Below are 271057 nucleotides of genomic sequence, written 5' to 3' on the forward strand. Positions count from 1 at the left end.
AGAATCGAGTTATAACCTGGGAGGACATTGCTAGTGAACGTTTTAAAAAACTTGATTTCAGATTGTGTGGTTGAAGCTGGACGAACAGAGATCAGTCATCTCTGAATCGTCTTGGACGCGTAACGAGAACGCTCGAGAATTCTAAGTACGACAACATAACAGAGCAGGTTGGACTTCGAAACGGCTTGTCACAGCGGTCCATGGCTTCATAAACACCTAGGTATTGAGGATGGAATATACTGACGAGGATGAAGAGTGATAGGTATGTGAGGTTTGTTTGGTTCACGGGTAGGAGGACTAGATGTTTGGGAGGGCTGTGACGCGATGACTCTATCCAGGATCTGGGATTCACTATGTGACGTCTCTCCTACGCCCCTGCATTGCGCGTGCTGAATCTGCCCACTTGATGCTGTGCTTGGCTGTGTTTGACCCCAGTCTGCGGTTTAGCTGGCTTTTATACTACTCGGATTGAACGCCGCTACCAGTACCTCGAAGATGAGCTTCCAGCCCACGGTAGTTCGATATAAATTAGCCTGTGGTTCACCAGTGGGAGGCTCGCACTCAACACGCCGCCCATCATTACCGAACGAACTTTGCGGATTTCAAAAAGAGTCCTCGTTCCCGATTCACACCTTTGCCTGGATAAATGGACCGAGAACGACGCTGGCGGAACGACTGCACCAGACTTTGAACGTGTCGTCGGACTATGAGGGACGAAATACACGTTGAAAAGTGATGGAAAATATGGAAGGTAGAGATTGAAGAGGGTTTTGCTCCGTGGATTCGGATGACAGTCTGCGTAACCTGCCTCCAAAGTGTCTTGAGGAACCCAGAGATCTCATTTGGAATGTGGATCGGAGTAAGTGGCTATCATCAGGCGACATTGTCTGTCACGGATCTTCGGATGGCCAGTTTCGGGAGGTTATTTATATGATAACTTGTTATTCCTTCTCGTGCATTCATCTAGATGCAGTAGCCCACGTTTCGAAGATACCATCTGCCCATATGTCACGTGTTCAACATCTTTTGATATACGTCCGGACAGCTATACAATCAAATGTAGCAAGGTTTCTCTCTTACTGTATAAATTATAGGATTTCAGCGTTTGCAGAGAAAGACAACAACATGAGTGCGTGGTCCACGAGTTCAGGCGTTCTTAAAGTTTTGCTTGTGATGGTTGATCGCTAGAACGCAAGACTTTGCAGCATCACCAAAGTTAAGTCCTTTCTTTGATAACCAGGTCTCATAGTTTGAATTCTGGGTCGGTTTTCCCGTTGTTTGTTCCGCGTAGAATACACAGGGAGTAGTAGGGGAGGACAGCGAGGCGGGTTTCCTCGTCCTGGTGGATTCTGAAAACACATCTGGCCTACACCTTTCAGGACCTTTTAAGTGTCAGATCTCGTCGCCTTACAAGCTCTACTTCGATATCGCGCTCTATAAACAAGAGTTATTTGGCGTGATTGCATTGTGTTGCTACAGAAAGATATTCTCAAGCTTGAATAATATCGTAAACTACCTGGATGTTTTAGGCTAGATTGCAAGTACAGGATGGTCTTCGTTGTGAGCGAGTATTGCACAAATTCGTGTACGTCTCCTCGGCCAGGCTTGTATATAAGCTCACTCACTTGTTGGTGTTTGAAAACCTCCACAATGAAACGGACCTCTCCACTACGGCTGTTATTTTGACATGAATTGGGAGCAGTACCGTCAGAACTACGGTCTCTTATCATATGACAGTTTGCGTTGCTATTACGAACTCATGCTCTAAGGCTGACGTGGTTCTTTAGCTTTGCGTCGTCCTGTGATGAAACGTGCTGGAATAAGTCCTGGATAGGAACTTGCGACGTTGAATGATACGGTCTCTGCGCCCTGGAAAGAGAAGTCTTTCAGGGAAACTGGATCACTGGATACGTCGTCGTTTAAAAACCGCGCTACGCGCTGTCTACCACCATGGGTGTGGTCGAAGAGGAGATTGCTTCCCGAGGACATCCTCTAGAATTATATACCTAAAGCTTTCTCTTGATCTCAACTTTCTCTGTGCATGTGAAATAGTGTTACTGGGTGCGTCTATTAAGTTGCAGCGAGTAATATGTATTATGTGATGATCTGTATGCTTGCGGCTTGTACATGTCGCAGTTCGTGCTCCATCTGCTTTCTTCACGCAATACTAACAGTTTATAATCTGTCTTAGCATAACTGTGGTAAATTGTGCGAGGTTTGGACTGATTAATATTCGGCTTCCATCCTCAGCCAAATCCGTCATCAGATGTCTCTTACCCACGAACTCATGGACTTAGCTAGACAGAATACATACAGAACAGAACCGTGGAAAGACACCGGCATGGAAAGTCTTTAAGCTTATCCGGGCTCAAATGTGGAGGATTCAAAACCGAAGTTACGGTCGATTATATGAGTTCCACGCACGATGCCTATCCAATGACTGTGACTTCTTAGTCGTTATATAAGAGCCACCGCCTGTAAACCACTCTACCTAGACAGATCGCGATGCATTAAGTGCTTCCATACTGACGGCGGGTAGATAAACAACAATATAAGACGAATTAATAACGCAAGCTTCTTTCTTTTATTCTAGTAAACAATCCTATATCTTAACTTTACTTACTAACTATTCACTATAAATCTATAAAAAACGATAAGAATGAGAAGTATTATAATATTTTGCTTATTAATGTAGATCTTATTTCTAGGTCATAATATGACCAGTATTTCCTAGTCATTATATTTTGTAAGCTACTTAAGAGACGTTTCAATTATATTTTGATTTATAGAGAAGCAGGGACACTGAAATGTATAAAAGTTTTAGAGTTCTACCCTGAAAGCTGTTAGAGCCAAATGGAACGGTTTCTACTGGTGTGTTCCTATCTGTTTGAGGTATCTGCCCTGCTGTTTAGCTATGAACTCCACAACAGATTTCCAGAGTTAACAGGCATCGCCTTCGGAGTCCGTGATCCACGTGCATCAGTTCGTTATCAACGATCAAAAATGGGCTAGATCGAGATTTCATATTCTATAGATCGTGCCTAGTCATGCCCGTCGTGTCATTCAGTAAGTACTTACAGACATCAGTGTACTACGGCTCATCGATCCATTTCTGGAGGCTGACTTCGATGGATGCCGCATTTGATGCCAGTGCTGAGTATTCCATCAGCTTCATTGTGGTTTTTCCTGCATCGATGCAGCTCTTTTAACCACAGCATAACTTAATTAGTTGAAGAACGGCAGTTCGTCTCTTGCATTCCTCATCATCGTCCAAGTATCCCATGCTATTAGAGGCAAAGCATCTCGGACATCTCTGCTGAACGGCTAAGGTAGAATCTGTCATGTCAAGTGTATTAGCTGCGACTAGCCGAGCCTCTAAGCATGAGTATGCGGGACCTTTCCTCCAGAAGAGTCCGGAAGCAGGCAACGGGGTCGAAAACTTCCGAAGCAATCTTGTCTCTCTTCGATACGGTGGCTATCTAATGTTTCCTGCTTAGACTTTACCTCCTATTCAGCGAGTTCATTATGATATGACAGAACCCCCTCTTCTTGAGGAACTCTCGCAGGTTTATATAGTACACACTTAGGGTAGTGATGCATTCCCCGCCAGCAAGTGCCTGGGAAGCTGACAGGGTACTGGGATGGTTTGGATTGACGTCCGAAGGCACTGGAAACAGTGGCTGTGGCGGTCTTTGTTCAAATTTATGGCGGCGTAACTTCGAGATCGATTTCAAAAACGGCCGCAGCCATATCTCTTTCATTCTTCGCCGTCGTCAAGGTATCCCATTTACATACATCCATGCCATCTGGGGACTGTCTGTCAGGATGACCTGTTCGTCTGATAGACGGTCCAGGTGAATCGCCGCCCATGCGTTGTTACCGACGGCTAGCTCAATAGGAGGCGCAAAAACGCTCTTGCACGACTGGGTACCATTTATAAAAGTTTTGATCCCACTGGCCTGCTTTTATATCTGAAGCCTCTTGGCTCCCACTTCAATATCTTCTATATAGTGCGTTTGTGAGTCGTTAAGACTTAATGGCTTGGATTCCTGTTATTGTGTCGCATACGTGCTTCATGGGGTAGTATCTTACCTCGTGGGTGAATAGCAAAGCCGTAGCCCAGACTCAAGCGATCAGGACGCCAAGTCTCCTTCGAAGTATTTCCCAATTTCACATACTCACAGTAAGCTATCAAATGCATACTCTTACCCTTCGCAGACGAGAATGGGCATCCATTACGCATCGTGTTGTGAATAAGCACCCTTGGAACTCAGGAAAGCCTGGATGAATCGTGACGCTTCGGTGCCATCCGTACATGTACCTATATATAAGTTCGACTCAGGGAGGACATGTTTACAACCTCCGAGCACACGCAGCTAAGCCTGGACGAGCCGTTGCCCCGGGTTATTATGTTTAATGGAATCTGCGCGATGCCGTGAAGCCTGTCCCATGGCAGAAATGACATGATCAATTCCAACGACATATCGAAGCGTAGCCGAAACACCTCTCTCCTATCCCCCACCACTGTCAAAGTATTCTATACCTGTACAACCAAACTAATTGGGTTTCCCATGAAATCGACGTGTACGGGAGAGGAAGCTCTAGGTTTCGCCAAGCTTTGTGTAGAACGACTTCGATATAGTACTCGAGCCGCAAAGGGTTCCAAGCTGTGGACGTCTTGGTTTGCTTTGCTTTTGGCTTGATTTCGTCGTGTTGTCCCCTAAACGGCTGCTAGTTCATGGGCTTCGTTTTATACTCAGTTGGAAGACTGTAACCAAGTGCCCGAGGAGGAAGACGATTCCACAAACACCTCCATATCGAGAAGTTACGACAGAACTAACATCAGAATACATATAAATCCAGCCTTTCCCGCAATGATGCAGAGATCAGACCAACATGTTGGGCCCGTACTTTCGGTCCGCCTTGACATGTTCTGTCTCGTCAACTACTTGATCGTACTAAGAAAGGAAGCCCTCATATAAGGTAGATACTTGGACCCCATCGATCCCAATCTGACTGTCATTAGTTTATTGTCATCACGCTCTCGTCTTTGGTCTCTGTCGTCCACTGCGTAATCGAAATGTATAGTTCAGTGGGAGGTACCCGTGTCACTCTGATAATGGTTTCGTTGCGGCTAGTCGTTAAGGTTTGTACGGACACTATGCGAATCTATTGGGTTTTCTCCCCAGCAATTAGCAAGAAGCAGAAGCGGCGTTCTCAGTTTTGGAGGCACTTGAATGAGTTTGCGGGCTGCCTCATGTTAATTTATGCCTCATAATCATGGAACTCTGGCTCCGACAGCGCAAATTACAAGCCTCGTTGCAGCCCACCAGACCCGAATCAGATATCAAGAAGCGTATAAGTCACCACCAGACGAAACCGCCCACACCCGGAATCATTCTATCCAAACTGGTATTACCACCCTCTACAGACCTCTAGTTGATAGCCCGCATAGTCATCTCGACAACCGCAAAAGTACCAGCGCTCACAGGCATGGCCCTCATCAGAGTCGGCACGATGCCCCTCCAGAACCCACGCAGCCCCTCGCCGCGGTACGTCTGCGCGAAGCAGTCCCGCATCGTCTTGTACCTCTGCTCCGCGCCGAACCCGTCCGTCTGCATCTTGCTCTTGACGACGTCGAACGGGTAACTCCCCAGCCAGAGCGCCTCGCCCGCCAGCCCGCCGTACCACGCCACCTTGTAGCTCGGGATCTCCTTGCGGTCGACCCCGTTGCGCGCCGCGTCCGCGTTCATCATCCACTCGAACGCGAGGAACCACACCCCGTACGCCTGCGCCTCGCGCAGCACCGTCACCGCCTCGCCGCGGTACAGCCCGCGGAAGACGCCGCCGCCCTGGGTCGAGAGCTTCCGCACGCAGTCGAGGGGCCCGGAGTAGAGGCGCGCCGCGCCGTGGGGCTGTGTCTGCAGGCGGATGCGCACGTGCTCGATGGGGCCCGAGATGACCGAGTTGGCGACGCCCGCGAAGGCGCCGGCGGCGTAGTACTGGCCGTAGGAGAGGGCCGGGCTGCCGGGCTTGGCGGCGTTGGAGGCTTCGAAGTAGCGGCGGGCCTGGTGGAAGGCGCCGAACTGGATGGAGACGCAGGCGCCGATGCCGATGAGAGGGGTGAGGGTGCCCTTGTAGAAGGCGAGGGGGCCCTCGTTCTTGTAGATCTGGGTGGCCGCGTTGAGGGCTGTTGTTGAGGTCGTCGAGGTCTGGAGGCGGACCTTGACGATGTCGAAGGGTTGGCCTGCGGGTGTGTCTCAGCTTGTGGTCGTCTTTGTGAGAGTTCATCATGTGTTTGGTTGTCGAGGGTGAGTTGAGGGTGAGTGAGTGCGCTCGGGTATGCTTCCGAGATCGGCTCGCTGCCGAGCTTCACTTCAGTCGCGACAGGTTTTCTCCTGATGAAGGCGACGATAAGGTGCGAGAAAAAGCTGCTTGAGGTCTACTCACCCAAGAGAACCTGCGCAATTCCACCCGCAGCTCCGGAGAAAAGGTCCTTGGCCGTCTGCAGCGCTCCGCCGCCCACGATCTCGGGATCAACAGCTGCGTCCGCCATCTTGGATTCGGTTGAGATAAACCCCGCGCCCGCCGCTTATCGGGGCCTCCCTTGGCTGTTCTTCGTGGAACCTTTGAGGTCTTGGGGTCGTAGACTGAACGAGTTGAATTAAGAAAGTCTGAGCAGAGGGCGAAACAGGTCAATTGGCCGCGGAGGATGAACGGTTTTGAGGTGTGGTTGAAGGACCCTTGGCTTGCCAGCTTAAGGTTTATGTGAGATTTATTTATCGGCTGCAGTTGTTCCCCAGATAGCTTGTGTGGGGCGTCGTGCATGCAAGGCGCGAATGGCGTGCTTGAGTCGGGCTCGTTGCGGTACTCGTTGATGAGTCAGCATGATGCTCTCATAACTGCTCGGGGTGGCCTTCCTTGTTATTGAAGAGACTCTTATTGAATGAGTGCAGCAGAATATGCAAGCTTTATATGAGATATCTGAATAAGACGCCATCCGCGTAAAATAACGAGACATTATGCCCTCACTTTTGTCTAATTATAATCTGCTCATCATATTCTCATGTAGTATATGCGTGCCTGGTAGTCGTCCAAATGGTGGTTTTCGTAGTCCCCGACTAATACCGCCTAATACCCTTCTTCTCGCCGTTCGCCGCCTCCTGCGCCTGGGCGTTGATCTGGATAGCCTCCTGAAGCTTGCCGATGACTTCGGGCTGGTTACTAAAGGCACGCTGCAGCACTTCCTCAAGCTCCTTCTCGACCTTGCCGATCGGCTTGACGCCCGGCTTCCGGTCCTTGGCGTCGTTCATCAGCTTGCCCCAGCGCTGCGTGAAGGCGACGATGGACTGCCTCAGCAGCTCGTCCAGCTGCTCGCTCATGTCCTCGACCGTCAGCGTCTTGGCCGTGACGGACGGCTGTGACGTGCCGCCGCCGCCGCCGCGTGACCAGAGCGATCCGACGCTGATGATGTTGCTGACGAAGCCGACCCAGTTCTGGGGGCTGAGGTGGTCCCAGATGTGGCCGAAGTGCTGCATGGCGGCGGCGTCGCTGCGGATGTCGCCGATCTCGAGGGAGACGAGCTCGTTCTTGATAATTAGGAGGTTCTTCACCATGAAGAGATCGGCGTCCGTGCCGGCTTTGATGGACTTGATGCGGGCCTCGGCGCGCTGGAGAATCTGGATTGTCTCGCGGACGATTTTGAACACGACCTGGCTGTTCTTTTGCTGCGAAGGGTTAGTAAGGTGGATTCGGTGTTAGAGTCATCATCAACTTACACTGCGCTCTTTTGGCATGGCCTGGTCATACATGGACAGCAGTTTCAAAGCCTGCTTCACCGGAGGATAGGCGTTGGATGAGGAGACACCGTCGACCACGGGCCCGATGGTGAGAGCATCGTCCTTCACCGCGGCCTTCGTGACCGTCTTGGTGATTTCCGCCTCGAATGAGTTGTCCGTGAAGACCCACAAGTGCTCTGTCAACAGCCTGGCGCTCAGCTCTCTGCATTGACGTGCGAAGGGCGATTCCTCCTCTTCGTAGTCGAGAACCAGGTACTCGTTGGTTAGCCAGCCGACGACGCTGCAAATCGTGTCGAGGTCTGCGGTCTGCAGCGACGATTGCAGGTTGGTGGCAAGATGTACGAGGTTAGCCGGGTTCACAAGCGACCTGTTGTTGGACTTGAGGACCGCGTATGCCGACTCGGGTTCGGAGCTCCATTGGAGGTCTAGACCGAAGATCTTGGAGAACAGGTTGGACTCGTTAAAGGCGCGTTCGAAGGTCTGCTTGATGTAGTTCCTCGAGGCCGTCTCGACGGACAGATCCTTGATCTCTTTCTTGAACTCGTCCAAGTCATGCTGCACTACTGGCTTCAGGTCGCGGTCTCGCACTGCCAGATAGGACTGGAAGAGGTTGCTGACGGTGTTGGAGTAGATGTCTTTTGCGACGCTGGCGATGGGGAGACCGTATTCGTCATACACGCTACTGACCACCTTGTGAATGTTGGGGATCAATGAGTAAGAGTCGAGAATCATCTCCTCAAAACGGCCGTAAGCGAGGGCGTGCCGGGTAGCTTCCGACTTTGTTGCCGCGATCTGGCCCGAAATCTCGGAAGAGATGCCGTCCAGGCGCGACGTGAACCCGACCTCGAGGAGATGGAGCGCTTTGGTGAGCAGTGACTCGTAGCGCGCGAGATAGGATTCGGCGTCACGGTAGGTGGGCTGGGTTTCTTGTCAGAGAATAAACAGGAACAGAGAACAGGAGCCATACGTGGGAAGACATGAAATTGATGCAGGAATCCAGGTTCTTCAGAACCTCACCGAACGACCCGTCATCGACCAATCGCCCAGCACCAGGGGCATTCAGGCGTCTTGTGACGTTGTCGAGGTATAGGTAGAAGTGGATATCGGTGCCGACCTCGTCTGCGAGCTTCTCGAGGCGGTGCTGTTCGGACAGCAAGTCTTCGCACTGCGACTGGAAGGATGACGTCTGTGCCTCCACGGACTCGAAGGATTCGGAAAGCGTCGTCAGGAGTTTCAATGCCGCATTAGTGTCGTCGATGAGCGCGTCGAGATGCCGTTCCGTGAGTGTGAGCTGGTCCTTGTAGAGCAGATACTCCTGCTGGCTAGCTTCGAGAAGCTCCTCATCGTACTGGTCCAGCACTGGACGTCGCGCCAGACTGGACTCGTGGACCTGCGCTGCAACATCCAGCGCGTCCCAGGTCTTGTCCTTCCTCCGTCTCCTCCTCTTCTTCTGGTCATCTTTGGCCAATTGAGCTCGAACGACGTGGTAGAAGTCGGAGTAGGACTTAGCGCGCCGCAGGACGGTAGCTTCGGGGGGCGTATTCGTATCTTCGATGTCCTCGAAAATACCGTCGAGAACTTCAGGCGTATCCGAGGCCTGCGCGACGCCCTACGAAAAGGAAGCCATCATCAGCGTGTCGTTCAGAGGTGTGTGGAGGAGAAGCATCTCGAGCTTACGTTGGGCTGCTGCAGCAGGGACTCCTTCCGGCGATGACCGGAGCCCTGCGCAGCCGATGCGGCCTTCTTGGCCACGTCCGGCACGAAGCTGTACCAGGAGTCGTCGTACATTATCGCTGGCTCCGTGGGGTGACCGGGAGCTCTGCTCTGGTGGTGATTTCGGGACAAACATGGAAGCTGTCCGTGTCCGGTCTGGCGCCGTGTTCCCTGGAGTGGACGTTCGGCGTAGTGTTCCCACCGTAAACTGGGCGGAAAATCATTGGCCCCAGCTGGCACCCTGAAGTGGGGGCGCGCATGCTCAACAGCGACCCCACCCGCTGCGGGGCGCACGGTCCCCTTGCAGCGTCAGGGGTCCACGTCCCAAAAGTCTAGATTTAGCGTCTGGCGAATCGAACTTTTAGTTTTCGTTGATGACCTCACGACCTGTCAGCGGACATTTCCCCTGCCGCACCTCTTCTCTGCGGGTGTTCTGTGAACGGAATTCGATACACAGAACTTGGGTTGATACAATCCGATTATTTTTACTTACATCATCTTCACACCCAATCAACTCTGCTGCGGGCTTGACGATGAAGGCTTGCAGAACCGCCTCTCACGCTCGCGCGTCTCTAACAGCGCAGAGATGCTCTTCCGTTGCCCGCCACCAATGGCGTCGTCATGCGAGCGGAGGCCCTCGTCGCCCCGGTGAGAAGTCTGGACTGAGGAAGGCGGTGCCGCTTCTTCTTGCTGCCGGTGTTGGAGGTGGTCTTTACTATCTGGACGACTCGATGAACGGCCCTCTCAAGCAACTGATCAGCGGCGAGACCAAGCAGGCCGAACCCCGCAAGCCAAAGTACCAGCAGGCGGAGATCGAGTTCGAGAAATCGAGGAAGCACTCGGATGTCAAGGAAGAGAACCGTGACCTCATCAGCTCTCAGCATCTTCAGGTCAAGAAGAGCTGGGAGAAGCCTGGCGTCTACGCTTGGGGATCGAACGTGGGAAAGGTCATTGACCCCCAGTCCAAGGAGACAGTCATTAAGCTCCCGAGGAGGATTCCTTACTTTGATGGTCAGCTCTTGAGGGATATCAAACTCACACAGGATTTTGGCGCCGCCGTCACCGAGAAGGGTGACATCGTTCAATGGGGATTGGGCTTCTCAAAGACAGACCCCTCGCCAGTCCCGACGCTCAAGGGCAAGGACATCTCAAAGATTGCCATCTCCAACGACCGCATCATCGCTCTTTCGTCGAACGGATCAGTCTACTCTCTCCCCGCGGCCCGCAACGACCAAGAGTCCGGCGCAAAGCTGGAGCCCCAGTCAAAGTCATCCTCCTGGATCCCCTTCTGGAGCTCAAGCGGCCCGGAAGCCGTCAACTTCAGAATCCTCACCCCCAAGTCGCTGGGCCGCGGCGAGAAGGTGGTCGACGTCAAGAGCGGCCTGCAGCACTGCCTCCTCCTGACGTCCAAGGGCCGCGTCTTCTCCGCCGCCGCTAGCACCTCGGAGTACCCCTCCAAGGGCCAGATGGGCATCCCCGGCCTGAGCTGGACGTCGCGTCCCGCGGGGCCGTACGACCAGCCTCACGAGATCACGGGTCTGTCGGGCTTCAAGATCGCCAAGATCGCCGCCGGCGACTTCCACTCCGCCGCCCTGGACAAGGACGGAAAGCTCTTCACCTTCGGCGACAACACCTTCGGCCAGCTCGGCGTCCCCGCCGAGGCGGCCACCGCAAAGCTGGACGTCCCCTCTCTCCTGCCCACGGCCAAGCTCTACGCCAACAGCGGCCTCTTCCCCAAGATCACCTCCGTCGCCGCCGGCGGCCAGAACACCTTCTTCACCGTCGACGCGACCGAGGCCGGCTCCCAGACCGCCACTGACGACCTCGCCCCGGCCCGCCGCATGCCCCGCGTCTCCGCCGACCTGTGGGCCTGCGGGCAGGGCGTCCTGGGCGCCCTCGGCACCGGCAAGTGGACGCACGCGACGCCCGGCCCGGCCAAGGTCAAGGCCCTTTCGTCGCTCTTCGAGTTCGACGAGAAGGCCAACACGATGGCGCCGATCCGTCTGGCCGACATCTCGGTCGGCAGCACGCACGTGTCGGCGACGATGGACAACGTCACCCGCGTGGGCGCCGGGTCCCGCGGCGCCTCCGAGAACGACACCAACTGGGGCGCCGACGTGCTCTTCTGGGGCGGCAACGAGCACTACCAGCTCGGGACGGGCAAGCGCAGCAACCTGAACGCGCCGAGCTACATCGGGGCGCTGGACGGCGGGGCCGGGGACGCGCTGATGGGCCGCGGGGGCGAGGTGCACCGGTTCCAGCTGACGCCGCGGCAGACGGTGCGGCTGGGCGAGGACGGCAAGGGGAGGAAGGTGAGCCTGGAGCAGAGGGTGGAGTGCGGGCGGTTCGTGACGGCCGTGTACTCGGGCGTCTAGTCGTCTGTCCGTCTGTCGTGCCTGGGGGCGGCGACTGTACATGTTTCATCACCAGGGGGGGCAAAGCTGTGACTGGGGGGCACTTGTAAAAGGTAACCATGTAATATTACGCAAAAACAAAACAAGAACCAACGCTGTGAGGCGTTCTGTAATGTGTTGGAGATATTCGGGGGGCGTTTTGGGAGGTAGGGATAGTCGGGGGGGCGGACGAGGTATGAGGACATGTAGTCGATGAGTCCGGAGACATTGTGTCCATCGACCCAGCCTCGTCTCTTCCATTCGCTTGGCAATGTTCAACTCAACCTTTTTTTCACAGTATTTACCACCGCATCTTGATATCAGTCTGGTCGTTGTCGTGCTCATCCATGTAAGCAGCGTGTGTGCGTCCGCAGATCGGCAATGCCAAAGGACGTCGCAAACGAGAACGTGAATCATCCGAAGTCTGGGCCTGCGGCTTGGCGGCGTTTGTGAGTGATGGGTTAGCGGTTGATACCGAGCCCAGGCACCGCTTACGGTCCTCCGAGAAAAGGAGTGTCCCGGCCGGTTGAAATGTGGGAGATCTTGTAACAGGGCATTTTTGGACGGTCATGTCACACACACGAGGTGCCGAGCGGGAAAGCCGTCACGATGAAGAAATGCGCGGCCCGGGAGGGGCTTGGCGGCCGGCTCGGCTTGGGGGTTGCGAAAGATGAAGGCGCTGCCGATTCAGGGGGTCGTTTTTTTTTTTTCCAGAATTTGAGGTGGAAGTTGTTGCCGATGTGGCATCGTACCGGAAACGGTGTTGGTGTTGTATGGATTTGGTTTCCTATGCTGAGGTGAGGCCAACACACACACACACACGCTTCCTTCGGCCACGATCCGGCTCTCATTCGGTGGTCAATTGTCCAAAAAGACCGAGGTTCCAAGTTTAGCACGGGCGAGACGGCCGAGATTGACCTGCAGCACAGCGATGTTCCGCCGCGGGTGACCGATCTACGCAGACAACTGACTGACTGTGATATGTCAGGTGAGTGGCCAACAACCGTGCTTCGGTAGTTTTCTTTTCTTCAGCAAACATGAGAAATAAGCCCTGGAAGCGGCAGCGGCGACGGCGACGGCAGCCGGGGGGCCCGTCCCGTCCGCACGCCACCCCTTCTGCGGTCCAGTTGTAGCGCTGATCGGCGGCAGTGGAAGTTTCCCGTCGTGGACGACCTTGTCCTGGGGGCATCACACCACCGGACGAATGGGACGTAGATGAATAGCAAGGGAAAAATGAGATGTTGGGAACTTGGCAAGAGATGGGATTTTTCAAGTCTGCGGCTCCGCGTTTGACCCTCTCCGCGGATGTTGGGATAGAGTCTTTAAAGTATGGGGTTAGAGGAAGATGCCGAGATACGAGCGAGATGGATGTTGAGATGCTTCTGATGGAAGTTTTCCGAGGGTCGAGTGGGAACGGCGTATGAGTGGAATGTGTCGGTTTGAACGATGCTTCGGGATGTTTTGACGGCTGTTCTGGGCTTCTATGAAGAGAAGAAACGTGGATAGAAAATAAGAAAATGAAAATAAAAGATGTGACTTACAGCACCCGGAACTCATCTCGATTGCGAAATTCCAGGTCCTCGGGACGCGGCGGCAGGGCGGGGTCACCCCCCGAATCCCCCTTAACCTTCCACCCCACCTCACCATCAGCCCCCCCTAAAAAGCTGCCTTAAGGTAGCAAGGTCGATTTAGAAACCCGGTAGAAACCACCGTGCACCGCCTCCCGAACGACCCTGCAACCGGGCTTCGGATAAGGCAAAAAAAAAAAAAAAAGGTCAAATACGACGGCAGCAAAATACCCATGTCTACAGGCAATGCAATGTTACTTGCTGGTAACCCAGCGGTTGGCGATGGCGATGGCGAAAAAACAAGGTGCAGATTGCAGGAACAAGGGGCGCCGAGGGTCTGGATTCAGATGGGAATCTGAACCAAGTCCAGCCCCCCGGCCGGAAACAGGACGTTGCAAGACCAACTTGACCAAGGAACTTCCCAACCGGCCTTTGCTGTCCTGTCCTCTTCTTTTTTCCCAGGCCGCAGACCGAGATGATCTGGGTGACAGCTGCTGGCCCGTCAATCCGGAACTGGGCATGCTTCATCCTTGGAGGCTGTGAAGAGGGATTACCTCCTATTCCTCCTTCAACCTCACCCTCCCTCGCCTTAACTCCGCTCCGTTAATGTCATCGCGCCCGCCCACTCGTCCGTATCAGACAGCCTCATCTACAAACCCCCCTTCCTCCTCTTCTTCTTCTCTCTCTTTTCTCTGCGCTTCCGCGGCTAGCAGCAAAAGCTCGAGTGGTCACGTTTCCCAGTGTGGGGGAAAGGGAAAAAGAAAGCATCAGAGAAAAAAGAGCTTACGATCGAATACCCGCCTTTTCTTATTAACCGTCATAATCAAATTTCTCCTCCGAACACTCGTTTCCAATCGTGGCAATTTCCGCTTCCGAACGCCGTGGCCCAACCAAACCAGACTGGACCTGACCGACCTGACCCTCTTCACATTTTCAGCCGCCTTCCTTCTGCCTTTTCCTTCCACTTCTTCTTTCCACAGCATTCTTATTCTGTTTTCTTCTTCTTCCTCCTCTTCTCCTCATCTCAAACCCGATACCGCATGCGTACCTCCCGCACACCTAAGCGCAGCGCAGCACGTGCCCCTCCCGAAAAGTGACACAAGCCAAACGAGGGATCGTGACGCACGAACGCAACACCTCACACTCCAAGGCGCACCCCAGATCCATGCGACAGATCGCCAGGAACACGCACACGCACACACACACACATCACGCCTTTCTACCTGGCGCCTCGACAACCCCCTCCAGTCATCTGTTGTATTAAGCCAGCTCTCGCGCGCGCGCGTGCGGTCATCTCACTGCGTCACGTTCACCCTCCACTCCCCGGGCCAACAACGAACACATATTTCGCGCCCGCCTCTCAGCTACCTACAACTACCTTACCTCACCTTGCCAGTCACTTCCTCCCATCTTTGTCAAACCAACACACACAAACAAACCTGAGAACATTATCCTCCGAATACGCAGCCAACGAGGAGAGAGAAAAAAGTCCCGACGACATTTACCCCAACTTCGGCCCTCGCTGCAGCTCCCCGTCTCACCGGGCCACCACCACACTCTATATCCAAAAAAAGAAAAAAGAGAGAGCTTCCTGCAGCCCGCCGCCGCCCTCGCCGAGTCCTCCATCCCCCGGCCCCCCAAAAAAAAACCTCTGACGACATTCCACCACCCTACTTAATCAACCCTTCACGCCGGGCGGTGCGAAGCACCTCGCCTCTCTCCCTCCCGACCTCCCTCGCCGCGGCGACCCCTCTACTTCGATTTCCTATCGTCGCAAGACAAACCGCAACATCCTCACGCTGACGCTCTTCTTCCACTCGACCCCGCGCATCACCAACAACGACGACAAAGAACCCCTCCTCACAACCGCCCAAAATGGACCACCTCCCGAAATTCCGCAGAAAACCAAAGATCCCCACAATCTCGACAACGGACGTCAAACCCCCTCCGTCCCGCACCAACGGCGCCGGCATTCTCGAGCAGCACGACAACAGCTCCCCGCAACAAATATATCCCCCCTCCACGACAACGGTCACCGTCACCGGCGGCACGCCGCCACCCACGGCCGACCGCCGCTCCCCGACCCCGACCAAGCCGGGCCTGCGCAAATCCGCCTTCCGCGGCCTACACCTCCGCAGCTCCGCCAAACGCGCCCGCTCCCCGCCGACCACGACGTCCTCCCTCCCCTCGCCTCCCGCGGTCATCTCGCCCCCGCGCGGCGGCCTCGACGGCGCGAGGGATGCCGAGAACACCACATCCACAACCACGACGACCAACGAGCCGACAAAACCAAAGATCCCCGCCTTCCTGGATCTCCCCACACCAGGTAGGAGCCCCTCGCGGAGCCCCTCCCGCTGGAAACCCTCCAGCAGAAAACGAGGCCTCGGCGCTGACCATGACATGTCGCGGCTCCCCGCAGAGCTGGAGAACAAGTTCCACGAGCTCGTCTGGCAGGAACGCAACCGCCTCGCGCTCGGCATGGCGCCCCCCACCCCGACGACCACGGACCCGGACGCCGGCGCCGCAGCGGCGGCGGCAGCGACGACGACGACAACATCAAATACGGACGACTCCTGCAAATGGGGCTCCTACAAACAGACCGACCTCCGCCGCGGCGTCCAGGACCGCTACTTCAACATCAAACCATGGAACCACAACCGCGTCAAGCTCCGCGTCGCCCCCGACGAACTCGACTACGTCAACGCATCCTCCATATCCCTCCCCTCCCCCTCCAACCCCTACCTCCCGCCCCTGCGCTACATCGCCATGCAGGGCCCGACCCAGGCCTCCCTCGACTTCGTCTGGCGCATGGTCGCGGAACAACTCTCCTCCCCCGTCGTCATCGTCCAGCTGACCAGCATGTTCGAGAACAACCAGCCGAAATGCTTCCCCTACCTCCCCATGGACGACACCTCCCCTCCCTGGACCCTCAACGAGACGGACGGCTGGAACGACGGGTGGTCCGCCACCCTCGCCTTCGACTCCCTCCAGCTCCTCGAGGACGGCGCCATCGAGGTCCGCAAGCTCCGCCTCCGCGTCGGCGACGAGCTCGAGGACAGGGTGGTGTGGCACATGCTCTACACCAAGTGGCCCGACTTCGGCGTCCCGGCCGTCGACGACCTCGCCAGCTTCTTCACCCTCATGCGGCTCTCGCGGGAGTACAACGCCGGCGCCGGCGAGGACGCCGCCCCGCGCATCATCCACTGCAGCGCTGGCGTGGGCCGCACCGGCACCTTCATCACGCTGGAGCACCTCATGCGCGAGCTCGAGACGGGGGCCCTGGAGCACGGTGGTGAGCAGGAGGACCCGATCTACGCGACCGTCGACTGCCTGCGCGAGCAGAGGCGGAGCATGGTCCAGGCCGAGGCGCAGTACCTCTTCCTCTACCAGGTCCTCCGCAAGCTGTGGCAGGACAAGTACGACGTGGCCGAGGACGGCGGCGGCGGCAGCGACGGGGACAGCAGCGGGGGCGAGCCGGCGGCGAAACGGCTCGAGGTGGAGGGGGAGTCGTCGGATTGACGCCAGGTGGAGGTCACGACGAGGAGGAGGAGGAGCGAGGCGTGAGTAATGTAGGGGCCGGCATGGTGTTTTGATAATGGTGTATACCAAACATTACTTGTACCAAACAAGCAGCAGCAGCAGCAGCATCATTGGCGTTTTTTGTCACAGGGCGGGATGTGGGCATCTCGGCATATAGCGGTCACTCTGACGGATACTGTTTTTGTTTTTTTCACGTTTTTACATACTACGGGACTCGCGGGAGACGAGACGAGGCGAGGGGATGACAGGTAGAGAGAGAGAGAGTGCAGTCATCGTTGGAAAGGGACGATGGTTTCATTGGGAATGCCGCACGCTGAGCGACGGCGATGGAATATATTCAGATACCCCCCCTAAGTGTCCTCCGTTTTCGGACGGATGAGTATTGAAAATGTCTTCAACTGCGTCCTCGTGTGATGATGAGAGTGTGTCTACGCGCAGGTCTCATAGTTCATGTGTGCGATTCGATTCCAATGATTAGAGCGCTCAGTGGAATTATGCATACGATGGGGAGAATTCACTACGAGTGAGAGACCGGCAAGGACGAATGGCGTTGACTGCCCACCCGCGTGCGGTGGGATATACGAACCGAGGCAAATCGTGACTTGATAGAGCGAACGTGCGAAGGGCTTGGATCGAGGACCTTGAACCCATGTCCCATTCCCATGGGATTCCGACACAACGGTGTTGGTCGGAGCGGTGAACCAACAACGGTGAGACTTGTCTCGAATGACAATGTGGATTGGAGATGCTGGGTCCGAGATTCGATGTTCTCGCTTGAGGCTCACGCGCTTCGGTCGTTTGTCCGCATCCTGGGGTACTTTGCGACGTAGACCGGGCATAATCCGAGGTTTGATCTTCTCACATTGGCAATCTTCGAATGAACCCCCAGCTTCGTAATGCCAGCCTCGGACCGATCCACCACGATGTTCGTCCGGCTAGGCCAGAGGCCGGGTATGTATTCGGTAAAGATGGTGGTTCTCTGGACCTCGGCGGGCCATCTCCCGACGAAGGGGACACGAGTGGATGGGAGTTCCCGCGAGAAGACATGCTGTTCTTCACCGGTCCCGGGGAGTCCCGTAACTCGGTGTGAGATTTGGGACCGGGGTTGAGGGAAGGTGTGGTAAGCCGGGGTCGGGAGGGAAGGAGGTACGGGCCTGACGGTCTTTGTAGAGTGCGTGCCGAATCAAATATCCGCGTCCTTTTGTGACTTGTGACTTGGGAGATTGAGCCTTCCCTCCCTCCGCAAGCTCTCTCCGATCAAACTCCGCGAGCTGGCCCTGCATGTGTGTTCCGGCCATGTGACGGTGACGAGACGGGTGAGCATGCAGGGTGCGTCATTGCCTCCGTGGAAGATGCTCACGTTCCGACAGATCACCGGTGATCAGATCGGCCAATACGTCGAGAGCGCCTGGAGATGCGCGCGTGAGTGCCTCGATAATCAGCGATGGGACGTCAGCGATAGGTCAGGATGCGAGGTGAAGATCCTGGGCGGCCAGGCGGGCGGATAAATCAAAGACCACCGAACAGAGAGCCTGGCCGTTGGGATCAAGAACCTTCCCCTGGTTCAACGGCGGTGATGTTCCCGGTAATAGGAATCCGTGAAGGAAGTGAATGCTTGACCCGCAAATTCGCTCGGTGGAAGGAGACCGAGGAAGACACGCCGGCTGATATGTCGTTTGATATTCAACGGGTACTTCTCCTCAATTCACCTAGTTGAGTGTTGCAGAAATCTCTTGGCGTGCTCGATGGGCGAAAGGGGGAAAGATGAGATGAAGGGGGTTTGGATGATCTGATGTGATGGGCACTCGATGTGGTATGTCGGACCGGCGCGGCTAATTGGGGGCCGGCCGGTCTTGGTAGTCTGGGGTTGGCTCTCACATATTGAATCCGGCGATGAACGAGATGTGATTAAAGACTTCGGCCTCGTGGCAGGGTGGGCAGCGGTCGTCCTCCCCGGATTTTGGCCAGCCTTTGGTCCAACGTTGGGATTACTACATGGCGTGCCGCCGACTTCCGCAAGCGCCGTGACTGCCGTGGAAATATTCGCGAAATGCTCGTCATTCTTATGACGCTTGTGTGACTGAAAAACGTCTTTAGTGCATGAGAGACCGCTCAAAGTATTGAGTTGGCTGCGGTGTCTTGCTGTGCCGTCGTTACACGGCAGTAGAGCACGGGGCAGTTCGGATTGCTGAAGCGAGGTGCAGCGCAACTCAGCACGACAGGCAGGGGACGGAGACGAGATGAACCAGCAAATGAGGGGCCCGTCGATTAACCCCGGATTCACCAGCAGCGGGCGGGCGGATTGGAGTTCGGGTTGGAGTTTGAGGGTGCAGTAGGCCGTCGTCCAGGCTGCCACATATCAGCCAATACGCGCCGCTGCGAGCTCTGAGAGCCTGTCCGCCTCGGCGTTGAAGGGGGCTAATTAGGCTGGTGATTCGGAGTATGATGCCATTGTCATGTGCAAGTTGACGTCGAATCGAATGCATCGCCGTGGTCTAATGTGGCATCGACCACGTCTGTGCGTTTTCCGCCGTCTGCCGTTGGCATCAAGCGGCCGGTTGGCTTGACCGAAACGTGGGCCTGGCACATGGTAGAGGCGCATCAAAGGCTGCAGGGTTGCGGTGAGGTTCAGGGAGAGGGTCTTTCATTTGGAGACCTTCGCCGACTGTTCCTTCGTCTCCGTCCAGGATCTAGGGCATGGCATGCGAGTGGCTGCATCATACCGCGTCGAATCGTTGTATTACGCGACGCAGATGCCGGTGTGCCTGTGTGTAATTGCCCTGGACGAACAGCTTGTCTGCAACTCATGTGCGGGCGTTGGAAGGCCCAAGCAATGGAAAGAAAAGTAATAGCGAACTTGGATGAGTGCCCGGGCGCGGTGTAAGCTCTGGCAAGTGACGATGCCTGTCAAAAGTCTTTTTTAATTCCACCAAGTTCGGGTCGACGACGAAATTCTCCCCGAGCGACGACTTCACGAGCTTGAACTCAGTTGGGATAAGCGTCTCCGTCGTGGAGCAGGGTGAGAGTCAGTCCTCACCACCACGACAGGGACGAGGGTTGCTTCCCCCAGACGGCGAAGGCGTCTTTCAAGTTTGGCGCAAACTTTGGCGTGGATGACAGCGCAGACTTGCGATAATGTGTGTGGATGCCTTTTTTTTTGTGGTGTAGTGACTTGGCTCAACGGACGGCAGTTGAGAATGTAAGCGAGGCTGGATTGGGACAAGAGGAGGGCGAGGCTCCATCAGGCAGGGATGATGGAACTTCAGAGCGGTAGAGGTCGCAGTCTGTGACGGAAAGTCGAATGGTCGATGTGTCTCGGAGTCGGACAGCTGGCGTCGAGATTGAGTCTGGCGGTGAGATGGACGAAATGAGGCCCAGGGCGTTGAGTTGGTCGTCTGTTGTCATAGCTGCAGTGATTTGATTTGCGGAGTGCGCAAAGCATGAAGGAGAGATAAGCAGCAGAACTCTGACTTGTCCGGCAGCGAAGGGAATCTGATCCGGGGAAAGGCAATTCCAGGGAACTGACAGCTGTGCCTGACGCCGTGAGGTCTGGGCGTTGGCTTGTGACGCGGACTGCTTCCTTTGCGAGCGGTCGGTGAGCTCAACCAGACGACATTCTGATGCGGTGCAGTTCGTGACCGCCGTCGATGGAGACGAGGTGAATGCTGGCAGCCAAGGGTCGAAGGACGGGCTGTTTGATGGTGGGACAGGGCAAACCGGGCCGACGTATGAGTTGGTTCCATGGACAGGAATAATTTGGAAGCGAGGAAGCTGGATCGCTGCGTGGTGGTGCTGTCATTGTCAGTCTTGGTTTCTCGTCGTCGAACAGCTTCGGCGACGTGAGGATGTTTTTGTTTCCATGGGTGATCCGAGTCTGGACCGGGTCAGGGCAGAAAGTGAAGAGTCAGTCGGTCAGTGAGGCCGGGTTCCGAGCAAAACAATCACATGCTTTTGATGTTGTTGTTTTCTTGGGATGACGAGGCACGGTGTGTGAAAAAGAAGGGATTGAGTTTTGAGGCAGGCATCGGCCTCGTTGGGTGGTCTCGTCCCTCTTTCGTCTGGTGTTTTGATACGTAAGTGTTGATCTCTCATGTCCTTTTGTTGGTGAGCGAGTCACGAGTCAAGGATAGAAGGCGGTAGTTCATGTTACCGCCGGTGTTGTTTCCGATGTTGCAGCGAGGCGAAAGCAGGGCTGTCGTTGTCTTGTGTTAAGTTCCCGTTCAGGGTCTTGGATTGACAATAGAAATGTGTTTTTTTGGGGGACCATGACAATGACAGGTGGGCTAAGGTAAGGACGGGATTAGCTAGATCATGGGTGTACAGTAGGTAGGAGTTGGGTCAACGGGCTGCAAGCCAGACCGCCGAAGCCGAAGCCCGAGCCGGCGTGGAAGTGGACATGGACGTGGAAGGCGTGATGCGATGCACTTGGTTGCGCCTGCGTTCTGCGTCCTGCGTGCACTTGCTCCCGCCTCGTGGATTGCAGCTGCATCAGGAAGCGACGCATCAGGTGTGCTTTCTGAAATTCGGCATTTAGAGGAACGTACCTTCCAGGTTGTTATTCAGCTGAGAGGAAGGAAAGCGCAGAGCAGAGCCCCACATTACCTAACCTCAGCCGTCGTCCCTCATCCCCTCCTTCCCAATTGGAAATGACACTCACAGAAACTCACACCAACCCCAGACGACGCATAAACTAGAGAGGGAAGGAGCTAAGGTATATAAGCAAAGCGCATTTATACGCTATATAACTAATATTCTAACCTAATTTAGTAATAAAATTAATATTATTCCTAATACTATATATAAAAATAGAATTACTCTACTTAACTTATAAAGTAAATCTAAAGTAATATAAACTTTAAGTATAAAGTTTACTTAAAAGGTAGTTATAAATAGCTTTAACTATTAAGGTCTTTATACTCTATTTAATAGAGTTATTAAGTAGTAAAAATAAATTAAACTCTTTCTCTTTTATTTCTCTTCCTCTTTAATCTTTATTTTAAGATAATATTTATTATTATTATAATAAAAATAGTTTATATTCTCTATAAGAACTTTAAAAATAGCTATAACCCCTTAGTAATAGCTAAATAATATATATATTAATTTAAGCTCTTTTTTAAAAATAAAAGTATTAAGATCTAAAAGTCCTATTATTTTAAAGGTAAATTAATATAACTTTTCCTCTATAATATATAGCTCTAAAAGATTATTATTACTATTTACTATATTACTAATTAGCTAGTTTATAATATCCTATTAGCTATATATTACTACCTTTAAGCTAGTAATAAGTAGTATAACTACTATTTTATTAGCTATATCTATATATAAACCTATATTAAATATAAGAATATTATCCTTAATATCTTGTTATTTATTAACTCCTTAAGAAAAGATTAATAGAAAGGGGGAGAAAAATATTAAAAATTATAATAAAATATAGAGGAGATATAGCTATATTATAATAATAAAGGAGTAAATAAATAAGTAGAGGTTTAATACTAATTTATAGTTAATATAAGAGTTAAATAACTATTAGGCTTTTTTATAGGAGCTACCCTAGGGAGAGGGAAGGAGCAGTGCATCTTAAGATGAGACCACACATCACGAGGACGACGCTAGGATTCAGTGCGTCCGGGTTTATAACGCAGACGCCGAGTATCGTGAGTTGTAAAGTGTGAGCCAATGTTGAGAGCTGGCCTCGATTCAGTCTGCCACGAACTCGAACGTGGAACTTGAAAGTCGTGGTCGAGGCTGCAGCAGGATGGAAAGGATACCGAGCCCAACAGCCGAAACCGAACGAACCTGAAATAGACTCGACCACGTTGGCAGTTCCATTGTTGACGTCTTGTCCACCGCTCAAAAGACCCATCTTGGACCTTGAACCCCCTTTCTTTGCATGCTGGGCCGATTAGCGACACTTTGCATGTCGCTCACGTTTCGCCAAGGCCGCCGAGGCACTTCGGTTTGAGTCTTTAGGAGGTAAATAGATAGCAAACATTTGAATTCGGTTGACGTATTCTTGAGCAAATAATGGCAGAATCGCATCTTCCTAGATTCATGGAAATCCATCAATAACGGCGGAAAGAGCATTCCATTCCCGACTTCCTCCTCGAGCAGTTTAGTTCGATGTGCAACTCGGATGTACCTTCCTGTTCCTGACCCTCTTTTAACGGGGCCCACCAAACGGAAAACTTCTGGAAGGTGTGGACGATCACCAGGCACACCCCCCCCCCCCCCCCAATCAATTCTTCCTTCCTTCTCTTTCGTCACGTCACGTCCCATCCCGGCATCTCAATCCTGGCTCTTGGAATGTCCAGTGCAGCACTGCTTCTTCCTCCGACAGGGGACGGCTGCGGTTGCGTCGGAGGCGTTCTCTGCTGGTTTGTCGGGCAACAGAAAAAAGAAAGCTGCACCGCGAGAATGGGCCGTTATTCGGAGCAACTTGGAACTCGACATGCCGCATCCTGGACTGTGCCGCGTGGTTTCCGACAAGACACTTGTTCTGCCGTACTGAGTACCCATTCCTAAGGTACGAAAACGGAATTATCCATCTTCCATTGTTGGTCCCGAATGAACCGCACGAATAACAGAAAGATGACTGACGAAAGCACCTTACAGGATGGAGCATACGATCGTCGTATCGACAATCCCAACTCAATCTCGAACGGCCTCCAAAACGCACCTTTGCAGATTCCGCCACTCGGCTGCCTCGAACCCTCCACTGAGCCCCTTCGAACCCTCCTCCACCGCGGCTCCAATCATCCGTCCCATCTAACACCTCTAGTGTTTCCGTCTCTGCAAAGTACGAACCTGGAAACCTTCCGTTGCCTCGCCATGTACGGAAGTGAAGCATCAATGGCAATGGCGGCACTAGCTTTTCGCACTGCTGCAGCCCCCAACTGTACGAACACTCATCACCTACCTTACAAAGTACGAATACCGTTCATGCCAGGCCAGATACGAACGGGTGCTCCGCTGCGAATCTCCTTTCCATCCTAGCGCGCCGCTACAGAGGGAACTGTTTACCTACAAAAAACATCGTCGTCCCCATCAAAACACCGTTCCTCACTGGCATCATGCATCCAGTCGGCTGCACTGCGGTCCCCACCGACATTTAACGACAACGAGTCTCAGAAAAGCTGCAAAGAAAAACAACAGGAAAAAAATACCCACAGCCATCGTGGGCGTGGCCCGTGGACGTGGAACCTTGGAACGGTGGAGTCGTGAGGTCTAGAGCGAGTCAACAGCCCGGCCCCGTCGTCCAGGTCGTCCCACGTCTCCCGGGCCCTAAAACCCGCCGTCTGGAGGCTTGGGGCCAGTGGCCAGTGACTTTGGAGTCTTTTTGGTGTTTTCCCAATTTGCTGCTCTCGTTCCCATTCCCGAGTGCCAGACCCAGGTCTCCATGTCCCGGTCCCGGGTCTCAGCGCCCCAGCTGCGCGCCCAATCCCGTCGAGCCAAAGGTGTTCCTCTGTCCGCCGACCCCAAGTCCCAGCGCTCCGTTCTCATGGCGGACCTGGTTCAAGAGGGGGACGGTGGAGGGGAGAGGGGGCACAGAAAGCAGAAAGAAAAAAAAAGGATGAAGCCTTGACGATGTCTTGGTGACGGGAAAAACGTTCTTGGGCGTTTTTCTCCGACCCCCGGTTGGTTGGGCTTACAATTACCATTTACCCATGGCAACTTAGAAAAAAGTAAACTATTACCTTATTGCGGTCCACGAGACGACTGTCCGTTGAGGTTCTTTTGCCTCCTCTTCATCCCCAAGTCAGCCACTCAGCGTTGATTTATTACTAGTGCCCGTGTCATTGTGATTGTCAACACCTCGTCACTTCCATTCTCTCGTCTCCCTCACTTTCCGACCATCTTTCAGTCTCAGATCCGTCACTACTGCAGCACAGGCAGCGTCTGTCTTATTCCTCCCGCCGTTGGTGCTAAGAAATCGCCTCAGTCACGGCTGCTTGTCACCTTAGCTTACCACATTGCGTTACCACCGAAATACATCAACCAACCACCACCAGCCATCATCCCAATCCCAAGCCGGCCAGAACCAGAGCCATTGGATCAGCATCAGCAGCATCGAATCGAATCGACTCGACTCGTCGTTTCCGGCCGGGACTTTCCACGCTCAGCGTCCTCCCGTCGGTCCTCGTCGTCGTCCTTTTCTCGGCCTCGCATCGCATAGCATCACACCTGCTGCTAACTGCTAACTGCTGCATCCGCACCACACCCACTTATTCATCCACGCCCACTTACTCGAACTTGCCGACAATACAGAGTAATACTCTCTCACTCACTCTCACTCTCACTCTTACTCTCACCCACACACCATAAACACACCTTATTATTATCTTCACATCCATATCTCACTCAACACCACTTTAATTTCTTTTTATCGTGGTTTCCTCACACCTCGCCTCTGCCGTCATCGACCGTCGTCCCGCGATCCCGAGTCGTCGCAAAAAAGAAGGGACCAGCAAATAAACGACAAGGCGCAAACATCCTTGCCGTCGTTTCCCATCACAACCACTCTTTTCTTTTCTCTTCCCCCCCTTGGGCTTTGATTGCGCTCTCCTCGTCATTGGCGAAACAATCAACAAGCACCCGGATTAGGCTGGGGAGGGAATACGTCATGACATCCATAGTGAGTTATCTTACATTCCTTATTCCTCTCCCCGTCTCGTCTCCTGTCGCTGTCGCTGTCACTGTCACTCTCACTGTTACCCTGGGGCCGGTCTGGCCTGGATTCGAACACCCCAACGTCAAGTCAAGTCAAGTCGACTCCGGCTGCAAAGTTGCAAGCTTTCACGTTGCTTCCCTCGCGCAGCCAATCTCGATTGCAGCCTGCTGTCCCCGGCCGTGTCCAAACCTTGCCCCGTTGGTCGTGTAATTGGCAGACGAAGACTCGCACTGCACCACGACGAGAGCCGCTCGCTCACCGCCTCACCGCTTCCCGCATATCACCTCAATCCAGTGTTCAGTGCGCATCCCCATCCGCGTCCTCTTCTCCGTCTTCCCCGTCCTCCCAGACACTCAGACGAGAGCCAGACACGAGACACCGGCAATCAGGAAGCCTTCCCCCTCCCACCCCACGACCGGGGCCCGGCCTGTTGCAACCGGCCTTCACCTTGCCCAACTTCCTCATCTCGTCCGTCCTATCTGCTCCCATGCTCCCATGTTCCCAGGTTCGAAATCCTCGTCCCCTAATTAGCTCACCCCCTTCCCTTCCCTTGTCTTGTCTTTGCCTTACCTTTCCTTTCCTTGCCCAGGCGCAACGCAGACGCAGATGCAGATGCAGCACCTTACGCAGCACCATCTGTATTCCCATCCCATTTCTTGTCCTCCCCCATTTCCCATTCAAATCACTCCCAGACCCCCCCTTCAGAGTTCCCATAAGAAAGGGAGACTGCGCCGCCATGGCCTCCTTGCGCTTCCTCGCAGTCCCCTGCCTCTTACACATATAACTCTACCCACGGTCGCATGCCACGACTCGCCCATTCCTGCCCAACATCGTGGCTTTCCAAAGCTCCGGACTCCAGTCTTTGTATAAGCTGCTGCGACGGCCCCCCAGCTTAGTCTTCGTCATGGCTGCCTTCGTCCTTTGAATTGTCCCCTTTCTTCTCGGAATACAGCGCGCCACCCTTTCGTCACTGGCACTGCCCTTCCCGTCAGTGACAAAAGACCGCTGTACTCTCCCGTTGCCTTCCTCCTCACGATGCGTGTCCCGTCTTTCGAGGACACTTTCGCTACACCTCGCGATACCACCGAAATGCAGCAACCTCCGAATGCGTTGTCGCTAATGACTGGTGTCCAGCTATGCCTCGCTCACTACTGTGACCAACATGGCCCGACCCCGCTTATGGTCACCGAAGGCTTGCCCGTCCCATGCACGACATGCTTCGAAGATGGCGCCGCCAACTATGCCGATCAGGACCAACTCCGACCCCGGACAAGCGCCCCAACTGCGGCCACCTCGTCGCTGAACCAGACCGTCGCCATGTCGGACGCCCTCCGCAAGATGCATCTGAATTCCCACCGGAGTTCTTCATTACCAGCTTCGGAGAACGAGGCCCAAACCGCCCGCGCCGCCGTGCTGCGCGCATCCGCCACCGCATCACCGGCTTCCCCTCTGTCGCCCTCCGCCATCGAGACCCCACCAGACAGTCCCCGCCGGATATCGGAGCAACAGCAACCGCGACGAGACTCGAGTTTCCGCCGAACCTACGACGAATACGTCACCAAGCGCGCCGGCCCCTGCGAGAACTGCGCGTTGACGCTCCCGCAGCGACAGGGTGCGAAGGACAAGAACGACTTCAAAGCCGAGCGGGGCCCGACATTACGCACCCGCGCGCCCTACGCCAGAGTGTACGGCCAAACATCGCCTCCGACATCACAGGCGTCCTCCGCCAGCGACACCGACAGCGAAGGACACCCCGAGCGAGCGCATCGGAGAGCGACCGGCTCGACCACGACAAGATCAAGCATGTCGTCGGGAAGAAACGCCGGACACACCCACTACCTCGACTACACCTCCACCCACGAGCCGTTGATACCCTCCTCCTTCTCGATCGTGCGATCCTCCTGCCTCCGAACCCTCTCCCTCGAAACCCTCCCCCGCGCGCCGGCGAATCCCACCCCGAGCGCCTCCCCGCAGTCGAGCACCATGCCCGCCTTCGTCACAACCCACAGCGCCGGCTCAGCCGCCTCCGGCGGGCCCATCTTCTTCGGCGACCCCATGAACGGCTACACCACCGCCTACATCTTCCGCATACCCGACATGCACGCCCGCGGCCACAAGCGCGTCTACGCCTTCCTCGCCCTGAGCACCCACAAGGAGCGCCTCGCCATGAAGACCTTCGGCTTCATGGCCGCCGCCTTCCGCGACCTCGCCGCCTGGATTCAGAAGCTCGCCGAGGCCGAGGCCGAGAGGGTCGCCGAGGCCGCCAGCCCCATCGGAGGAGGAGGCGGAGCAGGGGGAATGCAGCACCACAGCACGTACCCGCCCATGAGCGCGGCGCACGAGAGGGAGGGCCCGGACCGCGGCGGCAGCAGCTTCCTCACGGGCGGCGGCGGCTTCACGAGGCGGATGGGCGGCGGGCCCGGCGGGGTGTCGCTTAGAGCGCGCGGCCTCGCCGAGCTCGTCGGCATGCCCGACTTCTTCATCGAGCTGCACGCCAAGTTCGTCAAGCTCATGCTGGAGCTCGGCGTCGTTCTGAGCTCGTAAGTCACGCGCGCCGTGGCTGTACATACGTTTTACGATATCGATCATGGACCTATACCCATGATCGCAAGGGTGGAGAGACAAGAGGAGAGAAAGAGATACCCAGGCATGTCAAATGCCACCCACGTTCGCCTGCCTGGTCAGGCACACACAAAACACCCAAAACAGCCACTCCGCACTACGCGCTTCGGGCTACGGGGAGGTTACGATATATCAAAAGAAAGCGGTAATGGGTAATGATAATGCCTAATTACCTTAACACCACTGCTCGGAACGGACAGGAGAGAGTGGAGACGGGGAGGAGCAAGGAAAGACGGATATACCCAACAACAAACACCCTCATCGAGAAACCAAGGACCACACCACACATCTGCGGTCCCACGACCTATTTGTTTTCTGCATCAGCGACGGTTTCTGCCTTTTTACAAGCGTTTTCACTACGGGAGGAACATCCCAGCTAGTTCTGGTCTTTTCTGTCTGTTTCATGGAATTTTGATAGATCACCTTTCGTCTCTCTATTCCGGCTGGGACTCGTCATGATTCACGGTTTTTTTTTTCACTTCCATCTGTAACAACCCTGTTTGCCCCGAAGATGTATCTTTATTGTTATTAGACAAGAAACAAAACCGGCTTCTAGGCCACGGCGGGGAAAATGCATCTGAAACACAGGTTCTTCAAAACGGGCATGGAAGTAAGGGAATGAAAAATTCGGGATAAGGGAAAAAGTTTAGAACGGGGAATCAGGTGGTTGAATGAATATAATGTCCTGAACTACTCCAATAACTCCAGATGTTTGTCTGTGTTTCTAGGTGAGGGTGGATGGAGGGGAGGTATACACTTACACACGATGTGAGCTAACGAGATGGAAGAGGGTTCGCGACGCAGGTTCGTTTGCTCTCGGTCTATTTGCGACTTCGGGCCGGGGAATTGACATGGCGGGTTCGGTTTCGGGTTTGTCGTGGCTGGTGCTCAGGTGGCGCTCGCGCTTCTGGCAGATCCTATTATTATTATTGTAATGGTCAGTGTTTTGATGACATTTGGGATAGTCAGGCACAAGGATTCCAAGTCTTCACGGCAGCACGGTACGCATGTGGCAACGCAGCTTTGTTTATCAGGAATATTGTACAACGCGACGCCGGGCCTCGTTCCCCCGAAGCCATTGGTGAAAACAAAAGTGTGGTCTATTCCTGCTCCGTCCCGATCTGCCGGCCATGTCCGTCTCATTACATCGCCGGCCTTGCAGCGACTGGTTCGTTCCTCCTCCGCCTTCGACTCGTCCGTGATTCGTAACCCGTCGTTTATTTGTAGAAGTCAAACTTGTTCTCGTCGCTCGTGCCCTTGACCTGGCTTGAGTAGGCGTCCTCCAGATCGCTTTGGATGATGTTGTAGCGGTTCTTGCGCACGGCGCGGAGACCGGCCTCCTGCATGATGGCGGCGATAACGGCACCGCTCAAGGGGTCGTTGCGCACGATCAGCGAGTCGAGGTCGACCTCGGGGGCGAGGGACATCTTGCTGGCGATGGTGGAGAAGATGAGTCGGCGCTCGCGGCGGTCACGCAGACTGGGGAACTCGATCTTTCGGTCGAGACGACCGGGACGGAGAAGAGCGGGGTCGAGGGTGTCGGCACGGTTGGTGGCCATGATGACCTTGACGTTGGCGGTCTGGTCGAAACCGTCCATCTGGTTGAGGAGTTCGAGGAGGATACGCTGGACCTCACGATCGGCACCGGTCTGCGCGTCGAAACGCTTCGTCGCGATGGCGTCGATCTCGTCGATGAAGATGATGGCGGGGGCGTTCTCGCGAGCCATGCGGAAGACGTCGCGGACCATACGGGGACCCTCACCGAGGTACTTCTGGACGAACTCGGAACCGACGACGCGGATGAAGTTGGCAGTCGTAGAGTTGGCGACGGCCTTGACCAGCATGGTCTTTCCGGTACCAGGAGGACCGTACAGCAGAACACCACGCGGGGGGTCGATACCGATCTGCTTGTACAGGTCGAAGTGCGTCAGAGGCAGCTCGACGGCCTCACGGATCTCTTGCTTCTGCATGTCGAGACCACCAACGTCGGCATATGTCACATCGGGCTTCTCGTCGGCGCCAAGCATGGCGATGGAGGAATCGGCTTCGGGGGGGAGGATGTCGACGAGGGCATTGGAGTGGCGGTGGAGGGCGACGGAGGAAGAAGGCTTAAGCTTCTCGCGGTCGAGGGTGGAGAGAATGCGGACGACGTAGTTGGAACCGGTCGATGACTGGACAATGCCGGTGCTGTTGGGGGTTAGCTGTCTGGAGCTTCGAGCTTAGGTGTCTGCTGGCCGCGGGGTCGACTCACTTCTGGTCGATGGCCTCCATAAACTGCCCGATAACGAGGGGCACGCTCTGAATCCGCTTGATCTCCTCCTGAGCTCGGACAAGCTCACGCTTCAGACTCCTACGGCACAGGATCAGCAAGACGAACAGCTGCGGTGACGACCAAGTCTGCCAACCTTTGCTCATCCTTGATGTACTCCTCCTGCAGCTGGATGTACTCCAGTTGCCTTTGCAGCTTCTTGAGTGTGGCATAGTCATCACCTCCTTCCGAAGCAATGCCCTCGAAGTTCTCGATACTGGGGATTGTTGAGGGCGCCGTCTTCTTCTGAGAATGGACGAAGTTGGCCGGGTTTTCCACCAAAACGTCACCCATTGTGTCTGGAAAGCAGGGAGCTGCGGGACGTGTCGATTCGGGAAGTTGCGGACTCGAAGAATGGAGGTAGATGTGTCGAGAAGAAAATCGTGAGGGATGGCGTGGTGTCGTTGGCGATGGCGAGGTTGTTTGGCTACAAAGCTCGGGATGCTACTTGGTTGCTCTAGCTTGCCTGTAGGCGTCAATGGATACGCATGCAGCCTTTCAGCCGGGCTTAGTCAGGAAACGTATGGAAGCTCAGACCCATCACGTGACGTACAATATCCACCATTGATTGATTGGCTGAGCAGGTGGCATGGAGCAGGGCGAAGTGCCTGCAGCACGTTACCCAACTCGTAGGCAGTGACGGCCTCCGATTGGCCTTGGTGGGGTCGTACTTCCCCCAAGTAATGTGGGGACGATGCCGTGATCCCTGCCATGATGATGCGAGGGTCTCTCCTGCTATCCACTGTTAGCGACTCACTGCACCTGCCCATACGTCCTTCTATCAGACGTCACCCATCTCTTATCAGACCCCCAAGGCCTGCCTACCTATGGGATGATGTGGGCGTGATTCAGAGGAGAGGATGCCTCGTTAGGCCTCGTCCCAGCAAGTCAACCTAGCACTGTACCGAACAGTCACAGGCACACTTGTTCTTCGGTCTCGTACCTCTAGTTCCCATTCTTGACTCCTTCTTCACCACATCTCGACTCCTCAGCCGAAACACGCTGATCTTCCACCACCTCGACCAACGAACTGTCTGGTGTGCTTCCCTTCTTCTTTCTATCGTTCAGACCGCTTTCCACCACGCTTGGTGTTATCGTCTCACTTTACCGACCTCCATTTCCTCCCAAGACCACCATGTCGTCGTCGATTGCGATCCCGATGACCCCGTCGTCGGCAACCTACGGTCACCACCACCACCAGTCCGCTCAGGTTCGCGGTGCAACCAGCTCCTCGTCCTCGACATACTCCAGCTCGCCTCGGACTTCATCCCCGCCTTCCGCCCAGAAGCAGAAGATGGTCCACCAACGTCGCCCCAGCCTTCTCAGTATGTCATTCCACCATGGGTTGGAGCTCCGGAGCCCGGGCATCGTCTGCCTGCTCCGCCCGGAGCGGCACAACTACAGCCTATGGTCACTCGCTAATACTGAGGTCAGGCACGGCGTTGTCGAAGCAAGAAAGCACCGTCATCAACATCGGCGAGCCAAACGGCACTCCCCGCCTGGTAAGACCACCCCCGCCCTTTGAAGTGGGCATGTGCATGGGCTAACATGACCTCGTAGATCTCCTACCTCTCCTCCAGCCAAGGCTTTGCATGGAACCCAGGTGTGTATACTCTCTTGCCGAAGCCATCCTCGCTTCCCGACTGACAGACCACCGCAGAAATCTTCCTGCCATCCTACGTCGACTGCGAATACGAACCCCTCGAGAACCGACGGGAGCCCGTACACGAGATCGTTCTGAGCGACGAGGAAGTCAACAACATGTTCCCCCATTAACGGCGCCCCGGCCATGACGATACCACACGAACAACAACGCCCGAAGTGTTTTTAGACCGATGAATTCTCACGAGACACCCCTTTCTGTTTCTATACCATGGCGTCCGGACACGACCTACCCCCTTCACATCTCTTCTTCAGCCTTTGATCAGTTTGATTTACGCACTATGGCGGCGGATGAGCCCATGTCCGGGTTTGAGGACAATGCATGGACGTGGGCCTGGGCAGGAGCAACAGCACATCTCGCATTTCTCCTCTCTCGTAATGAGAGGATCGCCTTATTATTTCCTTGACAAGACTACCTGGGGCTTATGGGGGATCATCGGGGAGTTGGAACTACTGCGGCGAGACGGGTTTCATTGAGAGTTATTTTCTTATCTGTCTGTTGCCGCGCTTTTCTGGTCTGCTTTTTCACTTGGATTGGGGCGTTCATTCCCTCGGTATTTGCAGCACATACCCTCTTCTCTCATTCGGCCCTGTATTTTCTCTTGCTACGGTTTCCTCGGACCATTTGATTCCCACACCAACATTACATAGTCGCAATAGAGTCACCAGGACGCTATTCATGGCCTAAGGTTCCGTCACCACGTTCCCCACATCGGGACCTGCAGTCCTGTAAGAAGATAGGACGCCAACCGGGCCACCAAGCATGATCCCTCTTCCGGACGACGAGAGTTCGGGAGGCGAATGGTGGTACGAATCGGCAGTCCAAAGGGGCCCCACGGCTTGCGTCGGAGCTGAGTCGAAGCCGATCCTCTCCGAATTGCACGCCGTGAACCCCGATATGAGTGACGTCTTTCGTACATGCACCGATGAACCTCCCTTAGTGACAACCAAGAAAAAAAGGAAGGCGTCATAACATAACATATTCTTCCTTCCTCCAAATTGCCATGAAACGGGTTTCCCTCCGGAACATCTGACTCGTCCTGTTACTAACATCAGGACGTCGAAAGCTGAGAAAGAGGGTCCCGCAGTTCCAGACCCTCCCATCGAACCCGAAAGGGTGCTGGCGCCGGCATGCGACTTTCGCAACCCAACCACGCCTTTCCTCTTGTGCCGCTGAGAAGGCGGGCGGGGCGGCGACGAGTGGCAGCGGCTGCGCGCTACCTTACCGGGGTCGGTTACCTTACGTTCTGGGGGCCGGGAAGGAGGGCCAAAATGGAAAGTCGCTGAGAATAAAATCGGCCCCGCTGTGATTCGACGCCGCGGTCTCAACCCATGCAGGTCCGTCCCGGTCGCGAGTGTCAGAGCGCCGAGGAGCATCATCCCTGGGGTCAAGGGACGACGGACGGGGAGAAGGGAAGACGGAGGAAGGGAGGAAGTCTGACGATGCCGGCCGGCACGTATGCTGTGTTGTTGTTGATGAGCCGGCCTTTGGTGCGGTGGGTTGCCGATGTTGTGCTGTCTTGTTTACCTCTGAGCTGTCACTGACAACTTGACAGCGAAGATCACCACAAGTTTCATGCGTCCCAATCTACGGGCAGTCATTCTTCAGGTTTCTTGTTAATTGGCGACGATCAACGTTAATCAGCTGCATACTGAGTCCAGCATACATACAGTATAAATAAAATGTCGTCAAAACCTTGGTCGGGTTCCCAGCTGAAAGCCCCCTTGCATGGATGTTACTAAAGATGGCCCCCCTCAATCCGATGCATCAGAACCCGACAGTCATCACCAACACCAGCCAGGCATCGTCCGCATCCTGGCCCGTGTTTTTGTAGATGTGCCGCCGTGGCAGCTGTCCGGCGACTGTCCGATGTCGGCAGTTTTCGGGGGCGTCCTTTTGGTGGTTGGCGATCGAAGTTGGGAGATGGAGATACGGCGCCGTCTTATCGATAACGACGAGATAAGATAAGGTGGAGGGGCCTGGACGGAGCAAGCGCGACGAGCCAAAGAAAAACGTCGGATGACGGAACCCTCGACGCGCCGACCGTACCCAAATAAGGGAACCGAGTAAACATCACCAATCCCGCCAAACAAGCATAAACCGACCCCGATCTCGAGTGAAGGAAACCCTCATTGGTCCGAAACGTTTCTGATCCTGAACTTCACCATTCCGGACCCGGACGGCTGAGAAAAAAGGGGGTCCAAAACAAAAACCACAGCAATGGAAGAAGCCCACCGCAAAATCGAGCTGCAGTCCACCGAGGACCTGACCTACCTCCTCAACAACGTCCGCCGCGCCGCGCAGGACCAGCTGGACAAGGCGTTCCCCCCGATCGAGGGCGGAGACGCGCAGGAGGACGAGTTGAGGGCGCCTATTGAGCGTCTCGTGAACGAGGTACGTTTTCACCACATACAACCAAAACAACAATGCAGCACCAGCGCCACAAACCCTCCTCCTCAGGATGCAAACCCCTTCAAATACGGAACACACGAAGACTAACGCGTCTCACAAAAACAGTACATCAACAAGACCTTCACCTACGCGGCCCCTAACCTCTCCATAAACGGCCTCGACGCCGACCCCGCCAACTTCCTCTCCGACAACCCGACGGAGCCCGAGGAGGCCTACGAGCCCTGGGACGCGCGCCTGCGCCAGCGCGTCGAGGACCTGGCGCGCGACGAGGAGGAGCTCCTCAACGAGATCGCCGCCCTGAAGAAGAGCGTGCCGGGCACCGTGGCCGCCGCCGCCGCGCACGAGTTCAAGGCCTCGACGGCGGCGGACGAGGCCGCGCTCGAGGCCGCCAAGAAGGCCCGCGCGGAGGAGCTGGCGGCGCGCGACGCCGAGGTGCTCCCGCTGGAGGAGATGGAGAGGCAGGCGGAGACGAGGAGGGCGTTCGGGACGGCGGTGGAGAAGCTGGGCAGGCTGAAGAAGGACATGCCCGCCACGGTCGCCAAGATGGAGAGGGCGAGGGTCGCGGGGGAGTATACCGTCACCGAGAGGTCGTGAGGGACGAGGGTGCTGCTTTGATTGGGAGTTTTGGCGTTGGTTTATACCACATGACGATTACGAGTTTCTCAACCATGATGGTATGAAGTCATTCATGGGAAACATTACATCTTTCACTTTAGTGCCAAGTCACGATGAACTACAAACGCTTCGCGTTGTTGAAATGCACCATTACAACGGACCAAAATGAAAGCGAAAGTATGTAAGATGTAAAGTAGCAAAATTGCTAGGATCAACACGTGTATGAGCGACTCTACAACAGAAGCTCTTGTTTTTAACCACCCCGTCGCCCAGCCCGCTCCACGAAATCCTTTACCACGTATGCAACAACAGCAGATCTTGCCAACGCCTCTTCTCTAACTGGCTTTCCTTGCCCAGCAGCAGCAGCGCCCGTACTCGAAAACAACAGCCTCGCCGGGCTTCAATGTACGCAAAGCAATCTCGAATAAGACGCTTATGCCGCGGCGGGAGCCTTGGCGGGGTCGGCGGCACCGTCGGTGGTGACGGCAATGCCGGCGGGAGGCTGGGCAGCGGGAGCAGTGACGGTCTCGCCGCCCTTGTTCTCGATGACGTCCGCGGCAGGCTGGGGCTTGGCCCACCAGGGCTCCTTGGTCCATTCCTTCTCGTGCCACGGGCCAGCGTCGCTGAGCTCGCAGCCACCCTGGCACTCGCATTTACCACCGAGCGACTTGGGGAGATTCTCAGCGGGGATCTGGGCGAGAAGCTCCTTCTGGTAAGTACTACTAAGGATGCTAATCTTCTCGACGGTGACGGGGTCGAGATAGCCCTTGACGATACCCCAGACGCCGGAGAAGCCCCAGGGAGCGTTGATGATGTAAAGCTTGCCGAGACGCTCAGGGTAGTAGTTCTGGGAGATGACGGAGGCCTTCTTAACGTAGCCGTAGACATGAGACGCCTTCATGAGGCCGACACCCTTGAGGTCCATGATGGTGCAGCAGGTCTCGACGAGGTGGTTGAACTTGCGGGAGCAGGCGGGGAAACGGGGATCGGCGCACTTCTCGTACTCGACGGCAAGGTTGGTCAACATGCGCTCCTCGGTGGTGATCTTGAGCATGGCGGTCAGGTCGATGGTGCCAAGCTTCTCGATGTAGACGGGGCGGCCATCCTGCAGGAAGGGCGGTTAGCCATATCATGTGAAAAAGAAGATGATTATTCCATCGATAAGCCGTACCTTATCGGTCTTGTGGTAGTACTGGGGGTAGTATTTGAAGATATCCTCCTTCTCGGGGTACTCCCAGCCCTGAATGGTCTCGTCGAGCTTGGTGTCTGTTCGCCACTCCTCGAAGTCGACGAACCTGGAGGGAGTCGATCAGCCGGCGGTTCGCTTTGTATCGTAAGGAAGGGGGGCTGCTATCTTACATCTTCTTGGCGAGGTTGACATCGAACTTGCGAGCACGGAGGAATCGCAGCTGAAACATGTGTTAGCTTAGACTGAACACGCAACACCCATCATGCGGTCTGGCTTCGCTAAGATTCTTACCAGAGTCAATGTGTCGAGACGCTTGGTGTGGCCCTCAGACTCGAGCATCAGGCGCAGCTGGGCGACCTGAGCCTTCTGCTCCTCGGTGAGGTGGCCAGGATGGCCGGGCTGCGTGTTCGGCGAGACCGTCGGGTAGTCGAACTGGTCATACTTGGGGTCGAGTTCGTTCTGGGCCATGGTGGGGCTCTTTAAGGGTCTTCTTCACGAGGAAGAAGAACGCTGTAGGAGAGGAAAAGGTTGTTGGGAGGTTGAGAGGGATTTTCCAACAGGCGGGGTGGAAGAAGAGGAGGTTGCGGTTTGGAAACGACGAGACGATCTGTCTGTTGTTGTTCCTAGGAAGAAGAAGAAGAAGAAGGGCGACCAGGATCGAGGGTGTTCAGGAGAAAGAGCTGGTTGTGGGGAAAAGAGAAGCGGGAAGATAGATCTCCTGCACAAATGTAGGGGCGGCCTGGGAGGTTGAATTAAAGTGAACTTCGCTGGCGGTATGCCAAAATTCGTCATAGCGACCGGTCCCGCACTGAACTGCCCCCTGGTTGCCCCTCAAAATGGCCCTGGCCTCAGGTCTACACCGCACTTGCGCTACCCGCATCTTAGATACGGAGTACGTATGTCCATATGTACCCCGTTTGCCTTGATACGACCTTACGTAATGCACCTGGAACACTTTGGAGCTGCCCACGCGTGGCCAGAGGCGCTGTAGATTGGTGCGTCTCGGCGAGCGGCAACCAGCCCTGCCAGCCACAGCAGGAAATATGGCAAGATCCAGCATGGTACTGAATCAGCTTTGGAAAGACTTTGAGTTACGCGATTCGGAAGCTTGAGGTGGTGGCAGTGTTGTGGAAGGGTGGCTGACTGCTGATGCTCTGCCCTATCAAATATCGGATGATCGCTAACGAGATGACTATCGGAACATGGCGTCTGTCCGTAAACTGAAGCTGACAGGTTCGCGCAATGACGATTCGGTCTGTGGTGTTGCGTGGAATGATTCCCCAGCTTCTGGTAGTCGCGACTAAACGCCTGAAGGCCACGCCACCCTAATTGAAATGGCAGCTCTCATCCACCCTTTAAAACCCCATTTGAGGCTCCCAATCTCCGGCAACCCGAAAGTCGGGCTGCATCTTGTGAGAGCACCTCAGGGGAAGCATGTATGGGAGCACTGATGTGTTTTGCTGCGAAATCATGGGTTCTTTTGTTTGGTATCGAATCTCCAATCAGCCGCCCGCTTCGGCATTTTCGTTGCCCTTCTCGGCCCCCTTGCCTTCCTCCTTATCTTTGCGCTTCTGGACAACTTCCCAGTTGTAGACTCTTGCAATAGCCACCTCCATTGTCTGCAATTTGTCAGTTGGTGCTTCTGAAGGGACATGAAACTCAAACGTACTGTGATCTGCTCCCTCAGGAAATCCAAGTCCTCGTCGCAGTTTGATAAGCTCAGCTTCGCTGTCGACAGCTTAGACTCCAACAACGTCTCGGCCTCGTCGATGGGGTACGACAGCATGACATTGGCCTGTAATCCGTCAGCACAATCCTGCGCATCCCGTCAAAGTAAGGAACACAAACGCCTAGCCAGATGTACACCTCGTTAGTGGGTGGGATCTTCGCCTTGGAGTAGAGTGTATCGTTGAGCTCGAAAGTCGTCTCGATCGGTTCCTCCTCGTCCTATATCGTGTCAGGGTACCGATCTTTCGCCTGGACTGATGACTCCCACCTGTCTCAGCTTCAAGAACCGCACGGAGTCGAGCGTCTTCTGGATGTCGGGAATCTTGTCATTCAATCCGGCCACCCGCTTCTGAAGATTCAGCTCCATGAACTGGTATTTCCTGCGCGCAACAAAGTGTTACCAGATTGTCCCTCGTGTGACCCCTCGTCTTTCGTCGCGTGTTCCTCGTCTCGATCCCGCGTGCGGGCTGGGCGCTCGTCCAGCGCTGGGCGACTCACGAAATCATCTCCTGGAAGTTGCGCAGGGTGGGTTCGACATCTTCGCGGGTCGTGACGTAGTCCTCGACCTTGTCGACGAACGGCGCCTTGGGGATACCTCGAGGGTTACTGGGCGTAGCATCCTTGCTGGGTGAGGAAGAAAAGGTCAGCTTCGCCGTGTAGCTTACAAGAGACTGGACAGAAATTACCTGGCCGTCTCCGGTTTCTTGCCCTCTGCCGACATTGTGGAAATAGGGAGATGGTGCTTCAGCGCATCACCTGTTGGTCGGGAGGAGCTTGGGATTTTTCGCCCGACGGTGTGGAGGGGAGCTGCAGTGACGGTCCGCTACCGAGCCGATCTACGGTGGTCTGTTCACCGAGGTGAGGGGTACCTTCCAAGTCACTCACCGAAGTTGGTGGGGTAGCTCCCAGTGTTCAACTGATGAGGTCTGTATTCTTGTCATCCCACTATCGTTCCCTGGTATTTTTCGTGTTTACCATCATGTCCAAGTCGCTCTTGACATGATAAGCTTGCTGAATTGTACATACACTTCAAGTCCAACGGCCCCGGCCGGAGAGTCTGACACTAGATAATGAAGCTTGAATCCGGCGGAAACATGGCGGGTTTTCGCCTGTCGTCAGGTTCCGTGGCCTACTGCAACTTCAGAATGAAAGTCAAACTACACCAACGCGACAGCACTTCTCATCCATTGTGAGAACGAAGACGCCCGAATCGATCTCAACATCGATGAGCTGCTGGCATGTGTCTGTCAGCAGTACGAATTTGTCGTCGAGCGCTGAGGCATATCAATCACCAACAAAAGCCGCCAAGAAGCATACAAGAAAGTCTACAGTATGGTTGTGGAGGACGACCCTATGCATCTTTGAATCGTCAATTTTATTGAGTCAACTCGTTTGAGTGGACAGCAAGATTTGGTATAGACTGCCAGAAGTAAGCAACGTACATCGCAGAGCCGGCCACCCAGACAGAGTTCGCTGGCCGGCTATCCAGAATCTACCGGAGGGGGCACCTGTCGATGTCCTCATACCGTCAACTTCTAGGACTTGATACACTTTGACCAACAGGACTGTATGAAATACACTCTCTTAGCTGCTTCCGGTCAACACGCGAAACCGCAAAGCAAAAAGCAGAGCCCGCAAATGTCTTTCAGCAATTCTCAGCCGGCGGCCACGGGCAAAATGGCAAAAATGTCAAAATGTTCCGAAACCGAGAATCGAACTCGGGGCTATGCCTAACCTCGCATCAAGGATGAGAGGGCATCATGTTGGCCACTACACCATATCGGAGTTGATTGATGAGTATGCTTGACGTTGCGGAGTCTTGTGTTGGGTGGTGCGGGTCAGGGCATCGAGAAGCGGGTCTCGTTGTCGTCCCGGGCAGGATCTTCCCAGCATTCGTCGTCATGATTTTCATTCTCCGGGCATCATGTATTCACAACATCCTGCGCGTGTCATGTCTGGCTCTATGCACAGATCAAGATATTGTCTATTCCTTATTCTCAACCCGGCGCTGCAAGATATGTCTCGCGTTCGCCGGCGTGAGCGTATCAATATCCAGCTCCTCCAGCACCTTCTTCGCCTCAGTGTTATCCGTAAAGACCCTATCACTCGCTTGCTTCAGTGAAAGCCCTCCCTCAGGCGCCTCAGTAGGAAGATTGAGAAGCTTTAGTGCATCGACCAGACTTGTCATCGATGCCAGTCCGTTCGGGATGTATCTTTCGACGAGAGAAAAGATGGCGTTGACGTCACGCGTGAACTGTGCTGCGCCGAAGGCTGTGAAGCTTGCCCTCATGAGGACTTCGCCCCAGAGCAGGTCTTGGAGTTTGTCGAGCGTGCTGCGCCATGTGCGGCGGTAGGCAGCGGTGCCAATGGCCTTAACCAGGAAGTCGAGGTTGCGCTTCAGGATTCTCAACGGCTCGTCAAGCTCGGGTGTAACAGCGAGCTGGGAGGGGTCGACTGTAAATATGTCAGTATATTGAAAGATGACCCTGTCCAGTGTACTCACTCTCTGAATCGCTTTCACTAATAGTGGTCCACTGCGTCCTTGTTGCGTAGGCTCTGAAAGCCTTGTAGTGAGAGTCAGCGACGGCATTGACCAAGAAGTCCTGCGCCGTCTTGCATCGGAGACTATACGCCGCGATTGTCTCATCGAACAGGATGCCGTCGTCGTTGTCAGACCCAACAGCCGTTGACGTGCGATCCTTGACCTCTTCGTAGCTCATCTCGCCAGACATCCTCGAGGTCTCGCCATCCTTGGTCGCGCGAGACTGGAGTTGGTCCCACAGCGTGACGAAGAATTCTTCGTTGCTCCAATCCTTGAGTGTGTTGACGACGTGATCGGCGCTGCCGTACACCTTACACAGTGATTCCAAGGCGCCCGTGCCCTCGAGCGCAGCGAGTTGTTCTTTGGTCACGCCGTGGAGGGTCCTGCCGACGGTCGAAGTGAGGGCTTGGTAGGCCTCGAGAGACCCGCGCAGACGATCGTGAAACTCGTCGAGTATGTCGAGTTGAATGCCGATCAAGAACCGGATCTTGTGCTTGAATGTGCGGACCCTCTCGTACTGCGTCGTGATAGATCTCAGTAGGTCGGTGACTCGTACAGCACCAAAGGTAGGCTTTGTCTTTCCGGTGCCAGCATAGTCGTAATCGATGTTGCGTGCATCGGGCGTGGCCATGATGGCCTGGAAGCGTTCCATGGCGAATTCCTTCTCCGCCTGGAACCATGGCTCGAACCACTCCTCCAGGACCTCCGAGGCAAGACCGGGCCAACCCTGTTCCGGGTTACCACCGTCGTAGTTGAACTTGGAACGAACATTCTCGTCAAAGGTCATGAGCTGGCCGATGAGACTGCTGAGGAAGGTAGGGTTCTTGGAGGCATCTACCATCACGGTCTTGAGCTTTTCCCTCATGACAGGGAGCATGCTCGTGATGAACGCGCACACCGGATCGACGTACACCAAGCTGTTTCCAGCCGGCGTATCGCGGAGCTTGGCAGCCAAAGTGAAGCCCAGATTGTCCCTAAAGAAATCCTCCCACTTCTCAATAGTCGCTAAAAACCAGGGAAAGCAGTGCGACCCTATCGCATCGGGCTTGCTCGTCGGCTTGTCGCTCAGAAAGTGAAATCGGAACTCGGACACAAAGATACGGCTCATGACATCGAACGGAAGCAAGCTGACGATTGACTTGCTTAGCGTAATTTCCGGGATCTGCAGATCGAGGAGCTTCTCGAAGCAAGCAAGCCACTCTTCGTCCATCTCTGAAGTGGGATCCACCATGGGCCATGATCTCTTGCTCAGTATAGTTTCCAGCTCGCTCGACATGATCTTCTTCATCTCTTCCCACAGCTTGTCGGTAACGTTGCGGACGTGGTTGACGAGGTGCACCGCCGCATCGTCCGCAGGCCCGGAGAGCTCCTCCAAGCGCCGCGACAGCTGTTTCAGCTTCGAGTACGGCTCTAGCGCCGCTTTCGGGCTCTCGGGAAGGTGCGAGCGTGCTTCGATCCTCAGTTGGTCCACATCCTGCAACAGAACCAGGTATTTTTGAGCCAGCTCGATCGTCTGCAGCTTCTTCATCGGCATCTGCAACCTCGCGATAGCCTGGTTGGGGGCGTCGGAGGCCGCTGCGATCTTGACGCGGACGTCTATGCTGTGCTGCAGCTCCTGAAAGTCTTGAATTCGCTGGGCGAGCGAGGATTGTCGATCGCCGGCGGTGCGTCGGGCCTCGTCGAGCTGTTTGACGGCATTGTCGAGCTGGGTTTGGAGCTGGCTGCGCTGGACTTCGACGTTGGCGAGTAACGAGTCAAGGTTGTCGAGATCGGTTGTCGATTGAAGCTTGTCGTCGAGGTAGTCTTCTACGCGGATGTCCAAGGCGCCGCCCGCTTGAGACCGCGTGTCGGAGATCGTGGCCATCACGGGTTGGTGTGATGTTGCGACCGAACAGTTTGAAGATCGTAATGTCTGCCTGTGGTCTGAGCAATGACGTGGAGCTTGGGTTTCGCTTTAGTGGGGTGTATGCATTTAATGGATCGAATGCATATATAAACAATGTGAATATCGGGACTTAACTTACATCCAAGACATGAAGTTGATAGTACTGTCGTGCAATGGCAGAAGAGGTTTTCGACGATAAGCTGACCAGGGTTTGCATGAGAAGGTATGTAGATTTGAATTAGACTAGATTAGTAAGCTTCAGGAAACTAACTCCCCCTTCCACTTGAGCACGCAAAATAATGTCTTCTTTTGTTCGCTAGGGTTTTCCGTGAATGTTTATACAGACGGCTGTTTGCTTGCAGTTGTCGCAGTAAATCATCGGATTTAGCAATTACCAAGTACATTTCTTGACCTGAGTTCGTTAGATCTTTCAACTTGAGGTCATCTCATCTTCCATTTTCTCTTACAATTAAATAGCTACGTATATTTCTTCTACCAATTATATGTTACTACATAGCCCTTCGTAGTACGCTAGGGGAATAAAAAGTTTCGATCGGGAGTGCCCTGTATATAAAACTGAAAGGCCGAGACCTTTACCTATTGACAGCGTCTTATATCCCGCTTATCGAGAAGACGATCAATGCCCCGAATTCGATCCCAAACTTGTCAGATAAGAGTGGACAACCCATCGTCCCCGGTATCACCACGGTGATACTGCTTGATGCTGCGGGCTAGTTAACATAACAAATATTGATTATGGGGTAGTTCAGAAAATGCTTATGATGACGGCCTTGCTTCGGATACGAGTCTGATATTACCGTTGAAGTCAAACTAGGAAGGCCGCAGATCGGTGAGAAGGCTGGATTGCCGTACAGCCCAGTTGAACGGCTTGGCTCAACGCCCGAGTCGGCTTAAGACACCGCAATACCATCAACTACGTCCAATAAACAGTGTTTCTGATTCATTCGCCTCGCCCGTCACTGGCCTTGCGCTCGGTTTGAAGCGGGACTTGACCCGGCGGAGGGGTCCAGAGCGGAAGCAGCCGCAGTAAGAACTGCGGTGGAAACAAAGCCAGCCCCAGCGTCATCACCATCTTGTCAGGGAGTAGATCTAAATGGAACACTGTTGTTTATTTCATGACCATTAGTCTCGTATGGGGCAGCAAAGGGCCTCGATATGCCCGCAATGCATGCATCGTCTGGAATCGGTAAGTAGTTGTCGATATGACGTGCTTGTAGCCAGACGTCGTGCAGGTCTGTACTTGGGCTGGGAAACCGAGTAGTGAAGCATTCTATCGTGCAGGCGCAATTATATCCCTTGGTCACTCATATCTGAGTTGCTGCTTCAAAATGGTTAGACAACACCTGGATGTTTTCAGGGTGAGCAGGGTGAGCAGCTGTATAACTTTGCTCTAGGAAACACTTTGATTGGTTCGAGACGCCCCATGAATGTGACAGTTGAGGCCCGATGACAACCTACTCATACATAACGCACATTTAACAATAGCACCACCTGAGCGATGCCAACATCAGACAATCACAAAGAAAGCTCGCGTGGCTGAACACGTCTCGCATGTGGAGATCGTGTGCTGTGACATAGAGTTGTACATAGATATGACTGGTACATTAGGAAATCCTGCCGCATCTTGGAGCGCTGCAAAGGTATTACAAAGCGCCCCTTGGTATATGACCGGGCGGACCGATTCAAGATGATTGCGACAAAACTTTATTTGCTACAAAACCTATCTCAACCAATCTATCGGTCACTCTTTTCACTGAGAATTGTGTGAATCACAGTTCCAACTTTTAGCCCCTTACAATCTGTACACACGTTACGTGTTCCAACTATTCCTCAACTGTTCAGCCATGGTTCCTGCCTCCTTTCGCCCTCGATGCCTTCGACGCCTTCGAATTGGCGGATTCGACTGAATGCCACGAGTCAAGGGACTGTAGCCCGTGTTTACCTATGTCACCTCTGTCCTGACGCAGGTGATTAAAATCATGATTGTAGTCATCCTGTTTCGTATTGACCTCGCCTCTTGATGCCCTGGAGCCTGGGAGATGCGGCTTATTTCGCTCCTTCTCTTTGAGCTCCTTGGACTGTTGGGAGCGGTAAGAGTTTATGGAGTCCCCGCAATGTTTACCACAGTTTTTGCTATTGAGTCTGTCAAGGTTGTTGATGTATTTTCCGTCCTTTGGTTTGAGTTGATCCCTGTGAAACTTCTTGTCGTCGGCCCTCAGCTCAGATTTCGACTTGGTAGTCGTTTTTGGCGTCTTGCTTGCCCTCGGGACAATTGAAAGGTCATTGTTGGGAGGGTAGTGAGTGGCCTCCTTGTCATAGTACTGATCGGACAACCCGGCATCTTGATTGTCTAAGTCAAGAACATCGACCAGGGCATCATTCCTAGGTTGAAGATATGGCTTGTCTGTGACCAGGACATTGGTATCAGTAGGAAAGGTCTCGAGACATTTTCAGCTTTACCTTCACCCCCTGCTTTGGTATCAACATCGTTGAAGCGCATGTCATTTCTGAAAGCTGGCGCCCCGGCGTAGGAGAGATCGTGTGAGACGACGATAGGACGTGCGGCTACAGAAGCTGCAAGAGTTCCCAAGAGAACGATGATAACGAAGTACATATTGTAGAACTGTCTTTGACCTGGTCGTGAGAAAACGATGTAAGGCAGCAGAATGCTAAGATGCCTCGCAGCAGAAGGGGGAGAACCAAATGTTATCAGGTGGGTTCAATGCTGCTTAAATCTGTTATATCGAACTTTCCTCCTCTCGGGGAGGGTAACTTACAAGTCTTGCCTGACTCGCTCTTATGCGAACGTGGAAAGTATCAACTTGAAGAATCGTGAATCATCAGGGTAAGATTTCCACTAGCGCGGATCTTGAGTTGAGCTAGACTAGCGAAGACAGAATGCGGCATTTCCAACGAGAAAATATGCTTAAATGAGATTTTAGCAAGAAAAGCATTTCCATAACAAGCTTTCAGGCAGCTGTGGTGGCGGGACTGATCCCGCCATTTTAAGGTCGAAACCTTGAATGATGAGCTGGTATTTAAGAAGACGATGAAAGCCAAGATGGGCAAACTACCCCTCTCCATCCCTTCATTCAACCATGATCCTCGCTAACTCGGTTATGCGGAGTATGCCCCTGAACCGTGAACATCACAGAATTCAACTAGATCCCTACATTCACTCCGCACCACCATCAATACTATCGCAGATGAGTCTGTAGGAAACCCTTACTCTTGCTCATGCGCGCCGGGGCACTGTTTATATACGCACGCTTACGAAGTTGCGGATTTCCAGGCGTAAAGTGCACGCGCGCCACTCTATTTCATCACACTATTTACATATCCTGTGACGAGGATCTATGAGAAATTGGCTCTAACACAACCTCCCGCTGCCACAGAATCCAGCGCCTGTACCAATACGGAATCACAACGGTGAATTGATACCGAATAAACGTCCAGCTTCTGACGGCAAACACTACATCCAACTCTTCCAGCGTCAGCTGCTTGGTCTCAGGCAAGAAGCCAAAGATCACAAACAGAGCCAACATGTTTAAGCCACAGTAGAAGCCGAAAGCACCCGTCGGAGTCAGCGCAGACAGCATGTAAGGAAACGTCAGCCCCAGGATGGAAGCCCCGACGGCGTTGATGACGACGCTCCAAGCCATACCGAGTTCTCGGTGGGATAGAGGGAAAACTTCTGCCGCATAGACGAAGCAAACGGGGCCGAGGCCAATGCTGTAGAAGGCTGTGAATGAGAAGATGAAGAGGGCGATGAGGGCGAGCCGAGCCGTGCCGTCGCCGCCAATGAGGAAGCAGAAACCCGCTGCAAGCAGAGTCCATGCCATGTGTGGAAATGTGGTGAGCAGGAGGGTTCGACGGCCGTAACTGTCGATAAGCCACAGCGCAGGAATTGCGAATGTGAAGTTGACCAGGCCGAAGCCCCATGATGCCCACAACGCTCTCTGCTCAGAAAATCCGGATTCGACGAAGATGGATGACGAGTAGAATGATATGATATTGACTATTGCCATGCTTAGCTTTGTCACTTTCAGAAGATTTTCAATCACTTACTGCCACACATTTGCTGGGCTAGCATGACCGTGGCCGCGGCCAGATTGGCCCGTCGTACTCTGGGAATTGTGAACAGCTCCTGGAAACGCTTCAATGCACTTCCCCTGTGTGCAAACAGGCTCTTTTCCGCCTCTAGTGCAACGTGCATTAGTAGCAAATCACGAGCAGCCTGTAGCTTAGTGAACCGCAAGCGCTGCAGCGATGCAAACGCATCAGCCGGCCGGTTCATCTTCATGTACCAACGTGGACCTGTGGTGCGGGTCGATCAGCCGTGATGCCTCAGTATTTGGCGGAGGCTTGCCGACTTTCCGGGCAAAGGTAAATCATGCAGATGAGCGGCACCGCCGGTATCATCGCAGAGCCAATCTGGAGTCTCCAGGTGATGGCACCGGCATTCATCACCACGAGGTTAGCCGTGAAGCCCAGGAAGATCCCCACGGCGACCCAAAGCTGCCAGCTCATAGTTAATGCGCCTCTTATTGCAGCCGGCGAGCACTCGGCTGCAAACACCGCGGTGGTGGACGCCTTAATGCCCATGCCTACCCCAAGAAGTAAACGACATACGAGGAGCTGTTGCCAGGTCTGTGTGAAGCCGGAGCCGAGAACTGAGGCGAAGGAGAAGATACCCGACACGAAGATTGTACCCCGGCGACCGAGAATGTTGTTGAGAGGGTCAGATAGCCAACATCTTCTGTAGAGTATCAGTGAGCCGTCGGCTTGGTACTCAGTAAGGTAGGATGACGTACATGACGAATATTGCGATGGTTGGTGCTGAGTTTACCAACCCAAGTATCCACTTGTCATGAGCTGAGTTACTTCCGATGCCGAACTCTTGCGGGAATGATAAGTTTGCTCCGTTACTACCGGTCTGAAGTGTCGCTAGTCAGCCATGAAAACAGCTCTCCCCATAGCGGATGACGCACCTGGTCCCATCCATGCACCGCGGCTCCAACTGAGCACGTAGCAATGGTGAACCAGAGCGACCAAGGATGGTTCCATTTCTTCTTCTGTTCTTGGACCAAAGCCTGTCGCTCCAAAGTATTAATATCGACAAGCGTTTCGTAGCTTTGCGGGTTCTGTGCGATAATGGCTGCCTTATGGAAGAAGGCTCTGGCCTCATCCAAGCCGGACGAATCTACGAAATTGTCGGCGTAGGCATGTAAAGCCTCCTTGGAAAGTCCGTCGAGGGAACTTCTGCACAGGGTGAGGGCTCATTAGCGAATTCGTTGATGAGACAAGATGCTACCTTACAATGGGTCGATCTGGGCGCGTTCGATTTCCTCTGCTATCTGGGAGACTTCGTGTGAGTCGACATCACCAACATGCTTGGTGGACATGATGTGGGATCTATCAGCAGATGTTGAATGAATCTTGTAAACTTTTGTGGCGAAGGGTTGCCTTGTATGGAGTAAAAGTCTGGGGAATCTGGGGAAACGGGGAAGAGATTCAACTTATAAACCCGGGGATCAGGTCCATGTTCTCGTTGGCACTTTTCTGTAGGTCGCACCTTGGAAACGCGGAAGCAGGTTTTAGGAAGGCTAGGCCCAGCAGGCTCGGTCTTAGGCTTAGCAGGACCAGGTTGTTGACCACCGCCTTTCTACCTCCCCCTCGATGGCTGGCTTGGTGGAATGATCTATTGATTCTCAAAGTAGTTTGAGCCGTCCTCGCCCCTTTCTGTATTCAATGTACTCGGATACGATGAATAGTCGACCCCGGAAAAAGTGGTTCAACTGCTACCAAGCTACTCCTCGCAAGCAACCATCCTGAAGTTCACAAGCATCGAAAGACTTCAAATCTTTTACTCGAGATTGTTCTCTCGGCATCTAAGCAAAAAGGACATGGTTAATGTGTATTGTCTCTCTCGCTCCCTAACCTCACTAAAATTGCGACTAGATGTCATTCGGGAAGCGATAGTAATTCGGAAACCATCATAACATTGCCGGTTTCGACATACGAGTCAATGACGGGATGGAAACATGCCTTTCTTTCCCCATGTAATACTGGAAACCTCACTGCACCTGCAACTGTTTTCTTGTAACTCGCCCTCGCCATTTCTTCTGGCCTTCCGACTCATGTAACACCATAGATACTCAAGAAGTTCCGTTGTCTTCGGACTATCATGATTCGAGCCCGGACAGAACGGTGATCCGATCAGACGACGCTAATGCAGTTACTGTACAGTAAACAACCCCAAACACGGCCAATTGGGGACGCAGGTCAACGTCAACTACCCAGTCCCCCGCACCCGCCATAAGGAAGTCATGTCCTTTGAGTCCCGGGAGGTGCCTCTACGAACTAAAATCTCTACCGAAAGTTGGCTTGCGGGACAAGCTCGTCGTGCGAGACGGAGTGTCCAAGGGATCCTAACCGCGCGGGATATCTCATCCTGGCGGGACTGCTAACTGTACAGTAACCAACACTAAGATGTGCATGTGGCTGAATAGGATTATCCTCGCCACAACCCTGCAGTTACTGCACAGTAACCGCATGTCAAACCCAAACCAATAGGGTTAGACGTGAGGCAGCCGAGAACTCTGTAAATGGCGGGCTGGTGTGGTGTTGCAACCGAACAGGCGATGAGCCGGGAGATCGCACGTGTGGTCCTGAACGATGACGTGGAGCTTGAGTTGCGCTGTAGTGGAATATGCATGTTTATTGGGAAGATTGTGTGCAGCGCTTACAGGATCTATGCGCATATCCGCTCTCCGATATGAATCTCGGACTTTTACCTCCCAGCAAACAGGGAACGGATGTCAAAACTTGCATGCCTAGAAAACAAAAAGTGCGTCTGGAAACCTTTATTGGTTTTCGAAGACCCAGATCACTGTTTAGGCTCAAAAATTTATTTCAAGCATTAAAAGTCATATGACCTCAACTTTGAATTTGTGGTTCTTGCATAATGGCTGTACAACCTGAGCTCACGGGTACCTGAATCGAAGTGCTCAAACATTGATTACTTCTCAAATATTGCCATTTGGTCTGTAGACAAGAAGTCGTCGCAGTCCTGCGCGAACTGGCTTGGGTGGTTCGCGTCTGACCGTTTGGCGGATCAGGCTCCGAGGACTAGGACGCCTGTGCATCTATTGGTTGGTGTCCAGGTTTGGTCACTTTTCCCACTTCGTGTCTTCTGCATGTCGACGGATAATGTGGATAGATATCCGGCGTCTACCCCGCAGTAAGCAAGCATTGCTATTTCCCTCGTTCAAGACTGCTCGAACTCAACCACACTCCACCATCTTCACCACGCTAAGAACAAGATCGGTCAAATATCTATCGGTAAACAGTACAGGGTACATCCTCCCCATACTCCCACAGTCTGCCTTATGCTTTTTCTCACATCGATCGCTCAGAATATCTGTGAACTCCGTCGAACACCGACGACATGAGCCGATGGCACCATTCATCGTGTGCGAGTCCGCTCGTTGTTGTGGAGCAAAATCAGCCAACCTGCAAATCCTGCGGCAATTTGCCTGATGTGGATGCCCTTATCAAGGCCCAGACGACAAGCAGTTCCATACCAGATCTTCCACCAGATGAGCCTCATGGCCAGTATAACTTATGGTGGCCGCCAAGCATCACGTACGTCACTGAGGCGCCGGATGGCACGCGAACTCGAGTCACGCCCCCCGATGAGAAGAACAGCGCCACTGCTTCTGGCAATACCAAGACATCTCCTTCACACCAGAATGTCATTTACCCAGCGTCTCTGAAATCAAACGAGTTCCGCGTTCTGCTCATGTCCCCGGTCGACGATGTCGACTATCCAGTTCATGTAGACCTAGAAAAGTGTCACGATGACGGGCACTCCGAATATGAGACTGCATCGTATACCTGGGGTGGTGAGGACAGAGACATTACGCCCTGCAAGCCCCTCTTCATCGGGCCCTACTGGGATGTTCTCTTACAGACGCGAAATTGCTGGGAGCTCCTCCGCCATCTGCGCCCACGAAGGGGCCTCCGGACTGTGTGGGTCGACGCGATCTGTATTAACCAAAGCGACCTGAAAGAACGCGAGGCCCAAGTTGCGAAGATGGGACGCATATATCGGAACGCTCTAAGAGTCGTACTCTACCTTGGACCTGATCTAGCACCACCAACGTCAAGCTCTTCAACCTACCCCATCCGACACGACCTGTACGGGTTCGACTCGCTCAAGGAGAATACGAAATCAAGATCTTTCCGAAGTGCATCAGATCCGCTCTTGTTGTCAAAAGTCTTTCAGAGGGAATACTTTAGAAGAGTGTGGATTGTGCAAGAGCTCGTGTTATCTCGCCTCATCACGTTCCGCGTTGGCGATGTGGAATTTATGGTCGACTCTGGTCAGCTCTTTGACGAGGAGAATGAAATCAATATTGAAAACGCCATCATACCCTGGTTCAAATTTGCCACAAAAAGGTCCGTCAAGGGCCTTCGCGGAAGAGACTTGGAAACAGCTGTGGACTTAAGTCGCAACTCGTCTGCATCAGACCCTAGAGACAAAATATTCGGTGTGCTTGGTCTCAGCCGAAGAAGCGACATTGCGCTTGTCCCCATATATTCCATTTCTTTTCTACACCTCCAGTTTGGATATTTTGCATACTGTCTCCTTGTGAACCGAGATGTCAGAGTTCTAGATCTTGCTGCTGTAAGCAAGAGAAGATTGACACCGTCATGGGCCCCTTCGCTATCATCTTCTACGATGCAGTCACAGCTGAGCATTGCCGAATTAACGTCTGTCCGCACAAATGACAACACACCCACACCAATACCTGGCAACGGGCTCACATGCGTTGAGCACATCGCAAACCCCAACAGAGAACTTTGGGTCCCAGATGGATATGTAGGATACCACAGGTGGATCTACGACTGCGTAAGGCTAGTCAGTTGGCTGGACCCAGATCCTACAAGAGTCCACCGATACAATAAAATGCATAGCATCGATGTCTGTGCGCCCCAGAACTACGATAATCGATGCTATCATTTTGGGGCTTCGTTGAATGCTGAGAGCGGTGCCCTTCACATCCTTGCTATTCATGTCCCTCATTGGATCAGATGAGGACGGGTAAAATACGGAGACTACAAGACGGATCATGGTACATCTATACCATACGCTTTAGTTCTGACGCCCGAGCAGATGACCCTGACAGCAATTGGTCTGAACGCGGTGAGAAATCTGCAGATGCTCTTCACGAAGATGAGACGGTTGTTCACTTAAGAACCAACGTTTCCGACTTGGAAGATCTTATTTGCATGGGCGGAATCGGCTTATTTGCGCTGTACGAAGGCCCCTCAACGGTTCAGCAACATGTTTCTGGAGAATCCATACCGAGGCTCTGTCTTTTGCGACGAACCAGGGAAGAAAGCTTGAGAGAGTTTGAGCTAGTTGCAGCTTCTGTGGATATTTGTTTTCACCTTCCCTTCACAGATTCTGGGAAAAGAAAATTCGAATCTGCGGACGATTTCTTCGAGCGTACGCGAGCTACTCCTATTGGGTTCGCCCACAACGAGGATCAATATGACCAGTACCGGGCCATAAACACCATAAAAGCGCGACGAGAATATTCATTCGTCATAGCAACTTGGGATGCTGTACTGGAAGGGTTTCCCAATGACCTCGACTTGCGCTCACACCAGATGGATGGGGTCGAATTCCGTGATTTCCCACACGACCTTGAGCTGTGGCCCCAACTTCGTACTTACGAAAACCTTCCCGCCACGCGATACTTGACAATGGAAAGATTGAGGGTCAGTCGTTTCGATCTCTTAAACACTCTCAAACAGCGATGGGTCACAGCCGAAGGGCAAACTGAAGCAGGGATGCCAGCTGGAAACATTCCATATTTTGTACCCTTGTGTGGTAGTTTCCCTTGGCCCTTGTTTGCATTTCCGAACGTTAGTAGGTCACGAACTATGTTTGCATGGTTTCAAGAAGTCGCGAAACACACCGCCATCACCCATTATCTGGAGACGTATGATGAAAGCATGGCGGAAAGTCCTGATCGACAAGATTTCGATGGAACAGATTTCAAGGCAAAAGATCGCCGTTACCGTCGACAACAGGATTGCATAGACGAAGCGGGCTCTAAATTCGAGGAGGGGTCATCCGCTCTTCTCAAGTCATACCTTGATATTGTCTCTGATTTTCGACCTCGAACAGTTACTACTAAACTCGAACCACACAATGTAACCCTGGTCGAGTTGGCATTTCATCCCGAGCAGCACCACTTTCTGAAGTCAATAACTGAGGTGATTAGCATAGCGAAGTGAGTATCTGACCAATAAGAAGACCGGCACTTTTGAATAATTTGGGATTAACATTCGGCCCAGAAGCCAAGAAGGTCGCGGGGCAGGTGCCTACGACGACTTTCTGTACTTTCATCTCCGATGGAAGAGGCGACCCAACGAGCTCGATGAGCTTGCCGACCTGAAAAAATCGAATGATCACGGCTGCAAAGGCTTCGATGTATTGAAGGCGATCGGGCAACATGCTGGAGAAACTCTGTGGATCACGTTCGATTGGATCACCTTGGAGTGCTGGGCCCTTTCGCATGAATTCATAGGTGACTGGAAAGACCTGAAACATTATTGCAAGGAAGGCGAGGACGCCATGGATCTCATCGAGAAAGGGCCAAAAGAAAAGGATCGAGACATCCAGGCTCCAAGATGGCCGAGGGAGTTTGTGGAGAGGCTCGGCATTGATGGTAGTACCTGGGAGGTCACTATAGTTTGATCGACGAAGGCAATACACTCCTTCACGGTTATCTTTTTACTTGCAACTACTCCTCTTCACCTCTATCATCGCCCTCGCTGTCGGCAGCTCTGGTATTGTGCTTGTGATCCGTCAAATAGCGACAATGGCAACAACAATCATAGTAAACGTACGCTCTGAGGTACTCTATTAGGTAATCTATATATACCGTGTCACGGATTCGCGCGGTCCGGATCCCGTGATGAAGTCGGATACTCCAGTGGGTCTCCGCTCCGTCTCAAGTCCGAATGTGGATCATATGCGGAGCTCGATCGCCGGGAGCGGAGAATCGCATGCCGGCTGGCACTCTCCGACGGGACCAGTTGGGGAGCGCACTCCAGTCACGAAACATACGTGAAATGGCACTGCTCTGAACAAGCTTTAGCAAACCGTGATGCGGACAACAACAGAACTGTTATCGGTGGGCTCGACACAGCCAATCTACCTGAGTAGCCGCAAAATTGTTGTGAGAATATTTAATCATTAGGTGAAAGGCTCAGTACTGGGAAGCTCTCAATGCTTTCATGTGTCCTCCCACGTAGTACATCGGCACATACGGAGAGTGAGGACGTTTGCAGAACTCAGGAAATCTGGACACACACGTTCGGGCGCTGAGCCGAGCTTACCAGCCACATATTATTGGAGACGAATTTATTTCCGGTTCTCATGTAAATCGGACAGCTCGGCTTGCCGAGTTGGAGGATGTGGCTGAAGTTCTGCTTGGACTCTTTATGAGTCATCATGGGATTGTCTTCATTGCAGGCTGGGAGTTGTCATCCCGATCATGAGAACAGCTGGCTAGCGTAATGTCTGTTCATGGCACCGAGAAACAAGCTGAGGGATGCAGACGATGGCGTCAATGGCTGACAGACGTCGGTGCGAACGGACGCCGACGACGACCTTTCTGCGCTGTCGACGGAAATATCGGAACGCGGCGGTACCGTTGGAGATGGCTGAAGAGAGAGAGAGGAATAAGACACATGGACTCCCGCGATCTGCAACGATGAATCGGGAGCCGGCACCTCGGGGCACTTCTAGATGGTGTGGAGGCGAGACAGCGTTAGCGTCTACCAACAGCCGTCCATGCGGGATCGAGAGACAGCAGCCAACAGCTGACAGGCGTCGTTGGCTGTTGGTTGATATATTTATCTCGGCGCATCGTGAACAATGCACGGCGATGGAGAGGGTTGACCGCTATCAGGTGGAAGCGGTGTGTTGGGCAACATCGAGAAATCCGACTTTCTAGGTAGTGGGGAGAGGAGCACGATATCGATGGGTCTCGAGGATGGGAAGCACGGAGCAGTCTGGGGTTCCTGCAGTAGATGTATCCGCCGTGGAGGGGCATCTTCGATGCGAATAGCCTCAGGGAGTGGCATGTCGTGTAAGATAAAGTAGCTGACCGTATCTGTGGCAGGGTGTTTGCAGTCTCGGAAGTCAAGGTCCTACGAGAGAGGCTCTTGGCCGTCATCCCAAGGGTGCGAGAGCTCAATGCAGTCGCCGTGCCAACAGGGGGGCAAATACGGGCTTGGGATGCCGGATTCTGGGAACAACGCATCACCAAGACCTCGAGGAGAGAAGCGAAGCAAGGCAACGAGCCCAAGGCACCGGACCCCGGTCTCGGGTGTCATCTTCAAATGCAGGAACCCCGAGGTGCTGTTCCCGCGTCGAGTCGTGTGCATGTTTGGATTGGGTTAGGTGAGCGGGTATTCGTAGGTTCTGAAGCAGGCGACGACCAAACAGGGAAGGCTGCAAGATGTGAGGCGAGAGCGCCCGATGGCCATTTGTCGTACCTGTCATCTGAAAAGCTGAAGAACCTGACCGAAATTCAGCTTTTCGGGCTGGAACGAAGAGATGCCAACATAGATTCGGTGGAGGGAAACACAGCTAGGAAGGATGCACCTGGACGGAGTAGGGGACCCCTGTAAAGACGTCACCCAGCCACCGGGCTTTTTTGACCTCTCACGTCAGGTTAAGGTCAGGTTTGGGTGGAGACCCGCCTTCCAAGTCGGGCAACGCGGTTTTTAGTGGTGCAGCCACAGTGGGAGACGGCGCTGTGGGACCCCCCGGGCGGGCAGAAGTGGGTCTCGCCCAGGAACCGCTACGACGCTGCCAATCTCCCTGACAACGCGCTCCTTGCGCCACGAGTAAATAGAGGAGGTTGGCGTAGCTACGTAACGCTCCCCTACCGATACCATCTTTCCATCTTGGCTGCGCGTTTAGTGGGATGGCAGGACCAATTGCACACTGAGAAACCGCTTCCTCAAACCTCTCATCATCTGCCAAAAAAGATCCATCACCCTTTTTCCCCCATCCCACTTTCACTTCTTATGGAACACCCAGCCATCTGAATATTCGAGTCTGCGATCCCGCCTCTACAAACCCTCCCGTTCGCCCCGAACTTGCGGGCATCCCGCCTTCATACTCTCTGGACACACCTTTCTACTTCATCCAGAGACAAAACTAAGTCCACCCTTCCTTGTCCTTTCTTGATTGCTGTTCTCCCAGCCATCCCAATATCCACCAAAGATCAACCTCTCTTCTTCCCACCCTCCACCGTCTTGAACACCTTCCCACTCTCTCTCTACACATTCACATTCACTCAACACACTTTGCGTCCTTCCCTCATCGCCAATCCTGAACGACAGCAATCAAAGTGGTAGTTCTGTTTTGTGTCTGACAATAGCCGGAAGAGTCTCGAAGCATACGTCTCCGCAGATCGCAACACCGTCCCGCATTCCTCGCGGTCTTCTCCAGCAATCCCAAACGAAGACCACGCCATCTCTCCTCACGAGGCAACAACGCCATCCCTTACCGAGACCTCAGCATTCCTCACGACCACGAGTCGAGCCTGCCCCTCCGCACGACTTCGCGAGAGACAAGCAGCGTGCCAGCGCTGAGGGTGCCAGGACCACGACCCGACCGTCGCTCCGCTGCAACGGAGGACGGGCGTGGCTTCACCAAGACCGAGGGCCTCTCCTTGGGAGTGAAGGAGTAGGACCACACAGTCAACATGGCGAAATTCCAAGTAGGCTGGTATCGTAAGTTGACCGCATCCCGCCGCGCATACCACAGCTGCTAACATCTCTCAGGGTTCGTACCGTTCTTAGGATACCACCATGTGTTGATGATCTTGATCGCAATCGCAATCATTCTTCTATGTAAGCACACAATTCTCTGCCGCCTCCAGTTCTCATGTGCTGACCTCTCGCACAGCTCTACTATTAGCAGGCTGCTCGTCATCATCACCCTTGATCCCTGATATCTTCCTCCTGTCGCTGTACTACGACAGATACACAGCAGTCCCCGACACGGCGCAAGTAGACTACAATGTCCACACGGCCATCGAGAACATCGCCGGGGACGCCCGCCTCGCAGCCCGCGTCGGTTACTTTGGTATCTGCATCAGCCCCGACGGAGGCAGCTGGCTTTGCAGCAACAACGCGACCGCCCTCGCCAACGAAGTCTCCGTTGACCAGGACCCCCTCAACCTGATCTGGCTCGCCGCTCAGTTCAAGGACATGATCGTCTTCCCATACCTCATGTATGCCTCCTTCTACTTCCCCTCAGCAGCAAACTTACTAACTCGTTCCAAGCATCATCGCCATCATCTTCGCTTTCGTCTGCTTCCTCCTCCTCGCCACCTTCCCCGGCTGGCACGAAGAGGAGGACTCGGAGGGTTCCGACCGCGAAGTCAAGCCCTTCCCCTCCCGTCCCGTCTCCCAGATCTCGCTGGCAATCATCTTCATCGCCTCCATCTTCGTCCTCGTCTCCGTGCTATGGCAACACACCGCCTCCGTCGCAGCCGCGGTCATTGCTCAGGACTTCGGAAACGGCGCTGTCCGCTCCGGTGTCGGAACGTCCGCTATGGTCCTCGGTTGGTTCAGCTTCACCCTGCTCATCATCGTCACCATCGGCCTGCTGGTCATGATCCTGAGTATCCGCGTCCTCGCCCAGATGGTCGACTAAGGCCGGCGCGGCAGCAACCGAGTTAAGAGAGACGAAGAAGAAATTCGATGGCGAGTGACGTGTTACAAAAGATGACGGTCATCAAGCCCCGCAAACAAACTTGTACATGGAGCGGGGTTTGAAGGTGGCCTCATCAACACATCCATCCTCGTCCAGCACAAAATCAGAAAAAACACATGAAAGCATCAGGGAAATCGGCGTTTTATTTCGAGTCTTGTTTTTTGTTTTATAAACCCCTTTTTTGCTTTGCCCATTTCGGCATTTACACCCTGGGCCGGCATGGGGGAGAGCGGAACAGCATCGACGTTCCCGACATACCACTCCCCCACATGTTTTTAATGTTGAACGCTTTCTCAAGCGGCAGATGAGAAGGACGAAAAAAAGATGATAGACGAAAACAGGGCCACACGCCGCCGGGGTCCCAACCGCTACACCTCGAAACTGGATACACCCCGAGGCCGTGACACACGGTCACTCACTGCCTACTCCCCCTTTTCGGAAACGTTAGGGGAAGCTGAGAGAGTCGAGGTGGCAGAAACGAAGGGAGGCGAATAGGGACCGGCACGACGGAAATGAGGGGAACTACTTGGGCTTGTTACGTGGTTTGTTTTCTGGGATAGGAAGGGAATTGTAGGAGTATGTCGACCACGATTACGGGATCAAAGAAAGTGTCCCCCCGCGCGAGGACTTACGGGACCTCAGAGACGAGATGAAGAGGAAATGAAATTGAACATGCCCAAAACCACATCTGATCACCTCGTGACGACTTGCTTCATAACCTTGCGACTTGCCTATTAGCCGTAATTTGACTTCACTAATGAACGAAGTCTAAAGACAACAAATGAGTTGGGAACCAGATTAGGCATTCCTGTTTTATTTTATACAACGACAGGAGGGACGTCGATAGACCAATAAACTCAGTCAATCCAAAAATTCAATAACCAAGACACGCCAGAAACGCCGTGGTACCCCAATCGCCCCCCCGTGATATCTTATGCTCAGTCAGGATGCTCCCCCGATTCCGACGCCTCTTTTCTTCTTCTTTCTCTTTCGTCTTTTCAGCAATACTCTCTTTCTGCGTCTCTCTACTTGGCCATGCACGCTCGCTCGCTCGCTCGCAGGCTAATGCGTCACGAATTCTTCCATCTTGCTTCTTTCTTACACGGGCCTCTTGAAGGGGTGGGCCTCGGTGTTGAGGACCCAGTCGTCGAGGCTGATGACGTCGGGTTCCGAGTAGAGGAGGTAAAAGTACTTGAGGGTCTCGGCGACCCAGAAGCTCTCCATCTCGTCGACGGGTTCGGGTTTCTTGGAGAGGACGTTGTCGACGGCGCTGGCGCCGTAGTCGGTGCGCGTGGCCCCGATGACGGCCTTCCACATGTTCCAGCCCTTCTCCTGCCAGACGGGGTCGCCCGTGATGCGGTACATGTACCAGACCGACTCGATGGCTTCGGGTCTGTGGGAGACGTGTTAGTTGGTTTAAGGGGATGTGTGAAACGAGGAGGTGTCTTACCTGAGGATGTAGCGCCTGGAGTTGATGTTGACGAAGCCAGGCGGGATCTTCTCCTCGTCGAGCTTATTGAGGACGTACTCCTTGTGAGAAAGGGGCTTGGGGTCGGGGTACTCTTCCTCGTAGATGGGGACCGTACCGACGACGCCTCCGCTGACGGGAGCGTCGCTCGAGACACTGCCGCTGCCGCTTCCGCTGCTGCTGCTGCCCGTGTTGTCGGCGCTGTTGAGGTCAAGCTTGTCCTTCAAAGAGTTGCTGGCCTTCTCCTCGGCAGTGCCCTTGCGAGGGTCTTCCGAGGCGGGAGGGGCCCTCTTCTTGAGCAGGTGCTCGTCGGCGTTCGAGGGCGACTTGTTCAGGCCTGGTTCGGGGGCAGGCCACTCCGTCTTCTTGACCTCATTCACCGCCTTTGGCTCGTCCTTGGGAACGTGAACGTCGGCGAGAGGGTCGACCTTCTCCTTCTCCACGGGCGCAGGCATGATCTTGTCGACAGAGTACTTCTCGACGGCGGCTTCTCTCCTGAGCTCCTCACTCTTCTTGTCCTGCTGCCTCTCCTCCCATTCCTTGACTTGCGCATCACGCCATGCGGCCGAAGGGTCCAGGTGCTCCCACCAGAGTGTCTCGTTCCAGGGGCAGCTCTTAGTAGACGCGCAGGGTACGACAGAAGCGCCTTCGGGCATGATTCCCGAGGGCATCGTTTCGTATGCCCAAACGCAGCCGTCGGTGAGTCTCTTGGCAATCTCGATGTCCTCGGGTCTGTCGAAGATCTTGCCGCCGAGGCCGAACATGCCGCCGATGAAGCAGGTGAGGTGAGTGACTTCATACTCGGTGCGGAGGTCGTTCTCGGGATCGCCTGATGTGGAAACCTTGGCAGAGAAGAGGATGTCTCTCTCCTTGGGAACCATGGGTCTGTACAAGAGCCATTTCTTGACGGCTTCGACCGTCTTGATGTGCATAGTCTTGTACTTAGGCTCCAGACCGCCGAGCACCAGATATTCCTGCATAATTAGCCACTGCTCCATTGTCTCTAGAAATCCAACAACTTACCTTGGGGAAATATTCATAGGTGGAGTCCTGGCTTCCACCCATACTGTACTGCTCGTATCCCCAGCCGCCGGGGGCAAGTCCCTGCGGGATGCACTCCCACTCGGACTTCTCCTCCTCAGGAGTCGTGGTGGAGGGTCGGCGACCGCTGTTGCCGGGGTAGAGTGGCTGCTCGTTGACAATAGGCTCAGGAACAGCCTGTTTCTTCTCAATGCTGGCGTTCTCCACAATGTTATCGCCGCCTTCGCCAACAGCAACAGCTCTCTTCGAGAGTGTGCTGCTGACCTTGGGGACGCCAGTTTCGAGGGGCTTGGTGTTGCGCTTTTCGTCCAGAACAGGCTTGTGGCCTTCGGGCTCCTGCAAGTGAGCAGCAGCAGCCGCGGCACTAGCGCTGGCGGCCGCAGCCTGAGACTCCTGGTATCTGATGGCCTCCGCGGTCCTGTTGCAGCCTGAAGCGTCCAGTTGCTCAGGGAAGATGCCGTTCAGCGTGGTTCCACGGTTCTGAAGATCTTCGAAAGCGTTGGTGATGCGCGCGATCGCGTCATAGTACTTGTTTTCTCCGGTCAATTGGGCGAGGCGAGTGAACTCCATGGTCATGGAACCCAGCTCGGCCACGCCAACGGTACCAGCGCGATGCGGCTGAGAAGCGTACTGAGGTTGCCAGTTGTAGTACAGAATAGGCATGCGGTTGGGAGTGTCGAAAACGCCCATCAAGATCTCTGCCAGCTCGACGGCCTTGTCCAGCAGCATGTCGTATCCGCCCTTCTTGCCACCACTCACATCGTACGCAGCGAGCAGACCGCCCAAGTATCTAATAATTGTCTCGAAAACGGGAATGTCGCGACGCGTGGGGCTAAAGGTGAAGTCGATGTTCTTAACGGCCTTTGCTGCCTCGGAAAATTCCTCTTTCATGCCCATGATCCAGAGAGTATCGAGACCGTCCACCAGGGTAGCCGCCCAACCGCAGAAGGGGTCACGGAAGCGCGCGCTGACGGGTGACAGCTCGTCGTGCATCCAGGCGTACTTACGGTACCCGCCCCAAGAGCGCTGCATCTCGGCCTTGATCTCTGACAGACGCTTCTCGCGCTTCTCCTTGGCGACGGGAGACTCGGCCTCAAACTTGTACTGGATTCTGGGGATCTCCTTTGGCTTGCCGGTCGGGAGGGGGATGATCTCGTCGGTAGGGACGGGAAAGTGCTCGGAGACCTTGTGCCAGTGTATCTGGGACGTCGTCGTCGTGGAGGAGAAGTCTTCGTCAAGGTTGTTGGCGTTCGGTCGGCCAGGGGGCTTCTTGGCGTGGATCTCATCCTCGAGCGTCGGTTTGGTCGGGGCCTTCGTGACGTCGGCAGCCTTGTCGGGGTCGTAGACGGGCATCGTCGGGGTGTTGGCAGACTTGGTGGGAATGCCCTTCGGCTTGGCGGCCTCGGTCTTGAGCTGGGGGATCTTGACCGTCTGCTTGGCCGTCTGCTTCATGGGGTTCTGTTCGGGCTCGTCCTCCTCCTGGTCGTGCGGGTGCTCGCTGTCCGGGGGCGGCTGGTTGTTGAGGGGCTTGTTGACGGGCGGCTCGTTGATTGGAGGCTGCTTCGCGGGTTCCGTCTTGCCCTTGGCGGGTTCGTTGGGCTTGATGCTGCCCGTAAAGCTCGTCGCATCCCATTCGGGGTTCCTGAAGACCTGGTACAGCATAAAGGCCATGACGAAGGCGACCAGGAGCACATAACGGCTCCTCCGGCGGGGCATCATGGTGGCTGCGTGCTCGCCGGGGCGAGTCCTTTGAAGCGCAAAGTTGGAGTTGGGGGTGAGATCGGTCGCGTGCTACACTGCAGGTAGCGATTCGACCGTCGATCGGGGGGGACCCGGGGGTCCAGGAAAAAGAAGAGCGGCAAGGGTGACAAGGAGTTAATACGCTGTCATCTCTTGGATTCGCAGGATGGTCGTCGTTGGAAAGAAAGCCACGACGCGGTGGGAGAAGCGATTCGCGAGAAGGAGTGGAAGAAAAGAAGGAAGGGAAAGCAATGGAATTGAAGTGCGATGGTAGTAAGTACCTTGGTAAGACGGGGGAGGAAGAAAAGATAGGTACGTAGAGAAATGGACGATGAGAAGTCACCTTGCGGTCCGGTCAGGCAGGTGGCATGTACACTAGAGATTGGCTTTGGCTTTCTCTTCGCTTTAGGGGGGGCACGGAGCTTAGCCAAGATGGATCCAAGGGTTCTAGTGCCACCTGTGAGGGGAACGGCTGTACAAGGGTTTTTTGCTGTCAACATGAACATGTACTTCCCTGGAAAGCCTCGACAAGGTGAGACTCGAAGTACCTCGACATCGAATCCCAAATGTCCACCAGAACAAGCCGCCACCTGCGCTGCGCTGCGCGAAGCCATCCGAGAATTATTACTGCGTACTAATCACCCGCAGTGCGTGCTGCACGCGAACGAGAAGAAGAAGAACACGACGACGAAGGACACACACGAGCAGGAGACGCCAAGACGCGAGATCTGTGCTGGTCAAGGGAGTGGGTTATTCTGGGTCTTGGTACCCGGCCGTGTACGAATACCGGGTTCTCCTTAACGATGGCTGTCACGGATTTCTTGATGGCCCGTATGGATGTCTGAAGATCCTCTCTATCAAAGACGTTTCAACCTCTTTCCAGTCAGCTCTGGCAACGTCTCATTGGAGAAGAGTTTCAGACCAGCCACACATACGCCCGTCAGTTGTCTTGAAATTAGCACTCTCTCAATTCGATTGAACCTTCCAAGGGAGCCAGAACTCGCACAATGTCTCTGTCTCTGTCTTTGTCTCCCTTTTCCTCGCGCCAGCGTAAGGCTTGTTACTGCCTACCTACCCCGGACCTCACCAAAAGAAGCTCGCAAAGCAATTGGCTCCCGCGGCGGGTCGCACCTTAAAGGCCACGGCACCCTCTCATCTTTCACAGACTCACTCACACGTCTCCCATCGCACGCAGCCAATCCGATGCCAGGGGCCCGGCGCACCTTAACAGCGGGGCGGGAACGGAGAGCAGATCCCAGATGGATGGACCTTATTCTTCCAGCAGGGCAGGGGGAGGGGGACCATCGGTGGACTCCTGTGGTCCCTAGAATGTCGTATCCTTCGATGGGTCATCCTGGCCGTATCCCCAAATTACACCAAAACTCTCCTCTGTGATGGAGAGAAAGGACAGATAGAACCTCGGAATTATTCAACCCAGAGCACCACCCTTTTTCCGGCAAATCAATTCGCCTCGTCTCTTAATATTGACAATAACCAACTAATGCGACGCATACCCAAGTCACCCGACCCAGCTGGAGGGCCAAGCCGGATGTCCACACGCCATTTCTCAGCCGGCCCATCGTCTTGGCACGCGAACAGCCAGCTGCTAGAGAGAGCTCCGGCAACTTGCCTCTGTCCTCTCTGTCTGAGACTCTCCACATCAAGGCCCCTTGGCAATAAAAAAAATAAGGACAGCTGAACAACACCTCGGCCAGTCGCTTTTCCCACCAAAAAAAAAAACAAAAAAAAAAAAAGCCTCCCGCTCAAGCCCTCCGCGGATTCCTACAAGAACACCATTGGATCTTGCACAACGCATGGCACCTCGCCGAACCGGTCGCCGGTCGGTCGACAGACGGGGGAAAAACCCCCCACCCACTCGGGGCCCGCAGATCAGAAACGCCGTCTTTAAGCCGAAACACTCATCAAGTATCCTCGCTCCTCCGGGACGTATGACTTCAGCAAGCGCAAAAGTCGGATGAGCAGAAAAGAAAAGATAAGTCTAACGGCCGAAAGATCCAAAGCCAAACAAGAGACGACACACACACACACACACGTAAAAAGAAGGTTTCGGGTTCCTGTCGACACACCGAGCCGAGCAGCAACTTTTGCCGACGTTTCCAGGGTTCGCCCCGTCTGTCTCCTTCCATCCCGCCTTACTAAACGCGCCAGACTCTCTGAAAACAAAAGAACGTCGTGATGACTCTCGGCGCCTGGGACCGGGGGACCCACGAATGAGATCGGGTCGCCAGTCTCCGAGGTGTCCAAATGCGGGCGGCCCGTGATCACCTACATCGCAAAACATTTTACCATCTCAACGAATCCGTGCCTCTCCTCTCCGCCGTTGACGGCCCCGCACGCGAGAAAGGTGCCCATGTGACGAACGGCGGAAAAGCTCTCGAAGCCTACTCAGAGGTCGAACGGCTGGCTTAGGAAGGTGGTGCTGTCGTTTTGTGGCTGGCGCTGCAACGTCGATATGCTTAATTGGCCTGATATGAAGTAGCCATGGTCCATCTCAGCTAGACTGGTTTCCCCTTCCGGCCATTGTCGTGAGTTGGAAGTACATCCCGTAGAGCCGACAGTGCAGACGTATCCGATGGCAGGTCTGTTGGGTTCGTGTCGCCGGCCTTGCTCATAGCAGAATGTTCGTTTAATTACCGTGCGCCATCGGTTGTGCAATACTACTGAAGGCGCCCGATTCGTTAAACCATGTCATCGAGGCGATATCTCACTCAAGAGACGTGTGCGCCGCACGTCAACATCACCGGAGCCCTTCGCGAGTGGTGCAGGGAGACAGCCTGGTATGGGCACTCTGACACATCGACCTTGCACAGTATGAATTATTGACCTCGTAATTACATATCGCTCCTCCCACCGCTGATAACACCGCCGATTCCAACACCCAGGTCGAGGCATGCCCAGGATCTCCGTGTCTTCGAAACAAACAGTCAGCACCCATTAGACGACAAACCATAAAACTCCTTCCGTGCGCCATCGCTGTGAGTCAACGAACGTCCGATTCTCAATTGTAGGGTCGCGCAACCGTCGCAGAACAACAGCTCCAACGTGATCGGCAACCTCGTTTTGCAAAAGATAGTCGACAACTTTTCACCACCTGGCGCTCCTCATCTTTTTCAGTTCCCTCGTCAACTAAACGTCTTTTCCGCGAATCTTCGTGTAAAGGTCGGTGTCGAAGAAGTTGTAATTGGGATCGAGCTCGCAGAACGGATGCTGCGAGAGGAGTACATCTGCGGTAGGCCGCTCCAAGGGATTACTGCTGAGTGTTAGGGTTGAAGTCTAGGGTGAGTTTGGCGACACTTACACAGTGAAACAGTCCAGCATGAAGGCGATTGCCAAGGGCGTGATGGTCTCTCTGACCTCGTCGGGAATAGGTGGCGTCTCTCCGTTTGCGATCTTGTAGATGGCGCCCACCGCCTCCTCCTTGGACCAGGGACGGCGACCGGCAAACATCTCCAAGACGACGCATCCCAAGCTCCAAATGTCGACCTTGGCGCTGTAGCCTTTGCCTTCCGAGCGGATCACCTCAGGCGCCATCCAAAACACAGAGCCCTGCATGGAATTGGACTTGTCGTTACCGTAGATGTTGTCCGTCTTCTTCGAGATACCGAAATCGGAAATCTTGCAGGTTCCGTCGAGATCCAGCAAAATGTTGTCGGCCTTCAGATCGCGATGCAAAATGCCCTCTCTGTGCAGGTACGCGAGTCCTGAAAGCATCTGTCGAGTAAGCGAGGAGACGACCGGTTCCTCGAACTTGCCATGCTTCCGCAGACAAGATCCAATACTGCCACCAGAAATGTACTCGAGGAAGATGCTGATCGACGTCTCCTTGCGCTCGCAACCTAGGTACTGCACAATGTTTACGTGGTCAAGATGCTGCATGGTCTCGATTTCTTGGTCAAGAGCCGTGACCAACTCGCGCATCTTCGCCTTGTCGCCTTGTGCTGCCTTGGGGTTGACCTCAACCTCCTTCACAGCCAAGAACTCTCCGGTGGTCGCATTCATACCGAGGTAGACGCGGCCATATGTGCCCTTGCCGATCAGCTGACCCTTGAACCAGCGGAACGTGGTTTGTCGTTTCGGCAACGTGTCTTGCGGAATCTGCGGCATAACCATGCTGCCTCGTTGGTCCGGGCGGATCTGCACAATGTTGGCGTTGAACATCTTCGTACTCTTCCTCCTCATCAACGCAGATGTGGCCTGGCCGGGCTGACCGGGCTGCGTCGTTGTGGTTGTAGTGAACCGCTTGTTAGCCTCGTGCGCACCACGAGCAACCTCACGAATTGACTTCATACGGCCGAGGCCGCCTGAGCGTCTCATACTTCTCTGAGCCACCGAGGCTACCGAGGCAGGTCGTTCAAGGGCCTTCAAGGTGGACTCGTCTGAGCCCAACGTGTCGTTCTCATTATAGAATGACCGATTGGCGGCGCCCATGGCCACCCGCAGGCTCGGCGGGGGAGACTGCGGCGGCGCTGATGGTCCTGGTGCAGCCTCCTTCTCCTCAGACTCTGCGATTGGCGATGGAGGCGAAGGGTCCCCTGAGCCTTCCTCGAGGACCGGCTGATCAAGGTCCAAGTTCGGGAAGAAGTCGTCAAGATTGTTGATAAGGGCGTCGGTCGTAGGACGGTTAGCCCAGACATCCTTCTCGACAAATGATTTTCTGCGACTGAGTTTGCTGTCTTCGGATTCCCAGCCTTCTGAGCCAGGGGTGTTCGGTGTTCTCCGAGAGCTCTTGCCACTCTTGGCACTCATCAAAGCCTCATCTTCTTCACCTTCTTTACTTGACCCGCCGTTGAACGATTTTGGTGAATGGAAGGATACGGAAACCGGCTTCTTTTTAGGCTTGGTCGTGTTCACTGTCAAGGTTGGTCGTTTGTCGTTGGCCTCGTCCGGCGAATCATCGCCGTCAAATATGCGCGTGATCTTGGTCGGCTTCTTCTGACCAGCGAGAGGAACGGCGAACAAGCCATCGTCGGAATCGTCTCCGGAATCATCATCCCGCTGAGCAGATGGCGGCTTGTCGAAACTGACCTCCGGTCCGAGGTAGTCAAAGTCTGGTCCATGCGACTTGCGACGAGGGGGTGGTGCTGGCTCATTCGAGGGGAATTGGGGTGGGTTGAGGGAACTGGGGCTAATCTCACGAGAAGGTGCCCGGTTTACTGTCGATTGTATCTTAGCAACCATACCATTTTGCGATCGTTTCACTGCCAACGGAGTCCCGCCGGGAGAATAGTCTGGCACGACGAAGGGCAAATTTCCACGACTCCAGGTGAGAGTTCCAGGTGAGCCTGACGCCGAGCGAGGACTGCCTCGATCCGAGCAGGACTGACCGAAGTCAACCAATGACATTGCTCCCTTACCTCTATCTGAGTAGTCGCCACTCATGTTGGAATGCGACGAGACTCGCTTGGGTGACTTGGATCTACGGTTGTTCGAGTGGCCAACCGCTCCTAAGCCCCGACCCATGCCAACGAGGGCAGCACCGATGCCACCATGCTGGCTATTTGTCTTCTTCTTTTTATCGTTAGATTGACCAGGGAGTTCCATATCCTCAAACAAGGTGGAAGGGCGGCGTGGTGCAAGAGAAATGCCGTCTGAAGATCGCATAGAATGCCCCGTCTTCCTGCTGAGGGAGTTTGCTTTGAGTAGAGTCGCAGACGGGTCGCTTGGCGGCGCGGGGGGCTTTCGCACAGGGAAGAGTACTTCCGGCTTCTTATCCTCGTACGGTGACTGACGTGGTTGGTCGAAATCGACAGTTCGTCCATGAATGTACGGGGCAGAAGTGCCTTCTGGCGTATTTCCCGGGCTATCCTTCATGGCCGCCCGCTTCCTCTTCTCTAGGTACTCGCGCTGCTTTCGCTCCATCTCAGCACGGTACTCGCTTGCCTCTTGCGCGAGCATCTTATCGTCGCCTCTCTCGCCAGTCAAGGTGTTTTGCCTTGATGTGGGTGGTGATGAGCTGGATCTTGTCCTCGACACGCCGTTCAAGCGATTGTATGCCTCCTCATCGAGAGAAGTGTGAGCAGGTGCGCCGTTGGCCTTGCCTGAGCCCTGAGGCGCAAACCCGGAAGGTCGGATGAAGAACTTGAGCGACCCTGTAGCGTCGGCTCGGACCTTACGTTGGGTGACGAGCTTCTTATCGTCGAGAGGCTGTTCGTGGTCAAATCTCCCAAGCTCCGTCAGGTAGACCTGAGAGTTCGCGGCTTCCAGGCCCAGGTTGCTGCAGATGATGTGACGGATATCTGTCGCTGATTCGGCATCTGTGATGTCGCACATACGGTAGTTGTATCCATCCACTGTGACCAACACAAACGTCCTAGCCGGACTGGGGCGCCTGGATTTGGCACTGTCCTTATCGTGTAATAGGTCTAACGAGGTTTCACTGTTGTTACCGAAGCGAGAACCAAATGAATGAGATTTGAAGTTGAGAGCTGGCGAAGTGGGCGATTCCAGGTCGTCAGGACTCGGGAACCCGTCTTCCTTCTGCTTCTTCTTCCTCGATAGAAAGCTAAGGAAGCTTTTCGAGTCTTTCGCGGACGAAGGGGGTTCGGTGCCAGCAGAGCGGTCACCATTGGACTCTTGAGGCGAAGGACGCCCGCCGTCCTGGCCCAATCGACGGCTTTCAGCGTTACCGCGACTGGCCTGAATCATATCTGTGATGTTCATGCCGCTGCGCAGCATCTGGCTCGCCTCCGGAGGGATGCCAGAACCATAGATGGCGGCGTTTGAAGAGACAGAGTCGGTGCTGTTCCGCGATCTATGCCCAAACTTGGTCGCGTGTGGTGAAGCCGACAGGTTCCCTGCCGATGAAGGAAACAAGGAGGCACTCTGGGGGTTCGGGCTTCCGTTCGGACTGTCAGTCCGCAGAGGCGGCGGCCGGAAGGTGTCGCCTGGTTCGCTGGCATTCGGGCTATGACGTCGGCTGCCGTCGATATCGATTTGCTTCAGGATGTTCCTGTGATTAGAATCCGAACTCATGGTACTGTTCAGAGTAGGCATGGTGGTCGACCTGGTTTGGGAGAAACGACGCCCACCAAATCCAGGACCGGGAGCTTTGATTGGCGTCTGCCGATCATCAGCCTTCGAGAGCTCACTCGGGCGAACTATCATACTCACGCTGGGAGAGTCTGCACCGTCCGTCCCGGCGCTGGGCAGGTTGTTACCGTGGTACCCAGACTCTTTCCTCCCGTGTGAAGATACCTTGGAGGGGTCAGCCGGCCGGCCGGTCACGATGCTTCGAACAAGACGTCGCATGCGTTTGCCTTCCTCTCGCTCCCGTGGCTGATCCCATCCAGTCCCGCTGTTGGTGCATTCGACGGCTAATCTGGGGTAGACTTGTTGGTGCATCATGCCAAAGTTTCCCCGGCCTCCCAAGGGGCTACCGAGCTCTAGGAAGTGGGATCCATGTAGATTCAGGCCCTTGAACGTCTCCTGCCAGTCCTTGGAGAATTGATTGGAAGCGAGCCAGAGTAACACCTTCTCGAGGGGCCATTGTGCCGCCAAGTCCGGGTGAATGCTCGACGTGGTGGCAGTGGAAGCTTGCGATAGTCCTCGGCTATGCATAGCCTGCGTATACATCCTATCTCGTCCAGTGATGTCGTCTTGGGGCGTTGTCATGGTGGTATCGGCGCTTGTTTGACTGTTCGTTGGCCACGAGCCCATAGACATGGCCGAGAAGGTCGACGCTTCGTCGAAACCACCCAGACCCGGGATTCCGACTCCTTCTCCATACGTATCTCCTTGGGGTATGTATGTCGCAGACATTCCGGAGCCGTGGTCGCTCGGGGGAGGCGGTGGCGGGATCGAGAGAGTAGTGCCGGTCGCAACCTGGGCATGCAGCTTCGGATTGTAGGCCTGGTGCTGACCGGGCGGGGGAGGGGGCACGTTGAAGCCGTTGCGGCCGTCGTACATGCGTCCAAAGGCGCCGTGCCAAGGTGCCTGGCCTCCCATTGCACTTCCGGGCGGCGGGCCTGGAGGAGGCGGAAGCATCATCCCACCACCAGCACCACCACCACCCGTCGCACCGGGGGCGGAAGGGAAGCGCGGCGGCGGAGGAGGCAGAGACATCATGTTGCTCATCTGGCCTTGTACGGGAGGCGACATGGGCGGCGGCGGGGGAGGGACCTGGAAAGGTCTCGAGGAGTCGGCGGCGGAGACATGTCGTTGGGTGTTTTGATACATGGCGAGGGGGGTCGCAGGCGGACCAGCTCTCGTAGCTGGCCTCGCGGCGTCGTGACCGAGGAGAGGAGTGGTCGGGACGGAGCTCGCAGTAGCGGCTCGTGGGCGAGAAGCGCCGGGGGAGAGAAAGCTGGAGGTGGACGACTTGTTGTGCAGGGTCAAGGGCGAGGGCGCGGGTTTCTGGTTGGTGGCAGCGTAGTTGGAGGGCAAGTGGTTGAAGACGAGGCCGTCGAGATTGTGAATCTCGTCTCTCGATCGTGGAACGGAAGGAAACGGGCTCGAAGTTGGGTCGTGGGTATCAGATCTAGTCGCAGAGCGCTGGCGCGAGCTACCACTACTCATGTTATGCCCAAGTAAGAGGTCCAGATCCAGTTACCAGCAGATGCGTTTTGGCTGTGCCTGTGCCAGTCCCGTCGTGGTATGGTCCTGATGGATGGGTTGGGATGGGATGGGTACGCGGCACATGGCAGGGGTAGGTAGGGTACTGTGGGTTGCTGCAGTGGGCCTCAGACCGTGGGTCAGGTCGGCATCGACTCGTCTTTCCCGGCTTGATGGCGCGGCGTTGGTGCCGGTCGCTTCTTGTCGTCGTTGGTTTAGTCGGTCGGTCTTCAGTTGGAGCGGTGTTGGTGGTGGAGGTTAATCGCCAGATGCGACCGGTGTCCGTATGGAGACTTTTTGGGGGGAGTGGGCAGTGGGTAGTATGTATCGGGTTGTCTTTGAGCGTCACCTCGATTGCCCAAAGACGGGAGAAGTAAGGTAGTGTACCTCAGAGACGGTCCACCAGGCGAGATACTTAGACAGCGCGCTTAGAGCAACCGATTCGATGTGTGGTGTCTGGGGTGGCTGGAGGCTGGAGCAAGCTAAGGCACTCGACGGCAGACCGAGATGGGAGAGCGTGCGCGCGCGGGCGCCGGCGTGGATGTGGGCGTTGGCGTTGGCGGCGTATCGTCGCAACTTTCGTGAGATGCAGCTTTGGCGGGGCGGGTGTGCCGTGCAGATCTCCGGGCCAATGAAGACGATGTGACGGGAGGGGTTGCTGCCGCTGGCCTACGGACGGTGATATTGTTCAATGAGAGAGATGTCAATAAGAAGCACCTCAATCAGAAATATCGGTGCTTTATTGCATATGTTGTAATGATTTGCCGGGTTTGACTTGAGTACCTATGGAGAATGGGGAATTCTTATTGACATCTTATGGTGAGCTTGAAAGTCCTAGGCACCTTGACATTGTTCGGAATAGGTGTCTTATCACGACAGCAAGAACAGTGTGACCCGAATTCAGGCTTCCTTTTCCTGCCGCTGCTGCGCCTTCCGCTTCTCGTCCCGTCCGTCAGCTGTGCCTACTAATTAGGTAACTTGGGTCGATTTCCCTTCTGGTCAGCTACCTCGGCGCATTCTTGCGTCTCTGAAATTCTCACTCCAACCAACTCACACCTCATCCCCTAATTGGACCAACTCCAGCCTCATCTTTTAACCCATTGCTGTACCTTACGGATAAGACAGACGACCTAATTAGACCGCACCCGACTGTACTGCGCTGCAACCCGACGCAGGACCCCATTTGTTTCATTTGGTCTTGCATGGGTTCGGTTCGGGCTCGTCCCACCAACTGCTTCTTGCCGTGCTAACACGAGCATCTCATCAAAGTCTGAACCCGCAATCGTGATACTCTCATCATTTAACGCGTGGAATATTGAAGGCCGTCCTTTCGAACCTAGCCAGCTCGGCCTGATCAGTTATGGACAGATGTTCTTTTTGGGGTTTTGTAGACGCCACAGGTCAGCCGGTTCTCATAATCCAAGGTCGCTTCTGAGAAGGGAGCATCCACAGTTAATCACAATCCCATATGAAAATGTTCTTGAATGAATCATGAGCGACCCCTTATGAGATAAACCTCTTACCGAAATCTTTGCATCCGCCATTCAACTCTTAAACAGCATCTTCAACATACATGCTTAACTCAATTAACTACATACCTCTGATAAAAATTGCGAGTACGGGCTCATTCGCCCAATTCCGCACTCACAAGCGCCAGCTCCCCCGCTTGTGGTTTAGCGCCATGCACACCTATGTGAGGTACTGTTGTAAAGAGCACTCACGAGAAATGCCCCTCGAACCCTGTCTCGCCCAGCATGGAACGTTCAGGGATGGTGGATATCTCATTCTCAGCCTCAACATCGTCAACGTCGACATCGTCGTTGAAGATGATCCTCTTGTGAGACGGCTGATGACACCGTCATCGTACTCATGCCTCAACCCTGTCTATATCAACAGTTTGATATCAACTCCCGTTGGGTCCCGCCCTCACACTTGGAAACAGCGCCGCCAGACCAGACTAATCGACGTCATCCCTCACTGCTGAAACCCCCATCTCACGACCGGGAACTTGGATCTAACGATCCAACGGCCTGCCAAACATCCATTTAACTACAACATAGAGCCCTACACGGTCCAGTCTCTCATTACAACGACTCCTCGCTACCTAAATGATTGCCCTCGCTATTGGTAGCTCTAGTGTTGCGCTTGTTATCTGTCGTCGTTACTACCTAAGTATTCGACCAGGAACAATAGCTATCGATTGGTGTATTACCCAATAACCAGGTAATCCCTTCAGGCCCTCACATGTCTGCCCCGCAGAGTCAATGCCAATCGTCTGGCAAGCATGCCGGTCGAAACAAGCACGGCGCTCGACGACGCCTCGAAACAGAACGCAGCTTACAGCCTTGAATGCACCGCGTTGCCGCTCACGCACGTCACAACATGAGACACTCACTTAAGCGCTGACAGCCTGGGCATTGGTCATATTTTCGTCGCCGTGCTCTGGGGAAGAGATCGTTGCTATGGTTGCAGCGGCAGCTGCAAGTCCAAAGCTTGCCGCAGTCCTTGTCTTCGATCAGCGCAATCGGCCGGCGGTATCTCGGACGTCTTGCGTCAACGTTGAAGTGGCACATGGTAACGAGACGGAGCTGCTCCGTGAATGCTTGGTGGACGTCTTCGGTGACCACCAGGTACCTTGGACGCGGCCATCGTCGGGGCCGTCTGAGACTTTGCATCTCATATGGCGATACGGTCGTTTTGGCCTGACCCGGATGGATACTGCGATGAAAGGCCATCGTGAACCAAATCAACCTCCATGAGGCTGACAAGTATTTTCACTTTCAAGTGTTGTTGAATGTGGATGATATGATGACATCTCCTCAGAGAGGTCCTGCAGAATGAGAATGAGGGGAAGTCACTCAAGCGATTTGAAATTCCGCGAGTGGTCATCCGGGCAAGTAACAATCATCACAGAGTATGTGATGTTACCTTACCGGGATGCAAACTGATAGCAACGTAGTGAGCCATTTCATCAACTGTTTCTCTGCAAGCTTGCAATGCCGTCCAGTGTATGGAAGCAATATAGTTCGCAAACAGAAAACCAGAGGCAACACCGAACCAGCAAGCGGGAAATCGGCGATCCTTGTCACGGGGAAAGAAGCTTGAGCCGCCCAGGTATATCTGCCTTGGGAAGATATCGGGATGTTCGAGCTTTTAGTCTTTTCGCGCTGCTACCTCAATTTCTGGAAATCATACATATAACTCCCGATGCAACCACCAGGCAGTGACGCGGTCATTGTTGACATTTGCTACGTGAGCAAGTCGTAAGAAATTGAATTTATCAACCAGACAACGAGTTAAGAAGAAGAATCTCTCAGAATGCTAAGAGAAGCGTCAGGGGATTGGGATGATGGAGGGGTTCTCGGCCAACATTTGAAGTGTTTACATCAAGACTACCTGCTTCGCCATGACTTGCTGCATGACATAAGCGCGGAAGCCGTCGTGATTATGCAGAATCCCTAGAGCGGTCGGGTGCCTACCTTACCTGGTAGGCAAAGGAAAGGGAAGGAATGAAAACGAATTGAGGGGCCGGGATAGTTGCCTTGCAAGGCTCAGATTCTTTATCAGCCCGGGAACTCGTTCCGTGACCTTCCAGGTTGGTGGTCTTTGCCATTCACTTCCAGTCATGGTGATCGCAGCGAAGAGCAAAGTCTCCATTTCTACATGTAACCTTTAGGCGACAACCTTTCAATCTCGCGAAAGACACTGTCACATCTCCAATTACCACCTTTGGACCTTTTCAAGGCCGGAATGCCTGGAACATTTTCTTACTTTGCTCAACCACCACTTACTTTGGGCTCTTCCAAGCAACGCCCACTTCATCATCCAACTCATCGTCGCTCTGCTCTGCTTCTACATCTTTTACCCATCGCCAAGCATCGCCACCAGTCCGTCGGGCGCCACATCTACTCGCCATGTCTGAGACGTTCATACCTCTTCGATCGCGTGAGATCAGGCGATACCTCCCTGGCAAGCTATTGAAGCTGTACCCGTACACCCCAGCCGATCCCCACGGTAGCAATGACTACCCCGAAAACGATCTGCCGGTCGACCTCCAGCCCGGTTGGGTCCGCGGATTCGACCCGACGAATGTGTTCGACCCCGACATCGTTCTCAAGGTGGACCAGCAGCTTGCAACAGGCTACGACAGGCAGTCTCAAGTCACCCTCTGCTCGTTCGTCAAAACCCCTTCTCAACATGACGACGACAAACATGCACCCCGTCGAGGAAAAGCCTACCCAACACAGGTTGTTGCCAAATCGTTCGACGCTGCCTTGTACAGCGACTTTTACGGAATCAGTCACGACCAGCGAGCAGACTCCGACCTCAGCATCGAACACGCTGCGTACAACCATATGTACGGCAGGGGATTGACCGGCTATCCCCACCTCACGCCAGAGTACTACGGCACGTACGTTGCGGTGTTCGACCTCGGCGTGGATTATTCTGGACGTCGACGGTACCGATGCTCCGGCGTGGTTCTGATGCAGTACATCCCCGGCATCTCCGTTGAGAACCTCTGCAATCGCCCCAACGGCACGGAGCTAGCGCCCCCTAGAATGCACCCGTTTAAAGGAGCAAGCGACGATCGTGAAGTGTTCCTGGATGACGATTTCAGAAAGGATGTTATCCGACAGTTCCTTGACGGCGCGGTCCGCATGTTGCACGTGGGAATAGAACACGATTCTGCTGAACCGCGCAATTTGTTCGTCACGATGATGAATGACGACGAAGACTTGGATGCGCCGTGGGTCGTCATCATCGACTACACCCTCACCCAAGTACTGCGATTTACCAAGGAGGGACGGGAAGACCCGGACGATCCTGTCCAGGGTATAGAGAAGCTTCCACTCCCTCCTCATCCCTGGGAGAGGTTCAGCTTCACGGCGTTGGGAAAATTCGTTGGATGGTACCCTTTCTCCCGCTACTACAACCTCAGAACGAACAAATACGAAGAGAAGCCAATCTTTGCGAAGGAGATCGTTTGGTGCAAGCAAGGTCGACCGGTCAACTGGGATGAAGCAAGCGAAGAGCAAAGGAAAGAGTTCAGGCAGGTTCCGAGCTTCGTCTACAACAAGAACGGCAAAAAGGTTGTCGAGGCTGAGAAGGAATTCGATGCTTGGCTCATTGATACTTTTGACCCCATTGTGGAAGGATCGGAAGTCGGCGGTAACTACTCTACCTTCGAAACGCTGCGACGAATCGAAGATGCAGATCAGAAGCCAGAGACTGATCAACTGTGAGCTACCACCACCACCAACAACCGCAATCATGGTCGTGGAGAGAGACGAATATTTTGTTTGAGGCCTCAGAGGCAGTCGTCACGGAGGATCATGATAATGACGACACGGGAATGGGCGATGCGATTTCGGGCGCCTCTGCAGCAGTCAATGAGGAACACAACGTGGAGATGGCAGATTTGACTGGGGCTCCGACCGCAGCAGCCACTGAAACAGAGACGCCTGACTCCCCTCGGAGCGTTGCTACGCGCCAGGTTTTTCAAAAGATGAGTTCATTGGTAAGAGAAATTCCATGAAAGACGTGGGGAGAAGGTGTTTATACTAAGTTTTGCAGGACTTTTACAGAGTCGTCCTCCCAATCTATTACAGCTGAGCTGGCACTACTCAACAGGCTGAATATGCTTATAAAGAAGACGCGGCCATAGATGATCAACCTTAGTTAGTATGGCTCTATCACACACGGCCAGCCTCGTCCCTCAGAAGACGTAACCTCGGATGATCAAGCCGAGCTTTCAAAAAGCCGGGCCCGCCTCTCAGCAGGCAGCTCCTAAGAAGGACCAGGAGATGGGTCTTTCCAGATGGGACGTTTCGCCCACGGCTCCGAGAAGCCAAATTACCTACCCAATCGACACCGAGATGCAAAACCTTGGACTCCCAAGAATCGGCTTCACTTCTCCTGCTTGCTTCGACAGGAACGCCGCCGGGTACATCAGACGGATTCCATCCGACTCACGTACCAAAGCCGTCCAAACACCTGCAGACCAATTCAAAGAGTCTCTATCTGAACGCGACAGCGGTGACCCATATCTCAGTCCCTCTGATACCGACCCCAGCGCGTCGGATAGTGACAGTCCGATCGACAACAGCTGGGAACCTGGTTTCAGGAAGGGACGCGACGAAGGGTGGGAACGACCGCCCACCTCCGTACCTGCGCCAGCACCCGAGCCGGCGCCCGCTGGTGCTCCTCGGTCCATCTCGCAGTCCTTTTGGTCGGCCTACGAATACGCGACCGACCTCGTCGCCGGCTTCGGGCGCCCGGCGTCTCAAGACTCGCCAGTTCGGTCCGAGCCCGCCTCAGAGACGTCGGCTTCCCCGCGCGAGGTCACTCACCAGGAAGGACCGGAACCCGCAGTCGCTCGCGAGCTCGACTACGACACTGATGGGGACTCGGACGAGGTGATGGCAGACGACGATGCTGGCGCGGATGAGGACGCGGAGTAGATGGCGACGCGGCCAGAGTTCTCGGGGAAAGGCGTAACAATGGTGGCCGATTGGGCGGAAGATGGACGACACCGCTCTGGGTGAAGTAATGATGAAGGCTCAGACGGCCTTGGGTGGCTTTGGATGGCCATGAATGGCTTGATATGGCCTCAAGTGGCTTTAGATGACATAGATAGCCTCAGATGGCTTTGGATTTGTATGGGACGACCTGTGTGGTTGGGAGCTTTAGACGGATCAGGTACCCAAGAATGGTGTACTTTCGGGCAGTAACTCGCATCATTCTGTTCTCTGAGACCTCGGAACACGTCCTGGTGGTAACCGCCCCCGGGCCGCGTCTAGCTGGCACTCTTTATGATTCACAGAAAGATACCAAAAAACTCTTGCCTCCCTCGAGGCCGAATCGCTTAATACTCATACCGACTTAGATAACCAACAGAGCAGTATGACACCAAAGGCAAGACTCTTCGTTCGAGTGTATCTGCCATGCAGCGTCTCAGTGAACACAATGCTTCCCATTAAACCCGGCATCAATCATACCTACAGGCGTTCACGTCTATGAAAGCCGAATGCCTACGTAACCATACAGCCAGACCCCGTCTTCTAAACCATGCCCCAACCCACGCGTGCGATCCTCCTCTTATCCATGGACCCTCTCAGCCCATTTACATAACGTTGCAGTTGGCGTAATTCTTCTGGCACTGCTCGAGGTACCCCATATCCTCCTCCGAGCCCTCCGTGATGTTGTGCTGCCTGACGAGACCGCTGACCTTGAGGGTCTGCTCGCCGTCGCCGTGCCACCACTTCAGCTTCTGCACCAGAGGTCCCTCGTCGTCGTCCATGCTGATGGCCCACTTGCCGGACGATACCTCCACTTGGCAGTGGTCCTGCGGGAAGTGGAACTCGGGCAGGAAAACGACCGTCGGGGCCGGGTCCGAGGGCGGCGCGGCGGCGCGGAGTTTTAGGTTGAAGGTGCAGCTGCGGAGGTCGAAGCCGTACTGCAGCACGTCGCCGGAGACGACGACGGGGGAGGGCCGCACGAAGGCTTCGGCGGCGCGGAGGCCCGGGGCGTTGGTGAGCGCCGGGTCTTTGGTCGGCTCGGTTGAGATGGAGGGGTTGGTGATGGTTCTCTGGAGGTTCTCGGGCGTGACCTTGGTCTCGTCGGGGACGTCCCTGCTTATGGAGTTGCGTGGGTTGTCCGAGGACTGGTTGGGTTCTGGGCTGCGGGGAAGAGGCGACATTGGCAATGTCTTGTCATCTAATGAGAATACAGAGAGATCCTCGCCGTTCCATAGATCGCCGTGTTGATGTGTGTTCTGGTTGTTGTTAGTAAGAACACTGCGCTCACCGAACGGGCTGCTTACCTTTGCCACGTAAACCCATAGACAGTGACCCTCCATACCAGAACCTTCTGCTCCAAAGTAGTTTGCGTCCAAAGCCAGTGACTGATCCGTGTAGTCGCCCGTCTTATACGCCTTCTTGTTACCCATGTCGTACGGAATTCCGAATTCTGTCATGACACAGGGGTGCTTGCCCATTCGGTCCAGGCCCTCCTGCCGCAACGACGCCAACTGGTCTTTGAAGCAGTTGCGGATAGCAGTTTCTCCAACCTTGACCGACAAGGCCTCATGCCAGTATCGCCCTCGCAACACACCAACGACGTCGACATTCCACACTCTGTTCCAACGCTTCGTCATCAACGTAATACCATCGTACCAATGCGGCGAGAATCCCATGAGCGGATCGTCGTCCTCGGTGCCCTTAATCTGTGGTGGGAGCTCTAGGGTCGGGTACTGCATCAACATGATGCAGTTCTTGTGGATAGGTCGAAGCGCATCTCTGTACAGGCGGTACGAGTGCATGAAATAGGTGTTAGTAAACTCCGGGTGGTCGATCGTCTTTCCCGTATTGGGGTTCTTCGAAAAGTAGTCCTTTTTAAGCAGCGTATCGGTCTTGGGGTCCCAGATGCCGTGTTGAGCCCAGATGCACTCTCCCAGCTTCCATCCCTCGTCTCGCTTCCATCCGTATCTTGAGTCGTCGTAATCGGCTGGCAACCAGGCAATCTCGCCGTGGGGGTCGATCAGTGAGCGACCGACCTTGTAAGGCCCCATACCACCCATATCCCAAGTCTCAACCTCGCAGGCGCGACCAGACCCCGTAAGAATGGTTTGCCAAATGGTTGGGCAGGAGCCCTTCTTGAGTTTCTGCGCGCTCGGGATGATGCTGAGATCGGCGTATCCCACCAACCCACATCCCGGCTCGTTCATGCTCTCCCAGCCGACGACGACTTCGTTCTCCAGGTCGCCCGCCTCGTGTATCCTCTTGGCAAGGTGTGCGCATGCGGCGACGAAGTGGCCCTGCAGGAAGTCTTGGATGTTGATGCCGTTGATAATGCACTTTGGCGCAAAATCCCTGCCACCGAAGTACATGGTGAAGATGGTAGCGGCGGCGAGGCGCCAGTAGTTTGTGGACCAGATCATCTTCGGAAACTCGTCGGGCTTGGGATAGGTATTGTGTACGATCGCAGCCTCGGTAGCGGCAAAGCTTTGGGGGTTGAGACCGCAGGCGTAGATGGTCCACATGGGCGCGCCTGAACCGCCGCAATACCTGGACCACTTGGAGACGTCAGTATTGATTCTGTACATGTTGTCGCGGGCTTGAGAGACATACCACATCCTGATGCGGATCCATAAAGACGTAGAAACCGTACTCTTTCGCTATCCTCAAGATCTCGATCGTGTGCTGGATCCATTCCTCATCGTACCGTCCCGGGCCGGCGGCCTCGATGGCCTCCCACGTAAAGACGTATCGGATGGTGTTGTAGCCGTAGCGCTTTATCCTCGAGAAGTGCTCGTGGGCCTCCTCCTTGGGAAAGGGGCGGTTGTGGAATTTGACGTTGTCGCCGTCAAAGAAGTCTTCGCCCACGTGGGAGGGCTGATCGGGTTCGCTGGGTAGCTTGGCGTCGGCGGCGACGTTCAGACCGCGGAGGACAACTTGTCTGCCGTAGCCATCGCGAAACTGGCCGTCTTCGATGGTCAATCGCAGTGAAGACATGACGGCGGGATCTGTTGTTGGTTTTCTTTCTTAGCAGCTGTCTCTTCTCTCGCAACGCCCAGGTGTTGCGGTGGCCAGAGGATGTCTTTCTTGGCTGGGAGTGATCGAGATAGGAGTGCACGAGGTACGATGGCAAGCGACGGGCAACGGCGGCGAACGGGACACCAAAGGTCCGAGATTGAAATTGGGACGGTTCGATGACGTCCTGATGGGGTGTTCTGATTAGCGGGATGCGATAACCTGCCAGGTACGTAGCTTATCACGCCAATGCTTTAGCGATTGCCAAGCGCTAATTTCAACGGGGTCTTCTGACGAACAGTGAACCCGGGCTTTGACTTATGGGCATGAATAACAGAGAAAGTGATAACAGCAAAGGTTAAGCCGAAAACTCAACACTTGAGACTGAGTGGCAGATAGAAGAGTTAAATACGCGGAATTTATATTCCTCTTCACATTGCTCGAAGGCTTCCAAGCGACTTGTCTAGTCTGGACTCGAAGTGGAAGCGTGACAGACCAGCCATCTGAGCTCGTTTTCGTGTTTCGCTGCAAGCCAATGAGCGTCAAGTCTCGGTGATTTTAGCGGACTTGGCGGACCCGTGGCGTCGGCTCCCGCTTGAACTCCGGACCGATGCCGCCAAAATTCCGGGTTAGTGGCAAGCTGTGGGCCGTCGGGATGCTCCACTTCGGTCTGTCGCTCCGGCGATGTCAGCAGCCACACCCGTTTCACGATTGTACATTGGGGGTGTACAATACTACAGCCGACCTACGCAGGCAGGCAATTGCATGTCCTCCATAGAAGCGGTCGAAAACGGTCGGAAACAACAACCCCACGACATTAAATAGCCCTCATGTCCTCTATGACTGTCAGCGGCGGCTTCTCATATCTACGTTAGCCAAAGCCAAGGCGGGCCATAGCGACTAGAAGCGCTGATTTAGCCGTTTGAGTTGTTGGCCTCTTCTTCTTCGGCTTACAGATCAACAATAGTAAAGAAGAGTACATGAACGCTTTACATAGCCACGGAAGAGCTCCCAACTACGTACACTAGCAATATAACGTGCCAAATCAGGGGTACTCAGGGGAGTATGCGACATTTTGGAAACATTAGCGGACACCTCAACACTTCATCTCTCGGATGGAATCTCGAACTCCTCAGGGGCCAACTCAAGCATTAGACGACTTTGTATTTGCGCGAGGCCCCAGCAACAGCAAAAAGCGGCTCGCAAAGAGATGTCAGCTGGACATTCTGAATGAATGTGAGACTTAAGGTCCATGGCCGTATTTCCCCTGTTTCAAGGCAGTGAGGTTATGGGTTGCTGAACTCTTCACCCTACATCATATCACATTTGTCACTCTCATCATGGCCGCAGCCCACGAGATCAAGCGCCGCAGAAAGGCACCGATATCTTGGAGAACTCGGATCATTATTAGTCTGTCCGTACACCCATCATGCATGAACGCTGTCTTTGTCAGAATCAGAATCATCCCCGAACCCCATGCCGAAAGCTCCTCCTCCAGGAGCCGGCTCGCTCACGGAACCCCAAATCAAATCTATGTACAGGCTCGGCTTGACCTCTTTCCTCCTCAGAAAATAACGCTTGATGAACCACGGTAAGTACTGGGTGACCTGGTGGCGGATGAATCTGCGCTTCGACACCGCAAACACCAGGTCCAAGTCCTCGAGGCTCCGCCTCTTGGTCTCCTCCAACAGGAGGAACACGAGCACGAGAGCCAAGAGGTTCAGTCCCGCGAACAGGTAAAGCGAACCGCTGTCGCCCAGCTTCGAGTTGATGCTGGGGAAGAATATCGACAGCAGACCCGCGAAACCCAAGTTGACGGCGATGGCGAAGGCGCAGCCGGCTTCTCGGTGGGAAAGGGGGAAGCTCTCCGAGGCGTACGTGAAGGGGATCGGACCCAGGCCGGGCGAGTAGGCAGCCGCGAAGAGCAGGATAAAAAGGGCCACGACTCCCATCTGGGCGTTCGGTTCGTCAATGTAAAAGCCCACTCCTGCCAGTAGCATAAACAGGGCCATGATCGGCAGCGTGAGGATGAGCCATTTGCGTCGACCGAGGGTGTCAATGGTCCTGATTGCGGGTAGCCCAAAGACGAAGTTGACCGCGCCGTAGCCTAGACTGAACACCATCGATATGCGTTCGGTCGCACCGGCACGATGAAAGAGAGTACCGGAGTAGAAGGCCAGGACGTTTATGCCTACGATCCCGGATTAGTGAGGTGCGTGACAAGTTTTGGAAACAACACTTCGAAGACATACCACAAAATTGCTGGGCCAAGGCGACGGTAGAACTACTGATCAAGGCGTTCCGCAGTCGTCTCTGCATAAACAGCTGCTTATACTGTCGCACGAATCCTCTCATGGTGGAGAAAAAGCTAGGTATCAGTCGTGGGTCGGCGTGTTTATTGGAGAGTTCTTCCTGTTCGATGGACTTGTGGACGAGGTAAATGTCGCGAAGTGCTTGAAGTTCCGTGTTCCGCAATTTCTTGAGAATCTCGTAGGCACGCTGGGGATTGTAGCTGGGACTCGACATCCGCATCAAGTATCGTGGACTTTCGTCACAGAAGAAGATAACCAAAAAGAGGAGTGCCAGTGCTGGTACCAAAGGCGCGGCGACCATGAGCTGAAATACCAGCCTCTTGTCGCCGGAAGTGTCGAAGATGAGGTTGAAAGCAAACCCGACCAGAAGGCCGGCGGCTACCCAGAGTTGCCATGCAAGAATCGATGTACCGCGCCAGAAACCCACGGCAGTCTCACTGGCCAGGATGGGTGTACTGACGGCTTTGAGGCCCATGCCTGTTGATCTTGTTAGCGGACCATATCACACAGTCGACGTCAATCTCAACGCGCACCTATGCCATTGATAAGACGAATCGCGAACAACTCCTGCCAGGTATGCGCAAAAGCCGACCCCAAAGAACTGGCAAAGATCAAAATGGCGGCGACTACCATTCCACCCTTTCGTCCGAGGTAATGGTTGACCGGCAGTGCCAAAGGGCAGCCTAGTATCGCGGCGAATAAGAATGGTGAAGCATTCGCAGCTCCGAGTTTCCAGTCATTGCTGCTGATGTCTGCATCCGTTCCGGTCAATCCCTTATTCGTCTCGTCGGATGGATTTGGCATCTCGAGACCGAATTGATTAGCATATATGGACGAGCCGTTGAAGGAGGCTTGGACATGGCCTAACTTGTGCGTTAGCATTGATTATCTGTCAGATGACAGAGGGATGAATACGTTACCTTGAAGGAAAGCCGCAAGAGACACAGTGATGATGATGGTCCACATTCCCCTTTCGCTGAACGGAACATCACGCTCACGACGAAGCGCCCGCTTCTCCACCGCTGTCAACTGCACCGGCAACTCTTTCCCTGCGCCAGGATCTGGGTTGCGTGCAACCTCATCATACAGTTTGATGTCTTTGGCCACGCGAGCAGCTCGGAGCACAGCGGTGGTGTCGACGGTCAGGCACTCGGCGAACGACCTCACGTCTGCTTCTAATTGTTCGTCCGTATAGTACGCTGAAGATTGAAGTTAGTTCGAGTTAGATGGCTCTATTGAAAACTACCAACCAAGTGGGTTTTCGATCACAGCCCGGTCGTTGATCCGTCGACGATGGGCCTGGGCTTGAGGCGTCAGCCGCTCCCGACCGGAGTGCGACTCAGTGGGCCCGAGGGCATCTAAAGATGCCATATCGATGGGTAAACTATTGATCCAATCGATTGAAGACTCGTGGGAGGCGTCACACTATCAGTTAAACCATGTGGAAGAAGTCAACGTAGGGCTGAGGTTGTCCAATGCCGGGCCGATCCCAGACGTTAGTTGAAGAGCTTTCTGGGACGTTGAATCGTTTTAAGGCGACCCGTCATCAGCAAGGCTCGCCAGCGGCACGAACCATAGTCCTAGAATCTAAGACGCGGGCCAGGCGAGAGGAAGCGGAAGTCCAATGGGATACCACGGTCGCGTTCCGCGTCGGTGTACTAAAAGGTACGAATCAGGCTCTCTTGGCAATACTATGTTCGACTAGGCCGTGAGAGTCGCCATGCACGAGGCCGTCATCCTTAATCCTTCCGGGACCGTTCAACGACTGCCGGTACCTCTCGACTCCTGTATACCCCATGCGGAGTAGCGTAGCGAGGGAGAAAGCGGGGAGGAAGTTGGTCACCTTCGCTTTCCACGTAGGGCTGTGGTGGCGAAGTCGATCTTTCTGTTCCTTCTCCCTTGTCTTACCATGAGGTATCACCAAACAACCTTAGGTGTGTGAACCGTTTGTCTGACCTCAGCTACGTGCCATATCGCTGGGCGGCTGGTCACGCTGGAGCGCAAAGTCGTCTTCAACAACGTGAAATAGAGTACGACTCTGGGCCAACCAGACGTTGCGTGGAGTTTCTCTTATGTCAACCGATGAAGAGGGAAGGTCGGTGTCGAAGTCTCGTTTCGGAAAAGAACACTTCATTTCCTGAGTTTGCTTGCTACTACCGTTAAGAACACCAATAGCAAAAAGCGAGAGAGAACGGATAATGCACCAAGAACAGGCAGCACTTGCAAGGTGGCTTACTTTGAGCCAATGATTCTTTTCAGCTCGCATATTGGAGGTTGACAGGGCTGGGTCGCACGCAGATCGCCCGGCGATGGCTGTCATCATGAGCAAACAATCGAAACAACTGGCGTTCAGTCGTCCCGTGTCTCGCTCGCTGCGCCACCCGGGTGCGGCCCCGGCCTTCAACTTTGTGGCAGTCGGGACGAACTGGACTTGGAATATTGGACTACTGCAAGACGGCGGCGCTAAACGCTGCGGTCCAACAAGATACCCCGCGGGGATCGGTCAATTCAAACAACTCCGCCTTTTCGGTATTTGCGGGGAGCAGAGCCACGTTCGAATAGCTGGGAGACGCAGCACTTGATAGTACTCGGTGAAGGAATACAAGGCGGCCGGAGGTTACATGCAACGCGACTGTTGCCTGCTGTGTGCTCGTGATGACCGATTTTGTGGCCATGCCCACCAAGATTCCGGGGAAGAGCTGTGTCTCGGGGGGAAGATCCAAAGACGGTCAATTTCGTGTCGATCAATGGGAGCGGTACACCGCAGGCTTACCTCATTCCTCGATGCGCACCGTCCCGAATAAATCTCCTGCATCGCTGTAGATGAGTGCTGCTTGATGCACCATCGGCCATCGTGTGTCTCCCATCCGAGGAAGACTCAGTTGATTCCCATCATCCGCATAACATGTGCCTCGACACGCGGTCGACACGCGGTCGACACCAACGTCAACTGGTTTCCGTGAAAACGCAGTAGACGGCTTCGTCCCGAATGACTGATTCCCAGCAACCAAGCGAGCCCGGGCATCAGTTTGCGACCGCATCATGGATCCTATCAGCATCTCGGCGTTCACCATGACGCTTGTCGGCGTTGCAGGCAAGGTCGTGGAGGGCACCGCCAAGTTTGTGGAGGAGACGAGGGTGATAGACTCGAGCATTCGCGACTTCCACGAGACGATCCGAAATCTCTACGCTGCGCTGCGCAACGTGGCCCGAACACTCGACCAGCATCCGACGCAACTTCCCTTTGAAAGGGAACACCACCAGGACATTTATCGCATTCTCAAGTCATGCAGTGGCGCACTCGAGAGGTTGAGATCAGCGCTTCCGGAGCTGGCGCAGAACCCGGGTCCGATTGCGAGGGCTCGAGCTAGCTTCGCAGCGACCTTGAAGACGAACGTCATTCGCGACCTCGTATCGCACATCACTTCATATACGCAGGTTCTCCAGCTGAGTCTGATAACTCTTTCTCTGTAAGCAGACTGCATGCGTCCCATGCGAATCGGAACACGATCCATGACCTAACACACCCAGCGGTTCTGTCTGGAACCAACAAAAGTCACAAGACCAGGTTCATTTCGAGATTAGAAAGTTGACCGATGCCATCCGATCTGCAAATCTCGTTTCGCGGACTCCCACGACGACAAGACGAGCATCGACGGAGTGGGAGGATGATGATGGAACCAGAGTGGAGGATTCGCTGTCAGTGACAAAGGACATCCAAGCCTGGAGGATGTCCGCAGATGAGGTCGCAGCCGCCGTTACGCTGCATGACGCCGAAAGAGACCCGTCGCTGTTGTCTTTCGGCTCGTCGTTCACAAATCTATCGACCGTCAAAGAGGCTGGCTTGAAAGAGTCGACGAGCGACGTGGACTCGGACGACTGGGACCCGGAGCCCGAGAGGAAAGATGGGCCAAGCAAAGACATCCTAAGGCATCAGTACGAGGCCAACCAAGATATTGTAGGTCAGCTGGTCAAGTGCGGCATTTTTCTCCGAGCGTCACTATACCAGAAAAGGGGGATCGAACTTCGAGAACAGCTCAGTCAGCCAGGGTATGACCAGGAATTCGCGTTTTCGGAACAAGCAGCCATGAAGGAGAGACTGGCAGAGATTCTTCTCCGTTGCGAGACCGAGGACGAAACGACAGAGGCAAAAGCCATCCTGCAGAAGCTGCTGCAAGAGGAAGTGAAGCAGTCCGATGACCAGAGAGACGACGAGCGCCGTAGCAGGCTATACCATGATCTCGGCAGCCTCTACATCAAGCTTGGGAGTCTGAAGCAGGCAAAGACTTTCTTGAGTCGAGCACTCGAAGGCAGAAAGAATCAAGCGCCCATGCCTGTCGATCTTGTGTTAGAGACTGCCAACCTATACATCAAAGCGTTGCAACTTGCCGAGGCATACGATGAAGCTCGCGGAGTGAAGAACTGGGTTGACACAGATGTCCTACCGCTCACGGATCGACCAGCTTCACCTCCAGCTCCAGACACTCGAAGACCGTCGGCAATGGGGGAGCTTTCCTTGGTATACGCCTGGTGCAGCCAGAACGGATTTGACATTGACGCGAGCGGCTTCCACTTCGATGTCTGCGACTTCATGACGCGTACCTCGCCACTCCACAAGGCCATACAGGATGAAAATATCGAGACTTTGAAGTTGATGATCGGCCATGTCACCAGCCTCGAGAATGGCGGCAACGTCGGAAAACCAACGCCATTGTTGCTCGCAGCCGCGACCAGGAATCGCGAAGTGGTCGGTTTGTTGCTGAAGCACAAGGCCCGAGTTGACGTCAGAGATAGCGGCGGACTAAGTCCTCTTCACAAGTGCCAGAGCGAATCTGGTGGCGTCAACGTCGCGCAGCTGCTGCTTGACCACACTCCAGAGCTTCTAGACTTGGTAGACAACTCGGGCAAAACAGCTCTGTACATGGCTTGCGAAATGGGTAATAAGGGAATGGTGCGCTTTCTGCTGACTCAAGGAGCCGATCCGAACATCTGCCATTCGGCGAGAACAGGGCCAGCATCATCGCCGATGGACACCAACATCTGCACGCCTTTGATTGCTGCCATTCAGGTCGTGGCCACAAGAAGCTCTCGCAAGATTGCCATAATCGATATGCTCCTCTCTCACGGAGCAAACCCGCACCTGACCGACGCCAATGGGAGAAACGCCTTCCAAGCGGCCAATAATTCCGGGTTGGCGGGATCAGAAATCAAGCGGCTCCTCCAGCAGCACGCGCAGATGCCACCGCGGAAGTCTAGCGATGCTTCTTCCTCGACCGTCTTCACGCGGTCTTCGACCTCGAGCGTCGATCAAGCGAATCGTGTGCCGCGGCATAGACTGATGAGCTTCCTCAGCAAAACCGAGTCCAATAACTCTAGCATCGACGCGGTTCGGGAGAAGAAGTAGGCGAATGTTTTTTGTCGGTGAGGTGGAAACGATGATTCATGCGACATGATTAGATACCCCTTGCTAGCGAGCGAACAATCATTGAATTTAATTGATCTGTTGTCGTCCACTGGGCGATTCTTGGTGCTATTCATATCCTTGGTTTCCGTAAAGCCATGTAGTTGCTCTAGAGAAAACGATTCAAATGGCCTCAAGGAGAATGTCTGCTCTTGTCGTGGGATTTCTGGATGTTTCGCTTCCAGAAGGTGCTGCAGCAGACGGCCATTGAGGAAACACTGAACTCAGCGAGGTTCTTATCTTATCGGGCCCCACTTGCTGTTGTTGCAAAGGTGAATGCTCTAAGCGGGGCATGATGTAATAAGGGAGGCAGCGCCATTGGTGGGGCAGGCATCACCACAGATCATCGCACCTTCTCATCTCACAAACAAGTTGTCGCCCTTGCGCAGGAACCTCGCATCCCACCCTGAAGTGGTCTCAAAAATCTCTCACATCATTCGAATCCAGACTTTCCAACTGCCAGTCAGTTTCGATTTCACTTCTGCGCACACCAAGGCCACGCAAGAGCTTGCAGCACTGGTGATGCCCCGCCATCGGAACGCCTCACTTTCATGATTCACGGTTTCTGTCGTTTCCAGGATGTCGAGTTCCAAGGCTGCGCTGAAAGCCATTGGCGAGGCTGTCAGACAGCAAAAATGGGATGATGCTATTCAGAAGGCAAGCGAATTTCTCGAGCGCGACCCAAAGCACTACCAAGCGTAAGAATCTCACGTTGCGCCTGCTTCTGTTGAACCGCTGCTGACTCTCTGTGAAGGAACACCTTTCTGGCTTTCGCGCTGGATAAAAAGAACCGCGTTGATGAAGCCGAGAAGGCGTACAAGATTGCCGCGGCGGCGAAGCCGAAAGAGCCAACGGCATGGCAGGGACTCATCAAGCTCTACGAGAAGCAGGATCGGAAGCGCTTAGAAGCGTACCAGCAAGCAGCCGTGAGCTTGGCAGAGATCTACCGAGACGCGGAAGACATGTACAGATGCCAAGACGTCATTGACAAGTTCATCGACTTCGCCAGGTCTCAAGGCGACACCTCCCAGTACATCGAGGCTCTAAGTGTTATCCTCCCGGGAAGCCCCATCTACTCGGCCCTCGAGGGACGGGTACCGCATCCCGCCAAGACCTACGAGACGATGGCACAGATCATTGAGACCGACGAGAAGAAGCGCATCAACACACTCATCGGCGAGCGCAGGACGAGGATAGGAGCTCGGCTGAACGAAGTTACGCTCGAGGTGAAGCGTGAGGTCATCAGCCAGAGCAAGCTCGAGTTCGTTTACCAGCAACTCATCAATTGGACAAACGACGACGAGCTTCGACGGAGATACGAGGAGAAGCTTCTGCAGTGGTGCTATGATCGCCTGCTGGTTGCGCCGTATGGTCCTGAAAAGGGACAGGCCTTACAGGCCGTCTTGAAGTTGGCCCTCGATATGGTCATCATCAAACACCCTTTCGGACTTGCTTGGGAGATTGCCATCAACTGGAAGGATGCCAAGGAAATCAAGGAGTGGGACGTTAACATGTTGAGGGATTACTGCTCGTTCTTCCCGGAAACAGACTTGTACAAAGTCATCACCGGCTTTTTGACAAGCACCATCTCTCCGTTTCCGAAGCCGACACCCGCAGCTCTCGAGGCAGAAGACACCGAGGAGGAGAGTGAAGACGATGAGGGCGGCGGTGTATCCATGGTGCCCCTGACGGAACAGGATAGAATCCTGATGATGACTGACGGCATCACAACATCAGACTCACTGTTCGCTCATCGTCTTATAGGAGAGTACTACCAACACCTGGAAGAGTACGAGAGCACGGTGGAGCAGATGCGGAAGTCCATGGAGCTGCTCAACGCCGAGAGAACCAAGACTGGAATGAGTTTCCAGAACACGAGTGATGCCTTCTCCCTATACCTTGGCACGGCGTTGGTATTCTATCAGTCCCCCAGGAATCACGGCGAAGCCAAGAGGCTGTTTGAGGAGGTCCTCACCCATGACCCATCATCCACCCCGGCACTGATCGGTGTTGGTCTTATTTACGAGGAGGAAGAGGATTTCGACGACGCAATCGACTTTTTCGGCCGCGCGCTGAAGAGAGATCCTAGCAACCTTCGCGTCAAGACCGAAGCCGCCTGGGTCCAAGCACTGAAGGGTGACTTTGAGACAGCCAGGATGGAACTAGAGGCTTCTCTGCCTCTGATTGAAAAGCTGAACCCTCCAGCCAAGGAGCTTCTCGCCCAAACACAATACCGCTTAGGGTCCTGCGTGTGGAACCTGGACACTTCGAAGGCAGCTCGCAAAAGTCGCACGGGTGCCTATGTCTATTTCTTGGATTCTCTTAAGAACAACCTCAACTTCGCACCAGCTTACACCAGTCTCGGTGTTTACTATGCCGACTACGCCAAAGATAAGAAGAGAGCCAGGCGTTGTTTCCAGAAGGCTGTAGAGCTTTCGTCTTCCGAAGTCGAAGCTGCGAAAAGGCTTGCACAGTCGTTTGCTGACGAAGGCGATTGGGATCGAGTCGAGTTGGTGGCCCAGAGAGTAGTCGACTCTGGCAAGGTCAAGCCCCCTCCGGGTTCCAAGAGGAAGGGTATCAGCTGGCCTTTCGCTGCGCTTGGTGTTGCTGAGCTGAACAAGCAGGACTTCCACAAGTCCATTGTTTCCTTTCAGTCGGCTCTCAGGATATCGCCGGAGGACTATCATTCTTGGGTGGGCCTCGGAGAGAGTTACTACTCCTCCGGTCGCTACATCGCTGCGACCAAGGCTATCCTCAACGCCCAGAAACTAGAGGAGACTGCCTCGAAGGAGGTACTGGGCGACACTTGGTTCACCAAGTACATGCTTGCTAATGTCAGGCGTGAGTTGGCTGAATTCGACGACGCCATCGCTCTTTACCAGGATGTCATCGAAGATCGGCCTAACGAAGACGGCGTGGCCATTGCGCTGATGCAGACCTTGGTCGACAATGCGCTTGATTCAATCGAGAAAGGACTATTCGGCAAGGCAGTGCAACTCGCCAAGGACACTATCACCTTCGCATCCAAGGCTGATGCTGCCGTCGTTGAGACTTTCAACTTTTGGAAGTCACTCGCCGATGCTTGTTCTGTGTTCTCAGCAGTACAAAGCAAAGCCGTGGATTTCCCTGCAGATACGATCATGAGCCTGATTGACGGTGGCGACAAGCAGGCTTATGACCTCTTCTCCGACGTGGATAATGTGGGCACTGGTGTCATCTCTGCTAAGGGTCTTTTCTCCGAGGACGAGAGACTAGGTGTTGATTTGACGAGATGCATCCACGCCACTATACTTTGCCACAAGCGAGCAATCCACGTCTCCGCAAACGACTTGCATGCTCAAGCTGTTGCGTTTTACAACTTGGGTTGGGCAGAGCATCGTGCCCATATCTGCTTGCCTGCTAGCATCAGGAAGAAGTCAAGTGTTTACTTGAAGACCGCCATGAAGTGTTTCAAGCGAGCCATCGAGCTAGAGGCTGGAAATTCCGAATTCTGGAACTCACTAGGTGTTGTTACAAGCGAAATCAGCCCGGCAGTATCTCAACATTCGTTCGTTCGAAGCCTGCATCTCAACGAGCGCAGCCCAGCGGCATGGACAAACCTGGGAACTCTGGCTCTTCTCCAGGGCGACATGCAGCTTGCCAACGAGGCTTTCAATAGAGCGCAGTCCACAGATCCGGATTACGCCCACGCTTGGCTTGGTCAGGGCTTTGTGGCACTCCTGTTCGGCAAGACGAAAGATGCCAGAGGTCTGTTCACCCATGCCATGGAGATTGCAGAATCGTCTTCCGCTCTCACGAGGCGTCAATTTTCCGTGTCTGTCTTCGATCACATTTTGACGACTACGTCCGCCAACATCGCCTCGCTCATCCAACCCATCTTCGCTCTCGGTCAGCTGAACAACCTAAAGCCGCAGGATCTGGCATATGGTCACCTATCGACCATGTTCTTGGAGCGTACTCACGATAATGTGAAGTCCGTCGAGATTTTGGAGAAGATTTGCGGTATTTTGGAAGCTGATTTTGAGGTTACCGAGTCACCCCAGTCCCTCGCCCAGTTTGCTTTGGCAAAGGCGGATTTGGCGAGATCGTACTTGGCGTCTGGATCGCATGAGCAAGCCATCGAGTGCGGCGAAATGGCACTTCAGCTGAGCAGCGACGAATCGGACAACGAATTGACCAAGGAAGAACGCAAGAAGGCTCGCCTTTCCGCTCACCTGACGGTGGGCCTGGCGCAATACTACAGTGAGGATGTCAATGAAGCACTCCTTTGCTTCGAGTCGGCCCTGGAAGAATCCGATGGCAACGCAGATGCCGTGTGTCTCCTGGCCCAAGTTCTCTGGGCTATTGGTTCAGAGAGCTCCCGCGAGAAGGCTCGCAATTCCCTCTTCGAGGTCATTGAGAAGCACCCAGACCATGTCCAGTCAGTTCTTCTCCTCGGTGTCATCGCTGTTCTCGACAACGATGAGGAGTCCATCGAGGCCGTCGTCTCCGAACTGGAGGGTCTCCGCACCAGCGATAAGGTTGCGGAGGTGGAGCAGTCTCAGATTGGCGAGGTGCTCGGGGCCATCGCGAAGCTTGGAGAGACGAGCACAGATGAAGATGTCTTGACGCAGATCCAGACTGACATTATGCTGTATCCCCATCTTCCTCACGGATGGTCGAACCTGGCAGGCTTCGGCGGCGAACAGTATCCCGCCGAGATGGCCTTGACCGTGGCTAAGAAGGGCGTCCCCCCTCGCGGAACGCTCGAAGCAGACGATTTGGCCAGGGCATACGCCGGTACTGGCGTTGCAGCGGATGCCCAGACGGCTATTTTCTTGTCTCCCTGGACTGCGGATGGATGGAGCTCTTTGAGAGAGATTGTTTCTGGGAATTAGATGTTGCCGGAGAGTGGGATTCCTGGACCGAGGTTGACCAGTATGTCTGGTGATGGCGTGTTCACTCACCGTGTCATTAAGGTCAGGCCATGTTTTGTTGCATAAGGTAGTCAGCGGATGTAGAAATCGGTCCCAGATAGTCGATCAAAAAGAAAAGTTCAGAATTTCATTCTTTTGCCGTGTCCACAGACAGATATGGGTATCACCAAACTCCAAGTAATGCACCACCACGTCTCATCTACGCCCCTTCGCCGCCGATAGCATTCTTCAACCTGGCAATTCTCCCCTCCACCCAAGCCTTCTGCCACGCGTCGATCTTCCCACCCAGCATCACACACCTCTCGGGCTCAAGCAGCACCGTGCCTCGCGCAAGCACCGTCCCAGCCTTGAGAACAATCTTCTCCCCAGCACTCGTCTTCCCGATCCCGATCTTCTCGACCCGCCTCAGCTCTATTGCATACACCTTCTGCCCCTTGCAATCCTGCAGCACAAGCCGATGGGTCGCGTTCTTGCGCTGCTGCGCCTGCGGCTGCGCCCGCCCGGACGTCCCCTCGTCGACGTTATCGTGCACGTTGTCGTCCTCGGCGGGCGCGACCCTGATGACCCTGCGCCCCGTCGTCTGCTCCCCGCGCGCTATGGCCTCGAGCTCCTCGACCTGCTCCCACCGCGAGAGCGTCAGGTTCTCGACGTCGAGGACCTGGCAGGGCACGTCGTGGGCGAGCGCCGTCTCGGGGGTCGACGCGTTCGGGGCGGGGAGCGTCGCGGTGGCCGGGTCGAGGAGGCCCGGGGTCGTGAGGTCCGAGGCGAGGAGGCGGGCTTTGGCAGTCGCGATGAGGGAGGGGAGGGGAGGGGTCGGGACGCGCGAGGTTAGGGTCGTGGTCCAGGGGATCGATGGCGCGGGGAAAGATTGGGATGACAGCGCGTCGCGGATGCGTGTGGTGACGTCCATCTTTTATGTTGCTTGCGAAGGGAGTTCACATCTTGATGTGGATGGGTTATGGGAGAAATCAGCTTCAAGCTGCAGATTTTGGATGGGAATAGCTTCAGCGGGGTAGCTATCTCGACAACCTTGGAACCTGGAAGGTACCCCGAATTTTTGGGCCGTGGGGTCCCTCCCCACTGTAGATCCCCGAAATTAGCACCCCCAGTCTGCATCAAACTAGCGCAGCCTCGCCGTAGAGCTGACGTTCAGGGGCTTCCCCACAGGAGCTCTACCGGCCTATGGCGTGCATCCCCGTCATCCTTCGACACAGCCTTGTCACCTCGAACCGTCCATCTTCACGAGGAACGCCAACAAGCCCCCGAAACCGCTCAATCGGTTCCCAACCACCACGATACAATCTCCGTCGAACCACGAACACGACCCAACCCCCCCGCACACAATGTCAACAATCGCATCCCCTCGCGAACCACCCGCCCTAACGCGGCGCGTCTCAGCCCAACCGCACACCCCAACGTCCTCAGCCCGGCCCTCCCTCGAAGCCCCTCGCTCCCTCGCCAGCTCTCCGAACCCGGGCTCCTCCGCAGCCTTCAACGCCCCCGCTTCAGGTCCCGGCGGCGCGCCGGCACCGTCCAAACGCGCCAACCGCGCCGCCCTGCGTGAGTACTACAACCTCAAGAAGGCCGGAGGGACGCCGTCTCTGGAAGTCACCCCCGACGACGCCTCGGAACGCGGCGGCGTCGCGGAGCACTCTGAAGTTCCCCCCAGCGAGCTCGACAACCCGTCCTTCGACGCCGAGGCGTACGTACGCAAAGCGCTGGCGGAGAATACCCTGGACGAGCTGCTGCGGGTGTACACGCGCGTGCTGGGGGAGATACGGGCGCTCGATGCGGAGAAGAAGGCGCTGGTGTACGATAACTACTCCAAGCTCATCTCCGCGACGGAAACTATTCGAAAGGTGAGGAAATTATATTCTCTTCTTCTTCTGCTGCTCTCGACCCGCCGGTTCATGGATTTGGTTGCTAAGACGTACGGTTACATAGATGCGTGCCAACATGGACCCCCTGAACCCGATGGCTTCGACGCTCGACCCTGCGATTGCGGGTATCTACGCGCAGGCCAGCTCGATCCGCGACGCACTGCGTCAGAATGTCGCACCGCCCGATTCGAAGGAGAGACAAGACCAGGCAGCCGCGGCTAGGAGGCGAAGAACGAGGGAGCTTGCTAAGGAGGTGCTGGGAACGCCACAGAAGCTGAGAAAGTTGGTGAAGGAAGGAAAGATTGCGGAAGCTAGGAAGACGTGGGAGATGCCGCGGCGGTTGTTGGAAGTCTGGAGGGAGAAGGGGCTGGGCGGGAAGGATGTGACGGAGTGTCTGGAGGAGGGAGATGCGGCATTGAGGGGCGGGACGGGGGAAAGTAGTATACGGACGTCGAAGGATAGTGGCAGGTCATGAGAGTTTTATGTCTGCTGGGAATTGCTATTTCGGGGCATAGCGACGGTGCAATGGCGTTTGGATGACTGGATTCGTTGCGGGGCAGAAGTCTGTTGAACAATCAGAAAAGCTGGACGACACAGTTCAAAAGATTTCCGACTAACAATTCCGCCACACACATGTAAAAATTTGCATCTCGTGCTTGAGTACATGGATCAACGCCTCAGAATCTCTTCACTTTTGTATAAGCCTCCCGCCTCATTTTGTCATGACCATACACCAACCCGTTCCGCAACCCCTCAAAGCTCCCTAACATCGATAATGTCAAAGGGGTCACGATCGGCCTCGCTGACCAGGACCTGCACCCCCGCCTCCTTCTGCTTCAGCTCTCCCTCCAACAACGGCTTCATCACTTCCTTCAAGTACCCCCTCTCCGAGTTGCTGTGGAAGACGGTGATGACAGTCTTCCCCTCCTGCACCGCCTTCAAGGCATTATGGTGGCTCATCTCACCGGTGACGATCACGTCCGCCTTGGCGCCCTTGACAACATCCCACCCGCTGCCGGCGCACACCGCCACAGCATCCACGCGCGCCGTCGAGACCCTCGCGGGATCCGGGCTCGCGACCATGACGTGGCGCATGTCGACGCGCTCGGCCACGCGACGAATGATGGCCTTGAGCGACTCGGGCTGACGGAAGGTGCAGAGCAGACCGTACCCGGAGCCCTCGAAGCCGGGGGGTGCGGCGGCGAGCGGGGTGATGACGGCGCGCTCGGTGGGGGTCGCGGAGGAGGAGGAGGCGGGGCCGCCGGAGACGATGTCGCCGAGCCAGGCGTTCAGGCCGTTGGGGGCCGCGTCGATGGCGGTGTGGGGGCAGTAGACTGCGATGCCGTGGGCGGCGAGGCGGAGGAGGGTGGCTTGTTGCGGGTCGTTTGTGGTGATTGACTTGAGGCCGGAGAAGATGAAGGGGTCTGTTGGGATTAGTGAGACGGGATTCGGGAGATGGGTTGCGGTGGAGACGCACGGTAGCTCACGATGACGCTGGCGTTCTTCTGGATGGCCTCGTCGGCGACGGCGTAGGTGAGGTCGTTCGTGAGCAGGACGACGGGGTTCTTGGGCTGCCGGGATTCCGGGGTCTCGATGTTACCGAGGAGGAGGCCGACGTTGTCCCAGCGCCTGTCGGCCAGCTCTTCCGGGTAGCTGCGAGATCGTTCGTCAGTGAGTGGCCGCTTATGAGGGGGTGGTTTGGGGTAGGGGGGCTGACTGCTTCTTCATGGCGTCCACGACCGAGCTGGTGAAGCTGGGGGAAGAGTAGTTATTGCTGGCCGCCATTTTGAGGGGTGTGTGGTGTTGTTGGAAATTCGTGATGGTGGTGAAGTGAGCTTTAGGACCGGGTGACTTTGGAGTCGTTCTGAGGAAATGAGATGAAGGTGTGAGTGCAGCCCCGCAAGCTCGTCGACTTATATGTGCTGATGTCCTCAACAACTTGGCGTTCATGAGGGGGAGTTTTTTTGCTGGGAACTGTGAGCATAATTAGAATTGAAAAACTTTTGAAGGAACACATACTTTTCAAACCCCTTCAGGCTTGGCTCTCAATTCAGCTTCGATTTCTTGATCGAGATGTTCTGATGCTTCACTGAGGATGAAGAAGGCAAGATCAGTGGAAGAATGTCCCTTGTAAATGCATATTATTTCGTCTCGGAAGTTAGGTAAGTGAGGAACAGCCATGCATTTTAGTCAGTCACTGCAGTGACGTAAGCCCCGCGACGATGCATGCCTCCACTTTATGCGTCATCCCTCCACCACGGAATTGAATCTCGACTTTCCTTCTGTTGTTAACAGGCAGACCCAGATGACACCCATTCCCAGGAGAGTCGACCATCACAACATGAGGCGGAATGCTATAACGACCACGACGAGGACAATGAAAAAACAACAAAGATGACCGCTCTAAGCTGACTGGCTGCACTCTACCTACCTATCCATAGATCTCATGACGACTGACCCCTCTCGCAGCAGGTTCCGCGAAGCGACCTCCACTTCACAGTTTTCCGCCTCCACAGTCTTGCGTTGACATGGTTCGTTGAGGCCGCACCTTCGCAATAAATACATATCCGATATGGTGTAGTGGCCAACATGATGCCCTCTCATCCATGATGCGAGGTTAGGCATAGCCCCGAGTTCGATTCTCGGTTTCGGAAGAATTCTTTTTTTGCTTCTTTTTCTTTCCTCGCTGGAGTTCCCTTAACGCCGTGGATGGAGGTCACGCAATGAATGCATGTTGCCTGCCTTTCAGAGTTTCGTCCTGTCGCTGAAGTATCTGGCAAACCTTACTCGCGACAAGATGAACACGCGGGACCGCATCGGGGAAAAGGATTCACGGGCATACTTGCAACCACCTCGTCCATCTCTCAGTGTCTTTCTCGTCCTCTCTCAGCTTCACATAGGTGCAGTAGGGTCTCTCCGATATATTATTAATCAGAGAAATGAAGCCTTCGTCGCTCAGAAGCCATCGGGAAAACTCAACATAATCAATCGCATTCGAAGTCGGCGTGATCGGGCTTTCCGGTACTTGGTGATTTCCGTGGGCAAGCACGTCGGAGCCGGTGGTGGCGACCTTGACGGAATCGTCAAGGTGTTGCTCTGGTTGGTCCCGATGTCGGCTATGGCTTGCTGTTGACCCTGCTGGTAAGCCCAGCGGTGTCGCCGGATATTCCATCTGCTGCGGAAGCGTTGGTACCGGCGAAGGCAGCCTTCACGACGGAGCTATGCCAGCAGCGATGCTGCCTTCTCCAGTGCTGTTTGTATCCATATCGATGACGTTGAGGCCGGTGATGTCGGCGACGCTGATGTCGTCCCCATCATGTTATCAGTGCAGTGGGTCGGTGCTACCTGGCGTACTGTTTAATACAGTTGAGTGTTGAAGTAAGGTATTCTGGAAAATTCAAACGCTCGCCGGCGATCTTGAGATGGTTTGCCATGTCACCTAGGCTGAGAGGGAAGCTACGATCAACCATTACGGTCTCCCCCTGGTTTCGTCCCAATGCCAGCCATAATCAGAGACCTTTTTTTGTACTCCGACAACCTGCCGATGATTACGTCTACCTCGCTTCACCAAAGAATTCTCCTTCACGTCACGCGCCACTTGCATGTCGGTATCGAGCACAACATCGTCGAGCCGCGTAGGTGATACATTCCTCATCATGCTTGATGGGAATACCGATCTGAAGACCGGCAGCACTACCACTCATGAGCCACTTTGTCTTCAGCCCACTGAGAGAGATGGTCGTTGTGGAACACCAGTTGGCACTGGACAAGGGCGCCAAGTAGCCGTTCCCACATGCGCAGTACTCGACTTTCGCAAGGCTAGACAACATAACAGGAATCTGGAGACCACGCCGCGTCAACATCTACACCAGCATGAAGAGAAGACTTACGAATCTCTGGCAGCAAAACCGGGATGTTGGAGACCACATCAATATCCAGTCCAAAGTGACTGCCCCATGAATATCCGGTATCGCAAGTGGAACCTTGACAGCTTCCTGTCATTTTAAGAAATAAGGTAGTCAACAGTTGAAGAAAGGCAAAGCGCGGAGTGATTGGGAAGCAGAAATCAAGGTAGAGTGTTTCTTTCCCCTTTCTCTAATACATTTCCTTTCCAGAGCGCTAGCTAGATGTAATGGATTCTATCTACTGGTTCCCGATGGACTTCCCGAATTAGAAAATGAAGCTGTTTTTGATATGTGGTCCAAATCCATGACGACCATGTGCTGTGTGAAGAGCCCTTGGGACTTGCGGGAACAAAGTTTGGAGAAGCCAAGGACTCATGCATGTATCGAGGTACTTCAGATAAAAAATTGCTTGCCACTCGATACCCTACATGACAAGAACTTTCCTTGTCCATGGTTTAGTCGCTGCTGGGACCATCACCAGAGAGTCATTCTAGGCGGATCATTCTGCAGGCCATCTTCTACGCCATAGCCTTTGGCTTTGCTGCGCTGGGGTTTTTGTTCCGGGTGGTTGACTTTCCTCTATAACCTTTCAGCCAGCCGGGTTTATCCACACCTCACCATACTTTGCCAGCCATGGATCTCTGCCATTTCCATCAACACGAGTGGGCATCCATCTCCGTTTGCTGCAACTGAAAAGATATACGGGGTAGCCCTGTCCCCTTCACATCTGGAACACCTTAAGAGCACCCATCATCGCCCATCTCATTGTCATTCTCATCGCGGCTATCACTAATCCACCCATCACCAACGCAGCTATCGCGCCGTCAACGTGCTCATCATCAACGATTCCCACGCTGCCCATCAATCACTGATTCCAACACTATCCCCGTTCCGCTCTCCTCTGGAGTACTCGACCGCCATGTCCGCCCCTAACATCACTGTGCAAGAGCAGTACAAACCTGGAACGACATGCAAGATTTGGCCATACACGCCCACCAAACCCCACGGCACTTCGGCGTACCCTCGCAACCCTCTTCCGCCTGATCTTCCGGCGGGCCAGGTCCGTGGCTGGACCGAGTCCCAAGAAGCCGAGCGCCATCATGCCATGCTTCGAATCACCAGCACCGTCGCTGTCGGCGACAACCGGACATCCCAAGTCTTCTGCTGCACTATCATCTCATCCCCGGCCGAAGATCACCAGCTCTCTCGTAACGGAGAGCCCATCACCACCACGCTCGCCGCCGAGGTCTTTGATCCCAACTTCTACCCCAGCGGCCTCGGTGCGCCCTACAACAACCGAGAGCGGGCCGATGGAACGACTGCTCGGGTCGCCGCAGTCTTCGAGCATCTCGTCAACGCTGGGTGGGCTGGTCCGCCGCACGCCATGCCCCGCTACTACGGCTGCTGGGTGATGCGCCCGCAGACCTTGAGCCCCGAGGGCCACGAAGCCGTCAGATACGTCACTCTCGTGCTGCGCGAGTACATCCTTGGCCGCTCCATCGAGTCCCTTTGCGACCGCGATGAATACAACTGCCTCGTTCCGAAGGAGAAGCACCGACAGCACTTCCACCTGTCCAAGGAGCCCGGTAAGGGAATTGTCCGCCTGAAGCTCAAGAAGAATACTCGCTTCAACGTCTTCAAGCAAGCTCTTCACGGCCATGTTCAACACCTACACCTGGGCTTCAAGCACGGCGTCTTCGAGCCCGGCAATGTCTTTCTCACCATGTATGATGGCGAAACCGATAAGGACTTGGAGGAACCTCGAGCTGTTCTGATTGGTGGCTATGATCTGGTTCAGATCTGGTCCCTGACCAAGGCAGCCAAGGGCCCTCTGGGCGACCGGCAGATAATTCAGTACCTGAAATATCCACCTCACCCAGCGGAACGGTTTGGCCCCAAGGGCGTAGACGCTTTCGTAGGCTGGTGTCCCTCCGATCCGGTCAAATTTCGCAACTGGGAGACGGAATACCGAGAATGGATGGTTCGCCCCTCCGTGTTCGGTCCTTTGGAAGAAGCTGAGTATGTGGAAAGAGAGCTGGGAGGAGAGGATGTGGAGTGGCCGCACCCATACCCCAAGTTCTCCATCTTCAAGACCCTCTACGACAGACGACGGGACATCGGAGCCGATCAAAAGAGGAGGCACGAAAGTTACAAGGAGGAGGAATCGCGGCAGCAGCAACGGTTAGCGCTGGAGCAGGAAGCGGAACAGGTGCGGCAGCGGATAGCGCAGCGGGCTCATCGGCAACGCCACCATGCCGTCACGCGGAATCGGAGACAGCAGCAAGATCGGGAGTTGCAAGAGACCGAGGACCTCTACCGGCGTTTGGCAGAGATCGAAGCACGCCACGGATCCATGTCCCCTCAACCTTAGGTACAATCGGATCCCCCCTCGAAGCCTGCCTTTATGTACCACGTGCGACATCCCCAGGCATGCCCGCGCAATCCTTCAGATGGGCCCAGCTGCCTCTTCTGCCGGGTGTACTCGGTTCCACGTTTCTCAACTGTCGACTATCCAACCCATCCTGCCCAGCAGGAGAGCTGAGTGGTTGAGGTAGACAGAGCAAGCAAGTTGGGAACTTCGGTGTGGAGAGACTTGGACTCGGTGGTTTGGTGTAAGTGGTTTGGTGGTAAATTCATCGTCAAGAAAGAGGCAGACCTCAAGGTCTTCCTTCCCCGCCCTAGCCCGTCGCCTGTGCCCGGTCATCGTCGCGGTCGCAGCAGTCAGCACTCCCTGCCTTCTCCAGTGCGAGAAACTCATGCCGCTGGGGGAGGAGGCCGATTGCCCCTTCACATCGACACTCGAATGGCCTCTACGACTCGCAGCCCTTTTGGTGGCTCCCACGCCCCTTCATTGCCCTATGTTTTCAACAGTCCTCGACAGTCCGGCAACCGACCCAAATCTGGCTCAACAGGAGAACATACGTCCTAAGTCTGAGTGGGAGGATGATAAGTAAGAATGGAAATGAGATTGGTAGTGGTGGTTTCGTATAGTAGTTAGATATTGTTTTTGGGTGATGGTGGTTAGATAGTAGTGATTTGGCGTGAATGGCTCGGTGCAGGTTGTCGAGGAGGTACACAGATAGAATCCGAAAACCCGGCGTAGTTTAGGCTCTCAGCAACACCTTTGCAAGGCTCAATCAACTTCATTCTGCGCCACAAACCCGCCCTTGGCTTTTCAACGGTATCGCGATAAACCTCCAGGCCGCGATGCAGCGGTCGGTGACGTGACGCCCGTTTCTGCATGCTGACCGAAGCGAGGATCGCCGCACACGGATCCGCGCGACCACCGCGTTCAACCTTCCGTGCATCGTGAGATTCTAGGCCGTCGCGGGTTCCAAAAGGGGCCCTGAAGGACCAGCCACGGCGGCGGCAGAGCCCCGTCTCCGTCTCGTTCATCGGTGTCGGACACTCAGCCACGCCTCCGCGATCCTGACAACGCCCGGGCGAGACCTGACGGGAGTGTCAAGCCACTGAACCGCGCGGCCAGCAGACGGTATAACGAGCCATCAAAGAACGATTCGAGTCTGGAGAGTAACACCTCGGTATGAATCTGATACACGGCGATGGGCAACAACAACACCAGCAAGCTAACCCCAGCCAACGATGCAAATGGTGTCGACGGGGATGCACACAGCGGAACCCGATGACGGAACCGCCCCCGACAGAGGTGGGGCCAGGCTCCGTGCACCCCTCCCCGCAGGGTCCCCACCATCTAATCAATCTAATCACCGAAAACGCCCAAGCACCTCTGATTTTCGACAACTTTCCTTATCGCGACCTGACCAACCCGCTTGACCTTACCAAACCACGACCTCCCCGACGGAAACACAGAAGACGGACGATCACAATGGCAGACCAAATAACGGAGTCCTCCCTCAAGGACGCCCTCACTCAGCGCCTGCAGGCCGTCCACGTCGAGGTGACAGACATGTCCGGTACGTGAATCGCAACATTCCTCCCACCCCCGCCTCCGATCCCATCGTCCGTCCCCCCCCACGTCATACCTACCTCTCCCCCCGGCCGCCGGATCACCAAAGCCCCGCGAACACCCATCCGCGCGCGGTGCACAACTCGGACCTTCTTCCGAACCGGCTGACCATTCCCTCGATCCAGGCGGCTGCGGCCAATCCTTCACGTCGTTAATCGTCTCGCCCGCCTTCGAGAAGCAGACCTCCCTCAAGCGCCACCGCCTCGTCAACGCCGCGCTCAAGGACGAGATCGCGCGCATCCACGCCTGGAGCGCAAAGTGCCAGACCCCGGCCGAGTGGGAGCGCGACACCGCCGCCACCGGCCGCACCGACGGGCCACCCCTGGACGGGACGGTAGGCGGACGGGTCGAGGGCGTGGCCCAGTGAGAGAGACGAGGGAGAGGGAGAGAGAGCAGCGAGGAGGAATATCATACCCCAGTGGGCTTACGAGACGAAAGAGCACGGCATGTGACGACGCGGCATGAGGTTCGGACACGGTTAGGGCAGGCATAATTCACGATCTTGCAGGGTGCGCGATAGGGTGTTCTGGGCCGAGGTACCCCCCCGCGATTTCCCAGTATATACGTTTGGTTCGCGAGGGACGGGTGTGGAAAAAGGAAGCAGGCTTTTCGTGGCCTCGTTCTTGTCATATATCAACCTATTTGAAATTGCTGTGCCCACAACAGCATACCTGGACTCCTGATGCAAGCAGTCGCATTCGTCACAGGTCTAGAACAAACCCAGCAAGTCCTCGTTCGTCTTCTTTCCGTTGCCTTCACTAGGTTGTGCCTGCGCGGGTTGGGTCTGGTTTAATTGCATGGCCGCCGGAAGGGGCTGGCTAGAACCCGTGTTCCCGAAGTCCAGCCCGGAGAAACCATTCATCAAGTCGTTCATACCGCTGCCGCCAGCGGCTCCGGGGCTCATCGGGTTGGCAGCGGCTTGCTGCTGTTGCTGGGGTGGCGGAGCGTCGAACAAGCCCATCATGTCGGCCATTGCGCTAGAAGAAGCACCGCCCGAGGGGCTGGCGACTCTGTCCGGGGTGTTGACGTTGCTGTTCTGTTCGGCCGATGCAGGCGCAGCGCCGTCGAAGTCGATGTCGAGCAAGTTTTCGATATTGTTTTGTGACGGGGGGTTGCCGTTGGCGGCAGCTGCAGCCGCCACGGAAGCCGCGATAGGGTTTTCGGCAGCCTCTTGCCGTTGCTCCCGGATAGCCGCACGTTGGATTTCGTCGGCCCCGAAGCGACCCTTGCCGACGAAGGATTCCGGCGGCTTGTGGTACACCGAGGCGAGAGTGGAAAGCTCTGCAAGTAGTTGCTCCAGCAGAGCGGGTGGGAGGCTGGTCATTGTTGTGGAGATGGCGGGCTTTTGTGAGAGAATGATGTTCTTGGCGACGTCCAAGTCGCCCGACAACAGGCGCCAGTAGACGTAAGCTCTATCGCGAATATCGGGGTTGTCGTTATCTGTTGTCGCTGACTGAAGAACCTTCTGCACCAGTCCTTGCGTGTTGCTCGGCTTCTTCAAGAAAAGCTTGACGACTGCTGTCAGAATTTGAAGTTGTGTCTGTCTTGGTTAGCCCTGCGACTTCGTCCGCGGGAGAAGGTTACAAACCTGCGTGAATTCCTCCATGAAGCCATCCACAAAGCTCTCCAGAATCTCATCCGCGTTGTTGATCTTCTCCGCGTACTCTCCTACAATCCAAATGAGCGAGCCTCTTGCGGTGGGCTCGTCAAGCTCGTCGATGTGTTTGCACAGTGTGGGGATGACACCCTCATACCCAGGGTACTTTCGTAGAATGTCCTTGATGACTACGACGACCTCCTGGACAACGTAGTTGACCTTGGTGGCGATCAGATCCAGCAGGGCATTAACACACTTCTGGCTGGCGCTCTCGATCTTAATGGCGACCTGACCAATCGCCTTGACTGCGCGCTTGACAAAGTCCATGTCGACTTCGAGAGCATACTCCTTCAATTCTGCGAGCAACTGATCAAAGTTCTTGTCGTTCGCTATCCGGACCATGATCTCGAGCTTCTGAAGCTTGACATAGGGGGGATCGTTATATTTGCAGAAAAACACGCGCAGCTCCTTGCTGAGGATGTCGGGCTTGGCCTGGAGGAGAAGGTCGATATTTCGGAGCGCGACGTACTGTACTTCGGGGGCGGAGGCCACAAGTGTGACCAGCGGGGGCGCCATCTTCTTGAGATACGACCGCACCAGCTCCGGGTTGATGGCCTTCATGTGGATGAAGACAACCTTGACAGCCGCCAGGACGACACTTGGGTTGACGTGCTGGAACTGCGGTGCTACCCTCTCGCAGATATGCTCAGACTCCTTCACGTCCACAGCAGGGTAATCGGCCAGGGTGGTGAGAATCGTCACACGTCCCCATTCCGTGCACTCGTTCAGCGCCATCAGTAGTTTCTTCAACGTTGCCGGCGTCACCACAAGAGCTCGTGTCTCGGGCGCGGTTTCGGTGATCTCCGAGAGGGCCTGCACCGAGTTCGCAACGACCATGGGGTTCGGGTCACCAATCAGTTCCTGCAGGGACTCCAGGAAGCCGTTTTCTATACACATTGTCGGGTTCAGGTCGAAAAGCTTGGCCACGCAAATGGCAGCCGTCTTGCGAACGTAGGGGGACTCGTCTCGTAGCGTCTTGCGTAAGGGCTCTTCCATGTAATCCACCATCTTGTCGACTCTGATGCATCCCATCGTTCGGATCGCTAGCGCACGAATAAGGGGGTTTGGGTCTTCGGAGTCCTGTACGAAAGTGTTGACGGCAAGAATACAGAGGTCGGGATGCGACTTTGCGTAGTTCCTTCAGACTCGTCAGCACCTCAACTGGGGCGCGGCACTTGCTTTTCGCCAGAGACTCACATCAGGTATAGGTATACGAGCTTCTTCTGGTCCAGATCTCCCGTCGCGATGTTTTTCAGAACATCGGGGAACAGAGCCGAGACGTCCTTGCCCAACGTCATCGCCATGATGGTCTTTTGAATCGACTCCTTGCGCTCATACGCATACTGAGAGACAAGTCCCGCTCGCAGCTCGAAGGTCTCTCCCTTCCTCGGGACGGCAAAGGCCCCACGGATGCGATTGACCGCCATGGTGTTTGATGTATTACTCGGCGTCGAGGGGCTCGATAGCTACGGCCTTTTCGGTAGACGGTGAACTCGCGTCAGGAACGGATCAGGGGTTTGGGGGGAGACGGCCAGTCCTATCAGGAGCTGGACAAGCTCATCCAATGCGATACGGCTGGTGATGTGGCGGCAATAGGCTTGGTGTTTTTTTTATCGTCGATGTTTGGGAGAGATGCAGCGAGCGCACCCCGTCGGAATTCGCCAAGAGGATGAGGTGGTCGAAGGAGTACCTGCCAGTTGAATGCCCCCCTAACCTTAACGTAATTCCAGCCTGGCCAGCCTGGCAATGCCTGGTTGAGGCAAGCCCAAATTCGCTTAGTGAATGGACATTGCCCCACTTCAGCTGCATGCATGTATCGGGTCACTCGTCGTCGGAGATACCAAGGTACATAGCCATCTTAGTCTTTGACATCAGCCAGTATTACCTCTCTTCATCTTCGACATACTTTTTGGTGCAAAATTGTCAAACTCATTGTCGCGAACGTAGCGTAGGGCAATTATTCCTAATAGTTGATTCGGTTCCCTCATTCTGAAGTGCATGAGACCAAAACCACTCCCTCCTACTTGAACGACGTAAACAACCAGGATCACCATGGTAAGCCATTACCGTTGAAGCTCACAGCCTTCAATACTGACAACCGACGTCGCCAAGGCAACATTACCAAACCTGCGCCGTTTGTTTATCGAGGCCAGATCAGATGACGAAGAGCGAGAAGTTTCTAGGAAGGCAGTGAGTTGGTCCGAGGTTGCATCTTACTTCATCCGACTGATGATGTGTTTACAGTTCTACAACGCAGTACTCTTCATGGGCTCAGTAGCAATCTTCAGCTTGATTGCCCAGAGGATGAATGCGACCAAGTGAGAAAGATCTGAGCTGGAAAACAAGCTCAATCAATCGCGGTACCAAGACTCTTGGCACAGACGATTACACCAGGCATGCGCAGACGTAGCAGGCCCCAGACCGCCAACGGAACGGCGGACGGCGAGTTCGAACTGCGGATCAGATCAACCGAGTAATGACACCAAGACGGCTACCTGAGGTCATCGATCTCGCCATCCTCGCTTCATCCGAACACCGATGTCACGGGATCTTCCACCTTGCTGCCATCCATCCCCCTGCGCCCTATGACGAGTACCGGGTTCGCGTCGACCTCGAAGGTGAATCAGCAATCGGGAAATGACTCCAAACCCGTTCTCTCTCTCAAGCGCCTCGGAGTTCTTTTGGCAAGAGAAGCGCGAACCGGGAATGGGGGAAGGGAAGGATAATCTAAACCTGTTAAGAAGCCGGCAGTCTGTCGTATCACGCCAGCTTGGGGTTTTAGTCGTTCTGGGGATAAAGAGAACTGCGGCGGACTGCAGAGTAAGTGCTCTCAGTAGAAATAATGATCAGTAAAATGGAAGGTGCACATCTGAAAGTTCTGTGATCCTGCGCCCAGCCCAGACGCCAGTCTAACCGGACCTCCGCTCAACGAGGAGAGTGTTTGTCTGGAAACGCCCCTGATCGGATCCGTATCGCTTGTACGCTCCCAAGCCAACAGGACAGACAGAAAGAGACAAGACCAGGAACAATTCGAATAAATGTTGTCAGAATGAGGGACTCGCTCGTCTGGGGTTCCAGTCCTACACCGCTCTAGAGAAATGTCACCATCGTCTGCAGCACAAAAAAACAAAAAGCAAAACAGCATGATCTCCACCTCAAGCGAAATTGTATAGCTTCCAATCCATTTTCAAAACCGGGAGAAGAAGAAGAAGAGCAAAATAAAGACAACAGTAGTCAAACGACGCAAAAAACAGAACGGGGGATCTGTTCAACGCGCTGCTATAGCGCGCCACCTCGAGTTATTACACAAGATACTAGAGACTCGAATTTGGGTGGTACTTATAGGGCCTCTAGGCTGCGTATGACGCTTTTCACCAACTCGGCCAACTGACCTTGCGGACGGGCTATCGCTGTTGAACTTGTGGTGAGAGCGCTGCCTTTTTTTAGGGGCATATACCTTTGAACGTGGAAGTTGGGAAGGAGCGCGGGTTGGGTGGGCGTTTGACGATGGGATTGTGCCTCGGATTGGCCCAGCCCAGACTAAATCACATACTTCGTGGCTAGGCACTCTGTATAAAATTGTGTTCATGAGGAACTGGAACCTACTTGTATTACGTACGGTTGCGAATTACTCTAAACCGAAAGAGCAAGCAAACGAAGTTAACATACCTTCCCGTGGTTGTCCAGTACAGACGAGCATTTATATTATTACAGAAAAGCATTTGTACCGATCCAAAAGCATATGCACGAAACTGAACGAAGAAGCACCGATTAAACCGCAGAAACACCCCTCGATGTCTTCCATATCGTCACCAACGGCCCGCCAAGCCCATACACGGGATCATGCCGCGGCACACCAACACCCGCAACCTCCTCGACGAGGCCACCCTTCTCCTCGAATGACTTCTTGCCCAGCTCGTACCGCCAGTCTGGCGATCCTTCGGGGTACACGCCGACGTAACGGTACTCGTCCTCCTCCCCGGCCGCCGACTCATCCTCGGGGACAGAGGCATGCGACACCCCGGCGGGGACGACGACGACGTCGCCGGCCCGTACTTGGCATCTTACACCAGTCCCGGGCGCGTCGGAACTGCCCTCGCCAAAGACCAGTTCCGAGCGGCCTTGGAAGATACCTGGTTTTATGGGACTTGTCAGTCGGGGAAACTTGGTCACTTCTCTGGGTTGTGAGGACGAACCGTAGCATTCATGTGTGTTTGGGTGAAAATGCTGCAACTTGATGGTACCCCATGTACCCTGGCATACAAATCGCAATCAGCACATCTCTCATTTCGTACGAAGTTGCGACCAAGATCGAAAACAAAGTGAACAAACAACTCACCTTCTTCACCCACCCGTTGCTCTGCAGTCTCTCCGAAACCCCATCCTCATCCAAACCCCCCAGAACGCCTCGGTATACCAACACGGGAAGATCGCTGTTCGGACAGTACGCCGTTCGCTTCACCAGGTACGTCTCCGGCGGCGTCTGTTCTTCGTCCACGGCCATAGTGGAAATCGGCTGAGGTGGGATGAGGGGTGTGCTCCGAGGAACGGGTAGCGGCATCTCAGCTCTCACTAAAGGGGGACGGCGCGATCTCTCGTCACGTTTCATCACCCAGCCGTATCCGGGTATCGGAAGTAGTCAAGAGAGCCCCATGCGGCAAGCCATTTATGCCAGTCCTCACCCGCCTCATCGGTAATGCCAAGCACTCTCCAGCAAGTGAGGACGGCCGCATGCCCCAATTTATCTCCGAGTTCTCGCAGATCACAACGTCGGCTCCGAGGAAGGTGGTGCCGAATCAGGTCTCGTACATGTCTACTCTTGGATGGTATCTCGCAACGACACAAACGCACCAATCCGCTTCTCATACCTCACTCCTCAACCTCATCACCAGCAACCTCCTTCGCGGGCGCCTTGGCCTCCTGCTTCCTCCACAGCCCGGCGAGGAACTCATTCGTACTCGCCTCATCGAGCCCCTTATCCTCGCGCTTCTTCAAAAACCTCGGAAATCGCAGGCTCAACCCGCGCTCCTCGCTCACCAGCCCGATGGCCGCCGTGTACGTCGGGCTCAGCGTCACGTCCGCGAACGCCATCTCCCACACCTCCTGCGGCTCGAACCACACGTCGGGCTCGGGGCCGGAGTACTCCACGAAGGCGGGCTTCCGGGCGCGCGTGTTCTTCCGCTCGCCCGTGTCCTCGCCGTCGTCGTAGAACTCCCTGTTGGCCTTGTAGAAGGCGTCGGTGAAGCCCGACATGCACTTGCAGACCACCTCGAGGGAACCCGTGTCCTCGTTGCGTACGGCCATGAGGATGGGCGACCACCACTTCGCCTTGCGGCCCTGTCCGTGCCAGCCCGCCACGGGGATCATGTCGAGGGTGTCGAAGCTCGAGCTGTAGTCCTTCTTGACCTTGAGCCAGGAGTCGAGGCGTTTGTCGGGTTCGTATGTTGCGAGGAGGGGTTTGCGGCGGCCTTTCTTTTTAGGGGCTTCTTCGTCCTTATTGGCTTTTCCTCTTTTTGTTTTCGACGGTGTTTTTGGCTCTTCGACGGTTTCTCCATCGGCCTCGGTCGTGTCGTCGCCTTGGTATGGTATGTCTGTCAGGTTGTCGAGGATCTTGACCATGATGCCTTCGCATTTGATGTCTGTAGCTTGCTTGAAAAAGTCCAACACGGCGTCCGAGTCTTGCGACGTTGCGTCAAGATTCTTGACCCAGGTAAATTGGTGAGGCACCTCGATGAACATGGACCGTAGCAGCTCCCTCCTCTCTCGGAACGGTCTATCCAATAACGGCTGCCCGTTCAGGAACATCAGGTCAAACGCGAACATGCAGACGTCTACCTGAATGCTTCCAATGGCCACGTCTTTCCTCGCGCGGTTGGTCAGAGTTTGGAAGTTTTTCAGCTCTCCAGACTCTCTGTCCACCGCGACGACCTCACCCTCCATGATGAAGCTGTCCACGCCTTCAGCACGAATCTTTGGCATCAAGGCGACCAGGTCCGGATATTTGTCCGTCATGAGCTCCAGATGCCTCGAGAAGATGGTAACTTTGCCTTTTTCGTCGCAGTGGATCTGCGCACGTTGGCCGTCGTACTTGAACTCGCAGGCAAAGTCTCTGCCCTGAAGCTTGGTAAGCATCTCAGAGAGGTCCCTTGTGATGCTGCCCAGCATGGGTCTGAGGGGTATGTGCAAAGTGAGGCCGCAACGGAGGAGGAGTTCATCGCAGACGCCAATCTCCAACAATACCGGGACAAGGTCGTTGTAGTTGGGCCGTCGGGCGAAGCATGCCTTGACGACTTCTTCGGCTTTGCTCCACACCTCGGCCAGCTCATCCTTCTTGAGCTTCTGCAGGTCTTTCGTAGACCGTAAGGGAAACTCGGCCCCTGCAGGACGCGACAATAGAAATGCTCGAGAGAGAGCAATCAGCATGGTCGTTTTCACAGCACCAATGCGCAGCTGCGATAAGCGTCAGTAGTTGTATGTGTGACAGGAAAGAGTGACTTACATGTTGGCAAAGCGTCCGTACAATGTACCTGCTTTCCTCGCCACCTCTGGCATCCTGAAGTAACCGATCAACGATCCTCTGCTTGGCTTCGCCGCTGCCCTGGCCTTGACTGTTCGCGATCTTCACTAAAGACTGGTAGACAGCCTGGATGGTCAACGGCTTGGGCTTGCGCAAGGTGAAACTTTGCTTCTTCTTCGCTTCGAAAGCCACATCACCCGCGTCGCCGTGCTTATCGTAGATCGCCTTGAGAGCACGAGAATCCAACCCGCAAACCTGCTTGAGCGCCTTCGATATCGCTGACCCACCGAGACCAAGTTCCAAGGAGATGTAAGGAGGTGATATTGCGTTAGTCGCAAGCCAGACGGCCGGGAGCAGACTCTCCGGATCGGCGTCGATTAGGACCCTGATGCAGTTGACCAGTGTGTCCACGATCTTGATTCGACTCTGCGTGCCGTTCACCAGGACGAAACATCTTGTCAGAAATGCGTACGAGGCATGACCCCCTTCTGAAGCCCACTGCTCTTGGAGCAGAGGCACGAATTCTGACGGGTCAAACGTCAATGGGCTTTGGTCCAGTGGTATCGTCGATGAAGCGGTGTCTTCGGCGTTGGCTACGGATGACAGTGACAGGGTGTTCTTCTTGGGTGCTTGCGGAAGGACAACTGTTGGTTTTGGCGGGTCAACTGGAACGGAAGCTTCCTGGGGCGCCGTCTCGTTCTCGGGCTCTGGACATGGCGTTGAGGCTGCTCTCTCATTCTGCACTTCGGCATCCCACTCGGCCTGGAGTTTCCTCGCAAGCTCCTCATCCGTCAGTTCCGAATGTCCGTTGTTGGCCGCATCAGCGCCCGCCGTGTTATCGAGTGGCTCTTTTGGCGTGTCCTTTGGCGTTAAACTGCCATTCTGCCTCTGCTTGGAGAAAAAGTACTCCAATCCCCTCGAGGGTACTGCGGATGAAGACTGGTCGTTGAGCTTCCTCTTTTTGGACGGGCTGGGCATTGCGGCGAGATCAACGGAGCAAAATAAAAACCGCAACCATGCTAAAACGGGGAAAGAACGAAGGACGTGACGCAGATAAGATTCGGATTCAAGTGAGTGAAATTCTAGAACAAAGTCACATCATCTCGGAGTTGTTCCTATTCACTACTAGGTAACTAACGATCTTACCCCTGCAGGCCGTCTCAGTCAATGACGCCGGTTGCACCAGAAAACAAGGGTCCAAGCTCCCAATCCAGCTGCTTAGTCAGCATCGTCTTGTTTTGACTTCGGTTGACAGCTCGGCCACACCTTTCCCCTATCCCCGAAGGCTAAACCCGATTTGTCAAGCGACACTTTAACACACAAACTTTGAGAAATCTGGTGGTCGCCAAAGTGCGCGCGGTCCGCAGAGGCAGAGAACCACCTCAGCAAAAATACACCAGCCCCACCAAAGCGGTTTTCTCTCGTGAAGCCCCCCCTCCACGAACGAACGAACGAACCTCGAATCCGACCTACACCACACACCCCCGTGATACCCCCCGCCCACCACAGCACAACCATCCAGCAGCCATGTTGAACGGCGAAGATCCGCCCGAGCGGCCCGAATACATTGTCAACATCATCAATGGCCTCGAGCGTTACAACCCCGAGGCCGTCGTCCACCTCGAGGGCTACCTGGCCGAGCAGTGCGAGCAGAAGTACTGCGACTGCAACGCCAACCGCACACTCCTGAAGCTGTGAGTCCTCGCCCTTCACCACTCGTCGCGCCGTCATCACCTCCTTTCGACGTCGACTCCTCTTCATATCCTTGGCCCCCGTCTCGTTGGTCTTGCGCCGGTTCTACATGATGACCATCAACGTTTCCTATTACCTGACCTGCGCCGGTTTGTTCCGTCATGAACTACCGACCGCAACTGAAGTCAAACCGTGGTGATACCTGAACATAAAATCCGGAAATACTATCTCTCACATAGCACGCGCGCCCTCTCGAGCAGATACGCTGACAAGTTTCTTCTCTCTTCCCCCAAAACAGGTACCAGCTCAACCCCGACCGCATCAAGGACGAGATCGTCACCAACATCCTCGTCAAGGCCATGACCCAGTTCCCCTCCCCTCAGTTCAGCCTGGCCCTGCACCTGATCAACGCCTCCGCCGCCGCCCAGGGCGAGCTCCACGAGGCCGTCACCAAGCTGCGCACCCTCAACAGCCAGCTCGAGGGCGCCCAGTACGCCCGCTTCTGGAACACCATCGACGGCGACGACCTCTGCGCAGACCTCATCGCCGACATCTCCGGCTTCGAGGACCTCATCCGCGCCAACATCGCCGGCCAGGTCTCCCAGGCATTCCGCGAGGTTTCCCTCTCCCAGCTCGAGTCCTGGCTCGGCCTGAGCTCCGACGCCACCGCCAAGTTCGCCTCCGAGGTCGCCGGCTGGACCGTCGGCGACAACGGCGTCGTCTCCATCCCCCGCAACGCAGAGAACGAGGCCAAGAAGGCCGAGATCAGGGAGGACGTCAGCGTCGACATGTTCTCGAGGGTTCTCCGGAGATCATGGGAGGAGACTGCTTGAAGAGAGGTAGAATGAAAAAGGAGACGTGGAGGGCGAGAGGATGGACATCAGGGGAGACGATCCCCCTGGCTGCTTGACGGCTCCGTTCATGGAGTTCAGGGCTGGAAGAGAAAGCATGGCGGCAAAATTACCGGCGTTCAATGTGACCTTTGGAATTGGGAGCCATAGAGGATATTCCCGAATATGAGACATGCCACAAAATATTTTGAGATGTCATACAAACAAGTTCATCATTCCACGTGTCTTGCATACTTTTGTCTAACCTACTCCGGACGAGATTCCACGCCCGACACTCCACGCTTCGCAAGTTCCTCCCACTGAACACCGCACCACTCCTCAAGATACCCGTCCGCGCCAACCTCGACCCCCCTCTGCTGACAATCCGCCTCGCAAACCCCCACGATAATCGTGCCCCAGTCCATGCCCTCCAGGGACAGCTCCTCCGCCTCGAGCTCCGTGATCGCGTGCGGCGTCATCTGCACCTCGAACACCCTGCCCGCGCCGCAGTTCCCGCACCGCGGCAGCCGGCCCCCGGACGCCGCGAGCGCCCGCCCGACGGCGTCCGCCTTGGAGTACAGCAGCGGCGCGCCCCCGAACTCGTACCGGATCGCCTGCTCCGGGTTCTGCGCCATGCGGTCCGCGAACTTCTGGAACACGGCGTCCATGGACGACTCGAACACGTCCTTGGTGTCGGCCGACCCGCCCGCGCCGCCGGGCCCGTCCGCGTCGACCTCCATCCGCGCGTTCTGCGGCACGGCGGCCGGTTCCGGGTCCAGCGTCTCGTACTCGGCGTCCGCGAGGTAAGAGACCGGGTACGGCTTGGGGGAGGAGGAGGAGGAGGTCTCGGGCCAGGGTTCCGGGAGAGGCGGCGGGCCGGAGGGGGTTTGAGGGTTGTTTAGGGAGAGGGTTTCCGCGAAGGTCTTGGGGAGGGCTTCCGCGGCTGCGTCTGTGTCTGTCTTTGTGGTCGTTTCGGGCTCCGGGGTCTCCTTCTTCTCGGCGGGTTTCGAGAAGGGGTTTGAGGACGGCGCGGCGGTGCTGAAGGGGCTGCTTGAGGATCCCGTGCTGAAAGGGTTCGAGTTGCTCGAGAAGGGGTTTGCGGAGGAGCCAGAGCCGCCGCCGAAGAGGGCGCTGCCTAGGCCTGGGCCGTCGTTCTTGGGTTTCTCCTCCTCGTCCTTCTTCTTCTCCTCCTTTGGCGCGGGAGCCTTTTTTGTGCTGACTGCAGGTGCGTCATTGGATATCCTAACTCCTCTAAGGGCGCGGATGCTGCCCTGCTTGCGCCGGCAGGTCGGCCTGCGGCAGGCGAAGACGTAGAGGCGGCGTTCGTGGCCGGGGAACTTTTCGGGGAGTTCGCCGTTGAGCTGAAGGAGCTGGACCATAATGTCGTCACAGACCTTGCAGCGGGCGAGAGCTGCGGAGGGCGGTTGCTCGGGGTTCAGCCAGTCCTTTAGAGTTGCGAATTCGCAGTCAGTTCGACGAGCGCTTTCTGGCGGGGTACGCGAAGGAAGCTGTTTTGCGCGGTAAGTACTTACGGGTCGGCCGCCGAGACGGCTAATTGTGTCGTCGTCGGCATCCTTAGTGGCGTAGCCGAGGAGCACATTGGTTTCGGTGAACTCCTCTTGAGAGGAATCGCTATCGTAGTCTGCCATGCTGTTTGCGTGTGCCGTGCAACTGCTGGGTTGGGCCGTCGAACGTGGGGTCAAGATTTTTTGGCACTTCAAAATATTCGATGCGGGGCTTATCTTATCGCACTTGGCGAGGGGTCAAGACAACAACCACCGCTCATGTCACTACAAGCTAAAGCATCAATGAGACAGGATTGAGCGCATCCACTCGGCATTTTTCTTCGTAAATGGATATCATTCCAATTCTCAGCTTATGACAGGTCTAAGCGCAACGCCCTTTTGTCTACCATGCCAGTAGTTTACAATGAAATCCGGTGAACTCATTATGCCTCAGGTCCGTCCATACCAGGTCCCGGGCCGCCTTGTCTGCCCATCTGTCTCGCCTTCAGCAGCTCGTCGCAGAGCAGCAGGTTGGATGCAATGCTGGAGCTAGAGGCGATGCAGTTTCTCAACACCCTGAAGGAGTCGAAGATACCCTCCAGCTCGGGGTCCATCGGCTCACCCGTCGCGAGGTCCAAACCCACAACGTTGCCGTCGGCATGCTCGTCTTGCAGAGCAGCGACTGTCCAATGTCAGCTTTGCATCAGTGATATGAGAAGAGAATCAAACTTACGGGCATCCTGGATGTCGAGACCGGCGTTGGCAGCCAGGGTCTTGGGAATAATGAGGAGGGCGTCGGCGAAAGCCTCAACACCCCACTTTGCCTTACCCTTCACCGTCTTGGCAAAGGCGTCGCTCTTCAGGTGCGCAGCACATGCCACCTGGAAGGCGCCAGCGCCGGGAACAACACTCTTGTCGACAATCATGTTGTAGACACTGCGGAGACCGTCGCGGACAGCATCGGTAACCTGGGTGATGGTGTGTGCGTTGGGGCCCTTGATGAGAAGGGTAACGGACTTGGGGTCCTTGACCTCCTCAATGAAGGTGTACTTCTCCTCGCCCAAGGTCTGCTCGTAGACAAGGCCGGCCCAGCCCAGAACGTCGGGCGTCAAGTCGTCGACGCTGTTCTGTGCGATACCACCGCAGATGAGCTGCAGTCTCTCCATGTTCCTCCTCTTTGCGCGGCGCAGGGCAAGAATGCCGTTCTTGGCCAGGACGTCCAGAGACAGAGGGTCAATACCCTTCTGGTTGACGATGACAAAGCTCTTGCTGGGGTCGTTGCCACAAACCTCCTTCTTCAGCTCGACGATCTTCTTCAGCTTGGCATCGACGAATCTGCGCTCACTCTCCACCAACTTGTCCCTCTGCTCCGCGCTGGAGTAGAAGAAACCGGAGTTGATCTCGGTCTTCTCATACTCCAAGCTCACGTTCATCGTCAGGATGTAGGCGTTCTCGAGGCGCTTCGGCATGTCGGGGTGGCGGGCGCCGTGATCCAGAGCCAGACCCTTGATGAGCTGGGTGTCGGAGGCAGTACGGTGCTGCATCTTCATGATCTCAACCATGTGCAAATCGGGCTTGGCGGGAGCCTGGTAGATGGCGAGCACGGCATCGACGATATCGGGAGTAAGCTTGGCCGCAAGGCTGGAGTTGAGCTTCGTGGACAGCGATGTGCGGGCGACGGAGAGGAGCAGCTCGCGGTCGACCTCCTTGGAAAGCTTGAAGCTATCGAGGAACTAAAACCAGTCAATTCATCATCTTCGAGTGCATTTTCCTCCGCTTGTGACGCACCTTAAGAGCCTCGACCTTGGCAATCTCGAAACCATCGGTGATAATTCTGGGGTGCAAGCCTTCCGAGATATATCTGTCCGCCTGTTTGAGAAGCTCGCCAATCAACAAAACAGCCGACGTCGTTCCATCGCCGCAGATGTCGTCCTGGGCGGTCGCAGCTCGCGCGATCATGACGGCGGTGGGATTCTGTATTTGCATCTCTCTGAGGAGGACGTTTCCGTCTTTTGTCAACTTGATCTGTTCGGGGCGCATCAGCAGCGGTCCAGGGGAAGAGGGGCGGTATGTCGCACTTGACCGGAACCGTCAACAAGCCTGCGGTATATTAGCAACTATCTCCAAGAAGCGGGCATTCGAAAGTCGTACATCTTGATGGTGCCCAGAGGGCCGAGGTTGGACTTGAGGACATCTTGGAGGCCTTCACCGGCGCTGATGTTGACCTTCAGGGCCTCACCCCGCCGCTACTTCAATGATTAGCAACACACACCGGGACGGCAGAAAAAAAGGTAGGCGCACCCTGGATTCGGCCTTGGGGTTGAGCAGTTGGGCCGCAGACATGTTCGCTGGAGGTCGTCGAGGGGATCGTGAGGGGGGTATCGGTCGGTGAGGTTATTGGATTAGCGACCAGGCGTGGAGTGTTCTCGAGGTCAACCTGGCCGGGGAGCTTCAGATGCGGGACTGTGGTGGTGACTTTTTTTCTGCCTTGAGGTGGCAGGCGGTCAGCCACGGTGGAAGGTGCTGGCTCGGTGCCTGAGTGATGGCTGACACCATTAGAGGATATAGCTGTTTAGATGCATGCATAAAGATCGTTCTTCGCTGTATGCATCGAACGGGGCGACACCTTCTCCATGGTCTGTGCGTCTCTAGCGGCTGACGGCTGCTGCACGGCAGGCGGGTGCAGGGACTTTGGGGGTCTCTGGGGACCACCTGAAATGAAACCTCCACTGGATGACAGAACCGCCGCTTTATGGGAGGATGTTCCAGCTGTGCTGAGACTCTGGGAAGACGAGTTGAGCTTCATAGGAAGCTACCTTATACTAATTTTCTACATCCTTGTTCCTCCTTAAAACTGTCTGTGGTGATTGATCTCAAGAGAAATCTAAAATTGACTTGTATCCGATTGATGGAAGACTGAAAAGGAGTCAAGTCTTCCCCTGAGCTTCACCCTGGTCCAGGAGGGTGCAAAGCCACGCAGTGATACGACAGACTCCAATAAAGCGGCGGTTTGTTTACTCACCCTGAGTTTAATTCATTTGGGGACCTCCCGGGGACATGAATTACGAATCTTATTCATGCTCCCTTTTTCGTGATTCTCATCACCCAAGCATGTATTGACGTCTTCCATCTCCTACTCATTCTCATCATTCCTTAACTGAACTAATTCATCAAATTACAACCTTTAACTGACGTACAATTCAACGCTACACAATGTGGGGGTCCAAGCTCTCAGCTGTGCTCTCCGCGCTCAGCTTGACTGGCGTTCCGGCGACCGAGACTGAGGCTGAGATCGCCGTCGTTGACAGCAACATCAAGCAGGTTGCCATCATTGGTACGTGAACGCCTCTGCCATTCTCTCGAACTTCTTGCCGCTGATACACTGCTCAGGAGCTGGAGCGGGCGGCGCCTCCGCAGCTTACTACCTGCAGCAATACGCCGAAGCGGACGGCATCCCAGTCAACATCACCGTATTCGAGAAGACTGACCATATTGGCGGTCGAACTTTGACCGTGGAAGCTTACGGCAACCCGCTCGAGCAAGTCGAACTGGGTGCTTCCATTTTCATCGAGGCTAATCACATCCTCTTCAACGCCAGCCAACGCTTCGGGCTTCCCTTGAAGGAACCCGAATCCGGCACTGACGGGTTCCTGGGCATTTGGGACGGAGAGCAGTTTGTCTACACACAGGACGACAACTCTTGGGAGTGGTGGAATCTGGCAAAGCTCTTCTGGAAATACGGTCTGGCTCCTTACAAGGCGCAGAAGCTTGTCCAGTCAACAGTTGCGACTTTCTTGCAGTTGTATGAGGCGCCTCATTTTCCCTTCCGCTCGCTTACCCAAAGGGCCTTTGAGCTGGATCTCTTGAAGGCCACTTCTGTTACAGGAGACCAGTTTCTCGCTAATAACGAGGTACGTCTGAAACCATCAGAACCAGCTGCGAACGACTTCTCACATCAGTCAGATTGGAGAGCTCTTCTCTCAGCACATCATCCAAGCAGCGACCCGCGTGAACTATGCCTCCAACTTGAAGTACATCCACGGCCTCGAGACCATGGTCTCAATGGCTCCCGAAGGTTCCAAGCAGGTCATCGGCGGCAACTGGCAGATTTTCCACACCATGGTGCAGAGGAGCAACGCGACATTGAACCGCAATACTTCTGTGACTTCCATCGAGGTCAAGTCCGGCCCGGCAAGCTCCAAGTATCTGCTCTCAAGCAAGAGCACCAATTCCGAGGCCGAGGCTGAAGCCGACCAGTACCCGGTCGCCTTCGACAACGTCGTCATCGCCACCCCCTGGCAGTACAGCGACATCAGCGTCGCCGAAGACTTGTTCCAGCACAAGATCGACGAGATCCCTTATACCAAGCTGCACGTCACGCTCTTCGCTTCGCCGTTCCGCCTGTCTCCGGAGTACTTTGGCATGGAGCCGGGCTCCAAGGCACCCGATACGGTTCTCACCACTCTCAACCCCGCGGATGAGGCCAAGGCAGGTGCCGAGGGTGCTGGAAAGGCCGGGTTCTACTCCATCAGCACCTTGAGAACCGCCACGAACCCCGAAACCCTGAAGGATGAGTACATCTACAAGATTTTCTCGCCCAAGAAGGTCACTGCAGAGTTTTTGTCGCAGCTTCTTGGCGTCAAGGTGCCAGCAAGCATCGTTGCGGAGAAGGCCGGGGACGGCAGCGCTGATACGGTTGATCCCATCTCGTGGTATCATCCTCACGTCTTCAACTCGTATCCCATTGAGTACCCCCGCGTCACGTTCCAGGACCCCATCTTGAGGGATGGCCTGTACTACCTGTCAGGCATGGAGAGCTTTATCTCCTGTATGGAGACCAGCGCGCTGATGGGAATGAACGTTGCCAAGTTGATTTCGGAGGATTTCGCTGCCGAAATTGTCAAGGAAGAGGGCGAGAAGATTGAGAAGGTGGCGGATGATGCGCAAGAAGTGATTGGACAGGCGGAGAATGTCGCAAACACCCCTGATGAGTTGTAGGCTTTTGTTTGTAGTCTGGGTTCACGGCGCAAAACTTTGAGATCTTTTGTCATAGCATGGTCACTCTCGTTTCATCGTTTCAAACTATTTCCGGAAGACGCGCAGTATGTCGGATGCTTTCGTGATTTTCGGTGGTGATGTCTCCCAGTTTCTGACAACTCAGTGGCGTAACAGCGGACGGATAGAAGCGGCTGGGCCAACACCAGGCAGTTACTTCTAGTGTCCATGTAAGCAGGGAAGGAGAAATGGCCCTCAATTATCATTTCTCCCGAAAAGGTTTGAGCACTCCTCGTTCAGCGCAAACGAAGAGAGACACCTCGTTCGATCTCGCGGGTAGTGGTTCAAACCTTCCGGGTTGGCTTAATTCCCTTCAGACATATTAATTCAAACTGAAATTCAGCTGGTAGGCTGATCCTGCCGAATCAAGATCAAGTGTTGAGGCATCTTACTCATCAGAGGAAAGAACGTTGCTTCTCGCAGATGCCAACTTCCAGGTTGGTTGCAGAGAAGAACCCGGAAGGCAAGTGCTGCCTGCGAGGAGGGCAGTAGGTGGCACTGAGGTGTCGCTTCCGTGTTGGGCCCAGACCCCAGCTTCCAGGGGTCCACGTGATACCCCGGTCGCTGTGGCTGACGTATCCGCAGGTTGCCGTGACGAAAAAGAATTGGAGGAAAAAAGGGACGTGCACCGCCACATGTGATATTCACCCCTCCATCAGCAGGGACCGTGGACCGTGACCCCCAAACGCAGGAAGCCATTTGTTATGACGCATTTTCCTTCCCTCCCGCCGCCGAACCTTTAGTGCCTAATTTCTCTCTTCTGTTTCGTGGCCAAGGTCTGGGATTTTCCGCCGTCATCGTCTTGTCTCTCCCTCTCACTCATCCCAGTCGGACGGGAATGCTTTGCAAAGATCCATAAATACTGGCAATAGCTTCCACGACCTTACCCGCTTTCATCACAAGCCCCTCTCTCCAACTTCAAAATGTTTGTCCTCAGAAACGGTAAGTTTACCCCGCCATTCACCAACGCCGGCGCCAACGCCCTGTTCTACTCTACCACTCTTGCTCTACCGCACTCGAGGTGTTTGTTGGTTGGGCCTGCTCGTCATCACCGTTTGCGGCCAGCCGTTTGGCGACTTTTTCCACTTTCCGTGCCTCGCGCCATCAACCTGACATTTTTACTGACATTTTCTCCTCACAGTTGGCAAACTCATCTTTGGATCCAGCAACCAAGAGTCTCTGATCGAACTCCCCCAAGGACAGCTCTACCTCGTCCGCCCGCTTTCGCCCAAGGGTTACTCCGAGCTCATCTTCAAGGACGCCGCCGCCCGAATCCGACGAACCGCGCAGGACTTCCAGTACCAGCTCGTCATCCAGAGAGTCTACGAGGAAGGCGAGGCCGAGCTTCTGGCTGAAGAGGAAGGAGAAGACGCCGAGATCGACGCACTTGCCGCTGCAGAGCGAGACGAGAAGACGTTCCTCCTCGACGAAGCTCTCCACTTCCGTGTCGAGTTCCGCGAGGGTTCGGAAAAGGTTCTTGCCTGGCGAGATCTCAGCGGTGACACCGGCGACGTTTTCGAGTTCGTTTGCGATAACGTCGTGTCTCCTGGCCAAGTCGCACAGTTTGAGCGTATTGCAAAGGAGTGCCAGTACGAGCGCAAGTACCGCAAGCCGCACACCACCGCCTCCGACGCAGACCTCGAGCAGTTCGAGTTCCAAGACGAGCAACCGATTCCACCCGCCAGTCCCATTCACAGCCCGACTTTGGCTCGGTCGATCGACTCCTCTGACGGCCTCTTTGTACCGCAGACCCCGCCGAAGCAGTCAAACACCTCGGCCAAAAGAGAACCGACGCCGGTGAAGATGCCCACCATGCCTGAGAAGAAGAAGGACATGGGTCCGCCCAAATCCGCCGAGGCACCGCCTGCACTCAGTACCTACGCTGCCGAGAGCGCAGAGCTGCACTTCTTCGATTTCCCCTCCGGCTCTTTTGTCCAGCAAGATGGCACCGTCACCGCCACCGTCACTGAGATCGGCAAATGGGAGTACTGGCTGCAGATCGAGAGCGAGGATCGCGCCTGGCTCGGCATCCCCATCGTCGCAGACATCAACCCGGTCTTCAACTTCGAGTTCCTGTCCTTCATCTTCAACCAGTTCTCGCCCGACGGTTCGGCGTACTCTTGGCTACTCCGCTTCAAGGACCAGCCCACCCTTGAGCGGTTTCAGGACGCTCTTCTCCGCGCCCTGTGGGAGCAGCTCAATGAGACAAAGTGGGAGAGGATCAAGGAACGAGAGCAGGAGTACATCACGGACGCCTTCAACGACTTGACGATGGAAGATACCCCAGAGGAGGAGGAAGAAGAAGAGGAAGAGGAGGAGGATTACGAGGACGCCCAGGACGAAGCTCAGCGCAGTGAGCACTACGACAGCGACGAGGAAGAGGATGACCTTGTAACCAAAGACGAGGACGGCAATGTCAACTCCCAGCTCGCCGTCGGTTACAAGCATGACCGTTCGTTCGTCGTGCGCGGCTCCAAGATCGGCGTCTTCAAGCACACACCGAACAACAACTTGGAGTTCTCGACAAACATCTCCAAGGTCGAGACTCCTAAGGGCACTTTGTTCAGCCCCAAGAAGGTCATGCTTCACAACGAGGATCGCAACATGATCTTGCAGAACGAGTCAGACCCCAACAAGCTCTACCGCATGGATCTGGAGTACGGCAAGGTCGTCGATGAGTGGAATGTGCACGAGGACATCCCCGTTCTTAACTTCGCTCCCGAGAACAAGTATGCTCAGATGACCCACGAGCCGACCTTCCTCGGTATCTCCAAGAATGCCCTCTACCGTGTCGATCCCCGTCTGGCAGGCTCCAAGCTGGTTGACTCCCAGCTCAAGCAGTACGCATCCAAGAACGACTTCTCGGCCATCTCAACGACAGAGAAGGGATACATCGCCGTCGCGTCCAACAAGGGAGATGTTCGTCTTTTCGATCGCCTCGGTATCAACGCCAAGACGCACATTCCTGCTTTGGGAGAGGCCATCATCGGCCTCGATACTTCCGCAGACGGTCGCTGGGTCCTAGCAACTTGCAGAACGTACATCTTGCTGATTGACGCTATGCAAAAGTCGGGCAAAAATGAGGGCAAGCTTGGATTCGAGAAGTCCTTCGCGGCTGACTCCAAGCCTCAGCCCCGCCGCTTGGCTCTCACCCCCGAGCACGTGGCCCAATTCGCCCACGAGACCGGCAAGCCCGTCTCCTTCACCCCGGCACGCTTCAACACCGGAGCGGGCGCTGAAGAGACAAGCATCATCACAGCCACTGGTCCCTATATTGTAGAGTGGAACCTGAAGAAGGTCGTCCGTGGTGCCAAGGCGCCTTACTTGATTAAGCGCTACGCTGAGGAGGTCAAGGCCGACGACTTCAAGTATGGATCGGACAAGAACGTCATTGTCGCCCTGCCTAACGAGGTTAACATGGTCGGCAAGCAGGGCCTCAAGCGCCCCACTCGCGAGAGCATCGCCGGCCCCGGCTGGGCCAGATTGAGCATGGGACGCAGGGACTCGGGCCGCATCAGCACGCCGAAGAGCGGTCGCTACAAGCTGGGCAGGGACGACATTGTCGACTCGCCCTACTGATTGCCAAAGGATACAACACTGTCTGTCTGGTTTTCTTATCATGTGTGATGTTGATGTTGGACGTCTTTTGATGACGGCGGGCGTAAAGGGGACGGGAATGGAATTACAGCACTAGGCACGATTCGCTTCATGTTTTGCTCCAATAGCCTTTTCGCGTTTCTCTTCTTTTCTGTCTGCTCAAGCAGATGAGAGTTCTCTTTAGATACCTTTTTATCCAACCCAAATGAGACGAAATTTCGAATGAGAACGATCGGCTTGTTTTGGTAGTTTCATCCGACCAAGCAATACACTCGATTTCCAACATTGCCGTCCTTGATGTAAGTGCGTTGTTTGTTAACTGCCATAATTGATCATCTGTCGTTAGTTAGGGTAGATAGTCTAATCACCAAAGCAATACACAAACACGACGAGTATGAACAAGAGAGTAGTAGTAAGTTGTGTGATTTACGTGTCTGTGTCTAAGCCTTCCCAAAATGAAACTCCGCTTGGCTCGATGCCCCCTCCCACCCGGCGTTACCTATGAAAATTCTTTCGCTCATGTTGCTAGCTGGCTTCATACCCCCCTTGTGCCCTTCCTTCTGTTCATGGGGTTGGGGGTATGTTAATGTATTCGCTTCCTTCGTCATGCCTTCATCAAAAAAACGGGTGGCAGCAAAATGAATGGTCGGCTCTCGCGACCGGATGTGTCCACGTTGCGCCGCTATGCTTCCTGCTTCTCCTGCTTCGCCTCCTCGCCCTCCTTGCCCACCAGGTTCTGCGCGCCCTCGATGGCGCCGTGGAGTGCCTTGCTGACCTGGCCGACGACGTTGCCGCTGATGTTGCGCAGCGTCTTGGACTGCATCGTCTCGTGGGAGAGGCGGGTCATCTCCGCGACGAAGGACTGGCCCCACCAGGCCGAGGTGTACTTGAAGACGTAGCGCTCGAGCTTGCGGTAGTTAACCAGGCGCTGCTCGGGGGTCATGGTGACGGCGTCGTGGATGGCGTTGGCGAGCTCCTCGGTGTTCCAGGGGTTGACGATGAGGGAGCCGTTGAGGGACTGGGCGGCGCCGGTGAACTCGGAGAGGATCATGACGCCGTGGCGCTCCTTCTGGGTGGCGATGTACTCGTACGAGACGAGGTTCATGCCGTCGCGGGTGGAGGAGACGAGGCAGACGTCCGAGACGGCGTAGAGGGCGGTGAGCTCGTCGAAGGAGACGCTCTGGTGGAGGAAGTGGATGGGCATGAACTCGATGGTGCCGAACTTTCCGTTGATGCGGCCGACGAGCTCGTTGACGACGGCGCGGAGGTTCTGGTACTCCTCGACGTCTTGGCGCGAGGGCACGGCGACTTGGACGAGCACGATCTTGCCGATCCACTCGGGGTGTTCTGTGAGGAAGACCTCTAGGGCGTGGAGTTTCTGGGGGACGCCCTTGATGTAGTCGAGACGGTCGACGCCGACGATGAGTTTGACGCCGTTAAACTTGCGCTTGAGGGCCTCGATGCGCTCCTGGACCTTGGGCTTCTTGAGGCCCTCGACGAACTTCTCGGGGTCGATGCCAATGGGAAATGCGCCGACAGTGACGAACCTGCCGTTGTAATCCACCCCGTTGGGTGTTGTTGGGGTACCACTGCGTCTCGTTAGCTTGGGCGCACGCCGAGGTATGGCGGGTGTAACTCACAGGATGCGAGAGCAACTGCTCAGGAAGTGGCGGGCGTAGTCGTAGGTGTGGAAACCGATGAGATCGCAGTCGAGCACGCCGGTCAACAGGGCCTCGCGGACGGGAAGGATACGGTAGATCTCGGAGGAGGGGAATGGGGTGTGAAGGAAGAAGCCGATCTTGACGTTCTTCTTGGAGTCGCCAATCTCTTCGCGCAGCATCTCGGGGAGCAGCATGAGGTGGTAGTCGTGGACCCAGATCAAATCGCCATCTTGAACATCCTGCACGACGGCCTTGGCGAACAGGCGGTTCACCTCGCGGTAGGCGCTCCATGCGCTCTCGTCGAATGTGATTTCACCGGGGTGGTAGTGAAACAGGGGCCACAGGATGGAGTCTGTAGAGGGAGGTTGTTAGCTTGAATCGCGGAGAAATGCGCCAAGGGAGGACTCGTACTGGAAAAGCCATTGTAGTGCTTGTCGGCGAGCTCGTCGTCGATGAAGACGGGGTGGGCGTTGTACTCGTCCTTGAGACGCTGCTTCATGCCGGCAATCTCGTTGTCGGGGACCTCGAGACCAGGCCAGCCGTACCATTGGAAGCTGGTAGTTTTTGAGAGACCGCTGAGGCCGGTGACGAGACCGCCCGAGGACATGGAGAAGGAGTAGCTGCCATCGTCGGAGCGCTTGATGGTGATGGGGAGTCGGTTCGAGAGGAGCAAGAGGCGCCCGGGGGCGGTGTCTTCGTCGACGAGCGCAGGCATGGTGGGAATAGCTCGCCTGGCGATGCGGTGGTGAAGAAGGTCGGGAGGAAGAAAATCGTGGGTTCGGCTGGTGCCCGGAAGATGGGGGAGCAGCAGCTGGTCAAGTAGCTTTTAGTGGTGCTGTGGCGGGTGGGAAAGGTGTTAGCTGAGTCGTTGTCAGGCTGGGATGAGCTTGCGGGGGAATGGAGGGGTAAATGTAGGTTCGTCTCGCTGGACCCAGAGTACTTGGCGTGGAAGCGATGCAATCTGAAGCCGGGGTGTTGTGAAAGGTGACGGCAGAGCGAGCCAGGGATAGATGCAAGCTTACCTAGGTAGCTTTGTTGATGGTGGAGAGCTGTTTGTTGGTACGATTGCCCAGCTGGTAGAAAAGAAGCAACAGAGATAGCTCGAGACCGAGGGCGGCGTCAAATACCCTGAGAAAACGTGTGACAAGGTAGCAAGCAGTGTAACGCGGAACCGGCGCAGGTATTCGTTTGGGTTGAGGTGAAGGAAGAAGTAGGAAGTCGGGATAGGAAGAGGCGGCAGAAGGCGGCTAGTTGGTGGTTGGCTGCGGTGCGGTGATTTGGACGTCCAATTGACTTGAATTATCCTTATGTCGGCTGGCAACGGAGATACCTGACTCTGACTGTAAGGGTACTCAGCAAGGTACTAGCAGTGTAGGTATGTGAGCTGGGTGTGGAATGAAATGGCAAGGTGAGATGTGAGGTGAGTTGAGGGTGTTGAGAGAACGAAAGAAAGCAGGAAAATGTCATTCCGATGGTCTGCTTGAGGCAGAGGCAGGGCAGCAGCACACTCAGCTTCCCCAGAAGTGGAAGTAGAGGTACTTGATGTGACGTCGTGCTGCTGTCAGGCATGGAGAGAACAAACCGTTGACTGTAAAGTACGTACAAACTGACTAAATCCAAGCTCGCAAACTAATGCTTTAACATAGCCAAGCAGCAAGCGATTAATTGTTGAGCTGAAGTCGCGTTAGCTTATATTTCAACTTCACCGCCACCACCGCTATCCTTACCGTCGCTGTCATCTGAAGTCTGTATGAGAGATGGATATCAATCAGATGTTTGGCTTGCTGTGGCTAGATGGTGCTAAGGTGCCCTCTACGTAATTTGGGCGCAGACACAACCCATGTCATTCTATTAGGTATCATTGCGACGGCCTGTCACTGCTCGTCAATTTTCCTCATATTTTCTCGTTATCACTTCGCCCCCTACAATCGCCTCCCACGGTCTATGCACCTCGTCAATTCTGTCATTTTGGCCAGCCATCTGCCTGCTCGCTTCGCCAAAAAGCTTACCGGGCCATTCATGAGTCTGGCCGAATAGTTAGTGAGCGATATATTTCGGTAGGGCCGCGAATCCGACTTTCCTGGACCTCTCGTCTGCATTTGAATCCGAATGAGTGAATGTTCAGCAAGTACCGGTACATGGGAGTCCTCAGCACCTTACCTTATTACCCGCTCTCCAGTGGATAGCCCGGCTCCGAGTGGACACGGCATCGGCGATAGAAAAGAGAATGTTCACGATGCCTCTGATTTTTTCCTTCCATCCACTCTCACTCTGCTTGGTGACCACACGCAGAGTCGCAGGCCCACCAGGGTACGCAAGGATGATGGCGCATTTCAGACCTCCAGCCATCCCTGCCATATGGCTTTTCAGCAACAATGATGGTTTCCATGAGACTGACCGGAGGTCTTCCCGACAACCATGACTCTACGATGCTCACTTACACGCTGCGCTCGGTGCCTCGAGTGCCTTGCATGGATTGGGCATCGTACAGCAACCAAAAGCTGGGATCTTCAACGACAAAAGGAGCCTCAAGTCTCACAGGTAAAATCATGCTCCGTCTGGTGCCCCGGGAACGACGCAAGCGTGCCGTCATCCCAGAGGCTCGAACCGCGTCCAAGGAAACGGAGAGGCCAGAAAAGCACCCGTTTCCGTGGACATCAAGGGGTGAGGAGCTTCAGCCCCGGCAGCTGCGCGACGTTTCAACCTTCAAGCCGTCTCACCAGCCAATGAGGCATGGAAAAGTCGAGAGAACGCTCCAGCCCAATCATCCAACCCACAAGGTCCCCCGTTGGATCACCGCAGACTGACATCGAAGGCCCCATTTTCTCCCCCGGAATCCGGACCAAAACTTCCTTGAACTGGGTCGCGCGCGGCGCAAAGTCGGATGCCTTGACTCCCGGCCCGAATCGAGGCTTGCACCAGTCTTGTCTGCGCCGATGTAGCGAAATAATCTCGATTCGACCTCATGATGATCGTGGAGATATGGCAGAGTATTGATTTGTATAGCTGGGCTGTGTATTTAGTCGTACTTTCCCTCCATTTGACGGGGCATTCCATTACATCCTGTAGTTGATTAGTTCAGCCGGTTTCTCTGTTCATGGAGATATACTCCACGTCATCCTTTGACAATACATGCAAGAGGCTCATACCATCCTCTGTGCATATTTGTCGAGCTATCGTGAGGTTGAAGAAATGATGCCTCCCATTTTCTTTTCGCTGAGGAGCTTGAAGGCCAAGTCAAAGCAGAATGGAAGCTTGGACCATCACCGGGTGACTTTCAGCCCCACTTTGGTTCAGTCGCAGCTGCCCCCGGTTTCAATTGATCTGCACTTCCATGTCCGCGCCGGCTTTGTTGATGCGCTCCATACCTCGACTTGACGCGACGACGACCGCGACAGAGCTACTCGAGCTCAGCGGAACACTTCAATCCGGAATCCCCGTTTCTCCGGGTCCCCTTCAGACTCCTGATTCGAATATTTTGTTATAGAATACCCTTCTTCTCTACCCCGGCCACTCTAAGCTATGGCTCCCTCGGACAAGAAGATCGAGGCGGAGCTCCTCTCAACAGTCCGCGATGTCTTCAAAACCGACAAGGATCAGCTCACGGTCAACCACATCCGCAAACGCGTCGAGAGCGACCTCGAGCTCGAGGACGGGTTCTTCTCGTCGGGGAAGTGGAAGGAGAAGAGCAAGAAGCTGATCAAAGAGCTCGCTGTAATTGGCCCTGCCCCTCGCACGCGCGCAATGCCGCATCAACCTTGTCGCGACTAACACGGCTTGATTTAGACCGAGCTTCTCGAGAGCCCCGACGCGAAATCGTCTCCGCCGCCCGAGCAAGAGGTAGTCGCGAAACCTAAGAAGACCGGCAAGCGCCAATCGACAGAAGCATCCCCGCCGTCGAAACGCAGAAGGCGATCATCTACTCCCCCGGACGAAGAACCCGAGCAGGAAGAGTCGGAGGCTGAGAAGCCTAAGCCGAAAAAGAAGGCAGCTCCGCGCAAGAAGTCGCGCGCCACAGTTGATTCTGACGAGGAGCTGAGTCCAGTCAAGGCGAAGCCATCTAAAGCTAGGAACGGTCGCGCCAAAAAGGAAGAGAAGGTCCAAGACAGCGACTCGGACGCTTTAAGCTCGCCACCCGAGAGTGATGATGAGAAAGAAGACGGAGACGCTGAGGTAAAAGACGAACAGCCGGAGGCATCCCCCAAGGCAGCGGCCAAGGAGAAATCCCCGGCTGAGACCAAGGATGACGATGCGTCTGCCGAGAAGCCCGAGCCTCCTAGCGAGAAGAAGGAGGAGACCACAGTTCTGGACGATACATCAAGCGAGCTGTCGGATGTCATCGATGAGCCGCCTAAGCCGAAGCGCAAGAAGAAGGAAGCCGGAGCACCCAAGACGGCCAAACCCAAGAAGGAGAAGAAGGCCGCCGCGCCAGAAAGCGCGGATGAAGCCGAGATCAAGAAGCTACAGTCTCACTTGGTCAAGTGTGGCATTCGCAAGATCTGGGGTTTCGAGCTGAAGCAATATGGGGACAACTCGAAAGCCAAAATCAAGCATCTCAGGGGCATGTTGGAAGACATCGGCATGGACGGTCGCTTTTCCGAGGCACGGGCGCGGGAGATCAAAGAACGCCGGGAGCTCGAGGCCGACTTGGAAGCGGTCCAGGAGATGAACGCGAACTGGGGCTCTGGAGGCCGATCATCACGCAGCAAGGCGCGTGAACAGCCGGCGAAGAAGATCGTGGAAGAAGAACCTTCTGGTGAGGAGAAGAGCGACGGGGATGAAGACGATGACGAAGAGGCGCACATATCTTCACGCGCTAGGGGAAAGGCGCGGGCAGACCTGGCGTTCCTTGGTGACGATGATGAGGATTCGGATTAACCATTGACTTCTTGGTCTTGAGGGAGGAGCATATCTCATTGTTGGAACATGATTTGGCTGATTGCACTCGTTGCAGGTTGTATTATATACCATTGGCGCACTCGCGTACTCTGATTTCGGCATCATCGCGGAATGTCGGTCGAAGGCGATAGGCGATAATGAACATGGGCATGATTGATCATGTATTACTGGCGGTTTGGTGGCACTTTCTCAGGACAACTAACAACCCACTTTGCGCCTAGACCCGACATCCGGTTTAGTGGCATTCTACACCACAAGCGAGCCTCTCAAGAATAAGATTGCCCATCCATTCAGCCGCTTGGTTCCGATGCATTCAAAACACTTGATTCGTAGGTCTGTCTAAACGCACCAGTAAGACGACAGCATAACCGATGGGCAGTCTTGCTGTGAGGTGCGCATCCAGGGAGAGAGAGGGGAAGCTTGGGCGTGGTCAGCAGCTCTGTGCAGCGTCGTGGTGTCTCCAAATTACCCCGCCTCGAGCGACTGCCCCGCAGACTCCGTCATTTCCACTCTTCAGCGGTTTCCCCCTCCATCCTCGTCCAAAACCCCACTGCGAAGCGCAAATACAAGCAATAATAGCCTGAATTGCACGCTTCAACGTGTTGGCCAGTACAGCGCAGGAATTATCTGCACTTAAAGGACACATCCCTCCCATTGCGTTGCGTGATTTCGCTCTTGGAGCATTTAAACACCGTCCGCATCGGCAAACCGCGATCACGACACTTGCATCACAGTCACCGTCTTGTTCAACATCGGAATCCGCTCGGATAACCATACATCACCATGACTGACGCCCCCTTCGAGTTCCTGCCTTTGGGCGCCATCCTCCAGTCGTTCAGGGTCAACGGCACCAACATCGTCCAAGGTTTCCCGACCCAGGACCTCTACGAGAAGCACAACTCTCCCTACTTTGGCGTCACCGTCGGCCGCGTCGCGAACCGCCTCGAGTCCGCCCAGATCAAGTCCCTCAACGGCGGCAAGACCTACAAGCTCGCGGCCAACGACGGCGCTAACCACCTCCACGGCGGTATCAAGCCCTGGAGCAAGCGCGTGTGGGACGGCCCCAAGCCCGTCGGCACCCGTGAGATCCCCGGCGTCGAGGGCCTCAAGGGCGGCGAGAGCGTCGAGTTCTCGCTCACCAGCGAGGATGGCGACGAGGGCTTCCCGGGAACTGTGAAGGTCACTGTTGTCTACACTGCTGGCACGCAACAGGTCGACGGCAAGGAGGTCTCCGTGCTGGGCATGGAGTACGAGGCTAAGCTTGTTGATGGCGCCGACGAGACGGCCATCAACATGACGAACCACTCTTACTTCAACCTCACCGGCGACGAGACCTTCGCGGGGACCATCGCCACGCTGGCGACGAACGCCCACCTGCCCCGCGAGAACGGCATCCCCACCGGCGGCCCCGTGCCGTTCCCCGGCATCGAGGGCGGCAAGCCGTTCGAGCTGGGCGTCGACGGGCCCGCCGTCGACGACTGCTTCGTCGTCAACGAGAACCCCGGCTCGGTGCCCGTCGACACGCGCAAGGAGCCGCTGAGGCTCCACGTGCACGCGAAGCACCCCAAGAACGGCGTCAACCTGGAGGTCCTCAGCACGGAGCCCGCTTTCCAGTTTTACACGGGCGAGGGCATCGACGTGCCTGCGGTGGAGGGCGCGCCGGCGAGGGGCAAGAGGAGCGGGTTCTGCGTTGAGCCGAGCCGTTGGGTCAATGCTATCAATGTGGATGAGTGGAAGGGCCAGATGTTGCTGAAGAAGGGCGAGACTTATGGCACTCGTATCGTGTACAAGGCCTGGAGCGAGTGAGTGTTCGCAATTTTAAGGGAATTCGGGGCGTGGAGGTCATAATGTTAATATTGGTATCAACCGACGGAAATGAGAAAGCATGAACATCCGGACAGTCTCATTTGTGGCCGATATAATTCATATTATACAGATATAATTCATGTGAAATGACGGAGACAATTTGAGTTGTTCCCTGATGAAGTCGTAAGCGTCTGGTGTCCATCTCAGAATAAAGTGTCCGTGTCCCATGGAAAAGAGCCGATTTGATTGATCTGATGATGAGAGGTGAAAGCATAAAACATGGGACGAAGACGAGTTCTTGCAGATGCGCTGCTCGCCGGGGGGCTCTAGCTTTATCTTAGCGCACCATTCTGCTTATCGCACCGACGTAACGGTTAGCACAGGGACTTCAACAACCTCCCATCCAGGCAAAGAACCGCCAAAAGGTGTGTGTGTGACTGCCGGATTTGCACAGTGACTCCCGAAGACCACCCTTCCTTTTCCGCAGCTGCCTACACCGCAACGACGTCCTCTTCTTCAACAACAAAATCGAAATATTCCGGTCGCAATATCAATCACGATTGGCGGTGCGAACTTATCATCGCACCGCCGCCTGTGCTATTCAAACGTTAACGACGCTATATACCTTACGATATCGAGTCAGGCTTCTCCATCCACCGTCCCCGAGCAGCCATCCATAATCATGACCGACGCCTTTCCAACCCCGACAGCCACGCCGAAGCGCAAGAGAGACGAAGACGGTCCCCAATTATCGCCCGTCTACACCACCTCCATATTCTCCTTCCAACTTCCGGATGCGAAGAGCGACGAGGACGGAAGCGCGAGCCCGCGCAGCAAGGTTGTGCACAAGTTCCGCGGACTGGCGCTTGGTGGTGGGGGCGGGGTAGCCCAGCAACAGGGCAGCAGCGGCGGCAGCACTCGACAGCGCCAGGGCCCATACGACCCCGTTCGCGACGTCGGCGGCGATGGGGCCTTCGACGACGAACCGTTTGCGAGCCGCAAGAGAGTCAAGATGCCGGAGCTGGAGATGAAGGACGCCGACGCTACCGAGCCCGTCGCTGTTCCGGACCCTGAGATCAGGAGCGATCCGGGGCTCGCCCCGACGACGGAGACGTCTGTGGCGCCCGACGCTGAGACTGCCATTCTACCAAATACTACCTATTCTGCCACAACGACTGCGGCAGCCACGACAGGCCCGCAACGACCAAACCCATTCATAAACCGCATACAAGAGGCAAAGGCGAGAGGACGCAGACGAGCCGGCACGCCGCCCCTCAAAAACCGCAAGGGCAAGGCTGCCACCGAGGCAGCGACGCAGGACGAGGACGCCGAGATGGAGGTCGTTGACCCCGTCAGGGCGGCGCTGACGTGGAAGGAGGAGGAGATCACGATTTACGACCCGGATGACGAGGACGACGACGGCACCGGCATTAACGGAGTCGGGTTCATGCCGACGGCGGCGATGGCGTACGCCCGCACACAGAAGCGCCGGCTGCAGCTGGCGGAGTACAAGAAGCGCGAAGAGAGCGAGGCCAGGGCACGGCGGAGCCAGCGCAGACGCGGTAGCGGCGCGGGCTTGGGTGTCAAGATTGACTCGAAGCCTGCCTCTGGGAGCGGTGTGCGCAAGGTGCGATTTGAGTCGGAGCCGAACACGATTGCCACGAACGGATAAGGGAGATCTAGGGAGTGAAATGCTGGGCTGGATGGTGTTTCTCTCTCCCAATTCCATGTGTAATGCCTGGACTAAGGGCTTCTTATGGGCGTTTAGGTGTGTTTCTGGGAAGGGCGTGATTGAAGGCATGGCTGCATTTGAGGTATTTACTACGAGCTCTTGGAAGCTCTTTCATCATTTGATGATAAGTATGGTAACCTTTCTATCACGCTGGAAAGGGGAATGCGTTTGCAATTAGCAGGCAAGGGAGTCCGGGTGGACGATATGAATAGTCTTTCTTTTATACCCCAACTTAAAATGGACAGAGATGATACAAGTGTTTTGGTTTCCCAACGCATCATGTGCGCTGCCATCGATGCTTTCTAGGTCAAAGATATTCGTACACGGGATGCAGAGATCCTCTCGAGATGTCGTTACAATGGAAACGTTGTTACCAGAACTTGTACCAGGACTTCTGGCTGGCCTTGACGGCCTCCTGCTCCTGCTGCCTCTTCTCCAGCGCCTCCGTCTCTCTGCGGCGCTTCTCGGCCATGCTCTCCTGGTAGACCTCGACGGTTCTCTTCATCCTGATGCGCTCCTGCCGACGCTGGAATTGGCAGTACTCAAAGTAGCCTGCGGCGCCCGCGATGAAGCTGCCTACGGCCCAGTTTGCGGCCTTGGCGGGTGTTCCTGGGGAATATGTGAGTTGAGGATTCATTCATCGTGACCATAGCTTCAAGTTGTGTGAAGCCGAATGAGACAGGATTCAATGCTGAGAATCGTACCTCTGAAAACCAATCTCAGACCACCGACGCCGAATCCCGAGGCGATACCAGTGAGGAACCCGCCCCTGGCGCACGGCATCTGCGTGACGTTTGCAAAGTCCTCGGCCTTGATGGACTTGACGGCCTCTCCGACGGTTGCGTACTTCTGGCCGTGCTCGTTCATGGGGAAGTTGGACTGGAAATCCTTGGGGTCCGGCTTGGGGGCCGCCGCCGCCGCGGGTGTCGTCGGGGTCGGGGTCTCGGAGGGTGTCATCGGTGGTGAGCCCGGCGCGCCCTCTCCTACCGGCCCGTTGGTCGACCTCGACCATAGGTACATCTTCCTGCCCTCGGCGTCGGTGGTGGTGTGGACGGTGGTCCCTGGGGGTGGTGGATCCTGCGCCATTGTGGTCTTTTTGCTAGGGGTGGTTGTGGTGCATTTGATATTCGAATTTCGTCGAGTTCGCTACCACTCTCAACCTTCTCTCACTCAAAAATCTGCCCGTGGTCTGAGATGGGTAGATGACGTCCACCGAGTCCCGTCGTTGCTGGGCCGGGCCTGGTCTGTGCGTCGGCCCTTTGACACGGGTGTGCACGTCCCCGACCGGGCTTAATTGATTGTGGGGCACTCTTTTCTTTTGGCGGGAAAGCCGTGCATCAGTCGCGTAAGAGCGCGCTTGAGACGCGTTCTCTGCAGGTTCGCTCTGGACCACACCCCGGCCCCCGATCTACCAAAAGATTGTGCACTATTACAGAGTAGCCCCCCAGACATAACACGCGCAAGTGACAATTGCCAAACTCCCACTCGTCGAATTTCTGGAGTGGTGAACGATACCCATACGGATTTGTTTCTTGACCCTTTTTTCTGCAAGAACTTCTGAGATACCCCCTAAATCCTGTCAAAGGGTTTCGTCTACCTTCAGATTCCCTGGCTTCCGCAAGTAAGACTTCTTGGATTGATCTGCGACTCTTTCGTTCCATGAATCTTTAGAAACTCGATTGCCTCGAGAGTCTCTCAGCAAGAGCCCCTCGACGGGAAAAAACAACACCTCGTCAACATCCACCCACGATCCAGACACACGCCGAAGATGCCAAACACAAGTCTCCGCCGCCCGCAAAAGGGCTACCGCCGAGGCGGGAAACAAGCCTACCACGGTCCCGGCCGCACGACACGCACCTTCGCCGCCTCCTCCCGCACGGAAGCGACCTCGGCCGACGAGAAGTGGGAGCGCACCCGCCTGGCCCACGCCATCGACGAGAACATGGGCTTCGCCCGCTACGAGGGCGGCAAGCGGAAGGAGGGCTGGCTGGTCAACGTGCAGCCCACGGCCGTCGAGGACGAGCGCATACCGGGCGGCCGCGCCGCGCTCGACTGCTACTTCCTCGAGGACGACGGCCAGACCTTCAAGGCCACGGTCGAGTACGACCCGTACCTCCTCATCGCCGTCAAGAAGGGCCGCGAGGGCGAGGTCGAGGAGTGGGTCAAGCGCGTGCCGGGCGGCGGCGTGGTCAAGACGGTCAAGAGGGTCGAGAAGGAGGACCTGAAGATGCCGAATCACTTGCTGGGGTACCGCCGGACGTTTCTGGAGCTGAGGTTCGCCAACGTGAATGATTTGATGGCGGCGAGGAAGGATATCATGCCGATCGCGGCGAGGAATAGGAAGAATGTGGATGCGATGGATGCATATGCTGAGGTCGCTACGTGAGTCTCATGCTGTTCTGTGGGTTTGGACTCTTGGCTAACGATTTACCAGGACGAACGGCGACTTTGACCTTTTTGACGACTCACGAGATGACGATAGACGAGCTAATGCTTCTTTTGCCGACGCCAGCGACTTCATTGTCGATATTAGAGAGTACGACGTACCGTACCATGTAAGAGTAATGATAGATATGGGTAGGTTTGCGTCCACGCGGACTCAGCCGAGCCGAGCTGACCTGGACAGATATTCGGGTGGGAAAATGGTACTTCATTGACGTGAAGCACGGCGTCACGAAGATCACAATCAACGAGGACAGGCTGGCCATGGCAGACCCCGTGGTCATGGCCTACGATATCGAGACGACGAAGCTGCCCCTGAAATTCCCCGACGCCGCCACCGACCAGATCATGATGATTTCGTACATGATTGACGGCCAGGGTTTCCTCATCACCAACCGAGAGATCATCTCCGAAGACATTGGCGACTTCGACTACACGCCCAAGCCAGAATACCCCGGTCCGTTCATGATTTTCAACGAGCCCGACGAGAAGGCCGTCATCGAGCGCTTCTTCCTGCACATCAAGGAGGCGCGGCCGACGGTCATTGCGACGTACAACGGTGACTTTTTCGATTGGCCGTTTGTCGAGGCGCGCGCGAGCGTCAACGGTATCGACATGTACCAGGAGATTGGCTGGAAGAAGGACAGCGAGGACCAGTACAAGTGCAGTTACAGTGTACACATGGATTGTTTCCACTGGGTAAATCGAGACTCCTACTTGCCTCAGGGATCTCGAGGTTTGAAGGCCGTCACTGTGGCGAAGCTCGGATACGACCCTGACGAACTCGACCCCGAGCTGATGACGCCGTATGCGCAAGAACGGCCGCAGACGCTGGCAGAGTACTCAGTTTCCGACGCTGTTGCGACGTACTACCTGTACATGAAATATGTGCACCCCTTCATCTTCTCGCTTTGCACTATCCTGCCGCTTGGTGGTGACGACACGCTGAGGAAGGGTACCGGTACCCTTTGCGAGATGTTGCTGATGGTGCAGGCGTACCAGAAGGAGATTGTTCTGCCGAATAAGCACGTATCTCCTAGGGAAGCATTTTATGAGGGACACTTGCTCGACTCAGAGACGTACGTTGGAGGTCACGTTGAGAGTATCGAAGCCGGTGTCTTTCGGTCAGATATCCCTGTCAACTTCGCGGTTGACCCTGGTGCTGTGGATGAGTTGCTCAACGACTTGGATGCTGCGCTCAAGTTTAGTATCACGGTCGAAGAGAAGAAATCCATGGACGACATTGCGAACTACGACGAGATCAAAGAGCAGATCGCAGATCGACTACGCGCCCTGAAAGAGACACCCAATCGAAGCGAACGACCCTTGATCTACCATCTCGATGTCGCTTCCATGTACCCCAACATCATGACGACAAATCGACTGCAACCAGATTCTATGATCCAGGAGTCGGACTGCGCGGCATGCGACTTCAACAGGCCCGGCAAGACTTGCGACAGACGATTGCCCTGGGCTTGGAGAGGAGAGTACCTGCCCGCCAAGCGTGATGAGTACAACATGATCAGGAACGCCCTGGAGAACGAAAAGTTTCCCGGCAAGTGGCCCAACTCGCCGATGCGGTCATACCAAGACCTCAGCCCCGATGAGCAGACGGCGCTCCTAAGGAAACGGTTGCAACTCTACTCGCAAAAGGTCTACCACAAGATCCACGACTCGACAACCATTGTCAAGGAGGCCATCATCTGCCAGCGCGAGAACCCGTTCTACATCAACACGGTGCGTGACTTCCGTGATCGTCGTTACGATTACAAGGGCAAGGCCAAGGTGTGGAAGGGCAAGACGGAGGCGCTCAAGTCGTCCGGCGCGACGTCGACTGAGGTCGATGCGGCGAAGAAGATGATCATTCTCTTTGATTCGCTGCAGCTTGCCCACAAGGTCATTCTGAACTCTTTCTACGGGTACGTCATGAGAAAGGGTTCTCGCTGGTACTCCATGGAGATGGCTGGTGTGACGTGTTTGACGGGAGCCACGATTATCCAGCTTGCTCGAAGTCTCGTCGAGCGTCTTGGTCGCCCTCTGGAACTGGATACCGACGGTATTTGGTGCATGCTTCCCGCCACGTTCCCCGAAAACTTTGCCTTCAAGACGAAGAACGGCAAGAAGGTCACCATTTCGTACCCCTGCACCATGTTAAACCATCTGGTTCACGCCCAGTTCACGAACCACCAGTACCAGACGCTCAAGGATCCCAAGACGTTCAAGTACGAAACACACAGCGACAACTCCATTTTCTTCGAAGTCGACGGTCCGTACAAGGCCATGATCCTGCCCACTTCCAAGGAAGAGGACAAGAACTTGAAGAAGCGTTACGCCGTCTTCAACGACGATGGCAGTTTGGCAGAGCTGAAGGGTTTCGAGGTCAAGCGCAGAGGTGAGCTGAAGCTCATCAAGATCTTCCAGCAGCAAATCTTCAAGTTCTTCCTTGAGGGTACGACCCTCGCTGAGTGCTACACCGCGGTCGCTAAGGTGGCGAACCAGTGGTTGGATGTATTGCACAGCAAGGGCTCAACTCTGGCTGACCAGGAGCTCATGGAACTCATTTCCGAGAACAGGAGCATGTCCAAGACTCTTGAGGAATACGGCTCGCAGAAGTCAACATCGATCACAACGGCGCGACGTCTGGCGGACTTTTTGGGCGAGCAGATGGTCAAGGACAAGGGATTGAACTGCAAATTCATCATCTGCGCCAGACCGAAGAATGCTCCTGTCACTGAGCGTGCTGTGCCGGTTGCTATCTTTTCTGCCGAGGAGACAACGAAGCGGTTTTACCTCAAGAAGTGGCTGAAGGAAGAGCCTGCCGACACCGACCCGAGAGCCCTCTTGGATTGGGACTACTACCTAGAGCGTCTTGGATCTGTCATCCAGAAGCTCATCACCATCCCGGCTGCCCTTCAGAAAGTCCGCAACCCCGTTCCTCGCGTTCCTCATCCCGACTGGCTCCAGCGGAGGATCAACATCAAGGAGGACAAGATGAAGCAGAAGAAACTTACCGACCTCTTCCCCAAGGGTCCGTTGGAGGACATCACCAACCTGAACGGCCGGAGTCTGGATGACCTTGAAGATTTCGGTAGCAAGCTACTCAAGCCGAAGCCGGTCACTGCTGTGGTTGCTTCATCGCAGCCCGCTCCTATGTCTCAGAAGAGGAAGTCGCCGGAGCCTGTCGAAAATGCGGACCCCTTCGCGGGTTTGCCCAAGGTGATGCCTTCGCCTTCAGAAGACTATGTTGGCTTCCTGCAGTACCAGAAGCAGAAGTGGAAGATCCAGAAGCAGGCTCGCATACGCAGACGACAGCTTTTCGGCGATCGACGCGGCAACCAGAGCAACATCCAGGCGACCTTCATGAAGCAGGCTCACATGACTTTTATGAACACATGGCAGCTTCTGCATCTCAAGGCCACCGAGACTCCCGGTGTCGTCACCGCGTATGTGCTCATCGACGCCAAGATCCACTCGACCAAGATCAAGGTCCCGCGACAGGTGTTCCTGAACCTGAAGAGCGGTGACATGCCGGATGTCGATATTCCTGGCTGTGAGGTCGAGCAGGTCAACCACACTCTCCCGAACGGACATTCGTCTGTTCATCTGTTCAAGCTCACCGTTCCGGAGGATGTCTACTTTGCTGAGACGGATAAGTTTTCGCTCTTGTTCAACCACCCCAGTGTCGAAGGTGTGTACGAGAAGCACTTGCCGCTCAACATCAGAGCTGTTCTTCAGCTCGGCAATCTCTGCACTATCGATGAACAGCAGCACGCTGTGCTTGGAAAGGGCCTAGACCAGGGATTCGATCTGTCTGGTCTCAAGCGGCCTCTGAAGAAGAGGACGTACCTCGATTCCTCACCACTGGCGTACATCTACATCTCCCACATCACCGCAGGAGACAGACAGATCTTTGGTGTGTTCTCGACAACGAGAAATGAGGCACACATTATTATCCTGCAAAAGAGCAGAGATTCGGGGCAGGACCTGCCCAACATCTCCAGGATCTACACAGAACTTCTCGCACGACGCGGAGAGGAGGCTGAAGGCACCAACTGGCAGGACTGCTTCCGGTACCAGGAAAAGCTTACCTTCAAGATCACGCAAGTCACGACGAAGAGGAAAGCCCATCTGGAGCTGAGCGATGTTGTCAAAAAGATGAGGAAAGACGAGCTGCGCCCACAGATGATGGTCCTCCAGTCCTCCCAGCGCAACATGCTCATCACCGACGTGCCGATCCTAGGCGACTTCCCTGTTCTCCCGCTCAAGTACGACCCCGCGGACAGCTCGCTGCCGCCGCTCGGCTGGCAAGCCGTCGTGGCCAAGCGCCTTGTTGGACACTACCTTGGGCTCGGCTCCTGGATCCTACACTTGACGACTCTTGCGAGGTATGGCGACGTGCCACTTTGCAACTTGGAACGTGAGGATCCTCGCTTCCTCATTGACATCACCTACGCCCGTCGTCTGCAAAACAACAACATCGTGCTTTGGTGGTCCGCCAGCCCGCGTCCCGATCACGCTGGCTACGAAAAGGACGACATTACCGGTCCCCTTGACACCGTGAAAATGCCTTCCGTCAACAATCCGGGCACATTCTCTTCAGTCTGCATCGACCTAGAAGTCAGGAATCTCGCTATCAATACCATCTTGACATCATCACTCATCAACGAGCTCGAGGGGGCAGACTCCATCTCTTTCAACCCTGCCGGCGATGGGTCGGGAGACGATGTCATCACTTCAGAAGGTACCTTCGCCAATGCAGGCGTTTTGGTTCTTCGCGAGATGGTGAAGAGTTGGTGGCAGGAAGCCTGCAAGGGGAACACCATGGCTGATGTCATGGTGCAACATCTCGTTCGTTGGGTCGAGAATCCGGATTCTTTCTTGTACGATCGGGCACTGCACTACTACGTCCAGATGATGTCCCGAAAAGCGTTCCAGCAGCTCATGGCTGACTTCCGTCGCGTGGGCTCCCAAGTTGTCTTTGCAAACTCAAATCGTCTGCTCCTGCAAACCACCAAGGCTGAGGTTGGCACCGCGTTTGCGTACAGCCAGTACATCATCAAATCGATCAAGAGCAAGCCGCTCTTCCACTTCATCGACCTTGAAATCAAGGAGTACTGGGACTACCTTGTTTGGTACGACGAGTTCAACTACGGTGGCAAGGCGTGCCAGGAAGTCGTCGAGGCTGAAAGGCAGGACCTGGACACCGTCATGCACTGGCAGATGGCTACCTTCTTGCCCACTCGTCTCCAGCCGACGTTCCAGGACTGGGTTATTGAGTTCATCCACCTCATGCACGGCCTCAAACGCCCACAGGGAGAGTTCGACTCCACTCCCCGGCTGACGCAACTCCCGCAGAAGTCGCTAGCCGAGGGCGCGGAAGGACAGATCATTCTCGGCAAGAAGTTCGAGAAACCTCTCAAGAAGGATATTGCGAACCTGGTCAACCTGCAGAAGAGAGAGCTATTGCATCCCGAGTTGGCGGGCGACTACTCCTTCCCACAGCTACCAGGCAGCCACCTCGCACATCTGTCATCGAGGAACGCCGTGCTGGAGCTAGTCAAAGCTCTGATGCAGGTCCTCTCCCTCGACAAGAACATCACGCTCGAGGCGAGGCTGCTGAGGAAGGAGCTGCTCGCCATGTTCGACGTGCGGGAGTTCAGCAAAGAAGGCGCCTTCCAGAACCCGAGCGAGAGCCTCAAGCTGGTCCAGCTCTCCTGCGACAGCTGCACCATGGCGCGCGACCTCGACTTCTGCCGGGACGAGGACCTCCTCCCGGAGCTCGGCCCCGACGGCAAGCGCCTCGGCCCGGAGACGAGGCCGTGGCGGTGCGGGTTCTGCGAGGCCGAGTACGACCGCAACGCCATCGAGGAGATGCTCCTCGCGCAGGTCGAGGCCTTCGTCGTGGAGTGGAGCACGCAGGACCTCAAGTGCGGCAAGTGCGGCGCGCTCCGGCTCAACGAGTTCATGGAGCATTGTACGTGTTCCGGCGAGTGGGTGGAGAGCGTGAAGAGGGGGGAGATCGTCAAGAGGATCGGGGTGTACGCGAGCGTTGCCAAGTTCTTTGGGTTGAGGATGTTGGGGGAGGTTACGGAGGGGTTGAAGAAGGGATTGTAAAAGCTTGTTAAGGAGGGAGGGTGGGAAAGCATTGGTGTTTTGGGATATGATTGTGTATTTGGAGTTTTGGGGCTGGTGGTTTATGAGAGGGAATATATCTACTTGATTGTATTTGAAGTCGACGCCGGATGTATACCTTCCCGCAGCTAGTTCCTCTTGTGAACTGCCGCCCGTGGCTCAGCCTGCAATGCTGACGTGTCTCTCAGGATTCATTGGCTGAAACCAACCGACACCGCAGTTGCTGCTGAAGCCTTCGATCAGGCTGTCCCGCCGCCCATTCCTGCTTGGCATCTGTCGCCCTCCGTCAATGTCGCGGGCCGAATTCAAACCGGCAACTGCGCCTTCCTTTGCAAGCAAGCCTTGCGCCATTCTTCCTCATTTGAAAAGAATACAAGCCTACAAGCCGTGTGTTTACATGAGCCGCGACCAGTACGTCCAGGTAAACTTACGACGATCCCACAATACCCTCAATGCCATTCGAAATAGGAGCCACTAGCCCAGACGGTGATGAGAAACACACCTCCGAGCAGAAAGCCCAAACCCAATCGGCATCAAGTCTATCGCCAGCGACGACTCCCGAATCCCTCTCTTGTGATGACGAGTCCGTGAGATCACAGTCATGCAGTATCTGCTACGACCTTGGTACCGGTTTCAATGGCCTCCGGCGGCATTTGAAGGCCTGCAGAATCGAAGAGATACGCGAGTCGGCTTCCAATGGCTGCTCCGGGTGTGCCTTGTTGGAAGCTGGACTGGTAGCAACCCATGCCCACTCGGATTTAGCTCCCGACACTGTTCTTCACATCATCTTTCACCTAGGGATGCCGCTTCGGCTAGAGTCTTCGGAGTTCGATGTCGAGCTCTTTTCTCTCTCCAAGGAAGGTGCCTTGCCCTACATCGGACCTGCCAAAATTGTTCCGGTCATGCTCGACGCAGAAGGTGTTGCCAGACTGACGCGTCCGTGGTTGAAGCATTGCCAAGAGAAGCATCCCAAGTGCAACCAGTCTTCGAAAACAAGACAGTCGGGTGGTCCTCGTCGACTTGTCCGGCTTCTGCCTGATGGCAAACTGCAACTTGTCCTAGCAGCCGGGATCAACGCTCCGTACACCGCTCTCAGCTACTGCTGGGGTACGGGCTCCAACTACACTACGACCGTCGATACTCTCAGCAGCAGAATGGAGTCTCTCGAATATCGAAACCTACCTAAGACGATTCGTGATGCCATTGATATTACTAGGCGCCTCGACATTGAGTATATCTGGATAGACTCTATCTGCATCATCCAGGATGACGAACAGGGAGTCGACTGGAGAGAAGAATCCGCCAACATGGACACCATATACGAGGGTGCCCTTCTCACCCTTTCTGCAACGCGATCTTCGTCCGTCGAACTGGGCTTCATTGGCAACCGCGAAAAGCCGGGGCCACGCGATTCGGGAAAGTCCAAAGCCAAAGTCTATGAAGAGAACCTTGCCTCGACACGCCTTCTCTACAATGACCCGAACGGCAATGCCGTCGAGGTTCTCGTTCGACACCGGCTACCACACGACGCGATTATCCCGGAGGACGCGGACACGTCGCAATATCCACTTCTTGCTAGAGGTTGGACTTTCCAAGAGAGGCTTCTCGCAACACGCACCATCCATTTCCTCCCCCAAGAAATCATTTGGGAATGTCGATGCGAGTTCTGGTGCGAGTGTGGGAGTTCACGAGCCGATCTGGCGTGGACGAGAGTCGATGAGCGGGGATTCCCGTATGGCAAGGAGATCAACAACCCTGATGCCATGAAGTCGACACTTCTGTGGCAGTCACTGGTAGAACAATACTCGAAGAGAGTATTGTCTCTCCAGAGCGATCGGCTTCCTGCTTTGTCTGGAGTTGCGAGACGGATCCGCCACGCGGACCCTACCGTAGGCAGCTACCTGGCCGGACTATGGCACAAGGACTTGTTATGGCATCTTCTCTGGCAAGTCGACCACGCACAAATCCCCATAGACAGTCACCATTACTTGTCGCAAAACCAGAACCGCCTGGTGGGCTCGTTCTGCGACGCATCGGCATTGCAGAGAAGATCGCGAGAGCCAACATGGTCCTGGATCTCCACCTCATGGCCAGTCAAGTGGTTTTCGGCAAGCCCGGAAATCTTCCGGAGCCACAGACCGTCAGCATCCTTTCGGGAAGCCCAATGCGTTGTCGATCCTATCAATCCCCTGGGAGACGTCAGCAGTGGTAAGATAACGCTGACAGCTTCTATCACCCAGACTGAGCTTTCGACGTATCACGACGACAGTTGGAAGCTTGTTAAGAACACTCAACAGGGGATGTCCAAGGCCCTGGAGGTTATTTTCATTCCAGACGGCACCTTTAATGAGCTCAGCCTGGTGGCTGGGGATATCGTTCACTGCGCCAAGATCCTGGAATACACGAAAGACAACGATATCGTGTGGGTTGCATTGGGTCTACGCCGGTTGGATGCCGTTGCCGAAAGCAAGTATACCGATAACAGCGAGACTGCTACTGTCACCAAGCAGAAAGATCGGAAATGTCTAAAAGGTAAACGGACTGAAGACTTGGAGAGCCAGATCGGACCAAATAATATGAAGCTATGGCTGAGATTGGAGAAGGCTATCGCAAACATGGGAGATACGAACTCAGATATCCAACGGAGGTGGAGAGCCCTCAACGAACAGGCTGACAACTTGAGATGGGAAACGAACGTAACGAAAAACTCCCTTATCCAACGGTTTTGGATGAGAGATTTCGACGAACAGGCCGCCAAGTTGAGATTGGAACTGAAGATAATGGACGCACCAGACGCACCGCAGTTCAGACTCCGGCCTCGGCTATCAATGACCCACTACCGGCAATGGTGGAACGAAAGAAAAGAGCTAAGAATAATGCGAGACAAAGAGCGCGAAGAGAGGCAAGAAGAGGAGCGATACTGGCGGCGAGGGGGCAAGGAAATGATTCTCAAGGGTCTGACAGGGATGGAGAGAATAATAAGCCAGTTTCACCATTTAGCGAAGGTCCAAGACAACAATCGTCCGACACATTCGGCGTACAGATCCAGTTCGACCTCGGAAAAGGTCGAAACATACTACCGCGTGGGCATCGTGACGGGCAAGGTCCGCGCCAGATCTCGAGCACAGGGCCTTCCCGCGTCACTCGATTGGTTCAGGGGAGCAGAGGAGAGAGCCATCGACATCATTTAGATGGTAGTTTAGGAGTAGGTAGATCGCCATGGTGTTCGTTATTCTCGCTTCACTTTGTTAAGATCCGTTGTTATCCAGCTCGGGAACAAGTCCATACATCTGTCCAACGTACTTTCCAAAGACGGGGTGAATTATTTGGCCTGGGGAACCGGTTATTATTACGATTTTCTCTTTATTACTACTGCGCTAGTTCTAATATAGTCAACTGATAGTACTAAGGTCTAAGAGATGGCCACGCTGAATCTATTGTCACATATTGTACTTTCCAGCGTTCCAACAGAAGAGGTTCTTGCGGTGGAAGACGACGAAGGTTCGGCCTTCGACGCCACGCCAGGAACGACCGAGACAGGGGGTAGAGAAGTACTCAACAAATGCAATATGCCGCGCAATACAATGCAGCCACCCTTATAATCCGGTCATTGATATCATCTCACCATACCCAATGAGTACACATTTAAGATAAGTACTCAAGCTTGCGTCTGTATCCGAGCCCGCGACGTTTCGGCTGAACGTCTTTATAAGCTTGCTTCCGGTATACTATTCTGGACTTGCGTTCGATGATTGTTCTTGATTCTCTGCAGGCTGTCCAGAAACCGGCATCGACGAGGTAGGTTGATTGATTATTTTTGACCCACGACCTGTCCGAGCTTGGGTCGAATATGAGGGATCCCAAGAGAATCGCGTTGCGATCGTGGTATGGATAGCCAATTTCCCGTTGTACTTCTCTGGGGTCATTGCCATTAGTGAGAAAGTTCACGCCGTTTTTGTCTTGCCGGACGGCCATTTCCCACATGATGTTCCTCAGCTCCGGAGGGAGGTTTGAGAACTTAGGAACACTGCGGTCATTGTGTAGCTGGATATTGCGACCACGAGCGATGCCGAGCTTTGAGGGTGCGTGGTGGTACGGGACCCTGATTTCCAGCATGTACATTTCAGAAGGGAAAGAACTTCCTATGGGAATAGATAATTCTAATATATCTATCTCCTAGTGTTGAACTATCTGCACAACAGTGACAGGCTTCAAGTCCGCTGAACTTGTAATGATTCTTAGGGACAGAGAGGGATGTTTTAGCCAGAGGTCTACAGAAATGCCAGTGCCAAATTGAACAGCAAGTCGACGAGCCTCTCTTTGCGACCTGTCGCTCGTTGGTATCCCCTACGAGTTCCATTCACTAATGACATGCAGCCTGATCTATCTTTGAACATGGTAACTGGGGTTGTCGAGGCCAAGAGCCAATGGCATTGCAACGACCCCGTGACGGTCATACGATGCTGTCTGTCAGCTACAGGTTATTGAATCAGGCTGGGTCAATGGCAGGTTCGCAGGTCCCGCCAAGTCCGGCAGCGTCGCTCTGATACGAATCGCCATCTAGGGGTCATATGCAGCTTAGAGGCGCGGTCCGAAAACTTATATACGGAGCTACTCCACGAATACTTGCATGCGTCCTTTTCTGAATTTCACTGCCGCAAAACACAACTCGATTCTCTCAGTCCCCGAGCTGAATAAACTATCTGCCTGGAACATCTTTGCGAAAGTATCATCATGGCTGAAGGGAGTACCGAACTACTAGTTGCCATTTCTGCTCTTGCTGTCGCGGTTCTGACATGGATTTTACCAATATATCCGATTTTCCAAGCCATAGCCACAACCGCACAGAGCCTTCCCAATTGTGACGAAAGTGTCATGGGGAAATGGGCCGAAAACACGAAGTGGAAAGTCCGAATGCGTGGGTTCAAGCTGGAAATTGTGTTCGAGGCACCGGTAATATTCCTCGCTCCTCCAGGCACCCCCGCTCATGAAGGAGTATCTAGCCACGTATGGCACGCCGATGGTACTGAAGAGAGCTGCAGAAGAAGCCGCGTCGACATATCCGACGAACCCAAGTTCAGTCATGCGGGAGACATCTTCAATGCTGCCAACAACGAGCGGGCGACTTGGTGGTTTCTGCTCGCGGCAGTTGAAAGAATGGAGAGGGACTCAAAAGAGTGGGAAGATGCAAAGCTTCGAGCTCAGAATGAACTTCCATCCTCGATAATCAATCTCGATCTTCCGCCGCCGACACTAGCCGTCCATATTCAGGCCGTGTCCAGATCATTCGACATCAACACGCAAATCACCACGCCCTACGCCACAACCACACTCTCAAACATTGTTGAGTTAGCCGCAGTACTCGGAATATACTGGAAAACTTTCGACGTAGAGAGTGAGAAATACAGGGCTGCCGGAAATGGTTTCCGGCTGACCGGGTCGCCTTTGAAGGGATTTGGCCTTGTCTTCAGCTTCGAGAAGACAGGCTTTACGTCTTTTGGGGAGCAACGCATAATTCCAACTTCTGAGATGAAGGAACTCTGCTTTGGGAGAGTCCCAACCATCTTTCGACCTAAAAAAAGCCTACATGAGGAAGCTAAATGGCTAAACCCACAAAAGAGGTCGTCAACGGACGCGTACAATGAAGTTGAAATTCTGAACCTTGGCAACCGCGAAGACATTCGCGAAACGCTGTTGCGTTTAGGATGCAACAGTCTTACAGCTTCATATTTCCAAGATGGAAACAATCCCCAACATCTTTTTCCAGGTAAGAATTAACGAAACTGTTCAACGTTACTGGAGACTCATATTTCTCATAGTAATTTTCGAAGTTGTTGGAATGTTTGCCCGGGTTCTGCACATTCGAAGCAGATATTTCTCGTTTTTACCAAATCCTACGATATGTACGTGGGATACAGACTCATTCTCATTACGTCGGCTTCTCGCGGCTTTCAGTGTTAGGATGAGTCGCGATTACCTTCGGCTGTCAGAAGCTATCTGGGACAATAGCACACTCGAAGATTCTGCTGATATCAGAGACATCGAGTGTCTTGTTCACAAGGCCGAGACGATTAGCAATAATTACGACAACGGAATAACACCGAGAATGATGGATGACCTTCATGACGTGATATTGTGGTCGGATAATATCCTCATGTCTACGTGTAACAACAATTATCACGCAGTTGTTTTGGATGTCCATCGTCGTCATCTTCAAGAGGTTCTGGCAGAAACCAACGGTCCTGGTTTCAGGTCGTCGATGTCGGAACGCAATATCCTTCAGAGTTTACCTTCGGTACCGCTTGAAGTGCGAGAAGAGCGACTCATGGAAACTTACTTCGACCAAATACTTTGGCGTGTTGTACCTATCTCATCGAGTAACGATCATAAAGTCGACCATGATCAGGTGTCGCGGGCCATTCATATAGACTTGTCGACAAGAACAACACATCTTCGTACTCCAGAACATGAGAGCTTGGGACCCACGCTGTTTCAGGAGCCATCACCGGATCCAATGACAGTCCCAACACAGGGTTTGACTCACAGGGAATCCTGGCCATCTCTTTTGCAGCATGAGAAAAGGAACTCAGCATTCCAAACCATTATCGAAAGTTCCTTCGAAGTTCAACGCCTGAAAATATGGTACACTCTAGTCTTTCGGATGTTATGCTGGCTTAGTCTACACAATTTCGACAAAAGGGACGTCCAAATTCCTAGCAGTGATATAATGGGGAACAGGCAGCCTGCCTTTATTGTATGAGGAATCTGTCTCGGTTCTCTTTGCGACTTCTAGAATAAGGGTAGCCGTCTGATAGTTTATTACTGGTTTATTATGTCATTATTAGCACCCTTTTGGACTGGGTGTATAACAGCCGTCTTGACGTATGAACGAGATTAGCCTAGGTATTGCTATGTTTCAAGTAAGACCAGGTTTTCGTATCTAGTTAGGATAAAGAACTGTTCTCTTAGAAATATCTACGATTTATATCTAAATGGTACTCCTAAAAAGCTGCATGAGCTTGGCGACCTGGCTGATACTGTGTATGAGAGCGGTATAGTAATGCTCTTTAGCTTTACGATTCGTATCTGCACTACCTTTAAGGAGGGGTTAGATGAGCTTAACGTCTCCATCTGAGAAGATTCAGACGAGAGTTGCATGCGACCTATATGATTTAGGAGCATGAACTTTAACCTCCACTTTGAATTATTGTACCTAGTATGGATGCTGATGGCTCCGAATCCTCGATTTAGTGCTGCCCAGTTAACTAGAGCCAAGCCTTTGATCTTTGCCTCCACGTGATATCTCAACTTCTCATCCTGCTGGTGATGAAAGGCACGGCAAAAGCACGGTCCTTCTACTGAATCCACAACCATAACTTTACAGAATTTAGGTATCCCAAGCCTCAATGGGCCCCACACCTTCCCGGCATCCGGTGATGGTCAATCTGCTGGTGATGATTAAGAATACAGCCTCGCGCAGTACTGAAGGTACGGTAAGATCAACGAGGCCAAGTTACGCCTCGGGAAGCGACGGAAAGATGCCTCCAGGGTGCGCAGGCTTACCTGAAGAGAGGGGGAATGACCTCCATGCTTACAGGTTTCAGGACTCAATTCGCCGGCTGATGACACAGGATGATACCTACAAAGTAAAATCCACAGATGCGAGTCTTCACTCTTGAAAAGGAGGCATGAGCCGCGATGGTGAAACGTCATTGCCGAAGACTGCGGGTAGCCACGGCGTAGCAGCCCGATCTTGGAAATCGCGTGGGGTCAGCGTTTGCTCCCAAGAAAGCATAGAACGAAGTATGAATGAAAAAAAATAACTCCGCGGTGCACAGATAGCTTATCAGAAGCTGACCTGTCGAATGATCGTTGAAGACTGATGATGGTCTCCCCACGATGACCTAAATCTTTCGTGGCAAACATTACTGATTAGTGATCAGTTTGAGCCTGAGTAAGGTCCGGGACAATTAGGTTCCCAGTCCCTAAAGAATCCGAATGCAGGTCTTCATGGAGTATATGGGGATAAATATAAAGAGCTTCGAGAAGAGAGAAATACTTACTCAAGCTATAATCAGTGTTCACCCAACAAGCTCCAATCACATTACATACAATTTATTTGACACATCAACAATTACGAATCCACAAACCGTACACAACCAACCATGTCCGCCCAGTCTGGAAGCGTCCGACGAGACTTCACCAGCTCACGGCACTCCGTATCCTACGACCTGATCTCTCCACTCAAACTAGACTTGTCCGGCAAGTACGCTCTGGTTACAGGCGCATCCTGGGATACCGGCGTCGGCTTCGCTACGGCGTCGGCCTTTGCACGGGCAGGCGCGTCAGGTATCGCCGTCGTCGACTTGCGCGGCGTGTCCGCTGACCTCGTCGCGAGGCTCAAACAGATCGCGAGGGAGGCAGGACGCGATGAACCGATCGTAGTCGATTGCACCACAGACATTGCCGATGCAACCAGTGTCAAAACCGCCCATGAAAAGATAGCTGTTGCATTTGGCGGGCGTCTCGATGTCCTTGTCAACAACGCCGCGCACATGGAGCCTTATGAAAAGTTCCTCGATGCGGATCCAGATGTTTACTGGCGCACATGGCAAGTCAACCTCGGCGGCCTCTTTAACATGGCTCGTGCCTTCCTGCCGATGATGCTATCGACCCGCGCGTCGGGCGACGGGCTCTGCACGATGATCAACGTTTCTTCATCAGGCGCGCTCAGCGCACGTCCGGCTAGCACGGGGTATCGATCGTCCAAGCTTGCAGTCACACGTTGGACAGAATCCATTCAGCTGGACTATGCCGACCAAGGGCTTCTGACTTTCTCCGTCAACCCCGGCGCCATCAAGACCGAGATCACCAAGGGCGGTCTGCCCGATCATCTGCGCGATTCTCTTCCCGACAAGCCGGAAATTGCAGGCGATACAATTGTGTGGCTGGCAGCTGGGCGTCAGGAATGGCTGGCTGGCCGATACGTTAGTTGTCCGTGGGATATGGAGGAGTTGATGCAGATGAAATCTGCCATCATTGAAGAGGACAAGCTCAAGCTGAAGATGGCTTTCTAGTATCAATTCGTGTTACGTGCGAATGGATCACATTTCAAGATGTTTTACTCCAATAATTGGACCGAAACACGTTTCACAGCCACTCCTGGCTGAAGTCTATGGTGAGAGTGATGTCGTTCGACAAAGCCATCTCATAATGTCAATGAGTCATATCTGATACACATAAGAAGAATATAATACGAAGAAACCTTAGAGCTAGTGCGATTGGAAACGTCGATATCTGCTTTGTTCGAGCTTGAAGCCTTGCTACTAGATATTACGAGGCCACTTCGAATTTAGGCGACTGTGAAAGATTCAACTTTGACAGAGCCGCCAAGAGCCTTCGTTGCAAAGTTGAAAATGCCATATCGATAACCCATGAAGAACGGCCATTCATTGTTGAGAGTAAGCTCAGAACCGAACTTCACAAACGTCGAGCCATCAAGACTGTAGGAAAACGAGCCCTTCTTCCCAGCACCGGGATTGATGTCAGCGGTAGCGCGGAGCCAGACCCGACGTTGCGAGATTGGCGTGCTTGCCGCTTGAGAACCTGTCGAAGCCGTAGCCCAGGTACTAGACACCATCTTAAGGCCATTGTACATGACGATCGAGTACGCTGAGCCGGATCGTTCGACGGCAATATAAGCCGAGTCTTGGCGCAACAAGGAGAGACCAGCACGGTCGCCGTCGGCCATTGAAGTGAAGTCAATGATAACCGTGCCGACTCCAACGGGACCATGAATCCGCTTCGTCAGGGTGTTCCGAGCCGCGTACAGATCGTTCGTGACTGTCGCAGTGCTGAGAGTCAACCCATTGTTGACTTTGAACTTGGTTGTATCAGGGTTGTGGTTCCACTCCCAAGCCGGACCAAGCGATGATCCTGCAAACGCATCCGTGCCCAGAGTAGATTGTACAGCTTTCTGAGTTACCGGATAGGGGTATGACTTGCCCCAGGCGCCGTTGGAGAGAGTAACCGTCGGAAAGCCGTCGGAACCCCATGTGACAGGGGCGAGAACCGGAACCCTGCCACCGGGATAGTTGTCGATGAACGCCATGTAATACCATCTTCCGTCTGGCGTATCGACCAAGCTCCCTTGATGAGGGTTTCCCGCTCCAGACACCGGAGCAGCTACGCTCTCGACGAGAGCCTTGATGGTGTACGGTCCCCATGGGCTACTTGCCTGCAGGACGTACTGGCTTGTTGCTGGCTTGGTAACGAAGATGTAGTATTTCCCATTGCGTTTGTACATGCGACTTCCCTCCAAGGCTCCAATATTCGACGGCGTGGAATACACTGCCTGCTTCCGAACCTCAGAAAGTCCATCGGCAGACAGCTGAGCAACGTTAAGTTCGGTGTTACCGTATGCGACATACATGGTGTCGTCATCATCGACGAGAAGCCCGGCATCGTAGTAGCAAGTGGCGATTCTGGCTTTCTGAGACCAAGGGCCAGTTGGCGATGGCGCGGTGAAGACGTATGTGCCAGTGTACTCGATGCAGCCCATCCAGTACCAAAGCCCATTGCTCTTGCGAAACCTGAGAGTAGAAGCGTAGATGCCCTTGACGTAAGCCTGCTGGCCTGCAGCCAAGTCGTACTTGCTACCCCATGCAAGGGTGGGAACGGCATGGCTGAGGTACTCCCAGTTGACGAGGTCATAGGACCGCAAAATCGGAGCGCCGGGTGAGTAATGCATAGTTGAGGCAGTGTAATAGTAGGCGTTATCGACTCGGATGACCTCATTGTCGGCGAGGTCTTCCCATAACACGGGGTTGTTGAAGTTTTGACTCAGTGCCAACGCCGCAAGTGAAATCACGGCAACGAAGAATTGCGTAAGAAGTGCCATGGTTGCAAAATTACATCAAAACTGGATGCTTTTGAGGAATTTCAGGAGGAGGACAACGATATAAACTCGATGAACCTCGGTGAGTTTCATCTGGTTTATATACACATTTACATATTTTCTTCGACGGAGATCAAGATGCCGAAGAACAAGAACGGATGTGTTTCTGTAGGATCACAAGTGAGCTGGAGATCGTTATGGGAGAAGGCTCATTTGGGGTTTGGAGGTTGCGTTATGACGTTACATGGGCTCACGATACGTCGTCATATAACTGGTGCGGCACTCGGGTGAGGCGCATCGGCAAAGAACGAATTTACCCCTTCATCCAAGAGTTCGGTTTCATTCGTGCGCTTTCAATTACGACGTTACAGTTCATTTACCAAAGACCTCTTTGTTACTACTGCATCCGAGTCCGAAGACATCGGACTTCGTGATTTCTATGGGGTGCTACTCGTAAATCACATTTGAACCATACCCCGGGAAGTCAACATCTCCGCGAATAATTAGACAGACTAGCCGGATACAGAGCGAATACTACAGCATCAAGAACAGCATCAAGATTAGCGATAATACTAGTAATAGTAGGAATTAGAGTAATGCTAATTATAATAATATGTTGTTAACTTGCCTGAAGGTGAATGTGGTTTACGCCGCCCTTACTAGTAACCCGCTACTTCCGTCGCATTAGAAAAAGTGTGGTTCTTAATTATGAAACCAGAATTTGCTTCATAAGCCCCGAAGAAGGACTGTATGAATGGAGGATCATCGACGTTAGAATTTTATCCATCTAGATGTCTACAGAACCTTCACAAGGTCTCAACCAATTCTATAATAGAATACCTTACTAGGAGACGGGTTATGGGTTATCTCATCGAGTGCTGGACAACGACGTTAAGTGCGTATCCTATCGAGTGCAGCAACACGCTAGGAACCCCCTGTGCGGAGTATAGCCAATTGACGCAGACCTCTGGAATTTTAATACAATTAGAAATCTTCAAATCAGGGAATCTGGGGTAAAGAAGGGCTATTATGGAAAGTATGTTTGCGTCGCGCAGCACTTGATGATATTTATGGAAGTACATGCATGTCTTTTTATTACCGATAATCCAAAACGCTACCAAAACCTAAACAGACCGCTGATGTTCATTAATCTTTTCAATGCTACACATAAGTAGACATTCCAAATGTACCTCAGAATATTTGTTTCCCATCGAATGTGCTTCCACTCTATCCTGCTTCACGCGACTCATCTTGCAGCCTTGCCAGCTCCAACATCAGTCTGTATAGGTAAATCCCCTGTTGATTCGGCGTCATGGCCCACGAATACCATGCTCGTCCGGCCTCAGCGACGCGGAAACTAATCTTCTGGCCCTCGGATGTTGAGCTCAGGAAGCGTACAAGTTCAGGCAGCTCGTCCATACCGACGCTGACGGGTATGTAGTGTAACCAAGGCTGTAATCGCTCGTCGTGCCACTCACGGAAGATGCTCATCTTCAGCGGCACGCTGCGTGAGGCCAAGAATCGGTAGAATCGTCCACTAAAACTATTACCGTCGACATCGAGAGCATAGCGAAATCGCAGAGGCCGTGATTCGGTTTCCGAACGTCGTGGCGGGCCGAAGAAGCGGGACTGCTCTTCACATACTGAGCCTGAGGCGCATCCCGCATGCCGCGTTAGACCAACATCGAATAATGATGCATCTATGGTGTCTTCGTATTGCTTCAGACTCGTGCTTCCTGTTGAAGACCCATCGGAGCCGCTGCGGAGAAAGGTGAAAGTACGCCCATCTTTGTCTGAGCCGAGCGCGACGACTCGTTGCCGCTGGCCTTTTCGCCAAGTCTCATCAGACCACCAGCCACCTGTCGAAGACCCCGTCCAATACAGAGAGTTTTTCTTCACACCCCATGCCCAGTCAGACCAAGGGCTGTACAGACTTGACTCAATGGAGTAATGAGTGGCAGGGAAGAGGATGTCGGAGAAGGGCAAGGGGGCGGCGCGGGAGAGGATCGGGACCTCATTCCGCAATTGATGGAACGAAGTGGGACACATGAGAAAGCCGTGTTCCGATGAGTACTCCGGATGCAGACATAGGTCCCGTTCCGAAGTAATATTGGTGACAAAGCGGATGCCGGGTGAGTCGGCGGGACCCTCCGGAGCCGGCGACCGGAGCTCCCGACCCTGGGCTTTGCACGCCTCGGCCACCACCGAGGCAATGGAACGGTGCGACAGATCCGTCCACAACGTCGCACCATTCTCGCCGTCTCCCGTCTCCTGTGGTCCCAGCAAGACCGACGGTTCGTCGAGGAGGTTGAGCAAGAATTTAACATCCGGCACTAGTGACTTTGCGTCACCCAGCAGCTGCGTCAACGGGTCGGCCCAATTCCGACACCCTTCGCCGAACTTTCCCCCTTTCAATTCGCAGATCTCGAGATGATTTCCAATCTTTTGAGCCAACGCAGAGCGGGTGCGTCCCTCGATCTCAGCTGCGGAGTACTTCAGAAAGGGATGAACGCCTTCCGCGATGATGTCGAAGTCGTCTATGACGGGTGAGCCCTTTGCAATGGCGAATTCGACCCATCGGCGGAAGCCGGGGGGTGGTGATCGTCCGTAGCGACGCCGATATTCGGTCTCTGCCTCTTCCGGCGTCGTGGATTGACGTTGTAAGAAGGTTTGGAATTGACGTTCGGCGTCGCTGTGAAGGCGGACCACGGGGTGTTCGTCCCATGTCCCGGGCGGGTCCTCGATGACACCCGATGGCCGGGGGATGAAGTCTGTTACGACGCCATCCGAGAGGTAGTCGAACAGGGCCAGAAAAACGATGACAAGGGAGATGGGAAGTATTTTAGTCCTAAGCTTTCGGGGTAGCGACGGCATGATAAGATAAGCACAGCGAATGCATGAGGTCGGACGCGGGCGGGAGGAGTTGACAGCCACAACGTTGGAAAGTTAACCTTAACTTGTTCAGATGAGAGGGATTCAGATGAGCCAACACAAACGGCCTCAGTTGGAAATGAGACTCGAACCACGTGATCTAGGCAGCATTCAAAAGGGGGAGAGATGCGACTTTGCCAAGCATGTAAGCGGCTTGGTATTACCTAAAATGAATAACCAAGGGTTTCTGAATTTACGCCACTAACATTGAACTGCAGCATCGGCGGGCAAGAATGTCTCGGAATCCGATTGGTTATTCATGTTCCTCGTATATGCCGTCAATCGTGGAGAGAGGGGAAAGGATTGCGGCTTACCTGCGTTAAACCGGCCCGCTCCGCCCGGGCGCCGAAGCGGAGGGATTAAACACCCCGGTCCAATAGAGACCAATCATGCATTGGATCAGGACGACCAACAGGACTTTGGTAGACGATGGCTCGGAGGATACATCTGGATCTGAGTCTTGAATGTAGATTCTGGAACCAATTAGAAGGAGAGGCTTGTTATGTTTTATTTGGGATAGTGTTGAAAAATCAGGCAGACCAATGAGCACAAGCATCAATAACAGTAGTGTAGTGACCAAAGCGGACCTTGCTTAAATTTCAATGGTAAAATGCTGGTGTTGTTGACCAGATGTAACGAATACGTGTACAAGTGCAGCGCGTTTCCTCCCTTGAACGTCCTCGCTACATACCAGCTACAAGAACTGAACATCCCCTTCACGACCGGCCCCGCTGTGTTGCCTTCCTTCCTCCCAATTCTGCTACCCCAGTAAGCAGCGACATCCTCAGATGATGTTTGAATTGTCTGTTTGTCCTCTAGCCGTCGTAGTTGCTGAGGGCAGCGAGGATCTCGGAGTCATTCAGAGGGGTCAGGCCCTCCTTCTTCCTGGCAGCCTCCAACTCCTGCTTGGCGCAACCGACAGGGCAGCGGCAGTCGGAACGAACACCAAAGCCACGGCAGCAGCTGGCGAAACCGCTGAGGCGCTCGCTGATGGTGTTGGCAGGGCAGTCGTTGCTGGTGGGAACACCGCCGACGTTGCGGCAGCAGGCGCGGGTGGCGTCGATGTTGCCGCCGCACTTGCACGCCTCAGCGGCAGCGATCAGGGCAGTAACGGCAGCGAGGATATTGAACTTCATGTTGACGGTTGAGTTTGGGTTTGGTTGGAGTTTTGAAGTGTGAACCGGTTGAGACCTTAGGTGAAGCTTGATGAGAAGGATGGAAGTAGCTTGAGAGGATGATGAGGGTGAAGATATACAGCTCTTCTCGGGTTCTTTCTAGCCTCTTTATACTTGTCAGTCGGCTCAAGACTGTCGATCAAAGCAGTCATCTTCTATCTGCTTGATGAGGGGTTGGTCACCGTCATGCCGTGGAGGATTCCATCAGGCTTCGCCTCTTCCGCTTCAATCGTACAGCGGCAAGGCCGGTCTTCGTGAAGGCCATCTTCCAAGATGCTCCGATTCTCCGACTGTCCGATTAGCCTAAACAACGTACGAACTCTGACATGATTCAAACGTTGTCAACGAGCCACAAATCGCCGACCTTCCTTGTTCAGAGTTGTGAAATGTCACGTTGACGCATTGGACTCAGAAGGTCCGTACATTGGCGATGCTCAACGAGGCAAACGAACTTCACTGTGCCGCACGACTGCCTTTCGCACATTCTTGTGATTCCATTGCCATGATGCCGATCCCGCGAATACATACAGAACATGAAGACTAAAGTCTCGTCTCATCTTGGCTGACGAACTTTCCCTGTCAGGCTGTCTTGACCATGGCATGCTCAGTCTTTCAAGAGTTCCCAAACCCGCTTCAGCATTTCAAACACTCCGTTCTATGAGCTTTCACTTACACGGACTATGTTCAATTCAACTATGCTATCTCGAGACTTGAATCGCCCAGGTTGCCAACATAGGTAACTTAACGCCATCCAGGTTCTCTGGTTCGGGCCGTAAGCGGGTCCGAAGGTTATGGACGGCATAGACTTCCGAGCATCTCGACCTCGCTCTTGCATGGCTTGGTAATGAGGGGTTTACAAAAGATCATATCGCTTAGAGGACATCAGTACATATACGAATAGCCTTGTCGTAATTGATTTGCGTTGGTTCTAAGCGACGTCTCCGCAACTCTGCAGGTGAACTAAGCGATCAGGCTCGGCTCTCGGCTCAGAGTGTCATGACAGTAGGTAGGCTATCGCAGAGTTGAACCAAGTCACGAACTTCCACTTATTTCCTGTATGTAAGACTAAAGTCTCAATGTGCACTTTCTCAGTAACAGCTGAATTCTGTTAATGGAGAAAGTCCCCGGGAGATTATTGCTTACTGGAGATCTTAATTGTCAGATTAAGCTCTTAGTAAGCACAGCATATGCAGATGATTCTGTTGTCATCGTCTCTCACGCTGTTGTCATACTTGTCACCAATGTGACAGAATAAAGTGTTTGAGTGATCTCTCGGGACCCGAACAGCGCGATCGTACGAACATCTGCGTTAGGAAGGTGGTTTACGTAAATGGACATTGCGCTAACCTCAAATTTTGCAAGTCACTAAGACCCCCATACCAAAGTCCCTTTTTTTGAGCCTTGGGTGAATGAGGTTGATTTGGGCCGGCTCGATGATAAACCAAAACCAAGACATTCCAGCCTTTTCCTTGAGTTCCGTTTGGTTGAGCGTACGAAAAGCCTGTTTCTTCTAGCCATAATACGTCAGTAATGGTTGGTATGAAGGTCTGTCGTCTGTTCATGGGTCTGTAGGACTGGCCGACCACTTCTTTTGCCTTCAAGTTTTCTCATGAGAGGCGAGGAATTGCCTTCTCAAAATTAAGGGTCTACATATCGCACGTACGACGGATAGATCTGTGACACTCCATTTTATCAAATGCTCCAGTCGTCACTTGAATAGATCCGGAAGGGGAATTGTCTATGCTCGGTGTCACACAGCCAAGGTTGATAGTAACCGAGAATAGCTTCTCTGTGTACGTTGTTGAGCCTCAGAAATTGAATAATTTACTCGTCGTAACTGGCAGAAGTAGGCTGTTATTCAGCTCACAGAACTAGTACAAGTTCAATGCTCGCTTATGTAGGCTCATCACAAGACTATTGCATAAATGAGGCAAGAACGAAGTACTACTGGGATTATCATGTGTACCTTCGACTGGCTTCTTGGTGTTGTGGTTGCTTTCATGTTCTGTTGTTTACTATCATGATCTTATCGCTATCAGCTTTATTTTCTCTTCTTGTTATCTTGCTATTGGTTGTGTTGTGTTCATGTAATGTTGCCATTTGAAGCGTTTCAACATCCAGTCACCGCTCGCAAATATCTGCTGTTTTTATCTAGTACCCTCGTTCCGTCAACTCCGCAAAGCGGTATCTTTATGACGATCTCTTCAACTATTGATCCTTCTAATCCTTCCAGACGCAAGAAATGAGTCGATGGAGACATGCGCATGGAACAGCCTTTCCAAGGACTGTTCATTACTGCTGTCAAAACTTTCTCACTTGGTAGTGCGTGGGCAAAGGGCAGATTTAGTTGGAAGCATCTCACGTTTTCATCCCACCGATTAGCATTGGAGTAAAGTGCCTCATGTCCTAGAGGATTAATAGGCCCTGCAAGGTTCTTTTGCCGTCTCTTTACGTTACACGGCATACGTCGATCCCCCAATTGATGAAACCTCACGCTGACGAGAGCATTCAATGTGAACGGAGAGCAGGCTGCAGCCTGATCCTTCTTCCCAGCCTGATCTCACTCAATCCGCCAAGCCAGAATAAGCTTCAACTATCGAAACTAAAGCCAAACTAGGAACTTCGAGCATCGTGAATAGCCAGTAGAAACCCGAAAGGCCGCAGTAACAATCACAAAACGAGGATCTGCGTCGGAGCAATGGCCATATGCCGGTCCAGACATGAGAGAAAATGCCGAAAAGCCCATCAGCCAGCCGCCCCTCCATCACGCTAATGTCACTTCGGATCCTCGGATCCTGCTGATAAGGCATGTCTCCAATCAGGATTGCGAAAGTGTAGAACTCGGAAACCGAATCCCAGCATCCAGCTGCCTTTAACAGTCAGCGCAAAATGCAAAAGTTCAGTCGGATACCACGGCAGCAGGAAAGCTGCCATGGGATGCCATCTGCAGAGTGAATGGATTAGAGCTGGGGAGGTGAACTAACCTCCTCGTTCATGCTTGGGGGTCGTTTATGAGGTTTACTACACGGATATGAGTCCAGTCTTGTATTCTTGATCCTTGACGCGCTTGACATGAAGTAGGTGCAAGCCTAGGGGGCTTCCGACCTTAGAGTCTTCCGACATCCCTCGGAGAACGCGGGTGGGACAGCGCCGGCAGATATGGCCACACTCGAGCATTTATGGACGGCGCCTGCGTAATCAGATCGGGTTTGTCCTCGGTGCTAACTTCTTTTTACCACCCTTTGACTGAATACTGAACCCGAGCTAAGCTATCCCTATCATCCATACCGGGACTAAAATGTCGCTGGCCAAGTGCCACACATAGGAAGCAGCAATCAAGTGATTATTTCACCCGAGATTTTCCTTTGACCAGTAGTAGGTCTGTCCGCCTGACCAATTTCTAGAAGCTGTCATAAGCTATGCCTCATCCATCAACCGCCGTTAATTAAGATTCAAGAGTACTCATTTCCTATTGACGAAGGCTCGCATAACAAGAAGGGGCGAATTGTGCTCACTTGGAAATCAGAATTGAACATCATGTAAAGTATTATCTTTCTACCATTAAGTAACTAATGCTCATTCGCGTAGGAGTAAACCAACTAGTCAACATCCACCTCCCGCTTCTATCGGGATGCTACGCTGCTAAAGCCATCATGCCGCCTACGCGGCCTTGCGGTAGGAAGCAAGCCACCTCTGGTAAAAGGGCTTCGACTGCTCCTGGACCGCGACAGATCCGTCCTCATTCCGAGACTGTCTCTGCGGCAAATCGACCGCCTCGCCGTCGAGACCCATGTTCGTGACAGCGTTCTGCTGCTTGCCGAGGTAGAAGTCCGGCATGAAGAACGTGGCGACCAGAGGCACCGCAGCCAGAAGAAGGGCGGTGATGGCGATGTGACCGTTGACGAAGGCGTACGCACGGATAGCACCCTGCCTGACGGGATCGTCGAAGGCGTACGTGGTGCGCAGCTTCTTGATGCTTCCGTAGAGCTTCGCGAGAGTCTTCTCGTCGACGCCCGGCATCTCCATGCGCATGCGATCGAGCATCTCGTTGGTCCAGATGGCCGAGGAGACGGCGCTGCCGACTGATGAACCCAGGGTCGACCAAAGCGTCAGGATGGCGATGATGGAGGCCATGTCCTCGTGCGGAACGGATGCTTGACTACCAACGCGCGCGCCGACGACGTTGAAGGAGCCGAGGCAGTAGAGGAGCTGGGCGACAACCAACCGCGGCGTGTCCTGGATCATGAGGCCGTTGCTCTGAACCAGCAGACCGTAGGCGACGAGTCTGGCTGCCGCACCGAAGAGCATCATGGACTTGTAGCGGTGGGTGGATCTCTGGATGAGACCGACGATGGGTCCCATGATGCTAAGTCCCATGGTGGTGATGCCGAGGAAGATGGTCCACTCGTACGTCGACCACTCCTTGATGATGTAGACGTACGAGGAGAAGTAGGTGTTACGGACGGAAGAGGCCATCTGGTTGAAGGTGTAGATGGCGGCCGAGGCGAGGAACGTGCGGTTCTGGAGGATGCGTTTCGTCATGAGCGGCTTCGGCGCGACATACATCTCGAAGAGGACGAAGGCAATGAGAAGGACGAAGCCCACGACAAGCATGGCGATGATTCTCCCGCTGGCCCAACCGCCGTCGGCATCTTCCGCAAGCGTGAAGGGCAGCAGGATAAGGGAGAACGCCGTGCCGAGGATGATAAGTCCGAAGATGTCGATGTCGATGAGCCCCTCTTGCAGCAACTTCACCCAGTATGTGAAACCCTCGGAGTTGACACGCTCCCCGGTGTCTCCAGCACCCGTCCTCAAGCGCTTCGAGGCTGCCATGGTGACCATGCCCAACTTCTCGCCGCGGCGCTGTATCGAGTACAGGGTGAAGATGGCCGGGACGAGGAGGACCGGGACGATGATGGCGAACATGCCCAGGCCCCAGCGCCAGTTGTCGACAAAGGCATCAGCGATGAAGCCGTTGACGGGAACGGTGACGACAAAGGGGACGGACAGTACAGCGCCGAAGAAGCCTCGCCACTGCAGCGGGGTCAAGTCACCGACGATGATGTCGCTCAGCAGGTCAAGACCGGACTTGCCGACCGAGGTGAAGCAGATGCCGACGGTGTAGGCGGCGAAAGTGCTGGAACTAGCTGCGACGGCGAAGCCGACAACGTAGAAGACGAGGATGACGACGTAGGTGGTCGGGCGGGAGGTGATGTCGGCCAGCTTGCCGATGAAGGGCTTGCTGATGGCGCGGATGATCTGGCTTGCGGTGCTTACGGCGGCGAGCGAGCTGTGCTGGCCGAAGGTCGAGCTGGCCATAGTCGTGAAGATGGAGTACGTAATGCCCTGGTCGAGGGCGTAGGCGAACATGGTCAGGCCGATCGAGATACCCAGCAGCCAGAGGATGACCTTGCCGGACTTGCCCGACTGGTAGAGCACCTTATTGAAGGCCTCGACTCTGCTGACACCGATCGCGGTGTTGCCATCTTCGGCCGGCGGTGGCTTCAGGTCGTCGGGGTGGTCATTGGATTTTGTCCTTCCGATGCTGCCGTCGACGTCGACATGTCCGGGACGTTCTGGATCGGCGGTCTTGGCGAGGTCGCCTGCAGCTCCGACTGGCGCCGACATGGTTCAGTATCTGTCGTCTGGGTCAGACAGCTTCTTGGCTCTTGTTGCTCCGGTACGGGAGGGGGGTGGAAACACGGTCGAAAAGAAGAAGACGGGAAGAGAACATAGTTAAATATCTGCAGAAGAAGGATCAATACCTTGCCAGGAAGATCACGGGTATCCGTGAAAATCTCGACAACCTACATGCATCTCGGGCTGGAATACCGGCCAGACGAGTCCGCCAAGACGGTGATTTAACTGTGTTTGCGCCCCAATCCGGCATGATCCCGGAAAAGCCCAGCCTTTGCCCAATTGCCACGATGGAATGGTTCGATCTGATAAAAGAATTGAATGCCTGGTATCGACCATGATTCGTCGAAGCCATCTGCCCCGCTCTCCCCCTGTCGTTCTGTCAGACTGTAGACCAGGATGACAGGGGGGAAGCGGGGCCGATTGCACCTAAAATCGAACTTGTCCCGTCACGCTACCAGACGGCAGAATACTGAAGTTCTTTTCTCAACGCCTCCGTGTTCGGCTTCACGGATTGTCACCGAGAACTGCTGACCTCGGCTGGGCTGGCGAACCGGCTACCGCCGAATCCTACTAATGAATGGGAAGATTCATAAAGAATCAGGCATCAGACCACTATTGCTCAGACTTTGGAATCTCCAGAATGGATTTGCGTCTGGTAGCCGCTCTCTCACTAGCTTCTGGGGATTCATAGCTGGTCGATGGAGTTTCTTTGTGGCAGATGCGAAGGGGAGATTAAGAACAGTCGAGTAAGAGTTGGTACAGCACGAATCAGAGTTAACAAGCTTCAATCAGATATCTAGAATCATTAAGGGGGCTTTATAGTGCGGCATCTAGAGGTAATCGCCGGTCTAATAAAAAACCCCAAAACACACAAACTCATCTTACGATAATACAAGTAACTCAGATCATACGCATCACCTCATAATCAAACTCTCCATTGGCTACCCTCCTTTGAAAATGCCCCGTCAATTAGGAGCAACATGGGTCTCAAACGTCATTCTTCTTATGAATTGATTATGCGGAATCAAGGTCCTCCCCGGAAAAGACTGAAAGTCGAAGTACTGGAAGTAGTGGGCGCCGCGGACGATGTTATGGTTGAGGATGATGTGGTGACTGGTGGAGGGCTGCTGGATGTGGAAGAGCTGATCGGCGCCGAACTAGATGAAGAAGTCGTGGGTTGGGGGATAGACGAAGATGAAGTTGCCGCCGCGGAGCTCGATGGTGATGAGCTAGGAGTGGGAGAGCTTGACGGCGGGGAGCTTGATGGAGGCGAGCTTGATGGAGACGAGCTTGATGGAGGCGAGCTTGATGGAGGCGAGCTTGATGGAGGCGAGCTTGATGGAGGCGAGCTTGACGGAGAAGAACTTGCTGGAGAAGAGCTTGAGGGCGGAGCGCTTGAAGGAGGCAAGCTTGACGATGAGGAGAAGATAGGCTGGGCACTAGATGACGCCGGATTGCTTCCCGTAGAAGAAGTGCTGGAGGAAGCAAAGGGGGGACCAGAAATCGGCGTTGTGATAACAGGAGACGCTGGCACGCTGGAAAATGTACCGGTGGAGGTTAAGCTAGAAGCCGAGGAGACTATGGGGCCACCGCTGGACGATCCGGAGGAGACGCTGCCTGACCCTGATGCTGAACTGCTAAGAACGTTCGAGCTCGCAGAGCTGGTCATTGAAGAAGTGCTTCCTGGGGAGCTGCTGGCGACGGATGCGCTCGAAGTTGACACAGGACGACTGGAAGTGGTTGCAATTGTGCTGCTCGGGGGATTACTTGGTGCTATACCACCATTGATGACCAGGATGAATTCTCCAACGAATAGGTCGGAAGGGGCTGCACTGGACACTGGGCTCGACGAAGGACCGAAGGTGACTGGAGTGCTAGGCCCAACGCTGGTTTGTGAGGGGCCGCCAGACGAGACTGAGCTAGACACAGAAAGCGAAGTAGAGCTCGGAGCGCCAGAGGGTGATGAACTTGGCTGCGCACTGCTTCCCGAGACGACTCCAGACGTGACCGAGACGACTCCAGACGTGACCGAGACGACTCCAGACGTGACTGAGACGACTCCAGACGTGACTGAGCTAGGCGCAAAACTAGATCCCGACGGGGTATCAGAGATGGAGGCGCTGAGTCCCGAGCTTGTTCCGAAGGTGGTGGCAGATGACGTTGAAAGTGATCCGGTGTTTGCTAGGGGAAGCGTTGGGAGGCTGGATGAAGATAGGGTAACCGTCGCAGGGGTAATTGCGACTTGAGAAGCAGGCACGACGACGAAGAGAGGAATAGCGTCCACAGCTCCAGTTCCCTGGCGTCTCGCGAGATCGCGGCGACGTCGTCTGTTTCCAGCGGCTGCGCATTGTTCCGGGGCGATGAGGGGAAGATCTGCTCTGAGCGCCGTACCACAGAAACATGTACCCCTGCTGGCACCGGTATGCGTGAATCTCTTGACAGCACAGCTGACTGCGCAAGTGGCTGCGGTATACGAACCAGCCTCTTGGAACGTGTTTCCGGTGAATGGTGATTCACCAGGAGGTACACCTCTGCAGCCCTGGGACTGGACGACGAAGGGCGCAGTAGATCTTACACCAGTGATCGGATCGATGACCTCGAAATTGACAATCAATGCTTCGCCGGGCTGGATTAAAAAGACGGCCTCAAAAGCGACGGGTTCTGTGGAAAGAACTGCGAAGGAGAAGGCTGCGCTCTGACTTGGGCTCGCCGTTGTGAGTTCATTGGTTGACGATGGAATCGACTGGCTCGCCGGTGTGCTGCTAAGAGGTGATGATGAGGGCGGCGGAGCACCCGAAGTAGGAGGTGTGCTGAGCGATGATGATGGCGCTGGTGTAGGACTTTGGAATGACTCGGGCAGAGGGGTCGGAGAAGGCTCCGGTGGGGGTGAGGGACTCGGCGAGGGATTTGGCGACGGGCTTGGAGAAGGCTCTGGTGAGGGTGATGGACTCGGTGATGGGCTGGGAGAAGGCTCCGGGGATGGGCTTGGCGAGGGACTTGGCGAAGGCTCTGGTGAGGGCGAGGGACTCGGCGACGGGCTTGGAGACGGCTCCGGGGATGGGTTTGGCGAGGGACTTGGTGAAGGGCTTGGAGAAGGCTCCGCGGATGGACTTGGCGAGGGACTCGGTGAAGGGCTTGGAGAAGGCTCTGGTGAGGGTGATGGACTTGGTGAGGGTGATGGACTTGGCGAGGGTGATGGACTTGGCGAGGGACTCGGTGAAGGGCTTGGAGTAGGCTCTGGTGAAGGTGATGGAGTCGGCGAAGGGCTTGGAGAAGGCTCCGGTGAGGGTGAGGGACTCGGCGACGGGCTTGGAGAAGGCTCCGGTGAGGGTGAGGGACTCGGTGAGGGGCTCGGCGAAGGGCTCGGCGAAGGGCTTGGAGACGGCTCTGGTGAAGGTGATGGACTTGGCGATGGTTCCGGGGATGGACTGGGAGAAGGCTCTGGAGAAGATGAGGGGCTTGGGGAAGGAGTTGGAGATGGCTCTGGTGAAGGTGAAGGGGACGGGCTTGGAGAAGGAGACGGACTAGGTGAAGATTCCGGCGAAGGCGTCGGTGAGGGGCTTGGGGATGGCGACGGGGTAGGAGTCGGCGTTGGTGAAGACTCCGGTGACGGTGATGGAGATGAGCTCGGCTCCTGAGACGTACTCGTGCTAGGCGAAGGCGTCGGCGTCGGCGAGGGGCTTGGAGATGATTCCGGGGTGGGAGTTGGGGTTGGCGATGACTCCGGAGACGAGGAGGGTGAAGGGCTTGGCGAAGGCGTCGGCGAGGAAGTCGGGCTTGGAGTTGGGCTTGAAGTAGACTCCTGAGACGAGCTTGGACTGGACGAGACCTCCGTCGATGAAGGAGACGGGCTCGATGAGGGGGTAGGGGTAGGAGTTACCTCCGCAGATGAACTTGGGCTGGATGAGGGCTCTGGTGAGGAGGTAGTGCTTGGGGTGGGGGTTGGTGTTTCCAATGACGCCGAAGATGATATCGAGGTCGTGGTCGGCTCGACGGTTGGCTCAGATGTCGAAGTGGAGGTCGTAACAGTAGGAGGCTCGGACGTCGGAGTTGACGTTGCCGAAGTTGTCGTACTTGGTTCAACGGGTGGCTCTGATGTGGTGCTAGTCGATGATTGAACTGGAGGCTCAGATGTACTGGCAGAGGTGCTGCTACTACTAGTTGTTGTTGTCGTCGGTTCAACAGGTGGTTCAGATGAAGTAGTCGAGGTAGTTGACGTAGTCGTTGTTGTCGGCTCGGCCGATGGTTCAGATGAGCTGGTGGTGGTGGTAGATAATGGAACCGGAGGCTCAGAAGTAGTCGTAGACGTTTCTATCTCGCTAGTCGAAGTCTGAAGACCGGTTGACGTGCTGAACTCCTCGGGGCTCGTAGTACTCGTAGACGTTGGAATACTGGAACTGGCTGATGTACTTGTAGTGATCGGCTCCTCGGAACTTGTGCTACTGATTGAACTTTCGATACTGGAATTGATTGATGTACTTGTCGAACTCGTCTCTTCAGAGCTTGAGGTACTGCTTGAGGCACTCGTCGTACTCGACTCCTCGGAGCTGGTAGAACTCGTAGTCGTGGTAAGCTGTTCAGGAGTGATAGATGTTGTCGTTGAAGTCTCAGAAGTCTCCGTGGAACTCTGCGAAGAAGTCAATTCGCTACTTGTGATGGGGTCTTCCGTTGACGAGGACGGGCTTTGCGATGTTGTCGACGTGGGTTCCGCGGTTGAAGTCGAGCTCTCTGAGCTTGAGCTCGACGTGGTGGATGAAGCGGGCGTCGTTGTAGGTTCCTCTGTTGTAGAAGTAGAAGTTTCTGCACTAGTTGTCGAGGTCTCCGTCGTTGTGGTCGACTCTTCTACGTCGGGATCAATAGATTCTGTTGAAGTTGAAGCCTCTGTTGTCGTGCTCAATTCTTCGCTTGTAGTGGTCAAGCTGGTTGTTGTGATAAGATCGCTCGTTGTGGTCGCTTCAATTGAGGTGGTAGTTTCCGTAGTGCTAGTGGGATCTGTCGTGGTGGACTCATCAGCAGATGTAAAATCGCTTGACGTAGTGGCTTCTGTGGTAGTAGTGATGTCAGACGTAGTGGGCTCCTCGGAAGACGTCGATTCCGTTGTTGTGGTAGGTTCGCTTGTCGTGGTTTCTGTTGTGCTAGTGACATCTGCTGTGGTAGACTCTTCAGAAGAAGTCGATTCAGTGGTCGTGGTCTCTTCACTTGTTGTGGTTTCCGTGGTACTCGTGGAATCCGTTGTAGTAGGCTCCTCGGAGGAAGTCGACTCAGTTGTCGTGTTTGGTTCACTTATGGCAGTTTCTGTAGTACTTGTGGAATCTGTTGTAGTAGACTCCTCGGAAGTAGTCGATTCGGTCGTTGTTGTCGCTTCTTCTGTGGTAGTAGTCTCTGCAGTGGTGGTCTCCGTGGTAGTGGTTTCCGTGGTCGTAGTCTCAATCTCATCAGAAGTAGAGATAGACTCACTTGTTGTCGTGGAATCCTCCGTGGTGGTCTCCGTGGTAGTGGTTTCCGTGGTGGTAGGCTCATCAGAAGAGGTGGAACTAGACTCACTTGTTGTCGTGGACTCCTCCGTGGTGGTAGTCTCCGTGGAGGTACTCTCAGTGGTGGTTGTGGGCTCGTCCGTGGTGGTGGTGGACTCCTCCGTGGAAGTACTCTCAGTGGTGGTAGTAGACTCCTCTGTAGTGGTGGGCTCGTCCGTGGAAGTGCTCTCGGTGGTAGTAGCCTCAGTAGTAGTGGATTCCGTGGTGGTGGTGGTGCTAGCCTCTGGATCCTCTGGATCCCCATCCGCCATGATCCTCATCATGGAGTCATTCGCGTCCGCCTCATCCGCGTCTCTCTCGAAGACCATCTGAGCACCATTTCCACCACAAGTCTGACCGGGAGCTCCATAACAACTCGAGTCACACTGGCTGTCGGCTACCTTGCTGCCTCCGAGGGTATTGCCACAACGGCAAGTGACTCCCTGGGAAACGGCGTAGTACTTGTAGTCTTGCCCGCAGAACACACGGCACTTCTCGATGGTCATGCCACCGCTGGGCCATCTGTCGGGATCCACGGAGACTGGGCCCTGGACGGACTCGAGAGAATAACAGTTGCCATCGGGCGTGGAGGATTGTGCGTCTGCGATGGCCGCGAAGGACAAGACGGCCGCAATGGCCGCCTTCTTCAACCAAACCATCCTAACAGACGGTCTATAAGAGACAACGTAAGAGAAAAGAAAGGCTCCAAGAGCTAAGATTGAGACGTGTGTCGAAGTCTAAAGTTGTGTAGGTTTCTCCTAGTAGAGTGGCTGTGGATGCGGGTGATTCCGCAAGCACGATCAACGACCTCACTCTCGCTGGGATGATGGAGATGAACGAGCGTACGTAAATCGCGATGTAAATCGAGAACGGCAAGGGCGAAGAGAAAAGATGGTCGGCCTCTCTCTTTTCTTCTCCCCTTCCATTTCTTGCCAAGACTTTCCTACATCGGCAGTGTTGAACCCCCTCAGGGCAGCCCAAAGGTCTCAAACATTACCAGAAATCTGGAATGCGTGAAATGACGATTTTCACTCCCAGAGTAGAAAGCAAATTTCCTCTTTAGCGGCAAGCATTCCACGGGGCACACTTCCCCTCTCTCCCTGCGTTGCATGTGCGCCTGTCTCGCTTGACTTTCCCCCCATCTCCCCCTTCGGATTTAATACGAATCTGGCGATGCCGCCATAATAGCGGCAGGAGTGCACTCCGGCGGCCACGCAATGTCGACCTGTGAGGCAAGAGTAGTCGAAAGTGGCTTGCGCTGTCCACGTACATGATAGGAATGCCCGTCGCCCCTGCATTTTCCGCTGCGTGTTTATGATAACAAGGGAACGGGCGCCACGTGAAGCTGAAAGCTTAGCTGAGCACAGGGAGGAATGGAACAAGGCCGCTGACCCAGGGATACGGTGGAAACGGTCGTATCGTCTGATAAATTCCATGGTGGATCGAGTGAAGCCTCACGAGAATGGTGTTGGACATGTTGGTGAGCTCGGTGAGGTTTAGCCAGACAAAGCTTCTGTAGCGGTTCCTACTCCGCTCGGAGAGTCGGGGACCTGGGCGGAACCCACCGTCTTAGCCAAGCCATTCCAACATATGGGCAACTTGTTCCACCGGAGCTCGACGTAGCTCCGTCCTATCACTGATGTGATATGTTGAGAATTCCTCGCGGGGTTTATTGCCGGCTTTCGCTTGTCCGTGAGCGTTAAGCTCTGGGTCGTGGTATAGGAAACGAGACGAATGGCTGGCGGGCGTTCTGAAGCTGAATGGCGGCGTGAATGACTCTCCCATAAATACGAAAAGGCGACGAATAAACATTTCAAACCGGGCAACGAGAGCCTCAGGGCGACGCATGAAGACAAGATAAGGAGCTCAGTTCAGTAGATAAGGAATTCCTCTTCCGATATGTTGCGAACTCGCATCTTCCGTCTTACCTTATGTTCGAGACCTTCTATGTCTCCCGGATCGTCTCCGTAGCCCCGGGCTTCGTCACCCCAGTGCATGATTCCTTCCGCGTAACAGGTTCCCACCATTGTGACACTCGGATCCTCTGCCGACCGTCTTCGCAATATGTATGGCATCAGGCCGCCTTGGAGAATGCACACCTCATCCCCTTGGCGCATCCGCTCTGGTCCTAGGCCGATCTGTCCTTTGGAGGTCACAAACAGCCGAAAGCCACCGGCTACGGCTCGGACGGTATCCTCCATCCATTGTTGATCTTTGGCCCAGATGGTCTCGGAGTCTTCGGGGTTGAAATCAGGAACACTTTGGGAGAAGTTCATTAGTCGAAGTCCGTGTTCCAAGTCGTCCAAAGGATTGTCTGCCTTGGGAAGATTTGACCAATACCAAGGCTCGTTATTCTCCACCTCACACTCTGTTCGAATGGTGAGCTCATGTTCCGGCTTGAGTGCAATGACCTTGGGCATAAGGTCGCTTGCGAAGTTGGAGATGGACGGATCGGAGATATTTGACGAACATCTCCTCAGCGTCCAGCAAGTAATTTCGCGCATTTCGCTCGGATTAAGTCCACGAGGAGGATTGTATCCGTCAGGTCTAGCCTCGGTCCGTATCCCATAGCAGAGGCAGCGCGCCACAACTTCCAGCAGGGGCTCTCTATGAAGAACCTGCCCTCGGACACTAATGGGCCAATAACAAAGTATGAGTTGGCGAATGACGTCGCCCAGGTTTGAGAGACTGCTTGCGATGGCATCGCTGACGCCGTCGACTTTACCACAAGAGACTCCCGGCGCACTCAAGAGAAACAAGTCGTGTCCGTCTGGGTCAACAGAATCTATCTGTGCTGGAACATAATGGACAGTCTCCCACCCAGCTTTGGGGTCGACATATCCGTCGGCTAGGCGCTGAAAATGCTCCTGTGGTAGCACGATGCGATCTTCGGCGCCGAATTTGAGATGTCGGAATCTAGCACGACTGGAATTGAAGCCTTGAAAGAGTTCCCCGTGTAGAGTAATGCGCTGCTGGTTCCAGCCAGGTACCAAATAATCCGAAGACCAGTCAGGGACCCAGGTAGGCACATCCCACCGGGCGGAGGGCATATCGGTCCCTCTCTTGGCAAGCAAGTCGAACGTTGTAACCCACAGAAGTCCGGTTTGTCGAATGATTTGGTGAGTTACTCGTGAGAACAATTCCTTCACGCTGACTCTGTAGTCTGTGTCGACGTATAGCTCAACGTGACTGAAAACGTTCTCGCTTCTCAAACCGTCCGCCAGCCGGAGAAGTGCGAAGACCTTGTCACGGGGTTCGGAGGATCGTCTGTTTCGAAAGTTCCTCAGCAGCCAGAGAAGCGCGCTGTTGGTTGCCAAGGCGGACGCGCGATACGAGCCTCGGACGCGTAGAAAGTCGATCGTGTCCGTCTTTCCCACCAGATAGGACACTACTTTACCTAGTTCCGACGAGTTTGACGAAAATTGGTCGAGAAACCGACGAGCTCCTTGTACAATTGCCTTGAACGGTATAGATACACGGCCGTAGGTGATGGTGAGCTCTTTGGCAACGCAGGCTTCCTGAATAATCCACATTCGATTCCACCAGTCGCTGACCGCGAATAATCGAATTCGTTCAGATATTTGCCGACATCGTTGCTCGTCGGCCGAAGTCGTCTGCCCTGGTAACAGTTGCTGCAATGTCTCCGGCGATTCCACATGGAGCGGAGCGGAGATAACACTGCAAAGGCAAAGAATTTCCTCATGCTCCGACAGCGAACCCGGCGGGGAGTCCCTCCAGAGTCTGAGCGAGTTCTCGATGAGAGGCAGATCGTCGGGTTTGCCGGTAAAGTGAACGAAAGATGATTTTCGAAGTATATTGAAGCGCCGGGGGTAGTCTTTGCGGCTGCGATCCAAGCCATCTCCAATGTAAGCAAATACTTGAGTAGCCGAGCCGAAAATATCGTGCATCAGCCCAACCTGATTACTCTTTTCGGCAGCGTCTTTTTGGTTAATGCATATAGAGTCGACCCAAATCGTGACAGGGCTAGTTGGCCGACGGATAGCACGCAAGGCCCTGTCGAGATTGAACGTGATGTACTGAACCTCGCTGTTGACGATGATCTGGTTGGATTTTCGACTACTCCCCCAAGCATAGGATAACGCAGCATATTGATGAGTCTGGTCAGCCACGTAAAGCTCTGCTTTGAGATCATCAAGCCAGTCACCAGGGAGCAGGCACAGAAGCCGGATTTCCTGGCCTCGGAGCTCTTTGCGGTACTGAAAAGTCGACATGGCGGATTTCCGAGATTGAGTAAGTCGCGGAGCTTGATCTTCATTTTTTTGATCATAGTGGTCTCAAAATGCGGGAATTGAGGTCGTCAGCAGACGTAAGCTCAGCCAGGTCAGCCTGCAGCGCGAGGGGTGCTGATTGGTAGATCCAAAGCATGGTGGTGGTTGCAAGGGACCAATGCGAGTTCATGGAGCTTCATTGCGGTGGTTGACATCGCGAAATCTGTGCTGTCAGTTTCGACATCGGTCTCGAGAATTTGAGAGACATGGATTGTGTGTTTCAGGACGATGTAGTCTTCAAGAAACATTGAAGCAAGCGACGACGTTGACATCACCGAGAATATGCGATGGATGTTGAATCTGAAAGAGCATTTGTGGGGTCGAGCTGGCAGGTGGGACTGGGGAGTACCCCTCCTCAATTACATAATCGGGATCAGGTAAGGCAACAACGAAATTGGTCCGTGCCCGGGGAAACATCACGAAAGGCTGTAATAATTTTTTGGAGCTCCAGAAGCTTCTTGGGCCACGAACAGTTGAACTTCAGCCTCCCCACGACGACACACGAAGCCCGCCAAATCCGACGTCACGAAAACAGGCCGCTGTACTCGTCGTCTCACATATAATACTTCAAAATGTCGTTCGGAGGCCAGACCCCGACCATTATCGTCCTGAAAGAGGGTGAGTTTTACCCCACCGCCTTCCTTCCCCTTGGCCTGCGAGGAGCCACGATTGACGAGTTCGTTGCGCAGGAACCGATACCTCTCAGGGCAAGGGCCAGATTATCTCCAACATCAACGCATGCTTGGCTGTTCAGGCCACGATCAAGTCTACTCTTGGTCCCTATGGCGGTGACCTCTTGATGGTCGATGCCAACGGCAGGCAGACTATTACCAACGATGGTGCTACTGTCATGAAGGTCAGGAACGATGCGGGTGATATACAAGACGAAACACTAATGCGCGACTAGCTTCTCGACATCGTTCACCCCGCAGCCCGAATCCTCGTCGATATCGCGAGATCACAAGATGCCGAAGTCGGTGACGGCACAACATCCGTCGTTGTTTTGGCTGGAGAGATCCTTAAGGAGATCAAGGAGCACGTCGAGCAGGGCGTTAGCTCCCAGGTCATTGTGAAGGGTTTGAGAAGGGCGTCTATGATGGCCGTCAACAAGGTCAAGGAGATCGCGGTCGACACAAATGAGGGCAACAGAAGGGAAACGCTCGGCAAGCTTGCGGCCACCGCCATGACCAGCAAGCTGATCAAGCGCAACACCGAGTTCTTCACAAAGAGTACGTTGCCAACCCCCTCTTCCCGCCTTTCGCTTCTAACTCTACGCAGTGGTTGTCGACGCCGTCCTGTCCCTCGACCAAGACGACCTCAACGAGAGGTTGATCGGCGTCAAGAAGATCCCCGGAGGTTCCCTCACCGACTCCCTCTTCGTCAACGGTGTCGCCTTCAAGAAGACCTTCTCATACGCCGGTTTCGAGCAACAACCCAAGTCTTTCCAGAAGCCCAAGATCGTGTGCTTGAACGTCGAGCTTGAGCTCAAGGCCGAGAAGGACAACGCCGAGGTCCGCGTCGAGCAGGTATCCGACTACCAGGCCGTTGTCGATGCGGAATGGCAGATCATTTACAAGAAGTTGGAGGCTATCTACAAGACCGGCGCCAAGGTCGTTCTCAGCAAACTTCCTATCGGTGACTTGGCCACTCAGTACTTCGCAGACCGCGACGTCTTCTGCGCTGGCCGCGTCACTTCTGAGGATATGGAGCGCGTAGTCCAGGCTACCGGCGCAACTATTCAGTCGACGTGCTCCGACATTCTTGCCGAGCACCTCGGCACCTGCGGCAGCTTCGACGAGCGCCAGATTGGTGGTGAGCGCTTCAACTTCTTCGAGGGCTGCCCCGAGGCCAAAACCTGCACATTGATGCTCCGCGGTGGTGCCGAACAGTTCATCGCTGAGGTCGAGCGTTCGCTGCACGACGCCATCATGATTGTCAAGCGCGCCATCAAGAACCAGACCATCGTCGGTGGTGGTGGTGCCGTCGAGATGGAGGTTTCCGCCTACCTCCACCGTTTCGCCGACAAGAACATTCCCCACAAGCAGCAGGCCATCATCAAGAGCTTCGCCAAGGCTCTCGAGATCATTCCCCGCCAACTCTGCGACAATGCCGGTTTCGACGCCACCGACATCCTCAACAAGCTGCGCGTGGAGCACCGCAAGGGCAACACATGGGCCGGTGTCGACTTCAACAACGAGGGTGCCGCCGACATGATGGAGCGCTTCGTCTGGGAGCCCGCGCTGGTCAAGATCAACGCCATCCAGGCCGCCACAGAGGCCAGCTGCCTCATTCTCGGCGTCGACGAGACCATCCGCAACGAGGAGAGCGCGGCACCGCAGGCTCCCGGCCAGGCGCTGCCCCCTGGTGCTGCCCAGCGTGCTCTGAGAGGCAGAGGACGCGGCATGCCCCGCCGGTAAGGCAGTCACGACTGGAAAATGAAGGGAAAAGGAAAAAAATAAAAGGATTTGATGAATGGCGTCTGTATGATACCTAGAACTTGCCCACAGGGTGGTGGCTTTCAGAAGTCGGAATAGACTGGGTCATTTGTCGTCTGTCATGAAACATCGTGCCTTCGACATCTTATTCGAATCTGTGATTTTTGGCACTTGCCATATGCTGCGAGCGCAATCCAAATGACATGCCCTTGAGAGGTGTGTAAAATGCAGTGAAGTCGGTCTTTGTACTTAACCCCTGCACGAGTTTGCTCGACATGCATATCATCTATGATGAAATTTCAGCTGAACGCTGTGGTCATCCTGGCTGAATTACGTGCCGAACTCCCCGTCGACCTCACATTCCTCAATAGCCGCGGTAGGCTGCTTGGGTTCCAGTCTGGGGAGGGATACAGATACAGACAACATTGAAGATCTACTGCAGATGTCCACAGACTGACATGAATATGATCAGGTCTTGTTATCAGTGCTATGCCCACCGAATATGCAAAATGTCTAAAATTAAAACACAAAATCGCCGCCCCAGTCTACCCGCAAACGCCAAACACCAAGGTCAAGTCCCATCATCCCGCAGAGTACCCCATCCCATACATTTCCTTATCCTGTCCCTTATCCCCCATAGGTTCATCCACATCTTCTTCCTCCTCATCGTCCCCTTGTTCAATAAGCATATCCAAATCTCGATCCACAGCAGCCGCCTCCTCCGGCGTCTCCTCCGCCTCTGTCGCGTTCAGCAAAGCTTGGAAGTCTGTATGGTGCGGGTGATAATGGCTGTACGGGTCGTGAGTTGTCGCCGGCGGGCCGATGATTTGCGGGTCGATGGGCTGGTATGATTCGTCTTGTAACATGGGGTTGTGATGTGGATGGCGTGGGAGGGGAGAGGCTGATGGGTCGCGGAGGGTATGTGACGGTGGTATTGACGCGACTTCTGCATAGGGTGATGACCGAGGTGGAGAGAGAGGCGGAAGATGGTGATTCTGGAGCCCCAGAGCGCGAGCTGCGGCGCTGGCGTTCGCGGTCGATAGGGGCGGCGTGGTAGTAGAAGCAGACAAAGAATGATGATCCGAAAGAGAATTGTTAGAAATAGGCGCGGCTTTACTCGCGGCAGCTGCTGCGGCGGCCGCCGCCCTGCCCCTCGCACCACCGTTACCCCCCGGCGCAGGCATCTTCCCCAACTCCTTACACTCAGCACAGTTCCGGATAACGTCGCTCACCGTCTCCTTGATCCGGCTCCAGTGATACTTCTCGGCAATGGTGGCCGTCGTCTTGTTGATGCCGCCGTGGCTGGCGACGTGGACCTCGCGCGCGATCTCGTACTGTCTCCGCGGGTCCGGGACGACCTCCTTGTCCTTGAGCATCAGGCGGTCGCCGTCAAGCAGCTTGTAGTGGGTGGCGGCGCTCCGGAGCCTGCTTTTCTCGGCGCGGTCAGCCCCGGCCGGGTACTTGCCGTACTTGAGGTAGAACTTGATCTTGTCGAAACGCTCTTCACTCACGAGTTCCTCGGATTCGCCGGGGACGAGGTCGCGCCCGTAGATGATGGCGTCGATGAGCACGCCCGGGTGGGACTTGAGGTTGCCGCAGCCCTTGACGCGGCCGATGCGCTTGAAGCCGAGGGCGTCCCAGATCTTGCACGAGGCGACGTTGGTCTCGTAGACGAGGTTGAAGACGGAGTAGGTGTAGCCCAGCTTCGGGGCCCAGTCGATGTAGCACTCGCCCATGAGGCGGCCGACGCCGCGGTTGCGGGAGGCGTCGGTGACGAGGAAGCCGGCGTTGCAGACGTGGGAGCTGCGGCCCGGGTAGTTGGGCTTGATGTAGAAGCTGCCGAGGCACTCGCGGGACCAGTCCATGTCCTCGGCGAGGTCGGAGGGGTCGACGTTGCCGAGGAGCATGACGGCGCCGAAGTTCTGGAACCAGTAGGCGCCGAACTTCTCGGGGGCCATGACCTCGGTCATCGGGTAGGTGTCGCCGCCCTCGATTTCCTTGTTGAGCTGGTCGCTGAGGTAGCGGACGAGGGACTGTGGCACCTCATGCTGGGAGGCGAAGGGGATGATTGTGGCGACGGTCTGGCGGTCCCGGAGGGTCACTTGACGGGGGACGATGTCGGCCGGTAGTTCGGGCTTGTTCGGGTCCGGGTAGGGCGGGGCGCCGGAGACGCGGTAGATTGTGGGGCTCGCCGGGTCATCCAGCATGGCCGGCATTTTCGGTGTGCGTTCGGCGGCGAATCGGCTCCGCTGGGGCCTGTGCTGGTAAGGTAGTGGGATGAGGAGGGGTAAACCGTGTAATAAGGTGGCCGTCGCCGATCGCGACAACCGGATCTACCGACTTTGTTACTGAAACCTCACGGGCGACAAGTGTTAGTCAACATATCACATGTGTAGCAAGCAGGCAGGCAGCAGTGAGGCAGATTGTGGCCCGTAATGCGCGCGATTCCTCGTCTTTTCTTTTCTCCTTCTCTCGGACCTCTCCAACATTGACAAAGGAAGTGAAAGGTAAGAAAAGGCTGTAAAGTAAAGCCTACCGAATTTGGAGTTCGACAGCCGAGTCCTGACTGGCTACAGAATAGAGAAATGTCCGACGACCTCGGCTCAAACGCCGATTTGCGACACGAGTGGTGGCTTTTGAGGTGGCCGGCCGTTGGTGGTGCTGCGTGCACGACTTTTGGAAAATATTGACGCGCTGTCCCAGTTTCAGCCGATGACACCACAGCTACTAATACCATGCACGAATGCCTGACCTTGGCGGGGTGTGGGATAAACGGAGCTGGCTGGCTCGCCCTGGGCTTGTGCGTGCTGAAATGTTCGTTTGGTGATGGTTTTCGACCTTGGGGAGGGGAAATGCGCAGGGGCGAAGTTTTCAACATGGGGCGGGTCTCTGATTATGTAATGGGCTTTAGCCACCGTCCGAGCTCTGGAACCCAGCCACACGTGGCTCCATCGCACAAAAGTGAAGCTATTCCGAGAATCTGACGAGACCGACTACCATGTAAATTGCTTGACTTGGACTCGTATCCAAGTAGCTAGCAACAATTGTCATCATCCATGTTTTCATCTGTTGATGCGCAACGTATATGTCGTTCTCGAGACTTCAAGTCCTGGGACTATGAGTGAGTGGCCTCGATAAGCGCCCATACGTCAATCTTTGGCGTTCACTGTGGGAACTGTTAGAATACTTGAGAGACAAGAGCGTTGAAAGATGCTGATGAATCTAACCATGTCTAAGCTCCGTACCGCATACCCGTGCGGTGCAACCAAAATCACTGGTGCAGGACCTTGGTGAGTAACCCAATGAGAGCTAGGATTTATCGCCGGGCCGCTTTAAAACGTGGCTTCGGGCCACACGCATGCATTTATATGTCCCTGTTGCTATTCAGCTCACTCATGTACAAAGCTGGAAATCATACATCGATGTCAGTATTGAGTAAGGCTGCTTTTCTCGGTAATCCTAGTTACGCATTAGTTTTGGGACGTGTATATAATGAGATATTAAATGTCTGTGGGATATGTCGTGCTTTCCAATTCAGACAATTTGGATAGCCCGTACGTAGCCCGTACGTTGCAGGAGCTTTGGGTTGTGCTTACCCTCACCGGCGACCCTGAGCCTACAAACGACGCATCTCAAATTATCTACCTTAGATACTCACTGAACAAGCGCGGAACATCGATGGAGAACGTCGAAGAAACAACTCTTACAGCCCCCAACATCACTCATCCGTGTTGGCATGTTCTCTGAGGCGTTCAACATCATGACCATGGCCAAGAAGCTCCTTTGGATCATCGAAAACGGAAGCATCACAACCGACCTGTTTCGGTTGCTTACCGGAAGATCTGAGGGAAACGTAATGTACCTGCGGATTTCTAATATAACAGGACGCACCTTTAGTCATGAACGTCATGGAATCCTATCGTCCGGGCCATCCACTCCTGCAACGCACCATTGCTCAATATCAGATTCGCCTGGAGATGAGACTATATAAGTGTAAGACGGGGCATGCAATCTCGGGACAAGCAAATCATTTTGTTGTTGCGTGACTTGTTGATAATCCAGAAGCCTTGCGGTCAGGCAACTGGAACGTGACGACTTAACGACAACGAGGACAAAACTTAGTAAATTGTAACTCTCTGCAACCTCGCGCCGTTATCATCCTGCGTCTCTGCCATCGGCGAAGTATTCGCGACGAGGTATACCATCAATGCAGTGCCGCGCGAGCCTCGCGAACAAGGACCACGAGTCTACGAGACATGTTTCTCGCCTCCAAGCCCGGCCCATATAATACATCCGAGGTCGCCAACAGTCAGATGAGAGAGGAGATAGCATGGTCGTTGCCGAATCCTTAAGACTTCCTTGTAGGATGCCGTATTATACCTGACATGATTTCTCCGACACAGCTCAAGGGTTCTTTGGTTCTCAGTTGCTGCTAATGTAAGAATTCAAATGAAGTAGTGGCTTGTCCAAGCCAGCAATGTCTGAAGAGTGATTGTGGTTGTACGCAATCTTTGTGCACATCTCGGGTATCTTGAATCATAACAAGGTCCGTCATAGGCGGTCTATCTTCTGATTCGACGAAGCAACTTCCGAGTATTCACTTGCCCCATAACGCAGGAGAGACCATGACGATGGACGTCGAAAGTAATCATCCTAATATTGGCCGATTTAACCAAATACTGGTACCCCTTAGCCTGGCTTGCCGACGCTGCGGACCAGACCGTCGTTCCCGTACAGCAGCAGCAGCATCCATATACTATGCGCTTGTAACTAGCAGCCCTGAATCGTCAAGTCCTCGACTGCATTTATATTCAGTGAGCTGATCTTGCCGGCAGCTAATCACAATCATGGGAAGACTGCCGTTCTGATGTACATCACACGATGCATGACGAATCACATCGTCGGGGCCGAATTACGGTCAATGATGCTCGATCTCATATCACCAGAGGCTGGTTACGATATAAATTCCGGGGATTCCTAGGTAGAACACCTCAAGAAAGACGAAATCAAACCTGCACTCGACTTATTACCAGTGAGGCGAACAGCTTCTCCGGTGCCTTGAAAATATTACGAGGCAAGGTCTTTGATGGTGCATGATGGTTTACATACGCGCCACGATGTTGCGGGCTTTGCGTCATGGAGGATTGCCGAGCGTTGAATACCTTCCCGACGACGACGGTGATGAATGGCATGAGACAGATCCTACTTGCGTTCCGATGGCTCATCCCTCAATAAGGTGCCTGGTGCATGCGCGAACGCAGCCGAGGACGACAAATTTATAGCTTGGCTTGAGGATGCGTGCGCAATCCTGATGTGCATTGTTTGTGGCGAGAAGCAGGAAGGGGGCTTCGAGTACCAGATTTTATAAAGCGGACTTACACAGCAAAGCAAGTTACTCGTCCACCTCCAGAGGCCAAGGCGCTTCATAAACCGGCATCCACGTCACCACCAGTCCGATCACATCAGAGCAAAAGCCTTCATAGGGCAGATTCTAGTACTATACACGTTCATACATCCCACGTACAAACCGCACACCCATCACTGCTCCAGCAACTGCTTCCTCAACTCCCAGTTCGCCGCCCCCTCCGCCATCTTGGCCGCCTCGATCTCCTGCTGCACCTCCTCCTCGAGCGCCGCGTCCCCGAACATGGCCTGCTCGCGCTGCGCCTGCACCATCTCCAGCAGCGCCGCCTCGCCGCCGCCGCCGCCCTCGCGCTCCGTGCCCGCGTGGTCGTGGGCCCAGCGCTTCCTCTCCATTCTCCACTTCTCCTTCGCGTTCGAAATGAACCGGTGCGTGTCCGTCGGGCTGTGCCACGCGACCACGCCGTTCTCGGCGTCCGCCAGACGGCGCTTCTGGCCCTGCTCGCCCGCGCGGCCGAGCACGCCGCTGATCACGGCGATGGAGCGGTAGCTGTGGATGTGTTAGCAAACTCGCACGAAAAGAAATGAAGAGGGCCTGTTTTCCGTACCTGTCGTCGTTGGCGGGGATGGTATACGTAACCCAGTCCGGGCTGGCGTTCGTATCGATGACACCAATCGTCGGGATATTCGCCAGTCCGCACTCGTACAGCATGGTATAGTTCTCCAACGGGTTCAGACACACCACGAGGTCCGGCAGCAACGGCCTCGCGGTGCGCTGGAACCGCTCGAAACCCTTGAGCACCGCGTCCTGCTCGTCCACGACCTTGATCTCCTTGCCGCGGTTGATGATGTCGCGGTTCGTGATGTTCCCCGGCGTCCACTTGCTGAACAGGTGACACCCGCCCGCGAGCTTGGCCGCCTTGGTGACGATGTCCATCTGGCCCTTGCGGGTGCCGACGAAGAGGATGAGGCCGCCGCGGTACGCGACCTCCTCGACGACCCGCGCGGCGCGGCGCAGGTGCGCGGCCGTGACCTCGAGCGAGATGAGGTGGATGCCCTGGCGCGCGCCGTAGATGTACCGCGCGTTGGCCGGGTTCCAGAGCGAGGTGTGGTGGCCCATGTGCGTCTGCGAGGCCATGAGGAGCTCGAGGGTGATGTCCTTGGGGGAGGGCGGGTCCTTGATGAGCTGCGAGGGGATGTAGCCGCTGTTGACGGCCGATCCGATGTGGTGCGTCTGCCTCTGCAGCTTCTTGAACCTCCTATGGGCTTGGGGGAGGGTCTCGAGGGCCTTGACTTGGGCGCGCTGCTCATCGGTCAGGTCGCGGCCGGCTTTGTTGGCGGCGCGGGCGGTGAAGGCTTCGATGGACTCTTGGGAGAGTTCGCCCGTGAGGGACTCGGTGCGGATGGTGCGGTGGCATGATCTGACGACGGGCGTGAGAGCCCTGGGGCCTGGGGGCAAGAGGATTAGTCGGGGGTCAATTGGGGGGACGAAAGTGGAATTGCGTACCGTGCCGCGCAGCTATGCTCCTCACGATCATGGTGGGCGGCTGCGGTGGTGGTCTCGAGGTGATGCTGCAGTCCCGCGCTGTGAATATTTTTGGAGCTTCGGCAGCTGAGCGGAGGGATCCGCAATTGATTGAGACCAAATTAGGTAAGCGGTCAGGGATCCGCTACGTGCGGCGTCACCACTTCGGTTCATGCATCCATGCGGCAGAATTCAACGTGCATCCTTGCGATGAAAATGATTGTCCAATCCAATGAGGTGGGCGGTGTATTAATTAACGTCGGGGTACTCAGTCTAAAGACAATCATACTCGATACATATCTACAATGCTCGCCAAGGACTTTTCATCAAGTCATGAATGAGATCCGCCCCATCTATCTCTACCCATCCCTTACCTACTGGTCAGGCGCGAGATGGTGAAGACACCGACAATAACAACAGCCAACGTCACAATCGCACCGGGGAGCAGCAGCTCGTTCGGGACGCCCTGAATAACCTGTTCGGGCTCGTGCGGGGTCGACCTCGAGCGACGCGATCTCCTAACGTGCGAAATATCGTCATCCTCATCCTCCGCATCATCATCCTCGTCGTCGTATCTCCTTCTCTGGCGCAAGTCGGGGGTGGCGGAAATCGGGGGAGTGGGAAGGGCCAGCGGCTCGACGGGGAGAGAAGCGGCGACAGGGGGCTTCTCGGGGTCGTGGACGAACAGGTCGACCTTTTCCCTGCGGCCCTGACGGGCGAGAAGAATGGACTCGAGAAGGTCGTTGTCTGTCGTGATGGAGACGGAGTCGCCCTCGTCATCGAGATAGCTGAGCGCAAATCCGCCAGAAATTCTTCCCTCCTCGACAGCGGGAGCACCACCAATGGCGTCTACTTCGTTTCCAAGCTTGGAGATGACGTTGGAGACCATGGCGCCAATGCCCTGGGAGGCAATGACTTGCAGACGGTGAACGCGTCCCGAGGGCGCCTTGAACTTGAACGGGAAGGGCAGCTCGGCGGGAGACTGCTGGATCGGGCTGTGGCCAGTAACGATGGAGTGGGGAGGCGACTCAATACCGACGTGGGAGGCAGAATCACCGGGCGCAACGCTGTCTCCGATGCGCTCGCGGGTCATGTCCGGGGACATGATGCGGGAGCCGAGATTTGTGTGGTGGGTGTGGCTGCCCTCGCCGGACATCATGGATTCCGTGCCGTCGTCGAGGGAAAGCCAGAACTTGTTCCATGCTGGTCCTTCGCTGTCCGAGGTGGACATGGTGTTGATTTGCTCGAGGGTGGCGTAGGTGAGCTTGAGGACGTCGACCATGCCAACGATTTCGCCGCCGTCAGAGGTCATGACGGGGAGGTTGAGGTAGTGGCCGTCTGTATCCTGTTAGCCCATGCTCTTTCGCATCTCAGAGATAGTCCTTACCGTGCATCTTGCGGAGCGCAGCCTGGATGCTCATGTCCATGGGCGCAAAGTCGGGGTGGGGCGTCATGACGCGAACGACGCTGCAGGTCGCGGGGTCCAGACCGGGGGCGATGACACGGAGGACGACGTCCTTGCTGGTGAAGATACCGGTAATAGCTCCCTGGTCCTGAACAAGCACGGCGGTGGTGCGGTTTTCCTTCATCTGCTGAGCAGCCTCCTTGACCGAGGTACGAACACTGACGGTGGTCGGGGGGCGTCCGTCCAGGACAGACTCGAGCGTGGGGCCAGACATCTTGCTACGAAGGGCCTCGACGTACTGGATGATCTGCTGGGGCTGGCTGGTACCGAGCTCGGACTGGACACCCTCGAGGGCGTCATACAGCCTTCTCGAAGAAGAGTAGGCGCGCTCGAGCTTCTCCATGGCGTCGTAGAAACACTTTGTGATATCCAAAATACCCGAGATGTCCTGGTTCTCGTCCATGACGGGCAGGTGACGGAAGCCCTTGCGGACCATGAGGTCGAGGGCGTCGGTCGCGCTCGTGTCGGTGCGGGCGCAGAGGGGGTTCTTTGTCATGATCTCGGCGATGGTAATGTGGTTCGGCTTCTGGCCGGCGCCGACGACGCGGAAGGCGAGATCCTTTGCGGTGAAGATACCGGCGATTCGGTCGTCGTCGTCGGTGACGAGGACGCAGTCCTCGCGCTTGGCGGCCATGAGCTGGGCGGCCTCGGCGACGGTGGTGGCGGGCTTGATCTGGAGGGCAGGACTCGGCTTCAGGGCGAGGACGGTGCCCGGTGGGGCCTTGCGCGAGTGGCGGGCTCGGCTCGTGAGGTGCTTCTTCTTGGAGAGATCGCTCTCCATCTTCTTGCGGATTGCCTTGACGTAGTAGTCAGTATCCATGTTGTTGAGGAGTCTGGCTCTTTCGAGCTCGTGGTAGGTAAGATTTCCCATGTTGCGATGGGGGTTCTTGTGTCTCGGGGAGTACATTGGTGACGCGCGATAAAGGCATGGACACGGGCAGGAGAGTCGACGGCGCAGTGAGAGGGAAGAGCGAAAAAAGGCAAAATACGATAATCAAGTCTGGGGTAATAGCAGCGGCCATCACTAACCTCATCTCTCTTGGACTGCTTCTGACGGCTGGCACTCATTCCCGCTCCACCGACTTCGCTCTGGGTAGCCTGGGTCTCGAGGACTGGGCGAGGAATGCCGGAGGAAGCGGCAGCAGCATGGGGAGGGCCATGAGGAGCGCCGGTGGCAGAGGGGCTGTTGTTGTTGAAGGGGATGCCTCCACGGCTCTGGCCGCGATTGGGCGTGCCTCTAAGGGTGTTGCCTGACATCGCATAAACTTGCTAGATTGCGAGCTGATTGAGGGTTGATGCGAGGGGTCCCTTTTTGTGTGTGTGCGGTGTGGACGTGCGGTGTGCTATTTCGCTATCTGCTGCCGGTCGGTGAAGCAGAAGGAGGAGAGGAGGGGTAGAGGGGAATAAAGAGAAGAACGACGACGACAGTATCCAATCTGATCGAAGTCGACGTCGGCGGTGAGAGGACGGCCGGGCAGGAAAGATAGAATAGAAGCTCTCGGTGGACTGTGGACTCGAGTCTCTGACAGGAGGATTTTTGGCAGCAAGGTTGTCGGTGTGTCGGTGCTTTTTGGCCTGGGTCTGTGGTCTTTTGGTCTTGGGACCTTGTCTGGGCTGATGAATTTGGACCGGGGGACGAAATGGTTTCTGGGTCGTCAATTCCAGCTTTTTTTCCCAGGTGCAGGTGCAGGTGCAGACGCTCGTTGTTTTCCGAGGTAGATTCGTCCCGCTGTACGTGTCTCTTTCAGTGGACGACTCAGTGTGACCCCTGGTTGTCGAGGTGACCCGTCGGTGGCCAGTGGCCAATTAAAAGACAAGGCACGGACCATCTGGACTTTTGGACCAATAGAATGGCTTCGTCTATTGGCAATGACCCGCTTGGTCGGTCCCTGAAGCTCCCGAGACCGCGTCCTGTGACCGGAACCAGCCGTCAATTCTGCCATTGAATGGCCCAGTGACGGATTCAAGGCCGATATTCGCTCAATATTGCCTATCTTCAGACAGATACACGAAACATGTTCATACCAACGAATATCGTCATGCTGAACTCCAAAATCAACAATCCGTCATCAAACCCAAAAGAAAACTCAATTCCTCCCCCGAACAACACAGAGTTCATGCAAAACTTTTGTGGGAATCGAGTTTCCCCCGCTGCCCTTGCATGAACCAACCGAGCGGCGGTGAATATCAGCCATTCTTAAGACCACCGAACCCTGTCCACTCGAGATGCATGTCATCTGATGTCCGCAGCTGTTTCCCTCGGTGAGCCACCACTCACCACCGCCCTTCCGTCCAGTCCTCACCGTCATATTAAAACACGCATCATCATCGGCCGACCATTACACCACCTCTCTCCAATTCTCCAACCAACACCAACGACCCCCCGGATTTCTTCAAAGTCAATTAAAAGACACCAGGCAACGAACTTTTTGAGGCGTTTCTGCTGACCCCACGATACTTGACCCGGCCGAGCGGGCCTCCGTTGTCGACTGTGGGCATCACTCGATGGAGGTTTACTTGATTTTCTCAAGCAGGCTGGTATCGATCTCATCGAGACTCGATTCATCAACCCCATACTGTTTTGTTGAATAAATACCGAAATGGCCTAAGCATTCACTGCTGATCTCCTAGCCTCATCGTCCTTCCTGCCTGTACAAGCTCTATTCACAACGCACGGCATCCAATAGTCCAACAAGCTAGGAACCTAGGTTGAGTCTGCATTCAAAAGTCGTAACTTTCTTCAATAATCTGAATTCGATGTTGCACGTACAGGGACGCTGAGACTTCCAAAAGTCGGGCTCCAATTGGCCAATTGGAGTCCATCCCGTCTTTCCCCAAGGGTTACGGACCAAATTCTTGTAACACAGGCGCGTGAGATCTTGCTTGGGTCCATATGTGTCATGGTCCTATACCTAGCTGGTGATGTTTCCATTTCCCTTCGATCAAGACGACAGTCTTGTGTCACAGACGACGTGTAGAAAGGACGAACCCAGCCCGCAGCTATGCATCTGCTGAAGAAACGACCGTCCCGAACTCGCATCAATGGGTAAAGGAATATCAGATCACTCGACTAGCTCGTGCCTAGCGGATCATTCTTCGTAGTGGACGATGAGCGGCGTAGGAAGATGAACCATCATCATGTCTTGGTATACTCGTTTCTGCCCAGATAAATTCGATTGCTGGCCAGACCAAATCTAATCATGTCCTTGGCTGATGGTGTATAATAACTGGACTGGAGATATAGATGCACCATAAATGGGAAGTTAGACACCTTGTAGGCAGAGGCCGTCGCCACCAAGAATAGCTCTTCCATAGGTAAAGTGCCAGCTTGTTGTGTCACATAGATCAGGAACCAAGACTGTCACAAATAAGCTCATCCCAGCTGGTAAGGCCTGCATGAAAACCACGCCGGGCTCATCCGCAGACCTTCCGGAGAAGTGGGGTAGCATGTGCGGTGCATGATTCGGAAGCCGGCCTTATGCCCTTGGGGACAACGACGTGAGCCTCACGATGGCACTAAGAATGCAGCTTTGCAGTTTCAATCAAGCATGTATGCACGCGTATTGTCATCTGGCAATATGGCAGGGCGTCGAAATCATCAAGCGTGTGCATCTAGGTAAGAAATCTAAACGGCCAGCGGCTTGAAATAATCAAAGCCCAAGATGCAATAGCGTCTATCAATCCGATAGGTATAGCGGCATTGAAAGGTCGTGATACAGCAAGAGCACTTGCGAAGGTGGTTCGCAGATTTGATAGCAAGCGAAAGATGAAGCTATTCCCAACTGTGGATGCGCACGGTGCAACTCACAGCCAGTGGATCAGTACCTAGACCGCCCGGAAATGCCCCAAAAAATATATTTCCAGACAATCGAATACCGAGTCCGCCCTTTCAAAATCGCAAACGGCAGCCGTTGTTTGCGATGACCATGCCGAGGCGATGCAAAGAATGTACCGATGTCCTCGCACAACATACCCGACCTTCGGATACGGGTACAAGCGAGTTGTTGGTCGGTGACAGTGGAAAGGGAGGACTGGAAGCACTGCAAGGGACGACGGCTTTTAACCCCGTGATTGACACAACACCGGGCTGATGAGAGACAGCAGGTGAAACCGGCCGTGGTGATTGTGGCTGGAACAAACGCACGATGGCGGCGGCAGCGGTTGGTGAGACCGTGGACTGTGGACTGTGGACTGTGGGCTGTGGGCTGTGGCGGTAGACATCGGCTGTCGTCTTCGTCGTCCGCCTAGGTCCTCCACAAGTCCGGTTGCCGGGGTTGTGCGATCGGAGGGATACTGGATCGAATCGAGGTGACGGAGGACAAGAGGGAGCACGTCCTCTGATTGAATTTGCGGAGAAACCTGAGGATTCAAGCTGACGGACGGGGATGGTGTTTGGAGTGTCCACTCTGCTGATGGCAATACGACATGTCGGTGTGTTTTGTAAGTCGGCTGTGTATTCCTATGTTTACCCAACTTTTCGTCTGGTAAGATCAAGGTGAGAAAACCTAGAGATGAAGATAGCGGCATGAACCAAGTTGCAGAAACAGAAACTTGGCCGTTGATGAGGCGGCCAGGAGGCCATGTCTTGGACAGGACGAACACATCAGGTTTAGCCAACTCTGAGATCCATGGATGGTGTTTGATGTTTGAAGAGCCACGCCCACGGTGCCACGGTGCCTGGACGATGACGAGATACGTACCCCATTTAATCCATTGTAAAATCGCCTTATCCCGTACTTGCGGGAGCTACAGCAGGCGGCAGGTGCGGCAAGGTCCAGCTGGTGCGCCGAGCTGGCTGCAAGGTCGCCGCTCGTTGCCGTGGAAACGACCAACACTCCCATGTCAACAAAGCCCAGCACCAGCACGCCTTGGAACCAGAGCCTGGTCTGGTTTCCTCAGATACAACACCTGCCGACTTTTTAGCGCCTGGCCTCCATCCTGTTGCTATCTTTGCGACTACTACTACTCCTACCCACCCAGATCATCCTCATCCTCTCCAGAGTGGAATCTTGAATCTCCTCCCCTCCCCTCCCACCAAATCCACTACTGCACGAAGACAACCTTTCGTCCTTCATCACCACAAACCCATCACTACCCTACCTACTCAAGAAGCCAATACTTCTTGTGTATCCATCGCACTCTTGAGTGTGTTTGCCATTGACAAGTTCACCTTTGCCTAGGTAGAGAGCGCGTGCTCGTTTCGCTCTCATCTATCAAATCTCGCCTGAATAAGGCGTACTTACCAGATTTATCTGTTTAACCGCGAAGTCGACCTCGACTGAGCACAACCATCCCCTCCCCCTAGCCCGGCCAGCTGTGCTTGCGCTGCGTGAGGTAAGTTTTTTCCCATCACAATCATCTCTCTCGCTGCCAAAATGCGCAATACTAATACCCGACTTACAGTTTCGGACCCAAAGGTTCCATCGACAACCATCCGACCGACGACAATTTCCCTCCGGACTCGACTTGCGACACAATGCTGTCCAATAATCCGCCACCCACCAGCAGTCTTCATGCCCGTCACAGGCACCGACGCCAAAATTCGACACCGACGGCATTCGAAGCAGTGAAGATCCAGCCCTTGCCTACTAATGTCCAGCGCCAGCGTGCTCTCGGCCACCGCCGAGGCCTCAGCCTGGATACCAGAAGACAAGTCATGTCTCCTAACGGAGTCACAAGGCAGGACTTTGCGACGGTAAGTATTACTAACAACACAGGACTAGCACAACAACCGCAGCATGTACTGCGAGAAGCGCAGCAGCAACGCATACAAGCACGCCCGGGCCCCCGCCACCAAGCACACCTTCGCCAACAACATCAGCAACAACACCAGCAGCAGCAACAACAACTTCAACACCAACAACACATGTTCGTCGCAGCTAACGACCATGAAAACTACATCATGTCCCCCCATGGCACCCCGTCCGGCCAGCGGTTCGACGCCTCGTGCTTCGATTCGACCGCCATTCAGTTCGATCAGTATGGCAACCAGATCAACGGCATGATGGCCAAGAGCCAGCCGGCCTACGGCAGTAACATGGGAGGCAACAAGGATTTTGAACTTTTCGGCCCTGACAGTGCTCTCTCGACGCCCTCGTTCATGAACTTTAGCGACGCTCCCAACACCCCCCAGGGCTGGATCTCTGAGGGCGAGTCCTCAAGCTCGAGGCGCTCATCGCGGAGAATCAGCAACGGTATCATGGACAGGGTCAGCAAGTTCGAGACAATGGGCATTGAACAGATGTCAAGACCTATGACACCACCCACGCAGAATGCAACAAGTACGTTTACCACATCATCGAAGCCGCGACGTCGCTCACACATGCCAGATTACTTTCCCCCTACTCCTATGGAGACGCCCCATGATCGGGCCATCAAGCATGAGCCGATGTCAGCAAGACCGAGCCGCTTCGCCGAGGGCTACGACGAGTCCATGGAAGAGACACTGAAGCCCACGAGGAGGTCGAACCAGAGGACGCAGAACATCTTCGAGGAGATGCGAAGACAGTCCGAGCAGAACAGCATGCCAGAGCCTCAACAACCCCCTCAGGTGTCCGACGGCGGCATGTACGGTCAGTCCTTGCCCACGGCGGACTTCATGAACATGAACAACTTCAACTCCGAGTTCATGAAGATCCAGGGCACCTACGATGGCATCGATGGCATCACCGATGACTTCAACACCTCTGACCTGTCTGCGCAATCGACTCCTCACACGCCTCTCATGAACTTCCACGCTGCATTCGACAACCGGCCCGATCTGCGTCATCCGAACATGGATATTTCATCTGTTTCCCCATCTCATTCATTCGACATGTCCCGCCGCTCGTCACCACACCGCCGTACTGAATCTCTTGCCAGCATCGCCAGCGCAGCAAGCATCGCGAGCATCAATATCGAGGAAACCAAGACCGACACTGGCGTCACCATTGAAGAGATCTCCAACTACATTCAAGGACCCGACCCCAGCGACGGCAAGTGGACCTGCGCGTACGAGGACTGCGGCAAGAAATTCGGTCGCAAGGAAAACATCAAGTCCCACGTCCAGACCCATCTCAACGACCGACAGTACCAGTGCCCTACCTGCAAGAAGTGCTTCGTTCGCCAGCACGACCTGAAGCGCCACGCCAAGATTCACACCGGTATCAAGCCCTACCCCTGCGAGTGCGGCAACAGCTTCGCCCGCCACGATGCCCTCACCCGTCATCGCCAACGCGGCATGTGCATCGGGGCGTTCGACGGCATCGTGAAGAAGGTTGTCAAGCGTGGTCGTCCCCGCAAGCACCGCCCCGAAATGGACGAGCGCACCAACAAGTCCGCCCGCACCAGGACCAAGAACAAGTCCTCGGCCTCGAGCTCGTCGCAGTCCGGATACTCGGACAGCTCTGCGGTCAACTCCCCAGAGAACGACTTCAATATGATGGACGAGCAGTTCGAGATGGGCGGCATCAGCATCGAGCGTCCTGGGATCGACATGCCACTCCAGATCACGACGGTGTCCTCTGCTCCTATGCCGTCATCACCGCCGCGCATTCACAGGGAATTGGACATCGAGCCGTCGCCCGCCGCGAGCCATCACTCGGGCTACGTATCCCCGGAGGCTCTGATGGAGGGGCCAACTTCGTTGCCCCAGCAACCAGAGTCCCCAGCCAAGAGCGAGTACAACACGCCGCCGGAACTTTCCCAATCATCATCGCCCCCGCCAAACCAGTTCTTCGACGCCGAGCCAAACGCCTCCGGTTTCAGTGACGACTCGTTGCTTGCTGGAATGAGAGGCAACACCGGCACTGTCGGCAACACCAGCATCTCCAGCCTCGGCCTGGGCGACCCCGACGAGGAACTGCTCATGAAGGCATTCACGACCGAGGAGGGTCTCGTCCAATTCGACCGCGACTCCAACATGCTCATGATGAGCAAGTTTGACGAAGAATTCGACGACGCCGTCAACATGTTTACTAACAACGACGACGTCTTCTTCGGCAGCTCATGAGTTGGCAATCGCCACCCGACAAAACAGCATCTGGCTTCTGGCGTCTTGGTTGCTTTTGGGAAAGGTTACACTCAACGACTTCACGGCTTCTTTCTCATACGGCGACGCATGTACGTTACGACGCTTATACGCTTATGTGCTTGAATATGGGTCAACTTGGGCATCCACGTCCGAATCACGTAATGACGACAATCTATCGCGACGGCTCGCGGGCTAGACAATGTACTACCACCACTGGGGCACCACAAAACTTTTCGGGGGGCACGGCTTTCTTTACCGGACTGGCTTTCATTTCTTCGGCGATCACGGACTTTTCAGGATAGGGTTTTTCTAGGGTTTGGGTATTGGAACGGCACGGTTTATTGGAATGGAACAAAACTCGATTACCGGCGCGAGGCACACTGCGTCTGCCTCGGCCTACTATCGGGTCGGGACTATGTGACAGAAGGATATATGATGAATTGAATTTGATGGATTTCACAGATCTGACCCAAAGAAATGTGACATTGTCTCTTGAATATGTGAACATGTAACCCGTGACTCACCGCCGCATTCCTCACCCGGACACGGATCCAGCGTGACCACCCCCAAGAATGTACCCAACTCTGCAACACAATTCCTCACCCCGGAATCTCGTTCCAGCAGTGACCCCTCGCAACGGCCGTGAAGCAGTCGCTCCCCGGGAACGCGAACTTGTTGCCGTGGTCCTTGCACGACTTCACCGGCCACCCGTTGTAATCGATGCACCCCGAGTAATCCCGCGGGCATCGCCCGTGGTTGATCCCGTACACCTGCGAACACACCCTCCCGCCGTGGTTCTGCTTGCACGAGCCGCCCTTCCCCTCGGCGCGGGGCCCGATGGTACGGTCGTGCTCGTGCGAGTGCTCGTGGGCCCCCTCGCGCCAGCCAAAGTCGTACACGAGGATGTTCCCCGCCTCGCCGTACCGACGGACCGGGTACGCCGGCTCCGCGAGGTAGATCACGCCGTCCCTGAGCACGTTCCCGGGGACGCCCGTGACGGCGTCGGTGCGGTAGCGGCCGAGGACTGCGAGGTCGCCTGCAATCTCCTCGTGCGGGTGTTCGCCGTGGGTGTTGGCCTCGATGAGGGCGTCGTGGTGGTACATGAGGGCGTTCTCGACGGGGAAGTAGACGCGCATGGTGCGTTCGTCCGGGTCGTGGTAGGCGGAGGTGAAGGCGGCCCACTGGGCGGGGGAGGAGGCGATGGAGGAGGCCAGGTGGGCGTGTTGCGAGGGGGTGAGGAGGATGCGTTTGAAGCCGATTAGTTTTGTGGTGTGGTTCGGGTGGGACCAGGGGATGGTGGAGAGGAAGGCGCGTTCGAAGGTCTGGATGGAGATGTCGCGTGGGGTGAGGGCTGTGGTGAGGGGGAGGAGGAGGAGGGGGAGGAGGGTTAGGGGATGCATTTTGGATGAGTGGTGGGTTGAGTTTGGTGGTGGGAGGGTTTGGGAGGAGGTTGTTATGGGTGATTTATAGAGATGGACTTGGTATCGTGAGGTCTTCGTGAGGGAGGCGTTCTCGTTGAGTTTGAAGTCGGAGAGCACGATGTAAGACTTCGCCATTTCATGTACGGGCTGAATAGTAAGAGCTGAATATCCCTGGGACGAGGCACAGCGATCCTTCCCGTGTAAGTCGTGCTTGTCATGAGGTTAGAAACGAGGATGGCGAGGATGTGCTGGTGGCTTTCTACCGGGTTCAACTACCGGGCTGAATGGGTGGCACGACGGACGGTGGGATGTCGGAGGATCGGCAGCGAGACACGATTTTGATGCGGACGGTGACCTGGCGAATCATGCCGATTTTCGATCATGGTAGTGGCCGTGTCTGGCGTGCCCACACGTACCAGTACAACCTCACGAGGCGTTCCTACCGATGTGAAGGGGCCCATCCGTCGTGGTTAAAGTTGGTAGGTCGTCGTCTTCCAGCCGCCCTCCGTCTCAGCTGGGTTGTGCGGGGAAAGACGAGTGTAGAAGGATTTGCTGGTAAGACGGGGGAAAGGTTCCCCCGCGATGCTTATTTTTCGAGGGCGTTCGTGAGGGACGGGACGACGGGAGCTAGGGTGCGGCTGAGGATGGAGGGGGACGTGGTTTGAGTTTGAAACGGGGATGCGATCTTTTCTTGGTTTGTAGAGTCAAGGGGGATGGTGGGTGGGTGAGGATGGTGATCAAGGGAGAGGAAGGAGTCTGAAGAGAATGATACAAGTTAGTCGGGGTTGGCTATATCGAGTGGTATCGCGATGTCTAGTTACACACGTAGGACAGTAAGGGCCTTCATAACGGCTCTCAATGACCATCCGGCTCCTGAACGTGCTGTGTCCTACCTTAAGTAACGGGTACTCACTTAACCCTTGGAAACTTTCCTATATCTCCTAGCTGAGCAGCTGGGTATACTTAGTACCGGTTGTTTGATTCCGGTCTGTCCCGGTTTTGGGTACACCGACTCGGGCCCGTACTGTGGGGCCGGACTCGGCATTCGCCGGAGGGCTAACACTTTGGCTCTTCCCAGCTCCCTATGGGTAGGAATCCTCAGCAGCCCTTGAACCTGAAACTTCTAGACCCTAAAGCACGTATCTGAAATCCTTGTTCTCAAATTCCGTCTGATCTCTCATCCCAGCTTCGTTGCTGCTTTCTTTATTCGGCGGGCCGTACTTCTTGTTCCGGTACCGGTTCATGGAGAACATGTACACTTCGAGGGGAAGTCAGCCCCTACATTTTTGGGTTTTGCGGAAGACGAGAAACTTACCGAGAAGGGTGAGGTGGCAGACGAACTTGATGGCGTAGCCGACGAGCAAGCCGATGGTGGCGCCGCGGAAGTGAGGGGCTTCGGATGGCTTCACGACGAACGGCCCGGCAAAGTTGCCCCAACAGTAAGCGGTACTAACGAAGTTTAGTTAGAAGGAATCTAGTTGTCACAATATTTATATTACTCTTACAACACCATGGCACTGGCGAGAGATCGGTGGGTGTAGCCGGCCATATTGGACGAAATGGTCGTGAGGGAGACGGTGAAGCCGACAGACTGCGTGTTGACCAGCCAGAAAGCCACGAGCCTGCCCCACGTGTTGGATTGCGGGAGGTAGGCCATGCAAGCTGCTGATATAGTGCACAGCATGTTCGCGACGGAAGCGGTGATCAGGCGGGCTGTAGTAAAGTGATTGAGCATCTGGGCTTAGGGTGATGCAGCGACATGGCTTGGCTTACAGTTTGGAACATTCAGGATGATGGTCCCGCCGATCAATAGTGCGACGATTTGTACCGCGTCTCCGACGGACTTGAGTTGGGTTGTCGTCGTGGTGTCGAAGCCCATGTCGCGGATGATGATTGTCGAGAAGGAGTTGACGACGCCATTGGGGATAGCTCTATATTTCATTGTTAGTCCAAGATCTGCACTTGATAGCTTTTCAATGGCGAGGTCACTCAATATGAAGCTTGTCGAAAGTACGTACGCTGCAAACACGGAAGTAAAGAGCAACAGAGTTTTGGGGTCGAAGAAGCCCACAAGTCCTTGCTTCTTGTCGAATGCCTTATTCTTGATGCCCGTTTCGTTCCCGGCGACTCGTTTGATGGCAATCAGCCTCTCACGGTGGCTGAGAAATCGAGCGTTGGCCGGCGAATCGGGGAGGAGGAACCATATGACGAATGCCCACAGGCAGGTGGCACCGCCAAGCTGTTACCGTCAATGTGTTGGTCGAAGTTTCCTCTTAGAACGACGTTACTCACAACGTAGAAGATAAGCTCCCATCGTTCTGGCTTCATGTCAACGGGCAGCTTCGAGACCCCCATGGATATGTACGATCCGATCTGTATGTCGATCAGTTCGACCATGCAGCTTCTGATAGGGAAGACATGGAAGGGAAAGGCCAAACACTTACAATGCCACCCCATCCTAGAGAAGAGCTATAATTGAAATGAGTAAGTGAATCTCGGAGTGCAGCTGAAGTTATGTTGGCAGACTTACTACCAGATGCATTGACGAAGTGGTATCTCTCTACGAGTATACCAGAACCCAGTCGTGAGAGTTAATCCGCTGTAATTGAGTCAGGGTGAGCCCAGTTTCGTATCAGTGAAGCACATACGGCGTTACAGCAGCCTCAAAGATGCCCATAATGACTGAGTATATACGTTAATTCTCACAACAATATTATTGGTTGGAGGAACGCGGCTCACATCGAACGCCCACTGCAAGATGTTAGCTTGTCGGACTATTGAACACACATCTGTCTTCATTCGTCTTACAGGCACTTGAGTAAGTCCGGCTCTGGGTCATGAGAATGACCATGAGGCCCCAGAGGAGCACACTGACCGCCATGACCTTCTGAGCGGGATATCTTCCGATTAGCCAACCGCAAGGATACTGGCCGAAGAAATACCCGGCATAAACCACTATCACGGTCAGTCAGCGACCTGTCTTCCCCTTGGTGACATGTAGTCATAGGTGTACTTACTGGCGGAGAGATTGTTGAATTCTTGACCCTTGAGGCCGAGCGCCGTCTGGTACCCGAACAGATTCGCATAGTTCAGGGAAGTTTTGTCCATGAACTGCAACGCTTGTGTAATGAGGAACATGGGGAGGATTGTGAGGTCAAGCTTCCATCGGAGCTTTCGTATCTATAGTCGCGGTACAAGGTCAGAGAATGCCTGTTTACTGCAGCGATTTCAAACTCCGTACCTCTTTGTCGGAAATCTCAATGTCGAGAGCTTCGAGGTACTCTGTGTATCCAACGGCGTTCTCCCGGTGCGCCACGTCCATCTCCTGAAGCTTGGTACCGGAGATACGATTGTTCTCATCAGCAATGCCGTCGTCAGCACTGACGACGGGCTTCACAATCTCGGCCATCGCCGTGTTGTTGATTTACAACGGGAACGAATTCAGTAATAGCGGTGATAGATTGCACGGCAACGACCGGTCTCAAGAGTCAGAAAGAAAAAGGCGGTCACTAAGATAGGTGCCGGCGAGACGTACTTTTGAATGTGGCAGCAGATCGTCTTTCTCTCATCGTGGATCTGATCCTTCCTCATTTCCCCGCTGAATGACCCCAGGTCAAACACGTCGTTTGCGGGGTGGTAGTAGCTGGGGTTTGGCAGCAAATCAGCTTCGTATTCCCGTAGCGATGGATCACAGAGATAAGCCTAGTGCTGGTTTCGGAGAGCCCCCGCGGCATTTCCCCGTGGGAGACTTGGGGAATATCTCCGGCAACGGCTTACATCCGTTGTGATCTCGTGCTATCGCCGCTTGGAGCGATTTTCTTAGCAGCCAGAAGCACAGCTAGATTCCGTTGAAAACCCCTGGGCTGGGCTGATTGTTTTCACGCTCGGTACATGTAACCTGAGTTCATCTTTTGTCCGATTTCATACATCCTCGTGAATAGGCGTCAGCCCCGATCCTCGACATTACTCGGTAACCATGGGACAAGGAGCTTCCAAAAACAATGGTCAGTACCTTGCCAAGCCGAGCGGCGAATGTTGCTTAAAGGGCAATATCCACAAGGGCGAGGCGCGAGGGTCTTGGTCAGTCATTGCAGACGTTGACACCTACCTGTCGTGGCCGCCTGAAGGCAAAGCCAATGGCAACATCTTGCTCTACTTTCCTGATGTTTGGGGCATGTTTCCCAACGGGCTTCTCGTCATGGACGCATTCGCAGATTCTGGGTACTTGGTTTTAGGTCTTGACTATTTCCGCGGAGTACGTTGTTCTGAGTCGCCCCTGTTTCTTCTTCCCTCGCCTCTTGCGAGAGACTGATGACGTCGTCCAGGACCCTGTGTGGAAACATCGAAAGAACCGCCATGACACCGATAACAAGGACTTTGACTACGAGGCATGGAAGCGCAAGCACACCAAATTCGCCGACGTGGCGGTGCCGAAGTGGGTTGATGCCGTCAAGGCGCAGTACGGGCAAGGGAACACGAAGTTCGTGTGCGTAGGCTACTGCTTTGGCGCCCCGTACGTTTGCAATGAGCTGGCCAAAGACACGGTCGTTGCGGGCGCCTTTGCGCATCCTGCATTTCTCCGAGAGCATCATTTTACCAACATCAACAGTGAGCACTTTATCCCAATCGTCCCTGGCGAAGTCGGCTAAGATGTAATCTATCAGAGCCATTGTTTCTGTCGTGCTCAGAAACAGATCACACTTTCGATCTACCATCTCGCCGGCGAGCACTGGACATCTTACAGTCGCAGAAGAGAATTTACCATTACCAACTCTTCTCGGGAGTTGAGCACGGTTTCGCATTGCGCGGCGATGAGAACGACCCTTACCAACGTAAGTTGAGTTACGGCTGTGTAGACGAAATCCTTCGCTGTTGACATCTTATTCACACAGGATGGGTCAAAGAGCAAAGTCTTGCGGGCATTGTAGGATGGTTCGACTTCTGGCTAGCTAAATCGCCCTGAAAAATCCTCAGGGTTATGTGACGTAGATCGAATGGTAGTGAGGAATTTGGTGAAAGCCAGAAACGAATTCTAGGAATACACGAGTCGTATAAACATATCATCGGGTGCCTTCAATCTCGAAAGGTATAGAAACCAGACGGAAACTTCAGTTTTGAACCGTCATGAAATATAGAATTGAGCTCAAAAGCCTTCTAAAACTTGGAGTAGACACAAGGAGCAATGCCTGTGCTGTTGCTTGCCGGCTGGCCATGATCAAATCTGTCGAACCTAGTTGGCCGTACCGGGAAATGCTCTGGACCTTTCATGCACGACTGATTTCAAAGATGTATATTTGAGTTAGTTGCAAAGGCCTGGTGTAGAGCGCCAAGCATTTGGGCGAGTGTCGGATGGCGAGGTAGTGTGACGTTGCTACCGTATGGAATGATTCGGCAAATCGCCGCGGAGGTTCCGGCGTCAGTAGTCCGTGGACTTGCGCCGATGCGTATCAGCACTCACCGGTGATCATGAAATGTACAAAGAAGAGATTTTCAATTATTCCCCGTCGAATTCATGAGACCAGTCATTTGAGCCACAATCATTTCTGCACATATCCAACAACGCTACCTCAGTCAAACTTGCCCGTACCGTCACGAGACACCCAATCAACACCGTTGGAACCAGCACCTTTGAGCAACGATCTGGCACAATGACTCCTCCTCGCGCACTTGACTTTACCGGCGACGTCGCTCTTGTGACTGGCGCAGGATCTCGCATGGATGGTAAGTCCATGATGTTTATTACCTATGCAGCCCTGAGTGACTGATACTTTCCCTTTAGGTGAGATCGGGAATGGGCGTGCCGCAGCAATCCTACTAGCACGGCATGGAGCCAAGGTGGCCTTGGTAGACTTCAACGTTGACTGGGCCAAGGAGAGCAAGCGAATGATCGATGAAGAGGGTGGCGTGTCTGAGATCATTCAAGCAGACGTCAGCATGGAAGAGTCGTGCAAGAATGCTGTTGCCAAGACGGTCGAGCTATTCGGTGCCTTGCATATTTTAGTAAATATCGGTCAGTCGCATCTTACTTTCTCATAACCGCTATTCAGTCAACTCAAATCTCGCAAAGTTGGCGTCGGGGGCGCCATTGGCGACGCTACCACAATCAACTTGGATGCGTGGGAGAGAGACTTCCGGATCAACGTCACCAGCATGGTCTTGATGAGTCGTTACGCCATTCCTGAGATGAGAAAGCAAGGGCGGGGATCTATCATCAACATGTCCTCAGTCAGCGGTCGTAAGTGCTCAGAAAGTCCTCCAGTCAGAACGTCGTGCAACATCTACAGAAGATGAATGATACTAATCAAACATTGCTCTCATAGTTCTCGGTGGCAACCCTAGTTTACTTTACCCCACCACCAAGGGCGCCATCATCCAAATGACAAGAGCTATGGCGGCGCACCATGGACCTGAGAATATTAGAGTCAATTGTGTGGCTCCCGGCATGGTGTACACACCAATGACCCGCGGCCGCGGCATGACAGATGAAATGAGACAGGCCAGAGTGAACCAGAACTTGATGAAGAAAGAAGGCACTGGCTGGGATGTAGGGCATGGTGAGTTTGACGCGGTATCAGTTTCGTGAGCAGCGTTTGATGACCTGAATTCCAGCTATCTTGTTTCTTGCCAGCAAGGAAGCCGGATGGATCACAGGTCTCATCATGCCGGTAGATGGTGGTGTAAGTCTTTCTCGGAAGTAATGATCGAAGACAAGAACATCATCATGACTGACAAAGCACAGACAACTGCAGGCAAAGCTGATAGACCGGCGCTCAAGGCAGACACATTGGCAGAGGCGAACACTGGCATCAGTAATTGAGTCGGGTGGAGGGTTAAAGGGTCACAAACACAACGTTGTGCTATATAAATCTGCTAGAAGTTCCATGCTAGACATGTTGAGTATACGTCAAAAACACAGACGAGATCGGGACTCTTGGACTCGAAAAGCACCCCAAAGCCACAAAGATACTATGCCAAGTTGGTTGAAATTAACTCCCCGATATCCGTCTGTAGCTCAGGAAAACAGTCCAGCATGGCCATAGCATCGAAACTTGCTTCTTCCAGGTTATGTGAGTCCATGTCGTTGAAACCCAGGGGATCCAGATACGGAAATGCCGGGATATAGCTGTTGAGCGGCGGGGTTTCTGTACGATCTATGTCTCCGCGCAAGGCAGGTTGAATAGGAGCAGACTTCAGCCCTTTGATGATGATGTTGAGGCTGCGCTCAAGCAACGGGCATCTACGCATTCCCGTGTTGAGCGCCCGCAGAAAGGTCTTCATGACAGCATTGGCCGCGTCATCACCCTTCTTTGCTTCTTCCAGAACGGCTGAGGCACCAGTGTAGATGCAGTAACCCATCAGATATGTAATGTTTTCGAGGCCGAAAGTTGACTCAAGCAGGAGAAGGAGTTTTTGGATACTCTTGGCAGCGCTTATACACTCCTGATAATACCCCGCAACTGACCAGAAGGGGCGGTGGGCGAGAATAATTGTGGTGAAGTACAACAGACTGGAGTATCCAGGTTAGTCAACATAGTCGTTGAATGGGTGAACAGCACGATATTTGAAGACAGAGGAAAACATTCAGCAGCGAGTTCTCGGCTTACTTCTGGGAGATTAAGTGAGGCGGCGGGCAGATACGCGGCAAACGCTCAGGGTCGTATCTCAAATGCGGCGGGGATTGAGCCCTCCAAATGTCAAGCCTTTCTTTGATATCTTCCAATGCTGTTTCAGTGATCGGCCTACTGCGCCGCGAGTAGACTTGAAATATGATGTCATTGATAATGATAGACAACTTGCAAGAGTTGATGAAACACGATACGGCATGGCTTCTCGCAGGAGGATACTGTCCAGGTGGGAGGTTGGCCAGGTTGAGTGAGTCTTCATGGTATGGAGACCAAAGCTTGATTTCATCAGAGTCATCCACTCATCAAGGGTCAGCGTGTGTTGGCCAATCTCTTATCCTGGTAATCCTTACAGTTATCAAGTGTACCCAGGGGTGGTAGTTCAACCACAGCAGGCAGCCGGCCAGTATACAGACTGATGGCTCTGTTGGCCAAACACGTATGTCAGCGAATATCAAAGTCAAAACCGAGGAGTATTCTGGCTACTTACTTGTCCCAGAAATAACAGCTCCAGAACAGTCTCCTCCGCACTTCAGCATCAAGGGGGCTCGTTCCCTTGATTCCAGAGATGTCCTGGCCGCTATGTTGCAAGCCGAGATCGCTGGCCATCCTGAAAGCAATTCCGCTGTAAACCCAAGCCTGGGTTATGGATCCTTGGGCTAGATCTCGGGCACTCAACTGAAGTAGTGCTTGGACAGTTGGGATCGAGCTAGGTTGTTGTATGGCGGTACCGAGAAGTTGACGCACCCTTGCGAGTAGCAAGTCTGTACCAAATCCGTCTTGGTATTCGGCGGAATGTGCACACAGCACTGTGAGAAGGAATTCAGAATAGTATCTGCCACCCGTCGCCATATCTCCTTAACGCGAAGAATCACCAGTCAGCTTCAGAATACATGGCTCTCGACCTAAAAGAACGATGACGTACGCATAAAGGCTGGTCGGTAAACCCACATGAACATCGGGGCCACCCAAGTCCAGTGCACTTGCAGAAGCTTTTCCATGGCGGATCGAGGGATCCCGATCTGGAGAGCAACATTCCCTAAGGCATACTCCTCCCAAATGGCAGATTCTTTGGAATAAGACGAGAGAAATGTTTGTGTATTTGTCTTGAATGAGAAGTTGCCACAACTGGAGGGTACTGAAGAGGGACTGGCTAAATTTGGTGGGTCGTGGACGGCGGATGTTGGTCCATAGTAACAAATCTCACCATCCTCATCAACGCTCAAGCTTGTGGTAATCTGTTCTTCAGGAGGTGCTTCAATTTCCAGGTGCTCGTGGGCATCAAGTGGCATGTCGGCCGCTTGGGTTATAAGCGGAGAATCACGACTGAGCTCTGTTTCTGGTACAGATATTGTTTCCGCTGTTGCTGGGGCCGTTTCGTATGCTGTTGGGAAGGCTTGTGCCTCGGGCGACTGTGGAGGGTTGTTATCATTGCTGTGTGGCAATGAAGCTCTCGCTGGCCGTGAAGCAAGCCCAGATCCTCCTTGGAGTTCTGCTATGGCCCTCTCGGCGTCTTGAAGACGCTTCGCCATTGCGATCACTTGAGACATCGGTGGGGCCTTGTCATATCTGCAATCGTCGTGATAAATCTCGCAGGTTTTGCAGGTGGGTTGACTTCCTTCGCATCGAACCTTCATGTTTTGAGTCCAGCGTCAACAAATTCAGCTTCATACAACATGTACAGGTCAATGGATACTTTTTAGACCATTGAGCGCTGTATTTCATGATTCTGACTTCAAAAGAGACGTCATACCTTTCTTGTACGGCAGTTGGCGCATGTCAAGCCCCTAAACCTGCGACTATTCGCGGGCCGTGGTCTGTGAGAGGATGTGGAAGGCATTGAATCTCAGATTTCTTGTCATACGGGACAACTCAGTTGGATTTGGCGAGAGAAATACATCTTTATTATTGAGTCCAATTCATCACTAGCAAGGTACGAAGTCCATATCCCCGCCCAAAACGCAGTCTTTGTCTCCGCATCCAACCAGCATCATTCCCCCGCGTTGACCAAGAGCCAGCACGATCGAGGTCTGGAAATTTATGGCCTTTTAGCCAATAAAGATATTTAATCCACTCACCCGTTATACCCACATCCCGAGTCCCGCGAGATCCTCCTGTTATGCACCAATCGCTGGCTACCGGTGTTTGGCCGTGGACATTCTCCGCGGCTAAAGTCCGCGGAAGAAGAAGGGTTCTTCACGCACCTCAGCTGTTTTAATACCGGAATTTCAGAGGTGCTTTGATTTGAGAATTCTGCTTCAATGCTTGTGTAAGGGTGAGGTCACATGCATCATTCAACACCTTGGCCGAGCTGGGAAAGTAAGATTCAGTTGTGATAGTTCCTAGTCTGGTTGCCATTCATAATTAAGCAGCCTCTCCTCCCACTAGTCAAGCCAAACCGCCTCATACGGTGCTGCATTGTCAGGGTAGCATAGTTCAGCCACCTGCTCCAAATTGTGATTCTGAGGCGTCCAGCCTAGAATGAACATACAGCCTTCCGACGTGTCGCTGAGATACATGTAGTCAGTGATTCCTTTTGGTCCGCAATTTGTCTCATCCTCCCAAAACGCGACTCGGAGTCCAGCCGCGGAACCAAGAGTGAGCGGTGCCTTGAAAAACGATGTCGCTCCTTCCGTCTTGAGATAACCCTCTTTTGTCAGTTCATAAGCGGCAACCCACCCGTTTGCCTCAGTGTTGTTCCAGCCACGGGTACTTGTGAACAGATATCTACCGTCTCGAGACCTTTGGACTGTGTTGCTTCGGTAAGTGTATTTCTTTCGAACATCTAGATGACGAGAAACGTCAGTCCCACCCATTTTACACACTCGGCATTCACTGTGAGATCCACAGTCATTACTGACCATCAGGAATCGCGCTGGCTCGTTGTCTGTGAGTCAAATGTGTGCTTTCTATGTCGTAGACGTCCAAGAATTGGCCTGTGTTAGAGACAGTAGTTAGTTGAATGAAGCAGTTTTCCGCAACCCATTGCAAGGTGTAAGTATGATACTCACTGTGCTCCGTTATCTGCATCATACGTAGACGTCAGCTCTGCTTCCACTTGATTGCACTGGGGCTTTGCGATACATACGATATAGAGGAGCCTGCCATCCTCAGATGGAAGAGAATTACGAGGGCCGTCACCAGGCGTTGGGCTGAGGTTGATCGATAGTAGGTTGACCGTTCCATTCTCTGCCAGGTCGTACATGAAAATGGCATCCCAGCCACTATAAATGCTTCATCAGCTCACATCATTGAGTCGGAAACTTTTCTCATACAGATGGGGTACGAATCCTTTCCGGTTGACATTCACGTCGAACCCATGCGCGCCATAAAGCTACAACGGAAAGTCGTTAGTTCAACATAACCAGCCAGAAAGCCTAACTTTATCACGTACCACGGCCTGACGCGTCTTGTCCACAGCAGGAACGTCCTGTGTGGGGACATAGAACATCTCAGTAACTTGCTCGCCAATTCCCCCATCGTCGTTGATGGCATGGACTCTGGCGCCGGGACCTCCAGCGCTGAACGCCTACTTGCCGTCACCCGAGAAATAGCATGACGAGGTTGCTGACTGAGATTAGCGTGGGATTCTGTGCTTTCATATCCAAATGTAGACTGCATGTGTGGGTTTGTTACTTACTAACGTTCACCGTGTCGAGGTGAGTGAATTGAAACTTCTCATCTACCGCCCAAGAGAAGATTCGAGGAGGCTCACTCATGGTTGTCGCATAGATACGATCCCGCCCAGCGTTGGAACTGACAAATTGATGCAGTCCGAAGCCAGGAACGGTGGAGTTGAGAGTCAGTGTCTTTGCCACTGAGTCAAACGCCAGAAGAAAGAGGCTGGTACTAGTGTAAGAACCAGTGAGAAGATGATGAAGACCCATTCTGTCAAGCTTGAATGAAGTGCTGATACGACAGACTTGCTGCTGGCTTCAACTATGAACTCTTGGCTAACAAGTGGACAGGTTTAACGCAGTTTAGATGATACTTCTCTATGACCGAGGGGAGAGACTGACTTACATGACTTTCTACCCACGTTTATATGCAATGAGGTCCCAGCCTATGATAATGACGACACTTGAAGTCTCTAGAAGCCCTCAGGTGAACATGTGCTACACAAAATTCCAATCTCCGGGGGCGTTCTCCCCGGAATTTACCCGGAACCTGGTTCACTCGACCCCGTTTCCCCCGGAATACCGACTTGATGCGATGCGGGGTCTCCAAGATCCTGCAGATCACCACCACATCGTCAACAATAGGTCTCACTTCTTCCTTTCTTACTTTCCATGGTCTCATGGCGCTAAGTCATTCTCTTCGACCGCGGTCGTGACTTTTCTACCTTTCGTATTGACGAAATTCGCTCCGGTCCATGCCCGTGAAACCCGGCGTTCTAGGAAATGGGATTGGTGAAGATTCAAGAGCTATGTCGTAACTAGGCTTCGAGGAAAGATCACTGTGGCTAAGAATGAACCTTTCCAAAACCATAAAGCATTCCACAGTGCACGTTGGACACATTCGGAGACGGGACAGCTTTTAATGTCCTCACAACGCAGCTACGAGAGTGTATACATACTATTGAGCAAACCGAGAAAAAACCTTTGGATCTAGTCAGCAAACTGATTGGGACTCTAGAACAGTGAAGGTATTGAAGTTGTTGTCGAGCATTGCTATTGCTTTTGATCGACAGGAACGATTCAGTCATACTAGGAGAAAATTGACGTCCTGTGGCAGTTTCATTGAAATTGCCTGTGTCCAGCGTCAATTAATCAATGTTGAATCAACGCGAAGTACTCATGCTGTCGAACTCTGTCGCCTCTGCCATGGCAGAGGTTCATGGTCTATCTTTCTTTTCTTGCCTGAGGGTCACCAGTTCCTGATATATGTAGGTTCCACGTACGATATAGTTCTTTGGAGTGTGTTATATGACTCCTTAATCTAATAGTTCGGGTTTCTGTTAACACTCGACGTACTTATTCATCACTTTGATATGGAAATCGGACAACTAGAACCGCAACCTTATTCTCCTTCGCTTATATGGGCAAAGAAATTCCGCACGGACACCACTTTACAATTTAAATAACAATGCAATCCGAACATGGTGTGACACGCACCAGAACGCGTCCGCCGTCCGATGAATGTGGTTCCAGCCTCACTTGTGTGATTGCGCGTATTACTGCTTTTCCGAGTCACGGTCTGGCTGATTCATGAAGTTTCCACGAATCATGACGAACGCACTGGCGATTTCTTCGTCTCGTCTCATGTCGTTGCATCCCTGGCGGCAAGCGCTGTCCAAGAGGTTGCCAAGCCCTCATGGTGAGCTAGGATCGATGAAGACGAGAAAATCTAAACTTGGTGAAACCAGTCTGTGGCCTTTTTTTCTGAAGGATTGAGAAGGATTGAACGAAGCTGGCTCGATAATACGAAATTTCCGCTTCAGGACTCGGCAGATGTCCCGAGAGATCACGATTTCAGGATGAGAAGTCTGACACGAAAGCGACGGCATCATGGGAAGCCTTTTCCGATATTCTCTCGGCACCGCCGATGAGGCAGAGTTTGATGGGATGTTCCGTGGCGCCCGTGCTGCTTCATGCACCCTCTCGCATCCTCTCGCATCTTCCGCGGACGAGGATGGTCTGTTGAAGCACGGCATTCGGCCGCGGACGCAGTGGACGCCCGCGGCAGGCCTTGGCTTGTTCCTGGTGTTGACGGCAGTCTTCCGGGCAAAACCCCGTCGGAGACTACACCTACACCCGCCGATCCTATCTTCTCTCGACAGAACGAAGGGCTGCGTGGCCAGACTGTTGGTATGGTCCGAGGAAGGCCAGTCCTTCTCTTTTCATCTCATCTTCACTCCAGACGACACGGACACCACTATATTTAAACAGCTGCATGGAACCATTTTTTCCTAACGCCAATCCGATTGGCTGTATTCTCTTGTGCCTGAAACTGTAAATGTCTCTTAGAGCAATTTTCTAGAATTGCAGCTCTGGGATGCGGTGAACTCTATTTACATGGCTGATAGTGACATTCGGTTGGCGGGAGTTGCTGGGTTGGGACTGAGGGAATTACCCCATGGAGCTGTCCGTAGATTCCGACGAACGCTCACAGGGGTGAACTTGAGACGGGAGTGACTTGATGATCGGTGTACAGTAGTGTGTGGATGCGCAATCCCGAAACTGATACGACGGGCTCAAACTGTGAACGCGTAAGGCCCGCTTGCTCATCTGACGCCCTCTTACTCCAGACCGCGATCGGTCTTGGAGTCTTGGGGGGAAATAACCGACAGATTGGGCAAGTGTGGGATCTTGCACAGCCTCCCGGGAGATCGGATCCATTACGACTGTTTATATGCCTTATCTGTAATATGACTCGCAAGTGGTTGATGAAGGTATATATCTTCATGAGTCCCACCGAGGAGAGCAGGTCAATCTTCCTGCCAACCCTCTCAGTCTATATCAGACCCAAGCTTTCTTTAAGAACACATTCGCTCAGACAACATCAATACAACCGACAGCAAACAAGCGCACACTTTCATTACACACACAACCACACACTTCGTCAACATGAAGTTCACACTCGTCACATTCGTTGCCCTCGTCGGCGCCGCTTCGGCAATCAGCGTCGACGCCGGCCTCATCAAGAGAGAATGCATCGGCAACGGAGGTTAGCACTACCCCCCACATTCTAGCTCAACTCCATCGCAACATCCAACTGACCCGTTCACAATAGGTTTCTGCTTCACCAGCATCGCCGACGTCAACAAGCCCTGCTGCGGCGGCCTGATCTGCAAGAACAAGCCGGCTCCCAACACCAACATCTGCGAGCCCGAGCCGAGCCCCAAGTCTCCGGCCAAGCGCATGACGGATGAGATAGAGAAGAGGTCCGACGAGCCTGCCCCGCCTCAGGCGAGGGGCTTTCCCCAGATCCCCGACGACGAGCCCAGATGGGGATAGATGGCGGCGTTCTGCGAGTAACGTCGCGAGACGTGGTGGATGAGAGCGGCTTACTTTCGTGGTCTCGATGGCCGTTTTATGATTTTACGATTCATCTGAGGCAGCTGGGTTGCGCAGACATAGACTTTGATACCATTACACTAGCGTTGTCATTGACTTTTATATTCAAGTATTTTTCAGATTGAGAATCCTCGTTCATGATCATTACGTGATGATGCGTAAGCTGGTTTTACTGTCTGCACGATGTGCATCGACCTGGAAGACATGACTTCCTATCCGATGTTAGGATTACCACTGTCGCAAGGCATCGCTTTCGCATGTGTGGGGTGGTCGACAGCAGATTGAGCAAGATGAACATTTACCATTTAAGAAAGCCGACGAAAATGACAGATATCCGGGCTAAATGTGTGACATCCTTCGCGAGGAATGTATATAGGTGTCCTGGAGTTGGCTACCGGTACATCTTTCTGACAGACACGAGGGCTGACTTGAGTAGGAGCTTGAGATGGAGAGACTGTGAGGTATGCGCAGTACATGGCCTTTGGTCAGTGATGCAAGTGTCAGGCTGCTGGACGGCTAGACATGACTGGAGCGAATATTTTCATGAGTACCCGGGGGACAGGAAAGAGCAAATGGAACGAGAGTCAGAGAGGGAAGCAACAGAGAGGGAAAAGAAGGTGCCGATGTCAAGGCCGACCGAGGTGTTCAATCACACGGCGCCATCAGAGACAGCATCGACCGAGCTGCCGGACAAGAAAGCCACAAAGAATGCGACGAGGAATCATCTAAAGTCCAAATAACCTTTACAATTGGGTCAACTTCAACGGATATGCCAGCTTACGCAGGGCACACAAGCTGAAGATCGAAAGCGCGTTTCGCGGGAGAGGGACTGGGCGGGAGACCATCACATAGACTCATCACATAAAAAACCACTCAAGTCACAAAGCAACAAGCACTCGAAAGTATGTACCGACGATACCACCTCCCAACCCTAACATCCCCCACCCCTCCCATCTTCCTCAAGAAGCGAGGCTTCCCGAGTCCGGGAACGGGGGTAGATAGCAGGACGACGCGGAGGCTGGGAGAGCAAATGGTCAATTCGCAGAACCGAACCACCCGCCCCCACCCGTAAAAAAATCCCTTTCCAATATTGAGGAAACGTCGGCTTCCCCGTCTTGTGGCAGCCTCGACAACACTTCATCTTGCGATCTTGTGCCTTACGAAGGAAGCCCAGAGGACGGGTTCTTAATGTACCGCTCATAATACAGAGCTGGATCAAGGATGAATCTCTCCTTGCGCTCCACCTTGAAGTGCGGATGCCTTGGTCTTGGAAGACGTTGGCTTGTGTTTTTGTTTGTGCTTGTACTGGGGTTTGCAGAAGAAGAAAATGCAGGGAAAAGAGAAAAAAGAGAAGAAGGAAAGGCATCAACGGCATTAGTCTTTGGCGCGTACCAAGGTTGGATCCGTATCTGGGACGGTCCGTGGGTATCGTACATTTTGTTTTCTCACTAGTACAAGGTTCGTCAGCGAACCTCAACGGTCTCCCTCGAAGTAAACTCTCTTCCGGCCACTGCCGCGATCGTTTTCCATATCCTCCAGAGCTTGGTCGAGACCCAAGATGTCCAACATCTCCTCTTCGACGTCACGCATCGTGGCATCATCTTGCAAGTCCGCCGCGCGCTCAAGTTCGTCAGCGAAACCGAAGCCAGACTTTGGTCTTCCGAGAGGCAGCGTGAAGTCATGAGTCGGGTCGTCGTCGGGCAGAACACTGTCGCGTCCCACTGACCTTCCCATCAAGCTCCTCGTCTTGTTGACGCTGAGATTGAACGAAACGTTGCGAGGCTGATCCGGTCGAGAGTGGACGATGATGGCGCTGGGCGCCTCTGATTTCTTGTCGCCAAAGAGGCGGCGGCGCGTTGAAACGACACCTCCAATCTTGGCGCCGGGTGTCTCCTCGGACTCGTGGACGATGACCAATCGACTCTCGCCCATGACCAGAACCTCGATGCGCAAGCCGCCGTCGTTATCCTTGAGCCTGGCGAAGTTGACCGCAGCGCCCACACCGCAGCAACGCTCGCCGAGGAGGCCTGTGGACAAGTCGTGGAGTCGGATCATCTTGGTTGGTGTGGTTCCGCTGAATAGGTTTACGCCACCTCCTGAGCTGCGTCGGAGTTGTGAGTCCCAGAATCGAGAGACGGCGGGGATGACGGAGACATTATCGAGACCACCAATCCACAACACGACGCTCTCATCATCGGATCCAGAGCCGCTACCAGGAAGAGGAGTGACGACAATGCCGCCTCTGATGGCCACTAAACGCTCCAACGAGCCGGCAGTGCTCAATGATGCCGCAGCATCACGTCGGGTGTGGGGGGTCATGGGTACAAATTCTCCGTTGCCATTGGATCTTGGCACGGCTGCCGTAGTAGTACGCAACGGACCAGTTCCCTCAACGTGTCCAGTAGCACTGAAGGCCGTGAGCGCAGCGCCCTTAATTCCAGAGCTGTTCTTGCCCAGGATGGAGCCGCCCAGTGGGCTGGCACCGTCCACATCCCATATACCCCAGGTGCCGTCGGCGAGCAAGGCAAGAACAGCCCTGCCGTGAGCGATCCAAGCTGCATCTAGGATGGGCTTACGTGTGGTTGTGGGACGAGTGAATGGCTGGAACAGAGAGAGAAGCCAGGATCCTTGGCTCGGAAAAGGACCAGTGGCTTGGTCATCGGGCGGCAGTGATGGCTGCGCGTAGTCGTAAATGCGGACCGCGTGGGGCGAGGAGACTGTCAGAAGTTGTGTGAGGTGCGTGGGGTTGAAGGAGATGCTGGAGAGAGGACTGGGGAGGTATTCTGTTTGGAAAGGGTTGATGCGGCCGCTGGCTTCGCCTGGTTGAACGTCCAAGGGTACATCCCAGAGACGCAGCGTCCCACACGCTTCGCGGGTGTGTGCTGCCACGACAAGGCGAGGCTTCTGTGTCGCACCAGACTGGTCACGTATCCTGTCGGAAGCTGAAGAGGTCTTCGGCTTGATCAACGACATGGCGACACCCTCGCTGTGCTTATATTGGCCGCCGAGGAAAACAACCCTCTCGCCCCACTGGCCCGAGCCTGCCTTGCCGGCCAGGAGATTTGACCTCAACTCAGGTCGTGCCTTGCTCTCTGGACTCGGCGGGGTCAAGGGAAGAGTGACGACGTAGACTTCGTTGGTTGCACACGCGACGGTGAAGACCATCTTCTCCTTCAGAACGTCGGCTCCTCCCCAGGAAGCATCTTCGGCAGGGCATGGTGTCATGGGCAGGACGGCAAGATGCAGGGCGGCGGTACCCAGGGATAGATCGAGAGTCTGAATGATTTCGGGGTATGGTGTGTCCTCCTCGGTATCCTCGAATTCGGGCTTGTCGGTGAAGGGGGTCGATGTTTTCGATGCCTTGGATGGGGGTTCATCGTCGTCGGAATCGATGATCATGACGGCATCTTCCGGGGCCCCATTCTGCTTCTCGGGAGGCGGAGGCTGCTTCTTCGTCGGCTTGAAGCGACGACCACCCTTCCACACAATGGAGACGCCATTATCGTGACCGTAGAGAAGGATGGTGGCGCCTTGGGGAGACTGGATAGGGTAGGTCTTGACGTCGTGAATACGTCTCGAGAGGTTGTAGCTGTGATCATGTGAGCTTAAGAGCTTCCAGGAGAAGACTGTGGGCAGTTCGCATACGTGTACTGTGTATTCTGCGACGTGCGCCGGACTCGCGGCGAAAGTTGAGCCATGGTTGATGGCCCTGGTATTTGTTTGTGTCGTTGGATGGATTCTCCAAAGCTCGCGATTGGCAAAAGCACTGGCGGCTCGGACGTGACTGCCTGAAGAATTACAAGAAGTATTCGGCGCGTGAGAGTAATCGGAATTGAAGTCGTGGAGGCAATGCGGTGGTGGCAGTCGTCATTAATTTTTCTTGACGCTGTAGCTGACAATCAAGCAAAAACGCGACAGCCCAGGCGTCGCGAAAAGCATCCAAGGCGGTAGCTCTTTCTGCCGAAACTGTCTGGGAAGGCGGTGTGTTGCCGACTTGCATTCTGCCACTGAATGCCAGCTGTGACCGCCTGGACTGGTTCGCTGCAGCTCCCCGCTCTTGCCAAACTCCAAAGAGCTGTCACAGCTCCCAGAGCTTCCCTGGTCCGACACCACCGCATCCCCTCCTACTTTTTTGGCTTGGAGGAAGACAGGATACCTTATGTTTGGGCGATTTGGTTCCTTACGAGAGCATATAAGATTCTCAAGTTCTTTTCAAAGTCATTTCTTTTTCCATTTTCAACCATTCTCCTTTTGGAACGCGCCTACTTAAGCGCCTGGCTAAACGCCTACTTTCCGACCCCTGCCTGTTTGATGTGGTGAGAATCACATTTGCAACAGCTCACACACCGCTTCGATACCTTGTACATCGCAGGTTAGTTTATGGTCTTCATTCTGCCAAAAAAGAAAAGATGGTATGATACTGACACTTCTATAAAGATTGAGTTCTTGCGATTGCCATCTGTCGAAGGCTAGCCGTGCAACACGTTCAGCTCCTCTATCCCTGCCATCGGCGCCGACAAGATGCTCACGCCCACCGTCGCCAATTCCCTTTCGTTCTTCTATCCCGTCGGCAACACCCCGGCTGTGAACCTCGCGAGAGGTTTACCGCAAGGAATCGACGGAGATTTGCTGCTGTTGGGTTGTGGGGATGTGAGAAACATTCTGCATACAGCCTACAACGAAATCGGACTGCGTATGTGATTAACCCCTCGTTCGCCTTGATTCTATTCAATCAACTAATGTTTATCCTCAAGCCGACCGCAAATTTGACATTACATGCAATGACTGGGACGAGGCAATCCTAGGTATGTCATCTACGTTACACACGAGCTTCCCCCCGTTGCCAAGCGAGGCATCCCTCTTAGGTATTCTTAAGGGTTGGTCGCACTAACACCTCGAAGCGCGTAACATCTTATTCTTTTCCTTTCTTCTCGATAATAAAGGTTCGGGAAATACGCCATGGAATCTCTACTACGAGCTTCACCTCTCTAAATCCGACCTCGGCCAACTCTCAGAGCAACTCAAGAAGCTCCTCGCCGCGTCCGAGTCTTTGAAATCGTGGAAGTCCAGTGCCTACGGAAAGGTTTTGCCTTTTGTTGACCAGGACACGTTTGACGATGTCCGCAGCATTTGGAAAAGCTACCATGCTTTTGTGTCTGCAGATGTGGCCGTCAGCTCAGCCGCCCTCAAGGCCAATATCGAATATTCGATGGAGCTCAAGGAGTTCACCTACGGCCAGGATACACAGACGCTGACCGGAATGCGGTCTGCCGCTCCTATCGCGATGCCAAACTTCCGAGACATCATGGAGGCATCTGAATCTTTTTGGAAGTCTGCTGTTGCCGGGCCCAGCGGTTCCGCCAATACACCCAACCCCATGTTCGCCGCTGCTTTGTCGAAGCACCGAGTTCTGCACTACGCAACTGACCCTATCCTTGGCTTCCACCTCGCCACCGCCTTCGCGTCTCTCACCGAGTCATCGCCACTGAGGCCTAATCAAAAGGATGACAGACTGAAGGCTTATGCCGCCGCCAAGACCCAATTTCGGGAATGGGCAGCTGCATGCAGCAAACTACTCCGAGAGAAGAAGTTGGTCGTGCGCTCCATCGCCAGCGAAGGTCTTGCATTCTGTCAGACGCTTCAGCATTTCATTGCTACCAAAGAGACATCAGCTGGCTGGTACCGAAGGCAATTCGACCACCGGGCCTTGGCGCTAGATCCCGATGCTTACGGGGGCAAATTAGCTGCTCCCTCATCTTTCGATGCCATCGATACTTCCAACATCGCAGACTATGTTGGCACGTTGAATCTACTAACGTCCGCCATACCACTGCTGAAAGCCCATCCCTGGTCGTCTCTATTCACCGAGACTTTGCTGAAGAGGGAAGAGACGAGCAAGCAGGCATTTGACAAGCTTCTTTTCGGCGATGCTCCCACCGTGTCCTTGCTTCTGGGTGCCAGCGCTGTTGAGTACTGGACCAATGCCACCGCGGTATCATGGGTGGACGAGGTTCTTATTGGCCTAGCTTCGGGCGTTCTCAACAAGGACAAGTCAGGCCAGACTCAATGCCATTGCCGTATCAACTGGAAGCAATCCAAGTTCCTGTCAGGCGTCGTTGCCACGGGTCCTCTCAAGGTCGATCCTGAAGCTCTCGCAGGCGTCATCTTCAAGGTCTACCTCGACATTTTCCAACACGAGAATCCGATGAAGCTGTTGTCCATCTCCCAGTCGTCAATGGCGCAGCTTATCCGCAACACTGCCTACACCACATTCCATCGCGGAACTATGGTCGCGCTAATGCGTTATCTCAAACTGAGACTGTCGGTTTCCGACTATGACACAACAGTCAAGATCTTTCTCGAGAAGTTCTCCTTTGAGAGAAGCCTGATGTTCACGGGCAACCTACGGCAGGATCTCTCTTCGCAGATGCACACCCAGGGTCTCCTCACCGAGGCTTGGTTCAGCAGAGACATCAAGCCAAATCGGAATCTGGGTGGCTTCGACTCATGGGAATCGATTCCTGAGGTTGTCGCCGTGAGTCTTGTAGTTCCAAGGCAAGCGGTCATGCGCATGTTCACCGGCTCCGGTCTTTCAAAGACGGCATCTCCCACAATCAGAGGGTCTCTTGTTTCCGGAAAGGACGCAGACCACAAATGGCACAACTTCTTCGATGATGTCCAGCTCGTCTGGGGCACCATTAAGACCAGTGGCGATCGAGAGACGAACCAGTTCTCTGTTACAGTCGAGGCTGATCCCGCCGGCTGGTCGGGAGAGTCTCCCCTCATTGCATCCTTTTATGTCCCTGCTTCATCGCTCCAACTTGAGCGCAAGACAGCTTTTGTTCGTTTGGAGGTCCAAAGCTCCGCCCAGAACATTGCGGCTTACCAAAAGACATTGGGCGAAGAATTGAAGATATACGAAGCAATGTTGAAGGAAGAGTCTAGCGTCTTCATAACGAAGTATTTGCCAGGCCAATCCCGATACGCTGCAACTTGTGAAGCCGCCGGTGCTGTCGCGGAGTCTTCTCCCGAGACCAAGGATACCAAAGCCGTGTTCACTGCCGACGTCAGCGAAGCGCAGGACAAGGTTGTCACCATCACCGGCCATCTCGACTTCGTCTCCGACAAGGCCAAGAAACTCCTCACGGACAAGCTGCCCCTTGTTCTCGAACAAGATTCGCCCTTCACTGTCAACCTCGTCTTCGGCGATAAGAAGCACGTTTATCCCCTGACTTTCCCAGCTCCAGTCGACGCCAGCAAGGCCAAGACCCGGATCGCCCGCAAATCGGCGTACGTCGAGGTCATCGCACCCTTCGCCGCCCTCGCCACCGATCCGCACACCAAGACACCTCTCACAGACTTCGTCTACCCCAATGCTCTGGCGAAGAGCTTGTCCAACACGCCCGCAGACCTCAACACCCCACACTTCAACCTCGATCGGCTGCCTATCATCGACGTCACCAACAAGGAAGCAAACCGCTGGATGACCACCCTCCTATCCTTCATGTTCACTGTTCGCGAGAAGGAAGTTCGTGAACAGGCCCAAGCTGGAAGAGGAGGCATCTCCAACTCCAACCGCCTCAACTTCAAAGAGTCTCTCTTCTCGATGTTCATGCTCTCCACGGGCCTGCAAGGCGGCCAGACCGGTCTCTTCGGCCTGAACCAACCCGATGGCTTAGGCATGCACATGCTCATCTTCGTCTCCGCTGTCCGCCTTGACGCCGCGTCAGGCTCCATCGTACTGGACGCCGCCGTGATCCCCTTCACCCTCGACCTCGTCTACAAGCTAAAGCCCTTCCTCCAATTCCTCCTCACGATGGAGGTCTGCACCATCAACGTCAACGACGACGAGCTCGTCTTCTGGCGCAAGATGCTCCCGTCGTTTGCCGAGCGCAGCCGAACCTGGAACCACAAGTCCTCGTGCGAGTACGGCAAGGTGGGCACTGCACCCCTGTCGTTGAAGCAGGGCGAGCCGACCCTCTGCTCGTGCGGTGAGGGCAAGCTGCCAGACGACTTTGTCGCGATACCTGACTGGGATTCCGTGGCCAAGTATGCCACGCGTATCGCCATCAGCCCTACTTTTGCAGTGCCGTTCGTGGACGACTGTGTCGACTTTGAGTCATGGGAACGGAGCAATCCATCTGCAGCAGTCGAACAGGCGACTCAGGAAAGGTGCAGGAGCTGTGGTAAGACAGCAGACCAGGCCGGTTCTGCGCTGAAGAAGTGCACGCGATGTTTGGCGGTCAAGTATTGCAGTGCCGAGTGTCAGAAGACGGATTGGCGGAAGCATCGCGGGGAGTGCCAGTAAAGGATGGTGTGTGTTGATCGATCCTACTGCGAAAACTCAAATCAAGCAGTGTGTTGATTGATGTAAACTCGATGGATGTAAGTTAGCTCCAGAATGACAATTCGTAAAAGTAGTCCCTTCCGGGCATCGGCGGTTGTGATCTCTCGTCGGCAAGTGTTCATGGCAACTTTCACCTTCCAAGTCGGCCAGGCGTGTTGGCGGAAGGTGATCGGGACTCTCATGCATGCTCATGCATGCCTTATTGGTGGGATGCGCCAAGGGAAGTCATGGGTGGATGGTCCGAAAGCCGCCCCGTCAATGATCAGGCTGTGCTTACGAACTTCTCTCAATCAACTCACAACCCCCAAACGCGAGGACACAGATTATTTCAGCGTTATCGTCAAACATTCAACAACCTCGCGATAATTCAGGCTGCTGTCAGAGGCCTACGCGCCGCTACTCAAAATGTGGCTCATCAACACCAAAACCTTACAGCTCGAGGAGTTCGTCGACTCCTCCACTGTCAAGTACGCCATCCTCTCTCACACATGGGGCGACGAAGAGGTCACCTTCAACGATATGCGCCACTTGAAGAGGGCGAAGAAGAAGAAGGGGTTCAAGAAAATCGCCAAAACGTGCGAGCTCGCCTTTCATCGAGACCTGGAGTACGCCTGGGTTGACACCTGTTGCATCGACAAGACCAGTAGCGCAGAGCTCAGCGAGGCCATCAACGCAATGTTTTCATGGTATCGGAACTCGACTGTCTGCTTCGTCTTTCTAGAGGACTTTGAACCCCTTCCAAAACGACATCATCGCCCGTCGGGGATATTCCGTCCTTCTTCATCGGCCTTCCAACTCTCCGACGAAGACTCACTCTGGAGCGGCATGCGCCCACCACACGACCTGCAAGGCCTCAAGTTCTGTAAATGGTTCACGCGTGGGTGGACCTTACAAGAACTCATTGCCCCGCAAACGGTCGAGTTCTACGACTTCAGCTGGCGATTCCGGTTCACGAAGGAAAGCCGAGCCAGAATGCTTTCCAAAATTTCCCGCATCGACATCGAAATTCTGACAATGAAGAAGAGCCTTGCAGACACCCTTGTTGCTGTCAAAATGGCATGGGCGGCGTATCGACAAACAAAGCGGCCCGAGGATATTGCGTATTGTCTTCTTGGTATATTCGACATCAACATGCCGATGTTGTACGGAGAAGGCCAGAAGGCTTTCCAGAGGCTCCAAGAAGCAATCATCAACCAAACAAACGATCCGTCCATACTCGCATGGTTGGCTGTCAATGGAGATCAAAGATATCGAGGTGTTCTCGCCCGATCTCCCCTAGAGTTCGCCCATTGCTCGGAAGGCTGGTCCGCTTACAAAACGGAACCGAAACCCAGGATCGATCTCAACAACAGAGGCGTCAAAATCACGGGCAATCAGAACTATGTAGAGGGATCTGACTTCATGGGTTTGCCTTTAGCACTAAGTCACGATTGTCCGAAATGCCGCGTTGTGCACAGCGTCTCACTCCGTCTTCTGCCGACTGTTGGGGGGCTTGTACGCGCCTCGCCTGAGGCATGCTGCAGAAAGGTATTGAAAGTCAGAGATTGGGCTGATGCTGAGGCTTATAGACAAGTCAGTAAGGAACGCAGTGATTACCTCGAAAATCAGGATACACGTCCAATATTGCTTCGTTACCATATTCCCCGTTACCTCTTCCCGAACGTGGAAACTTGGTCTAGACCCAATTCTGCGTGGAGCAACTTTTATTATGGGTTCGTCGGCGAGACGTTTTCGAAAAACTCTGTGATAACGATGGGCGTGAGAATCCCCAACCTGTATCACCTCGAATTGCTTATATTCGTTTTCAATGTAGAGGGTGAAGATCCCGACGTCGAGATTCACTTTTATGAAGCCCGCTCTGTGCCGGGCTGGGAAGGAGACAATGGCGAAGACATCAACGGGTTCACAGGAATTTTGGATGACGCCAGTTTGGATGCTGTGTTGGAGCAATACAAAAAGGAGAAACAGAGTGGGAGGTATCGACCGCAAACGACAGTCTCTCTCAGACGACGCGGTAGCCCTTTCCGCGTGGCGTTTGGGGTGAGGACTGAGGGACGGAACGTCTTTCTTTTCCACATACAGTTACCGAGCAGCAGCAGTACAGCAGAAAGCAGCCGATCGCTCGAAGACATGGGCGAGGATAGTGCAGAGGACGAGGAGAGTATCGGCGGTGAGAGTATAGGAGCGATTTACTTTGACAGCTGGATGACGAGGCTGGACGACGCAGATTCGGACTCGGGTGTCGGCCATGTCACCCGAGTCGGCTCTCGACTCAGGAGCAACTCGGCACCCGGTCACGATGTTCCACCAACAAGGCACCCATCGAGCGATCCTGGGCATGGCCCAGAAGAAGGACAAACATCGCTGATGGCGAAACGTCCCCGTTCAGCTTCGATATAACAGCAGCTGAGAGGCAGCCAACCTGCCCATCCGCTCAGCCAAAGAAACCAACTAAATGCCAACCACTTTCAACTCAAACCCTCCTCCCCATCCTCATCTTACAAGTCCCCGCCGCACCCAAAGAACCGCAAGAGCCGATCCTCGTTTCACCCCAAGCCGATCAAGACGTCATCCCGCCCGTCAAAATACCACGCCATCAAACAACCTCCCAAGCCAACGCCCCATCTCAGCGCCAACTCACAATCAAAGTCAAAAGCATATCCGTACGCTATCTCGTTTGTCTTTATCAAGAGAAGACCCAGAAAAAGACAGAGATAAATGAGAATCACCGTCCGGGTTCAGAGGATCAACGTAAGGCAGGAAAACTCCACAACACCCACGAACACCGAATTACGGTAGGGCTCACCGATCCCGGGCGCCGAGAATCATCACGGGGTTTCTTAATACACTGAAACGCCCCCAGCCACGCCCAATACCTCTCAACTGAACCGTGGTCGAATATAACCCGACGATGTATACCCAACTCCGGGTCACGCCCACGGCCATGTCGTCAGGCCAAGCCGGCAGACCCTACGGGAGTGGGATAATCTAGCGCAGAGGATCAGGGTCTGCCCCTCCTTGCAAGTCACACACCTCCGAAACGACGGACAGCACATCACCCAAGACAACCTCTCCGTTGGATGAGTGACGAAAGCGAAAGAAACATAATCGCGGACGCAAACGGCCAGCCTAAGCGCTGACGGTCGACCAGTCGACACACGGCAGACACACACACAAGCACCGCGCTACCACGCACAAGCGCGGAGAAAACAAAAATGCAAAAGAAATGCCGCCGCCGCCGCCGCCGCCGGGAAAAACGATCGTCAGGGGTCCTTAACATGACACGTCCGACCCCGATTTTATTTCCCCAGCGCACCCACCGGGCGCCAGCGCACCTCGTGGCTCTGAACAGTCCAATCCCAATCGCCCTTCATTCAACTCTTCTCTTTTTTTTCCCGAGTTTCTCCACGTGCACGTCTGGGACTGGGAAGGCTTTGGGACAAACCGGGCAGAGGAAAAGGCAAAACTGGGAACGGATGGGGAGGGGGGCTGGCGAACAGCGTAGGTTATTGGCAAGGTTATTTCCATCGGATGGTGGACCGGGCAGTGAGCGTGGGAGTTGTTGGTAACCTTGGAAGCGCACGCGAGAATCAGAAAAAAGGCTCAGCCCGTTCGTTCGCTGGTCAGGTGACCTCCTCACAGGCCCCCAAACGGATCGAGTTGGACGCTTCTCCGGAGCCAGCAGCCGGGTCACGGGACGACCAGCTCGGTGGTCGTGGCTCGGTGCTCGGAGACGGCGCTCGGAGGTGCCGCTAGACGACGGTTGTCGGGGGTCCCTGACTTGTTGGCTCGAAAGGTGTTCACGGCCGTTTCTCACGGGCTTGTCTGTCATTCACGGCCACGTCAATGCGGTTAAGGGTCAGTCATGTCAAAGATGTCGAACGAGAGATATGAGGTCATTTTCCAATGCTCGATTACTACGCCCGGGATCCGTTTAAGTACATCGAACACGCTTATCAGAAAGTTTCCCAGCACCGTGAAAACCGCCTCCTCTTCAGGGCACAATCAACCGCGTTGTTCAGTGAACATGCGATTCTGGCCGAGAGGGGTTTCTGAGCCCGACACTCCTAAACAAAAAGCAGACCTTCCTTCTCTTTCCTTCGCCGCGGCGGCCTCGAGCGAAGGACTCCGATGATATCACACACGTATGCGTCAAATCGTCAGGCGAGTCTTCCCAAGAGACCGCCGCGGCGTCCATAATATGAAGGTCCGTTGTACTATACACAAGATGGGAAGGGCGCCACCGTACTCCGTCGCAACACTTTCCATCAAATGTCGTTAAAATAAGAAAAGGGATATCCCCAAACCGCCGTCGATAGATGTCTTTTTCGGGGAGTGAAGAATCATCTCGGCCAGCCAAACCCCCAATGAGAGAAATCGTAAGAAGCGAAAGACGCCCCAGCGGGGGCGGTTGGCGGACCGGGACGTTTCTGGGTGTGATGTGTGATGTGTGTGGTTGGCGGGTTGCTTGATTTTGGAGGCCTTTGTCTCGAGACAGTTCGTGCTCTCCTTCTTTCCATGCGTGGGGTGTGTGATATCCGGGGAGAAAAAATGTCTAAAAAGAGTATTCGCAAAAGGAGTGGACGGCGTAGGGGGTTGTATGGAGTGTGAGGCTTTTCAAAGAATAAATCGTTGCCGACGGCGGTGTGTTTTGTGTGTGTGTATCCAAACGATGAAGATATTTGATGATCCAACGCGCAAAACCCTCCCCATATCGTTAAAATAAAATAAGATCCGAAGATATGTTTGATTTCCCCTTCCCTTCCCTACACCATGATACATATGAAAAAACTCCCCCCGACGACACTGGTCGTTGATTCTTTTTGGTTTCGAGGTAAGATTGATGGGAAGTTTTTGTGTTTCCCCGAGTAAGCCAGCGTCGGGAAGATTTGGGAACACCTCGTAACGCCGTGGATGCCAGAATGGTAAAATAGATTTGGGGATTTAGCGGCCGGAAAAAGAGGGCCCAAGGTCGTTCGTCGTCATGGACGTGAGGTTTCTCATGCGTTGGTAACCTGATTGAGGACGTTAGTTTGTCACTTCTCGATGGCTTGAAAGGGGGTTGGAGGTGAAACTCACTCGGAGAATCTTCCGCGAGTAATCTTGGTTGTCGGCGATGCTGCCGTCGCTCATGCGGCGGTGAGCGAGCGTCGGGTCCATGCGGGAGTCGGTCATGGAGACGCCGCTGCTGCTGGGAGGCTTGGAGCCGCCGATGAAGGCGTTGACGGCGGCGTTGCGGCGGTGCTCCTCCTCGATCTCTGCGTTGCGCTTGCGGCGGACGTAGAAGAAGATGCCACCGGCGATGGCGGCGATGACGACGACACCGACGACAACGCCGGCCGCGACGCCGGCGACGTTGGTGCCGCCCTTCTTGCCGCTGTCGGCGTCACCGGTGGGCGTCGGGGTGGTCGTCGGGGTCTCGATAATGGTCTCGACGGCGCCGCCGGCACTCGTGGTGGCCTTCGTAGCTGCCGCTGTGGATGTGGTTCGGGGCTCCTCGTCGGAGACGACGAGCTTCAGACCCGTGTTGAAGACAGAGTAGAACAGATTGCCATCGTCGACACCGCCGCCTTTAGAGTTCTATGTTAGCCGAATTTTGGTTGTGGTAGTGAATCAAGAGAGGAAATGACGTACAAGATTCCAGAGGGTAATTTGGACACGGGAAGTTGCAGTTCTTGTCGTCGACGACGTTGATCTTGGGAGGGTAGTCGTCACCGCAATAGCAGTCCTCTCCGTTGAGGGCGGCGACGTTCTTCTTCTGCTTGTCCTTGCACTCGCCGGTGCACACGCCGGTGCTGAGACTCTCGACGGGGTAGATCTTCCATGTCGTCGCGTTGAGGTTGTAGCAGCCGTGGGAGGTGATGGCGTCTTTTACGGGGGCGGTGCTGGGTCTCTGGCCGACGGTGGACGATGTTCCGGTCGCGGCGCTGGCGAGGCCGAAGCCGACGGAGGCCAGGAGGGCTGTCGAGAACTTCATGATGAAATGTGTTGTTGTTGTTGTAGCGAAAGTGCGAATGAAATGGTTGTGAGAGGGCGGTCTCGAATCTGATCCAGGACTCGAAGACGGTGACGGGTGTTTTTCGTTCGTCTTGCGGGTTCGAGGGTCAGGGGCTCGTGTGCGGTTCAATCGGCCACCGATGTTTTGCTATTTCCCAACTCGAAATTCCTCGACGATGCTTCTACAATTCCCTTCCCGTTCGATTAGGTAGATGGTTGCCGGTCGATGTAATACGTATTCGATCCGATCGGGTGTGTGCGTGATGGTTGTCGAGCGAGCGTGTCGTGGGCGGGCAGGACCGTGTTGAGGTCGAGCGTGCGTCCGGCGAAAATCAGGCGAGGTTCCTAAAGAATGTACTGGGCACAACGGGCCTCCCTTTTTCCTCTTCGTTTCTCTTCTTTGCGTTCAACTGATATCGAATGCCTCTTCTTGGGTGTTGTAAATATCCTTCGAGGGTCTCGTTTTGGCGTGCAAAAAGAGGTATCACCGGGTAAATGACATTGAAAGGAGAGGCGCGGAAAGAAAAGCCAGGCAAAAGGAGGAGACCTTGGCGGATCGAAGATGAGTAACAGTGGAAGAGGGAGAGACTTGGGAGGGGGGGAGGGGAGGAGATTGGAACGAGAACGAGTGACAGCGGGTGTGGAATTGGAGGGAACGTCTTGTTTTGTTGAAAAGAGGGAAACGAGCACCGAGTGGATTGAGATGAGGAGGGAAAGCGAGATTGCGAGTCCACTTTGCGGCATCCCGGGGGCTTCGGGGGAGCAAGATGGAGGGTGTAGACCCAGAATACGTATTGGTCGTTGGAAGTTATGAAGACACGCTTTCTTGTGAACACGACCGTTTCCCTCCGTCTGAGTGTCGTCTCAACCCGGGCCTGCCATCTGGTGTCTGCATAACCCTGCATAAACCGACAGAAGCATGGCCTCGTACCGGGACGAGCCTGATAAGTCTGGTGCAGCAGCGTCGGTCACAGCCAAGGGGTCCCCTGGCAACCTCCCAGGCCTTCAGACGGCACACTGGGAAGATGCTAGGGGCAGACCGGGCAGCAACTCCTCTCCTGGCGTTGGCGTGACCTGAAGAGGAGACAGTAGACATCACTGTTGGAGTGATTGAGTCTTGGGGACCGAGTCGTTCTGAGAGCCTGGGAAGAGCTGCCACGAATGTCTTCATCCAGTCTCTGTCTCTGGCATCGTGTGCTGTTGACAGCTTGTCCGACAAGAACATGCCGTGACAAGCCAGAGGTACATCTGATTGGATTCCATCGCCTGCTGCCGTCCGTCCTGCCGTCCGACGCTGTCGACAATTGGATATTCCCGCAGCTGAGGGCCAGGAGGGGGGGCGTGGTGTTGCACTGTTCAGCGTCTTCCCGGGAAAAGAATTCAGGAACCAGAACTTACCGTCAGGGGCGCAGTTGAATGCTGCAGATCACTCGCACTATCGACCCTGATGGTAGACTGTACCGTCTCGACGCGATCATCCCTGTTAGTCGGATGGCTTGGAGGCCTCTACTGCGCCTTAACATGAGTGATCGTCTCTGCTACACGCTATCGCGAGCCGTCGAGTGATCAAATCCACTTTCCAATTAAATCCTTCACAAAATGCAACACACCACCGCCCAGCATGGTTGTCAAGTTGTGGTGGTCTGTTCATAAATCCGGGTTTTGTGCGCGTCGAGAAAAGAAAAAAAAAAAAAGGGGGAGGCGGTGGATAACTTGACACACGCGCCTGCGGATACCACCATCATATGAGCGATGACCACCCGGATTTATGAATCGAGTTTCACTGTCCATACGGATACTGCCACTCAATTTGTGAAGACACTGCCCTGGTGCGTTGCTTGGCTCGTGATCTCCTCAAGGGGAGAGTCATTTTTGGAGGCGGACACTTGACCCGATCGGCCGCCGCCAACCATGAGCCGGCCCATGGTACGGTACGGTACGACACGCGGTGCTCCCCATGGGATGAGATGGGATGGGATGGATGCTGTCCGTTTGCTCGACCGTTACCGTTGGGTGGTCTCGTACAAAGCACTGAATGGTAGCGAAGCGAAGCGGCGAAGCCATGGAAGCGAGATTCGTCCTTGGGTTCGGTATCTGCTGTGCGACTCTGCGCCAATTTGCTAAAGACGGGACGAGTCTCTAATTATCGCCTCCTCCTGGCCGTTGTGCCTTCTGCGTGCTTTGTGTATGTGTGTGTGTGTGTGTGTGTGTGTGTGTGTGTGTGTGTTTGACGCTGATTGTCAGGGTGCCACGCGCCTGGCGCTGCATGCGGTATCCCACTCACATAGACATCCCATCAGACAATCAGATTCAACGCCGTCTGGATGAACCTGGGAAATGGGCACAGCCGCCGTACAAACTCAGGTACCCGTACGGAACACCCGTACGAAGATGACGGTCTTACGGGACGCCTGCGCACCGGCGTCCGTTGCACCTCTTGGTGCCTCTGGTGCCACGATAGCCTGACAGACAGGATGAACCTTCGCTCGGCCACGCCAACGTCTCCTCCCCTCCTTGAACTCCGCGTACTGCGTATATGCATTGCATCTGCGGTTGACTCCTTCCCGTCTGACTGTTCGGACGGACCCCCATCTGCTTGGACTTCCCAGCGTGCAGGAGGCTGCCATCACTATTCACCGGCTGTCCATGATTGATTTGACGCTGCTGATTGACGGCCGCTCGAGACAAGCCGTGGCTGGTCGCAGGTGCTATGTTATTTCTCTGCGCACCTATCCGCGATCACGGCCGTCTTCATGCGGTCGCCGTCCCCAAACGACGGGCTGGTGAAAACGAAACCGCCAAGGGGCTGACCAAAGTCGCAGGTTGAAACTTGAAACGAAAGAAACAAACGGTGGTGATGGAAGAAGACCGTTGAAGATCAGATCGAGACCGACCGCCTTTTCCCGCTCCGGCAGAACGTCAGGAGCACCGTTTGTGGACGCCCGTCGTCAGCTATTTTCATGTCCCGACTGGGGATGGAGACGGTGACATGGAGAGAAACGGGTCCCGGGACGAGACCCGCGATCGGTAAGGCAGATTGGCTGGTGGCCGAGTTGGAGACCGAGTGACTACCGAGAGCATCAGTATTCGCGCTGTATCTCATCTTCGGATGATGGTGCAGCTTTCGTGCATAAGAAATCAGCGGATTTTGAGGGCTCTGGTTCGGTCCCTCAATTATCAGAGCAAGTAGATGGCGGTATCTCGGAATGACAGACTGCATGTCAGCGACCAGTTGGGAAATCGTCAAGTAATTGTGTATCTATTATACTGTAACATTCTGTACACAACGACGTTTGATATCCAACGTGGTGTACTGCTGTGCCATCCATTCTAGATGCAGAAGCCAGCGAATCTCCAGACGCTCAGCGCTGTGCAGTGGTGTGCACACGACACCACAGCAGCAGATGGAGGCGAGATTGGGCACCGGGATATTCCCACTCCCCTCAATGTCTCTCACTTAGGGGCAGAGGATACGAGAACGGGCGGCCGGGCCAAGAGGCTTGGGGAAGGCTTGCAGAGAGGCTTGCAGCGTGCCCGTTCGTCTTCTAATTGTCTGTGAAGCTGACATCCATCCTGCATCGTCTTGGGGCAGGTGGCTTGCATTGGGACGTGATGAAGGGCTTGGAAATGTCCATGGGGCCTCCTAGTTCTGTCGCCGTTGTTGATGGTGTGAAGCTGTCGCGCCTGGGTTTTCCGAGTCTTCTTCCAATGCACCAACATCGAAGACATCTCGAAGTAGGGAGGGTTACCCAAGACTCTCGGCGAACCGATGAAGTTGGGATAAAAAAGGAAGAGGCTACAACCCGTGCGATCATTATTACTTACGCTAGGAACTTAGGAGGACGTGTTCGTGACCCTGGAAAATCAATTCTATCCAAATAGGAAAGCCTCCCCTATTTTCGATATCAGATCTCCTGGCGTTTGCTCTGGGCAGAGGCACTGCCTGAATGGATTGAGCGTCTTCAATTGACAAAAGCGTGCGTGTCGGTATTCGTTGTACACGCACATCCTGGCCGGGCCGCGGAAGAGAGGGGGTGGAGTTTGGAGGAGAAACGCTTAATCGAGAAGCTTGTCCTTATTAGTCGTCCGCAAACTCGTGCATCCGACGCAGGTCTCGCCTGGATTGGCCTGAACCAGGTTGCTTTTTTCTTCCTTTTACCTGCTCGGGATCGATGTTGCTTCGAGCACAGCCTCAGCAATCAATTAAGAGAGAAGCCGACGTATTGCTGTTGGAGTTCTGCAGGCGAGGCGTTTGATGATGATGGTTACTATCTCTTGACGCTTCAAAATCCGATTTCTCAACAAGGATAGCCGAGGTAGCCGTATGCACAGAACCCAGATCCTAAGGCGAGAGAAGAAGATGAGGAGATGATATCGAATGTCTCGAGGAGCATCTGCATGCCAGGCGCACCGCTATCACGGACGAAGGAGCTGGGCAATCTATCTCTCGGGCGTAGGGTGAAAATGGCATGTGCAAGTATCGAACTTCACAAGCCCGTCGCCAACCGCGTCTGCTGGTTGAATCGGTGTTGGACTCATTTGGCATCGGTTTGGAGGAGCGAAAGCCATCTGTATTCGCGACGAGTCTCCGGGCAGTGGTTTCCTTCGGCTCGCCTCACTTCCATCTCAAGTAAAGCAGTTCAGGAAGGCCTCATCCTCGAAGCATGTATCATCAGGCAACTCTGCAACAGACGGCACCGCTGGTAGATTGGGGGCCTTTCCCAGCTGACAAAAGCAGCCCCCTGAAGAAGCAACGCTCTCCCTGTCTCTTTCTTTTCTCTCTTGTGATCCGGTTGTGATGAACTCGCCCTGCGTCCAGTCTCCTCTCTTCAACCGTCATGAATTGCTGGAACTTCGCAAGTCGAAAAGCAAGCCGCCGATGATACCCTAACACGCCGGACTTTTCGCCATCTTGACCGAATGCCGCCCATCAGAAAAGCAACCATGACGCGTGAACCCGCGTCCACAAGCATCCGGCCCTCCCGTGATTCGTGAGGAGGCTTTGCCAGCGTTCCAACAGGTCCCGTTATGCTTGATTAATACGAACGAACCATCGACGGCACGAAAAACTCTCTTTCGCAATAAACCCCATCTTCCAAGAAATCCAAGCCGTCGACAATCCCGAGATGCAACTCCAACTGCCCGCTGATCGGCCCCTTGAGCTTCCTAACTCGAGTCGGTTCCCCGGCTCCCGGTTCCTCCTTGCTTGCGACCTGACCTCCCCGTCCGGCCAACACATCAATCATCACACACACCGCCCGCCGCCGACTCCATTCGCGATTGCAACGCCGTACGGCATTACATACCTCATTTCTGCGCTGGTCCTATTTATTCCACCGCATCCCCCCCATCGCCCCCGTGTCCCGGACCGCCCCCCTCCAGCTTCCAAGACGCGTCGCTGCAGGGGCGGTCGCTGCACAGCCGACATCATAAACCCACAATGTCGTGCCGTTCTTTCGCTGTGGATGCTCTGGAGATGGCCGAGTCATGATGTCCCGGGCCACCTTCCCAGTTGAAGAGTTGCCTCTCAGCTGCCCAGATTTTCAGGACCCCAAAAGCGAGACATTCTCACACGCCAAGTTCGTCGCCAAGTTCGCTGCGTGATAAAGCAGAGGCACAGCTCATCCCGCCCGAGGAGGCCGGTCGTCCCATCTGCTGATAGTTCAAACCGCCATCGGCTCCGCCAGTCTCGTTGGGGGATCTGTCAAATCGCTGGGCGTCCCCCCCGATCCTTGGGTTCTCGCGCTCCGCGACGGCCGGGATCCCGATGCCGGCCCCTTAGGCGCCGGTAGGAGACGATCGAGGAGCCTACCGGCCTAGTTCATCACGTTTCTTCTCGGACTCAGCTGTCGCCCCTTCAATTACATCGACACCGCCTAGTCCTGGATCTAGTGCCCCTCGTGGCTTCGACGGCTTCCGGATGGACTCTCCTTATCGAAATGACGATACCCTTTTCACCTCTGAAATCTTCCTCGCCCTACGGATAGATCCCGCCGGGTGGTGCTGCCCTAATTATACTTGGTCTTGCCCCTTTTAGGCCCGAGCCCTCGGTCCCGAATGCAATCTTTCTGCCATTTCATCTCGACCTTCGCGGCGTCTTATCTCACCGTCATGATTCCTTGAACGGCCTGGCGTAGAATGCCTGGAACAAACGCGATTTTCCTAAACGAACGTGGATGTTTTCGCTTACGGCAGCACCGTCAGGCGGCTGAGACAGCGTCTCAGATGTTTAATTACACGAGCCGGCAAAGGCTGTTTTAATGTTTACATGTTCCAACTCATACACAGCGTCGCGGGCTCACACTGGACAGTCACGTCTTCCGAGAATGCGCGCCACCGCATCTTTGAAGCTTGCAGACACATAACACATCGGGCTTTCCAAGACTTCCTCGATATCACGATTCAAATCATGGTTGAATGCTACTTTGAGAAAGTCTGATGTGCCTTGAGTCCAAAAATAGACCTCTTGGCTCCAATATCCAATACGAATCCAGCAAGAAGGAGTCAATAGCCGCATCTCAAGCGTCTCCGTTGACTTTCCACGGCCAACTTCGCTCATCAAACTCCACGTCTTACGCACGCCCATCACATTGAAATGCGGGAGACCGGCTTTGTTGAGATCCAAAATGCCACAGCCCTAAAGTGATGGCCAGTCATTCACAAGAAGTCGAACCACACCACAGACCAAACCATACGGAGGTCATCCATCTACTACCCAGCCAGGAACACATCCCCGAAGGGGCTACATCTCCCAAAGCCCCCACGGGAGGACGCCGCCTCTCCCCTGCAGGCCGCAGCGAGCAGATTTCGCGAGCCGGAAGCCCGGCTTACGCTTGCCGCCCACAACATCCCGCTGTGCGACAAGATCGCGCAGAGTCCTGCTGATATGTGGAGCAAGTTCCAGTTCTAGACCTGGCATCGACAGGACGGTCTGCATATGCCGCGTCTCGTCAACAAACCCCCCGAGTTGGAAAGACACCACGAAATACTGACTTGCACTGGCCATCTGACAGCTTTTTCATCCGGAAACCCATCCTCTACTCCGTTTCAGTGCAAATACGTCTCTAGTTAACCGGTCCGTGACGATATCAACGCAGGGCGGAGCCGCAACAGGCCCCCCGTCCGTATCTGTTTACATCTCCACCTTCAGATCGGAAGACGCGTCTCAAAGTCTGGTTCGCAGCCGGCCCTCCCAGCGCCGATCGGAGTCTAGACCGTCCGCCTCTTCCTCCCCGACGGGCATTTCAGGCACGCATGCTGCCTGCGTCATATCTTCCTTCACTCCTCGAATGTTCCTGATCAACGTCGGTTCGCCCCTTTCGCCGCGGTGACTGCCGCGGTGGCGACTGAGATGCCTTGCTTGTGGAGATGTGCAACGAACTCCAGGAGCTGAATAATCGCCTCACTTTCTTTCCGTGTCAAAAGCCCTACAGTCTTTCCCCTCCCACCGTCCGAACATATGGTCTGTTCGAGTGGATACCTGGGGGGCATCTCTTGTGCTTTCAATGTCCGTTCGTGATGACTTGATAACGTGAAAAACGGTCGCGAGAAAGGGGGCCTTTAGTCCGAACACGCGGCCGCGCGTTTCTGACTGGGGTGCCCCGAAAAGTTTTAAGCTCGGCGGTTCTCCTTTTCAGCTGCGTTTGACACTCTAGTGCCCGCACTAAGAGCGTTTTAGGCTTCCGGTCTTCTCTAGGCTTTGCTCTATCCTGCCGGCTAGTGAGGTAACTGGTTGGACTTCGGTCGCAACGGCTCGGCGGCTTTCGGTGATGGTGCGTGGAAGATGCCGCTTCCTGATTGACGTGATGGGTTTTCTTGGGGGCGGGCTAAATCACACCCACCCTAGGGCAACTTGATACCTTAATGTCAGGTTTACTATCACTATTAGAACTGTTGTTTCGTTGTCGTTCTTGTCGTTTTCATTGCTGTCCTCGTCATTCTACATTATGTTCTTTTGGGGATGAGTGTGAAATAGTCCGTCCCTTTTCTTGTTGCGGTTACTGCGGAGGAAACCGGTTGTCTGAACTGAGTGATCGGGCCTCCAAAGAGTTGAGATTTGAGACGACAGTGAGATGATAGACAGAAACCTAGTGTGTCGTCTTCGAAGACGTTTAAATGCCTCACTACTTGACATGACCTTCCCTCTCTTAAGTGGATACACTTCAACACGCTATATATGATATCATATGTTGATACTAGGGACATCATCTTCTATTGAGGATCTGAGCAGGCATCGGCTAACTGCTGTAGTTGGTTGAGGTTGTCATGTTTTCTCATGGCAATAATCGGTTGACATTACAAGAACCACGATTGTCGACTTCCGCGAGTTGGTAATGAACCTATGAAGAAGCTTTACAGTTTCATAAACTTATAGTCAGCTTGAGGTGATCAAGTCGTGAATGAAACTACCTATGGACTTGTAACTCTGTAAGCTAAATGTGACTGTCAAAGATGCGCCGCCGAGCAAAAACTATCAAGTCCAGCTTGTGTCTCACAAGACAATTCACTTTTGGGTTGAACCTCCTGGTCGCATAACCTATCTGTACTAAGTGGCACCTAACACAAGCCGGTAATCGTTTTATCATGTCAAACTAGACCACTAAATATTAAAAATGTAGTAAGAAAACATTCTAACTTGGTTTGGGTTGATTCGCAACAAGTTGTCGATTGAGCTCTTACGAGCTGGGCTTAGACCCTGTTTTGCACTGAGCACGGCTATTATATTAGTATTTCTGAGAACAGCTGACTAGCTATATCATTTTAGTTGACGCTGCTTAAGAAGTTAAGCTAGTCCAGGACATTGAGCCCAGGTGAAGCAGCAAAGCTAGAAGTGGTTTTCTCACCAAGCAAGTGTGACTTTGGGGTTGCTAAGGGTTACATGTACTGAGAGCCTCAAGTTGGTGTAACATTCATGGGGAGGTGTATGCTGTGATCTGCCCGGCCCCCAGTCTCAAGTTGAAAACAAGGGCAATTGCCTCGCTGGATATATGCGTCATTGAGACGACATTGAAGTTTAGTTAAAAATTTCGGATTGCAAAGTCTACTAGTAAAATGAACGATACGACAAAAGCTGGCACAGCTGATAAAATATGAATCGACTGTACACAATGAACTGTACGGATGTCACATTGAAATATCATTGTTAGTGTGTGTATTATTTAGTGATCTAGAGACGACAAGATCACGGAAGATTGCAGACGTTTGGAAACCAAGGCTAAACCGTCATATAAAAAAATGAGAAGCAGAGTATGAACTACGATACTGGCACGTTCCCGAAATGAACCCAGTCGGTACCATCAAAAACCATCTCTCGCAACAGCCCGCCCTTCTGGAAATAACACCGAGCTAGCTTCCAAGAAGCGTCCATCAGTGGCACCTCGCTCTGGCTCGAATCTCGGTATGTGGTCGCCATCGTCAGGCACGTAATATCCGTATCAGGATCGACGTTTTGTAAGGCCGATGGTCGAGAGATAAGCCACGATGAAGAATCCTCGGTGTAGGCCACGTTGATGTTTGAAGATGCGTCAACATACAGGATGTAGGTATTTACTCGCCCGAGCGAGTCCGAAGGCCGGGCGACAGAAAATGCGGCAAATACTCCGTGATCCGGCAGGGTAACGGAGAGAAAATCTGGCAGTAAACATTTAGCGCTTTACCTTTTACGAACATGTGAGCGGAAAACGGGAATACTCACCCGTAGGCCAGGAAGCGGCATAGTACGTCCCGAGTTCATCCGAGTTGAGCCTGAAATCAGGCATGAAAACAGCCAACCGATTGTTTTCGTCCTGATATACAATACCGTAACCACCTTTAGTAGCAATCTGGCTGAAGTTGGTTGCCAGCGGCACCAATGCCAAACGGCTGGCATCAGCGGCAATGATGTCTAATTTTTTCGCATCCCATTCTGCCGCAGGCGAGAACTCCTCCCGGAGGCGATTGCGCACCTCCCACAGCCTGCCGTCGGATCCTTGAAATGTTGCCCAGGGCCAGTACGTGCTGACGCTGCTGTTGGTGCCGGTGGCGAGAAGCATGTTCTTGATGCTGTCCTCCTGATATACCGGGCTGTATTTGTCGTTGAAGCTTAAGCCAATGAGCCGGTTGTCTTCATTCGTGTAGAACAGTTCGGTTTGCGGCTGATGAAATCATGAAGTCGTCAGCATGGACATTTTATACGGTATGCAACTTGTTCTTGCCCACCTGGTACCCATCGCCGTATTGAATGATGGTCCCCGACAGACGACTACTCCCACTGACGAAGGAGGAGTATTTCTTGGTTGTTGTTCCCCAACTCTTTTTGCTTGTCCCTGTCGACGTCGATGTCGAAGTCAACGTCGAGCGTTGAATCACGTTTTCGGTGTTCAGATAGAAGAGGAAGATCTCGACGCCCATTTCCTTTCGCCAACCAGTGACGGTCAATGGTGGCCCTTGCTTTATCGGTAGCGAATTCGTCGTGGAGTTGGTGGTAGATGTTCCCGTGGGCTCTGCAGTCCCAGAATCTCCTGTTGGTGACGTTCCCCAGACCCTGTTCCACGAAGCCTTCGCTTCCCTGCTTGCCGTGAAGCCTCCGACAACAGCTCCCAACGCGACTAGCAGGAAGATTGCGCCCGCGATTAAGAACCGTCGTTTGGCTTTTGGTGTTAATGTCGGTGGCGTCTTGCCGACGCCCTCGACCTCGGCCACGGCATGGTCTTCGACGACGGGAATCTTCTCACTCTTTCCAAATGACACTGCCTCCTTGCCAGGAACTTGTTGATATTCGGAAGGTGCTTGAGTGATTTGAAGGCCGGACCAATCCGCCGCGTCATTCTGTCGTTGTGCAGCGACTTCGAGTCCGGGTTGCTCCATGCAAAGCTCGGGAGCTTGACTCTCTCGATCCTAGTGACGATGCGAAGGTTAGCGAAAGAATATGGCTGTTGTTGACGAACCCTCCTTTACGGCCGTAACTTACATTGATGGAGGCATAACGCGGCTCTGCGCCGTTGGAAGGTGACATTGCAGACATGTAGCACTTGCAGTAGGTAGCGAGCAAAAAAGAAAAAAAAAAGGAGAGACAACTCAACTCAAACCAACGCAGTTCTTCACCGAGTGCCAACAACAGGTTTAAGAAGATTTCACCGTGGCAGCGGCACAGCGGCAAAAGGGTTCGGGGTAGGCAAACTTCTCATGCCACGTCCAACGAAGATGCGGCACGGCTTCAGTAGCACCAATAGCAGTAGACGGTTTGCCAAAGTCGTCTCCCTGCTAGCAGGCAGATCAAATGAAACCCCATATTCTTCTCGATTGGGTTGTGTCTAGCAAGGGGTTTCGATGCAGGAGCTAGGGCTGCCGGTGCTTTCTGCTTGCCACCAAGCTTTAATTGTTGACAACTCTGCCTGGTCGGTCTGTTGAGATATCTTTCGAGGTACTCAAGGCACAGATGTTACAATAGACTCCTTTCCGTAACCTGGTCGAAGCCTGAGTGGAATTTCTGATGTTTCCTATCAATTACGGGGCCATCCAAGCTCACACTATCAGCCAGGACGAAGGGCAATGAAATTTTAGCAAAGTCGTCACGTTGTGATGCTGATCTCTTCTATCACAACTCAACACAAACTCCAACATGGCCGCCCAGAACATTTCATAGCGTTTCATGTGGCAGCCAGCCCGGCTATCAACCCCAGCAGCCTTGTTGGTCGTGGTCTCTCCTTGTTCGACGTCCCCGGAGTTTCCACCGAACCGCTGCCATCCATCTCAGGGGTCCTTATTATTAGTCTAACCCACCCAACAGGGGTGTTCAACCAGTCAGGACTGAATGTGTACAGGCATTCAGCCCACTTCCACGTCAGTCGCGCTGCTTTGCTCTGTCGTTATCTTCAGCTCAGCGCTCCTTTGCAGCTGAATCCAGACTGACCTCCTTTTTTCTTCTTGGATGCTGCTCCGGAAGTCCCTCCACGCCAGCAGCCGCTCAAGATGCCTTCAATCAGCGTGCATTGGACGCCATTAAAGATTGGGGCCATCACTGCCGTGTTTTTGATTATTTCGGCATGGTGGATACTGCCCTTCCAGATCGTATGTGTCCTCCAAAGTACACAACTTATGAGGTGCCCTGTCAGGCTGGCGGCTAACTCTCCAACAACAGCCCCAAGTGGCCGGATCAATCGCAAATGGCTCGTCTGAGCCTTCAACCAAAACCAGCGCGGCCTCCAAGGATAGGCCGCTCGTCGTGTATGCCTATCATGAGTCCGAAAGCGCGCGGGCGAACTTGGAGTACTTCGTCACCAAGGGCCTCCACAATGCGGCCGACTTCGTCTTCATCATCAACGGCGAGGCCAAGTCATCAAGCCTTATCCCTGATCTGCCAAATGTCAGAATTGTTAAGCGGGATAACACCTGCTTTGACATGGGTGCAATCGGTGAGGTCCTTCGTAAGGACGATCTGTGGAAGCAGTACAAGCGATTCATCACGATGAACGCTAGCATCAGAGGTCCCTTCCTGCCGATGTGGAGTTCCTCTTGTTGGACGGACTTGTATCTCAGCAAGGTGACTGAAACAACAAAGGTAGGTCCAACCAACTTTCATGATGAGCGGGACTCAAGTAACTGACGTGGGGCACAGCTTGTCGGCATGACCCTCAATTGCAAGCCAAGACTACACATTCAATCCATGATCTTCGCAACCGACGATGTCGGCATGGGCATCCTCCTCGATCCGAGCATCGCAACCACGGCATCCGAAGATGACCAATTCGGGTCGAAAGACTCTCCTGTCGGCCTGAGCGGATGCTACGCGGACTGGAACGCCGCTGTTCACGCCGAGGTCGGAACGACTGGTTTGATTATGAAGGCCGGGTTCAAAGTCGATGCGATGATGACATCCCTCCAGGCTGAAGGCGGTGCCGAGGAGTACTGCAAGGCTCATCCGGACTCCGGGGACGTGCTGTGGGACAAGAAGTATTTTGGCAGCAACATCCATCCTTACGAGACCATCTTCATCAAAGCGAATCGGAATGTTGACCCGCATCTGATGTCGTCGATGACTGATTGGCATTTGCGGATGAACACTACCAGCTTTGATACCTGCGGTTGATTTATGTACGTCATTTTTTACATAGCGTACTTGATTGAAAGAGAATAACCCTCCGTGTATGGAGCTCCTTTCCAAAGACGACATATGGTAGCGAGCAAAAGCAAAGACCAGTAGCCTCAGCTACGAGATGAAGTATGCGGGCGTAAATGCTTGGCCAAATCAACAACCTACTCGCCAACCATTCCCTTCACGAAACCAAAACAGCATACTGTCCTTGTCTATGCCTCTATCTTGGCGGACAATTCCCATTCCAGGCACAGTCCAGGTCGGTTCCCGCCCGATGGATGGTTCCGACCAGCCTCACCATTCCAATTGCCTATGAGAAATCAGTCAAGTTTCTTGAAAGCATCGTCCGCTGATGGTGGCCTGACTTACAGTCGTTCACCAGAATACCCAATTGCTCCTTGCACGTGACGGGGCTCTTCTTCAGCAATTCCAGCGCGGACTTGATGTTGGACCCGTCTCCCTGCTGGTCGCAAAACTGTTTCTCCTTCCCCGATCGTTTGCTGACCTTGATGAAGAACCTGAACGCAGCCTCTATGGGCTGGTCCATATCGTTGTATACCTTGATCCCCTTGGTCTTGACCTGCATACTGTCCTGGGAAAACCACTTGTCGCTCCACTCATTCTCATGAGCATCCTCGCAGAACTCTTCAACCCACTTCAAAGCCTGGCTCTTCTCGAATCTAGTACCTTGCTTGTTGCAAGTTCCTGTCCATCGAGGAGGCGATGCCGTGGTCGTTGTGACCGGTGGGGCGGTTGTGGGGGTCTGGCTCAGACTCCTGGGTAGACACGCGCAAAGGAAGCTTCCATGCCTGGGATCATGTGCACCTACAACTGGAATAGGTATGCACCTTCCGACCTCGTTGTTGTCCTCGCATTTGCCACAGTCTTCGTCATTGAAACACGTCAGGCTGCTGGGGATGGGCGTTATGGCCTCCTGTGCGGTGGTTGTCGTAGCACTGAGGCTGGAAGACGGATAGGTTTCGGTCCAAGTGCGCGGAAGGCATCCACAGGCGTACCCTCGGTTCATGGGAAGAGCCATACACTCTCCCGCATGGCCGTCTGGGCAAGTGATGGTCGAGCATTGCTGTGTGCCGCAAGGGACGGGCGATGTCGTCGTCGCAGAGGGCGTGATTGAGGGTGCGCCTGTCATTTGAGGTGAAGACATGGTTGACTGGACTGTCGGAGTGGTCGAAGATGCCGTAGCTTGCGTGGTAGGCTTGGGAGGCGGCAACTCGCAAACGTCTGGGATGGATCCGTCTCTTCGCCTGTTCCCCTCACAGTTTGGCCAGTCCCAGCTGAGTTGCAATGTCCAGACATCATCGTTAAGAGAACTCAGGTACTCCCATTTTCGCAGAATATCTTGAAACTCTTGCGAATCCTTATTCTCCTGATAGTTGTCCGTCATCGTCGGCATTTCCAGTAATCTTTTGGCGATGTCAGCCTTCAGATCCCGAGCGTTTCTCAACCATTGGGCCCTTGCTGTGTCAACACGGGCGTCCATGAAGTTTCGAAACTGAGACGAGAAGAAAAACTGCGTGAATGCCTCGATGTTTGTCTCAGCTGCCAGTTTCTGATCGAGTTTTCGGCTGCAATTTTGAATTAGTCCAGTGAAATTCTCCATGTCATTAAGGTCTTGACTTACAGCTCAAGGTAAACCCTCTTGTTGGTCCTCTTCGCCTGTTCCAGAGCTTCTGGTAGATTGACAAGGGAGATTCCAAGTTGTAGCCGAAACATGGTTTCGATCTTCCTTCTCATAAACTTCACCGCAGCAGTCCATTTTCCTTTGACATTTACTTGAACTCTTTTGGCGACAAGACTGTCCCACGCAGGCAAAGACCAGATTTGACCCTATCATCACCGCCAAGAGACGAGATTAGCCCGTAGATACTCATCAGGTATTTGAATGCAAGCAGTATAGGGAGTTGAAGAGAGCGTGTTCTGGCCGAGTGTTTTGTTTACTTACTTTTATGTCCCCATTCAGATTTTGTGTCATCCCAATGAAGTCCACGTTAGTGCGTGAAGGCAACGCCTCGATGACTGCTGCGAGTAAGTTTCGGTCGCCGAGACCACCCTTGGAGTTGAATAAGTAAAGCTTGAAGTCGTCGCAGTTGATTTTTGTCGTTTCTTGGCCTGGTTTGTTGTCCACAAGCGCAGCCTTCTGATTATCGATCAAGTATCCAAGGTATTCCCCCAACCACCCCTTTTCCCACGTGTGATCCAAGCTAGCGTACTCCTGCCCACGCTCACTACTTGGGGTTTTCTGGTCCCAGTCCCACATCTGCTGTGGTGAGATCCGAACAACCGTGGGCTGACAGGCGGGCGCTGCCACGGTTCTGCTGTACCATCTTGGCATCTGCTGGTATTCCTCGATTTCAGCTGCTTCCAGGCCGGGAAATCCGTCATGTTCACATCTCACAAGCTTCGGACCTGGGATATAAGCTGGATACTTCAGCTTTGCGCCCACGGCTTCCTCAACGCTACAGCCTTGCACTTCGAAATCTGAAGCTTTCCCCTCCCTGCAATTGTTGTCGGTAGCCTCTCGAGCTACTAAGATTCGTCCAGCAATTGGTAGTGACCTTGATTCGTACCGTTCTTGGTTTTCCTCAGGGTCCATGTTTGACGGGAAATCCGGATCTGGAGACAGATCCCAGTCCGGGCAGATCACAGGGCAGTTGTTGTTGCCGAGTTCTCGTCTGCCGACACCGTGTGCGGCAGTGGGACATGGCTGTGTCGTTGTTGTAATTGTGGTGCCCGTAACGCTACAGCCAGTGATTGTCTGATGACACGCGGTTGTAAAGCAGGTGACAGTTGAACTTTGGCCGACTCTCGTTGGACTACAGGTGGCAATGCAATTGCTAGCTGTATGAGTATTGGTGCAGCTTTGAGTAGATGTGGCTGAAGCTGTTGTCGTGGCCTCCTCGGTTTTGGATGAATCTCGCTTGGTGCTCGAGTTGCTGTCCTCGTCCTTGTCATCGTCACCCTGATCATCGTCTTTGCCATCAGTTTCTTCAGTAGTTGGGCCGGGACAATTGCCCACTTCCACAAAAAGAAGTTTGATGCATGGTAAGCTGAACTGTGGCAAATTCGGAAAACCAGGTAGCTTGAAGGAAACATTAGGAATAGGCGGAAGGTTCCAAAGGATAAGGCCGCCTCCAACTGCGCCACAGCCAGGGCATCCTACCAAGACGGGAACGACCGTCTGGCTACCATCTGATGCCGTTGTAGTAATCCAGGTGTTTGTTGTCCACTCAGATTTTGTCAAGCTTTGGATGGCAAACTCGGGCGGTACGGTGGTTATCGTCGTGGTCGGGACCGGATGTGTGCTCTGCGGCGAAATTGTTGTCGGGAAGTTTCCGACCACGTCTGTTTGAGAGCTCGCGACAAGAACGCTGCTCGTAGCAGATGGAATGTGTGAGGTTTCAACCGAGGCGGAGGGGGTCTTAGTTCTCTCCCCAGGAACAATGGAAGAGTCTGGGCTGGTGGATGTGCCAACTTCCAGGCTGGACCCGGGGCTGTCGGATGCAATAGATGTTGTCAAGTCGCTAGTCACACTCAATGTTGGCCCGGGGAGAGTTCGAGACAGGTTTCCAGAAGGTACAAAGGCCGAAAATGTCGCTGCAGATGGGATGCTGGTCATGGTGGTTGTACCCTGAATCGCCTCGGAATCTGGGTTGAGAGTTGAGTGAATAGTGAGCTCGGGAGCCATATCCTGTTGAGCCACTTGCTTCAAATCTGTAGCCATTGATAGTATGCCATAGCACAGGCAGGGAATAACGAAGAGCCTCATTCTGAGACGAGATACGAAGTCAAGTGAAAGAGTGGAAAATGAATAGTAAAAAGATGTGGTGCTTGGGGGCAAAAGCGAGTGTCAAAGATGTGTAGCCACGATTTTGAATGACCAAGTATTGTGAGTGTCATTAGTCGATGAGATCTTGGGCAAGTTTTCAATCTTGGGACCTGTTGAGTTATATAAACAAGTTCTCTCTGAAATCAAACCGACACTCTACCGGTTTCTAAGCTTCTCGCTGCTTGAACTAAGCGCTGAGAGGTGACTGGCCGAGTCGTTGCGAAAGACCACCTTCGTAGACTTGCAATTTCCACGATAATTTAATTTAGACCATCTGCAGGACATGCACCTTTTGATGTCACTTGGGGGTTCAAAGTGAGCAACAAAGATGCTCACCCGCACACCAGACTTGCATTATGTAGCCTCTACATGGATCGCCATCCAGATGGCATGGCTTGAGTGCATCTCAGCTGATCTCAAACCGTATCATAGTCATGTACTGGGTAGCAATAAAAGACTTGACTGTTGGCTGTATGGGTCGAAAATCAAGGAGATTTGCAGAAACGGTCAAGTAACGGGCCGTGGGTTCAGGAGTGAAACCTCAAAGTAGTCCTCAGCTTCTCCCACTTCGACCCCAGCTTGTCCCCATGCTCTTCTTCGAGCCCCCAAATACATGGAAATTTGGGGCAAGTTGGTCGCTCTGTAAACGCTTTTGCCGCTTGCGTTCATAATCAAACGCGTTTTGGAAGCATCATGCACGTATTGAGGGGGCTGTTGCGACGTCGGCAAACTTGATTTTCGCCCCCGTCGTTGGCTGGACCACGATTCATCTATTGGGCCAGCATTTACTCCATTTTGGGGGCTTTCAGGTTTCACGCGACTACCCGAAATATTATATTCTCAATGCGCTTGGTGCCAACAAAAGCATGAGGTTGTTGTTGTTGTTGTTGGTGATCGGTCGCTATTAATAGCATGTCCCTCCAGTTGGCGGCCGTATGACAAGGGCATTAGACGCACGAATTACGTTCCAATTCCAGAGACGGAGTGCTCCAATTGGGGTTAGGAGCTGTTTGCTATCAATGTTGCAGCTAGAGAGAAGCCCCCAACATAAAAGACCGGCCATCCACGCACACGTGTTGGTCTTCCACTTTCTGCCCTTCATTCTCCGCCATTCAAGCTCGGTCTTCTCATGGTTCTGCCAGCATCCGTTTCCCCCAATCTTTTAGGACGAATGCTTTTCTGATCGAGCGTCTTGATTTCTGCTGCTTCATACGGAACAAATCTGACGAATTCAACGCTCTGTTTATTACGCCACAACACCGCGGAAAACGCAGGTCGAAGTTTCTCCAACACTATGAGACCCAGCGACGAAATGGATGAATACCGCGGCAACTGGAGCTGCCAAATTTGCGGTATGATACTGCATTGCGAAGATTGGCGAGGCTGCTATGGCTTCAACTCCGTCAATGCTGAACCTCAGAATATGGAAGAAGCCTTGTTTACGTCAAGCTCAATGGACTGGTTGTCGGTTGGTCGAGCACTCTACGATCCAGACGATGAAGTCGGACAGCTTCATCCTGATTTCCGGTATGAACAAGTGTCTTTTGCGACCCTATCATGTTTTCCGGATCCTCATCCAGACTTGTGCGCTGCAAACGTTGACGAGATGCGGGCAAGAAAGGCCTCAGATATCGAGGTGTACGTTGTTAGGCATTATGATTACGGAAACAAATTCTTCATTGAGACTCCTCAGAACGAGAAGATGCAGCTAATAATGTTCTTCGACTACATGACTGACGACGAAAGGATTTATATGCTCGTTCACGACGCTTGCTTGGAGATGGCTAAGAAGGTGTTTTCTTCGTCTAGAGTCGCATACGTGAGAGACTTTCGAGGCTTATTCACGGCTTTACGTTGGAGACACGCAGTGTCTGTTGACAGAGACAACATGGACAGTCGCCTCCCTTTTCCCAGAATCAACTACATGCTTGGCCAGAATTACTATTATGTGCCTCAGTGCACATGGGCCTACGAAGACTGTGTTGGCATGCAATGGCCTGGCCCGTACGGCTCTGCGATTGAGAACGTACTCTATGTGAGCCCCTTCCATCTCTCGCGGTATTTCACGTACTAATACGTCATTGCAGACTCTGAGCGATCCTCTACAGACCGAGAACTTGACCGCTTGTCTTCTCAGAAACCTCCAGCCCTGCGGGCCGCCGACCGATACGGTGGAATCCAAATTGCTGGCCGAAAACTTGGCTAAGATGCCAGCGGAGATCTTAGACAACATCCTTGCCATGATGGGGAGCGACCTGCCACGTGTTTCATCCTATCTTCTTCCACAGGCGATTTGGAAGGAACAGCTGAAAGCGGGCTCGAATGGTCTTCTCCCGTGGCTATGGGACATTGAACCAGATTTGGTTGATGAGAAGGATGCTGAGGCATACGGCGCCGGCTTCGAGTGGGATTGGGAATTGTTGGTTCGCCAGCTCACTCGGGGCGTTGACTTTGGAGTCCGGCCCGAGATCCCTAAAGACCAGCCCATAGGATGGCGTTTCAAGGATTTTGCCTCGACTGGCTACCATTCCGACCTCGAACATGTGCCTTCCGGGTTACACAATCGCCGCCGCATTTGGCAGCTGCTCGAAGAGATGTTTGTTGGTGATGGATTACCCTGGCCCAGGGAAAACGAACCCGTTAAGGAGAGGCTCACGCCTCTTTTTTGGGACAAGTCTGGGCGCATCTTGCCCTCCCCAATCTGGATTCCCCTGCTTGATTTCGGATATGATAAGTCCCATAACGACCGAGTTTTTCATAGACGGCTTGGGGGTGAAGTCTACCGAGTAGAGGGTCTAAGCAAGTATCCGTTGCAGTACTGGCAAAAGCAGGGCGACAAAAGCAGCGATACAGACAAAGCCACTTTCGAACAGAGTGCGACGGTGCAAGAGATTTACGGCGTTCTGCGATCACTGGGCTATCCTGTTTGAGGAACATGAAGTTTTGGGAGAAGTGGCTTGATGTGTTTGCGTTGCAAGTCTGGGAATAGAGCTTGGACTCATTCAGCAGTGAGAAGAATGGTTATTATTGTAGCTAACTAACGCAATATTCTCTGCAATACAATGCAGCAACCAACCCTTACTGTTGTTATTGTTCTAGCTAATGTAATATACTATGCAAATGCAATACAATACAGCCAGCAACCCTTATTGTTCTGGCTCGCCATACCCAACGAGTACACATTTTGTTGTTGTTCTAGCGACCCCGCAAGGTGTAACTCAAGCAGAGACTGAGAACTGCAGAACGTCACAACAATGACCCTTGGCGTGGCATACATCGCTGATTTCACAAATTAGTGACGGCTTGATCTTTGGGGTATATTTACAATGACATATAACTTATATGTAAGAGAAGTATTCATACGCAAGGCTACCAGCTAGATACATGTGGTGACAGGACCGAATATTTAATTTCAACAAATGTTTGCTACGAGCCCTCAAACTATATCATAATCCTTGGATATTGAGTACACACCAGACTAGCATGCCGGGGTAGTAGGTGCAGTGGTGAAGTAGGTCTTGTAGTAAACATTGTTACCAACGTTCTTCGCAACGCTCCGTGGCGGGTTCAGCGGACCACCCTGGTTCTTTGCATTGGGGTAGAGGAAGGAAGGATCGTTGGGAGAGAGAACGCTGAGCGGGCAACCAAGCACGGTGTTGCTGAAGAAGGGATCGAGCTTGGAAATAGCCCATGTCGTAGCCGCGGCTACTTCCTCGGTCGTGCCGGCAACGAAAAGGGGCACGACGGAGTTGATTCCCTGGTATAGGTCACAGAGAACAGTCGTGGCGTTGAGGTTTGCAGTGCCAAGCTGGGCGACGCCCGGGACAACGGGGTTGCGGATGTAAATATCCAAAAGGCCCTCCAGAACGGTTTGAACTGCGCCGTAGGGTGTCGCGCGGCGATACCAGTTCTTGGGCCAGGTCTCGGGGACGTATTGGAACTGGCCGGTCTTGTCGTCGTACTTGGCACCGATGATGGAGGAGATGGACTCGTAGTTGGCGACTCCTCCGGCTCCGTATGTACCGTTGCTCATGAACTGGATGGAAACGTATTAGTGAAGCCCAGCGTGTCAACTTCTAGATGAAGCTTACCTGAGGGTAGAAGGCGAAGGCGCCCAGCGAGACAATCAAAGGAAATGGGAAGTAGTAGAGGTAAGGGTTGTACTTCTGAGAGAACATGGAGTTCTTCTGGTACTGTGTGCCCATGTTGGTAAGGTCGAACTGCTTGGTTGCGCTGCTGGCAACGATATCGACATTTTGCTTGAACATGCGGGATGAGACGTGGTGATTGTCGCCACATCCGTTGTAAAAGTCCTCTCGGTTGACAGAGATGTCGGCCTGTTATGACTTAGTATAACTGGGATGTACGTTCAGTTTGATCTGGCTTACCTCAACTGTTGAATGGCGGTTCAAACCACCGACACCACCAGGTCCGGCGCCGAGGTAGAAGGACTCGGTGGCGATATCTCCATCAGCAAGGACAGCGAAGACAGCGAGAATAGTCGACAGGTCCGCTTCCATGTTGAAACCGCGAGAGGTAGCTTCGATGACTTGGCCGAGCGTGACATGGCCGTCACGCGGCAGATAGCCGTGGTTGGCCAGCAGGTTCAAACCTGGGCAAGGGCCGCGGCTATCATTGGGTCCGGGGGCCTGGAACTCGAAGCCCTTTTCCGGGCGGGCGTTTTCCGGGTTGACGCTCTGCGCGACTGATCCGAGGAGGCCGGTGATGGTGCCGGTGAGAGCACCAACGACTCCTCCGAAGAGTTGAGGTTCTGGCTCGGCGACCGGCTCTGGGTTCCTCTTGAGAAGGTCCTCGAGCTGCTCTCGAGAGCCCATCATAGAGGGGAACGCTGCTGCCGAAGCAGTGAGCGAGGCGAGAACTGCGCCGTGGTACTTCATTTTGTGGACAGGGTGGCTGTAAGAGGAAAGCAGCAGGTATTAGGATTAGAGATGGTTGTCTGGTTTAATAATTAAGACTTGCGCATGATTGCGCCTTCATATATGTTCTCAAACCCATCTGGTTCAGCATTCTTCTTGTTTTGGTGATAACACCGTCCGAGTAAGCTAAAGAGGACGGACTTCAAGATGAGGTCAGTGGTTGTTTCCCCGGATGACCACGACTCATGGTCTGAACACCGCATTCTTCCCCAGAAAGCCGTGGGTGATGATGCGCAAAAGAAACGTGCTTCACCCAAGCAAAGACGGTCTCATTCTCGGCAGAAGACCATCTGGTGCGCGAGCTCAATCTATCGTGATCTCTGCAGATCTTCATTCCGGGAGAGTAAGCGTGCCATGGTCGCCCAGACCAATGAGGAGGCTGGTAAATGTAAGTAGCGCAAGACATATCAAGACAGAGGCTCCCAGTCGAGCCGAAAAAGACGGGAGGGAAAAGTGCCGAATCACTAGCGCGCACTTCCGTTGCTGGCTGAAGCGGACCAGGCGTCGTCGACGGCGCCAAAAACAGCGGCAGCTAGCCCTCAAGTAACCCCGGGATGTTTCTCCACGGTGCAACGTCGGAGGGACTAGTGAGTATCCTCGCAACACCAGAATTGGAAACGGGCTAAAATAATGACATAGAAGAAGCGTCAGAGGGTTGGAATACTAGAGCCGGGTGTCGTCGGAGTGGGGTCCGAAGTGAAGAAAGACTTTGGACCCGTCCTCTAAGCGCGAGATGGCTCTGTCTTAATCAAAGAGTACTTTTGCTTGAGCCACAAAGAGACAATGCCCAGAATGACGTTTCTGATTTGAAATCGGGTTTAAGAAGGGATTAACCAGAGGCGTTGGGCCGTTTCTCGATGCTCGTCCCGCATGTTGGACTACAAAAAGAGCCGAAGAAGCCGCTCACGCTTGACCAAGTCTGGACATCGGCTCAACGGAGATTGCCTCAACAGACTTCGTGTTCTGGATTCGAACGTGCAAGTGCTTACTTGACACGTCGAATCTGTGCCGACTCAAGAATTCGGTCGGTTGCTGAGTGGCGATTCGGCGAAAGCAGGCGATGGTTCAAAACAAGGTAGGTCGTGGCTGGGTGGCATATTGATGTATGCAGTAAAAGCGATAGTAATCGACCTCTCTTTCTCATGAAACCGTTGTTTCTTTACGTTAGTTAGCGACCACATCTCAAGACAGACGGGCTCATCATGACATCTAAATTGTGAGTGGAAGGTGTGAGGTTGCCTCCGCGTGGACAATTGAACGTTGACGAATGTTAAATATAACGTCCATTCAGAACCATAGTCATGAGCGAATGGAAGAGGAATGGCCCATGACTCTCTCTTCGATAGACATCACCGTGAACTGAGGCCCGCCAAGAAGCGCGACGCTATTTCAAGTGAGATAGGCAGGTTCGGAACAGACTTTAGGTGCTCCAGAGGCCGCAAAAATGAAGATATGTACGTCGAAATGCAGAGAGGTTGATGAGAATTTGAACATGACGCTAAGCAAGTGAGAGAAACAACCTCGATATGAACCGTAGATGATGAAGTTGAGAAGGGAAAGATATGTTGTGAGAAGCAGATGAATTCATTGGCTCGCTTAACTCTCCATAGAAGACCCTGAGCGTCGCTTCTCATCTGGGCGCAGCTGCCGGCCAGGTGTCCCACAAGCGGGGCTCGGCCGGGGAAAATCCGGCGGCGGCTCTTGCCGCCGAACCCAAGCTACCTGCCGTCCCGACATTTCCTGTACCTATTCACGGATCCCAATACCCACCCCGACGAACACCCCGCGCACCCACCTTCATCAGATCACGATTGAACGCAACAGTCATGGCAAAGTCCAAATCGAAGAAGAGAAAGCAAAACGCGCAAGTCGAGGCGCCCAATAAAGTAGCCAAAACGAATGCGACATCGACGATTACCCCTCCACCCGATAGCGATGGCGACGCCACCTCCCTCGAGCCCAAGAGCTTGCAGACAGTCATTTCGGACGAAGAGCTCGACATCGCGGTCGACACATTAAAGACGCTATCACAGTACCCCAACCTCATCAAGTCGAAAGCATGCAAAGACCTTCGCGTTGCCGTCTACGACTTCCGCCAGGCATCCGCCAGCGATGCTCGTACGTTGTCGCCACCCATCAGACCACACCACAAGCATAGACTGACTTCTCAATCGCACAGCCGGATCGAACCTCGGACTTGTAGCGCGCATCACGTCTGCCCTTACCGATGAAAGATACACCGAAGCGAGGATACTCCTTGCCGAAATGAAAATTCGCGAGCAAGAACCAAAGCTTGGTGCTCTGTGTCGATGGGTGCGAGACCTGGACATGATCAGCGGCTTGTCGACGATACCCGGCGGAGATGGTGCTGCCATTCAGCGGAGCGAACTCGACGAACAACGCCTTCGCGTGATGGATGCCATCTTACGAGTCACCGGCCCGGTCGATACGAACCCGAAGGCATTGCCAGTCTCGTCAACACCTGGCATCGCCCTCCAGGAAATCTGGGACGTCCGTCCTTCAACACCCTCAGAACAAGTCTACGCCTCCGTGCTGGACAAGACAATCTTCAAATCAGCGCCACCGGCTCTCTCTACTGGTCTTCGTATGATTGAGAGGACACCTGGCCCGCAACGCAAACCGCCCAACCACCACGATGCCCTCCTCTACACCACCGCTCCAAACGCGATTCCCTTGGCGACAGAGAAATTAAACGTATCATACCTGCCACATCCGAACGTCCCCAACCTCGGCGTTCTAAGCAACGTGCTGTCAAAGGAAGAATGCAAAGCAATCGTAGCCGCTGGTGAAACCGTCAACTTCCTCCCCGACGCACCCCTCCGCGAAGACGGCGACATCAGCATCCTCGCTCATAACTTCTACTGGGTCGTCGACCCCCTTTTCCACGACACCCTCTGGTCGCGTGTCGCAGCACACGTCCCGGCCTCCGTCAAAGGTCGCATGGCTCGCGGCCTCAACCGTCGTTTCCGCGTGTACCGCTACGTCCCCGGCGCCGAGTACCGTGCTCACATCGACGGGGCGTGGCCGCCATCGGATGTCCTTCCGGACGACACATACGTCTACGATGCCTCGCCCGAGGGCAAGAAGCAGAGTTCGCTCTTCACATTCTTGATTTACCTGAACGATGAGTTCGAGGGCGGGGAGACTACGTACTTCCTGCCGGCGGCACGGGAGGGAACGCTCAATGCCTACCCGATCCGGCCCGTGATGGGCAATGTTGCGGTTTTCCCGCATGGGGACACTAGTGCGCTGCTGCATGAGGGGACCGGAGTAAGGAAAGGTGCCAAGTATGTCATCAGGACAGAGGTGGAATATGATGTTGAGCCGTCGGAGTCGGAACAAAAGTAAACAGTCACATGGTCAATGAACAAAAGTTGTCGTTTTTGGTCGCTGTCCGCTCTTGTGACTTGTTTGGCCCCACCTCAGTCACCACTGCGACATTCGACGATGCCATTATTACATCACCCGTCTGACCTGCTAACCACGCCAACGGCCGAAACAGTGTTTCGAGAGCTAGACGAGGATTCTTACCCTGGGGACCTGATGCAGAAATCTGTCCTGACAACTCGCGTTGTAATCCGTCTAGATATAACTCTTGAATGACAGCACCGCTGTGTGACTGGCAACAGTCTTTAACCAGTGGAAGCTCACAACGGAGGAGACATAAGGCCGACGTGGCGGTCTTCAACATTTCAACGATTTCATGCTTAGAAGTTTCGGACCGAGGTGTGGCTTGAACTGGTACGAATTCGTGCCGATTTGCGAATGCGAGCCTCGCTCTCTACTTGCTTAGGGCTCTTGTCTCGGAGCCTACGTTCATACCGAAGAGGCCATGGACCAAATCCTTCAGCACGTGTACTACGATAACGAGGAATCATGCATGCAGGATATAAGACTACCGTTTTAACTTGGATCGATCTCATCTAAGACGGGCTTTGGGCTGCCCGCATTCAGCAACGCGCCATTCGATGACTTCAACGGAGAGACCAGACCAGCCAAGCCCGGCTTGCGGAAGACACAGAAGCGGTCGAGAATGGCGTTTGGTCTGGGGAAACGATCGGCGAAGCCCAGTGAAGCTGTTTGCGGGTTCTATCGCACTTCCTTCTCGCCCTCAACGGACCCCGTTTGGGAAGCGTCACATGATCCGAACCATCCTCCCCTTCCTACACCACGCAGTAAATCCGACGCTGCAGTTGACATAAGACTTGGATGGCACCAGATCACAGCGAGAGACTCACAAGCTCCGGAAACGGTCGGAAGTGATGATCGGTCCGGGGGCTCAATCGGGGAGCCAAGCTCAGCGAAGCTGTTTGCAGATTCTGTCGCACCCCTTCCCGCTCTCCACGGACCGGTCCGCATGGACAGCGTGACGTATTCCGAACTTGCTCGCCTTCCCACACCAGGCGAGGGGATTTGATGCCGCAGTCGACTTAAGACGTCGATGGCACCAAATCATCACAACATGGAGAAACTCACACCATCTGCTCACCTCATGATTCTCCCGAACCGCTGCGCAAGGGCTGTCGCTGGATCTCCTTCATGTCCTTCCGCTTGGTGCCCGAGACCCGCAGGCGGTCCATCACAATGACGATGTCGGGACCGGCTGCGCCATGGCGATTGCTCCCTATACTTGCACTGATGCTGATATGGACGGTCTGTCTATGGCCTCTGGGGAGATACAGCGCGGTAAGTTGACGTTTCGTGGGTCGTGGTGATGAGAGTCCGACTGATGATGAGTCTCCCCGACGACGCAGGACTCGAGCCCCAGCACAGAACCAGACACGACGAAAGTAGAGAAAGTCGAACACACGACGCCCGATTTCATCTTGTCGTCGCAGTACGACGAAGCAGTCATCAAGACGCCGCCCGCCGTCCACGAAACGAAGCCGCTTAACCGCCTGCTCGTCACCTTCGTGTACTTCGAGTCCCCGACGGCCCGGGTGAACCTGGCGTATTTTGTGAAACACGGCCTCCACGACGCCGCCGACTTCATCTTCGTCTTTAACGGGGAGACTAACGCGACGAGCTTCCTTCCGAAAAAGGACAATGTCAGAATCGTAAGGCGAGACAACACCTGTTACGATCTGGGTACGTTTTTTTTTTTTTTTTACCGGCCGGGTTTCCGACGCGGAATGAGGAATGGAGAAACGTCCGCTGACGTGAGTGTTTTGGTGTGACTGCAGGCGCCACGGGCGAGGTCTTGAGGACGAATGAGCTGTGGAAGAAGTACGACCGCTTCATCATGATGAACGCGAGTCTGAGGGGCCCGTTCTTGCCCCAATGGACCGGGGACTGCTGGTCAGACCTCTTCCTGAATAAAATAACAGACCAGGTCAAGGTGAGATTCTCCGCAAACACACTTACCCACCCTCACCCGACCGGCAAGAGATCTGACGACTTCCAAACCAGCTTGTCGGAATAACCGCCAACTGCATACCGCGCTTCCACGTCCAGTCGATGATCTGGGCGACGGACCGCGTCGGCGTGGAGCTCCTCCTCGACCCGTCCAAGATCCCCGGCGCCGCGGTGGCCGACCGCTACGGCAACGCGTCGGACCCGATCGGCCTCAGCGCGTGCTACAACGAGTACCGCAAGGCCATCCACTCGGAGATCGGCAGCACGGCCATCATCACGACGGCCGGGTACAAGGTGGACGTGATGATGACGTCCTTCTACGGCGTCGCGCGGGGGGACCCGGAGACGTACTGCCCCAACGTGCCCAGGAAGAACAAGGACGACACGCTGCGGCAGGGGGACTACTTCGGGTCCACGATTCACCCGTTCGAGACGGTGTTTATCAAGACGAATCGGAATATCGACCCGGTGGGCATCGAGAACTTGTCGAGGTGGATGGCGGGAGGGGGGTATACGAGTTACGGCAAGTGTAAATCCACGAGGGGGTTGGGCACTGGGGGTTTTGTGTAGTGGAAGAAATGAAAATATTATGGATTTGATGTTTTTTGTATGGTTCGTGAGGTTCCGATACTGGCGTCTTATCAGGTCTCTTTCCAAGCCCATGGCGTTAGACTACGTGTAAGAACGTCCCCATGGAGTGTCATCATTTCACCACCTATTTACCTGAAAGTCAGAGGAAACAAGAAGCCAAACGATCCTTCCCGCCCTTCGTAGAATGCCACCGGCCTCAACAGACCCTGAAATGCCAGGCGTTAGCACTCTGCCTCGTGGAAACGGCTGCGAGGGTGGCTGATAATCCGATATCCCACACTCGAGTCATCAGAATAGCCCCTCAGCCAGACCATAGACCAGGCATTCTATCTGCCAGCCGACCTCATTCGGCGTGCTGAGACGCGCGGGTCCATCGCGGGAAGGGAGTTGGAGCTCCCTGACTTGGGGAATTCCAGCTTTGAGTGCGAAGAATGCGGAGCAACGAATCTCCTTCTTCCAATCAGCGCGACAAGTCGGCAGGAACTCGATGGGAAGAATGCAAGTTCCCCTGCGTCTTTGAAGCCTTCACATGTCTACAGCATGCTTCTTATATCAAGGAATTCTCAACCTTGGAATCTGCGATGTGAAAAAAATACTTGAGATAACTCTCTGGCTGAGACAGGCCCTCGAGACAGGCACGCGCGGGTAGATGCCCTCATCTTGGCTAAGACCTGAGAAACCCCTCCAACCAACCACAGAACCTGAGCAGTGGCTATCGTACTGGCCTATCGCTCAATCTTGCCAGGGGGATTAAGCACGGAATGTCTCGACGAGCATGCCCAAATGGCACGCAATTTCAGTTGCAATATCGGCAAGAGAAAGACATGTGCGCTTCCTTCCACGGGGCCTACCTTAGCTCGGAGAACAGCGCGGCTCTTCGAGCTGAAGCGCTTGTCAAGCCCTACGGCGACCCAAGAGCACGGTGGTGTCCCGCAAGCATAACGCCGCGCAGCCTTTCGGCAAAAAAGATCAATGTCCGATTACTACCAGAAAGAAGACTGAAGACTTCGTGTTATTTGTCCCCCGAGAACGGCATTGCGCCCTTTATGCCAACCGCCCCCAAACCCTTCGCGCGTGGCGCACCGTCCGGACCACTTCAGCCGCAGCACAGGGAGGGACAGGACTCACCCAGGGCATGCAGGTACGTGTCCACGAAGGGTCTAGCCCGACGGCGACGGCGACATCTTCTCTGGCATTCTCGATTGATATTTGACGGAGGGAGAGACCTCGCAGGTTCAATCCTGATGGAGCTCTTTTCCCTCAGGTCTGTCCCCTCTGGGTCCCCTCCTCGCAACCTCGTCCCCAACAGCCCAGCCGACCCGGCGACTCCATCGTCGCACGCCCCCGCAAAGAAGCAAACACGCAGATCTCGACGAAAGGCGCGCCGACGGCATGTTCTCGTCGTACCACCAGAAACCCTCCGCCGCGCCCCGGTGGGCGCAGCCGCCGAACCTCAAACACCCAGCCCGGTTCCGCTACCGGACCATCTTCGTCGCCCTCGGCCTGACGTGGCTCTGTCTGTTCTGGCTGTGGGGTGCCCGCCGCGGGCTGTTCCGCTTCGGCGGCCGCACGGGTATGCCCTCGGCCTCGTGGAGGACGAACACCTCGCAGCTGGTGCCGCCCCGGATCTGGCAGATCATGCTGCCCAAGGACGCACCCCGGGCCAGCGAGGACGCCGTGATTGACCCGGAGAGTCTGCGTAACTCGGCTTCGTGGATCGCTGCGAATCCGGGATACTCGTAGTACGTTTGTTTCTCTCCCCACCATGCTAGAAGAAGAACGAGACGGGAGACTGACGCGCAAAAGCACCCTGGTCGGCGAGAAAGCGGGCATGGAGTTCGTCAGGGAGCACTTCGCCGCGGTCCCGCGCATCGTCGAGGCGTACGCCAACATGCCCAACATCGGGATGAAGTCGGACCTCCTGCGGTACCTCCTCCTCGGGATCGAGGGCGGGGTGTACACGGACGTGGACACGGTGGCGCTGCGGCCGATCGACGACTGGATCCCGGCGGGGCTGCGCGAGCGGGTGCGGCTCGTGGTCGGGGTGGAGTTCGACCGGCGCGAGGGCGGGGTGTGGCCGGACAAGACGCACTGGGTGCAGTTCTGCCAGTGGACGATCGCGGCGGCGCCGGGGCACCCGGTGTTCCGGCGGATGGCGGCGCGGGCGGTGGCGGCGCTGGAGGGGCTGGAGGCGGCGCAGGGGGTGCCGCTGGGGGAGGTGAGGCTGATGACGGTGGACGTGGCGAACGTGACGGGCGTCGCGGCGTGGACGGAGACGGTGTTTGGGATGTTGAGGGAGTACGACGAGACGCTGAGGGACGTGAGGATGTTGTCGGGCATGACGGAGCCGAGGCTGGTCGGGGACGTGTTGGTGTTGCCGATTGACGGGTTCGGGATGGGGCAGCCGCACTCGGGGAGTTCGAACGGGCGGCCGCCTGAGGCTGCGTTGATGAGGCATCTGTTTCATGGGTCTTGGATGACGGATTGATGGGTGCTTGGGTGAACTTGAGGCGTTGGCGCGGGTAATTGATATTGCACTGTTCTGTCAGTGTTGCATTCTTGGATTCCAAGTGGGCGTGCTCTCCGAGTGTTGATCTGCTCGTCTCCATCTGCAGCAAGCGGCTTTCTCATCACGCTCAATAACACGACGGGTCTCGAGAACCCGGCGTAAAATAACTTGAACGGCTTCCGCTGAGCACGCGATATTGCTGCATCTGATTAATCTTGACACCCAACCTCCAAACGCCCCCCTCATGCTTTCGTCTCGGCCTTCCCCCTCCCCGGCGCGCTCTCGAACTTGGCCTGCCACTGCTCCTCCTGCTTGAACATGGCCACGCACTGCAACGCGTTGGGATTCCCGTACTCCGGATCCGCGCCGCCCTCGAGCAGAACCTGAACACACAAATCAGCACTCCCGTGCTCACGTCCCATGTCGCCCTTAACCGGGAAACGAGAGAGACACAATACCTCAATCACGCCGTCCTCCTTCTTGAACACCGCGCCGGCGAGGGGACTCTGGCCCCTGTCGTTCAGCCGGTTGGGATCCGCGCCGTGCTGGATCAGGAGCTTGACCAGCTCCGCGTGTCCGTGGTAGGCGGCCAGCATGAGCTGTGTACGCGGTCAGTGAGAATGGCGTGATGTGGTTGGTTCGCCGGTTACGTACCAGTGTGTCGCCTTTTTCGTTGGTCATGTTGGCGGGGAGGCCGGCGGGGAGGGCCTGTTGGAAGAGGGCCATGTCGCCGCTGCGCGCGCCGTCGTACATGCGGCCCGCGAGGGCGATGGCCTCTGGCGGGAGGGTTTGGGAGGCGGGGTCCATTGCAGTTTGGATGTTCCTGGGACCGGTCGGGTTGGTAATGTGAGAGCGAGGTTGTTGATGTTGTGGGATTCGAGCCGAGGTTGTGGGTTGGGTGTAGTCCGCGGGGATGTGGCCCACCTGGTACCTGGTAGGGTGCTCGGGAAAGGGATTGTTCGAATAGAACTAACAAGTACTTGGTGATATGTGGAAACCTTTCCGCAATTGAGATCGTGATGTTGACTTTTGAACTTGAGGATTATTTACAATCAACGTGGGGTAGTGTTGAAGTCGATGGATGGGTGGGAGAAAGTGAGTGGATGACGTGAAGAGCGGAAGGTCTTCCCGAGACCCACGACCTCAGTGGAGATAGCGGCTGGGGTGCAGGAATTGGGGGTCGCTAGGGCCAATCAACGGTGTCTTATTCAGCGCTCATTTTATCATTTCTCTCGAAGTGTCTACTTGTAATCGTGGTCGTACTTATGGCGAACTACAAAGTGCTTGAAAAGCATTGGTGCGGTGCAACGCGAACCTGTGATCTCGATCGTCCCATCTTGCTTCAGCGTTCCGGCAGCTGGCCGGGGTTGGGTCCGAGCAGCCCCCGCACGTCTTTCGGAGTGCACCCAAGGTCACCCATGGTTATATCTAGCCTGGGTCACTCAGTTCTCTCTCTTCTTGTCATCGGTCTCGCTTCAATATAGCTACACGGTATCTGTCGATTGATTCGGAACGTCGCACTAGAATGGGAAATATCGCGCATAGTTGGAGGCGTCAGCCGTTTCTGGTAACGAACGCCTCGACATAAATGTGTTCAAGGGTATTAAACTGCAAGGTCAAGCTCCTGGGAGGTGTTGAACAGATCGGCAGGAGTCGTCGGTGACATATTTCAGCCTCCGACAATCGACTCGCTGGCCTTTAGAGCGCCTACTACGGCAAAGCAGATGAGAGGCGAGACGATGTACGACATCTGCGGAAACGTCAGCTACGCTGCAATCACTTTATCTCGTCGCACATGGGCGCAACTTACGGTCAAAAACTTGGCGATGAGCATCTTCTGCGCCTCGTCCGAATCTTCGCAGTCGGCCAGCGCAGTCAACTTCATCGCCGGCGGGCCCGTCGGCATGAGCATCATGCAGAACCACAGCAGCGCGTCCTTGGACAGCACATTGGTCTTGCTGGCGAGCCCGTAGATGACGGCGATGGAGATGATGGGCCAGACGATGAACCTCACGACCGTGACGGCCAGGAACGGCACCATCGGGACGCGGCTCTCCTTCGCATCGGACCCGTTCTTGAACTGGAGTAGCGCCTTGGAGAGCTTGACGCCAACGACAATGACCTGGAGCGTCGCGAACAGGTCGCCGACGTTCTTGAGGGACGAAGTCAACCAGGCGTTGAGGTATCCGCCCTCCTCAGGCTCGTTGAAGAACAGACGGTGGAGGGCGGGCACCAGGCCTACCAAGGCACCGAGAAGGGCGCCGATGACTGGGGCGTTGATGAAACTAGAGGAGAATTCAAGGACGTTCTGGGTGGTCGGTGAGAGGGAGGACCAGAAGCGGTTGGTCTTGCGGGTGATGCGGTATTGCACGCGAGTGCGCTTGACGGCCACGCGTCGAGGGAGGAGCGAAGTGCGCTCGTTCCGTTCTACGGCTTCTTGTTCCTGCGACTCGAGGTCCTCCTCCTCTTCCTCCTCGCTCTCTTCCTCTACATCGCCATTTTTATCAGGGGCCTCCTCTTCTTGGCCGTTGAGGAGCTTGGGCCCGAGTGCGAACGTCAGGGAGTTGCCAATCATGGCATTCACCAGAAAGTAGCTCTTGGCCTTGGACACCACGCCGGAGCTGTCGTCGATGGAGCTCAGAATGCCAGTGGCATCCAGAGATTGCACGAGCAGCAGGGGCAAGCTTGTGGTGTTGTTGAAGGCGATGGCCGGCGTGACCCAATCCGGCATGCCCAAGACCTTGGTCAAGAAGAGGCCGATGCCGATTGAGACCGTGGTGTAGAAGATGGCCCATAATATAATGGGTACATATCTCATGCCCTTGGATCGGTTAGAGGTTGCCGGCGAAGACATCATGGTGGAGCACTTACGGTCTCGAGATCGAGCTGGGAGCCGACGTTGGTGATCAGGAGAGCAGGAAGCGCCATGCGGACGCAGAAGGTCGAGATCTTCTTGCTGCTGTTGCTGTCGAGGAGGCCATACTGGGTAGCGACGACACCGACCGCGATGGTAAGCAGGACTGATAAGGAGGCCTGGAAGGCGCCCAGGAAGGGGACGATGATGCTTTCTGTCGTGTTATCCGACATGATGGTGTAGAGGATATGCCGACAGAGCAACCCATTTTGACGGGTAGAGAGGCATGCGAATGTTTTTAAGGGCCAGAGATAAAGGCACGCGACATTAGCCAACGTGGGAGCTGAGCTTGCGCAGGGACGGAGATAGCTTGGCACTGGCGCTGGCGCTTGGCAACAGGAACGTGGGACGTCACTGTGCACAGACCAGCGGCCGCCCCCTGGGATGTTTGGATGGCGTTCCCTGATGATTCGTCTTGGCTGCTTTCGGGGCGTGTGTCTGTGGTGTTTTTGGCTGTTTTGTCTGAGAATCGACGATGTTCTTTTGAAACCGTGTCGATGATGTGCGTGAAAAGGTCGGAACAGCTGCAGCTCGTGCGCTCGGTGGAATCGAGGTGTGATCCAAGCTTCTGTGCCAGCTCGGTGAAGCTCCTTGGGCCGCCCCTTCACCGAGAGAGCGGTTGACCACTTAGCGAGCGGGGTGTTAGCTAAGATCTCCACAAATAACCGAGCAAAGCCGACCTGCCATTAACGTCATAGCATCCTCACCAATGGAGCTCTCTATTCCTCCTCGGCGCAATTTGATGAGCTCTGCCGACACAACGAGCTGCATGTCCAACGGCTCAATTGACTTGAACCATCCAACAACAACGGCTGTTCTCTCCATTGATTGCCATTGCTCATCGTCCGCATAATCTCAAAACACAATGCCTCCCCGCCTCGCTCCCCTCCGCTTGGCCGTCCGCATCCCGCGGTGCTCCTCCAAGCCGACCGCAACGGCATTCTACTCAACCGCAACCGCCGCAGACTCCAACCAGCCGCTGATAACCGTCACCCAGCTTCCCGCCCCGGGCTCCGGACACATCCGCATCCTCGAACTCAACCGCCCCAAGGCCCGCAACGCCATCTCCAAGGCCCTGCTGTCCCAGCTCCGCGCCGAGATCGACGATGTCCACGCCCAATACACCGAGAACGGCGATGAGGTCCCTCAAAAGCAGGTCTTTGGCGGCGTCGCCGGCCAGGACGTCAAGGGCCCAACGCGCGCCCTCATTCTGGCCAGTGCCGTTGAGACGAGCTTTTGCGCTGGTGCCGATCTGAAGGAGAGACGCGGGTTCACGCAGGAGGAGTATGTTTCCCTACCCACACAGCAACAGTCGGTCCCCAGCATAGGACGTCCATGATTAACAGAGATGCCGCAGAACCGACGAGTTCCTCTCCAACCTCCGCGGCACATTCAACTCCCTCCAGAGCCTCCCGATCCCCACAATCTCCGCCATCTCATCCATCGCCCTCGGCGGCGGCCTCGAGCTCGCCCTGTCCACGCACTTCCGCGTGCTCTCCTCCAACGCCGTCATCGGCCTCCCCGAGACCCGCCTGGGCATCATCCCCGGCGCCGGCGGCACCCACCGTCTGCCCGCGCTGATCGGCCTCTCGCGCGCCCGCGACCTGATCCTGACGGGCCGCCGCGTGTCCGCGCCCGAGGCCTACTTCCTGGGCATCGCGGACCGGCTGGTCGAGGTCACGCACGACGAGGCCGAGAAGGCGGGCGAGGGCGACAAGGAGAAGGGGGCGTTGATGGTTTCGAGGAGGGCGGCGCTGAGCGAGGCCGTGCGGCTCGCGGGGGAGATCTGCGAGGGCGGTCCGATTGCCATTCGTGCCGGGTTGCAGGCTGTGAACTGGGCGAGGGAGGAGGTCGAGAATAAGATGTATGAGAGGGTTGTCGCCACGGAGGACCGCAAAGAGGCGCTCAAGGCGTTCCAGGAGAAGAGGAAGCCTGTTTTCACCGGACGATAAGTGTTGAAATATTCATCTTGGCATTGCAAGATAGACAACGCCAAGATAGACAACACTGTAAAATTTATTGGATACATAGCTGCTGTCTGATTTCCCATTACCGAAATCTAGAGCACTGCCTGAGAGGCGGGGAACCAAAAAGACCTAGCACACAGATCGATCGGTGACGGCGCCGATACCGTGAAAGTGTCGTGGTAAAGGTAGGCGGGTAATTGCAGCGCGCGACATAGACTTGAGAAGTTATATAACCATAAAAGCGACCGTTCACTCACTGTTGGGAGCTACAGAAACTCAAGAAAAGGAAGGGTTGTTGTATTAAACTGTGCGGCAGATCGATCTGGTTCTTGTTACGCCTGCAATGATGTATAAGCGACGAGCCTTTAGTAAACTCGTTTTGACGTGATTTCAGTCATCTCACAACAAAAACGACTCGTCTCAAGTCGCAACTTCCACGCGCAATCCAATGGAACCACCGGCCCCGGCCCCGCTCCGGAGCGGACCCAATCCATCCCGAGAAGCTCTCGGGCAGCAAGCGCCCGGGCCTCTCCCCCGAGAGATCGAGATCGTCGACCGAGGGGCACCTTGGCCATCGGTCTCCCAATCGGCCGCTACCTCAATCCGTCAGTCACTATCCCCGATCCGAGCAATACCACGCCAACGCAAGAAGCCTCACTCGCCTTTTCCCCGCGCGTTCTCAAAGAATCCAGACCTCGAAAAGACCGAGGTAATGCAAGCGGCGGTCCAGCCAGGGCCTCAAGTGAGCTGTGAGTGGTGTGATGGCGGCAATGTAGACATGTCGTCATCATCTGCACCAATCGCCCTCTCGAAAAGCATAATGGAATACCTAGACAGTACCTTGCCCACATTGCGGCTGCATTGGGGGACCATTGATCGATGATGTAGGTGTGATACAATGTCTTACTGGCCAGACGCCGTGGCCCGGCACGTCATGGCGAGCGATCGCTGCTTCAAGTGTTGTGGTTTTTTTCTTACAGTGGGGTTTCTCGCTGTGGGAAAGCTGAGGTCCAGTGCGTTTTGGCATGTGTCCCGCAGCCCGTAGTGCTGCAGTCGCAGCTCCCTCCCCGCAAAAGCAGGGAGAGCTGCGTGTGGAATGACATCACCCGTAGCTCATGGCTACCTACACTACCCGAGAGCTCCTTCTCATTCCTAAGACGAGCGAGGGGGCACCTTCTTGCCGTCATATTTGAGCTCACGTCTCTCTTCTCTTCCACAACAAAACCACTCTCCTTCCCACAAACAAAAGCAAATTGCGATTCTTGATACCCTCCCCCCAAAAATCAAACAAAACACCAAAAAACAACATCCAAAATGTCGTTCCTCATCGAAGCCACCGGCCGCCGCATCGCCACCCTCCCCCGCGTCGTCCCTAGAGCCGTCACCGTCGCCCCTAGACACTTCACCACCTCCACCCCGGCCCAGAAGTCTGCGACCGAGACCGTCAAGGATGGCCTGAAGACCGTCGACCGCAAGATCAGCGACAAGCTCGTTGACGGCATCAACGTCGGCTGTAAGTCCCCATCTCCTTCTCCCCCGAACAGGGAAGCCCGGATCTGACACGATTTCTCTAGCCACCGTCGCCAGCAAGGTCAAGGAGGCCGGCGCCGACGTCAGCCAGGGCAAGGCCACCGGCAAGGCGGAAGAGCTGCGCGGCGAGGCCGCCGGCAAGGCGCAGGAGCTCAAGGGCGAGGCCAAGGGCAAGATCAACGAGGCCGCCGGCAAGGCCAAGGGCACCGCCGACCAGGTCAAGAAGAACCTGTGAGAGCGGTGGGAGGAGACGGAACTGGAGTAATGACACACCAACCAAAACACCACGCATGGCTTATGACGGACCGAGACGGTCCACATTGTACAGTATTGCCACACCTCATAGCATGGAAGGGGTCTCCGGGTCTACAAGGGGCGTTTAGCAGGTTCAATCAACATCCTGATTGATGATGATGACTTTGAGGTTTTTACTTATGCTTTTGGATACTATTTCAACTGGCGAACCTGACCGATGTTGGCAGGCCAGGCAGTAGCGGGCATGGTCCGTCGTAGTTGAAGTCATACAATAATCAGTTTGACCTATCTCGGCACCTTGTTTTAATGAACATAATACTTTGTGTTCGTGTGGTATTCTCTTGTTCGGTACTAACCTTTACTCATCGTCGTATGCAATAGCATCTGCTGTTGTGTGTCCGCTAGAATTAGAGGCATCCATATGAAAGGTGAGCTGTCAGCTACGTATGTAAAGCAACTGCGAGTTGCGGAAAAGCTAAAGGGACCTCTTCGGCCCTGGCCTTCGACTTTTACCACGTCCCGTCACTTTATTTCTTCGTCCCTTCCTTCCTAGCGAGAGCAAGACAGGGCGGAAAGGACGAGCTCAGTAATCGTATTATTTAGCAGAGGAGCAATATTTCCACAAACAAAATCGAAAGCTCAGAACTTTACGAACTTTATCTATTCAATAGGAGACTAGGAAAAGAGCAAGTGTTTGCCTTCCTTACTTGCCTCAGACTATCCAGGTTCGAACTAAGTTGAGCGCGCCGCGGAGAACGAATATATGGTATATACCATCTCGCAAAAAACTCTCAACATCTCTTTTCTAGTCTCCAAGTTCCAGCCCTCAAGGTCGGACACAACCCAAAATGGCTACGGGAAATGTATGGTTCGTGTTATCGGAGACACCTAATAGACTTTGAATTTCACCTGGGTGCTGAATGTATGAGAATTTCTCTCCGCCATTAATCTGACAGAGTGATTGAGTGACCGGAGAAAGATCTGGGTCTTCATATGTAAAGGATGGCTTTTCCAGTACTGCAGGTGTTTGAACTGGACTTACATGCACACTCTTGAATTTACATGAACATCGACAACGACAGCACATATAAAATCAAGATACATACTCTTTCTTCTACGGCAAATCTTTTACACCGTACCTTTCTCTCAAACCGAACATTCAACCACCTTTCCTTCGCTAGGACCAAACATGGAAAGCGTCGAAGATCACGATACATACCCTCAAGAGGTCTCTGAAGCAGTCATGGACGAGATCCGAACGAGAATTGGAGAACCATCGGAGACGAACAATGTCCAAAGCGATCACGGCACATTGACAAACGATCAAGTCGCAGATTTCTTCGACTTCTTCGAAAACTTGGTCGAAGAGTCGTTTGAATTCTTTAAAGAACTTGAGATGGAGCGGGAGCCGCCCATTCCGCAGAGCACTTCCAGGAAGCGGTCGCACGACGAGATGGAAGACCAACACGCGGAACCGAATCCCGCATCGGACGACCAGACGATCGATTCCCTGTCCAGGGAGATTTCCGAGCTGCGCGACGAGGTCGTGGAAACCATCTCCGGGAGCGTGGACAGAGCGACCAGATTCCTCGCCGTTTCGCAAGCCGCCAAGAATGCCAGTTGGCGTATGGGACAAGCCCGCCAGGCGTCAGCTCTCCTACACGCCCAACTTCTCGGAGAGATGCCGTATAATCCCGTCAAGAGGCGGAGAACGACTGTCGGTCCGGACGACGCGGGCATGCTCGCTCGGCTGGGTCCCGGCCGCGGGGCTTCTGGGCCTCCGCGGCGATCTGACGTTTATCGGTTCTTGGACTTTGGAGATGCTTCGTCTTTCCCTGAGCCGTCGATGTACGACTTCATGGCTGATAGTCTTAATTGGTTGAATCCGATCCCTCAGGAGTATGTTGGCGCTTGGGAGAACATAGAACACGGCGCATTGGCCGAGTCTTTCCACCAATATGAGCTGGGGAATGGCTGGTTCGAGGCGGAGAGGGACTTTCAGGACATCAGCATGGGGTTCAATGTCGCTCGTAGGAGTCCTGTTGAGGTGTTGTGGCCAGGCGTATTACCAGCTGGCTATGGATTGGATGGGATATTCGATACATGAGGGGATGGCGGGACCGATCACACGAGCTGGGATGTGGATGAAAGATAAAAGAACTTCTTTGCACATGCCTTCTTATTGAACATAAGTATACTAGAACTTATATTAGCTGGAACGAAGTTAGACATATGATCTCTATACGAACAGTTTTCTTTCTCCGTGATGAAAACATGAACTAAGGCCAGCGAATAGGATTGGCTCATATTACATTGAACATGAACTTCCAGTAGTGCAATCTAAAGCTACACCCGTTGGTCTCATTGATAGTCACTGTGACCCTTCGGCCGAACACCATCCATCTTCTCAGAACCACCAGAGCTGCCAGACTTGCCAGAGCCACCAGAACCTCCCGATCCACCAGCCTCGTCAAACTTCACAACCTCAATACTCGTCGTAACATTGCCCTGGGTAGCCCGACTATAAGGACAAACCTCCTTCGCCTTGTCCACAACCTTCTGAACCTCGTCGTTACTCAGCCCCTTCACGCGCACCTTCATGTCAACGCGGATACCCATGTCGAGCTTCTTCATGTCGCCGACGAGGTGAACCGTCGTGTCGACGACGGAGTCCTCGGGCGCCTTGGGCATCTGGATCTTCATGCTCGCCGCGGACGCGTTCATGGCGCTCTGGAAGCACGCGCCGTAGCCCGCCGCGAAGAGCTCCTCCGGGTTCGTCTTGCCCTTGTCGCCGGCGCCCCCGAGTGCCTTGGCCATGGTCAGGTCCACGTGGAGGTCGTCGCCCTCGACGTGGCCGGTGCGGGCGCCGACGACCTTGGCGCGCGCGCTGTAGAGCACCGGCGCGGTGTCGGTGTTCAGGAGGCGTTTTTGGGGTGGTGGTGTAAGTGAGGCCCGGGGCAGGGGGCCGCGGGACAGGGCCCGGGGTGCGAGGCGGAGGGCGCGGAGAGGGGTGGTCATTGTGAGAGGTTTTTGGAGAGTGTGGTTATGGGGTTTGGATTGGATGGAGTGCAAGAGAAGGACAATTTTGCTGTGTCTGCTTGGATATTTTTGTTTATTTAGGTCAACCAAGCCACCGGAATGCGATTGTGGATCGGGATGGTCGACTGGTCACGGTGACGTAAAGACTCTCAGCCCGCAGAAGGGCGACTTTCGAGACTCGTGCTTACTCATCTACACGCCGTTCATTGTTTGTTTTTCACATCTCAATTTATTGACAAGTCGCGGGGACAATTCATTTTTTCAGAATATGGATAGGGCTACTTTGCATTGGAGAGGTGTAAAGGCAGCAGAAAATACGGAGTCTAAATGAGTACTAGGAACATAAGAATCTCATAAACGCAATCCTGGGAAGCAGCCAACTCCCCAACCACTCCAACTACGGTACATTATTTCACATTTGCTAGACATGAAAATTCAGTAAACTTCTGCCAATGAAAGAGCAATGCAGTTGGGTGGTGTCGGACACGCTTATCGGACATTTGGTTTCATTAATCTTTCCCACACCCAAAAGGTCGCCTCTACGAAATTCAAATTGCTCGTCTGGCCTTACCCCTCTTGCGTCTCACGAAACAAAATGTCAACCATCCTATCACAATAGCTCCAATAACCGAAAAGGTCACCGCCAGCCCAACAACTAACCCATTATATGTCTGTCCTGAAGTCCCAGGTTTTCCGCAAGACGCCTGAGAACATGATGATGTGACAGGACCTCCAGGAACCCATGTAGCCACAGACACACCGGAGGCCAAGTCAGGCGGTTGCGGTGAGAGAGTCGGTAAGTCGGACGCTTCCCAGCTGATCTGCCACGCTGGCTGAACAGTGAGGCCTGCCGTGATGCTAATGTCCGTCATAGATGCCTTATTTGTGCCGGTGAGAGTGAGCCCGTTCCTGGGCGTAATGGTACCGATGCATGCAGGATTCGACGAGAAGTAGTCCATGCTGAGAGCCTGGACGCCGCTAATATACAGATCTTCTTGACTGATTCACGTCATGTTAATCAACGTCACGACAAAGCCCCGGATCATAGGGAGAGCTTACGGTCCGCAACAGATGGCACTTGATATTGTCTTCGTAGTTCCCGATGTCGTTTGTGTAAGAGCTGTCAGGCCGTACGCGGTCCAACTTGCAGGACACACAGCCGGGCTAAAGTCGGCGATTGCGGTGTGTGACTTGATTGATGGTTGACATGATGTAAATCCCGCGAGGCCTGGGTCGGAAACCAGAACGTCGAGAGTTTGAATCTCATTACTGTCTGGCTTGGATGTGGTGATGCGGATGTACTGCCTTGCAGTGCTACAACCTGGTGGATGAACGAATGGAGTTGTTACTGCCATCCTGTCCGGTAACGACGGCGTAGGAGTAGGGGCTGTGAGAGTCAATGACATTGTCGTTTGGTGCAGACGAAAGCGTCTGTTGATTTCTGAGTTGTTTAAAGGCTCATTGAATGGTGATGTCGAAGAGACGATGCGTCGGGTGTAAGAACATCAACACAAAAGTATGAACTATGTTGTTGGCACGCGACAAACTGCTGTCTGAATAGAGCCCAGGGAGGGTACCAAATCATATTCTCGCGTTCTCCCACGTGTTTGAGCTAGCAGGCATCTTATTGAACTTCCAATCTGGGGGTAGCAGGACAGGTCTTGGCAGGTCCTCCGGTTGGTCGCGTACTACCAACACCTTGCTGTGCCGCTCAGCTCAATAAGCTGCCTGGCGGCAAATTGCTGTCAGCATTAGAACCAAAGTTAAAAGAAGGATTGAAGATACCAAAGTTCCAAATTCAATTGATCTACTTGTGATAAGAGTAGCTAGACAAGCATCAACGTACCGATTGACCATGACACTCAACATCGAAGGTCTTGAAGACATCGGGTTTGCTGTTGACGCGTTTGACTCCGTACTCGAAACTATCTTGTATGTCTCCGTGATCTTAATTTTGACTTTGCGCGGGACCCTCGATTAGCTGCGCCATTGTTGCCAAGATCTGCACTACCTAGACAAGCTTCATAATAAGCAATCTCCACGCCTGCAAGATCCACGGGTGCCTGCCGTAGACCCCTGATACAATGGGGTCCAAGGCCGTCCAGGCTTAGACGTCGGTGTTCAAATGGACCGAGACTCCATCCGACGTTCGGGAGAACTAGATACAGCCTATCCCGACGCAAGCAGATTTGACGAATGCTCGACCGCGTGGCTTTGGATTCCGCACTTAGCCGGAAATCACCAGGGTCTAGAGACAAGGGGTTTAATGGATGCGGTCAGATAGGGAACGGCTGACGAGCATACTCAACGCAAAGGTTACATTTCTGCGAGGGACACATGCAAGATAATCATCTGATGGTTATGATGAAGGACGCGTATCCCGACTTTTGAAAATAACCACTCTTCATGGCTAGTCAGAAAGATCTCCAAGGGAAGACAGCGGAAACCGCCGTGTCTGGACTCTGGACCGTAATGGCCTGACGATTCCACGTGCAACAGTCGTGGGGATATCAAGAAGTCGAATCTAGTTTGCTGGTAAAAGCTTTTCACACCTACCCCGCCAACTTCAACCAAGGAAGAACTTTGGTGATCACCCGTCAGGGCTGGCCTCGGAAAACGTGAAGGGTCGTGTCAGATGCAGGAACTGGTTGCCTCCAGGCTCCCTGTACATGCAGCAAGACGTGATGATCCAGACGCTCCAAGGGTTACAAGGCTTAGCTCCGCGGGCCGTTTTGAGGTACTAACAACCTCACCAAGCGGCACAGAAGGCCATTTCACATGATATCTATCATTTGAAGGGAGGCGCGGAGCCTCGATATCCGCACCACCAGTCACTCAACCACTGTGCCGCAGAAGAAGCATCGGAATACAAGCTGAATTCGGCATCAAGAACCCAATCTCACTTTTACGGCCCCATCCGAGGTTGGTCTGACAGAGGTTTATACTGTAAAAAAAGATCTTTTGCAAGTTCGCCAAGCCATTATCTCCCATATCGGCATGTCCTTCGAGAGACAGCAGGCAACCACAGTTGCTCGAAGGAAAGTCTGGCGATGGAACGTATCAGAGACTTGTCTGAAATTCCCGCTCTTTCAGGACATCAGCGTAGTTATAAGCGGAAACAAACTCCCTTAAAAATGGAAATCGGATGTCAGAGCAAGCTTCCTCGTTTCTTAGAATTCACCGGCCGCCATGAGATTTCCGCTCCTTGAATCTCTGGCGATCCTCGCAGGCGCCTGCCATGTGCAAGCTAAAGCAGTGTTTGCCCATTTCATGGTGCGTATATCTTCGTTGAGTGTCTCTCAGCAGGCCACTGACCCTCAATAGGTAGGAAACACGGAGAAGTACACCCTTGACACCTGGCGTGACGACATCCGCCTCGCTCAAGAGGCTCACATCGACGGTTTTGCCCTCAACATTGCCCATGGAGAGCCCATGAACGATGCCTCGCTCAAGAACGTCTTTGACGTGGCCAGTTCCATGGGCTTCAAACTCATCTTTTCTTTCGACTACGCCGGCAGGGGCCCGTGGCCCAAGGACACCGTCCTCGATCTCCTAAAAACCTACGCTACCCGCTCGACATATTTCAAGCATAGTGATGGCACTCCTCTTGTGTCCACCTTTGAAGGCCCCGAACAAGCGTCAGATTGGGTTGACATCAAGCGTTCTTTCCCTTGCTTCTTCATGCCTGATTGGTCCTCCAAAGGAGCCAAGAGGGCGTTAGAATTATCGAATGGCGTCGCTGATGGACTCTTCAACTGGGCTGCGTGGCCTTGGGGAAACAGGAACATGGACACATATGTGGACGCTTCGTACTATCAGTATTTGGATAAGAAGCCCTACATGATGCCTGCTGCGCCTTGGTTCTACACCAATCTCCCTGGCTTCCATAAGAACTGGCTTTGGCGCGGAGATGATCTATGGCATGACCGCTGGATCCAAATCGTCTACAATCAGCCAGAGTAAGTTCCACTCCAGCCTGCTGTCTCGCATCCTTCCAGATCATACCATAAGCTAACTTCAACTCCTTTACAGCTACGTTGAGATCATTTCCTGGAACGACTACGGAGAGTCTCATCACATCGGACCTCTTCGGGATCATGCCATGGGCGCTTTTGAGACGGGCAAGGCCCCGTTCAACTTCGCCAAGAACCTTCCTCATGATGGTTGGCGAATGACTCTACCCTTCTGGATTGACTACTACAAGAACGGAAAAGCTACTGTGACAAAGGAGGGCGTCATGGGCTGGTTCAGAACGACCCCGGCCAAGGCCTGTGGTGATGGTGACACGTCCGGCAACACCGCCAGCCAGTTGCAGTTGGAGTTCTCGCCAGCCGAAGTTATGCAGGACAGGATCTTTTTTTCAGCTGTACTGGGCTCCTCGGCAGACGTTACCGTCAGCGTCGGTGGTACCTCGCAGGCTGGAACGTGGACATCAGTCCCCGACGGAGGCATTGGCGTCTACCACGGAAGCGTTCCTTTCCAAGGCAGCGGTTCAGTTGTCATCACTCTTCAAAGAGGAGGAGGTACTATCGCAACCATCACCGGTGGTTCTATCACTGGGACCTGCGCAGAAGGCGGCCTCACCAACTGGAATCCGTGGGTTGGAAGTGCCATGGCCGCGGGATCCATTTCAGCCACACCGGCGTCATCGCGCGATGAGCAGAAGTGTATCAAGGGTACAGGAGCAACCGGCTTCACCACACTCTGCGAATTCACCTGCAAGTATGGTTACTGCCCCGTCTCGGCATGCCAATGTCTTGCTATCGGCAAACCTATTCCAGAGCCTACTGGGACCGGTGCCACAGGTTTCCCAGCTGCCGGCAAGAGTGAGAGCTACACAGGACTCTGCAAGTGGGCATGCAGTCGTGGATTCTGTCCCTCGGAGTCCTGCAGTCCAACCGAACAACCCATCATCGTTCCTACCGTCTCGGAATTTCTTCCTCCAGCATGCACTCAGGGAAGGTCCGACAACGGCCTCACGGGCTTGTGTCAATATGCTTGCAACTACGGCTTCTGTCCAATAGGCGTCTGCTCGTGTACCGGGCAAGGCGGTTTGACGGAGCCGCCGGCACCCAAGGACACGACAGGCGAAGCCTTGAACGATGGCATCAAGGACTTTGGACTGTGTCAGTTTGCTTGCTCCCGTGGCTACTGTCCCGGCGATGCGTGCAAACTCGACTATCCTATTGAGGAAGGAGACACGTGCGATACGAATGATAACACGTTCTCTCGGGAGGCTATGCCTGGCGTTGAGCATGCCGTGTACCCGCTGGTCGACACCAACACGTACTACATGACAATCGTCAATCTTACTCCGTACCGCTTTCGTTACCTGAAAGACCGTTCGCACTATTACCAGGTTCATGGCGAGTTCGGCGATATCCCACCTGGACATGCGCGCCAGAACTTGGTGGAGTTCGGAGTCGGTGGCGAGAGCAGAGTCGATGACAACGGCGAGGCTTACTTCGAGGTCGTCGGCACGAGCCGAGAGTTCCACGTGAAGGCCACGACGCACTATCCTCACAGCAGACCTCAACGATTCGTGGTCAATCTGGATGGTTGGGGCTTAGGCACCAGAGAGTACGAGATTCCTGGGTCTGAAGTCTCTGTCACCTTTGTCATCACGGGCAGCGAAAGCTATGGATACCACCATTCGCTCACGCTTGACAGCTCACCCGAGGGCTGGATGGGTTCCATCAGGGAGGCTATCAAAGGAAGACAAGTGAAGCATGTCATTGTACCTGGTGCCCATGACTCTGGAATGAGTACCATCGGTAAATACAAATGGGGCGGTAAGTCTGGCATTCATGCATGTTTCTGGGTGTGGGTGCTAATTGTTTTATTCTGTCAGGCGTCGCGGCGGACACCCAAACGCAGGCATACGGTATCGAGAAACAACTCCAGCTCGGCGCGCGTTACTTCGACCTTCGACCTGCACGTGTGCCGGCGAGCGACAATGGGGAGTTCCACATCTTCCACGTCGCCGATCCACGAGGAACCACAGTCGTCGGAGCATCAGGAGTGACGCTGTCTAGCGTTGTCGATGGAATCAATGCGTGAGCCATTCAGCCTCTGCTGTCTCTGTTCTTGAACTAACACATCAAAGCTTCTATGACAGTACTCCTGGCGAAGTCATCTTCCTGTGGATGAGAGACATGGTCGCTTTTGAGCCCGGTGCGGGCGGTGACGCCTTCGACAAGGAAGAGATGGCCGCGTTCTTCAAGAAGCTGAAGGAAATCAAGTACCGGTGCCCCGATCTCACCGCAGCGACCAAGTTCCAGAACCGGCTGATGGGTGAGTTCATGTCAATGAACGACGGCAAGGGATGTGTGGCCATTATTCTTGACCAATTCGGTGTCGAGGACGGCGTCCCGAAGGATGATCCGGCGTCGGGCATCTATCTCGCAGGTACACACATGGACCGTACCGATAGATGGGAGGATGGCAAGGGAGGCAATGTTCAAAACCTCCTCGACTTCCAGGTCTCAGGCTTCGGGGACAAAGACCGTGCACGCTCTGACGGTGCGAAGAACGACGAGTTCTTCGTGTCGCAATGGCTTCTCAACGCCGCTCACTTTGACGCGCTGACCTACGAGCTCGAGAACTTGGCCAACTACATTACTACACCCATGCTGTACTACGGTGGCGTGGCAAATATGTCCCCGACATCGTTTCCCACGGTGCTTCTGATGGACTATATCGGGATTCGCGTCACGTACGATCGTAACTGGGACAATGCCGCGCCCGAGCTGCGGACGTTAGCGCTAGGCTTGAACCTATACATGGCCAGTGAGAACTGCTATGTCAACAAGCGACGACACCCGTTGTTCAAGAAGTCGAACAAGAGGCTGCCATCTCCGTGGAATGGAATCATCTATGCGAACGGTACGAAGATTGACAACCCGCCTGCTCACTTTGACCCGTGGCGGGTTGATGTCTTGAGGAACGGAACAGTGTTTGGTAATGGTACTGTTCTGATGAGAAATATCACTAACCCCTTTTGATAGGAGTTGGCTCGATATTGTAGGAAAAGGGGTTATTCCTGTATATATTACCTTCATAATGAGAGTTTGTAACGTAGTTGTGTAGAAATGTTGTTTTCGGCATCGATGCAGATTGATTACGTGTACGGTCGGAACGCAAACATTCAATGGGTTCCGTAAGAAGCAGCGAACGTGCTGGTCCGAGTTCACGATATGGAAAGATTCAACTAGGTTGACGTGAACTTTAGCGACTCGTCAACTCCGGTATGAAAGGAAGCTAAGGCTAAGATTCAGCTGTACTGGATGTGCTTTTCCGAAGCCACACCGGATCAGCATGATACTTAGCCGTCGGCCTTTCGCGATGGAGGCCTCTATCGCCGACCTTTAGTGAGCGGAGAGTGTGTGCAAACCATCTCCTCGGGACAGCTAAGCTAGCCGGCCTTGGCGTTGACATTAGTTCGACAACGGAATGGGATGGCAGGCGGCTATCTGGCGGCAGGCCACGTTCAAGCTTACATGGTGTGGCTTCGCGAAGAGACCTAAGCCAGCCAAGTTTGCCCAAGAGATTCATGGCTGCCAACGCAGATGCGCTTCTTGGCAATAAATTCCAACAAATCGAAATGAACAGGCCATACCACGACTATGGTGGTTGTGTCCAAGCTGCACCAACATCGCGTGATATCCTGCTGGAACGACCAACCGCTCCCTTGGCTGTCCCTTCAGAAGAAGATCCTTGCTGCTTCTGTGTGCTGACACTTCGCACATCAGCTATCCGTACATGCACGGAGTAGACCGATATCAACGCTTGCTCGGCAACTCGGTTTGTGGTCTTCGCAGATGTTTGCAACTGCACCGCGATGCAACCCTGATCCAACCTTTTGAATAGGGAACGAAGCCGACAGGCGGTGTTCAACAGTCGTTGGGTCTAAATCCTGCCATGTCACCCCGCATTGCAACTGTAGCAAGGAAGGGGACCAACGGCGGACAATCATCTGCACCCCAGCCAACTCCACTAAACAAACATCCAATTTCTCACAACGTTATTGTTCGGTCATGGTAAAAGTGACCAACAAGAAGACCGAACGACGAAGAGATCCGGGACCGCTTGAGCTGCATATGCGGATATGCTATCCGCCGACACGGGGTGACACTCCACCAACGAAAAGCCATTGGCAGTGTCTCGATGCGGGGCGTGGGGGAGTATCTTTCTTGCCCAGGTCCGCAATTTGTATGTCTGAACTTCGTCTCTATCTTGCATGGTAGCTCTTCAGACTAATAGCCTCGCAATTGCTGCGGGTGTGGACCCGTGTTCTGCTTTTTCTCCAACCTGCGATCATATGTGTTTTCCGACACATACTCAGCTTTCCAAATAAGCTCATTTGAAATGCGCTTTTGCCATGCCTTGGCTGATGATCCACGAGGCCAAGAAGACGAGAAGAAACGAGATGATAGCATTTCCGTCAGAAAGCAGGTTTTCCGTGTTGTTTTCCGCGTAGAACTTGGCACGCCGGCATAGGCCAAGGGGGTGTGAAGGAGAATAGGCTCAGAAAAGCCATCACCGCCAAGCCCTCTCTGGTTGGGGTGACTGGCAAGTATGACAGGGGAGTGGCATGGCGCTGCGCCTCCTTGAGTTCTTCGGACTATGATACAAGAAAGACGACGTTGTCAGCGGGAAGTTTATGATAAGACGACGATACTTCAGATGAACGGCTGGGAGTGAAGGTAGGTAGAAAGAAAGTGGCTTCATGAGGGAGGTACCGAGGTCATGTCTCAGACAAGGTAAAGATTCTTCATCGAAGTCAACACGTTGAGGAGCAAAAGGATGCACAATGAGAATCGCTTTTGGACTGGTGCCAGAACACGGCACCAGACCCTGTTCGCCCAGCCGTAAACACGCATCCAAATCTGCACCTCAGGCTTTGGCTCTAGTTCGGGATGTGAAGCCCTTTAAAAGTTCTTGGCTTCTCCTCTTCCCCGCACTCCGCACTCGCGGAAAAGCCGTCAGCCGTCTAACCCCATCTACCCCATGGGGATTCTTCTCGTCTCCACCAATTAGACATGACAGACTCCGCTGTGTTGGACCCGACGCGATGGCTGCGAACGGTGAGTGCACATGGGGTTTGCCGGGATGAGGTTGATGGAGACGGGGATATATATCTGAGCTTCCTCTAGCTATATCAGACGAACTCCTGTTCTTCAACCTGGAAGCATCAGGGACACCCACGGCCAACCTCCTCTCCTTCGTCAAGTCGCAAGCACAGACTGGAGGGAATCCCGCCAAATTTTCGTGTATTAGGCTACTTCAGCTCTCTCACTCTCTTGAACGGCTGTCAGGCGCATTCACGACATCACGATGGCTACCAACGTCCAAACTAGCCGGCCCGGGTCGCCTCAGGACAAGGTCGCTGTCAACCAGATGGAGCACGTTTTCACTACTGATGACCCGGCGCTCATGAAGCAACCGGTCATCGAGAAAGTGGACGAGTTCGGAGCTCACACCAAGACTGATCCCAAGGAGATTGCCCTGGTGAAGAAGATTGATTGGTACATCTTGGTATG

General features: G+C 54.2%; 77 protein-coding genes across 77 annotated transcripts in view; 38 read left to right on the forward strand and 39 right to left on the reverse strand.

Moving 5' to 3' along the window:
* Positions 1-5435: 5435 nt before the first annotated feature.
* Positions 5436-6556, reverse strand: CkaCkLH20_09666 (uncharacterized protein; the record flags this gene model as incomplete). The annotated part of the gene is made up of 2 exons (XM_038892381.1): positions 5436-6247; positions 6451-6556. The coding sequence occupies 2 exons, from the start codon at positions 6554-6556 to the stop codon at positions 5436-5438; spliced, it is 918 nt and encodes a 305-aa protein (XP_038742264.1).
* A 565-nt stretch (positions 6557-7121) lies between these two features.
* Positions 7122-9587, reverse strand: CkaCkLH20_09667 (Sec34-like family protein; the record flags this gene model as incomplete). The annotated part of the gene is made up of 4 exons (XM_038892382.1): positions 7122-7727; positions 7779-8717; positions 8767-9408; positions 9477-9587. The coding sequence occupies 4 exons, from the start codon at positions 9585-9587 to the stop codon at positions 7122-7124; spliced, it is 2298 nt and encodes a 765-aa protein (XP_038742265.1).
* Positions 9588-10243: 656 nt separating this feature from the next.
* Positions 10244-11887, forward strand: CkaCkLH20_09668 (uncharacterized protein; the record flags this gene model as incomplete). The annotated part of the gene is made up of 1 exon (XM_038892383.1): positions 10244-11887. The coding sequence occupies one exon, from the start codon at positions 10244-10246 to the stop codon at positions 11885-11887; it is 1644 nt and encodes a 547-aa protein (XP_038742266.1).
* Positions 11888-15348: 3461 nt separating this feature from the next.
* CkaCkLH20_09669 (protein-tyrosine phosphatase) lies at positions 15349-16992 on the forward strand (the record flags this gene model as incomplete). The annotated part of the gene is made up of 1 exon (XM_038892384.1): positions 15349-16992. The coding sequence occupies one exon, from the start codon at positions 15349-15351 to the stop codon at positions 16990-16992; it is 1644 nt and encodes a 547-aa protein (XP_038742267.1).
* Positions 16993-26725: 9733 nt separating this feature from the next.
* On the forward strand, positions 26726-28234 carry CkaCkLH20_09670 (uncharacterized protein; the record flags this gene model as incomplete). Its single annotated transcript, XM_038892385.1, has 1 exon — positions 26726-28234. One exon carries the CDS (start codon positions 26726-26728, stop codon positions 28232-28234), a length of 1509 nt encoding a protein of 502 aa, XP_038742268.1.
* A 1295-nt stretch (positions 28235-29529) lies between these two features.
* Positions 29530-30914, reverse strand: CkaCkLH20_09671 (26s protease regulatory subunit 6b; the record flags this gene model as incomplete). The annotated part of the gene is made up of 3 exons (XM_038892386.1): positions 29530-30499; positions 30564-30662; positions 30718-30914. 3 exons carry the CDS (start codon positions 30912-30914, stop codon positions 29530-29532), a joined length of 1266 nt encoding a protein of 421 aa, XP_038742269.1.
* An 841-nt stretch (positions 30915-31755) lies between these two features.
* Positions 31756-32396, forward strand: CkaCkLH20_09672 (uncharacterized protein; the record flags this gene model as incomplete). Its single annotated transcript, XM_038892387.1, has 4 exons — positions 31756-31945; positions 32055-32122; positions 32181-32223; positions 32281-32396. The coding sequence occupies 4 exons, from the start codon at positions 31756-31758 to the stop codon at positions 32394-32396; spliced, it is 417 nt and encodes a 138-aa protein (XP_038742270.1).
* Positions 32397-34503: 2107 nt separating this feature from the next.
* CkaCkLH20_09673 (uncharacterized protein) lies at positions 34504-35289 on the forward strand (the record flags this gene model as incomplete). Its single annotated transcript, XM_038892388.1, has 2 exons — positions 34504-34677; positions 34801-35289. 2 exons carry the CDS (start codon positions 34504-34506, stop codon positions 35287-35289), a joined length of 663 nt encoding a protein of 220 aa, XP_038742271.1.
* Positions 35290-35743: 454 nt separating this feature from the next.
* CkaCkLH20_09674 (CRAL/TRIO domain-containing protein) lies at positions 35744-36967 on the reverse strand (the record flags this gene model as incomplete). Its single annotated transcript, XM_038892389.1, has 4 exons — positions 35744-36415; positions 36482-36605; positions 36670-36719; positions 36791-36967. 4 exons carry the CDS (start codon positions 36965-36967, stop codon positions 35744-35746), a joined length of 1023 nt encoding a protein of 340 aa, XP_038742272.1.
* A 1034-nt stretch (positions 36968-38001) lies between these two features.
* Positions 38002-38948, reverse strand: CkaCkLH20_09675 (prefoldin subunit; the record flags this gene model as incomplete). The annotated part of the gene is made up of 6 exons (XM_038892390.1): positions 38002-38118; positions 38169-38294; positions 38348-38446; positions 38496-38607; positions 38726-38851; positions 38914-38948. The coding sequence occupies 6 exons, from the start codon at positions 38946-38948 to the stop codon at positions 38002-38004; spliced, it is 615 nt and encodes a 204-aa protein (XP_038742273.1).
* Positions 38949-40211: 1263 nt separating this feature from the next.
* CkaCkLH20_09676 (RINT-1 family protein) lies at positions 40212-42633 on the reverse strand (the record flags this gene model as incomplete). Its single annotated transcript, XM_038892391.1, has 2 exons — positions 40212-40681; positions 40731-42633. 2 exons carry the CDS (start codon positions 42631-42633, stop codon positions 40212-40214), a joined length of 2373 nt encoding a protein of 790 aa, XP_038742274.1.
* A 3374-nt stretch (positions 42634-46007) lies between these two features.
* CkaCkLH20_09677 (MFS sugar transporter) lies at positions 46008-48080 on the reverse strand (the record flags this gene model as incomplete). The annotated part of the gene is made up of 7 exons (XM_038892392.1): positions 46008-46693; positions 46744-46992; positions 47049-47193; positions 47308-47434; positions 47490-47611; positions 47667-47937; positions 47995-48080. 7 exons carry the CDS (start codon positions 48078-48080, stop codon positions 46008-46010), a joined length of 1686 nt encoding a protein of 561 aa, XP_038742275.1.
* Positions 48081-50125: 2045 nt separating this feature from the next.
* CkaCkLH20_09678 (uncharacterized protein) lies at positions 50126-53452 on the forward strand (the record flags this gene model as incomplete). The annotated part of the gene is made up of 2 exons (XM_038892393.1): positions 50126-51138; positions 53050-53452. 2 exons carry the CDS (start codon positions 50126-50128, stop codon positions 53450-53452), a joined length of 1416 nt encoding a protein of 471 aa, XP_038742276.1.
* A 3028-nt stretch (positions 53453-56480) lies between these two features.
* On the forward strand, positions 56481-57436 carry CkaCkLH20_09679 (uncharacterized protein; the record flags this gene model as incomplete). The annotated part of the gene is made up of 4 exons (XM_038892394.1): positions 56481-56508; positions 56560-56628; positions 56684-57011; positions 57064-57436. 4 exons carry the CDS (start codon positions 56481-56483, stop codon positions 57434-57436), a joined length of 798 nt encoding a protein of 265 aa, XP_038742277.1.
* Positions 57437-58594: 1158 nt separating this feature from the next.
* Positions 58595-61724, reverse strand: CkaCkLH20_09680 (class I alpha-mannosidase 1a; the record flags this gene model as incomplete). The annotated part of the gene is made up of 3 exons (XM_038892395.1): positions 58595-58889; positions 58947-59938; positions 59988-61724. 3 exons carry the CDS (start codon positions 61722-61724, stop codon positions 58595-58597), a joined length of 3024 nt encoding a protein of 1007 aa, XP_038742278.1.
* Positions 61725-64892: 3168 nt separating this feature from the next.
* Positions 64893-70280, reverse strand: CkaCkLH20_09681 (uncharacterized protein; the record flags this gene model as incomplete). Its single annotated transcript, XM_038892396.1, has 2 exons — positions 64893-65016; positions 65065-70280. The coding sequence occupies 2 exons, from the start codon at positions 70278-70280 to the stop codon at positions 64893-64895; spliced, it is 5340 nt and encodes a 1779-aa protein (XP_038742279.1).
* Positions 70281-74230: 3950 nt separating this feature from the next.
* Positions 74231-75559, forward strand: CkaCkLH20_09682 (uncharacterized protein; the record flags this gene model as incomplete). Its single annotated transcript, XM_038892397.1, has 1 exon — positions 74231-75559. One exon carries the CDS (start codon positions 74231-74233, stop codon positions 75557-75559), a length of 1329 nt encoding a protein of 442 aa, XP_038742280.1.
* Positions 75560-76051: 492 nt separating this feature from the next.
* CkaCkLH20_09683 (uncharacterized protein) lies at positions 76052-76777 on the forward strand (the record flags this gene model as incomplete). The annotated part of the gene is made up of 1 exon (XM_038892398.1): positions 76052-76777. The coding sequence occupies one exon, from the start codon at positions 76052-76054 to the stop codon at positions 76775-76777; it is 726 nt and encodes a 241-aa protein (XP_038742281.1).
* A 662-nt stretch (positions 76778-77439) lies between these two features.
* On the reverse strand, positions 77440-79828 carry CkaCkLH20_09684 (glycosyl hydrolase; the record flags this gene model as incomplete). Its single annotated transcript, XM_038892399.1, has 3 exons — positions 77440-78090; positions 78139-79389; positions 79445-79828. 3 exons carry the CDS (start codon positions 79826-79828, stop codon positions 77440-77442), a joined length of 2286 nt encoding a protein of 761 aa, XP_038742282.1.
* A 1445-nt stretch (positions 79829-81273) lies between these two features.
* On the reverse strand, positions 81274-83529 carry CkaCkLH20_09685 (uncharacterized protein; the record flags this gene model as incomplete). The annotated part of the gene is made up of 5 exons (XM_038892400.1): positions 81274-82037; positions 82099-82635; positions 82692-83021; positions 83079-83357; positions 83409-83529. 5 exons carry the CDS (start codon positions 83527-83529, stop codon positions 81274-81276), a joined length of 2031 nt encoding a protein of 676 aa, XP_038742283.1.
* A 1671-nt stretch (positions 83530-85200) lies between these two features.
* Positions 85201-92496, forward strand: CkaCkLH20_09686 (antiviral protein; the record flags this gene model as incomplete). The annotated part of the gene is made up of 4 exons (XM_038892401.1): positions 85201-85628; positions 85690-87558; positions 88198-88317; positions 88374-92496. The coding sequence occupies 4 exons, from the start codon at positions 85201-85203 to the stop codon at positions 92494-92496; spliced, it is 6540 nt and encodes a 2179-aa protein (XP_038742284.1).
* Positions 92497-92734: 238 nt separating this feature from the next.
* CkaCkLH20_09687 (RecQ mediated genome instability protein Rmi1) lies at positions 92735-93445 on the reverse strand (the record flags this gene model as incomplete). Its single annotated transcript, XM_038892402.1, has 1 exon — positions 92735-93445. One exon carries the CDS (start codon positions 93443-93445, stop codon positions 92735-92737), a length of 711 nt encoding a protein of 236 aa, XP_038742285.1.
* A 433-nt stretch (positions 93446-93878) lies between these two features.
* Positions 93879-94890, forward strand: CkaCkLH20_09688 (uncharacterized protein; the record flags this gene model as incomplete). Its single annotated transcript, XM_038892403.1, has 2 exons — positions 93879-94394; positions 94480-94890. The coding sequence occupies 2 exons, from the start codon at positions 93879-93881 to the stop codon at positions 94888-94890; spliced, it is 927 nt and encodes a 308-aa protein (XP_038742286.1).
* A 278-nt stretch (positions 94891-95168) lies between these two features.
* CkaCkLH20_09689 (uncharacterized protein) lies at positions 95169-96200 on the reverse strand (the record flags this gene model as incomplete). The annotated part of the gene is made up of 3 exons (XM_038892404.1): positions 95169-95839; positions 95893-96068; positions 96133-96200. The coding sequence occupies 3 exons, from the start codon at positions 96198-96200 to the stop codon at positions 95169-95171; spliced, it is 915 nt and encodes a 304-aa protein (XP_038742287.1).
* Positions 96201-99188: 2988 nt separating this feature from the next.
* Positions 99189-100691, forward strand: CkaCkLH20_09690 (uncharacterized protein; the record flags this gene model as incomplete). The annotated part of the gene is made up of 1 exon (XM_038892405.1): positions 99189-100691. One exon carries the CDS (start codon positions 99189-99191, stop codon positions 100689-100691), a length of 1503 nt encoding a protein of 500 aa, XP_038742288.1.
* A 1476-nt stretch (positions 100692-102167) lies between these two features.
* On the forward strand, positions 102168-102675 carry CkaCkLH20_09691 (BolA-like protein; the record flags this gene model as incomplete). Its single annotated transcript, XM_038892406.1, has 2 exons — positions 102168-102255; positions 102434-102675. The coding sequence occupies 2 exons, from the start codon at positions 102168-102170 to the stop codon at positions 102673-102675; spliced, it is 330 nt and encodes a 109-aa protein (XP_038742289.1).
* Positions 102676-103017: 342 nt separating this feature from the next.
* CkaCkLH20_09692 (ap-1 adaptor complex subunit) lies at positions 103018-105392 on the reverse strand (the record flags this gene model as incomplete). The annotated part of the gene is made up of 3 exons (XM_038892407.1): positions 103018-103848; positions 103897-105103; positions 105163-105392. The coding sequence occupies 3 exons, from the start codon at positions 105390-105392 to the stop codon at positions 103018-103020; spliced, it is 2268 nt and encodes a 755-aa protein (XP_038742290.1).
* A 2344-nt stretch (positions 105393-107736) lies between these two features.
* On the reverse strand, positions 107737-108469 carry CkaCkLH20_09693 (cupin domain-containing protein; the record flags this gene model as incomplete). The annotated part of the gene is made up of 3 exons (XM_038892408.1): positions 107737-108098; positions 108162-108219; positions 108305-108469. The coding sequence occupies 3 exons, from the start codon at positions 108467-108469 to the stop codon at positions 107737-107739; spliced, it is 585 nt and encodes a 194-aa protein (XP_038742291.1).
* Positions 108470-108834: 365 nt separating this feature from the next.
* CkaCkLH20_09694 (DNA ligase) lies at positions 108835-111460 on the reverse strand (the record flags this gene model as incomplete). Its single annotated transcript, XM_038892409.1, has 2 exons — positions 108835-110415; positions 110465-111460. The coding sequence occupies 2 exons, from the start codon at positions 111458-111460 to the stop codon at positions 108835-108837; spliced, it is 2577 nt and encodes an 858-aa protein (XP_038742292.1).
* Positions 111461-112009: 549 nt separating this feature from the next.
* On the forward strand, positions 112010-113007 carry CkaCkLH20_09695 (eukaryotic translation initiation factor 3 subunit; the record flags this gene model as incomplete). Its single annotated transcript, XM_038892410.1, has 2 exons — positions 112010-112176; positions 112473-113007. 2 exons carry the CDS (start codon positions 112010-112012, stop codon positions 113005-113007), a joined length of 702 nt encoding a protein of 233 aa, XP_038742293.1.
* A 263-nt stretch (positions 113008-113270) lies between these two features.
* Positions 113271-114653, reverse strand: CkaCkLH20_09696 (uncharacterized protein; the record flags this gene model as incomplete). The annotated part of the gene is made up of 2 exons (XM_038892411.1): positions 113271-114449; positions 114537-114653. 2 exons carry the CDS (start codon positions 114651-114653, stop codon positions 113271-113273), a joined length of 1296 nt encoding a protein of 431 aa, XP_038742294.1.
* Positions 114654-114952: 299 nt separating this feature from the next.
* On the reverse strand, positions 114953-116852 carry CkaCkLH20_09697 (t-complex protein 1 subunit zeta; the record flags this gene model as incomplete). Its single annotated transcript, XM_038892412.1, has 6 exons — positions 114953-115191; positions 115243-116242; positions 116298-116534; positions 116588-116609; positions 116661-116755; positions 116811-116852. 6 exons carry the CDS (start codon positions 116850-116852, stop codon positions 114953-114955), a joined length of 1635 nt encoding a protein of 544 aa, XP_038742295.1.
* Positions 116853-117722: 870 nt separating this feature from the next.
* On the forward strand, positions 117723-119507 carry CkaCkLH20_09698 (prenylcysteine oxidase; the record flags this gene model as incomplete). The annotated part of the gene is made up of 3 exons (XM_038892413.1): positions 117723-117843; positions 117900-118420; positions 118473-119507. 3 exons carry the CDS (start codon positions 117723-117725, stop codon positions 119505-119507), a joined length of 1677 nt encoding a protein of 558 aa, XP_038742296.1.
* Positions 119508-120487: 980 nt separating this feature from the next.
* Positions 120488-123143, forward strand: CkaCkLH20_09699 (VID27 cytoplasmic protein; the record flags this gene model as incomplete). Its single annotated transcript, XM_038892414.1, has 2 exons — positions 120488-120587; positions 120706-123143. 2 exons carry the CDS (start codon positions 120488-120490, stop codon positions 123141-123143), a joined length of 2538 nt encoding a protein of 845 aa, XP_038742297.1.
* A 700-nt stretch (positions 123144-123843) lies between these two features.
* Positions 123844-125537, reverse strand: CkaCkLH20_09700 (glycosyltransferase family 20 protein; the record flags this gene model as incomplete). The annotated part of the gene is made up of 3 exons (XM_038892415.1): positions 123844-124750; positions 124802-125174; positions 125234-125537. The coding sequence occupies 3 exons, from the start codon at positions 125535-125537 to the stop codon at positions 123844-123846; spliced, it is 1584 nt and encodes a 527-aa protein (XP_038742298.1).
* Positions 125538-128344: 2807 nt separating this feature from the next.
* On the forward strand, positions 128345-129700 carry CkaCkLH20_09701 (uncharacterized protein; the record flags this gene model as incomplete). The annotated part of the gene is made up of 2 exons (XM_038892416.1): positions 128345-128536; positions 128609-129700. 2 exons carry the CDS (start codon positions 128345-128347, stop codon positions 129698-129700), a joined length of 1284 nt encoding a protein of 427 aa, XP_038742299.1.
* Positions 129701-130504: 804 nt separating this feature from the next.
* On the forward strand, positions 130505-131527 carry CkaCkLH20_09702 (aldose 1-epimerase; the record flags this gene model as incomplete). Its single annotated transcript, XM_038892417.1, has 1 exon — positions 130505-131527. One exon carries the CDS (start codon positions 130505-130507, stop codon positions 131525-131527), a length of 1023 nt encoding a protein of 340 aa, XP_038742300.1.
* A 682-nt stretch (positions 131528-132209) lies between these two features.
* Positions 132210-133199, forward strand: CkaCkLH20_09703 (uncharacterized protein; the record flags this gene model as incomplete). Its single annotated transcript, XM_038892418.1, has 1 exon — positions 132210-133199. One exon carries the CDS (start codon positions 132210-132212, stop codon positions 133197-133199), a length of 990 nt encoding a protein of 329 aa, XP_038742301.1.
* A 430-nt stretch (positions 133200-133629) lies between these two features.
* CkaCkLH20_09704 (uncharacterized protein) lies at positions 133630-134345 on the reverse strand (the record flags this gene model as incomplete). Its single annotated transcript, XM_038892419.1, has 2 exons — positions 133630-133868; positions 133964-134345. The coding sequence occupies 2 exons, from the start codon at positions 134343-134345 to the stop codon at positions 133630-133632; spliced, it is 621 nt and encodes a 206-aa protein (XP_038742302.1).
* Positions 134346-135027: 682 nt separating this feature from the next.
* CkaCkLH20_09705 (uncharacterized protein) lies at positions 135028-141815 on the forward strand (the record flags this gene model as incomplete). The annotated part of the gene is made up of 3 exons (XM_038892420.1): positions 135028-135641; positions 135694-135836; positions 135886-141815. The coding sequence occupies 3 exons, from the start codon at positions 135028-135030 to the stop codon at positions 141813-141815; spliced, it is 6687 nt and encodes a 2228-aa protein (XP_038742303.1).
* An 818-nt stretch (positions 141816-142633) lies between these two features.
* Positions 142634-145024, forward strand: CkaCkLH20_09706 (uncharacterized protein; the record flags this gene model as incomplete). Its single annotated transcript, XM_038892421.1, has 1 exon — positions 142634-145024. One exon carries the CDS (start codon positions 142634-142636, stop codon positions 145022-145024), a length of 2391 nt encoding a protein of 796 aa, XP_038742304.1.
* Positions 145025-149998: 4974 nt separating this feature from the next.
* Positions 149999-150910, forward strand: CkaCkLH20_09707 (3-oxoacyl-acyl-carrier-protein; the record flags this gene model as incomplete). The annotated part of the gene is made up of 1 exon (XM_038892422.1): positions 149999-150910. One exon carries the CDS (start codon positions 149999-150001, stop codon positions 150908-150910), a length of 912 nt encoding a protein of 303 aa, XP_038742305.1.
* A 275-nt stretch (positions 150911-151185) lies between these two features.
* On the reverse strand, positions 151186-152733 carry CkaCkLH20_09708 (putative glycosyl hydrolase family 43; the record flags this gene model as incomplete). Its single annotated transcript, XM_038892423.1, has 1 exon — positions 151186-152733. The coding sequence occupies one exon, from the start codon at positions 152731-152733 to the stop codon at positions 151186-151188; it is 1548 nt and encodes a 515-aa protein (XP_038742306.1).
* Positions 152734-153957: 1224 nt separating this feature from the next.
* CkaCkLH20_09709 (uncharacterized protein) lies at positions 153958-155604 on the reverse strand (the record flags this gene model as incomplete). The annotated part of the gene is made up of 1 exon (XM_038892424.1): positions 153958-155604. The coding sequence occupies one exon, from the start codon at positions 155602-155604 to the stop codon at positions 153958-153960; it is 1647 nt and encodes a 548-aa protein (XP_038742307.1).
* An 872-nt stretch (positions 155605-156476) lies between these two features.
* CkaCkLH20_09710 (uncharacterized protein) lies at positions 156477-156797 on the reverse strand (the record flags this gene model as incomplete). The annotated part of the gene is made up of 1 exon (XM_038892425.1): positions 156477-156797. The coding sequence occupies one exon, from the start codon at positions 156795-156797 to the stop codon at positions 156477-156479; it is 321 nt and encodes a 106-aa protein (XP_038742308.1).
* A 3699-nt stretch (positions 156798-160496) lies between these two features.
* On the reverse strand, positions 160497-162464 carry CkaCkLH20_09711 (uncharacterized protein; the record flags this gene model as incomplete). Its single annotated transcript, XM_038892426.1, has 1 exon — positions 160497-162464. The coding sequence occupies one exon, from the start codon at positions 162462-162464 to the stop codon at positions 160497-160499; it is 1968 nt and encodes a 655-aa protein (XP_038742309.1).
* A 992-nt stretch (positions 162465-163456) lies between these two features.
* On the forward strand, positions 163457-164722 carry CkaCkLH20_09712 (uncharacterized protein; the record flags this gene model as incomplete). Its single annotated transcript, XM_038892427.1, has 1 exon — positions 163457-164722. One exon carries the CDS (start codon positions 163457-163459, stop codon positions 164720-164722), a length of 1266 nt encoding a protein of 421 aa, XP_038742310.1.
* Positions 164723-165238: 516 nt separating this feature from the next.
* On the reverse strand, positions 165239-168648 carry CkaCkLH20_09713 (wsc domain-containing protein 1-like protein; the record flags this gene model as incomplete). The annotated part of the gene is made up of 6 exons (XM_038892428.1): positions 165239-166000; positions 166052-166126; positions 166199-166476; positions 167010-167103; positions 167150-167276; positions 167636-168648. The coding sequence occupies 6 exons, from the start codon at positions 168646-168648 to the stop codon at positions 165239-165241; spliced, it is 2349 nt and encodes a 782-aa protein (XP_038742311.1).
* Positions 168649-169860: 1212 nt separating this feature from the next.
* CkaCkLH20_09714 (heterokaryon incompatibility protein) lies at positions 169861-172221 on the reverse strand (the record flags this gene model as incomplete). The annotated part of the gene is made up of 1 exon (XM_038892429.1): positions 169861-172221. One exon carries the CDS (start codon positions 172219-172221, stop codon positions 169861-169863), a length of 2361 nt encoding a protein of 786 aa, XP_038742312.1.
* Positions 172222-172850: 629 nt separating this feature from the next.
* CkaCkLH20_09715 (T-complex protein 1) lies at positions 172851-174695 on the forward strand (the record flags this gene model as incomplete). The annotated part of the gene is made up of 4 exons (XM_038892430.1): positions 172851-172896; positions 172968-173134; positions 173186-173507; positions 173557-174695. The coding sequence occupies 4 exons, from the start codon at positions 172851-172853 to the stop codon at positions 174693-174695; spliced, it is 1674 nt and encodes a 557-aa protein (XP_038742313.1).
* Positions 174696-175294: 599 nt separating this feature from the next.
* On the reverse strand, positions 175295-176929 carry CkaCkLH20_09716 (uncharacterized protein; the record flags this gene model as incomplete). The annotated part of the gene is made up of 1 exon (XM_038892431.1): positions 175295-176929. The coding sequence occupies one exon, from the start codon at positions 176927-176929 to the stop codon at positions 175295-175297; it is 1635 nt and encodes a 544-aa protein (XP_038742314.1).
* Positions 176930-180251: 3322 nt separating this feature from the next.
* On the reverse strand, positions 180252-184321 carry CkaCkLH20_09717 (uncharacterized protein; the record flags this gene model as incomplete). The annotated part of the gene is made up of 6 exons (XM_038892432.1): positions 180252-180624; positions 180683-181523; positions 181582-181659; positions 181978-182937; positions 182987-183950; positions 184094-184321. The coding sequence occupies 6 exons, from the start codon at positions 184319-184321 to the stop codon at positions 180252-180254; spliced, it is 3444 nt and encodes a 1147-aa protein (XP_038742315.1).
* A 4609-nt stretch (positions 184322-188930) lies between these two features.
* Positions 188931-191054, forward strand: CkaCkLH20_09718 (C2H2 transcription factor swi5; the record flags this gene model as incomplete). The annotated part of the gene is made up of 2 exons (XM_038892433.1): positions 188931-189345; positions 189394-191054. 2 exons carry the CDS (start codon positions 188931-188933, stop codon positions 191052-191054), a joined length of 2076 nt encoding a protein of 691 aa, XP_038742316.1.
* A 620-nt stretch (positions 191055-191674) lies between these two features.
* Positions 191675-192475, reverse strand: CkaCkLH20_09719 (uncharacterized protein; the record flags this gene model as incomplete). Its single annotated transcript, XM_038892434.1, has 1 exon — positions 191675-192475. One exon carries the CDS (start codon positions 192473-192475, stop codon positions 191675-191677), a length of 801 nt encoding a protein of 266 aa, XP_038742317.1.
* A 1151-nt stretch (positions 192476-193626) lies between these two features.
* CkaCkLH20_09720 (uncharacterized protein) lies at positions 193627-195905 on the reverse strand (the record flags this gene model as incomplete). Its single annotated transcript, XM_038892435.1, has 13 exons — positions 193627-193754; positions 193812-193945; positions 194002-194209; positions 194270-194427; positions 194515-194735; positions 194789-194869; positions 194941-194965; positions 195027-195095; positions 195145-195178; positions 195236-195247; positions 195305-195451; positions 195514-195676; positions 195738-195905. 13 exons carry the CDS (start codon positions 195903-195905, stop codon positions 193627-193629), a joined length of 1548 nt encoding a protein of 515 aa, XP_038742318.1.
* Positions 195906-196472: 567 nt separating this feature from the next.
* On the forward strand, positions 196473-199313 carry CkaCkLH20_09721 (short-chain dehydrogenase reductase sdr; the record flags this gene model as incomplete). The annotated part of the gene is made up of 9 exons (XM_038892436.1): positions 196473-196751; positions 196822-197104; positions 197161-197328; positions 198068-198217; positions 198276-198506; positions 198564-198731; positions 198817-199050; positions 199106-199173; positions 199236-199313. The coding sequence occupies 9 exons, from the start codon at positions 196473-196475 to the stop codon at positions 199311-199313; spliced, it is 1659 nt and encodes a 552-aa protein (XP_038742319.1).
* A 149-nt stretch (positions 199314-199462) lies between these two features.
* Positions 199463-203837, reverse strand: CkaCkLH20_09722 (Nitrogen assimilation transcription factor nit-4; the record flags this gene model as incomplete). Its single annotated transcript, XM_038892437.1, has 8 exons — positions 199463-200003; positions 200101-200419; positions 200472-200542; positions 200609-200743; positions 203130-203342; positions 203394-203452; positions 203513-203647; positions 203763-203837. 8 exons carry the CDS (start codon positions 203835-203837, stop codon positions 199463-199465), a joined length of 1548 nt encoding a protein of 515 aa, XP_038742320.1.
* A 2847-nt stretch (positions 203838-206684) lies between these two features.
* CkaCkLH20_09723 (uncharacterized protein) lies at positions 206685-207074 on the forward strand (the record flags this gene model as incomplete). The annotated part of the gene is made up of 2 exons (XM_038892438.1): positions 206685-206784; positions 206851-207074. 2 exons carry the CDS (start codon positions 206685-206687, stop codon positions 207072-207074), a joined length of 324 nt encoding a protein of 107 aa, XP_038742321.1.
* Positions 207075-208607: 1533 nt separating this feature from the next.
* On the reverse strand, positions 208608-210832 carry CkaCkLH20_09724 (uncharacterized protein; the record flags this gene model as incomplete). Its single annotated transcript, XM_038892439.1, has 2 exons — positions 208608-210723; positions 210780-210832. 2 exons carry the CDS (start codon positions 210830-210832, stop codon positions 208608-208610), a joined length of 2169 nt encoding a protein of 722 aa, XP_038742322.1.
* An 823-nt stretch (positions 210833-211655) lies between these two features.
* Positions 211656-215442, forward strand: CkaCkLH20_09725 (MYND finger; the record flags this gene model as incomplete). Its single annotated transcript, XM_038892440.1, has 3 exons — positions 211656-211827; positions 211889-211939; positions 212036-215442. The coding sequence occupies 3 exons, from the start codon at positions 211656-211658 to the stop codon at positions 215440-215442; spliced, it is 3630 nt and encodes a 1209-aa protein (XP_038742323.1).
* A 444-nt stretch (positions 215443-215886) lies between these two features.
* Positions 215887-217849, forward strand: CkaCkLH20_09726 (het domain protein; the record flags this gene model as incomplete). The annotated part of the gene is made up of 3 exons (XM_038892441.1): positions 215887-216886; positions 217295-217651; positions 217695-217849. 3 exons carry the CDS (start codon positions 215887-215889, stop codon positions 217847-217849), a joined length of 1512 nt encoding a protein of 503 aa, XP_038742324.1.
* A 2660-nt stretch (positions 217850-220509) lies between these two features.
* On the reverse strand, positions 220510-221458 carry CkaCkLH20_09727 (uncharacterized protein; the record flags this gene model as incomplete). Its single annotated transcript, XM_038892442.1, has 2 exons — positions 220510-221051; positions 221116-221458. 2 exons carry the CDS (start codon positions 221456-221458, stop codon positions 220510-220512), a joined length of 885 nt encoding a protein of 294 aa, XP_038742325.1.
* Positions 221459-230731: 9273 nt separating this feature from the next.
* CkaCkLH20_09728 (uncharacterized protein) lies at positions 230732-232471 on the reverse strand (the record flags this gene model as incomplete). Its single annotated transcript, XM_038892443.1, has 4 exons — positions 230732-231108; positions 231173-231611; positions 231676-232353; positions 232427-232471. 4 exons carry the CDS (start codon positions 232469-232471, stop codon positions 230732-230734), a joined length of 1539 nt encoding a protein of 512 aa, XP_038742326.1.
* A 956-nt stretch (positions 232472-233427) lies between these two features.
* CkaCkLH20_09729 (uncharacterized protein) lies at positions 233428-234544 on the forward strand (the record flags this gene model as incomplete). Its single annotated transcript, XM_038892444.1, has 3 exons — positions 233428-233526; positions 233597-234016; positions 234074-234544. 3 exons carry the CDS (start codon positions 233428-233430, stop codon positions 234542-234544), a joined length of 990 nt encoding a protein of 329 aa, XP_038742327.1.
* Positions 234545-234762: 218 nt separating this feature from the next.
* On the reverse strand, positions 234763-236284 carry CkaCkLH20_09730 (uncharacterized protein; the record flags this gene model as incomplete). The annotated part of the gene is made up of 5 exons (XM_038892445.1): positions 234763-234860; positions 234920-235326; positions 235399-235512; positions 235567-236136; positions 236193-236284. 5 exons carry the CDS (start codon positions 236282-236284, stop codon positions 234763-234765), a joined length of 1281 nt encoding a protein of 426 aa, XP_038742328.1.
* Positions 236285-240285: 4001 nt separating this feature from the next.
* On the forward strand, positions 240286-241327 carry CkaCkLH20_09731 (uncharacterized protein; the record flags this gene model as incomplete). The annotated part of the gene is made up of 2 exons (XM_038892446.1): positions 240286-240432; positions 240485-241327. 2 exons carry the CDS (start codon positions 240286-240288, stop codon positions 241325-241327), a joined length of 990 nt encoding a protein of 329 aa, XP_038742329.1.
* Positions 241328-241875: 548 nt separating this feature from the next.
* On the reverse strand, positions 241876-243295 carry CkaCkLH20_09732 (uncharacterized protein; the record flags this gene model as incomplete). The annotated part of the gene is made up of 3 exons (XM_038892447.1): positions 241876-242433; positions 242489-242734; positions 242786-243295. The coding sequence occupies 3 exons, from the start codon at positions 243293-243295 to the stop codon at positions 241876-241878; spliced, it is 1314 nt and encodes a 437-aa protein (XP_038742330.1).
* A 1865-nt stretch (positions 243296-245160) lies between these two features.
* CkaCkLH20_09733 (prolyl 4-hydroxylase) lies at positions 245161-246703 on the forward strand (the record flags this gene model as incomplete). Its single annotated transcript, XM_038892448.1, has 2 exons — positions 245161-245452; positions 245514-246703. The coding sequence occupies 2 exons, from the start codon at positions 245161-245163 to the stop codon at positions 246701-246703; spliced, it is 1482 nt and encodes a 493-aa protein (XP_038742331.1).
* Positions 246704-247965: 1262 nt separating this feature from the next.
* Positions 247966-251789, forward strand: CkaCkLH20_09734 (uncharacterized protein; the record flags this gene model as incomplete). The annotated part of the gene is made up of 6 exons (XM_038892449.1): positions 247966-248041; positions 248093-248443; positions 248539-248693; positions 248765-249239; positions 250668-251043; positions 251108-251789. The coding sequence occupies 6 exons, from the start codon at positions 247966-247968 to the stop codon at positions 251787-251789; spliced, it is 2115 nt and encodes a 704-aa protein (XP_038742332.1).
* A 263-nt stretch (positions 251790-252052) lies between these two features.
* Positions 252053-252617, reverse strand: CkaCkLH20_09735 (ankyrin-like protein; the record flags this gene model as incomplete). The annotated part of the gene is made up of 2 exons (XM_038892450.1): positions 252053-252409; positions 252465-252617. The coding sequence occupies 2 exons, from the start codon at positions 252615-252617 to the stop codon at positions 252053-252055; spliced, it is 510 nt and encodes a 169-aa protein (XP_038742333.1).
* An 862-nt stretch (positions 252618-253479) lies between these two features.
* CkaCkLH20_09736 (auxin efflux carrier superfamily) lies at positions 253480-254897 on the reverse strand (the record flags this gene model as incomplete). The annotated part of the gene is made up of 3 exons (XM_038892451.1): positions 253480-253560; positions 253621-254631; positions 254682-254897. 3 exons carry the CDS (start codon positions 254895-254897, stop codon positions 253480-253482), a joined length of 1308 nt encoding a protein of 435 aa, XP_038742334.1.
* A 692-nt stretch (positions 254898-255589) lies between these two features.
* Positions 255590-256676, forward strand: CkaCkLH20_09737 (enoyl-CoA hydratase/isomerase; the record flags this gene model as incomplete). Its single annotated transcript, XM_038892452.1, has 2 exons — positions 255590-256008; positions 256082-256676. The coding sequence occupies 2 exons, from the start codon at positions 255590-255592 to the stop codon at positions 256674-256676; spliced, it is 1014 nt and encodes a 337-aa protein (XP_038742335.1).
* A 1329-nt stretch (positions 256677-258005) lies between these two features.
* CkaCkLH20_09738 (lea domain protein) lies at positions 258006-258456 on the forward strand (the record flags this gene model as incomplete). The annotated part of the gene is made up of 2 exons (XM_038892453.1): positions 258006-258204; positions 258266-258456. 2 exons carry the CDS (start codon positions 258006-258008, stop codon positions 258454-258456), a joined length of 390 nt encoding a protein of 129 aa, XP_038742336.1.
* Positions 258457-259665: 1209 nt separating this feature from the next.
* On the forward strand, positions 259666-260583 carry CkaCkLH20_09739 (uncharacterized protein; the record flags this gene model as incomplete). Its single annotated transcript, XM_038892454.1, has 1 exon — positions 259666-260583. One exon carries the CDS (start codon positions 259666-259668, stop codon positions 260581-260583), a length of 918 nt encoding a protein of 305 aa, XP_038742337.1.
* A 254-nt stretch (positions 260584-260837) lies between these two features.
* CkaCkLH20_09740 (uncharacterized protein) lies at positions 260838-261494 on the reverse strand (the record flags this gene model as incomplete). Its single annotated transcript, XM_038892455.1, has 1 exon — positions 260838-261494. The coding sequence occupies one exon, from the start codon at positions 261492-261494 to the stop codon at positions 260838-260840; it is 657 nt and encodes a 218-aa protein (XP_038742338.1).
* A 3210-nt stretch (positions 261495-264704) lies between these two features.
* CkaCkLH20_09741 (uncharacterized protein) lies at positions 264705-268519 on the forward strand (the record flags this gene model as incomplete). Its single annotated transcript, XM_038892456.1, has 5 exons — positions 264705-264788; positions 264840-265474; positions 265548-267307; positions 267367-267571; positions 267622-268519. The coding sequence occupies 5 exons, from the start codon at positions 264705-264707 to the stop codon at positions 268517-268519; spliced, it is 3582 nt and encodes a 1193-aa protein (XP_038742339.1).
* Positions 268520-270851: 2332 nt separating this feature from the next.
* CkaCkLH20_09742 (MFS transporter) overlaps positions 270852-271057 on the forward strand; it is a gene marked incomplete at both ends in the record, with an annotated part of 1745 nt that continues 1539 nt past the window's right edge. Inside the window, one exon of the mRNA XM_038892457.1 lies at positions 270852-271052. Within this exon, the coding sequence (XP_038742340.1) occupies positions 270852-271052 (201 nt within the window). The remainder of the gene's footprint in view (positions 271053-271057) is intronic.

This window comes from Colletotrichum karsti (assembly GCF_011947395.1).
Source record: "Colletotrichum karsti strain CkLH20 chromosome Unknown Scaffold35, whole genome shotgun sequence".
Lineage (NCBI taxonomy): Eukaryota > Fungi > Ascomycota > Sordariomycetes > Glomerellales > Glomerellaceae > Colletotrichum > Colletotrichum karsti.